The sequence below is a fragment of the Sphaerodactylus townsendi genome, linkage group LG02 (genome assembly GCF_021028975.2).
Source record: "Sphaerodactylus townsendi isolate TG3544 linkage group LG02, MPM_Stown_v2.3, whole genome shotgun sequence".
NCBI lineage: Eukaryota > Metazoa > Chordata > Lepidosauria > Squamata > Sphaerodactylidae > Sphaerodactylus > Sphaerodactylus townsendi.
Window position 1 is genome coordinate 98,383,657 of NC_059426.1, and position 288,358 is coordinate 98,672,014.

Consider the following 288,358-nt stretch of genomic DNA (forward strand, 5'->3'; position numbering starts at 1 on the left):
TATGAATATAATAAATAGTAACTGCCTAGAGCAGTGGTTCCCAACCTGGAGTATGTGTACCCCCAAGGATACATGCCAGAGCATTTGGAGTATGTGAAAAGAATTACATAATGGGTTCACTAACATGGAGGTACAATTTTAGGGAAATGAGATGCCAAGAGGCACACAAGTGAAAAAATGCTGGGAACCCCAGGAGCTGGCTGATCATGAAGGCCAATGGGTATATTTACAATATATAACCCTGTCAAGCAGAGTAACTAACAGAAATGTGGATTATGTTGCACATTAAATAAGAATAGTTATATTTCAAAAGACCAGCCGTTTTTCCTCAGAAAAACATTCATAAACATAAAGAGAACTTTACTTAAACCAAGAGAGAAAAGTCAACAGTATATCTATATCAACAACATATCACTTATACATTGTTACATTCACGACTCATTGTTTGTTATAATTTTGGTTGTGATAATAAGCTTATACAGTATCTATCAGCAGAGTTTAAAGCGGAGCTACTCTGGTAAGATGAGAAGGTCTATAGTCTTCTTGCACTCACTGCAGCCTCCTACCACTCTGGAAAAGAATACTCTCCACACAAGATGTCCTTTCCAATAGGATTTTGGATTGGATTGGATATTTAATTTATATACCGCCCTCCCCAAAGAGGCTCAGTGCAATGCACAACAACATGACATCATACAACAACTATCAAAACACAACACCACTAAAATGGATCAAATATAGCAAAAATATCATAAACATAACATCATGAATATAACATAAACATAGCAGCATAACAGTTGTAAACAGCACTCTAAATATAACATTGTGAACAGTAGTAAACATAACCTTATAAATAACAAACATCAATGGTCAAACATCATAAACTATAAACAACAATATTCTAATAACCTAACATCATCAAACATCATAAACATAACATCGTGGATATAACATTACAAACATCAGTAAACATAACATTATGAACATTTAAACCACAATGAATATAGCATTAAACATAGTATTATAACAATAATCACAATAATTATAACATCAAACTGTAAGACAACATAATCATAAACATAATCAACATAATCATAAACATGGATGGCACTTTCCCTTTCTGTAGCATAAACTACAGAGAATACCACAACCTAGAAACCACATTCTACAGCTACTATAGCAACATAACAATCTAAGGCCCTTTCCGCACAGGCGTTTTATGGCGCACTGGGGACAGCAAAAACGCCTTCCCCAGGGAGCCATTCGCACAGGGGGCGCAGCTGCTGCGCAGCTGTGCCGCCCTCGCGTCGCCCAACCGGCACAAAGCCGGCATTTCCCAACCTTGCTCGGGGAGCAAGGTTGTTGGGAAATGCCGCCTTGGAGCCGCTGCCGTGTGAACGGCAGCGGCTCCAAGCCGCCCTCCCACTCCCACTCCCACCAATCACTTACCTGGTCCCCGGCCCTCCGGCGTGTCGCCGAGGCCTGGGGACACGCCCCCTGCCCTGCGATGCTCAAGCAGGCGTGCAGGGCCGGGGGGCGTGTCTCCAGGCCTCGGCGATGTGCCGGAGGGCCAGGGACAAGCTGGGTCGGCCGGGCAATGGCGCTCCGCGGCGCCGTTGTCCCAGCTGGTTCTGGGACCATCCATGTGGACGGTCCCAGCGTCGTGGGGTCGGCGTGATTTACACCGACCCAACCCCTTCCGCCTCCGTGCGGAAGGGGCCTATGACTAACACTCCAACAATCAAAAGGCAACAGTATAAATTACTGTAGCCTAGTTGCCAAAATTAAACACAATCTCAATTTCACAAAGCTAAACTCAACTAAGCCAGCCTAATACATAACCGCCATGACTTAGACTAATAAATAATACAGATATGGATCTGACACATAATTAGAGAAATAGGAAGGTTTTACTTTAGCAGTTGCAAGCTTACACAAGTCTATGCTATACAAGACTATAAAATTATACAGAACTCTTCAGCAAGAACAAAGTTGAACACACACTGAACTTAACACTCTGAACTCAGACTCAGAACTCTGAACTTAGCATGTACAATGCATTGCTTATACATTCAACAAGGACACTTTTCCTCTGCCCCGGCAACAACCTCTCATTGGTCTAGAGTCACAGTTGAACTCACCAATCATATTAAAGGTCAGCTGTTGCTACTTCGCCTTAGACTTACTGTCTCCGGCCTTGCTGTTGGCAAACTTCTGCTGATTAGAAGATGAACCTTTTGTGAACCTTTCTTTTTTATATATCATGACAGTATCTTAGTCAAAGGTAATTTTACATAGCATTGGTTAGCAGTACACAGAGAACATATTTCTCTCAGTCAGGGAGCAGAAGAAGAACTACCAATGGTTTTTAACTGTTAACTTTGGAATGTCCGTAGAGGTATCCCAGCATTCCTTGCTGCTGGTGCTGCTGCTGCATGTAAGCAAGGCTGAAAATTCCAACACCCCTTCTCACACTTGCATGCATGAGCTCATGAGTCTAAGTCTGCTGTGTAGATTCTCCAATCTGTCTCTTGGTAGTGGCTTGGTTAGCACATCTGCCATCATTTCATTCGTATGACAGTACTTCAGTTCTACTATACCCTGTTCCACTAAGTCACACACTAAGTGGTATCTTACTCTGACGTTCTTGGTGCGTGGTTGCACTCTTTCCATCTGCAAGAGTTTGATGCAGCTTTGGTTGTCCTGGATCATTTTGATGGGTCTCTGCTGACATTGTCCAAAGTCCTTTAACAGCCTTCTCGGCCACAGCAATTCTCCCCATGCTTCTGCTGCAGCAATGTACTCAGATTCTGTTGATGATAGAGTTGTTGCCTCTTGTTTTGGACAAGCCCATTAATTTAGTCCATCGCCATAGAAAAACAGATATCCACTTGTTGATTTATAATCCACAGTATCACCAGCCCAATCTGCATCAGTATAACAAGTTAGCATAGGGTTGCTGTTTGCAGATAATTTTAATTTAAAATATATAGTTCCTTTAAGATATCTTACCACTCTTTTTACTGCAGTCCAGTCTTTCTGTGTTGGTGCACTGACTTTCCTACTTAAGATTCCAACTGCAGTAGATATATCAGATCTTGTTGTTATTGCCAGATTCAATAGTTTTCCTATTGCTGTTCTGTATTGATGATTATTAGGTCGAGATTCACCTTTATTTTTCAGAAAATCTGTTACCATTGGTATTGAAGCTATATTTGCCTTGTTTAAACCAAGAATTTCAATTAATTCTTGAACCTTTTGTTTTTGATTAAGTAAATACTGCCAGCATGAATATCTAACAATAAATTTCCAAAAAACTAAGATTCTTGCTTTTAGAAATTGCCCCAGATCTAGAAAATGGCAGTTAGCAGGAAACAAGATTGAACAGGTTCACAGTTCCAAATATTTAGGGGTGGTACTCCAGGCCTCGGGCTCCAAATCTATCCATCATACTCAAATGGCTAATGCCAGCAAGAGGTCCGCAAATAGCATTCTAAAATTTTTTTATACAAGAGGAGGTTCCTATATTCCAGCAGTGATAAAACTGTTTAAAGCAAAAATAATCCTGAAATTAGTCTACGGATCCTTTCTAGGATCTCCCTCATTATCATTTGCTCTGCTAGAAAGAGTACAATCCAAGTTTTTAAGATCCCTGATACAAGTTCCAAAAAACGTCTCCAACTCATGGTTAAGGCTCGAAACTGGGATGTTAAAAATTGATGCCTTGATTTGTTTATTATCAATCACAAAATGGCTTGGCTGTTTTTATAGTCCCCAAGGTCTTCTTCCCCGATCTTCCAGGATAATTTTCAGTCCAGCTGGCATAAGTCAGTTCAAACTTCCATACAGCAGATGGGATTTTCAGTAGAAATTCTTAGAGCCATAGGAGCTGAAAGGGCACGTATACTAGTCAAACAAAAAATATCTGACATAGAGAGACAAACAGACCTACAGAAGTGCCCTAAATTCCTTGCACCGGAATATTTAAGATGGCAAGTTAGTACAGCACCATATCTGTTCTTTTGGGAAAACAGCAACACGAGAAGATCTTTTACATTGACCAGATGCAACTCTCTTCCCTCATTACTGCTAGAGGGAAAATATAAGGAAGTTCCTTACGAAAAAAGGCTTTGCCCCTGCCCCTTAGGCGAAATTGACACTACCGATCACATGCTTTTTAGATGCCCCATGTATGAACAGCCCCAAAAGGAAATCCTTAGTCCTGTCCTGTCTGCCTTAACCAGCCTAAATCACAAAGATTTACTGGATTATATATTGTCGGGCAGAAACCAGAAAACCACACGGGAAACGGCACATTTCTGTGCACTCATCTGTAAAGACAAAAAGAGATATCCTGTGGCCGAATTGTCAAGGGAAGGGATGATTAGATCAGTTCAATTTTTAGACGACTTGGCCAGAAGTCCAGCTTTTTTAGACTTGGCCAGAAGTCCAGTTTTTAGCCAGTCCTTATTGGCTTCCTTTTTGCAATACTGTAGGGGCCCTTTATACCTAAATTTTTTATCACTGTTCCAATCTTTGTATTTTTATCCATTGTATCGCAATTTAGGTGTAATGGGATTTTAAACATAAGTCACAGAAAATTTTTTATATAAATTATTTAATTCCTGCGAACATCCCCTCAGTCAGCAATATTGACTATATATTTTGTACTATGTGCTATCTTTGACTTGTGATTCATTATTGCTGAATTGTGTATTTCTGTTATTGCTGTTCTGGTCGATGACCGTAAATAAATGATTTGATTTGATTAAGTCAATAAGCTCCATCTTCTTGTCTTTCAATTTGTATTCCTAAATAATATGTTACATTTCCTAACTCTTTTATCTCTACTTCTTTATTTAAACATTGGACAACCTCTTTGTAATCTTTCTCATTCTCTGTAGCAACTATTAGATCATCTGCATAAGTTAATATGTAAGAAAGATGTCTTCCTTTATTTCTAAAGTATAAACATTGATCTGCTTCACCTTGCTTAAATCCTTGATCAAGTAGCATTCCATTTAGTTTTTCATTCCATGTTTTTGCCGCCTGTTTAAGTCCATATAGACCTTTTCTCAGTTTACAGATAAGGTGTGCATGTCTTTTGTCAAAGAGACCTGGAGGTTGCTCCATGTATAGTTCTTCAGTAATCTCTCCATGAAGAAATGCTGTTTTAACATCAAGATGTTTTACTTCCATTTTCTTAGATGAGGCAATACTTAACAATATTCTTATTGTACTATACTTCACAACTGGTGCAAATGTTTCATCAAAATCTCCATATTTTTTTAGAAATCCTTTTGCTACTAATCTTGCTGGAATTTACATCAATTTCTTCTTGTGCTACCTTTCTCCATTTTGTGGCTTCTGCAGCTGGCATTTGCTCAAATTCTTTCCAACTTGTTGGTTCTTTCAGCAATATTGACTTTGCCATGTAGGATAATCGTGGTGCTGGGATTCCTTTATTACTGCATGATGAGCGTCTGGGTTGGTCAGGAATTTGGTTTGTTCTTTGAACCTCCTCGGCTTCATCATCTGTGGTTTCTTCATCTCTGTCCCCTTCTTTTACCATACTTCTATCACTTTCTGTTGTATCTCATTCTTTCTGATCAGGGTCACTGTTCATTATACTTGGTATTATCAGCCTTCTCTCTGGTTCTGTTATTAGTTCTTGTGATTGATCAGGTTGCTTTCTTTCATCAAAATAGACCACATGTATAACTGTGACTTGCTGTGTTCTGGTATTCAGCACTCTGTATCCCTTGCATCCTAGTGCGTTTCCAACAAAGATGGATGCCTCTGTTCTGAGATCTAGTTTTTGTCTTCTTTCTTTTGCTATATGGGAGTATGCTCTGCTGCCAAATACCCTGATGTTTCATATCTGGGACTCGTTCATGCCATAGCTGTTATGATGTATTAGTGCTGCCTTTTGGTTGCAATCAATTCTGAATATATGTTGCTATGACAATGGCTTCTGCCCACAATCTATTTGGTAAATTTGCATCAGCTAACACACATTTAGTCATCTCTAGGAGATGTCTTAGTTTTCTTCCAGCTATCCCATTCTGCTCTGGTGTGTGAGCAACACTCCTTTTGTGTCGAATTCCTTGACTTTCAAGGTATTTTTGTGTATTGTGCAAAATAATCTCACTACCATTGTTGCTCTGAAGGGTTTTTGCTTTTCGCTGTAATTTATTTGTTACCATAGCAATATCCTTCTTCAGCATCTCATTCATCCGGCTCTTTTCTGGGTTCTATGTCAAGTTTATTTAATTTCTACCATTGCAAATTTCTATCTACAGAGTCAAAGGCCCCCTTAAGATCTATAAAAGCTACCAAAAGGCTAGTTTTTCTTTTAAAAACCTACTTGGAAATAAGTGTTTTCAAGACAAAACAATGATCCAAGGTATACCCTTTCTTCTCTTTGCCTGTAGTTTGGCAGACAGGATATCTTGGGGAAACAATCCTTAAGAATTTCATCCTAGTTGCATTGGAGAAGGTTACAGTATTTTTCACTGAAAAAAAAGCAAGTATCCATATACTCTTCAGTAACAGCATTAATCATGTGACCAGTGGTGGGATTCAGCAGGTTCACACCACTTCAGCAGAACCAGTTGTTAAAATGATGCTTGTAAACAATCAATTGTTAAATTATTTGAATCCCACCACCACAACCGGTTGTTAAAAAATTTTAATTCCACCACTGCATGTGACTCAACTAAAGACTCTGAGTAACATTTTTAATGAATGAAACAGATATACCTCAGTCAAATTGCTCTGCACATTTGTCATTTTCTCTCAGTGGTTTCTTTGGCATTCAGTCTCCTAGCTACTTGTTCTTCTTCCAGTTATCATGCTTCTGAGTCCTTTTCCCCAACCCAGCTTCCAGGACTTCCTCTCCATTCCTGCCCAGCATCTCTTTCTCTGTTCTCACTTCCTGCCACTGACATACAGTGCCTAAGTTCTACCTACCTCTGATGTTCTGTGCATAATTGTTGGCATTGCAATGAATTATTAGAATAAATAATATAGCAGAGTTGCAACTGGGTTGTTTTGTAGAACTTTACTGGATAACAAATGAAGTTATATTAAATATAACAGCAAACTCTATCTATGCAAGTGCCCAGTCTGGGTAACTGCAGTCTTTCTGTGCCTATGTCTCTCTCTGTCCTCTTTTGCTGGAAGAAGAAGCAGAGAGATCTTTCCAGAAGTGATTATAGGCATGTGACTACAGCTGTTCACTCTTGCTTGACTGAATGAAGCAAGCACTTGTAAAATCCTAACAGCCACCTTTTCATGTGTCAGCTTCTGAAGTCAACCGGGTATAAGTTCTGATGGAGATTCTCAAATTTCATCTTGGTAAACATTTTTGTCAGTATGTCTATCATTTTCTTGTATAAAGAGTCTAATTCTTCTTTTACTGCCATCATTCATTCTTCTTTTTCACATGGAGGCAACTTCATCATTTCATCCCATCATTTCATTTATAAGTTTTATCATTGTCCATACTTCTGTGGCCTAATTTTACAAGTCAACCATAAACAACTGAAGTGAGAGCAGTCTTCCTTTTTTATGTGATGAATTCTTTGTTCTCTCATCAATATCGCATCATCTCTCATCTCATCAACATCTCGTCAGCTTTGAATTCCATATCAAGTTTTTGATTATAAATGTAACATATTTCTCCATTCACTATAATCTTGTTTCCGCCATTCAGCAATCTAGGCACTGATATAAAATTTTCACTAACATAAGGGGAATACAGTGTCTCTATTAGGTCATGAAAGTGTCTCTATTAGGTCTCTCCAGTATAGTGTCTCTATTAGGTCTCTCCAGAATAGTGTCTCTATTAGGTCTCTCCAGTATAACTCAAAACATCAATTCTCACAGTACCTTTTCATTATACTTTCATTGTTTACCATCAGCTTGAAAAAGTTTCTCTTCTTCACTTTCAATTCAATAAAATATTTTTCATTATTGCAAACATAAGAAGAAGATTCAGAGTCCAAAAAAATAAATTCACCTTACTTTTGCAGTCATTTGTAATCATGTGTGCACATATTTTCTTTGTTTGCCCCTTTTTGTCAACTTGCTCTTTTTCTTGCTCTTTACAGCTAAAGTTTTACTAAAATCACCTCTTCTATAAGCATTACTTGGTTCTTCCTCTCTGCCTCTCCCAGCTGATTTTCTTTCAGGACAATATTTAGCCAAATGTTCTCTTCTTCCACAGTTAAAGCAAATTATTTCATTGGCACAATCCAGCTTAAGTACAGATAAGCCTTTCATTACATTTGATGCTATCTTTTCTGCATCTGTATCTCTTAGATAATTCAGAACATAATTCAGATGACTCTCTGGCTCAAGCACAGATACTTGGTTTTCAAAATATTCAAGCAAAGACCCCAGGATTACAGAAATCATATCTTCATCCTCCAAAACCTTTTCAGCTACCCTGATTTTCAAAACCATATAAATCATCCATTTTAAATGTTCATTCTAATTGCCCTTCTTTCACTCTTGCACTATAGAACTTCCTTTTTAGAAGTCTTATTTTCTTAACTGATTTTCCATATTATTTTTCTTTCCAGTTTTCCAAAGATTGGTAACAGATTTGCACTTTATAATAAGGGCACTCTCCTTATCTCCTCTTGTTGAAACCAGGAGATAGCATGCTTTGGAATCAGCCATTTTAAACAGTTCTAACTCATGGGGATTTGGGGGCATTTCTTGCTCAATCACATGGGAGAGATTCTGAATAGCAAGAACATGCTTCATATGAAATTGCCAGATTTTTTTTAAATTGCTCATTCAACAGAGGGAGATCAGGTAGAGGGACTTCTTGCTAGGACATATTGGTTTGGGGTTTGTACTGCACTCACATTTGCTGAAACAGTCATTGCTGGGTTGGAGGTACTGACTGAGGGTTCTTCATCCGACATCTTGCTTCTTTGGGCGCTTTCTTAATATAAACAACTCTCTTTGCATCAGAGAGAAAAGTATATGACATGGAAACTTCTGCGCCCTTAACCTTTTGTTGGTATCACAATGAATTATTAGAGTAAAGAATACAGCAGAGTTGTGAGTTGTTTTGTAGAAATAACAAATGAAATTACAGTAAACATAAGAACAGCAAATTCTATCTATGCAAGTGCTCAGTCTGGGTATCTGTGCAGTCTATCTGTGCCTGTGTGTCTGCCTCTCCTCTTTTGCTGGAAAAAGAAAGGAGTGATCTTTCCAGAATCTCATGTGATTCTAGGCACGCGACTTTAGCTATTCACTCTTGCTTAACTGAATGAAGCAGGCATTTGCAAAACCCTAACAATGGTATTCACTATGAAGTAAACACACAAGTTGTAATGTACAAAGCAGCTCAGATGAGTGATCTCACCCCCCACCCCCTGCCCCCCACAGTACCTTCTTATAAGAAACTGCAGAATTGAGATTTTAAATTGTGGTTTTTTGTGATTTTATAATCATAGTTTTATTTACATTGTAAGCTTTCTTGAGTTCCAGAAGGTAGAAAAGTGACTAATAAATGTTTTAAATAAATAAGGGATAGAGGTCACAAGTTCATAGCACTGCCAACTTTCTGTTTTCCAATTGTATGGGTTTGTTGAGGTATAGTGGTAGGAAGCAGGAAGCATCTGGTTAATTTAATAGTGGATGAGGAAGAACATATCCAGTAGATGGTGAAAGTGATCTTATGGCCTTTAATGCATGCAGTACTCTGCAGCGGGGTCTCCCAGCATTTCATAGTTTACGTGTGAGGAAGTGACCCATGAATCCCCCTGAGTACATTTTGCCTGCCCCTTCTGGGTTGGGAGGTTGTTTGCCACCTTCCCCTGCCCACTTTTTGGGAGCTGTTTTAGCAATCTATCACTCCTGCAATAGACTGAAAGGGTCGATTTTTTTTAAAAAAAAAGAAGAAGCCCCATCAGTCTCCTGGAAATGCCTGCTGAAGGGTGGGCAGAGCTGTTCCTGCATGGGGAAGGGAAGGCAGGGAGGAGTGGAACACCCTGTGGGTTTGTCCCTCCCATCAAAATATAGGCTTGCTGTGAGGCAGAGCACAAGTGCATAAATGGTCTGTGTCTTCCTTCTTTCTGATTCATGCTCTAGAGATATTATCGCCTAGCCAGTCTAAGGCCTTTCAGCTGTTGACTTGACTTCCTAACCTAATTTCTGGCTCTGTTCCTTGGCACTCAATACATGATGCTTTTGCAGTTCAAGATACACTGTGACTCTTGGATATGGGCTGCATAGACTGTTCATTGCTCCTGTGCTGATCCCCATCTCGTGTTTACTTGCTTGGCTTCAACCCAGCTTTGACTTCAGACCCAGCCTGGGCCCTTATTTTTAAACTTCTGTAACCTAATAGGCTTTAGCATGGATTGCTCTGAGCTTTACACTTTAGTGATGTTTGAATTTCCAGTAAAGTAACATTTACAGTTCTCTGCAGTCTTTTTTGCCATATTGGCTAAAGTCAATATTAACATTACCTGCTAGGTTATTAAGACTCTTTCTGATGTCACATATGTTTTTCTACAAAACTGTACAGCACAGGTACATCTTTCTGTGTTCTCAGACTGAAATGTTATTTTAATAGAAGTTGGGACTGAATAATGTCATTATTCAGTCCTTAACAATCTCACCACAAGTTTGGAGTGATCATATGCCCCTTGTAGTTCAGTTGACTTTATGTCCATCAAGAGCTGCGACTTCATCCTGTGACCACTTCTTACTGCACAAAATCAGGTGGAATGAGCTTTCTAGACAGGTCACTGACTCCCTTCTTCATAGTCCTTTACTGATGCAATGCAGATCTTCTCTGATGTTGTCTACATCCCTGGATGACTGCATTGCCAAATTTAAGAATCTGACGAAATCAATGGTTAGGGCCAGTGGAGGGATTCAAATAATTTAATAACCAGTTCTAGTGGTGGGAACTAGTTCCAGTGGTAAGATTCAAATAATTTAACAACTGGTTGTTTACAAGTACCATTTTAACAACCGGTTCTGCCGAAGTGGTGTGAACCTGCTGAATCCCACCACTGGTTAGGGCACTTGCAACCCCAATCAAAGCTTATGCTTCCCCTAAGGTAACATCTAATCTTAATTTCACAGTGGAATGCAAGGCAACTAAAAAACTTATGAGAAAGCTCTTATCTGACTATAGGTACCAGGGTGCTGCTAACTTACCCGAGGAATATTATACACTCAAGAGTCACCTATCTTTTCTCCTACATGAAAATCTCCATAGGCAAATTAATATAAAGTGGAGCACTCTCATTCAAGCAGCCCAATCTAATTACTCTAGAGGCTTCTGGCACCTAGTCACTAACGGAATGCATACATCTGTTCCTCCTATCTCCAACATTGATTCTCAAACTTGGCATAAGTACTTCTGTGACCTTTTTGGTAATGTGACAGACACTGCCAATGGGGAAGTTTTCCCTTTTACCAGGGATGTTCCCTGCTGGCCTCCAGTCATCAAAGGTTAATTAAGGTTATTAATTAATGACCTAAAATCCAACAAGGCTCCGAATAGCATCCCAGCCAAAATCTACAACTTGTCTGTCAACTGGTGATCTCCCCTAATAGCCACCCTATTCACCATGGTGAATAGTCCCTTCCTCCTGGACAAATGCCACCATTATCCCTTTGTTTAAAAAATGTGATCACAATCTGCCTGCTAACTATAGACCAATCAGCCTTTTGGTGATTTCTTGCAAATTGTATGCCAAATTTTTACTAAATCACCTTCTTTTCTGCATCTCTGCAGAAAGGATCATTGGTATTGAACAGACTGGCTTTATGAAAGGGAAGTCTACACTAGATCATTGCATGATTCTGAGTATGCTTATCTCAAAATATGTGCAGAAAGGCAAATCTAGTCTCTACACATCCTTCATAGACCTAAAGGGGGCATTTGACTCCATTGACAGGGGCCTCCTGTGGTCTAAATTGAAGAATCTTGGAATGAACCCCAAGCTCCTTATGTTAATAATGTCTCTGCATAAAAAACCTACCTGTCAAATTAGAATTAATCCTTTAGGCCACTTAACTCCCAACATCACTGTTTCCCGGGGAGCCAAGCAAGGTTGCGTGTTAGCTCCTATTCTGTTCAATCTCTTCTTGCCCCGACCCTGAATAGCACAAATTCTCATTGTCATTATTTGGATAATATTCCAATCATTCTATGTGCCAATGATGCAGTTCTGCAGTCCCGCTCAAGGGTCGGCCTCAAGAACTTACTCCTTAAATGCAACAACTACTGCACATCTAATCAGCTTTCAATAAATCCATCAAAATCTAAGGTCATGGTTTTTTCAAATGCCCATAGTACTATAATCTGGTTTATTCAGGGCTCAGTTATTGAGCAAGTCAGATCCCTTAAATACCTAGGGGTTGTCTTCCAACATAAGCCTGGCTGGGCTAAACATAGAGATAAGGCCTTGAAGGGTAGCAAATGTGCCTCTGCTGTTGTCCTGAAAAAATTTTTTTTACTTCCAATGGTGGCAGATTCATCCCAGCAGCCCTGAAAGTATTTAACACAAAAATGGTTCAACATCTATTGTATGGGGTTCCTATATGGATCCACGCATGAAAATCCAAGCTTGAACAGCTGCAGTCCAGCTTCCTATATAAACTCTTTGGATTCCCACACTTTGTCCCCTATGCAGTCCTTTGCCTTGAGGCAGGACAGCACCTTCTAAAAGCCAGAGCATGGGTCACCACTTTCAAATTTTGTATATACGCCTGTTTTCACTCTGACTCACACAGCTTGGTCCAACTAGCGATGCATGAGCTCCAGACCTCTGACTGGTGGTTTCTAATTGAGGCTAAGATCTCTTCATTGGGTCTTGCCTGGGACTCCCTGCTCATGCTCACTGTCCACAAGGGTCTTTGCCAACTAAAAAAATGAAAATTTTGATCAGGAATTTCAATACCTTCTGAGCAAGGCACGGAGTTCTTGTTCACCCTTGTACTTTGGGATCACTCCCTGAAAGCTGTGTTGCCCACTATCTGAACCAACTCCCAAACCATAAACGTAGATGGGCACTTTCAAGAGCAAGATGCAATTCCTTTCCATCGCCTTTACTTCAGGGGTCGTACTTAAATATCCCTCGGCATGATTGACATTGTTCTCTCTGCCTTTTGTATACTGACTCTATTGAATGCATCTTGCTCTCCTGCCCAGAGTATAACAGCTTTAGGCCTAATTTCTCTGTCTTAACCTCGGCTGGGTTCACAGATCTCTCTACCAACACGAAGATAATTCTTCTGCTCAACAACCCTGAGGCTGAAATAATGGAAATCGTAGCCAAATTTTTGCTGCACACTTTTCCCCTTTTAGATGACTGAAATGCATTCCAGCATGTTTTGTGTCAGATATGTCATTAAGTGGAAGGTCCAAAAATCCCTAGTGTGTTCTGTTGTTTACTATTGCAGTAATCCACAGCACCATTCAAAGCCGTCCCATTTGGGGCTGCTTTCTGTTAAACATTTGTACTTGGTTTCTTGTGCCAAAGTTAAAAATATATGGTATTGTTTCTTATGAAGAGCACATGTGTGTATTAATTGTAGTCTTTGCTTTCAAAATGTTTGCTAGTGAGAACAATCCCTCCTCTCTGTGCGTTCATCTTGAAAGATAATACATTTACAGTATATGTATCTGGAAGTGCAATGCTTAATGAATGACTTTCACGCGTTACAATTACCATTACATGGGAGTGTTTCCTGCAGAGAATGGCAACAAGAAAGCAACAATATAATTTAAATTGAGATATAAATATGACCATTAATTTCCATTCATTCCAGGTGTTTTACCCATAATGAACAAGCAGAGAGTAGAGCCACTGAAGTTCATCTTTGTCAGCCATCCAAATCTCATCAGATCAGATATGGCTTGATGCACGGCAAATTGTTCCACTAGCTTATACATTTCCCAGTCCTTCCTCAAGTCCTCAGCAGCAACTACAAGTCTTGAACTGTATCAAACTGGGAAAGGGTGATTGTTAAAACTAGCAAGTGAGGCTCTTCCTGCTCTGAGATGGTTAAAATGAGAAAATGGAAGACTGGGAAAATAAAGGAGGGAGATTGAAAAATACAAATTCAATTAAGTGAGTACCACTACTCAGAACAGGGAAAATATACTTCATGGGACACTGTACTGGGTTCTAGCTTTCCAATATGAATGTGTGAATGGTATAAACATATAAACAAGTGATGGCGAACCTATGGCACGCGTGCCAGAGGTGGCACTCAGAGCCCTCTTTTTGGGCATGTGCACTGTCACCCTAGTTTGGGCACTTGGCAGTGCCATAGCGCAAAGAGGGTGCAACGCACTGGGCATGCATCCCTGTGGGGGCATGACGAGGGTGTTCTGGGGGCGTGGTGAGGGAATTCTGGGGGTGTTCCAAGGCAGGGTGGGGGAAAAACAGGGGCGTGGTAGGGATGCAGGGCGCACGTGTGCCTCAGGCGCAGTTTCCTTTTGCTCTGCCCCTGCACTCGGTCTCTGAGAGGTTAGCCATCACTGATATAAACCTTTTATAAATCTTGAAAGTAATTTGAAATTGGACAGAAGGGATACCCAAACTGGTGCTTGTGAGTGCCATGGTGCCTACATTTCCTGGGGTCAGGTGGGGCTTTTCTCTAGCAAGGTTTCCAACTGGCTGTGAAGATTTTTTTAAAAATGTCAGTTTGACAGAAATTGCCTCCACTGCATAAGGATCTCACTGTGTGATTGAAAGTAAGCTGCATTTTGTGGCTGATTCCATGGTTGACTCTGCATGGGCCAAATACAGCACCCCTGGAATGGTAAAAAGACCATTCCAGGGATGCTGTTCGCATGGCTGCCGCCTCTGCAATGAGGAAGTGCCGCACTTTCTCCCCGCAACTGGTGGGGAAATGCTATTTTCTTTAGGGAAATAGCGTTTCCCTGCTGGCGCTGTGTAAACTGTACAGGGTCAGAGGTGCCGCTTTTAGGCGCCTCCTGTTTTCCCAAACTTACCTTCTCTCGCTGCAGAGCTCCATAGGGACAAGGAGACACACCCATGCTGCCCTTCGACCCCTGGGGTGATGCAATTGCAAGTTATGATGAAAGTTATGATGCCAGTTATGATGCAATTGCAAGTTACTCCTGTGTAAAACCATTGATATCAGTAAGCTTAGACTAGAGTAACTGCATAGGATTTTACTGTTCATAATATAAACCCTTAGGTATAACCAGTCTTTTTTTACCTTTATCAGTAAGTTTGCAGATAATGAATGTATCCTGTATTTAGTCCTTTCCTTGCAATGTTATGAACTGCTTGCAGTAGGACATTTACACTGCCACTGAGCCCAAATAAATGAACATTCTAATGCTAAGCTTTGAATGATTCCAGGAAGTGGTTTGTTGCTGTAGAGGTTGTGGTAGGAGAAGAAGACTTTCATTTGCAGATTTTTGTCATTTTTTCCCTTGGTATTTTTTCCTTTCTATGGCTTCCAAATTCAGTAGTGCTTTCTTTGCTTTCTTATGGTGAAAATGCATTCTGACATATTTTCAAAGCTACATTCAAAACCCAAGGAATAGCTTCTTTTGACAGGTTCTTAGTGGTCTTTTCTTCATTTGTCACCTCTTGTTGGAAACTATCACATAAACAGTGTTGAAACTTGCCCAGATATTTTCCCCTTAAAAATAACACCTTAGCAGTTGTCATATGTCTGTCTTATCACCTCAACTTCCATTTATGATGCAGACAGTACCATGGAATATTTTAGTATTTATTGCTGTCTTTTCACTGCCAATCATCCACTCCAGATCTTTAAGGGCATTAACGTGGTTTATTTAGAGTCTAATTTCAGCAGATTTACTCAACTTTACTCAACTGCTTCAAGAAGAGAATCATGTCTTAGCTTGCTTTCACATAACCATAGGTTGAATATGTTTCTTGTATTATTTTGACACTGTTGGCACAATCCAGGCCAAGTTCCACTGATTTAATTGTTCCACTGAAATCAATGACTGGGTGATGTCTTTTCTACCATGCAGGCTAGATTTGACTGATCTATGTGCTCAGTTAAAACTCCGATTAAACATTAACATTTGCTTACCTAATTTGTTGACTAAGTTGACAAGAGAAGCTAGTGAATCAGGACTCTTAAGGGATGTATGTTATGCACACCATCTTAGATTCAAATAGCGAAGTCAGCCAAATCTTTGGATATTTATATATATTTCATATATATAGAGATATAAAATTTACTGGGACAATAATTTTTGTTTTGTACTGTATACGCAAGTATGAAATAATAAAAAATTACCTAAAAGGAGCTGATGGTATACTTTTTTCCTGTGTGGTATGTGTGTGCATATATGTAGGTTCTTTCTAACAACAGAAACTGACACTAATATGAATCTCTCTTAAACCAGGACCTTTTATTATTCTGAAAGGAAGACAATAGAGTTACCACTTACAGTTTGCTTTCTGTAAACAAAAGCACCTAAGGTATAAAATCTACACTTTGCCATTGGGGTACTTTTTTATCCTAACATATTGGACAAAAAATGCCCCACCTGTTTATTATAAAAATGCAGATCCAACAAACTATTTTAAGTGCTCTGAACAGATAAGGATCTTCATGGCAACCTGGCCTAGCAATCAGCAGGAGTCCAGGGGAGAGGACATAGTGCCGTGGTGGCAGGGGCTGATGGGAATTGTAATCCATAACATCTGGAATGCCAAAGGTTCGCCACCACTGACATAGTGGGATGTTTTTTGGGAAATAGCATGACATTTCTTCTTGGGAGAACCCAGTAGTGAAGTCATACCTGTCTAAGGATTGCTGGAAACTCTTTGGTAAAACTACAGTTTCCAGAGGTTCTTAACAAGATTTTCATGGTACAAGCTTTTGAAAGTTAAAGATCCCTTTGTCAGATACAAATATCTTCTCTGTGATCCACGGATACCTCTAAGCTCCCATTTTGGGCTGCATTTCTCCCATTTGATATTGCTGCTATTTCCTTCAGGCAACCCAAGCTTGCCCACTCCTTGCCCTTTCTCCTTTTGTTAAGCCAATCTGTGGTAAACAGAACGTTTATACATATTGAGCTAGGCCCCCCCCCCCCACCCTGCACACTGCTTCTCTAGTCAGCTTTCCTGTTCCTAACTTGGCCTGTCTATTGGTGCTGGCTTTAGACTTTTTGTTGTGTCAGCTGGAGCCTTTCTTTCTACTCTCCTTGCAATGACTTCCCTCTCCTTAGTGCTTCCAACTAGTTAACTGAAGAGTTATAAGATAGCTAGTCTCTGGTGGGTATGGTAGCTTTGTGCTTCAACAACACTATTTTGGTGTTGTTCAGATGGGCTTTATGTTTCATTTGGCATGTACTTCTGTATCCGTGTTTGGTTTTTCTTTGCTATATTTAATCCTGGCTTCTAAGTGTCAATTTTATTTATTAAAGGTAGTTTCCCCCTCTGTGTGTTTAATTTAAAATTACTCAGTAAACTTGTAAGCATTTGCTAACAGACCATAGTTTATGGCTCCCCAAACCACTAACAGTCTGTGAGTTATAACAAAAGAAACAGTGGGTTAACCCATAATCCACAATAATGGGGAATAGGTGACACTAGAAAACATAGTAATATGTTCTGTGTCACTGTCCTCACCTGACTAGTACAAAAATGTCATTAACTCATACAAATATTTTATCAGGTAAACCAATTAACAATGAGAGGCCAGAGCAATGAATTTCCATGTGTGGCTCCTAGCCTTGGATCATGCTGCATTTAAAAACAAAACAAAACAAAAAAAATTCTCACTTATTTTTCTGTGTTATAATATATGTTTTTTAAAATGGATATGCATATAATACCCATATTTGTTGTTCAAATTTAATACAGGGTTAAGATATTATGTCTCAGACGGAGACAAAAAAAATCTTGAATTTACTAAAAATACTTTGGTTCAGCTTATTCTGGGTTTAATTGGATTTAAAAAAAACTATTATTGTAAGCTGTCTTCAACCAAAAGGAAAGGCGGGGTTTAGATAATTTAATAAATGAAATAAAATAAAAATATTGATTTTTATTTTTATTCCTTCCATTGTTTTTGTGACCACTAAAAGTTAGAAAAATTCCCTAAACCTCTCCCTACCAAATTGACAACACTGTTTATCAGGATCCTGAGATGAATTATTAAGCATTCCTTCTTGCTATTGGCTGAGATAATGGCTTCATTGCCCTAGACTTCAGTCAGGCTGGCAGACAAACTACTTGTCTCAGAGTAGGGAGATGTGAGAAAGAGGAAGAATAAAGGATTCTATGCATTGATTGAATCTGCAGGTCATACAACAAGATAAGAGCAAATTCTTATAAGAATACCAAAACGAGTGATACACTTCTATGCTTACTGACTTCAATGAACATATAAGGGTATAACTCTGCTTAGCATGGCCTTGTAACTGAAGCATGCAATGACCCACAGTACTTAAACTGTTTCTGGTCCTAGGGATATATTTTCGCAGACACTAGAAAGAAGAGGATCCATTACTAAGCAAGCATCTTAGCCAAAATGCTCTAGGGATAGCTTGCACATAAACTTTAGAACAATAGCACTGATGAAACAAAATTGTCTTTAAAATTGTGATTATAACACAAGAGAATCAAATAATAAGTACAGTAGTACAACTATTATTGACATATCAGTCTTGAATAATGTAACAGAGCCATTGTTTCCCATCATCAGCTACTTACTCAGTTGTAAAACTTTATATTGTTGAAGGCTTTCGTGGCTGGAATCAACTGGCTATTGTGGGTTTTCCGGGCTGTGTGGCCATGGTCTGTTAGTTTTTGCTCCCAATGTTTTGCCATAGCTGCGGGTGAAACGTTAGGAGCAAAAACTACCAGAGCACAGAAAACCCACAACCGCCAGTAAAAACTTTGCTTGTATGTTATACAAGAAGCACCATTAAATGTAAGAAGCATGTTCTGGTGCTGTCCAAACCAAATTGTCTTTGGGATGACTGCTACAAGTCATCTTCTGAAGAGCTTTGCAAATGGCACCTTATTATGAAAATCTTTCCCAGAGGTTAAAAAAAGCATCTGGCTGACTCTTTATTCTTACTCCAGCAAGGTAACAAAAAGGCCCTTTGTTGGTATTTGGTTGCAGGACAGCTTGAATCTGTTCACAAGAATGTTCTACATGTATCTGCTATGTAATGTCAATGCCAAAAAATCACCACAAGGTGCAAAAATGTTGTTTTTATTTTTAAAGAAAATCTAGGCTGCTAGTTTCACAGAGGGAGGCTGCCCCAAACCATCTGCTTTTTCAGTCAGTGAAGCTCAAAATTTGGAAAATAACTGACGTACAAAAATATCAGTGTGACACAGGGGGTATATTGTGAAGAAACTAGTACCTATAACAAAACAATCAAAACAAAAATGAGGAGGAGGAGACATAGATCTCTCAGAGGAATAATTTTTGTAATTATTCTGGTTGTAGGAATACATGCAGGAATCCTGAAAATACACCTTTCAGGTACAGTCATTTAGTGATATACTGAAATTAGCATTTTGAGTGCAGACAAGATTTGAGGTTCATGATCTACTGCACATGTGGGATTGTCAGAATTATGTTTGTTTGTAAGACAAATTATTTTTAATTGTTTGATTTAGCAATATCTATAAAACAACATAAAATGGTTGTCTATTTTAAAAGCCAAGGGAGTTTTGGCTTGTAAGCCAGCAAGGCAGGGGTCATAGGTCATGATTAACAGAAAAGTTACTGGTAGTGTACCAGACCAGACAAGATAAGGGGTTTCACAGTCGTCCTTTGTTTATTCAAAAGCAAAGCAGGTCTGATTGCCAAAACCTGCTTCTGTTAGGTTATTTGTTTTAAGACAGTCTTAAGTCAAAGACCTATTAAACTGTAAACCACTGATCAAAATCTACCTCTGTTGTAATGCAGAAGGAGGGACTTTATGAGATATTATAAAGTAATTTTCTTTTTTTTACTATGGGGGGCATATGTACATAATTTTCTGTGTGTGTATGCTTCCCCATACTTTCTGTTTGCAAATATAAAGTTTGACTTCATTAGACCAATAATTTATCTGAAGATTTTTATTTTCCAACACACAGAACAGTTCAGTAAAAGAGGAACCGGTTTTTTCTGGGGATAGCGTCCTGTTGTGAGGTTGCCACCAAAGCTCCCATGTATTTTCAGGCAATAATTTATGTATGAGCAGTATTGTTTGTCTTGTATTTTTACTAAATATGCAGTGGCCACAAAGCATAGTGAAAGTTAGTGTGCTTATGGTTGTCATCCTAAAATTACTCTCCTGGGAGTAAGTTCTATTGAGTAAAATTGGTTTTTTAAAAATGCATTTATTTATTAAATTTATGCCTCACCACAACTGAGACTCCAAGTAAAATACAATTCAATGAACAATCTTAAAATCAATAACAATAATGATAAATATATCACAGTCTAAAACCAATGACATAAATTTTCTGTTGAACATGACTGCATCCAGTGACCCAACTATATAATGATCCTGGGGAAACAGTATAGGAATTGCAAGACATATGCTATAACTAATGAAAAGCCTGTTGAAAAAACTTTGCCTTGCCCCACAGAAGCTTACAACTTCCCACAGGGCACGCAGGTTCTCTGATAGCATTCCACCAAAACAGGGCCACCACCGAGAAGGTGTAGAGAAGAGACAATTCATTCAAGAACTAGGCACCACCCAAAGCATGTGTGATAAAGACATAGGCAACGTGGGCAATCAGAGCTGGAGAGGTAGTCTTTCAGGTATGGTCACAGACAATTTAGTGCTTTAAAGGTTAAAACTAGCACCTTGGATTCGATCCAGAACCAAGTTAGCAACCAGAGCAGTTACCACACTATCGGCTATACCTGTGTAGACCAAGAAGCGCTAATCAAAAGCCTTGTGGCTGCATTCTAGACAATGTGCAGCTTCTGGAGCATCTTCAAGGGCAGCCCTGTGTCAAGCAAATTCTTAATATAGTCCATTTTGGAGGTGAAGGTAGCATGAATCACTGTGAGGAGCCCAGCTTGTGCATTTGGTGAAGATAGAAAAACACAGACCTCGCCACTGTGGCGAGTGGGCCTCCTTAGGTTTGCTCCCTTGCACCTTCTGAAGAAAAAAGAGAGTGAGAGAGAAGCTCAACACTGCCTTCATTTCCACTAATTTCGATAGGATTTACTATGTGACTAATTTGTATTGCCCTGTCTGTCTTTTGTTGGTATGCTCCCAGTTTTGAGTTTTCCCCCTTATTTTTAAACCTACTTTTCTTTAATTAGGAGAATAAAAGAGAGATTGTTTCAGCCTTATAACCGCTGGGGTACGTGTGCTCGTGATTCCTGTCAGAGTTGGGGCTGTGTTGCTTTGCTAGCAGAAAGGAACAGCGGCCGGGGCAAGGTGGACGCGCGGCGCCCGAGCAGCAGCAGCAGCAGCAGCAAACCACCTCCTCGTGTCTCCCAGTGGAGGAGGTTGCGCCATAAAACGCTGCTGCGGGGATGAGACTCGTCCCCGCAAGCAGAATAACCCATTCCGTCTCGGTTCTTGCGCTCCAGGAGAACTTGCCCCGCCTCTCTTGTCAGTCATCCTCATCCCCTTTGGGCACGCCCACTCAGTGCCTCCCTTACCAGGGAAGGCCCATTTCTTTTCTACTGTTGGTTGCTGAATTCCAATTTTTAAAGGAGAGGGAGAAATTTGTATATATGTCAGGCTGAGGTTCCTTCTGCACCAATGCGAGCAGCACAACTGCCTCATTAACATAAACACCTCGCTGTTTTGCATAGAGTGGCGGCGGGCGTCCGGGTTGGCTGCAGCGCACTCCTGGTGCAGCCCGAGAAGGCGACAGCGGCGGGGCATCTTCCCGGCGAGCCGAGCCGAAGAGCAAGGGAAAGGAGTCCGAGAGCGCCGGAGTGGCTGAAGGGTTAACTTCCTCGAGGGACTCGGTTTCACACACGCCGGGAGCTCGGCGCCTGCAATGGCAGAGACAGGCGCAGCCGGGCACGTTGTTACCTGCTCGCGGAGCTGATTGGCGAGGAGTGGCCGCCTTTGCATGGAGCAGCCAGGAAGGAAGGAAAGCTGCGGCTGAAGCGCGGCTCCTCGTGCAGGGGGCTTTTGCTGAGGGGAGGCGGAGGAAGGGAAAGAGGCTCGCTTTGCTGACGCTTGGCGCCGAGGTCGGAAGGGAGGCAGCCTGCACAAGGACTCCGCTCAGCCGAGGGGCCCGCAAAGAGGCGGCGGCGGAGAAGAAGACTCGACCCGCTGCCTTGCGGGGACCGACGCCGGCCCAGTCCCGCCTGGGGCGCCGAAGCCAGCCTTTGGAGCTCTCGCAAGCCCGGACTGGCGCTCGCGATGTGTTGCCTGGCTTTGCTCGGCTTCTTCCTCTGGGGCTTCGCCAGCTCGGTTGGGCCCAGCGGCGGCGCTTCCCTGCCTCCGTGCCCGGCTTACTGCAGCTGCGATGAGGACGGCGGGGTCGACTGCGCCGGTCGGGGTCTCACGGCCGTGCCAGAAGGATTGAGCGTTTTCACCCACTCGCTGTAAGTGCCCGCGGGGGCGAGGGCGGCGAGAGAGGAGGCTGGCCGCGCTTCCCTGGCTTCCTCCTGGCGATCACCTTGCCGAACAGGTTATCCGGTCTCTCGCTCTCTTTTTCTCTGAGCGCTTTGTAGTCTGGCCTGGGAGACAGTAGAAGCCAAAGCGGCTCTTTTCCTTTTCCCCCTTTGCTGCCCTGATTGCAGCATTGACCTGTGCGGGTAGGGGCCATTGTTGCGATCCGCGCCCGCTTACTCCGTTGCAAGAAGCCCCGTCAGTGGGGCAAACCCCCAGGTGAATACACAGCTGTAAGCCAGCGGGGGCGTTTTGAAAACCCGGGAATAAGTCCCACTGAACGTGGAGAGGCTGACTTCCGTTCAGTCCTCCAATAGATAGAGCTGTCAGTGACATCGTGTGTAGCTATTCTCTCCTCGCGATCGGGGTGGTGAAAAGATAGCCAGGGCCGACTCGTGCCCCGCTGAATATGCTTCGAAAGGGTGGGCAAATGTAGATTTTCGGATACAAAGTGGCCACTCCAGGTGTCAGAAGGTTTAAGGCTAACTCCAGATTCATGAAACAATGCAATGACTGGGTCTTCTTGCCAGCAGTATTATGCATGCATGTGGTGGGGGGATATTCAAGCTGCAGGTAACCGTGCGTTATGTTGCACTATAGAGTCGAAGTTCTAGTTTTGAGCTATTGAGTGTGGAACCTAGCTGTTGTTTTCTCCTCTGATTTTCTTATTGCATTCTCCAGAACTCAGAAATGGAAGGAGGGCATGGCCATTGCAATCACAGAATTAAAAAGTTGGAAGAGGCTTAAGGACTTCCCATCCCAATCCTTCCCACTATGCAGGATGACCTAAAGTCCCCTGATAAAAAGTCTTTGCTTACACACCTCAAAGGAGGTGGGCAACTGATTCCACCAATGTACTGCCTTTGTTACTTTTATCATTAAAAATCTATAGTGTGTTGTTTGAATGTCAATATTCTTCAGCTGTTTACTTTCCCATCCTTCTATTTTCTTATAGAGATAAATCTGCAGAAATCTATGAGGTGAACTTAAGGGTACCAGAAGTACAGTCAGTACACAAATTTTGGTGCTGCCAAACTGAAGATGTTGAATAATGGCATTCTTGAATAATCAGATGGGGGCAGGGAACGATGATCATGTCAGTTACTGTGACTTAGTTTGGAATCCTTGGTTTTGAAAACGCATTTATATTAAAGTATTACTAGCCTGAATCTTTCTAACAAAGCCAAAGTAATAATGATGCAACTCGATTAAAAACAATGTTAGGTGTGTACAGGCCTAGGATTTGAAGGGTGTGGACTTAAAATGGTATGTAGTTTTGGTATTTAATCACAGCTAGGACAGTCTGTGTAGTCCTTCATAACACTCTGAGGAATTTTTTTTATAAAAACTCTGCTGCTAGTTTAGTACTGAACAGTGAAGGCTTGCAGCACTTTGACCAGTGGTTACTCAATTGATTCAGGAGGCCAGTGTTTAAAATGAAGGGATATGACATTGGTAGGAGGGGAAGGCTAATAAAAGTAAAGTGCTGCTGTTTTGTTTCTGAGGTAGTTGTCTGCTATGTGAAAAATGTCAGCTGAGGAGACTTGAAACAGGCAAAAGGAATTGGTTATTAATTTTGAAAAGGATTAAGCATTGGTGTTGTGATGCCTAAAGATCTAGAGAAGGGGGAAAGATTAACATTAATAGAAATCCAGGTATGTGAAGCCAAAGAGGATTAGGTAGGATTGAATAAAATGAGTACGAATATTTAACATGCTTAAATTATATGTGAACTAGTTGAAGCAGGACTGTACGATTTTAACTTGGAATGCTACAGCTGTGAAACATGCAGAGAGGAGGACAGGGGTGTGTGTGTGTGCTATTTTCTATAGTTTTTCATTCAGCAGCCACTGAAGAATATTCCCCCCCCCTTCAAAGACTTATTCTCATTTGTGTAGCCAGTCAAGGAAGAAATATTCAAAATATATGCACCTACTCAACATAATGTTGGTAGAAAATAATGATAAATACAAAGTGGTAGAGAATCTCTTGTGCATTTTAAGAAAATGGGAAAACTGGATTTGTAATCCAGTTCTTCACTGAAATACTAAAAACATATGCGTGTCTTGAGGTGATAGGGTCCATTCAAGGGGGGGTAGTGTCTTGAAATGTCTGCATTAGGAAATTGCCAAATTAAGCAAGTCTTGCCTCAAATGTAACATCTTGCATAACAGGACATTGGGTGTGCCCCTCTTCTCAGGGAGGATTTAATAGTAAAAGGCTATAATGAGGTTTAGTTTAGGAGCTGTACTCAACTTGTGTTACTTAGGCTTTACTGCTTTTTTTTGGAAGAACATCATTGTATAATGTCAGCATTTTAGAACTGTACTCTATACTTAGTCAACCCTATGCTATTCAACAGTGTCTGTCGTGGTGGTGTGGTCTCGTCGATCTAGGGCTGGGAGACCAAGGTTTCTTACTTGTCATTAACTTCACTCCATGATCATGAGTCAGTCAATCTCTCCTGGTCTAAGGGAGAACTATGTGCCATTCTTTGTTCCTTAGAGAAAATTTGAGAAAAAATGTAAAATCTCAGTTAACATCTAAGGAAGTCCATTGTGATATACTTTGAAGTAAACATACAAAGCATTGGCCTAAAAGTCAATGTGTTACTATAAAAGCAGTTTTGCAGTTTTTTGTGGAGAACTCAATATTAAATGTTGTTTTACAATAAAATACACCATGCTTTCCCCCCCCAATAGCTTACATCAGTCTCTCCTCCTCTATTGCCTATTCATAGTAACTCTGTGAGGTCAGCCTGAGAGAGAGTGACTGTCCAAAGGTTCCCACTGTGAGATTCGTGGCTGAGTTGGGACTTGAACCAGGTTCCCCCACATCCTAGTCTGATACTGTAACCATTACATCATGCTGGTTTTCAGAAATCTGGTGGCACCTTAAAAACAAATTGTCATACTGTAAACTGTAGTAGACTAGAGCCCTTTTCTTTAGATTCATAAGGTGGGTTCTCACTTTGCTATCGTGTTTCCCAGAAAATAAGACCTACCCTGAAAATAAGCCCTATCATGATTTTTCATGATTTTTGGAGTAGGCTTAAAATATAGACCCTACTCCAAAAATAAGCCCTACCGGTAGTTACAGATCAGGATGGTGTGATCCAGCAGGATGCTCCCTGCCAATGAGGATACAGCTTGCATCACACGTGACAGGAAAGCAAGGGACTTAATGAATTGTGAAGGTACTGTATTTCCCCTAAAAGAAACCCTACCCCAAAAATAAGCCTAATGCATCTTTTGGTGCAAAAATTAATATAAGACCCTGTCTTATTTTTGGGGAAACACCGGGCTATAAGTAAATCTTACTCCATTTGGAAAATAAATCTCCATTTGGAAAGTATATCTTACTCCTTTTGGAAAATAATTTTTTTAATCAATGCAAGCATGTAGTTTGAACTTCAGTTGCCACTTAGGGAATCAAATAATTTGAAGAAGCCTTGTAAACCATGGTTTGAAGGAACCACTCATCACATGTCAATTTGAACGCTGGGGCAGATTGCAGTTGGATAAAACTAGGAAGTGAAAGTGGAAACCCATAAATGGTGGTGGGGTACCTAAACTTGTGGCAAGCCTTGATTGTGTAGCAGACTTTGTAAATATGTAGCATACATTTTGGGTACAGTGTGTGCCTTTTCTTTCTATGTAACAACACAACAGCTGTGAGGTTAAATGAGGGTTATATGGAAGGAAGATTACTGTATTTTGAATCCATGAATAGCTTCTACCACATATTTGACATGGTTGTTAGCTAATAACAATTTTAAGTAGCTTATCTGATTACACATGACTTCAATAGTCATTTAAGGCCATTATAGCCACTGCCACAACAACAAAAAAGGAGCTTTCCTTCCAGTTTGTGTACAGACTTATTGGCATTGGAGTGGAATGAAGAAGGGCAGTAAGATAGCAACAAACAGTTGGATAGGATGTTTTCCAGATATGTACAAATTAGAGGTATGGGTATTGGTGTGGCAGGGAAGATGAGCCATTAAAACCAATGTTTGGAGTTTATAGGTATGTATTTCAGACACCTTGTCTATAGAATGACTGATTTTGCAAGCCACCTGCTTTCCACAAAGTGAAGAGGCTTTTGTTATTGCAACGTAGACAATGTCTAACAAGGTGACTATGTAAACACAATGAAATCACGTTACAAAAGCTGCAGTCTTTTTACTGATTTCTTATGGATTACTAAGGAGAGAAGAACCTTGCTTCTCAATTTTCATCTTTGGTTTGGATCTTCAGTTTCATTTGTCTAGTATGTCATATTTGAGTTCTGTTTGCCATTTTTACATCCCATTCAAGTGAGGGGCAACAGCTTGAAAGACCTTGGATGCACCATTCATACAGAAATCAGGTTTCTAGTTGGTTGAAATACTTAATTTCACATACGGAGTATTAACGTATTTGAGCCGTGCTAATCAAGTTACATTGGCTGACAGGTGGGCATCTGATCATGATATGAAGGAGTCAGATATGGCAGAGGCTATAGTAAGAGTAAGGATGGGATATAAATATAACCAACAATAAGGGGTTTAATTTTCTGGAAAGAGAACTGGCATCTTATAAAGAATGGTCCATTTCAGGATTAGTGACCATGGATATGGTACAATACTGGCAATTTTGATGAAATAGTATGTTTAGGAAATTTAACTGGTGTGGTAGTGGGGGGAGATCCCATTTTAGTGCCTGTCTTGCCAGATGATGGGGTTGCTGTGCTTTATCTTCACTCTTGTTTTCTTTTTGTTTTGAAGAGGTCTGCCAAGCAAACAGTGTGGTAGTTGTAACATAACCATTAGTTTCTTTCTCTCTCCTCCATTCTATGTATAGTAAAACCACAATTACTGTATTCCTTTTGGTTTGCTTCTTTCATACCACTCATCATCATTTAGCTTCCAGGGCACTCAGGTCCATCATTTTCCAGCAGAAGAACTATGCGAGAGGTTTATCTTTTCAGCGCAAGGCCACGTAAAACGCTCTGCTCAGTTAAACCTGGTCAAATGGCAGTTGGAAATGGCTGCTGTTTGTTACAATAAGCAAGGTAGTTTTGCTTCTTAATCACCTCTGTGTAAAATGAATGAATTTCTTAAAAAAACTTCCTCTCATATTGACTGTCACCCTAAATGAAGATATAAATTCAGCTGAAATAAATAAATGTTGGTCTATTTTAGACTGAAATGAAAAAGATCACTGTAGATCAACTGTTTGAGCTCCTGCTATGTATGAACGTTCTGCTTAGAACTGGAAAAGCTAAACTCACTCTTGTTTGTTGCCTATCATGTAGCATTTTTATGACTGCATGCTGAAATGAGCAGGGGTGTATGGAAAAGGAAATGAGCAAAGGCCTTTTATTTCTTAGAATATACTAGGAAGTACCCAGGTGTAGTCCAGGTATAGTCTAGATGTGTAGAGAGGGCAAAATAATTATTTTCATTTATTTCCTAGCTGTTAATAAAAACCTTAAATACTTTTAAGTTAGGCATTTATTTTTTTACTGTCAGCTCCAGGGATTTTTAAGAAGTTTTTTTGACAATGTATTAGGCATTTAATATATCTTTAAAAATTAATGTGAAAGTATTTCAAACATATGATATTCTTCACAATTACAGGTTGAAAAATTGTGCCCCAGGTTTGCATCCACAAAAACATGGAGGTAGTAACTCACATTCTACAGCCAGCAAATGAATACAAACTTAGAAGAAATATGACACTTTTCAGTGTCTTTTGGAGTAACTGGTTGATCGTATGAAACAAAATATGCATAGTTGGTTTTAAACATGTGCATGATAGTAAATCATTACCTTTACCTCTCAGCAGTCTTCTGGGAAATGCCTGCTATAAAATATCAGCTTATTTATTTACTTAAAACATTTCGAAGGCCTAATTCAGGACTTCAAAACTCTTTAATGAGACTAAAACTATGTTGATAGTTTTGATGGGAGGTGGCATAACAGTATAATAGAATTAAAAGAAAAATGAGCCTTAAAGAATCGTGAGAACATGATGTGAATGTTGGATGCAGGATTCTTCTCTCTGATGTTAGAAATGCTGCCCAGTTATAATACCCAAGCAGTCATATTGAAACACTCACAATCAAAGTGCTATTTGCAGACCAGTTGCACATGTAAAGTTTTTCCCAGGTAAAGTGGTATTATAGTCAGGCTACTGGGAAACTGGGAGGTCCATGCAGGAGAAACAAAAGGAAAATACAGTAATAACTGTAAAGGAGACTATTACTGTGCATACACAAATATGAAAAAGCACTTAAATGTTTTGTACTCGAAAGTAGATAGTGCAGGCAAGTTGTTATGTTTGGTGCTTCAGCAGCAGGCAGGTTGCTTGGGCTGTTTCTTTAGATATTCTCTTGGCTTAATGGATTGGATTCAACAGTTCTTCTGCTAATGAAGAACAAAAGAAAGGTTCTCTTTAATGACCCCCACCCCAAGTTATGTTGTGAGTCATAGGGCTTATCTGGTTAAACCTCATGTGGAATGGAGGCTGTAAGTAAGAAGGAGAATTGGACAAGACGGAGGGAAAAAGTTGGCTGGATCCAACTCATTGTGTTGAAACGTCTGGGGTATGTCACTCTTCCTCTGCTTGATAATCTAGCAAGAACATGAACAGGTTCCAAATGGGGTGACTTTGCATTTTGTACTCGTGTGGGTTATATTGTTTTGACACATTGTTGGAGATAGTAATTTTTTATTTGTATACGAGTTAGCATTGAATAAATGACCCAACAGTGCAAATTAACTTCAGTCATTGTGAAAGTAGTTAGCATAGGGCCATGAACTGAACAAAAGTTGAGGTATCTTGTAGCTTAGACAATCAAAACAATTATCTGATTAAACAGTCATGTGAATTTAGGTACAAATAAGGGCTACTGTTCGATGGCTTGTGACACAGCCCCTTTAATGACATTGTTCTCATTATGAAAATGTCTGAAGCTGTCTGCTAGCAAAACCTAATATGTTGGGGTCATTGACAGAACTTCTAAATCACCCTATGTGGATTATGCTATGGTTCATTAACCATATTAATGTCTGATGGGAATAATTAAGGCTTGCTGAGATGGCCTATGGTGTACATGGTAAATCAGTTGATGTAATGTGCTTAGACGACACAATGTGCTTAGATCACAGAATGAATGTGGAAGTAACATATAATTTAGCACTTCTGATTTTTGCATTGGTGTACACAGTCTTCTTATGATGATCATATTTACAATCTCCATTTTCATCTGCCAAAGGAAACCCATTCTGTTCTGCTTGTGCTAGCCTAGTTATCTATGAAGCAGTCATTTAAAAAGCATCTGAAAGGAAGTCAGGAAAACAGTAAAAAAGTCACAAGAGATCCAGTATGCAAAGTTACTTTCAATTTAATAAAAATGTAATTCCATATATACTCATGTATAAGTCGAGTTTTTCAGCACATTTTTTGTGCTGAAAAAGCCCCCATCGACTTATACACGAGTCAGCTGTATTTTAATTTTTTTTTAGGGTTTTTACTTTGTCGGCCGCCAGGGGGCGCAGTTTTTAGGCTAGCGGCACCAAAATTTCAGGATATCATCAGGCGACCCTCCTGATGATCCCAACCAAGTTTGGTAAAGTTTGGTTCAGGGGGTCCAAAGTTATTGACCCCCAAAGGGAGTGCCTCATCCCCCATTGTTTCCAATGGGAGCTAATAGTAGCTTTAGACCCCTTGAACCAAACTTCACCAAACCTGGGTGGTATCATCAGGATGGTCTCCTAAAGATACTCTGAAATGTTGATACTGCTAACATAAACATTCCTCCTCTGACAGGTTGTATGAATGTACCTGCCATGTGCAATTTTAAAAATATGTACACTAAAAATAATGAACTATTCTTTTAAAAAGCAGAGTAGTTTTGAGTCACAGTGAACAGTTCATTCCAGTTTTTATTGTAAGATCCATTGTTAAAAACCCTTCCTTACAAAAAAGCTAAGGTTTTTGTACTTTTAAAGTTATTGTTGATACCATATTGTTCTTGTTGACCCTCTTTTCCACTTAACGGAGCTAGTTTACTGCTTTTCTTTGAAATAAATATTCAAAAACATTTAACCTACTGATGCCTCAATTAATGTAATTTTATTGGTATCTATTTTTATTTTTGAAATTTACCAGTAGCTGCTGCATTTCCCACCCTCGATTTATACGTGAATCAATAATTTTCCCAGTTTTTTGTGATAAAATTAGGTGTCTCGACTTATATGTGGGTCGACTTATACACGAGTATATACGGTATCTTTAAAATATTGTGGTATCGTGGTAACACTGCAATGTATAACTCAAACTACAGACACATAGCTTTGCTGCATAGCTTTGCTCTGACATATGTTTAAGGAAACAACAGAAAATATCTGCTTCTGAACAGGTGATAGTGTCTGCATATTTTCCCCTATAGTCTGGGTATGACATCTATAAAAGATGTCCTTGTGTTTTAATTTTTTTAAAAAAAACGTGATCTGTTTTTGGATGTCTCCTTATGGTAGTGGTTTCTGTCTACCATGGATTATACTTCAATGACAGTTTGTCTTTAGTTGAGTCACAGTTGGCATATCTTTTAACTGTTATGGCAGTACTGTTATACAAGTACTTGTTGTTATTCAAGTACTTAAGCAAATTTTGTTTTCATAAATATGAATGGAGCCACTAAATAGCAATATTGTTAAGTATGTTTCAGCTGCTGAAATTCTAGATAAACTAAAGCATGCAACACTGAAAATGTCTTGAATTTATTATGATTATCATCAGAGTTGCATTTAAGAATTAAGGTACGTAAAGAATGCATTTCTTACTTTGTATGTATATAGATGGGCATTGTATGCAAGGGAGACTGATGTAGCTTAAAATAGCCATTTTTCAAAATACTGTAATTCGGTCATTAGGCACATGTGCCAGTTCTCCTGGACTTAGTGAGAAGTATGTACAGAGGTTATATTATAGCCAGATTCGACAAAGTATATATGATCTCAAAATATGTATGTTGAAATGAACCAAAGCCAACCTTATAAGCAGTTGGCTGAATTTCTCTGCTATCATAGAGGGCTGGGGTAGGTAGAGAGGTTGAACTACTTGGATGCAGGTTATCATATATGGTGCCATGTGTTACCTTTTATATATGATTCACACTGGAGTTATTAGCAATCTGACGAAAAGGTCTATTTCTTCGTTAAAGCAGTTTGAATCAGATTCCCAAAGAATTAGTCTTACCTTTTATCTATTTTTCATTCTTAAAGAAGAAAAGCATATTTGGTCAGAAAACGCAAGGTTCAAGTTCAAGCTGATTGGAAACAGCTGAGTCTTCAGCTAAGCTCTTTCCAGTTTTACTGTTACAGTACTATTTTAACTGTGCAAAACCTGGAAGTGTTGTGTGTAGCCTTGTAGTCTCTTAAGCACTTTGTACATGAGAAAGATAGTGAACTGCTGTTTTTCTTAAATTTCTGAAGTATTCCACCAAGAGTGATTTTGTCTTTAGACTGTAAACATTTTAGAAGCAAAGAGTGTCCTGACCAACATCATAGCCTTGTTTGTATCATTATGGAGCAGTTGTTGCTGTTTGCCCTATGCATGAAGAAGAAATGTCCTTCTTGGCCTTCAAGTTATTGAGAATTTAGTGCATGAGAGAGGGAGCTTTTATCTAATGTTTCTATTCGTATGTATGAAGGAGCTAGTAAATTTGGCATTTTCAATATGGCACATTGAATGTAAGACTTTATAATATTTAAAATGTTGAGATCTGTGATGTTTCTTACAAAGCCCTGATTCTGGCCTAAACAACCCGAAATGACTAAAATGCTTTATCAACAGCAGTCCAGATAAGACAGCTTTATTTATGATGCACAGCAGGGAAGTACAGGTTTTCAAGAGTGTCATTTTTTAAATTTAAGAACCACTTTTGAAGAACCAGTTTCTCTATTTGTTTCTATTCTGATGTTTCAACCTGGTTTCTTACTAGAAACATATCACATACACTCTTCCTTTAGATAGAGGAGTATTTTGTTGACTTTTGCTTCAATCAGGAATGGGCTATTCCTGTTCGTTTCCCTCTCCCTCTTTTTTTTTTTTTAAGGGCCAGGGAGAAAAATCTAGGATGTGAATTATTTTCCCTCAGGGTATACGAATAGTAAAAAAACAACTTGCCTTGCCAGGAACCAAAATCCAGAATTTTCAGTTCTGAGATTTTTCCTGTGGGGACTTATAGTCCTGGAGCTAGTGGAGGATCACTGGGCTAAAATTTGACCATCTTAGTTCAATGGTAAATGTGCACACAGAGACTTGAAGAGAGGGAAAAAAGATACAGGTATTTATATTGACATATTAGAAGCCTCTTGGCCAGAATGGGAATGGGTGGTTGGCGCTAAATAAGAATATAGGCAAGGAAAGTATTTCAGAAACTGGTGAAATGGGAAATCTCTAGAGACACTGTGAACATTCAGAGTTAGATTGTGTCAGACCTATGAATCCACTCAATGACGAGCCCTGGATTTCATGAATCAGGAGCCTTTATTGAATCAAACATCATGCACCTGGCTTTGCAGAAGCCAGTTCTGATCCAACATTCAGAACCCCCACAGTATAACCCATCTGAATTCAACCCCCAACCTGCCCCTTTCTACATAATGCGAAAACGAGAAAAGTGTGGGAAAGCGAAAGTAATCCCCAAGGCCGGATGGTAGATAGCAAGCCAACTAGCCAAGATGACCAGAGATGCCTTTGTTATCTAATTACAAGCAGATAGGAGGGATAGGAAAATAGCATAGAGCACAGAGACCTCTTTCAGGTAACCAGGGCCTAGCATTGAGCACCCAGAGCCCACCCACCCCCCAACCCGGTCGATGAGGGTAAGCTTTATGAAAATCCTTAGTCAGTTTGGAAGCTTGGACTTTTGTACTGTCCACCCATTCATTGTAACCAGCTGGGAAATTAGTCCAGGCAACCAAATACTGGAGTCGTCCTTTGTGAATGCAAGAGTCCACAAGACTACTTCAATTTCGTGGTGTTCACCTCCCATCTGCACTGGAGGTGGCACCACCCACATGGGAAGCCAGGGGTTGGGAGGGGGTGCTTTCTTGAGAAGGCTGCACTGGGAGAACAGAACATAAGGGGGGTTTTTTTGGCAAATCTAGCTGGTAGGCAACTGGATTGATCATATTAGTTATCTTAAAGGGCCCAATGTATTTATTTCCCAGTTTTTTACACCCTTGAAGGCCCCTAAGATCACCAGATAAACCCATTCCCCCACTGTTCAGGTTTGACATTTTTTGTCTGCTTGAGATGTGGCTACTTTAGTTTATTTTAGAAGTGGCTACTTTAGTTCTTTTGTGAGCACAAGTACCTTGTAAGTAGATTTATTTGACATAATATTCATACTGTTTCCAGGCTGAATGAAATGGCTTTTATGTGTCAAGATAGTACAAGGGAGAAATCACTACAAATTGACTCTAAATACATTTGGAAACAATGGCAGAATAGGGAAGAATTCATGTACCTATAAAAAGTAGTAAGTGGTATTATATTTGCTCTGGGAAACCTGGGTTAAAATCCCTATTCTGGTCATGGAAGCTTATTAGATGATGATTGGCTGGTCACATTCTCTCAGGCTAACCTACCACACAGCGGGGTTGTGGAAATAAAATAGGGCAGTGATGGCGAACCTTTTTGAGGCCAAGTGCCCAAATTGCAACCCAAAACCCACTTGTTTATCGCCAAGTGCCAACACGGCAATTTAACCTGAAAACTGAGGTTTTAGTTTAGAAAAAACGGTTGGCTCTGAGGCATGTGCTACTTGGGAGTAAGCTTGGTGGTAGTCGGTGGCTTAGCTTTGAAGCAATCGTGCAACTCTTCCAACGGGTTAATCACAACCGTAGGAGGGTTTACTCAGAATCAAGCCCCATTGCCAGCAACTGAGCTTACTCCCAGGTAAAGGATCATGCTTCAGTTCTTGCATGAAAATCAGTGGGGTTTAACAGCGCTTAACAGGGTAATCTACACTGCTTCCCCAAAACTAGGTCTTAGGTTTAATGCTAATAATCGAGCCCAGTGGCCCAGGCCAGCCTAGATGTATGGGGGGAGGGCACTCTGTGGGGGCCAACAGAGAGGGCTCTGAGTGCTACCTCTGGCACCCGTGCCATAGGTTCACCACCACTGAAATAGGGGAAAGGAATACCATGGACACTGCCTTGATGTCTTTGGAGGAAGGGCACAATAAATGTACTAGATAATTTTTTGTTAACAGTATTGACATTGTGCTTCAGTTTTCAAACGTACAAGAGTTCTGTTATATGTAAGTATGCATGTACCTGTGGATTTTAATATTGTGTGACTATTTAATATATTTTGGGTGCTGTGTGGTTTCCGGGCTGTATGGCCGTGTTCTAGCAGCATTCTCTCCTGACGTTTCGCCTGCATCTGTGGCTGGCATCTTCAGATGATCCTCTGAAGATGCCAGCCACAGATGCAGGCGAAACGTCAGGAGAGTGATTCCGGCCGTGAAAGCCTTCGACAATATATTTAATATATTTTTCAATAACTTCAATAACAAAAGTTAATTCTAGACCCAAAGAATAGTGAATCTGTGTGACCCTGTATTAACGAGGCCTGTATTATTTTTGATATCATTAAATTTCTAATGTGTTATAAATGTACACACACACCTTGCTGTCAGCGCAAGAAAGTTAGATGTTTGCATTGCTGAATAGTCTCTCACCTTCTTATTCTCCTTCCTGTGGACTGTAACACTAATGTTTAATATATTGTATTAGTGCATTTCCTCTTGTTTTCAGTTTATAAACTGACATTGCAAATATTCTGGAGTTACTCTAAGTGTTCTCCTCAAGTTGTGTGATTGTATACTGGGTGGGGGGAGTGGGTGGGGGGAGGTCAGGACTTCTTTAAATAAAAGCTAAATTGAACTTGAAGATCCCCTACACTCTTGTTGATGATTTCCACAGTAAAAATGTTAACAGTATTCCAGTTGCAAATGCATAAAATTGTGTGCATTAACATGTTTCAAAAATTTAGGCTTTTTTCCTTTGAATACAGGAAAACAGGCATGTAATGCCTCATTGAAAGAAGCCAATGGGGGGTGTTTTGTGTAGGTCTTAATTAAGGCCTTTGAAGGATCCAACAAAAGGGAAAGGAGAACGCTACAGGGTTATTGTTATTCCACCCCATTGGCTCAGCTAGCTGACCATTCATTGGTGCATTTTGCCCATTTTGAAACCAAATGACACTTTTGTTCATGGTTAACAGAGGTGAAAGAAGCCAATTAATTGGCAGTCTTTTCCATTGGATAGCAGCAGACTGATTTAACCAAGGGCAACCAAGGATTTTCTGCCACAAATTTGTATAGTTCTGTGTATGTGTGAGTGTGAGGAGGGGTATTAGTGCCATCAGAGGAATTATATTTTTTCTCAACCTATGAGTATTTGGATAAAATTATTTTATTATTGACAGTGTTCCCACTTTACTTTTTACTTGTCCAAAAAGCTAATTCTGGATTAGTGAAGACTTGTCTGTTAATCCATTGATTGTAGATCGGGAAATAGTTATACATTGCCTTATATACATTGCTGTATACATAGTGTGTGTCATTATTTATGATGACAGATGGGCAGCCAAAAATTGTGTATGGGGTGAGAGTTTCACAATCCCCTTTATTTTATTGACCTTTAGAAATATTCAGCTGTGTTTATGTTTTGCTGTTTTTCTTCCCGTTGTACTTAATATGAGGCTAAACTCTCCCCCGCCCCCACCAACCATTCCTCAGCCTCTCCATACCTCTGTCTTCCACTTTTAGTCCTTCTTCTCATGCAGAGAGTTGAATCCACAAAACCATGAATGCAACAGAGCTCACAGTCTGAGTTATATTAGTCACAGATATGTGTATAAAGCAGTTACATAAACTTAAAACAACAGCATAACAACTTTGCTTTATTGCCCAAATACTGGTTTTAGTATGTTCTTTATTCCACACACACCTTCACAAAAAATTGACAACAGCAAATTATAAAATGTGTGGCTAGTATTCCTGTACCCATTACTTAATATTACAGAACAAACAAGGAATGCTGCTTCCTTTTTAAAGCCACATCAGCTTCAAACATCTTTCACTTCGGGATGGTGTTTGTCTTCCCAATTCTGTGTCCAGAAGCAAGTATTAAAACTTCTCATTCAGAATGAAGACTGCCCAAATGCTGGACTGACACAACACAATTAGTGGCAAATCTTCCTTCATAGATCTAGCTAGATAGTCTTGCCGTTTGCTGTAAGGTAAATGATCTTAATGAGTATGATGATCTAGCTAGAGCTGCAGTCCAGTTTCTTGTCATGAACATGTTTTAGGGACTTGCACAGTTGTCAGATTTTTTAACAACCAGTTCCCCCCTGCCCCCGTTGCCGACCACTTACCTGGCTGCTGCCCCCCCTTTCCAAGTTGGGAGGGGGAAGTGAGGAAAGGCATTGGCTGCAGCTTGGCCCAAAGGGGCTGCGCACCTGGGCTGGAGACTGGAGCCCTGCTGGAGGTTGCCCAGGCAGGCATCCCAGCCGCTGCCGTAGCCTGAGAAGGCTACCACATTGCAGCCGGAAGGCCTGGGCAACCTCCAGCAGGACTCCAGCCTCCCGCCCAGGTGTGCAGCCCTGCTGGAGGTTGCCCAGGCCTTCCAGCCATGCCGCGGTGGCCTTCTTTGGCTAGGGAAGTGGCTTGGATGCCTCCTGGGCAACCTCCGGGGGGAGGAAGGAAGCCCCATCTCTGTCCCCCGGAGGCTTGCACTTGGTGGCCTGCCAGCCCAGGTCCTCGTCTGGGGGCTGCTGGGGCTTCTCTCCTGCACCGAGGTCGCCTGGCTGGCTGGGGAATGAGGCGAAGATCTTCGCCCCTTCCCCAGCCAGCCAGACAGCCTTTGTGGAAAGTAGGGGAGGCCAAGGCAGCAGCCCTCGCCTGGGGGCTGCTGGGACTTCTCTCCTGCACGGAGGTCGCCCTGCTGGCTGCAGAACGAGGCAAGGACTCCTGTGCTGCACATGAGTCCTCGCCTCGGCCCCCAGCCAGCCAGGCAGTTCCCTTTGGGAGGGAGGAAGGCAGTGGTAGGATTACCAGTTCAGCAAACTGTCTGAAGATTTAGCTACCGGTTCTACTGAGCCAGTCTGAACCGGCTGAATCCCACCTCTGGACTTTCACTAGTAGAGGTATCTTGGAAAACCTAACATAAATGATTCTTGAGAGATCTGACACAGTAATGGCTGAATTATTTTGCTGAAGTACTAGACTTTGTTATCAGAAGTTCTTTTAAAGAGCTTGACACCTCTTAAAGGTCTTTGATTTCATAAGAGTAGTGTTGTATCACTGATGAACACCCATGGATTGCGTTTTTCTCTTTTTTATGTGCTGCTTGCTGTGGTCTGTCCTGTCCTTGTTCTGTTGAAATCATCAGGGTGGCAAGATTTCCATGTATTTTCAGCCACTATTCTCTGCTTCATTGTGAATTTTCTTCATTTTGCTCGTTAAGTCATTTTATGCTGAAAGTTGTGTAAAATGATATATTCCTGTCTACTGAGTTCTTCCTAGATTTCTCTGTATAATCTGTATTGATATTACCATGTTGTTGCATGCTTTAGAGTTTTTATTGGGTTTAATTTGTAACTTTAGCAGAAACTTCTTGTTTTAAGCCTATTAACTTACAGAAATTACATTTAGTATTTGTGTGCTTTTCACCAAACTATTTTTAAACAGGGTTACACTATTTTAGACACTCTAGTTTAGTTGACTTACTTGAATCTTAGGCTGTATTTATGTTTCAATTTTGTTTTGGTTTTGTTGCACTTTTTAAATATTAGCTTTTCAAATGCCAGGCTTACTCCAACTTATAGGGCTCATGTTGCTTTCTAACTATTGGGTATAGCCAAGAAGAGGACCAAAATAAAATGGATGAGAGTGAAGGAAATTTAAAATTCTTGCAGTTAACTAGTTGGCTGAATTAGGAGGGATCTGTACAATAACCTTTGCTTTCCACACTGAATATTATTGACAGTATTTTGTATTGGGGTATTTTAAAAAACTGTGGTTCTAAGCATGTTAAATATGATACAACTTGTGGTATTATATTCCGAATGTGAAAAAATGTTCAGTATTTCCTGAAGACTGTGTTTGCCTTGGCAGAAGCTTATTTTTTGGATGTAAAATTTATATTTCCTCGGTTTCTCTTCAGAGTGTATGGCTCAGGGAGGTGTAAAGGCCCAAAATAATGTGCAGCTTTTCCTGATGACTCTTCATTTTTTCCCAGTGGAAAAAATTAGTTTGGGGAAAAACTAACCATTACTATAAGATAGGCTATTATAAAATTAGTTAAATGCTTTAAGACAAGGTTTTACTCATTGTGTAGTATGAAGATATGTAAATAACCATCTATTATATTAGAGAACAATTCCTGTACATACTGCTGCCATTATTTTCATTGATATAGTTATTGTTTAAACGTGACACATTTTGAAATAAGTAAAATATACTGGTAGGCTTATGAATCCTGACAAGATGGAAGAAAGGCTGCTTGGGAATTCTGTATTCTTTAAAGATGTATTTCGTACTTTTGGTGTGGTGCAGCCAGTGGTGGGATTCAGCTGGTTTGTTAATTTTTTGCTTAGTTTGCTGAACAGGCTGAATCCCACCACCACAGGGGAGGGCAAGCAAGGGGGCAGCCTCGCACGAGCAGGCCTCCGAAGGCCACACCGCTGGCCCAGAGGTGCACAGCCTGCTAGGTGGCTGGCCAGCCCCCTGCAGGGTCCTCCGGCGGTCGCCATCCACCTGGGCCTCCTGGCTAATGCCGGAGAAAGGCCCCCTGGGCTGCGCAGCCCGCCCCCAGGTGCACGGCCCACTCCAAGGGCAGCTGCCTCCGACAGCCAGAGTAAAATGAGCCTGGGCCCTTTGGTGGCCAAGCCACAGCCGCCGCCTTCCCTTGTCTCCCCCTGGAGGCCCAATAATCGAAAAGGTGGGGAGGTGGAGGAAAAGGCCCCGGCTGGGCCAGCCACGTTCCTCCGAAGAGCAGCCATAGGTAGGAGAGATGGTAGGCTGAGTTGAAGCAGCAAGGGGGGGGTTGAACCAGTAGATAAATTAATAGAATCCCACCACTGGGTGCAGCTGATGCTCACTGGCTCAATGAAGAACCTAAGGGTTCATACTAAACACAGTATTATTTCTGGAGAAGCTGCTTAATCCACCTGTAAAAAAATGCATCTTCCAGCTTCATTTAGCCTGCAAGATAACCCCTTTCCTTGACTTGAATGATTTTGCCTCCCGGATCCGTGTTATGATTACCCCTGAAGGCGAGATTATTGTAGTGAACTGCAAATAAGTTTGCTCTAGAAGTAATTCTTAGTGGTTGCTTTCACTGTGGTGGAGGGGCAAAGGTCCTGCCACTTTCCGTCAACCACCAACCTCCTTTACTCCTGCTTGGTGTTTGTGCAGAGTAGCTAACAGCCAATCAGGACCAATGGGAGGCTGAGAGAGCCAGATGGCAGAGGGGAATGGGAGAAAAATCAGTTGCATTGTCTGCTCTTGTATTTGCTATCTGAAGCTTCAGAGAGTGAGACTGGAGGGATCTTCTCTCACAGCCTGGCTTTGAGTATAAGCAAGCTAAAACAAATGTTTTCAGAATGGATATTGGCTTTCATTGAGTGAATAGGATCAGGGTTGTCCAACAAGTAGTGTAATCTAATTAAATCAGGGAGATGGGGTAAATGTAAAGGAGTAAGATTCACATACTTGAATCTGATTTCCTTGAATCTGAGACAGTGTAGTAATTGGTGGGCCAGAGATTCAACTGAGCCATTGTTACATGGGCACAATCTTTTAGCCTTTTCTTGCTTATTAAATCTGCCATGTAACAAGGCAGAAGGCATAACATTAAACCTAGCATAATGCCAAATGGCAAGAGAGAGTTTCTCATATAATGCAGAAGACTGCCAGCAGATTTTGAAAAAGGTCCAGATTGATGAGACAGACAACCGTCCAAATATAGACAGCGATTGGACAGGGTTTGTGAACATAGGAAAGAAAAAGATTCGCATACATCAATATGTGACCTCTTTAACTGGGTATATAAAAGTAAATAGAATCCCAAGAGGACTCAGGATACAAAAGGGCCCCACCCTATTTACTGAGTCAGAAAGTTTTAAAATTATGTTAAAATAAATGTTCTTTAGATTTGATGCTCCTCATTATAGAGATGGCGTTAGAAGAGGAGGAACAACTGTGTAATGAAAGTAAAAAGATTGAGATGGATTTAAGAAAAACAACTACACAGAGAATATTTGATGAGAAATTGGTTGAGATTGAAAAAGAACTGTAAGTATTTAAGGAGAAGCTAGTGTCTTATAAAAGTAAGAAATTTATTAGGGACCAAAAAGGCTATGAGTCTAACAAAATTTATCGATGGCAATTTGATACACAGCCCAGACAAAGAAGAGTAAGGTGGCTCTTCTGAAACAGATCACACAGATAGGGAAGAAGCATATTACATGTCTGGGGAAGATGACAACATGGGAAGGGAAACTTCATTAGAAAGACGCTCGAGTTTTAGGGGGAGTAGAAGAAGTACTAGGGAGAGAAGACAGCCTACATTTTTTCACTCAGCTGGGAGGGACCGCAAGAAAACATGATAGTGAATCTGTCTTCTAGACAATTTACTACAGAGGAGAACCGCCTTTTAAATTTGGGCTTGGGGTATGTTCTTACTCCATTATATGACCCGTGCCAGACACGGGTTGATATATTTAAATTAGTAAGACTTTTAAAACTGAGATCCTTTTTTGGAATGGGCACAACACCAGTGGGAGATTTAAAGGAACTAAAAAATCCACCTTTATTCCCCCAATTCAAGAACCTTCTATAGCAGGGGTGGGCAGCTATGGCCCTCCAGATGTTCATGGACTACAATTCCCATCCCCTGCCAGAATAGCCAATTGGCCATGCTGGCAGGGCTGATGGGAATTGTAGTCCACGAACATCTGGAGGGCCATAGTTGCCCACCCCTGTTCTATAGTCACCTTTGAGAGGCTAGTCTTAAGAGACCTTGAGAGAATGGAAAATTCTAAGCGTAAGAGGAAAACTTACTGCAATTTTTAAAAAAATGATTTGAAACTGTTGGATGATATAGCCCAAGACAATACAATAGTCATAAAACCAGCAGATAAGGGAGGTGCGATTGTAGTGCAAAATACAACAGACTATATTGCAGAAATACACCATCAACTAGCAGGCAGCTGCTTTTACAAAAGGGGACCCGACAGAAAAAGTGGCTAGGCTGATTAGAATTGTAATACAGGAAGCCAGCAAAGCTGGCTGGATCTCAAGTAAAATAGCATCTTTTCTGATCAACAATCACCCTAGGACTCCGATTTTTTATACACTACCAAAAGTCCACAAACTGTGTCATCCACCCCTAGGCCGACCTATCGTGTCAGCTTCATCTTCCATACAGGAACCGCTTGCGCAGTTTGTTGACTCTTTTTTACAACCAGAGGTCCAGAAAATGGACACATTTATTAGAGACACAACAGATTTCATTAACAAACTTGAGGATTTAGAATGCCCAGTAGGTTCATATTTGGTGACACTAGATGTATCGGCATTGTATACCAATATTATTCATGAAGAAATCTGTCCTATTTTGGTAGATACTTTAGACAAGCGGGAGAATCCAATGCCACTTCCTCATCAGCTTAATAGACACTATACTTGAAAATAGTTTTTTTAGATTTCAAGACCAATTTTACCTCCAAACAACAGGCTTGGTGATGGGATCGAGTTTCGTACCCATTGGGGCGAATTTATATATGCAGCAATTTGAAAAAAACATTTTTTTTTGCCAGAGAACCCTTTTTTTACTTGATGATTTTCTATAAACGGTACATAGACGATTTGTTTTTTATTTTTCGACCTGGTTTTGATTTCGATATTTTTTGAATTGGGCTAATAGTCTTCATTCTCATATTAAATTCACAGGCCAATATAATAAGATGGAGATCAATTATTTGGACACAACTGTATATTTTACAGCAACACGCAGGGTTGCTTTCAAACAATACCACAAAAAAACTGACCAGAACAAAGTTCTTCATTATAAATCATACCATCCCTATCACCTTAGAAGAAATTTACTGTACAGCCAATTTCTACATGCAAAAAGAAATTGTTCTAAGGAAGAAGACTATCATAAAGAAGCACAACTAGTGTGGAACAATTACCAATCTAGAGGTTATCCTTTGCCAATATTACAACAGGCATGGGAGAAAATTTCTGAAATAGACAGGAAAAACTTGGTAACATACAAGCCCAAACAAGTGGATTTGAGTATTAAATGGGCTTTAGACTTCAATAATGAGGCTGAGGACATTAAGAAAATTGTTTATAAACATTGGCACATTGTTGCTGATCTCCCGGGATGTACTAACGCACCAAAAATAGGCTATCGTAGAACTCAAAATATTAAACAAAAAGTTGTTAGAGCAGACATCACTCCTAAGAAGAAAATTACACCGGACTGGACTGGCCACTTTAAATGTGGAAGCTGTGCACAATGTGCATATTCCCTTAACACCAAGGTGCTATTATAAATTTGAAGTGGAGGTTGCAACAATTTACTAATTGTAATACTAAAAATTGTATTTATATTATCTTTTGCCCTTGCCACCAGTATTATATAGGGTCCACTACTAGAGCTTTGAAAATTCGAATTTCAGAGCACAGATCAAATATTTGAATAAAAAAAGAGGAAGCACGCCAAGTCCAGCATTTTTAACAGTTTGGACATTCAGATAAAGACATTAAATTTGCAATTTTGAAACAAATACAAAACATAGGACAGATGGATATAAAGAAACGCTTATTGCAGTTAGAGAACTGGTTTATTTATAAATTTCAAAGTTATAAAATAGGATTGAATAAGGAAATAGATTTCTCATGTCATCTATGAGATAAAAAACTAAAGGGAACCTATCAGGACCTATCTCCTTAAGCTTTTACCAGCTGGGTGATACTACAGGTGTGGCTGATTGAAAGGATATAAAAATCTAGTTGGAAGATGGATCAGCAAACAGAGGATGAGCCAACATGGGAAGGGACAGCTCTATGGAGAGAGATTTAAGATGTATAGAGTTATAGTAGAATAAATCATATGCTGTTATGAGATATTATTCTGTATTATATTATATATATGTTTATTATTTAATAGAATCCCATATATGTTGGACCATTACAAATATTAAACTACTGAAGAAGTTATGACAAAAACGCTTATAACAATGCGCAGAGCGTTCTAATATTTCTTTGATGAACCAGCAGACAGAAGTCCCACTGGAGCAGTGCTTACTAACAGCATTTCAGCTATAATACCCCTGTTTCCCCAAATATAAGACATCCCCTAAAAATAAGACATAGTAGAGGTTTTGCTGAAGTTCAAAATATAAGGCATCCCCCGAAAGTAAGATATAGCAAAGTTTTTGTTTGGAAGCATGCCCGACGAACAGAACACAGAAAAATAAGACATCCCCTGAAAATAAGACATAGCACATCTTTGGGAGCAAAAATTAATATAAGACACTGTCTTATATTCGAGGAAACATGGTAGGCGTTGGGAATCTGGACTCGAGCTTTAGCTACTGGTTTTGCATCTTATTATTTCAAGTTTGCTGAATGGATACGCATTAAAGGACTTCTAAAGAGGATTACAAGTTGCTACCAAGAGGATTCCCGGTTTGAAGGGAGATTTATGAGTGTTGGCTCCTGTTCAAAAGAAAAGAAGAGGGAGGTGAACCTTGGACCACACCAGTGATTTATGAGTTGGTTGTGGAGTTATCTGCTTGTATATATGTTTTAAGGTGTATATAAGGCATGTTGATATTGTGATGATATTATTTGTAATAGTTGGTAAGACCTTATAGCCATTTAAGAAATAATATAAAGATTGATAAGAAACAATACTATTAGGATTATTTTTAAAGGTGTATTGGCCAGGGAGTGGTTTGCGTTTCTGTTACTTGCTAGTTTCATTGAGTGAAGCCTGTTAACAAGTTATAGTAACTGCATATACATCCACCATGTACGTGTATATGTCTGTTTGTTCATATGTTCAGTGGTATATGAGCTGAATGTAAAATTTGAGAATTACTCTAGGCACTTACAAAGAAATATTACATGTGCATTGTACATACATTTACTGTAACTTTGAAAAGGACTTCAGGCAGGAGGGATCCTGCCTCAGTAGACTATGTTTTCTGAGAGCCTGGATTTTAGCAAAAAGCAGAGTAATTTCAGTAAGCAGTTTAAAGAGAAGACAGTGCTGTCCAATAACCTAGTCTTTGAAGAAAGTAAGTTAAAGAATTGGCATTTCCAGAAGGAGTTCAAATTTGTGATTATTTTCTGTTGCCTCAACTCTCAAGTGTAATATCTACATTTAGAAGTCACTTCGAGTCTATTTGTCCATAGAGATTGGGGCAGACCGGACTAGTCAAAGAAATCATGCTCTATTTTTTAAAACCCCAACTTCCACAAGTAACTTGTGAAATGTCATACCTGAGCAGGTCAGGAAGTCTCCTACATTTCTGTCATTCTATAGAATGTGCAGAACAAATATTCTGAATGGCATTTTTATAAAGGGATTAGAACTGAAGTAGAATAGAACAGTCCAGGATATAATGCAATACAGTTGTAGACTATTATAACGATTATTGTAGAAACTGCATTGTGTTTACTACATTGCGTTATACCTGGTAACTCGCCTTGCAGAGTTGCTTGCAGTGTAACTTGGCTCAGGTAGTTTGTTGCTCTCATCTATGTGGTTTTTCTCTAGAGCACCCCCAGTCTGTGGATATTTAAATCCACATATCTGAACCACACTTGCACTACACAGATGCTTTTGCAAACTTGAGGGAACCCCCCCCCCCCTTTGCAGAAAAAGCTAGCATTTCTTCAGTGGCTGTTGCTAGACAACCACAGTATTCTAAGCAGAGTTTGTGTGAGTAAAAGCAGAGGTGGGATCCAGCAGGTTCTCACAGGTTCCCAAGAGTAGGTTACTAATTATTTGTGTGTGCCGAGAGGGGGTTACTAATTGGTGATTTTGCCACGTGATTTTTGCCTTAGTTATACCCCTCCTCTTAGCAGTAGCACGCAGAACTTGAAGCAGTCTAGCAGGAGGTGCACCAGCGTGCGTGGCAGCCTGCGCCTGTGTGCATTTGTTTCCCGTCCAAGGACCGGCGCAGCGGCTGCATCCTTGCCACAGCCCCACCCAGGAATGCCCCGCCCCTGGAATGCCCGCCCACACCCCCGTCGTGCCCTGCCCAGCCCCATTGGCGTTACGCCACAGTTTGAATCCCACCACCATGGGAACCTGTTACTAAAATTTTTGTATCCCACCACTGAGTAAAAGGGTAGGAGAGGAGCAGGACCCTTTCTAAGCCTATTTTAGGCCTTTGAGGGAAGGACAGTAGGACCAGGCTTGAGTAGAGTTGCCAGATCCATCTTGGGCATTCCCGAAGATTTTGTGGTGAAGTCTAAGATCAGAGTTTGGGGAGGGGAGAGGCCTAATGCCATAGAATCTACCCTCCAAAGTAGCCATTTTTACCAGTGGGACAGATCTCTGTTGTCTGGAGTTCAGTTGTAATTCTGGGAGATCTTCTGGAGGTTGCCAAATGTAGGCCTGGCAGCAACCTCTAGGTAGTTTGATACTACCCAACTTACATGACTCCACTGGCCTTGGTTGCTGGCTACTGTTCAACAGTAGCCACCTTTTGAAAGCCAATATGGCGTAGTTGTTAGAGCTTCAGAACAGGGTCTGTGAGATCCAGATTTGAATCACCATCTTGCTGTGGAAGCTGTCTGGATAATTTGGCACAAGACACATACTTTCAGCATAACCTGCCTCACCCTGCCTCACAGGGTTTTTGTATGGATATAACAGGAGGAGAATAATGTAAACTGCTTTGGCTCCACTGTGGAGAACGTTGGGAAAAATGAAATAAATTAATAATAAGTATAGTCGAAGATGGGAGGTAGAGAAAAGGTAGGTTGATGGCTGGCATTACAAAACAGGGCCACAGTTTTCCTAAGTAGAGACTGCAATGTGGGGAGAATGCAAGATTAAGGTATTCTACACATTTGGGCAACATCCAGGTTTGCTGAAAAATAAGAAACCCCACAATAATAAAAAGAATTCATGTAGCTTTAACAATTGCATTCCTTCAGTGACCACTGCTGGTCAACCACAGCATTCTAAGCTTGTTTTTGTGAGTAAAAAAGAGGAAGCAGAGCCTTTTCCTGGGCTGTTTTGGTCTCTGAGGGAGAATTTATTGGTGCTGGGCCTGGGCCTGGCTCCTACTACTGGGTGACTTGATACTACCTGGCTTGCATGACTCAACTAGACCTGGCTGTTACTGTTCAACAGCAGCCACCCCAACAGCCACCCCAGTCTGGTTTAGCAGTTACAGCTTCTGAGTAGAGTTTTGAGTCCTTGCTGTGTAAATTCACTGAATAATTTGAGGCCAGTCAAATACTTGACTGTTGTGAGGACAAAAGGAGGAGAGGAGAATAATACAAACAACAGTTTGTTCAGAAAGGTGGGATGCAAATGATAAATATAGTTGAAGATAGAAGACAGATAGGTAATTGGATGGCTGAAGAGAGAATGAGGCAAGGAAAGGTTGCACATTTAATTTGAGCCCTGAGGGGAATTCTACACCAATTTAAGGCGATATGGCCCTACTAAAAGCACCCGGGAGATGAAGTCAAAGAGCAAGCCAAGGCTCCTTCCAGATGTGTTATGGACTACAGTTTCCATCATCCCCTGCCAGCATCATGCTGGCAGGGGATGATGGGAACTGTAGTCCCATAGCATCTGGAGGGCACTGCGACTATCTGACACCTCTTCCAATTAGTAGTATCCCATAAATGTGAGGTCCTTGAGATTTTTAACCCTCTTAACACATGTGTTGAGGTTCAGACCATTTTCTTTGGTGGGGCTGAGGAGTTGTTGACCTCAATGATAGCAATGAAGCTGTTCCAGGACAACTGGATTCTACTTCAGAATTTGAGAGAATTTGCAAATTATAATTTTTTTAGATGGCTGTTATTCCTTTCTCTGTTTTAACAATAATAGCATTTGAAGATAGTGACCCAAGCTCCTATGAGCATGTGTGCATTTTCAATAATGGAGCCTCAAGTTTCAAACTTAGCATGGGAATAAAGACTGCCTATGCCAGTAAATTTTCAGGCATATTGGCACAAACCCCAAACTTCAAATGTATAAAAGCAAGTGTTGTTTTTCCCTGCCTAATGATCTGGCTTAATTTCAAGATTTTTCCATTCATAATCAATGGATGGGGATTTTCCACTTAGTTTTGGCACCTTTCTTTCCTCAAATAATCTCAAATCTTCACACAAATTAAATTGAAATACAGATAATTTAGCACATCTGCTAGCTGACAGTTTGGCCTTGGCTGGGACCGTCTTAAATTTTCAGCACTTGTCCCAGGAGTTGATATCACAGCCAGTATTTTAGCTCTGTTGGCAAGTAGGGTTTAGGTTAAAATAAACTTTGTACATACATGCAATTTTATTGATTAATGCCATAACTTTCTTCTTCCTACGTACATTTGCTGCCTATTAGCATCAACCCAAATGTTCCCATCTGTGAAGATAGCCCTGTTTTGTTTTGCTAGTTAGTATTTTTCAGCTGCTAATTAAAATAGATGAGAATTACCAGAATAGTATACTTTCAGCTCATACAAGAATAATTTGATGAGGAATTGTTCCTGAGGGTTTTTTGATATCTGTATTTCCATTTTTAACTAAATATGGAAAAGATGAACTTTTGACTCCTATGTGACTCTTCTGAAGCTTACTTGTGATTAGTTCCTTAGGAGTTCAGTTTTAAGGTGAAGCAAAATAAATTCTTCTGGAGGAGAAAGAATGCAGTGAAAGACTTTAGAGATGACATGTGGCACCAAATTATTTAGCATATTAAAAGGATCTCTCTGAAGTGAATGTTGACATGACAAATGAAGTATAATGTGAGACAATGTAAAGTGATTCCAATTGAGATGAAAAATCTCAGTTTTAAATATATACTTAATGAGCTAAGGTTGTCCCGCTTGGGAAATTCCTGGGAATTTGGGGGCGGAGTCTGGGGAGGAAAGATTTTGGTAGAGGAAGGAACTCAGTGGTAATGTGGTTCCATGCAGTCTACCAACTTAAGTTAATTTCCTCCAGGTGAGCTGGTCTCTATAGATCAAACAGCAGTTGTAATTTTGGGAGAACTCTAGGCCCACCTGGATGTTGGCAGTCTCAATAATTTGAACTAGCAGTGACTAACCTGGAAAAAATTAATAGATTCATATTGGACATCTTAATGAAGATATTGACTCAAGTGTGTGGAAATGGTAAAAGATCAAATATATTCCTAGACATTATTAGGAAAGGTTTTGAAAACAGTGTTTTGAACAGTCATAATTGCTAAACAAAACTATATGTACCATAACATTCAAATTTACATTCCCCACGGTATGCTTCAACTCCAACTATGGTTTCAGCTCAGTTCCTGAAAGCTTCCAGTACTCTCTGCCTCACACTGTAGCTCTTGCAGACATTTGGGTAAAACATTTGATGTGTCTACAAGAAAAGGGCTTTTTGTTCTTGCATTCTCTGTCAAAGGCACGCAACTGATTTTTGGCAGAAGAATTCTATGTCCTTTGAATGTGCTGGAAGAGCATCAGGTAGTGAAAACTAAGCTGAATGGCTTACTCTAAAAGTAAGTCTATGAAAGTCTTTGGGACTTCTCTTGAACGTTTTTGTGCAAAACTGTGACTTCCTTGGCCCCAATAATAATTTTAGTGTACTTGCCCGCATACTATTGGAATCATTGTGTATTTCTGGCACTGAATTCAGATTGTCTAGTTAAAGAAACAATACACCCAGGTGCTTAACTACCATGCTAAAATGCATGGTTAGCAGTTTACAAAGCTGCATGTGTTGGACAGTTTGGGGTTGCTCTAAGCTTATACTGGAGTGAGCTGTTTAAAGCTACAGTTTGGAAATATGTGAAATGTAAAGCAGACTTAAATATTTCTGAACTTGTTTCTCTGAAAGTATTTTTAAAAATCAGTTCCACTGTTTAAAATAAAGCTGAAGATTTTTTTTCTGCTTTAGGATTTATTCTTGGTTTGTATTTATGAGTTCATCCCAGGATTGGCATCCTTGTGGCAGGGAACACCTTCTAGTGTTTGCTGTACAAGTTGCTTCATAGCCAAGACAATTGTCATAGCAGACAATTATGATGTAAAACAGTAGGTTTGGAAATGAGGTAATGTGTCTCTTAAAAGATAATTGTTGACCTCTTAACTATCCAGAGCATAATACATAACATTTGCAACTCACAATTTTTAAGCTGCCTTGTTGAAAGCTTTGCTAGGATATGATGAAATCTGAATTATTGTTTGGAAATCTTTATTATTTATTATAACTGGCATTCAATGAAATGCAGTATGGTAAGTTTAACTGTATCATTGACTGACAGCTTTGGATGGCCTGTCCCTACCATGCATACATGCCCTTGCCCGTCTCTGTTTGAGTTGGAAACATAAAATGCATAAACTTTATTATAACTCTGTTTCTCATTCTAATGAAGAAACACCACAATATGAATAGCAGTCTTCAGACTGGTTCAAAGTTAAGAGAGTTAGCTGCTGTAACTAAATGGTATGTGAGACTTAGTACTCCCGTGCAGTTTCAAGAAGTACAGCATGCTTGTTGGGCACCATAGTTTTAAACCAGGGGCATGTTTATGCTTAGCACTGATTTCTTACATCATTGTGTAGGCCAATAGTTGGAATAGAATAGGATAGGCCATTCAAACTGGGATACTAATATCACATATTAGAACTCTCCTAGACTGAAAACTGCAGGGTCCTGGAGAATCATTCTTGTGACCCCTTCTCCCAAAGGGCACTTTAACTTTTATGTCTAGAACAATGAAATGTACAGAAGGGGCCTGTGTTTCAGGTATATGCTACCATTTCAGCTGATGGAGAACAGTCATGTCAGTTTTAAAATATAATTGGACAGTTTAATTTTTTAGGAAGGAAACTTCAAGTTGTGAAGTCTTGATCTAAGATGCTGGTTCTCTGTATATGCTCTCTAGTGTGCTATGATAAAGTATCATGAGAAGTTACTCTGGCCACATGTTCAGAAATATTTTGGGTGTTACTATCCTGTCCCTGACAAGATTCAGATACATGGCATGGGAAATATAGCTTCTGTATTCTTATTACTGTTTTTCTGCCTATTTAAACAGTGTTCAGGAATGAATTATCATTAATTAACACTTCAAGATGGTACCAACATGATTGCTGACAGATGTGGGCTGATCTATATGTAATTTCCACAGTGTTGATTTTGGCCATCTTCAGCACAGCTCTGTTTTAATCCATATACAACTGAGAGCTATTGTGGGCTGGTTTTATGCTGTAAGATATGAGCAAACTGGATGTCAGTAGTTTCAGTAAGTTTTCTATTGATTTTCCCCCACTTGTTTCTGCCCTATGTTTCTGCTGCACACTTATCAAGGATCAGTGACTTCGCAGTGTGTGAACTCTGCTCAGGACAGATCTCTGTGTTTTGTTGTAAAAGGAGCCACCTGAAAGGCTCCCTTCATTTATCTACTCCAGTCAGCATGATGCTTTAAACTTTTGTTTTAGAATAATTACAGAAATAGTAACTTGCACAATAATATTATATATATGATGCTTTAAACTTTTGTTTTAGAATAATTACAGAAATAGTAACTTGCACAATTATATATATATATATATATATATATATATATATATATATATATATATATATATATATATATATATATATATAATGCAATAATATATTTTTTATATATATATTTTATATATATATATAAAAAAATAGCTTAGACCAGACTTGGCCTTGTTGTTCAAGAGAAAATTTATTTGCCCAATTATTTTTGTTCTATTAGAGGACTCCATTCAAATGCAGACAACTGCCTAATTCATTTCACAAACATTATAATTAAATAATTCCATGGCAGAGAGCCCAGTCCTTGGAAAAATGATTGAATAGAACCTACAGTAGTGTGTTTTATTATCAGGATTCAGGAAGCAAACAGGTTAAGTTTGCTTAGAGAGCCTTGTGTAGGCTTTTAAAAGTACTTTAAACATGATATTCATCAGCAGACTTTTTAAAAACTCTTAAGACCTTCACTGAGCAGAAAAGAAACCAAAGTTGTAAAAATGGAAACAATTTAATGTAGAGGGTTTTTAATCCCACTAAGAACATTCCCTTGAATACTTTTTGCAGTCTCAGTGCTGCTTTTTGCCTTCTTATATTAGATTTTTGGAGCTTTTCTAAGCCCGTACATTTGGAGTTATAGGGCAAGCAAACATTTCTGCTAATATTTTATACAAGGTAATGAATTGGCTATACCAGGGGTAGGGAACCTGCGGCTCTCCAGATGTTCAGGGACTACAATTCCCATCAGCCCCTACCAGCATGGCCAATTGGCCATGCTGACAGAGGCTGATGGGAATTGTAGTTCCTGAACATCTGGAGAGCCGCAGGTTCCCTACCCCTGGGCTATACAATCCTTTTCCCCTGAAGTTGCGAATGTCACCAGTACACTACTGTTTCACTGGAGATATCATTTTGATATAGCTAATTGTATAACTGTAGTCTACTTTTTTAAATTGGTCAGTATCAGATATTGGGTCAGCTGTGAGAATTTCACCTCAATGCCAACTCAACCTGACTACTTCTCGCAAGACAAGGGGTTATGGCAGCTAACTCTAGAGATCACAGTCCCAGAAGAACCCACAGTCTTAGGAACCTCGGGCTTCCTGATGAGACCACAGGATCAGAAAGCCAAAGAGATAATGAACAGAAGACAGATATGGGGACCACAGCAGAGAGAAACCTGCCTTTCACCAGGAATTCCATGGGCATCTCCACAATTTCTGGGATAGAGGGAATGGAGAAACTGGGAGGAGGTGCAGTTCTGGCTTCTCAGTACTTGTCCTCCATGTACAAGGCTTGTGATGATCATGAGCCATCACGAGGTTTTGCAGGATGTTGGATTAAGTCCACTGTAAATACCCATGGGATTCTAGCCCTGGTGCCAGTTGTATGCACTCACCTTCATAAATAACCTCTGCTTGGTTGTTGTGGAATCAACACCTTCTTTAGAGTTGCTATTGTCTGTCTTGATTCCCTCCTGCCTGTACTCAGAGAATCCTGGCATGCTTGAAGATTAACCTGGGAAATGTGTAAAGTGGTGAATCAGTGGCTTCTTTTTACAAAGGCTGAATTATTCTTTCAGTAATGTGTTCATGGGCATATGTCAGTTTGTTTGAAAATATAGAGCTTAACTCTTCATGGCCTCACAATCAGTAAGTAGCTTCCTTACTAATATTTCTCACTCCAGAATATGGAATTCTTTTGGCAAGGAATAATGAGGGAGCAGAATATCAGTTCCAGATTAGCCTGTACCACAAATTTAGAATTTCTTCACATGAAGTTCATATTTGTATTTCTTTCCACTGCTACGTTGACATTTTATATTTCACATAGACTACACATACAATGATGCTTAATGCAATATACTGTTACAAATTGAATCTATGTGTTTTCTTTTGTTCTAGGATGGATTGAGCAGATGGGAGAGAATTTGTTTGAAAAAGATATTATTGAAAAGCATTTTATGCAGTATGTATACAAACCCACGGGAAGAGAGGGAGAGAATAAGATAGAATCCCAGCCTGCAGCCAGATTGAAATGGGTCAGGTCAGACATTCTCCCTAGAAATGGCTGCAGTTGCAATCCTCCACAACCTACCAGATCATCATACTCTAAAAGGGTGGGATTAGACACAGGACAGTAATTGCCCACATTCCTCTTATCTCTTCGTAAGAAGGTGTCTGATCACAGGATATTTTTTAGCTGTGAAAGGAAAGCCCTTTGTAAGAAGCATGTATTAATGATCTACCCATATATTTTAGCACCATCTTTTGGCATGACCTTAATAGTCAGGAGATGCACAGATCCTGAATGTCTGAAGGGCCTTCAAACATTCTGTTAACACCAGTTGAAAAAACCAAGTGGAAGCTGTCCTTAGAACTCTGACTTCTACCTATAATTGCTGTCTGATTTGTTTTGCATTGCTTTTTGGTTCCCTTACTTGGATAGCAAAGGGCTTGCTGTACATATGAAAACTGGTGTTGTAATAGAAGTTGAATAACATTAAATAGGTGGTAGGACATCAATAAAAGTTGTAGCATGCTGGATTCAGTTTATTCATCTTTAATGTTTTAATCTGAGTAAAAGCTGAAGCATCTTTAATACTTGGATTCTTCATGACTTCCTAAAATGATAGAATGCTTAAATTCTGAGTTCTCTGATAAGCTGGATAGTTCTGTCTCTACACATTTTAATCTATACTGCCTTTCTATCAACAAACCAGCATGATAATGCTGTATCTCCTCCTGCCTTACAGCAATCATGCAAGGTAGGTTAGGCTGAGAGGGAGAATGGACCAAAGTAACTTAATAAGCTTCATGGCTGAATGAAGGTTTTGACTTTCTCCCTAATTCTTACATTATCTATTTCGCTCATCTCATGGATTCTTCTCTTCAAGGACCATAGGATGAAATTGGAGAAATGTCCTTCATCTATGAAGCAACTAATTATTGCTAGTGTCTAAGAGAAATCTCTCAAATAGTTTCGGGGAGTGTCTACTGAAACAGAGCCCTAATTTTAATTACAGTTTGGTTGCACTTGCATTTGGTTTCACTAACCAGCAATGTAGATGAGTTTAGTTGCATACAGAATGGGCAAATCTGCAGTACCACACCTCAAATGATTGAAAATAGTGTTTAACACTACACTTAAAGCTATTTAAAAAAGCTGTTTGCTATTGTGACTGTGGCACTTGATTGCAATTCACATCAGTTACTTTTGTAAAAAGCATCTTACAAAATGTAAAAATATGGATTGCATACATTGGATTTACTAGATGATTAAACTGACTACGTTATAAAAAAATAGTAACAGAACTTATGGCATTTGAAAGTATTCCCCTCTACTCTCATTTAATTACCTGCTTATGTTGTTTGTATATTACGGTATACATGGAAGATAGACTATGAAACATAGCTGGAATAGATTGAGAGAACCCAAATCCAGTGGGAACCTGTCACACTCACCACAGGAAAAGTGAGATTATAATATAGGATTGATATAAGAGCACAGCTGTGGTTTTTGTACAATTCCATTTAGCCAGACTGAGGTTTGAGCAGAAGTTCCTTTAAAGTGGGACCAATTATTCACCTAGATCTATTGGGGGCCATGTTTGTTTCAGAGATACAGAGTTTTCACCAAGAGTTATTCAGACCATATATTTAGACTCAAGGACAGCAGTGTCCACCTTATATTTAAGTGCAATCTTTCATATTCAGCTAAACACAAGTTGTCAAAGTAAAATGGCAAACTTTAGTTGCCCAGTTATTTGTACCTTTACAAAATGCAATCCTGTAAAATGCCATTGAAGGCGTGTGTGTGTGCGTGCGTGTGTGTGTGTGTGTGTGAGAGAGAGAGAGAGAGAGAGAGAGTATCTTCAGATAAATAGGATGGGGTTATTTATATAGAGTTAAAAATTACCTAATATTTATTGGATTTTAGCTTTGATTTATGTGCACTATTCTGTTTTGTTCACCGCCCTGAGCCCTTCGGGGGAGGGCGGTATAGAAATATAACCAATAAATAAATAAATAAATAAATAAATAAATAATATTCTCACGAGGTCCCATTTGCCATGAGATTCACTACCCATTCATGGACCCAGCATAGACAAAAAAATTTAAAGTCCTATTTTAAGAAAGCTATAGGTGGTGCTTGTGACAACAAGGCAGGCTGAGCAGTTCCAAAATAAGCTATCCTAGACATATCCTAATATTTTAGATGCTGCTTTTACTTTCTTAACACATGGTTCTTCCTGTTTTGCAGCAGTGTTCCAGATCATAGATTTCAAGCAAAGCAAACCATCTGTAGTACCTTTTTAAGCTTGATTTCAAGCAAAGCAAACCATCTGTAGTACCTTTTCTGTCAGGCTAACTTTAGAACTAGGACAGTTGAAGAATTTGCTTTACCTTGTTTAATCATTTACATAACACGTGAAAATATAAAATAATGTGTTTTAATCCATGCCTGATTTGTTCTCCTAAACAATGAATGGAGTCCTTGTTCAGTGGCCTGTTTTTTTTCCCATTTGTTATGTGCTTCAGTCTACTTCACTGATCAGAAAATCTGTTGCAGATGCTGATTTGGAGCACTAGAACAAGATTCTTCTTCACAATGCATTTAATGGAGACTGTATTTCTCTGCTTTTCCATGCCGGCTCAAAGTGACTGTGCATCTGTACATAAAGCCTGTTTTTGGTATATTAGCAAGTGACTGCATCTTGTTAGGCAGGTGGTGCTAGTTTGGTTGAATCTCTGCATGTTTTATTGGCTTATTCTCACAATAGTCACTGTTGTTTTCAAAGGTAGATAAGACTCGTTGTCTTGTCTGCTGTTGCCCAGGGGAAACCTTCAGTCCAAGGCTGAATTAATTTTGAGGCTGATCCCTAACACTTTGCTGTAGGTGGTTGACTATACAGGTAATTGTTGTCAGTTTAATAAAAGGAATTAAAAGTGTTTCTCATTCTTCAGTAAAGCTATTATTTAAAAGCAACTGTCAAGTTCTTCCATGATGTGTGTTTATTTCTTACCATAAAATAATGCCTAAGTTTGCTGTCAAACTACATTTGGATGGGTAGGAATTGCAAAGGTCAGGTGGCTAAAATCAAGCAATAGTTTTAAAGGTTGCTCTTTCAGATATTTGCTTCTACTGAGTCAGTGTAACATAGTATCAAATTAGATGCATACTGTTACTGGATTCACATAAAGAACATTAGAGATCACTAACCTCTCTGTTAAGCTTGCAACATAACCAGTTGCTGCTGTGAGGTGAAATGATAAAGCAGAGTTCTCAAATTTAAATCCATTGGAGGGACACATTGTTCAGCTGTATTTTCCAAGGGCCCAGATCCATAACTTTTCACTAGAAAATGTCAAAAGATGAAACAATTTCAAGTTCTTTTCAGCTTTGAGTCATTTGGCTGTTTTCATTCTATAAGGGTTTAAGAACCATATACAAAAAATTAATTGGGGATGTAAAACTATTCTAGGACATATTCAAGGTGATGGCAATAACACAGGGTGGTATCAGGTGCAAGCATTTGCTTCTTTATAGCCATCCTTTCTGCCTAGGCATTCACAACACATCCCACATCCACCGAGACATTCCACATTGTTTCATTTCAAGAGTGAGGGAATAATACGAAGTACACGTCAGATGGCACCAGCCTTGGAAAATGTATGACAACCATATCCAGAGCAACTTCCATTCATTACTGAATATTTTTTATTTAATACCCTGCCTTCCTCCCCAGTGGAGGACCGAAGTGGCATAAATTGTTCTTCTCTTCACTTACCCTCACAATAATCCTATGAGGTAGGTTAAGAGTAGTGATTTGTCCCAAAGTCATCTAGCTAGCTTCCATGATAGAGCTGGGATTTGATTGAACCTCGGTCTCCCAGATCCTAGTCTTGACACCCTAATTGCTACACCACACTGACCATTGGTGCTCTCCTGCTCTAGTCTGAGAGGCAGGAAGGAGCAGGAAGGGACTTTAGAGCTCTACTCTGTCTGGGTGATTCAATACAGATTGTGTGTTAGAGCATTCCTAAAATTCATTTTACTCTCTGGGAACCTTTACAAGTCCACACATATCTTATACTGTGAGGCAGGATTTCTAATACTGGCAGGTTTGAGCTCTGAGTACATGAACCACATTCCACTTACTAGCTAACCTACTATAACCTTCTAATTAAACATTGGCACTCCCAGTTACATTCTGCTGTGCCTGGTGCCGAAAATCTTTCCATGTGTTGTAATGTTTCTTTTCTATTCTATAAAGAGTTAGCCAGTGTAGCGGTTCAAACACAATAAAACTAGGTTTTTTCCTTTTGTTATAATTACTGATGCATTCAAAGCTCTCCACAATGTATCTGTAATCAGTATTCAACTTAACTTGTTGTATGGAAATGTATTTTGCTTTGTATGTATTGTATGCAGTATTTGCAGCCTGTTCGGTTGTGTACTGTTCCCTGACAGATGTGCTTTTGACAGTTGTGTAATCCTAATGCAAAAAATGCTTCTGTCCCACTCACATTCTGGTCTGGATTGAACTGAAGCCTGTATGAGACCTAAATAAAAAATACTGTGAGGTTTTAAACAGCCTCTGCTTGAGTTATGTGTGAAGCAGCTTTCTGTGGAGTTCTCCACATAAAATGTTGTTCCAGCAGTATTATTTTGTAGCGAGTGCTACAGAAAAAACAAAATAAAATGTGGCTTTCAAGCGTACTTTATGATTAATAAGGGACTTTTATGTTTTCTTTCACCTCATGAATATATATTTAACACTGAGGTTTTATGGAGCTGTGTATTTTAAGGAGAGATCCAACTTAGTTGAATAGAATCATATATTCATGGTAAATGGAGAAATTAGATTTGCAATCAATTCACATTTAATACACTTATTTTATGCTTATTTTCACAAGGGTGGTAAAAGTTTCTATATCTATATTTTATGTGTAGTAAGCATATTAATGAGAGAACATAGCAACTCAGTGCATTCAGTTCTTTATATTAGGTCAAAGCCTGACAGTTTCCCACATGACCTTAAATTGTCCTGAATTTGTGGAATGGCAACATTGCTATAATGTTGGGTAGTATTCATTTTGTCATCAGTCAGAAGGGTCAGTCATATTCTATTAACAAACTACATAACCTCTGTGGTGCAAGTAAAAGTCTGGTTGAGATGGGGCACACTTTTAACAATAGCAGTCAGGAAAGTATCAGGCTATTTTTGTATGCAAATTTTTGTATGCATCATTCACAATTCCGTGGCATCCCTTTTGCATTTGGTGCATATTGTGTGTGTGTGTTTTGCCATCAAGTCACCGCTGTATGGTTTTCAAGGCAAGAGTTGTTAAGAGCTGGTTTGCTGTTGTCTGTCACCATGTGGACTGTGAGAGTTCTGAGAGTACTGTGACTGGCCCAAGGTCACCCAGCTGGAGGAGTGGGGAGTTGAACTCAGTTCTCCAGATTAGTGTATGACACTCTTAATTTCTTAGCCTTTATTGGCATACTAAAAACTAACAGATAAAATCTATATAAAAATACATATAATATAAAAACAAGAGAAAAGAGATTACAATTCGTACAGTGACCATAAATACAATGCTGCTATTTCTTTAGCTCTGTCAACTTTATTAAAAAAAATTCAGTCACTTCACAAAACATAAGATCACAGTTATTCAATAAAAATGGGATTGCCAGTATATCAACTGAATCCTCCTGAAGCAACAGAATAATTGTGGCATATTTTTCTCGAACTTTGACAAATCTAGGACAATGAAAGAAAATATGAGTTAAAGTTTCCACTTGTCCCTGATTGCAGGGACAAATTCTCTCGGCTCTATCCATTTTTTTGTACCTACCACGTAGTAAAGCTGAGGGCATAATATTAAATCTTGCTAGTTCAAGTGCCCTTCACTGTTTGGGATTATACATGTTCACTAGATAATTTGCCATCCTTCCTTGTTCAAATGGGATTATGAGCCTGGAATTCCCATTGGCAAAATGTCTCATTTTTCGATATTTACATGCTTCATCACAAGAAAGTTCATATGATGAATCCATTGAGACCTCCCATCATTTTGATTTTCTCTTCAATCAGATTATCCCAGCATGGGAATTTATTATCCATCAGCATCCATTGAACAAGGCAGGGAGAATTCTGTTGGTAGTGAATTCTAAGCCAATATTTAAAAGTCCTCAGCCAGGCCATTGTCTCAAATGAGTTCTGCCCTCGTTCTAAACATAAAGCCGTATATGCAACTTAATTTATTTATTTATTAATTATTTGATTTAGTATACCGCCCTATCCCCAAAGGGCTCAGGGCGGTGAACAATATAATTGTGGAAGTCCATTATTTTGTGAAAAAAATTAGACTTCAACCTGTTGATTGAACAGTTCACAGCTTCTATCCATATAGGGGCCCCATATAACATCTGTTGACCAGCCTTAGCATTGAATACCTTTAATGCAGCCGGTATATGGTATATTGGTTCCCAGCACTATAAAAAAAAGCACAGTATTGCATTGGTGCTGTTAGCAGCAATAGTAAGAGCAGAGTTACAATGCACCCTCCAAGTCAGATTGTAGCTAAAGGTGATACCTAAATACTTGAATTGTTTAACTTGTTCTAAATTGTTGTTTTTGATTTTCCAGTTATATATTTTGAACCGTTTCGACAAAACAAGAATTTTTGATTTAGAGTAATTAATTTCAAGTTTGTTAGTGTCACAAACTCCACACATCTACTTAATAATCTCATATTTCCCACTTTGGTGCAAGAGAGCAATATAGTATCATCTGCATACAACATGACTGGAAGATAAATTGGACCTTGTAAGGAGCTGGGGGTATGACACTCCTAATCACTACATGATGTTGGTTCTCTTTGGCACTTATTGTAACTAAATACAAAAAAGAAAATGTGAATAGTACAGGTTATAGGGATGTATGTTAACCTCTCACCTATCTTCTTTCTCTGTCCTGCTGTCTCTCTGCTGTTCTCTCTTAAACTAGAATGTTGGTGTCCAGATGACAAAATGTGAATTGAAACAAAACAACCTATCTTTAGTTCACTTAATCCTCCAGTTGTTATCTTCTGCTATCCAAATCTCTGCAAAACCTTTCACTTTGAAAGTTAAATAATTTGGTATTGAAATGTTTGTAATCCTTGAGATACTATTTTCAATCTTGTGCTGAAGAAATGGAATTAAATTTTTTACATACTCTAGTCTTCTAATTTCCACAACTCCAGTCCTGTTCACAAGTTACAGTGAATGCACACGACATTGTTGTTCATATGTGCATTGAGCAATTCTCATGTTATAGTCAACATGTATAATGTGGGATACAAATCCCATATTTATCCAGGTACTGGCAACCAGGTTCATTTGTGAGTAAATATTCATTGGCTCTTTCTTACAAGTAGATCTATGTGCATACAGAAGGGGGACATATCTTCACTGCAACTTGTGAGCAAAACTACAATCTGTCATACATTGGTCAAATAAATTATTGGTGGATGGGAATACCGAGAAATAAGCCAATGTATAGAACAGGTCGACTTCTACTTTAATGCCTTCAGATGTGAACTGCACAACATAATGTACACACTCTTGAAGTTAATGTTCTTGGATGTTCAGAAATCATTTATCTTTGGTCAACAATTTGCCTCAGCAAAGTCACCCCAGGGTAGCAAGGTCAGTACTACAAACTCCATTCCTCACATTATTACCTGTGTTTGTACCACTAACCTTTCCGCTGTTGAAATCAGCGCCCTTGAAGGAAGCCATAAAAATGAAAGAGTTAAGTGGAGATTGGCTTTACATTGTAGTCTTACTAAGTAGAAATATAGCTGAGCTACATACTGAGTCTTTGAAAATAATAATTAGCAGAATAGATAATTATGAATACTAAATCAAACAAATGTTCTTCTATAGGTTCCACTGTGTGTAAATTGCAACCTGGGAAGCTTTCATACAGAAGATTTTCCATATTTCATTCACCTGATCTGTGTGGCTTTTCCTGTTTCTACATTGCTATCCTGTTTCCATGCACAAATCATGAACAATCTATTCCTTTATCAAGATGCATATACACACACGCGCACACACAAAATGCTTTATTTTAAACTAGTAAAAAAGGGGCGTTTCACTAACGGTGCTACTGCATTTTGGTGGAGGACTACTCTTTGCAAGTTTTGGGAAATTTCCCCCTTCCCACCTAACGTTAGCACCAATAAAACTTTTTTTAAAAATTCAGGGTAAGATAAGAACAGTGCAATGTCCTAACATTGTTTCAGCAGTGCAAGGCTGCTTTCGGCCTTTATGTGAAATCTATGGATATGTCTTTCCTTCAACTTCTTTTGTTATTTCTCCTGGTGTGTGTGTGTTTCTTTTTTGAGGGTAAGGTGAAGGGGTACTACAGAACATGAAATCCATATACATAATTCGCTAAAGGTTGGCATGTTGTGATGATAAACTCCCTACCAATGGCCATGCAGGACTCACTCCTGCATTCCCATTGGTGGAAAGTTAATCTTCCCAACATTCCACCCACTTCCCTCTTGCCTTCCCACCACTCAGAAGCAAGTTGAGCCACGCAACACCTGCCAGCACCCTCCACATTCCCCTGCCTGCCATCTCTCAACCCCCCAAACAATAAGTCGGGTGAGGGGCCAGTGGTGAGGGGCCAATTCCCCCTGCTAGAGCCCATTTCATTAAACCATGAAATGGGCTTTACAGCTAGTGACATGATAGAATGACAGGTCATTAATGTATATCATCTCTGCTGAAGAGGGGGTGGCTGCCTTTTCTACTGCTAAAGCCTTAAAATAGAAATTACTCAGGAACAGCACAGTTGCATTGCAGGGTTTATGCTGAAGTACTACCTAGTCAATTACTCTCTTCTTTTGGCTGCTTCTTCAAGGGGAATCACCCACATCCCCAGAAAGTAAACATATTTACAACATTCTGGATCATAACTACTCTAAAGATGCCATCTGTCAAATAAGTAATAAGGAAAAATATTCTGCAAGTTGTACTTGTTACTTGGTGCAAACAGAGAAGAAACAAACAAATTGCTCTACATACCTATCATGTAAGCACTTGTCTATTTGTTCATGGATTAAAGCTGAAATCTTCTTAGCTTGACTGTGGTAGAGCTGAGGCATGTTCCTGCTGTTTTTGTCAGCTGTCCCAGAGGCCCCACTTGGTTTTTTAAAAAATCAGGTCTCAATGCATGCATTTGTATACTAGGGGAGGAAAGTTGGCAGTGTGCTATGAATGTTGGATGGCTGCACTTAAACAAAGTAGAAATACCAGAGCAGCATAATGTAGTATAATGTGTTGAGCCCCTGTGTGACTATGGGCACATCTGTCAACACTGTCATTCAAGCGACATGGGTGTTACAGCATGGGTGTTATAGTGAAGAGGGACAGCAGCCATATAGGCAAATGCCTTGGGACCTTAGGCTGTTTATGTAAAGTGTAAAGTGTCGTGAAGTCACAGCCGACATGGCAATCCAGTAGAGTTTCCAAGGCAAAAGACTAATAGAGGTGATTTTGCTATTGCCTTCCTTTGCATCATGACACTGGTATTCCTTGAGGGTCTGCTATCCCAGTACTAGCCAGGACTGACCCTGCTTAACTTTTGAAATGGGACAAGATCAGGCTAGCCTGGGCCATCCAGGTTAGGGCTGATGAGACACCAAATCACAATTTTCTACTACGTGAGTTCATTTGTTTTTGATAACCATTTCCTTCCTGTCTTTTGGTAAATTGTAGTTTGCCACTACATCTGAATTGCCAAACTGTCCATTATGTTTATCCAACAAACAAAACTTCTGAAGTGGAAACAAACCTGGACAATCACAATATAGTTTGCCAGTTAGGATGCAATGGCAAATGGCAGTTTAGGGAAACCAGGAAGTAACTGATTTTATTGTGAAATAGGTAGGGGAAAACTCCCATGAGGAAATCTGAAACTTCTTCAGGGTTCATTAATATATAGGTATTCAGTAGTTTGCTGTTGCAGCTGAAAGTGTATTATGCATTTTTGGAAACTGCTTTGTTTAATTGACCTGCACCTTCTATGTAGCAAAATTGCCTCTGCCACAGGTGATGCAGGTGAAAAAATTCCTTTAAGATTAATGAACTCCCAAGCTATATAGGTTCTTGACTTATTTTTGTCCAGGCAAATAGAACTTGAGGAACTGGCTGCACCTTGATTGTGCTCTCAATTGTCATGCTCAAAGCAGACAATGGGAATTAGAGCACATTCTGTCACTTTGTTTTTGCTTTCCTTGGCTAGATAAAAATAGTCTCTATTATTGGGCTTGAACATTTAAGGTGGTAGCAGATTTTTGGAGATGAGCCAATGTAACCTTTTGGGAGTGGAGCTGCCTTGTTCAGGATGGTGCAAACCATAGACAGCTCAGATCAGATTCTTTAGATATCTGACACAATTTGGATGGTTCTGCAAAGGTTGGAGCAGTATGGGGGTGTATAGTGAAGGAGCAGCAGACTGATGTAATGGGTTAAGCAGAGGGTTGTACACAGCAGCTCCTTCTCTCCTTCATTTTTGCAAGAAAGGGGCGCTTTTGACAATTAATAGCGTGTGTACCTTCTCCACAAGCACAATGATTTCTGCCTCCCCCCACCCCCCGCCCCAGTCCATGGTACAGATTCCTTTGCTAAATCTGCAAAGTGTGGAAACTCAGATCATTTTTTTTTAAAAAGGGTGATAGTGGTGGCAAAAGATTTTTTGTGTAACTCCTAGTTTCTTGTGCATTTCTGTTTATTCTACAGATCTTGTGAACTTTCATCTCCATCCTTTTGCTACTGTAGACATATTTGCAGCACTTTTAATTACTTTTATATGGCAAACTTTTTTACATTGATATCATTTTACATTGAAACCATTTTCCCACCTATGGCCAGTCTCCCTTTTAACATGGAGGGCATGGTTGATATGTAAACCTCCCCTTTGCTTCGGGCTGTCTTCTATTCATAAAGAGCAAAGTTCATCAATCAGCATATTTGATCACACATCTTTTTCCCACTCTCTAGGGATATCAGTATGAACAATATCACAAGGTTACCAGAAGATGCATTTAAGAATTTCCCTTACCTTGAAGAGCTGTGAGTATTAATCTAACCTACTTTTGTGATAACAAAGAATGATTGGAAATGCCTGAATGTGCATGTAAAAAATGGTGTGAGAATAAGCTGCAAACAAAGGAAGTATTGTATCCAATAGTAAAAAAAATCCTGTATGTACTTCTAAGCCACAGTGTGACATACATGGGGCTTTTTATGGTAATTACTTTAATTATGATTGCAGTGATGACATAGCTTAATTATCCAAAGGTAACATGGGGACTTTGCAATTGCAACTGCTGTTAGCTACCAGTAACTAATTACATATGTTCTATAAAATGTGGTAGTTCTCTCTGCCTAGATTGGGGAAGAGTGGGGAGGGGCCAGAATATGTTGCAAAAGAAATTGAGCCTTTGTGGGACAGGTTGAAGTTTTCCCCATTCATATGGCAGTCAGTATAAAGCTTTTCTGGTAGATCAGATTTGCTCACAAATTCATGAAGCTGCCCAATACAAAATGAGATCATTGTTGTATCAAAGCCCAGTGCCCTTTGCCTGGCACTTGTTCTTCAGGGTCTCAAATGGACATCTTTCATACCATCTAATCCTTTTATATGCAAATATTAGGAACTGAACTTGGGATTTTCTGCATGCAAAGATGATACTTTGCCACTAAGCGCTAAACTACATGTTACCTGACTGTTTTTGTGCAAACAGACAGATGTTAAGGAATTAATGTTTTCTGTGATGCCAGGGCCCAATTAACTCAGGTAGATAACAATGAGGGGCTTCAACCCTCCCTACTGTACCATTTTCCCAAACAGAAATGGTTGTATTTCCCTGCTGTGAGGTTCCATGTGCTGTAGTGCGTACACCCCACCCTGACTCATGTCACGGATAATATGCAATTTGGCCCTAAACAACAGCTGGCTCTTCCTCTCTTGGTCATCAAATGCTTCCTATTTTCTCATTTTAGTACTGAGTGGTGTTCATTACTCAGTGTATGGCAGGCACTAGAGTTGTCAGAAATGGACTGGAAAGTGGTGGAAGATTTAAAAGGTTTGAAGGAGTACGAGTACTTGCCATTGACATAATTGAGCCCTTCAGGGATAGGGCAGGATATAAATGTAAATAAATAAATAAATAAAATAATGATGTCACTCCTATCAGTGGTGGAATTCAAATAATTTAACAACCAGTTCCTGTGGTGGGATTCAAATAATTTAACAACTGGTTGTTTACAAGCACCATTTTAACAACCGGTTCTGCCGAAGTAGTGCGAACCTGCTGAATCCCACCACTGCTCCCTATGTGCCTTGCCATGATATCAGTGTGCCACCAGGGATGCTTTAGCATTGGGGCAAAAACTGTATGGTTTTTCCATATAGTTTTTGCGGAACACTAGAGCATCTTTTGTCACTTCAGTTTAAACTGGAAGTGACATAGATGCACCTGCGCAATGCCAAAACACTATGCCTTTCCTGCTCCCCAGTTCCTCTTGCTGGTGTCTGTGGCACTAGTGAGCATCAAAGTGAATTGCCAGGATTCCTCCTGTTATATCAGTAGGCCTGGCATCCTGAGCAGAGCACACAGCTATATGAAAGGGGTTGTGAATTTTGAAGAGAAAGAGGGAAGCTTGGCTAAAGTTTGCCCTTCCCCTCCTCTTTCCCTTTCCCTCCTCTTCCCATTTCTTAAATATATATTTTCAACTCAGGACACATTATCACCCACTCCCCTTCCCTTTGCATGCCATCCCTTTATTTCTCCTAAACCCACTGTGTGAATTTTATTGACGTTTCTTTCAGGGTCTTCATCCTTGCTTCTGGGCCAGTCTAACTAATGGCATAAATCTATTGACTAATGTCCTTCATAGTGTTATAACTTCTGGATATTTTTTTTTGAAAAATCTGATAGCTGATGCTTAAAAATTGAGTGCCAGGTTTCCTACTGTGCCCCGAAACCAAGCTGTCATTTTGAGCAAGTCTGTAGTAGAATCCAATACAAATGCTGTCTCTTCAAGATCTATAATTTTAAATGTTGTAGAAGCATGGGGAGGAAAATGGCATTTTCCCTTGTTGTCCCAGTAATCAGAGTCTCCAGCGCAATTTTTTTTAAAGACTAGGAATGTTTTGTCCGAGTTTCTTTTTGTGGAGAGTGTGTGATGAGATAGCAACTTTGTTACATTGATGTGTGTTTTAAATATTTGGGAATCAGTTCGTTTAAAGGTAGTTAAAATAAGGTAGTGTCTGTAACCCTCTAAAGGCTTTATCTAAAATACATTCAAATTGGTCAGCTATGTGCAAGTTATAAAGGTTTACACCAAGTAGAATAACGTGTGTTAGAACAATGGGAAATACAAATACACCACAGTATAGCAATTTGATCCCAGTATCTTAAGTCTAGTATGCCATTACTCCTGGTTAATTGTTAGAACTTCAAAGTAAAATCTCACAATGACTAAATCAGACTACCAGGCATTTAATAAAAGGAGTGGCAATCGCTAAGAACTCTCTCCTTTTCTTGTGACAATGTTTTTAAGAGTGTCCATGCAAATGTGTGTATGTCTCATCCCACAATAGCCAATTCCAGTATGACTCCTTGAGTCTTATCCATGGCAGATCTGAGAATTTTTTTGGCAGATGATATTTATATTTTTATTTTCACCTCCCATTCCATTTCTCATGGGTTGGATCCCTCAAATCCATTGTGCTAGTGGTGAATCTTTCCTACAGTTCAAGACTGTTGCATTGGATGAAGACTTGTGCTGAAGGACAGTACTGCTGCTGGTGGAATGAATCTGTGGGATCTAGCCCCATATCTGGCTGTACTCTACCTACTTTCCATAGCAACCTTGACTGTTACGGCACTGTGATGTGAGACCATCCAAAATGTCTCAGTTTAAATGCCCAGTTTAATCACTTTTACCGAACAATACCAGAATCTGGAGGAGGACGCAGGCTGTGGCAAACCATCTCTGAACATCTCTTACCTTGAAAGCCCAACCATGGATCACCATAACTCATCTGTGATTCCACCGCCCACCCCCCAAAAAGAACAACCACCCTCCTACACCTGCCCTACAAATAGCAAAGCCTATGGTCTTAAAAGTGTAACAACCTAATTTTTACATCTATTGAAATTAAAACTTAAATATTTATTTTTAGTTTAATGCGTTGGCATAGGTGTATAAACAAATTCACCAAGCTGGTTTACTACAGAGTACAGAGGAATATCACAGTAGGTGATGATGACCTTATTAAAACGTGCTGCTTGGATAAAATGGCTTGAATCCAGCCAACTTTTTCTCTAAACCACCGTCAGTCCTCCTCCTCCTCCTCCTCCTCCTCCTCCTCCTCCTCCTCCTCCTCCTCAAGAGAATGTGGTGTAGCAGTTAGAGTCTAGGAAACCTAAATTCTACAATTTTGGTCTAAATTTGAATCCCCATTCTACTTGTTGGGTACCTGGGAGAGTCACAAATGGTCAGCCTAGCCAGCCTCTCAGGGTTGTTGTGAGGATAAAATTGTAGAGAATTATGCAAGTTGCTTTGGATCCCCATTGAAAAGAAAGTTGAAATAAAATGTAGTTAAATAAAAACAACTACAAGTGCACAATCTCTTCCTTTGTATTGTCCTTCAGAAATAATGTTCTTGAGTCACATCTAGGTCAGGAACAATTTTTAAGAAATGTTTTCTTCAAATGCAAATATTAGTCCAGTGTGTGTATGTAACACTGAAAAATACTGATAAACATATGATTTTGCCTCCTATCAGCTCAGACTGCTGGTTTATCAAGGTCCTAGTTAGTCACTCTGATTGGCAAGCGCTGTTGCATAGAAATCTTTAACATTAGCTAATACACAATCCTTGTAACACAGATGCCAGAATTGAACTAAGAGTTTTGCATGGAAAATGGGAGCGCTGCTACTCAGCTCATAGCCCCAACTACTGAAGTGTCTCAGAAACTGATGTGGAGGGTGTCCTTGAGCAAGTGGCTATCATTTGCTCTCAACCCCAGTAATATGGAGGTATGAACCTATTTTGGGGGGTGTAGTAAGGATTACTAAGGATTGCCTTATTGCACCCGTAAGAACTAAGATGACTAAGAGAGGCCATGTAGTGTAACGTTAGGGTAGAACCTGCAAGTCCCAGGTTAAAATCCTGACACACCAAAGGAGGCTTTCTGGGTGACTTTGGGCCAGTCATGGCCACTCTGCCTAACCTGCCTCATGGGTAGTTGTGAAGATAAAATGCATTAGAGGAGGACACTATAAGTGGCACTGAGTCCCCGTTAATGAGAGAGTGAGGTAAATAAATCAGAACCTGCATAGAGCCAAAAACTGTATAAAGCTCTACTTAAGGTCATGTTATCATTGTGTCTGATTGTATAAATCAGAAGACTGGGTAGTTGACAGTTCTCAGTGTTTAAACCTAAGCACTTAAAAATGGATTTAGAATTGTTTGCATGCTTTTTGAATGTCAGTTTTTGTCTAGTATACCTGCTTCCTTTCCTTCCTTTGTTACCTTATAGGCTTACAATAAAAATGTTTTGAGCTCCTGAGATTCATATTTTTCCATATAAGTAATGAAGCAATAAAACCAAGTAGGTGGGAGTGCGGTCTTTGTGCAATGTCTATAAACTTGAGGTATGTCATAAACAGAGGAAAACAGAACCTTTAGCCATCATGTACTTTATTGCACAAGGCCCAAAGTATCTTATTGCAAAGTATAATGGAAGGGAAAAAATGAAGAGCTTTAGTTTTGCCCGTGGGTTCTAAGAAATCCAGAAGAGTTCAGTTTATTACTTACATTTCTTCTTTGAGCAGTTTAAGCTTGATAGTTGTTAACACCAGTTCTGTTTCTTCAAACCTATAACATTCTAACATGTTTCTGCCCTTTTTGCTACAAAATAAAGAATTTAGGGCGTGTCACCTCTAGTTCCAAAACTACAGCTAATGTGAACACTGGCTTCAAAAGAGATGCAATACCCTTTATGTACTTGGGAAATCAGAAAGCACACCAAGTATACAACTGCCTTATCCCAGTAAACAGTAGTTCTCCAGCGTGGGAATTGGGAGGGAAGAATCTGAAATCCCCAGAAGCACAGAAACTAACAATTTACCAGCCTACTCAGTCCAAGCTGTATCGGATTTTTTTTAAAAGGCTCCACCCAAGGACAAGAGCCTCAAGGAAAGCTGCACTAAATAGTAGGCATATTTTTCCAATTTATTTTGCTGACCTTAGATACAATGTTAATTTGCTGAGAAGGCTTTGTTAACAAGCCTAAACTATTTTCTGCCACTTGTAATAGGAAAAAGTGCATACATAAGATTGTGATAAATCACATTTTCATCTAGCCCTCAGAAATGGAGCGTATTGGTGGTGGGTAGATGCTTCAGAGTGCAGCCCACATTGTAGTGCTTATGCCTTTCTAGAATAATAAAAAAAGCTTGAACACTGTATAACTCTTACTGCAACTGAATTTCAAATGGGTGCTGCTCTTTGTTTTTGTTTTTCCCCCTGCTGTCCATTGCTTTTATTATGACAGTGGTGCCATTTTTGGATAGGGCTGTCTTCTGGCCACAAAATTAAAAACATACCTGTATTCATGTACATGTTGACAAAACTCCTCTTGTGATAAGCGTCTTCAGTCTTTTGTCAGTGCTATTCCTTTGTCTCATGCCACCCAGTGGCGGAGCTCCCACTGGGACATCAGGGGACAAATGACCTGGGCGCCCGCCGTGGGAGTCACATGGGGGCCGCAAAATAATCCAATCACAGCCCTCCCCCTCCTCTGTTTGATCGTGCTCCCACATCGTTGTCATCCTGCCCGAGACTGCCTGGCGTGCTTTCTCTCTCTCTAGAGCTCTCTGTTTCTCTCTTTAAAAATTCCACTCAGCTAAGTATTTATGTCTCCACAATCAGCAAACATTTCAAGTTATGGTGAGTCCCAATTTCATTTTACACAGTTTCCCAGCATCCTCAGGGCATATGCAAATCACTATTTTGTAATTTGCCCTCATCCCTTTCTGCCCCTCCAAAAGGATATTTCCTCCAAACTGTCCTCAGAGCCTGCATGCAAATGAGCCTTCTTCTCATTGGCTCCTACTTTCAGTTTTGCTTCATGAAGCAGGGGGCGGGAGAAAACTGACGAAAGGGCTGGAATGGAGCCAGCAGGGACAGTAGAGGAGAGATCATGCATGCCCTTCTGAAAATTGCACTGGTAAGTTTGAAAAGAAAAGATTACTTTCTACTTTCAGTTTTGAAGAGGCTTCAGGAGGGGGGTAATCAAAGCAAAAGCTAGTTTGTGGCTTTTACCTGATATCTTCCAGCATAAGCACAGTGTGATATCTGTGAATTGCATTTACACAAGATCTTTAATGAATTAAATATGAAAATAATCCCTTTATAGGTAATGGTTTAGCACTATAAAACTGCATTATGCAAACAGCACACAGGCAGCATGAACTTTGGAGATTCAAAATCTGAAGAGTATACAAAATAATTTCATAAATGCTAGAATGCATCCTGCCATGAAACTTGAACAATTGAACCTGCAGTGTTTTAATTAGTAGTTTTTTAATATTATAAGCCATATAGTTAAAAAAATTATGCAGATACATGTATGTGATGTAAGTGTTGCATACTTGATTCCACTTGAAAAAGATCTATTCTTAAACCTTCCAGTCTTCCCCTTGCTATTTTTTGTTGCCTGCTTGGCCTATTTTTTGTTTTGGTATAGCTTTTTGGCATATAATTTTATAATACTCCAAGTGACTCTCAAAGTAAGTGCATAATGTGTGGTTTTTTTCACTTCAGAGATAGTGGAATGATTTTTCAATTAATTACATAATAATAGTTAAGCTAAGGAGTGCAAGTCATATTATTCCAACCTCCAGGTGGTGGCTGGAAATCTCCTGGAATTACAAATGATTTCCAGGTACAGAGATCAGTTCACCAGGAGAAAATGGCAACTTTGTATGGTAGATTCTGCATTGCACTCCACTGAAGTCTGTCCTCACTCTGAACTTCCCTTCCTCAGGTTTCACCTTGACAATCTCCAGGCATTTCCAAGTCTGGAGCAGGCAACCCTTGTTCTGTACAACATAGGATGTTTTAATAATAGCTATATCGTCAATGTTTGTGATGTCTAAATTGTAAACAAAGGAGCCTAGAAGAAAGAGCAGGGGACACAAACACATAGCTGTTCATAATTTCTCTGCATCTGGGATTGTAGAGAGTTGTTCTGTTCCCCCAAGCAAAACTGTTTCTGGTGCCCTGTGCCTGGCCAAAACAGAGTGGGAGAGTCACAAGCAAGGTTCAACAGTTCAAACAAAAGGTTAAATATTTAGAAGAATGGAGACCCTAACTCCTCCCAGGGCCTGACTAAAATAAAGTACTTGCTTGACTGGACAGTAGAAACTGTAGACTTTTGTTCTTTCTCTGATTGCTTCCAGGAAAGCCCACTTCTTTAAGTTCCTTGAGTCTTTATCAGGCTACTGTTCTCTGTAAACCTCAATTTTGTGCTCTCTGAACACCTTTGACGTGGCAAAATGCTGCTGCTGCCCTAACTCCTTGGGCACCTGTACTGAACTGAACTGAGTTTAACAGGGGCATTGCTGCCAGGAGAGATACCTACAGAGAAGAAGACTGCCTCTGGAAACTTCTTAAAGGGACAGGGACTAACTAAAATTCCCTCCCTTTGGAGACTATATAGAGGACTAAACATATGCTATCTATGGGAAACTGATACTTAACAATAAAAATAATAAAGGTTTCTGTGGGGGCATGACAGAGTGATGTGTTGGAATGCTTGGAATAAACTCCCCACATTAAACTCCCTGAGGTTCAACAAAAAGGCATAGAGGCCAAAGTCTGATGTTGCCTCTTGGCACTGGTAGTCAGAGGTTTACTGTGTGGAAGTTCTGCACAGTTTCATCACTCAAGACAGAATTTTTTTTTTTTTTTTTTTTTTTTTTTTTTATTTTATTTTTTTTTTTTTTTTTTTTTTTTTTTTTTTTTTTCAAAACAGCAAGTCAAGAAAGTAGATTCTCAGATTGTATCCAAGCAGCCCACAGCAGCTTCTGGCCTTGGCTACCCAGGCTGATGAATGCTCACCATATAAATTCAAAATAATACATAAGTCCTCTCTCTCTCCCTCCCTCTCTGGGAAGAACCTTTGGGTCATCCAGGGGTTACTTTGAATGCACTGTTAGCAAATTGGGGGGGACCAATCTGCAGTGCTTCAGGTTCTTGTAGATACAAGTGTGAAATAGGCATTCAGAGGAAGAGATGGAAATTCAGGTTTGCTTGTACTGTGGCTTATTTGGGCAGGTTTGATATTAATCCAAACTGAATATTATTTTTGGCAGTTCTTGGGGAAAAATGCAAAAGAATGAGTGCAGGGTAATAACACATTATTCACAGCAGTAATAAAACATTTTGAAAGCATTTTAAGTCATATGACACTTAAAATACTTTTAAGTGTTATAACAGTTGTTAAACATTTTGAAAGCATTTTGAAAATGTTGTCACAATTTTTTATTTCTCCTGTGTGCCATGGCCTATTGCTGTGTTCAGATCTGTGAGTTGAGACATGTTCTATAATGTGATGGTGGCTTTGAGATAACCTGGTGCAAAAAATCGTTCTTTGGTTGTAGTGGGGGAGGGTGGCCTTTGGTCCTGGTGGGGAAGCATGGCTGCCCATACTGGCGGGGCGGGGGCGCAAAACTCAGATTTTGCCACAGGCTCCATTTTCCCTAGCTATGCCTCTGATGCCACCTCCCAGGTTTTTTCCCTTTCATAATCTCTCTAGAAATATTTTAATTGTGCAGTAACAGTAAGTATTGCCCAGCTAGATCAGATCCTGCTAGTTGCTTTTGGCTGTACAAACTCTACAGATAAAACCCTTTAGCTATGGTAAGTTAGTTCCTAGGATCTGGTAATCAAAGAGATATTGCCTTTGTTAACAGAGGTTTCATTTAGTTGGTACAGTAATTAACTGTTGGTGACACAGTCTAACCTAGCCCACAGGGTTACTATGAGGGTAAAATGGAGGCTTTCCTGAATTCTTTAGAGAAATTAGAGGCTAAAATGTGCTAAATGGAAGTATTTTTTAGCCAGCGCTTGTTTATGCAGATCTCTTCACTTAATGTAACATTCATTTAGAGCTGCTTATTTTATTACACTATAACTAGATTTTTATTTATTTCTTTGTGGTATTTTGGATAGGTGATTAGTGACTTGATGGTGACTGTTGATTATTGCAAGGGCAGTAGAATCATAGAGTTGGAAAAGACCATACAGGCCATCTGGTCCAAACTCTTGCTCAATGCAGGATCAGTCTAAACCAGGGGTAGGGAACCTGCGGCTCTCCAGATGTTCAGGAACTACAATTCCCATCAGCCTCTGTCAGCATGGCCAATTGGCCATGCTGGTAGGGGCTGATGGGAATTGTAGTTCCTGAACATCTGAGGCTCAAGAGGTAGTCGCTGTCCATTCAAACATTCCTAAATGTAGATTGTTGTGGGTTTTCGGGCTGTGTGGCCATGGTCTGAGTAGATCTTGTTCCCTAACGCTTCGCTTAGCCTACCATCTGTGGCTGGCATCTTCAGAGGTGTATCACAGAGGGAAGTCTGTTACACACTATGTCCACACCATGTCACCACAGATGCAGGCGAAACATTAGGAACAAGATCTACCAGACTACAGCCACACAGCCCAGGAAACCCACAATAACCAGTTAATCTGGCCATGGAAGCCTTCGACAATACATTGCTAACAAGTGTTTATCCAACCACTGCTTGGTCATATGGAGTTTTAGCTTATTCGTGGCTAAAAAATTAAGGTTGCATATGACTCACACTTCTACTTTGTTTTTAGTAATTTCAGACTTTTTGTAAGGTGTCACTAGAAATCTTAAAATATTTATGAGTGTAGAGAAATTTCTCAAATTCCTCTGCAATGAATTTTCATCTGGAAAGAAATTACAAATGGTTGAAATGATAATGGTCAAAGTCTATAAGGAATGACAGACCACCATATCATTTAATGAGGTGAATTATCTAGAAGGTTAACATGAATACACCACAGTCTTGAATGTGATATGGAAACTAGAAATTCTGGGAATGTTTGTCCACATTTCCATAACCTCCTTTACAAAGTGTTCATAAATTTATGCAAGTAGTAGTTGATGAATTTGTTCTATAGAGAATTAAGTAATATAAAATAGCTTTAGCTACTTCTGGTATTGGACCACAGTCTTTTGATGTAGACATGTACAAGTTATGAATAAAGAAGAAGAGTTTAGTTTTATACCCTGCCTTTCTCTCCTGTTTGGAGACTCAAGGTGGCTGACAAACTCTTTCCCCTTTGTCTCCCCACAACTTAAGGACTTCACATATTTGAAAATTTGCATACTTCTACATTAGCAGAGGAAGGTGCCATAAAAGATACTGCCATATCCTGTCAGGTTTATTCAGAAGACTGCTACCAATGACCTAACGAGGTTTTCACATGACTTATAAGTAGAAGTAAAGAAAATTCTAGTGTGGACATTCCTGCAAGGTAGTGAACTGACTCAAATACTGATTACAGTAAAAAGTATTTGTAAGCTTTCCTTTACCTATAGACAAGATATTTATACAGCTGCAGAGCTCACAAATGTTATGGGAGAGGGCCATATGTTGATGTAAGAAGTCACTATGCGATTCAGAACATACAAAAGGACTCTTGGAGGTTTGGCAGCGTGTCAGAATGAAGAGAAAAAAGGTAGCCTATGAGGGCAAAGATGTTTCATCATTGTTTGCAAAACAATTGATGAACAGAGCACTATCACAACCATTCTGTGGTGTTTAAGCAGCTCTGATTGAGCAGAAATTGAACTTTTCCTGTGTGTATCCATGTCTGTTGACCTAAAGAAATAATCAGACTAACTTAAATAAAAATCAAATGACTCAGTTTAGGTTTGTCACATGATACAGCTCTTTCTGGCCTGTACCACTTCAGATTATAGCTAGGGTAACAAGTGCAAGTACCTTCTTTGTGCTTCAAAAAAAAATAAAACACAGAAAAAGTGGCATATGAAGGAGAAGGTCTTAGCTGAATCATAGAATCATAGAGTTGAAGAGACCGCAAGGGCATTCAAGTCCAACCCCCTACAGTGCAGGAACACATAATCAAAGCACTCCTGATAGATGGCTACCCAGCCTCTGTTTAAAAACCTCCAAAGAAGCTGGTTTGTTCTCACTTGGCAACCTTCCTCAAGGACTTGCTGTTTGCAGGCTGTCCTGTAGCAACCAGCTGTGTGGTACTAGACTTGCAAGCCCTTGCCTGTTTATGACTCATGGCAGTCTCAGGGACTGTGTGCCTGGTCTAGCTATTTCTTGGCCTTTCAAATTTTGGTTCACATTTTTGGGCCTAGTCAGGTTACTGAATTCTCCTCACTGGAAAATTAATGTCATGCTGACTAGCAGCTTTCAGTGAGATAACAGATGAGATGAAGTCATGCGCAGATGCATGATAAGATCATGGACCTGGGAGCTCCAAGGCCAGAGATTGGCAAGGCGTTTTGAACTCATATTCCACCTTCTTAGCACAAAGAACTCAGGGCATGGGATAGTTGCTCGACTGTGGGTACATGCTAGCTGCAGGATTACATCGTCACATGTCTTAGCAGCACACCTGACTGGCTAGGCTCAGGGCAGAATGCAACAATAAGATAACAGAACAATCAATAAATAGATAAAATTCAAAGGTTAAAATATATAATAATCACTGGTATTTATATTTAATATCATGTAATCCTAATCTAACAACAAATTGGCATCCTAAACTACTCTCCCACTACACATATAATTGAAACTAATAATCAAGAGTGGGGGAGTCATCACTGGTATGTGTGCTGTTGAACCAGGAGAATTATAAGGGGGAGACCCAAAAGAAAAATGGGGAGGGGGGAAGTCTAGCAGGAAGGAAGGACAATAGGGAACAATGTTTAAGCTAACAGTACCAAAATTTTAGGCTATCTTCAGGAGTCTCCTGATAGAAACATGGAGTTTAGTGAAGTTTGGTTCCAGGGGTCCAAAGTTATGGACCCTCAAAGAGGCAACCCCATCTACCATTGGCTCCCATTGGAAGTACAATGGGGGGATTAGAGAGGACTGCAGGGGTCCACGCTTAACTGAACCCTCTTGAGCTCAATCTCCCATGAAACCTGGAGTGAGTATCAACAGAAGAGACTATCATTCTCTCGATACCACCTAGGTTTAGTGAAGTTTGATTCAGGGGGTCCAAAGTGATGGACCCTCACAAAGTGATGGCCCCATCTACTATTAGCTCCCTTTGGAAACAATGGAGGATGGGGTCACCTCCTTTGGGGGTCCATAACTTTGGATCCCCTGAACCAAACTTCACCAAACTTGGCTGGTATCATCAGGAGAGTCACCTGACAATAGCCTGAAATGTGTGTTCCACTAGCTTAAACACTGGTATGCCTACAGACCAAAAAATGGAAAAATACTAAAAAAAGAATACAAAAGCCACAGCAGACCTGCAATTTTTGCACCCCCACAAGGGGGCGCCCGGAACATTTGTCCCCAGATGTCCCCATTGCAGCTACACCTCTTTTTACAGGGTGGTTTACCACTGCCTTCCCTAGTTGTCTACACTTTACCCTCAGTAAGTTGGGTACTCATTTTACCAAGCTTGAAAGGATGGAAGACTGAGTCAACCTTGTGCTGGCTACCTGAAACTAGCTTCTATCAGGATGAAACTCAGGTTGTGAGCAACTTCCCACTCTGTGCCCCAGGAATCTCTACTAGTATTTTTCAGCACCAAGGAAAGTAGGCATTGTGGCCTAGAAACCTCATGTTCTACAGGTCAGCTTCACCCTAGTTTTCTATGACTTTTGTTATGTGTGTGCTCCACTCCATGTCTGAGTATTTGCTAAAAGATTACATTCTGAATGCATATAGAAAAGTTCATGGCTCTGTGCTCCAGATTAAAGAAAAGAAAAGCTACTCCCACAAAAGGAAAAAATAAAATTTAAACATAAGTTTCTATGGGGCTTATCCAGCACGGGAGACAAGTGCAGGGGATCCAGTTTTTTTTTTCCTGAAACAATGCTTCTGATCCTCCTAAGATAAATTAAAATTGCCACTCTGCCCTTTCACTGAAGTTTTAAGAAATAGTGTACTAGCTAGCTTAAAAAAAAATACAATAACATTTTTAATAAGAAGAAAATTAATAATAGAAAAATAGGGATAATAAAAGACAAAAATGCTATTTGCATTTTAAAGAAGCTCTTTATTGTCTGGTTTAGAAATGAACTTGGCCACATGGAAAATTGTTAGCTGCAATGTAACATCACACTCTTTAGAAAGCTGTTAGGTGTGTTCATTTTATTCTACTGAGAGGCCTAAGTGAGGCACCCAAAAGAGGAAAACTCCTTTCAGAGGCTACTGTTAAAAGGATTAAAGGTTTGGCAAACTGACTAGAAAAGCTTTTGCACATTTGGCCAGTGGTATCCTATTTCCTGAAACGCTGCCAGATTGAAACAAAACAGAAATGTTAAAGATTGCAGTTTTATGTTAGTTGGTTGCAGTGAGCTGAATTAAATAAACAGTAGTAGCCTTGTGGTAGGCTCTATATTCCTTGTCCAAAGTCACACACAACTTTTCTTTTACACAGTAGGTTCTTGTTTCCATTATACACTGACTAAGGTGTGCTTAGTGGTATTGCCTGGAACTGTTCTGCTCAGCTTATTTTAAAAGCAAACTAGACTTGAAGTGTCCTAGAAGTTTGCTTTAACTGTAATACTTTCTGATCAACCCAAGTCCAAAACATGGGGTCATTCCGCACATGCAGAATAATGCACTTTCAAACTGTTTTCAGTGCTCTTTGAAGCTGTGCGGAATAGCAAAATCCACTTGCAAACAGTTGTGAAAGTGGTTTGAAAACACATTATTTTGCGTGTGCGGAAGGGGCCATGGTTTCTTTTGAGGAATAATGTAACAAGGGCCATCTCCCCACCGAAAATAAAAAAACATGCTATTCATGGCAAAAAATGCAGTTTGATCAAAAGCGCCCACTGTACACTAATAGAATCACGTCTTCATGTGGTTCTGTCACTCGTTCCACCCCTCATCATGGGGTTTTTCAGAACCTGCATTAATGTGAACCTTTTCAAAAAACACACGCCGAGCCTGGATCCGAGGGGAGGGACAGGAGTCGAATGTGCATTTGTTTTTGTGTCGTTGGGAATGACGTGATGGCTTTCCAGCCAATCAACGTGCAGTGGGCTGTGCACGATGTGCGCGCAGACTTTTTTTTCTGTGCTGGGTGTAGCCACGTGGACATGTGGGCATGAGTGGAAGTGCAAACATGCATACGTCCAGACATTCAGCAAATATTGTTCATATGTACCCACATTAGAACGTTAAAGCAAAAATAAGAATTATGAATTTTTAATTGGGGTCGGAGTAATGTTCCCGCTCCAACTCAATAGCCAATTAAAATGCCCGGTGCTGCCACGTTGTTACATAGTGACATCACCACGTGGCTGCATGCAAAAAAAAAAAAAAAGGTCCTGCCCCAACACAACACTACAGCCAATCAGGACAAGGAAGAACATGACGCTGGAGTCGATCCAAATATCAAAGGGAATATTACAAATCCAATACCAAATCCTTGATAGAAATTGAAATCTTCAGTGGAGTGGAAAGGGAGAATGTGAGATGAAAAGGTACTGTTCTCCTGGATGGTGTAGGCCATCTTGTTTGGGTTTTTCTCTACCCTCAATCAAGGAGGCAGGAAATCTACTTTGGTCACTTCCTGTAGGCGGGTCATAGCCGTCTTGCCCCAGTATCTTCCTGTCTCATACAGGAGTGCAACAAATTCAACAGGCTCTTTGCTTATTAGTAGGCCCATTGGTCCTTTGGTTCCCAAAACTCCCCTTTCTGTGTCTGTGAGAGTTTGTAGTCTTTTTTCCTTGTAACTCTGTGTCTATGGTCCTTGCCCTCCTTGTGTTTCCTTTTCCCACCAAAAAAAGCCTTCCCTTCGTGGCTATGGCGTTCGCCATTTCTCCTCACATGGAGGGGATTCTGCCGCTGCGCAGCGAGAACACAAAGGGCAGTGACCAGGTCTGCCAATCCGAGCCTCCGCTCTCCCTCCGCGCCCAACTTGATGTGGCTGAGAGGAAAGTGCTTGCCACCGGCCGGTGCCAGGGCAGCCGATGGGGGGCTAGCCAGGCGGGCACTCTTCAACATTGCCCTCTCGGCGCGGAGTCGAGCGCCGCGCTCGACTTCAACCCCTGTACACAGGGAGTGCCAGGGCGTCTGGGCATGGCGGCAGTCCCAGAGCAGCGATGGGGCTAGCCAGTGGGCCCTTTGCCGCCAGCCCTCTCGAGGCGCGGAGTGAAGGCGCCTGCAGCTCAAACAGAACCTGTACAGAGTGCCAGGAAGCGTCTGGGCATTAGGAGCAGCGGTCTAAACGAGCAGTAGGGGCTAGCCAGTAGGCCTTTTAGCCCATCACCCTCTTGGCCTTTACCGATGAGATGCGCCACGCTCGACCCAGCCCCTGGCCTGGGGTGCCAGGGGCGTCTGGGCATAAAATGCCGGATGCAGCCGCGAAACCGATGGATGCCTCCGGTGGCAGAGGCCTCCAATCCAGCTGGACTCTCCAGGCAAGAGGAGAGGGAGGGAGGGGAGGGAAAGCAACATGGCGGAATGCCATTTCCTCAGAGTGGAGTGTTTTCTCCCCTCACTGGCTGGGGAAACCTTAATGCGTTCCTCCACCATCAGGGAGGAGGTCTCTAAGCAGCTGCAGCCACCCCTGCCCTCCCTCCTTACAGGCAAAGGCCTTGCTCTAGATCCAGATCCCCATTCCCACGTAGAGGAGGGATAAAGGACTGGCTGGCTCCCTGTGTATAACTCAGAGGAGCAGTGACATTACCCCCTCACAACACATGAAGGGATTGGTAATCTGTTTCTCCCTGTTCGGGAGGAGGACATTTCGGATATCCAGTGTTGCAGGTTTCTACCAGAAACCTCCACGCTCAGTCCCCAACCAAAAGGTCCAAACTGTCCAAATGGGCTGATTCCTGACCCAAAGCCAGTTGCTAAAAGCGCGGGAGGCCCAAACTGTCGGTTGCGAGCTAATGTACTACAGGTCTCAGCGGCTCAGTTAGGAATCCAGTAAGATTTATGGAACCTGTGACAGGGCTGAGAGTGACTCTGATAAGTAGTTTGTACAAGAAGATCAGAGTGTGACTAGGCCGAAAAAAATTAAGGTCAAGAGGGATCAGTAGCCCAGCCCTGAGGTGAAATTGGCTGTGAAGCCCCAATAACATACAAAAAGGACTTCCATGGAATTGGGCGAGAGTCCTGTGGAGGTATTTAGATCCCAATTATTCTGTTAGAGATGCTATAACTTCACAAGCTAAATCTATGAACAGGAAATCTCTGGAAATTAGGAAGGCTTCACACTTTACTGACTAGGCCCAAATCTCCGATTGAGTGCTGAACAGACTGAACAGGGGAGCCCTGGAGGAGAGTGCAGGGGATTAACTGTGAGTATCAATCCTGCCAGTCTGTTAGGCTGAAGGCAGCCTTCTCTCACTCCAGAGAAGTGATACAGAGTGTCTATGAGGAGAAGGTGCGCTGCTGTTTGGGAAGCTAGAAAGTATTAAATGCAACTGTCAGAGTTAACGCACCAAAATACAATGTCCAGCCCACTTGGAAATTATAGGAAACCTGAGTCAGGCAGCAAGCTATATAATTTATTGGCTTAGCAATGGGGAAGGACATCTGTGAATTCTGCCCAATCCTGTCTATGCTTGTTGGCTGGTGGGCAAGCCAAAGTATAAAGGCAGAACTCCTTTGCATCCTGCAGGTGGAGGCATTTCCAGGACCCTCACCGGATCCAGCCTATAACTGCCCTAGTTACTGAGTAGAGACTGGGGACAAGAGCTCTCATTAGCTGAGACCCAGCCATTCATTGGAGCCCCTTCTGAGGGACATCTTTGAATGCTTATCTGGGGAGTCTGTCCCTTGATGTTCTCTTTACTGTCCCTTGAGACTGGTCCCCCCAGTTGGAGGGCTTTGACAGGACCTCTACTAGGAGCATTTGTAATATCTATAGGGTTCCATTTGAAGCACTTCAGTGAGGGGAAGATTGATCCCCTGGCCTCCGATGCTTTTCCAGAGCGAGGAAGACCAGTTCGCAGAGGTGGCTGAGGACCCAAATTCCTCGGTGCAGCCAGCCGATAAGGGGTTGCCCTAGGGGTCCTTCCTCAGTTTTCCTAGTGGAGGAGGAAGTCTCCTATTTTTTCCTTTTGCCTGAGGCAGAGTTAGACGAGACAATGAGATGGAATTGCACCTGCAAACAAAAGTTTCCCCAGTTTTTTTTCCCCAGATAGCTCCTGCAGAAACTCCTGACCGTGTTAACAGTCTTATCCAAGACCCGCCTGGTTGAAGGGAGCCAGTGGCTACTTATTCCTTTCGAGGTGGTTTTGGTCTGGAGGGACAGCAGAGGGCAGCGAAGGGATCCCCACAGGATAGAAAGGCAGACTACAGGCTATAGCAGGATCCATGAGAGTAGCTGTAAGCTTCTAGGATCCCTGCAGCCCTCTCTCTTGGCGTAGATCTACTATCATGTGGCAAAAATGCCTTCCCTAACATCATTCCTCCCTGAGAACCAGGGCCTCAGAAAGGGTACCAAAAGGTACTCATGGCTGTATGCGCCTTCTTGATGAATGCCACCTAGATGCCCTTTTGACCACTTCACATATAATGGCAGGGTCCTTGATGGCGTATACCTACTATAGTTTAAGCCATAGCGGCCGGAACCCATTCTAAGACAATTAGTTCCAGTTTTGATTCTCGGGGGGGAGAGGTGCCCTCTTTGGTTCCCGGAGTTTGATAGGATCTGGTTAGAAGGCTCAGGAGTGAGCCAAGAAGGGAGCCAAAATGCCGGATCTGTCCAGGTCAGACAAGCCCGAAAGGTTTACACCAAATTAGCCGTGGGGCCTCCTCATCCCTGTCCTCACCAGGAGGGGAAGGACAGCTGATCTAGCAGGCATTAAAGTGAATGAGAAAGCCATGCAGCCAGTGGGTCCCGAACATGGTTTCTTCCAGTTATTCCTTAGAGTTCCGTTTGTTGCCACAAGACAGGTTCCTCCCTTCGCCGAGCAGCTTCACTCTCCAGAAAAGCGGGACAGGCTTAGAGTGGAGCGATACCTCTTCTCACCTTAATCAGAGACCCATAGGAAGTCCATGCACTGTTGGACAGAGTGGGAAGGAGTATATCTGCCACTTCTTCACAGCCCTTAAGAAAATACAGGGATGTCCCAGTGAAATCACAATTTCTAGTACACCTAAACATTTTAACGAGGTTTGACAAGTTATTTGGCTAAAATATTTATATGCCACACTCTTTTAAAAAAAAACATTCAGACTTTGTCTGGAATCTTTCTAAAGAGGGCACGAGAGAGTGGAGTTACCTTTGGCAGCCATTCGTTTTATAGAATAAAGAACTGATTTTTTAGATGTAGCCAATCGGTAATTCTAAAAGGAATGTTGGATTCTCAGCAAGAGTCAGTTAGTTAACTAACTAGCATTACAGCATGAGGCAAGTTTCAGTCCTAACTCCCACCTGGCGTTGTAGGAACGAAGCTCTATAAAAGGCTGGGCAGAGACCAACTTGTGAGTAATCTAGGATGACATCTAGTGACAAGGAGTCTCTGGTGTGATTAACTTCCCCCCTGCACTAGCGAACAAAATGCTTTCCGGAGGAAGATCTGTGAGGATCCTGGTGGTGGGCCAGGACAACATGAGTACTTAGCAACGTCTCCAGTCCGTTGTTTTGAATAACTCTTCTTTCTCCTTGTTCTGTTCCTTGTTCATGTTCCAAGAACCATGCGGTCCAAACTGAACCAGATGCCACAGATGTCTGGAGTGACCCTGGGATAACCAATCTGGAACTGTCGAAAGATTCCAAGGCCCAGTGTTTCTGATAATCCTCGAACCACTAAAACCATTGGGAAGGCCAGTAGGGCGCCATCAAGATGACCCTTGCTCTCTGTCGTCATCATATCCCAGTGGTGACATCGTATCCCATCTTACCTCAGTGGGATACGAAAAACAAGCCTAAATCCACTACCCTTATTAACAAAAATAAATATTTTTAAGTTCAAACCATGCAACAACAAGGAGGTGGTTCTGCGTAACTTTTGCTCCAACCCTACCCATCCCAGGGAACATTTATGGCACCACCTGGATGTGTGTTGGTCCCTGAGGGCCTTTCTCGTATGCAAGGAAAATTTCAGAGAATGTGGTTCCCCCTAGGATAGGTGAGGTCATGTCCTCTGTGGCCTTTAATTCCAGCATTAGGGCATGTGTCATTGAGGCACACAAGACCAGCTGTCTACTGGAACCCAGTGGCATTACGGCCACTAACGCAGTGGAGTGCGCAGTGCTACCCAGTGGCATTACGGCCACTAACGCAGCCTTGGTCAAGCACGTGTCCCTAGAACAGATATGTAGGGTGGCCACTGCGGCCTCCCCTCACTTCTTTGTGAGGCACTACAGGTTGACCTCCTCTGGATGCTGTTCAGGAGTCTCCTTTGGAAGGAGAATCCTGGAATTACATTATCGGAGGATTATGGGAACCCACTGGAGTCACTGCCCAGGTAGATGCCAAACAAGATGGCCTACACCATCAGGAGGAAGCGACCCGTTGGATACTCACATTGAAGGGTCTTCTCCTGGAGTGGATATAAACCATCTGCTTGGCCCTCCCTATTCGTTCTTCTCAGTTAATGTGTTTCATGCAGCAAAATTACTGGAGTTAACATTCCAAGATAGAGAGTTTCAAGAGCCTGTGTGAGAATTCCTTTGAACTTTGGTCCTTCAGAGTTGTTAGGTTAGGTTTGTTTTTCAGCATGTTATTGTGTGTTTGGTGGTTCCATTGTTCTTGTCTCATTTTGTTGGAGTCACAGATCCTCGTACAGTCCAGATGCTGGGGCAAGGCAGCTGACCACGCCTACAGGAAGTGACCAAAGTAGATTTCCCTGCCTCCTTGATTGTTGATGAGAAAAACCCAAACAAGATGGCCTACAACCACCCAGGAGAAGACCCCTTCACGGTGAGTATCCAATGGGTCGTTCTTTTGAAATCTGGATGTATCCATATTTAATTTCTCAGTGGGGATTCAGTCAATGTTTACTTTTATAATATTTAAAATGGTAGTTACTAAAACAATACTGAAAGGTTTGAGGCCAGCCAAGCCTAAAAAACAAGGACTGTATATATAGGGATGCAAGGCAATGATGTATAAGCAGTTGGATTTGAGTATAATTTCAATAGATACTTCATAAACCGTTCACATAAAAGATTATTCATAAAAGATATATTGTGATTATTTAACTGGATATAAAGGTAATAAACACACATATAATGAAGAGCATGTCATAAACATTGTCCATGAGGCCACGAGAGCACTACAATAGTCATATTGCATTCCAGTCAGTTGAAAGTCTGAGTATCTCAAAATTCAATGAATCAAAATATTAAGATGAATTGTAGTAGTAGACAACAACAGCTTCAGCAAGTGATGAAGAAACTCTACGTGACAGCAACCTGATACATGAGAGCAGCGTTGTCGCGCTAGTCCGTTTTTTCAACAGAAATTTCTTCAGTGCGTTCAGGTAAATCTATTAGAAATAGCTGCATAAATATAAACTGTCATTTTAGTTGTTATTTTAAATTGTGTTGGACATTATATATGTTACATCTTTGTAGCAATATGGTAACAGTTGCTTTCATAAAAGCAGCAAAATAAAGAAACAATTTACTGTCATCAATAAGTTAACATTTTAACAGATATAATTTTGTTCAACTTTCAACTGACTGGAACGAAATATGACTATTGCAGGTTTCGTGCCTCATGGACAATGTTTATGACATGCTCTCATTATATGTGTGTTTATTACCTTTATATCCAGTTAAATAATCACAATATATCTTTATGAATAATCTTTATGAACGGTTTATGAAGTATCTATTGAAATTATACTCAAACTAACTGCTTATACCTCATTGCCTTGCATCCCTATATATACAGTCCTTGTTTTTTAGGCTTGGCTGGCCTCAAAACTTTCAGTATTGGTTTGACTGTATATATTTGCTGATCTAGTTACTAAAACAATTCAGGGGTTTTTTCGTGTGTGAGTCTGATTTGCTTAACTTCTACCCTCTACTATCCCATGGGTCCAAGGCTACTGTCATATAAATGTACTACTAGCTGCTATAGTGTGACTCTTTTCCAGCCTTTCTTAATTAAAAGTAATGCTCCTCCTTTGTTACAGTGCTGCAAACTGAATTTCCATTCAAGTTTATTCTATTTGATCCTTGAGTCTCTTTTTCCTCATACAAAGCTACCTTATGTGCTTGAATCCAGGTCCTTACCCATGGCAGCATTAGGTGATCTTGTTCCCATCCCCCTAACCCCACCCCCCAGCCATTTCAAATGTGGTACAGCCTTTTCATGGCTGTTCTGGCACTTGAAAAGGTACATGGAAGGGAACACAAGACTGGGCCAGTGCTGCAGCAGTACCAGGAAATCAGGATCAGGCCCTCACATCAATTTTTAATGGCTACATTATGCTCCGAAATGGCCATGATGGCCATGGGTTGGACCCATGGCCTCCATAACATGTAGTTTGGGTTAGAGAGGGAGACTGGCCAAAGACTAGCAGAAAAAAAATCTCAAGCTGTTAAAAAATTAGGGGGTTAATTCAGTGGTGGGATTCAGCAGGTTCACACCACTTCGGGATAACCAGTTGTTAAAATTGTGCTTGTAAACAACCAGTTAAATTATTTGAATCCCACCACCAGAACCGGTTGTTAAATTATTTGAATCCCACCACTGGGTTAATTGCCTCCAAAAAATGGTAGGTTTGTTTGTGTCTGCATAGTTCCTATATACCTCCTGAGGTGGTAAAGGTGCTTGTGAGTGGGGGATGAGTTGGTGCTGCTGTTCAGGCAGCAAAGAGGTGAGTTGACAGGTGAGAGGATGAGTGGCTTCCTCCATCACTTGCACACTACGGCCTGGCCTAGCTTCATCTGTCACTGGTGCAGCTTTCTCCATTTCCAGCATGGCCAACCCAGTTTCTTCCATTATGGCTGGTAATGGCAAAGAGCTGGCCTAGCTGAGCATTTGGTTATTATTGACCCATGGGTAATGTCACATGACATTTACTAGGCAGACTATGTTTGCAGGGTTGTTTGCCATTGCCTTTCCCAGCTGTCTGCACTTTATCCCCAACCAGCTGGGTGTTCATTCCAGAAGGAGGGAAGGCTGAGACAACATTGAACCAGGTGCCGGAAACCGACTTCTGTTGGGATGTAATTCAGGTCTTGATAGAATTTTGACTCAGTACTGCAGCTGATCACTCTGCACCACAATGCTCCTGATGTCAAAGTTATGCATTATATCTGGTGAATGATATATATGAAAATTTCTGTTATATTTAGTATGGTTTTTGTTAAGATGACAAGATTTATATTGCCGATAAATGCCTAGGAAATGTTAAAAAGAAGTCATGGGCACAGAGCTGATTTTCACATGAGCCTGGTATGGGAAACATTTTTGTTTTGCTTCTTCTATCTATCAAAATGAAGGCAGGAATGAGGGAGCCATGTGCCAGGCAGTTAGTGGGAGAAGGTCAAGATGTATTTAAGTAGCTCCATCTTCTTCCTCCTCCTTTCAGGTTTTTCCCATAATGGCTGTCTGGCCTCTCACCTCTCAAGAATGACTGCGTAGGATTAGGTGGCTGCTTTGGAGGCAAGACATTTTTGGAAACTTGTTACAAAACTGGCTTTATTATTTTTTGCACTCTGCTTACCAAGTGTGAATGAATAGTTCAGACTGGTTACATAGATAGTTGGCTTTAGGTTCAAGATAGTGCTTTTACAGGTGCAGTTTGGATTTGTTGTTTAAAATGTAAATTGACATGCACTCTTAGTTGACATGCACCCTGTGCACCAGGGAAGTATCCCAACACAATTTTTTGAAGATCACTGGCTTTAGGGATTTGATAATGGTGGGGGCCTCCTTTGGGGCCAGCCTCCTCCTTCATTTAACCCCAGTTTTAACTGGCACAGGAGAATAGTGATGTGGTTCCTTCTCAGCATATTTTAAGATATGCAGACAGTGAAAAGCAAAGGACGTAAAATTTGAGCTGTGGTTGGTTTGCCTAAACACAGGAGGCTGAAGGAAGCAACAAGCCTCAAAGATTACCCAAGATAAGGTAGCATTTACTGACTTGTGGGAAGAACATGTAAAGTTATCTCATTGATCATCTTCAATAAAGTAGCTCTAGGTTAGCACTGTGACCTCTTATATGGTATGAGTAACTAATTTTGAAACCACTAGGGTTATGTTTCTTTGTCCTCCTAAAGTATTACTTCATATGCCTCTGAAGCAGTAGCATAATTACTTTTGTTCAATTTTGAAGTAGAATACTTATTTTGTATAAACATTCCCACTGTATCATTTTGTGATGCATCCTATAATCTGTGCTGACATCTTTGTATTGTAGCCAAGGTTAGAAAGCAGATAACAAAGCGATTAATTTGGCTGAAGTTGGCCGAAGTATAACAATGAAGTATAACAATGAAGTATAACAATGAATTTGGCTGAAGTATAACAATGACTTACAGTAAATATATGTTTGAACAGAGTACATGGAAAATATAAATGGTAACTTCATTTCAAAAGCTGTTACTGTTCTATTAGCTGGATGCTTGTGGGAAGAGTTTGCCCTTCTTGTTTGGAAAACACTTTCCTATCTGTTGAAGTCAGTTTGCTTGCAGTTCAAATGTGGCATATACAGTCTTACTGAAATCAGATGAAGATGTAGTTCTGAATGTGACAAGAATTAAGGTTATCTTCATAATGTTCAAATATATAGGTGACAACCACCTTTAGCAAATATATTGACAAGGGGTCTGGCAGTGGAATTACATGGCAAGAAAATATAAGAAATCCCCCAGTAGTGAAAATATTTGGAATGGTAAAAGAATTATCTTTAAACACTCTTTTATACATAATGTGTTCTGCCTTTATGCAGGAATAGATGTGAAGTCAGAGAGTTTTAAACTACTATCAATTTTTTCTTAGGTTAAAAAAAGATTATGGGGGTCATGACTGTAGACTGCATGTCTAGTGTACAGTTATGGCAGTTACAACTCATAATGCGAATGAAGTTTGATGCTTGTTTAAACATTGCTTGCAAATAAAGACTTTGATAATTCAGTTTTTTATGACTTCTTAAAAACATGCAAGTTGAGTGAGTACTAATACATGTGAAGCATAAATGCTGAACAATCTTATTTGAAGCACGTAAGTTGTTTCAACATTTTGATCCACTGATGATTTAATCTATTAGACAATTGGAAATATGCTTTATTTTTGTATTCCATTATTATTGTTGTTGTTACAATATTTTCCAGGCGGCTGGCTGGCAATGACCTTGCATTTATTCATCCAAAGGCCTTGTCTGGATTGAAGGAACTCAAAGTCCTGTAAGTAATTAGATGCTAGAGCTTCATTAGGTGGCACTTTTCTCTCTTGTCTAGGCAGCATATTCACTGAAACATAGCTTGAATTTCTGGACTGTTAGTAGAAAGATGAAAAACTATTAATTACTATTGTAAAACAATTTTAATGGTGGATTAATCTTTTTGAAAAGGTAGACTGTAACTGCAATTGTGTTCAAATGATTATTTCTTCACTTAACTAAAATTTAAGTGTTTGATCCAAAGACTTCATAAAGTTTTGTGGTATCAATTTCAATTGGAATATAGTGGAAGCTGCTCAGTGTGGAAGCAGTTAATGTGTAATAGCCTGGGTGATTCTTTCACCCCACCCTATAACCAGGGGCTGATGGGACATTTAATTCACAGGGAGAGTTTCTGGGGAGTGGTGCCTTCAATACTGACAGAGCTACTGGCTCCAGCATTAAACAGCACCAAGCCCCAGTAGGTCTATCAATGTTGCAGGGACCACTTAGCCTCTGATTTTGCCTCTCCAAAATCAAGCCTCACCAGCATTTCTGATGACAAGCTTAACATGACCAGACTCTTATGGCACTTAACTATTCACAGGCTCAACATGGTTCTGTCTGAAGTGGCCACCATATACTAAGCAAATAAGTTTTTCATGTTATTCTTAGAACTTTATTTATGATATTTATACCCCACCTCAAACTAGCATCTCTAGGTGGCTTAAAAATATAAAAAACCTCCAAAACATAACAAAAACATAATGAACAAAATACAACATTTAAAATAAAAATCAAATTAGAATAACCCCCAACACAGCCCCAGACCATCAGCTGTAGAGGGAGTTTTCATGGAGGCTAACCAAATGCCTGGGTGAAGAAGAAGGTCTTCACTGTGCGCCTAAACTCATAACAGGTAGCTTCATGGTGAATCTCTAAGCAGAGACTATTCCAGAGCCTGGGAGCAATCACAGAAAAAGCCCTCCAGAGTGCCTCCACACCTCAGCAGAGGGAGTACCACCAGGAGCAACTCCCCCTGTGATTGCAGTGCCTGGGCAAGTCATACGGACATGGGCATTTCTTCAGGTAGGCAGGGCCCAAGCCGTTTACGGCTTTGTACATCAACATTAACACCTTGAATTGGACCCAGGAGGGAATTTAGAGCCAGTGCAGCTCCTTAAGGACCAGTGAGTTCTCCAGACATACTGGCTAACAGCCTAGCTGCCATATGCTGTATCAGCTTTGTCTTTAAGGACAGCCCCATATAAAGTGCATTATAGTAATCCAATCGGGAGATTAGCAGAGTGTATAACACTGTGGCTGGGTCTCCTGTGTGCAAAAAGAGGCAGAGCTGGTGAACCAGACACTTCTGGAAAGCGCTTGTGACCACCACCAAACCTGGAGGTCAAAGGACAGCGATGAATCCAGGAACATCTTGCACCTGGTCCTTCTGGGATAATACAATCCCATCCAGAAATGGGTGCCCTGTGATCTTGCAAACTTGGTAGCCCAGGACACAGAGAACCTCCATCTTGTCTGGATTCAGCCTCAGTTTGTTTGTCCTCATCCAGTCCAAAACTGCTTCTAGGCAGTAGTCAAGCAGAGTGCCTCTCCTGACTGATAAAATGGAACAATAGAGTTGGGTGTCATCCTCCTATTGATTGACTCCAAATCCCCTGATTCATGTAGATGTTGAACAGTGCAAGAGACAGGATCGAGGCCTGGAACCAACCACAAAGATAGGAGGAGCTCCCCAACAGTGCCCCCAACCCCACTCCCCGGAGCTGGTCCAGGAAAATACGATGGTCTATGGTATCAAAAGCTACTGAAAGATCAAGGAGAATCAACAGGGTAATATTTCCCCTGTCTCTCTCAATAAAAGTCATCCATCAGGATGACTAAGGCCTTTTTCATGCCATAAGCACACCTGAAACCAGATTTACGTGGGTCCAGAAAGTCAATTACTTCCAAGTAAGCCTGTAGTTGAGGCACAACCACTGTTTCCAGGACCTTGCTGAAAAATGGGATGTTCGCCACTGGGCATCATAGGATCCAAAGGAGACCCCTTCAAAAGGGGGTGACCACTGCCACTTCTGGAAGCACTGGCAGTACTCCCTCCACCAAAGAGGCATCTACCACCCCCTGAATCTACTGGGCCAGCCCCCTCTGGCTTGCTTTTATGATCCAGAATGGACAAAGTCCAGGGGATTAGTAGTAGACCACATCGGTGCAAGCAAATTGTCCATGCCTTCAGATCCCAAAAACTGAAATCAGTTCAATAAAACCAGGCCAGACAGTGCTCTGGGTACCTCCACAGGATGCTGTTCAATGGTGGAATCCAATCCTGTGCAGATCTGAGCAACTATCTCGAAAGTGTGCAGCAAAATCATCACAGTAGATACCAGAGGACACCTCAGTTGCAGTCCTCCAGGTGGAGGATAGCAAGCTATTAACCACCCTAAATAACTCTGCAGGACAGCTACTTGTGGACACAATGGGGGCAGAAAAATACACTTTCGTCACTGCCACTTGGTAGGCCTGATAATGGGCACTCACAGTGTCCAGTCAGCTCCACATCATGATTTCCACCACCTGCGCTCAAGCCTTTGTCCCTCCTGCTTCATTGCTCTCAGATCTCCAGTATACCATGGGGCTCAAAGGGCTGTACCAGTGGGGTGAGAGCTCTCAGGAGTGATCATGATGACTGACCTCCTGGTCTCACCATTCCAAAGGAAGACCAGGGCCTCTTCAGGAGTGCCAGCTATGTCGGCAAGGCAATGCCCCAGAGCTCCTTGGGATCCCATCCTCCTCCAGGGCGAGCCATCTTAATCGATCCATCACCCCTGCAGAGGGGGAGTGACAACCTTCCCCGGGTAATTATCCATCCATGATAAGGGACAGATCTTGAGTCCCACAACTAATGAACTAAGGTTGAGAGCATTCCCAGCTGAGTGTGTCCCAAGCTAAACCATCAGAGGCAACCTCAAAGTGGAGATTGAAATCCCCCAGAACCACTGTAGTGGGAGCCTCCACCACCACCTCTGAGACTACCTCCACCAAGCAGGGAGGCAGCTGGACAGCAGGGTGAGTGGTAAATCACCAGCAGTCCCAAACTGTCTTTCTGGCCAAGCATCAAGAACAAACTCTGTACACAGGCCACAGGGAGGTTGTCTGATGAGGGCGATGGAATCTGTATGGACTACAGACACTCCTCCACTCCACCCTACTAGCCTAGTTTGATGCTGTACACAGTAACCTGGAGGACAATGCTGGGTAAGGCCAGGGCCTCCAGCTCACCCATTTGAGTCTCTTTTGAATTGCACATTAGAGTTTTTGAACCAGTGTGCTAATCTCTAAAAATCAGAGTGCTCCCCTTTCTAATTAAAAAAAAAAAACATTTGTTTGGGACTATTGGAATGGGATAACTGGCAAAAGATATTATATCTACATAACATTTATGTAAACATCTATGCAAAGCTATTGGGAGAGGCACATGTTAGGGAAGCTTTGGAACTGTGAACTGGTGCCTGGAGTCAGTTTTAGAATGGATGAGGCCTAACAAACTGAAACTTGATTCCAACAAAGTGAAGGTGCTACTGGTTGGGGGAAGGTCTGACCCAGGAAATGATTACCCCTGTTTTGCATGGGGTCTCCTTAAAGGAGCAGGTTGCAGCTTGAGGCTGTTCCTGGATCTGGGACTTCTGTTGGATAGACAGGTGACAGCAGGGGTGCCTTTCAGCAGCTATGGCTGGTGAGCCTACTACGGCCCTTCTTCGTTAGGAAAGTTCTTGCCACTGTGGTGCATGTCCTGGTAACATTTAGATTAGATTACTGTAATGATTTCTATCTGGAGTTGTCCTTGAAGGCTGTCTGGAAGCTGCAATTGGTAGTGGAATGCTGCAGTCAGAATGTTGACTGGAGTGGGTAATAGGGACCATATTGCTCCAGCCTACCTTCACTGACTTCCAATTTACTTCTGGGTTCAATTCAAGATGCTAGTTTTGACCTTTAAAAGCCTTTAAGGCCTGGGACCAGCATACCTTAAGGATGGCCTTCTCACATACAAATCTACTCGCAGACGCCAGCCATCCCTGAAGGCACTGCTTCAGTTGTCCTGCCACTTGAGGCTGGATAGGTGGTAACTCGAGAAAGGGCCTTTTCTACTGTGGCACCAAAACTGTAGAACTTCCTCCCCAGGAAAGTCTGTCTGTCTCCCTCTATTAGTATATTTTGCTTGCAAATGAAGACTTTTCTGTTTTCTAGCATACCCACAATAGAGGTTTATGACCCTCCTTCTGGTGTTGTTTATCTACATGTTTTTAATTGAATTTTGTATTTAACAGTATTTTAATTGTTTAAATGTTTTCACATTTGCTGTCTTGAGAACCCTGATTGGATGCAAAGTTAGAATAAAATGTTTTTAAAAATAAATAAATGAAAGGTTCAAAGAGGATTTTGAAAGTAACCCCCCCCCCCCCAAGTAGTTATGGGGGTGGGGGCAGATTGCAATGAAGGGAATTATTTTGTTCAGCACTGGTTGAAAGGGACTTCCAAATCTTCTCAAACTATTGATTTTTTTTACAGCACTCTGCAGAATAACCAGCTGAAAACTGTTCCTAATGAGGCCATCAGGGGACTAAGTGGGCTACAGTCTTTGTAAGTTCTGTTGTAAATTGTCTGTGCCTGCATCTGTCTGCTTTCTGATTTTTATTTATCCACAAATATTTTTTGCCTTTTGGAAACTTCTGTAGCTGTACCAATTCCCACAACATTACATATGAATTTAAGATATATTTGTTTTAATAACTCTTGAAAGGTATTGCCTATACTCTTTGCAAATGTGTACCTTCTTTGCACTGCAGTGACAAAATTACTGTATAATGAAGCATAGGTATGGGGCATATAACATAGGATTGTTACAGGTCTCTTTTCTTGTCCTTATTTGCATATATAATGTAAAATGGGCAGAACTGCTTGAGGAGTTGAGATGCTTGGTTGTATCCTGTACTACTGCAAATGGAAGGAGTTCATAGAGCTGATTTTTGCTGCCTTCTGCTCTCAAATGTACCCCCCCTATCTTCCAAAAGCTGTTCCAGAGAGTTGGGTGCCCTTATGGAAATGAGGGGGGTAGTGCTAGAAGGGGCAATTGTAGAAACATTCTCCTTATTCAAGTTATGGAAGAGTGAACATGGGGATAGGATTTCCACTGAAGTTCTCTATTCAAGCTGCAGTTGTCTCCCAAATCAGTCTAGTGTTGTTCCCTAATGTTTCCCAACTGGCGTGAATGATTTTGTGATGTTGTCTGGGATCTTTGTTCATGATAGTATAGATTCCAATCCTGTAAAAGTAAAATGTGATTCCCCCCATGATATCTGTGATCACAGGTAACTAGCTAGGAAACCATATGTGTTTTTTGTGATAGACTTGTTAGAAGAGAAAACTTGGAGGTCTTTGGTAGTCTGTCTGCACTTAGGCTGACTTATTCTGCTGTGGCTTAAGATCCTTAGCAGACTCACTTATGTGTATCACAGTCTAGCCATGAGTTTGCCAGTGCATGAATTGTGGTCAGAGAAGGGTCCATCTGGCAACCAATGTTGTCTTGGCAGTCTCATTTTGTTCATCTTATATTTTGAGAAATTTTAGAGGTATCATATATACGACCTAAAAGATAAGCCTAAAAACAACATAAAACTCTTTGATGTATCTATGTTATGATACTTGAGTAGAAATTGACCTTTTGACTAAAAATTTCTTACACAGAAAAATTCTTTGATAGTCTGAGATGTGTGATCTTTATCTCAAGCAGAAAACTCTTACATGTAAAATAGTACAAAAATGCAGGTGTCTTTAAAAATTATTTATGTAGTTGTCATGTCGGTTCAAAATCTTCAAGTTTAAACATTACCTAGGTGCTTATTTGGCAGTATTTCTGACTTCACGTGAAAGAGTTTTAGGGAGGTTTGTTTCTTAGTGATTGAACTAATTTCTCTTTTTTGGAACACCTCCAGGTATTATTGATGATAATTTACTATCTTTGCATGTGTATTTTCACTGCCTTTGATGCAGGTTGTCTAAAAGCCAGCAGATATTGATGGAACACTTTTAATATTTTTAACAGCTCTTTTTATAAGTCGTTTACAAAAGCTTTGTAATTTATGAACTGTTCATAATTGATGGCAAGTGCAGTTGTAGATTTTTAATTTTGTGTTTCTTTGCTGAAAGGGGCTGGAATGTAGCTATTGTTTTGTTAATAACATAATTTACTTTTTTTTTATTTCTGTTATTTGAAAGGAGACGTGTTCATCAGATCCACTAAACCTTAGGAAAGTAAGGTGACATGATACCAGAGGCGTACATTTTTGTTCAGCCACACTATTCCTGGATTTAGAGTAACCTCCTAACAGGGAAGCTTAATTAATGATTTGCAATATAATCTGTGAAATGTGGTTGTAAACCAAACATATTTACTCCAAAATGTTTACATTGCAGATCAACCTACCAGTGTGCTTTCACTTCAGGGACCCTCCCGCCCATTTTTCCATTTCTTTTCCATCCTAAATGTAGGTGATACTTATCCGGGTTCAAGTAGGATGAATTAAAAGTATAAATCTTAGCGAATGTTGGCCTAGGGGATGAAAGCAGCTGGCTTTTCCTATAGTTACTCTCCCTGTCAGACTTGTTGAAGGTAGCACTTGTTCAGCACAGGTAGTGGTTATACCTGTGGACACACATTTAACCCATCCATATCACATTTTATTTTGCAGACAGAATTGGCAAGTGGCTCCTAGTGTCATGCAAATGTAATCTGTGAAGTAGTCCCATAACATTATAAATGCATTGATTTTATAAATACAATTAATGTTCAGTAAAGTTGAATTAACTATCTTCTAGCATTCTGCCCTTTGCCCATTTTATTCTGGCCTTTGAAGAGTGTTTCTGATTTTACTGACAATTGAATAAAGGCTTAACATATATCCCTAGTATTCCAAGAGTTTGTAGTCATTGTGTGTACAAGATTAATCATTATACAAACATTTGGGAGATATATTTGCATTCTAAGTGGAACATACCCATGGTATTTGCATCCAGGTGGAAACTTCACTGTTTAACATTTTACATAGTCCCCATTTCCCCCTCCCCTTCCTGGACTACACTCTGGTTCTCAGTGTACTAATATAGTAGTGCACTACTACAGTTGGGAAAGTGCTTGTTAACTCAGAGTGGATTTGTTGTCATAGTCATAAACCAGTTCTTATTGGATCGGCCTTATCAGTGCTTCCCTTTGAGATCTAACAACTACTTTGTAGTCATTCAAGTGATTTCCTTGTGGGTTTTGAAGTTGCACTTTAAAAGAACAAAGTTCACTTCAGATTCCTGTTATTCCAAAGTGGTTTATCTCAAATGCACACTGAGATGACTACTTAAGTCAATATCAGAATTCACTGCTAGATTAATGCTGTTGGATTTTTTGAACTGTGAATAAGGTAGTAGAGAAGCAAGAGAGACTGACAGTGCAATCCTGTGCAGATGTTTCCCCACTAAGACCCAAAATATACTTATACCTTGGGCTTTCATAGCAGCGGCTCCAATGTTGTGAGATGCCCTTTCTGAAAATGTCAGGAAGACACCTACTCTTTTATTTTCTCCAAGACTGCATTTGTTTAGGAGGGTATTCAGGGGTGCCTAGCCAAATATTTGACTTTGTTACTTATCTGTGGTGTTTAGATTTTGTTGTTTTTATGAATCTGTATACACCTTGTAGTCATCTTTGGGAGAAAAAGATCAAAATGTTATAACTAGATAAGTAGACCTTTTCTATTTGCAGGTTTGTGGTTCAAAGTTTCACTTACTCATAATCTGCACTCTGACTGCCTATTAGTGTCAGTCGCATAGCTACAATGGGGGGGGGTGCTGTGCCCAGGGTACCTGCCATTGGGGTCACGTGGGGGTGGAAAATCACCCCCACACCCCTCCCACTTCCCCCAACTCGCCAGGCCCGGCAGAAGCCGCTGCCTGGCCCCGCCCCACCAGCCAGGCCCTGTGGTTGGGGTGCCCCTGCCTGGCCCCACCCCACCAGCCAGGCCCTGTGGCCTGGAGCAACCTGGCAGGGCCAGGCTGCAGGGCTGGGTGGCAGCGGCCCAGCCAGGCTGCTCTTTGCAGCTGGCTGAACTAAGATAACTGGGGGAGAGCAGGGTGGGGGCCGCAGGAGGGTGGGGGGGGGTGGGGAATTGCCTCACTTACCTTAGTTTAGCCAGTGGCCTAGCCAGGCTGCTTTTTCAGCTGGCTGCTCTAAGGTAAGTGTGTGTGTGTGGGGGGGGGGTGCGCAGGGGTGCACCATTTTGCTTTGGGTGCTATTTCCCCCCCTCCATGCCCCTGTTTAGTGTTCATGGATTTTGACATTCACCGGAATCCCAGGTTAATCCTTTGAGAATGATGAGGATCTACTATCTGTTTTTTTTTAAGGGAAAAGTTTGGATTTATATCCCGCTTTTTTTTTTTTACTGCAAGGAGTCTCAAGGTGGCTTACAAACAGAGAGTTCTAAGAGAACTGTGACTAGCACAAGGTCACCCATAGGCTTCATGTGTAAGAGTTGGGAAACAAACCTGATTAGAGGCAACTGCTCTTAACCACTATACCATGCTTAGAAAAATTATTGTGTCACTGCTCATTGTGAAATATGAACTTGAAAATGTGGAAGGAGGACGGTGGTGGTTTCTCTGGGGCAAGCAGGTTGTTATAATTGAACTCTGAATTTACCTTAATGTTCCAGTGCCAACAATACGCTATATGATATTAACAAATGAGAACATACACACCTCTGACCACAGGGCAAAGGATATGCAGATGTCATTATTATTTTTTAGCTGCCAGTGTTTTGATAGTAATTTCTATTCTTCAGAAGAATAATCGCAGCCAAAATCTTCCTTGAGTCAGCTCAACAGTGGAGTGGCTCAGGTCTAATTATTTCCTTTGTTTGAGAGATTAAGTGGTTAGTACAGCTTCTTAAAGTTCTAGGGGTCATTAATTGGTATAGATGTTTGCAAAATACCCATAGTATTTGACCATGCACTTATCACTTCTTAAATTAGACACAGGCCATTTTCTAGCCATGTACAATCTAAATGAAGGACATACTGTGCAAGGCACTCTCCCTTTATGTGAATAAACTTATTTTAGTGCTTTTTATTCCCATTTTAATAAATAAAACCATTTGTCCTTGATACGAATCTATATGTCAGTGTGCTAAGTGATTTTGTTTTTGTGGCAGTGATGAAGATTCTGCTTTCTGTTGACTGAACTAATAGAGTATCTGTTAACATTTAGGGTCCAATTAGAAGATATGTTAAACATGAGTTGGGTTGTAGGAACCACCAACCCAATTTGTATTTAATTCGTGACATTAAAAACACCTTTAAATTGTGTGGGACAGCTAAATTGTCTCTCGTGTGTGATGCAGTAGCATGCACTCCTTTCTACCCCACAGTCTTTCACTTGCAGAAAAGGGCCATAGAGGGACTAACTGTTTTAACTGCTGGTTCCACATGTTGCTTAGTATTCTATCAGTTCAGCCAACAGGAGGCAAGACCCTATCACTGCCACAAACAGTATTTCCTAATCAGGCCCTGGGGCACCCTAAGTACTGTAGTATGAAAAACTGTGTTGTTAGTATTAATACTAAGCACCAAGGAGCCCAGAAGCAGGAAACCCAAAGACAGTGGTTTGAGTCAGTAAGGACCCAAGGAAAGGCTAGATGGAGAAAAAAGTAAGCAAAGCCGTGTAGGAAGAGATGATGAAGGCCCAAGAGTAGCATGAGCTACATATTGTTGTCAGGTAGAGGGATAGGCCCACTCTGCATGGGCCCAGGGAGCAGCGAGGCACCGGTGTACATGACACTGGTGCAGGCCTGGGGCCATTTGAACACTTGTGTGCGGGCGGCCCGGGAGCTGCTGCAGCCGTGGCTGTTCATCTGCATGGAGGCACGCCACTTAAAAAAAATTACCTCCTCTTCCCTGTGTTGCTTTGTCGAGCCAAGGGGACATGCCCCTGTGGCCCTGGCAACGCCCCAGGGGTCGGGGGCAGGTGGCATGTCATCTCAGTCCGATGGAGCTACGCAGGGAAGAAAGATAAGGGTTTTTAAAGTTGCGTGCTGAAAAGTGATGATGTGCACCCAGTGCTGTTCGCTTGGCACCGGATGCACATCGCTGCTTTTCAAAAGACTCACTAAACTAGTGAGTCAGGAAAATTCTGTTGTGGGAGGAATAGGCCGCTGCAGCTGCGCTCCAGCAGTGGCAGCGGTGTGAACTCCTCCCCCACAACGGCGTTTTTACCAGCGGTACACCAGTCTTTATGGCCCGTGCGGAGTGGGCTGTAGAAAGGTAAATTGAATATTGCTCAGTGAAGAATGCTAGTTGAAAGCACAGGTGGCTGAAAGAACTGGGACAAAATAAGGTATATGAGGGAACAGTGAATAGTAAAATCAGTGAAAGGGGTTTTTGGTGGGGTGGTCAGGCTAACATTCATACTGGGCTGGTGTTGCCATCTTTTTCTGACAAGCTTCCTGTGTCTCTAAAAGCTGCATGACTAGCTGAGCTACAAAATATACAACTTTCTCATTGCTACATGTCTGCTGAGAAAAGCTGTAGCTTTTCCAAAAATTCCTGCCTGTCATTTATCTTTTGTAGGTTCAGGGTCCTGGCAGAAAAAGTAACAGCTCCATACACATCTCAAGAATACAGAGACACTGGTCTTTGGAGACACTAAGTACGGCTTCCACATTCCCTCCTCCCACAGTTCCAGGCCTGCATCATACCCTGTTTCCCCAAATTTAAGACATCCCCTGAAAATAAAAAGTAGTAGAGGTTTTGCTAAAGTGTGAAATATAAGGCATTCCCTGAAAGTAGGACGTAGCAAAGTTTTTGTTTGGAAGAATGCCCGACAAACAGAACACAGAAAAATAAGACATCCCCTGAAAATAAGACATAGCACATCTTTGAGAGCAAAAATTAATATAAGACACTGTCTTATTTTCGGGGAAACACGGTAGTAACTGATCAGTCATTTTTCTGACTGCTTTACAGGACAAAATGTATTGTTTGTAGCACTCATATGAACATCTTCTCTAGTGGTCTGTTTAAAAGCAAGCCTGTACCTACGATTACTTCCTGTTCGAGCAAACCTTTGCCAATTCAGAGTTCTACCAATTAAAAACTTATCATTAATCAGAGCTTGTTTGATAGAAATTCAAAATGGCATTGCTGGCTCTAGGACTGTGGTAAAATACTTAAACTAAAAAGCACGCTAAATACATTAAGTGAAAAAGCCCTGGGCCAGGTTGAGGACAGCCATATATTTGTTAAGCTGGAGACTACCAGGAGGTTGTATCTAGATGAGAGTAATTCTCTTTAGGAGTTATAGTGGGAGAGACTGCCCCTCAAATATGATTGTCCCAGACCATTTAGGGCTTTGAGGTCAGTATCAACACCTTGAATTTGATTCAGTATTTGACTGGATGCAGGGCAGCTGGTGGAGCACTGGTTGTATGTGCACTCTGCAAGGGACCCTAGGAAGAATCTGTGCCACAGCATTCTGAACAGCTATAGTTTCCAGAACAGTTTCAAAGGTTGCCCTACATAGAGCAAGTTAGAGTAATCTAAACAGTAGGTGATCATTGAATGGATCACTGTGGATGGGTCAGGGCAGTACAGGTAGGGGAGTCAGCTGCCAGACTTGGCGAATGTAATAAAATTCCATCCTGGCAATATTTATGACCTGGACTTCAAAGAAAGAGAGATATCTCCCCAGGGTCTTGATGGCGGAAGATAACTGAATTGTGCAGTTTTCTGGTTCTGTACAGTCATGTCTATTGTTTCTCTTGATATAAAAAATTAACAAATACGTAGAATAACAGGTAGGTAACAGGGGTTTTTTTTTTGCAATACTGCTGTAATAATGTTCTTCATAAACAAATATAATGTATCTATATAGCATGAGGGAAGATCATTGTAATGCTTTTGTAGAAAATATATGTAAATACAGTTGTTTTAGATCTGACCTTCCATACTAATCATGACAACAGCAAAACCTGGAAAGTTACAGAGAAAGCAGGGGTCAGCAAATATTGGAGAAATCCCAAGAAGCACAGAGATATATCACTTTGTAAGTTAATCAAAAGAAAAGGACAGTATTTCCCTCCTACCCTATTCCCCTACAGTGGTCTGAAGAAGACGGAATAATGTGTTCCAGTTAATATGGAATGTTGTCAGTTAAAGAAGAGAGTGAGAAGAAAATTAATTTAGTTACCCCTGTGGGAATTTACAGAATCCAGAAAGGAGAGTGTGGTGGAGGAGATTTCAGAATTGTTCAGTGTCTGTAATACTTCATAGGTCCCTAAGGGGTATTACTTCTAATATTCAAAGACAGTCTAAGATTACATTTCATCAAGGAAAGCTTGGAGCCTGTGCGTTCACTATATTTTCCCCTTTAAACCTGGGGTTATTCTGCCCCTGCGTAACTATATGCCTTTTGTGACTGTGTCTGTATTGACCTGTCTGGTTTGGCTTTTGCTTTCTGTGGATAAGAGGTGAATCATTATTGGAGGTGGCCTTGCAATAGCCTATAACATGTAGCCCCTCTCTACATAGTTGTGTAAGAGCCTGTTTGTTATTTCTAGGTGTGTCAGGGCATGAGCACACCAGCTGACTGGTAATTTGCCTTGTAAACAAAACTTCATTACTCCTCGGGCCCATAAGCATAAGCATAAGCATTTAAGCATAAGCATTTTATTGTCATTGTGCACGCACAACGAAATTTACAGCAGCATTCCTCGATGCACACAATTTCAGACTCATACAATTTCAGACTCATGCAATTTCAGACTCATACATCATCATCCTCCACCCATCCCTACATAGCCCCAAATACATCAATATGAAGCAGCGGAGTTTAGCATAGCCACAGCTCTAGAGTAGAAGCTGTCTCTAAGCCTCTTTGTCCTAGTTCTGAGGGCCCTGTATCGTCTGCCAGATGGTAGCAGTTTAAAAAGAGAGTGTGCTGGATGAGACGGGTCCCTTAGAATATTTTGGGCTTTATTTAGACTTCGGGCATTATAGATTTCTTCCAAGGAGGGGAGAGGGCAGCCGATAATCCTTTGTGCAGTATTGATCACCCTTTGGAGCGCCTTCCTATTCGCCACTGTGCAACTGGAGAACCATACACAGATGCAGTAGGTTAGGGCGGAGTGGGCCTGTCCCTGCGGGCGGAGTGGGCCTGTCCCTGAAAACAATATGTAGCTCATGAACAAATGTGTTCATTTGACTCATCAAATGACTGAATTTTATTATTGCGGTCAAAGACCAGTCCTTAAAAGTCTCTAACATTTGACTCATCATAAATTATACCCAGATAGGTCGCATTCACACTTATGCTCATCTTGAGAGTCTTATGAAAAGTGATACGGGCAGGGGAGGCATAGCTTCAGTTTGGAGTGAATTTGACAGAATAATGGTACTGAATACAGCTAAGATGATCAGTATTATTTATAAAATGTTATTAGAAACAAAAGACGAAGATAGAGGTAGTTAAACATAGCCCATACAATGGGCTCAAGATCACAAAAGAGACACATTATTGGAACAATAAAACAAATTTTGGAACAATATATATAAATTCATCCTGAACACTGATTTGTGGGAGAATAATTTGAAGATGCTATATAGAAGCTATTTGACTCCTGAGAAGTTGTTCAAAATAAATAAAAACTGCTAAGTGAATTGCTGAAAATATGGTCAAATGATTGGAACGTTTCAGCATGTATGGTGGGAATGCGGAAAGGTAAAGACTTTCTGGACGCAAGTTCATAGTCAAGTTACAACAATTGTTCAGCATCATTTCCCATTGGTACCAATTATATATTTGTTGTGTCCAGCCATATCAAAAAAAGAAGTTCCCACGTCGTCATGAACATTTATTCTTTCATATGGCAGCAGCAACTAGAATTATATTAGCGTGTGTGTGTGGAAAACGGATAAATTGCCCACACTCGATGATTGGAGAGAAAAAGTGCTTTATTTATGTGTGATCAACTCATCAAGTTCGACGAATACCTTATGAGTCTTACAAGTATAAATGGGAACTATGGACTAATTATGTAAATAACATCAAGGGCATTAAGATCTTGCCTGTTGAGTAGTGAAACAAGTTAATAGGATGGTTAATCTTTTTCGTATAATAGGGTGAGGAATATAGAAGGGAGCAAAGATTTATGGAATGGTTTGTTCTGACTCGGGTATTCCGTGTATTGCTTGGAGGAGGTGTGATTAAGCAAAGTTTTTCATGATTAAGTAATTAGAAAAGAAACAAATTAAAGAGTTTTTTGGTGTGTATAATTTTTAGGTAATATTAGGATTCTTATTTATTTACTTATTTACATAGGTGGGTATGGATGAGGACTTGTATAGGTGAATATCTATCTTGTGTTAATGTTTGCATTTGCAAGTGTAAGTGTAATGAAGTTGGTTTTTTTAGGTGCTGTATCATTTTATAGTATACTTTATGTTTTGTTCCTGATTTTTTTTTTCAATAAGAAAATCTCAATAAAAATTATTTTAAAAAATAAAATAAATTATATCCAGATTCTACTGATCCTTCCCTAGTTTTCAACTGCGAACTTCTTTCCAATTTTTATTCTCACCGCAAACAAGAGTGCATTTCGTATGTGTTGATAACCATATTGTTTCTTTTTAGGCGCCTAGATGCTAACCACATTACTGTTGTCCCAGAAGACAGTTTTGAGGGCCTAGTTCAACTGCGTCACCTGTGGCTAGATGATAATAGCTTGACGGAGGTCCCAGTTGTTCCACTCAGCAACCTTCCATCCCTGCAGGCCTTAACCTTGGCTCTCAATAAAATTACCAGCATCCCTGACTTTGCCTTTACCAACCTTTCAAGCCTTGTTGTCCTGTAAGTCTTTGCCACTTGTCTTCTCACTGGATAGTTCAGAATTCTAGAATAAGAATTGGGTTTGCACAGAGTTTTTAACTTACATTCTGCTAAGATAAAAATGTGTTCTTGATTGAAATTGTCAGACATAGAGAGCTGCTCTTATACTGCTCTGTGTGAGAAGGTTGTTGCTGAAGGAGAGGCTACCAAAATCAGCTTTAACAGCCCCAAACACCTTTTGACATGAAAGGACAGCCTTGAAATGTATTCACTCTTCCACTTTAACTGTTCAGCATTGGCACATATGTGATATGGGAGCAATTCATTCAATCTAATAGGGGCTAAATTCTTGTCTTTCTAGTGGATGCCGTGAGGCCGTCTCATTCGGGTTTTCTCTGCTCTTGGTTAAGGAGGCAGGAACCAACTTTTGACCACTCCCACTTGCGTCGTAGTGCCCTCTACAACCCAGTATCTTCCTGCCTTGCTACGGGAGAGGCTCCTTTGTTCTGACTGATTGTTTGTGAGTTTTGAGTGCTTGTGATCGTCTTGTTCTGTTCCTTTCGTGTGATTGTTCGTCTACCATTCCCTACCAAGTACTGGTTGTGTTTCTGTGCGGTTGAAAGGGTGTTTGTGTGGCGAGGCCTACTTCCCGCCAAAACGGACGCCGCCATCATGGCTGAGGGAATCAGCCGTTCCGCACCATTCTCAACCAGCGGCACTTCCAATATGCAGCGTTGCCCTTCGGGCTGGCCGCGGCCCCCAGGGTTTTCACGAAGGTGCTAGTCGCCCCAATTTCCCTCATCAGGAGCCGTGGCATTCATTTATACCCGTACTTGGACGACGTCCTGATCCGTTCGAGGTCAAGAGACGCAGCGGTGAGGGATGTAGTCCTAGTACAGCAGATTCTGCCCGAACACGGCTTCATTGTCAATCAGGAGAAGAGCTCAACTTGCCCAGCCCAGACCATGGAACGTCTGGGAGCCAAGATCAGCACTATCGACTGCAAGTTATCGGTGCCAGACAACAAGGTCGCAAAGATTCTGCAGACAGTATCTCAGACCCTCAAGTGCAGACAGTGCAATCTTCTCCAACTAGCAAGTCTCTTAGGCCTCCTACTATCCACCATGGACATGGTCCAATGGGTCAGGGCCCACGCCAGGCCTCTTCAGTCCCTCTTAAGGCCGTTTGCCAAACAGATCATCCTCAGAAGGGACCGCCTGATTCGACTACCACCAGCCGTGAGGTTCAGCCTGAGATGGTGGCTTCGCCGGGAACACCTGACGGAGGGCAAAGTCTTCGCGGTTCCGGATCCTCGGCACGTATTCACGGACGCCAGCCTATCGGGCTGGGGAGCAAAGCTAGGTCATCTCTACGTTCAGGGGACATGGTCGGCCAGAATGCAATCTCTACCCATCAACGTGCTCGAGATCAGAGCCATATTCCTGGCTTTAAAACACTTCCAGAGGCAGCTCCAGCAAGCACACGTGATCATCCACACGGACAACATCTCAGCGAAGTGTTACCTGAACCATCAGGGCGGGTCAAGGTCATCGACCCTCCACAGGGAGGCATTCAAGATCCTCACATGGGCAGAGCTAAACCTGGCCTCCATAAGAGCAGAGCACATCAAGAGCCTTCTGAACACGGAGGCCGATTGGCTCAGCAGATCCAAGATCTGGGAGTCGGAGTGGAGTCTGAATCCAACCATCTTCCACTCCATCAGCAAGAGGTTCGGACACCCAACGATAGACCTCTTCGCGTCTCTGGAAAACCGGCAGGTCCCAGTCTTTCTTTCCAGATTCCACCACCCTCTGGCACTGGGGACCAACGCCCTGACGGCAGACTGGCCAGAAGGCCTTTTATACGCTTTCCCGCCTTTCCGGACCATTCCCAGGCTTCTACACCGGGTCCAGCTGGAGAGGAGGCTCCTGATTCTGGTAGCACCGCACTGGCCCCGCAGGCCCTGGTTCTCAATCATCCAGGAACTGAGCATTTCTCCTCCCTTCCATCTCCCAGTGGCCCCGGATCTACTGTCACAAGGTCCCATCCTGCACCCAGATCCAGGGCAATACTGCTTGACCGCCTGGCTGTTGAGAGGCGCAGGCTGAGGGAGAGAGGCTACTCCGAGGAGGTAGTCAACACCATGCTAGCAGCACGGAGGAAGTCCACCATAAGGATCTACAATTTGTCCTGGAAGGCATTTGTTAGATGGTGCAGGCGCAAGAGTTTGGACCCCGAACAACCACCGCTTTCTGCTATCCTAAATTTCCTCCAGGAGGGCTACAAGAGCGGACTCAGGAGTGCCACACTTAGACGCCAGCTAGCGGCCTTGGCCATGGTCCTTCCAAAGGTGGGAGGGAGTTCCATCACTGTCCATCCAGACATCCAGAAATTCCTCAGAGGGGTCAAACTTTCCCAACCGCCAGTAGTCCATAGACTCCCCACATGGCGCTTACACACTGTCTTGGATGCGCTCACTAGGTCACCTTTCGAGCCTGTGCAGTCCATTCACCTTAGGTGGCTTAGAATGAAGCTTCTATTCCTGGTGGCCATCACCTCGGCCAGACGGGTTTCGGAGATCAAGGCCCTCTCCACTAACCCTAACCTATGCCAATTCTTTCCGGATAAGGTTGTCCTCAAGCTGGACCCCACCTTTAGGCCCAAGGTGGATTCCAGGTTCCATATCAGACAGGAGGTCGTCCTCCCAAATTTCTGTCCGGACCCAGGGCACCCCAGGGAACGGCTCTGACATAACCTTGATGTCAGACGCTCCCTAAAAGCTTTTCTAATTCGCTCTGAACAATTCAGAAAGACCGAGAGCCTTTTCATTAATGTCGCTCCTCCTAGGTTAGGAGAGCCCATGTCCACGGCAGCCATAAGCTCTAATATCAGGACATGTATTATGGAAGCCCACAGGGCAAGCAATCTCCCGATCCCAAGGGGGATCACCGCTCACTCCACGCGTGGCACTGCAGCAAACGCCGCATTGCTCAAACAGATACCCTTGGAGGAGATATGTAGAGCGGCCACTTGGGCCTCCCCCTCCTCCTTCGTACGTCACTATAGGATGTCCTCTATCGATGCAGTTCAGGCATCCTTTGGCAGACGCATCCTCGAACACATCGTGGGGGATTAAACAGCCCACCCGTGGGGACATACTGCTCGGGAAGTCCCGAATGAGACGGCCTCACGGCATCCACTAGAACGACCCATTGGGTACTCACCGTGAAGGGGTCTTCTGGTGGATGACGTGAGGCCGTCTCGGCCCACCCTGTTGGTTTTTTCTCCCCCATCATGTGTTCTTCCCAGCTGTTGGGAACTCCTCAGTTAACACACTTCCTTACACGAGAGCCTACTACATTACTAGCCACTCCTAGAATAGTTGTTGACCTGTTTTAGGTTAGGTCGTTTCCTATGTTCCTGTTGGTGTTTTGTTGCATATATGTTACACATGGCTTCGCCTGGCACTCAGATACTGGGTTGTAGAGGGCGCTACGACGCAAGTGGGAGTGGTCAAAAGTTGGTTCCTGCCTCCTTAACCAAGAGCAGAGAAAACCCGAACGAGACAGCCTCACGTCATCCACCAGAAGACCCCTTCACGGTGAGTACCCAATGGGTCGTTCTTTGTCCAACGCCATTTGGTGTGTAGAAAACTGCTATCAGAAGGGTAAGAATTGTGTTTTCACCTGTAAAATAGGGTGCCCAAGTCTGCCATGTGGCATACCTTAGATTTTTCTGTGACATTCAATGGATTGGAACAATTGAGGCCTTTTTGTCCTGGCCTTCAGAGGTAGGATAGTAAAAAGGGGAGTTTTCCTATCATCGCCTATCAAGAAGTATGATTGGAAGAAGGGTATAGTGATAAGCTTGGAAGCAGAACAGAGCAATTCTGAGTAAATTCATGTGAAATTCAAGCTGTGATTCAAGAAGAGCCATGGCTCAATAATAAACCATCTTTTTGCAGGTTTAGTTCCTAATATTATCAGGTAAATAGATATCTGTAGAAGGTTTGGGGAAATAATGTCTCTGCCTGAAAGCTGTTCACATTGAAACTTATGGGCCATGTGTTCACATTGAAACTTATGGGCCATGTGTCATGCAAGATCTGTTGATGTTACCCAATGCTTGACTTATTTGGGGAAGCGGCATAGGCAGGAGTCTGGTCTATTTTTAAAACAAAAAACAATCATCCATTGCTTTGGCTATAATCTGATAGCTGAAATAAAAGGTGGTGCCTTACACAATTAGTTCACCAGTTCCTATGGTAAATTAATGCTTCTTTTGTTCAGTGGTAAAATGGGCATGAGCACCAGCAATCTACCTGCCTGGATATGCCATGTAACTACCATATATTTTAACCACTAAGCAAAATATTGTTTTTTTCACCCGCTCATTCATTCAATTTTTAACCTGCCCTTTTTCAATGAGATGGGGCTCAGAGTGGTTTACAGCAATTTTGTCTCAATCTAAAATTACATGATTAACAATTTAAAACCTCAATACTAATAAACTGTAATAGCGTCCTAGAGCATATGTTAATGGAAACCAATCTGAGGAGGAAGAAAGGGAAGGGAGACATCTCAAAGCTTTACATTAAGAACTAAAGAGTAGTAGGACAAATAAACTCAAATACTAAGTAAAGGGAAGGAAAGAAAGGGAGTGAGGAAGGCCACTAGATGGAAACCATTACTATTCTCAGCCATAGGCCTGGTGGAACAGCTCAGTCTTATAGACTATGTGGAATTACAACAGGTTCTACAGGGCCTGGATCTCACTTCCACCAAGTTGGGCCAGAGCAAAAAAACCCTCAGACTCTTGTTGAGAACAGGTGGATGGTGTTTTGGGTCCAGAACTACCAGTAAGTTGTTCCCTGCTGAATGTACTGCTCTTGGGGGGGTACATGTATCAAGAGAGACAGTCTCACATATATGAAGGACCCACGCTGCTTCATTCTGGACCAGTGGAAGTTTCTGGAGCTGTCTCAAAGGTAGCCTTGCATACAGCAAATTACAGCAGTCTAATCTGGAGGCGTGGATCAATGTGGCTAAGTCAGGAGGAGATGGGAAGGGGGGCAATTGTTAGAGCTGTTGAAGATGGAAGAACACTACTCAGGCTCATTTGTGATCTGTGCCTCCATTGACAGGGAAATATCCAGAGTCACTCCCAAACTCCTAATGGTTGACACAGGTGTTTATTGCACACCATCACGAGTTGGGAGCTGGCACCCTACTTCCAGACCTCCCTGGCCCACTCACAAAACCTCCATCTTCGATGGATTAAATTTCAGCTCTGTTTTAGCCATGTTACCACAGCCTCCAGACAACTGGCCAATTCAATGATGGCAATAGCCATCAACAGATATACCTGGGTGACATCTGCATGCTGATGACAACTCCACCTGAAACTCTGGACTAGCTGGGTGAGGGGCACATATAGATATTAAATAAAAATTTTGGAGACTCAGTTTGTACAGAATTATTTGTTTCTAAATGTTTTTTTCCCCCAGGCATCTCCATAACAATAAAATAAAAACATTAGGACATCACTGTTTTGATGGCTTAAACAACTTAGAAACTTTGTAAGTATTCTTCCTTTGAAAACTTGTAAATGGATAGAGCATATTGCAAAAGAATTGATGCTATTGAATTTAATTTACAATTAAAGGCTTTGTTTAACATATTTACTTGCATATTTACTTGCATATACACATGTTATCAGCAGAGTTGAAACTGAGCTACTCAGAATTATACTAAGGAGAGTAAGACTAAGCACTAGATCAGATCAGTAAGAATGGTAAAATAGAATAGATAAGATATATACAGAGTTCTATACACAGCTTTATAATGTTCAAGCTGGTACTTTGAGAAGAGAAGAGTTTGGATTTATATCCCCCCTTTCTCTCCTGTAGGAGACTCAAAGAGGCTTACAATCTCCTTGCCCTTCCCCCCTCACAACAAACACCCTGTGAGGTGGGTGGGGCTGAGAGAGCTCTGAAAAGCTGTGACTAGCCTAAGGGCACCCAGCTGGCGTGTGTGGGAGTGCACAGGCAGAGCAGGGAATCAAACCTGGTTCCTCCAGATCAGAATGCACCTGCTCTTAACCACCACGCCACTGCTGCTCCTTTGCCCAGCAACAGTCTTCCCATAGGAACAGAGTCACAGTCTCTTGCATCAATCACCTTAAAGGTCAACTGTCACAAATTACTCCAGACTTTCTGTCTCCTTCCATGTTGCTGACTCAGCTATCTGCTGCCTTGTAGATGAACCCTCTTTTTTATATACATGACAGTTTTGTTGTTAACAGCTCTGATCATAACATGTTTTGCCTTTCCCAAATTATCTGGTGTGGATAGAACTTGTTCAGCAGCAGTAGATGGAATTCCTGGGTTCAAAGGGTTCCACGTCCATCTTTGTTGATTCTTAGATTGAGCTGGTTTTAATTCCTTTCCCTGTTTTTCCATAACATAGAAGTGACAGGCAAGGAGAAATACAGGGAAGAGCAGGGAGAAGTTATAAAATGGAAGATATTAACTGTACTAAAGGATTAGAGCAGAACAATGGTTGAGAGACTGGATTGGATATGGACAATATTATTGCACCATATAATTTTCAAGCCTTGTTTTGTGGTTAATGAGATATCGGGACAGAGTATTTTGCGGATGGTTCTTAAGAATGCCAAACAGGATCTGGCAACACCTTCTGGTAGCGGAACCCTCTAAATAAGATGGTGTTTTGGGACTTGGACAGTGTTACTCTTGCACTTCAAAGGGATTTTCCTTTGAATTACAGTACTGTATTGTTTCCCTATGAAACAGGACTTGCTTATCCAGAAATCCTGTCCAATATGTATGAACTGGATATTTATATCTTACAGTGGAATTTCTTATTATCTGTTTACTGAACACTTTGATTCTGTATGAACTTTTATTAGACAGTATTATATAATTATATGAGGAAGAATTTTAGTGCACAAATACTCCCCCCCCATTGGAAGTCTTGTGAAGTAGTTTGAGTGTGCCTACATATTCCTGCCAAGTACCTGGGAGGTATGTACGCAAGTTGATCAGTAAGGGAGCATTGGAATGCAGTGTTCACATATGCATCAGTGGTAGGTATAACCTTGAAGAGGGTTATATACTTGTATCTAGAAGAAGAATGTAATAATATATGATGCACAATATATTTTAAATACTGTATGTTAGAACCTACAAATGATGAGTACAAGGTGCTCACAGAGGTGGATCTTCCCTTTCTGTAGCAGCTCCCTATGACCCTTGAAAAGACCACTGGAGAAATTTCAGTGAAACAAACTTTCCACTACCAGAAGGGGAGACCAAATTTTACCCACTTTCCTCATTGTTGCTACTGCCCCTATGTCCATGAAGATCCCCCCGGTCTCAAGGACATCTTTTTTGGGTTCACAGTTGTGCTATGGGAAGAGGAGGAATGTAGATGGGCCTCCTTGAGCAACTTCTCAAGTTTGTAGGATCCATGTTTGCAGGATCATGTTTGTAGGATCCAACCCCTCAAATGTTAACATATTTCTTCTGATAAAATGTTGATCTGATGTCGTTTTTAAAAATCTAACCAATTTCCTTTGAAACTGTTTATTCAATTTTGGGCCTTCTTTTTTGTTGAACAAATATAATTACAGAGAGTGCATAATACTAACAGAGTTGTTGTTGTTGTTGTTTTTTAAAAAACAGGGATTTAAACTATAACAGCATGGTAGAGTTTCCTAAAGCCATAAAAACACTTCCAAGTTTAAAGGAATTGTAAGTACTACTAGATGCTTTTAATACTTTTTTTTGTTTTTAGTGAAAATAAAGTAACAGTAGACTTAGGAATATTATGCTGCAGTATTTGGTGGTCCAAAATGAATTAAATTCAAAGAGGTATAGGATTCTTTATTGGGACCATTAATAAATCACAAAGCCACAGGCAGGCTTTTGAGCCTTCTCGTTTCATGATTTTTACCTCGTCATGATAAAACTATGATGATACCATTTTGGCTTTTTCTAATGAATTAAAATGGCTGCCTACTTCTGAAATGGGCTGATATCCTAAGCAAAATCTCAATTAAAAAGGGCATAGTTACTTTCAGAAATAAATGAGTTGGGTTTTGTTTTTAAATTAAAAAAAGATTTCAACTCTGTTTAGATTGAGCAGTTTTAATGTTATGTTTCTGTCTTCCATTGAACACAACTTTGCGGTTAATTGTACAGTCCTAAGAGTAAGCCCCATTGAGCAGAACTAAGTAAAAGTCTTGAGTAGACCTGCTTAGTACTGCTCCTGGATTTCCTGATCAATTATGTTGCTCAATTTGAAGAAAATATCTGGAATCAGCTATTTTTTAACATCTATATGCGACCCCTTGCTCAGTTGGTACGGAGCTTTGGTCTGATCTGTCATCAGTATGCTGATGACACTCAGCTCATTCTGTTGATGGGGGGGGGGTGCAGCTCTCCAGCATTGTTTGGAGGCGGTCGCTGGTTGGTTGCAACAGAGCAGGTGAAAACTTAATCCATCGAAGACGGAGATCCTTTGGCTTGGTCGGGGGGGAGGGGTTGGGGATTTCCAGCCGCCGGTGTGGGAGGGGGGTCACATTGGTGCCGACCTCCTCCGTCCGCAGCCTGGGGGTCCACCTGGATTCGTCTCTTTCAATGGAGACCCAGGTGGCCCATATTACCGGGTTGCGTTTTTCCATCTTCGACAGGCCCAATGGCTGGCCTCCTTCCTCTCCAACGCTGACCTAGCCACTGTGATCCACGCAACGGTCACCTCCAGGCTGGACTATTGTAACTCGCTCTACGCGGGCCTCCCCTTGCGCTTGATCCGGAAACTGAAACTGGTCCAACATGCGGCGGCTTGCCTGCTCACAGGGGGCGCCTTCCGAGAACATATTCAGCCTGTGCTGCGCCGCCTGCATTGGCTCCCAGTTGAATTCCGAATCATCTTCAAGGTGTGAGTGTTGACCTTTAAGGCCTTATGCGGCCTGGGACCCTCGTCCCTTCAGGACCGCATTACCCCATATGTCCTAGCTCGGCCTCTGCGCTCAGCAGAGGCAAATTTACTGGAGGTCCCTGGCCCCTCGATGAAGCAGCTGGCCTCCACTCGGGCCAGGGCCTTTACGGCTCTGGCGCTGGCCTGGTGGAACATTCTCCCACCAGCTGTCCGGGCCCTGCGGGACCTTGGGGAATTCTGCAGGGCCTGTAAGACTGAGTTGTTCCACCGGGTCTTTGGAGAGACCAGCCACTGAAGGTGCCCCAGCGCCCTCCCCTTGCTTTCTATGGGTCCCTAACATCGTCGGGACCCATTATTCTCTCTTTATTTCTTTTTAGGAGGGTCATGTAAGGGTTTCGCGGGGCGCTGTTTTAGCTTAAAATTGCTGTCTATATTGTATTTATGTTTTATATATGATGTTTTTATATATGATGTTTTGTGCACCGCCCTGAGCCCTTCGGGGATAGGGCGGTATATTAAATCTAATAATAAATAAATAAATAATTTATATCATTCCTTAATGTGACTCATACTCAACAATGGCTTATTGGGTCTATGGTCAGGAAAATAATCCAAATGCTTTTTATTAAATATTTACATGTTAGTGAGTTGCAGCCTACATGAAAAGGAGTTCCTTAACACTGAACAGTTTTATTATGGCATTGTTAGGCCAGAGACCATCACTGGTCCCTACCCCAATTTTTTTAAGGTACACATTTCTTTAAAGGAGGCTTGTCTGAAAACTCAGATCAAGGTTCCTTTTGTTTTAAAAGAGCCCTGCCGCAGCGGTCGCCAAAACTATCAGGCCAGAGACTGTCTCTGGTCCTTTAGTTTTAAAAAAGTCCTGCTGCTGTGGTCACCAAAACTGTCAGGCCACACCTAGTGTATGGTCCTGTGCAGCTGTGTTTTATAAAGACTGTCAAGGAAATAATACCCAAGAATCTAGTTTTAAAATAGAAGAAGAAACGTTTTTACTGTCCAGAATTAGATGTCTGACGGGGTGCTCTCGAGGAGAGACACACTCACCATACAAAAAAACTCATCTTTTATAGTTTCCAAGAATACATACATCATAATTCATAACTGCATAGTAACCCATATAATCATTTTCCCATAAGTGCTTTCTTCCTTAGCATTAAAATCCAACATGCTAGTCTGATCCTTCTTGTTACACAAATGCTGGAATTTTCCTCTGCTCTTCGGCAGAGTTTGTCCCTCTTCGGCAGAGTTTGCAGGGCAATAAATTAAATTCTGTCTTTCTGGTTTTCAGTGCTGATCACCAGTTCCCAACATTCCCAAGGATGGGTTAGAATCATAAAGTTCCCTTTCACAGGGTGAAAGATTTCACATACAACTTATTCACTTTAAAAGGTTAAAAATGATTTTTACAAATATAATGTGATTCTAATAGAATAGACTTATAGTAGAATACAAGTAGATATAAATCTCTCATCATATCAATGTTCATTAAAAGACAAACAAGTCTATAAAATATGTCTTCTGTCATATCTTGGCCCATAGTGACAATATCTTTCTTATAGATATACTGTATAAACTCATGTATAAGCCGACCCGTGTATAAGCCGAGGCACCTAATTTTACTGCCCAAACCTGGGAAAACTTATTGACTCGGGTATAAGCCAAGGGTGGGAAGCCGGGAAGCAGAGGGAGCTCCTTATTTGGGCAGTGACATCAGGGGGAGTCACTGCCCAAATAAGGAGCTCCCTCTGCCTGCTTTGTCAAATCCAGCCCGCAGGCAGAGGGAGCTCCTTATTTGGGCAGTGACTCCCCCTGATGTCACTGCCCAAATAAGGAGCTCCCTCTGCAGGGTTTGAGGAAGCCCAGCCAGCCAGGGTGCCTCAGGGTTCCCCCTTCACCCTCAACAAGCAGCTTCCCAGTGGCAGGGAGGTTGTCCCGCCCCTGCCCCAGCCTCCTTGTGATGTATAGAAAATGGTGACTCGCATATAAGCTGAGGGGGCTTTTCTAAGCTTTTAAACAGGGCTGAAAAACTCGGCTTATACGCAAGTATATACGGTAATATTTTCTTGCCGGCATTACTGCTACGTGGCTTCTGAAGAGCTGGCTAGAGAGAGAGAGAGAGAACCCTTTTAAATCCTTTGATTTTATTAATCCATTTTTCTTTAATAGCAAATACAATTTTTAGACATTGGTTTTCTCAATCTCACAGCATGAATTTTCAGTCTAGAAACTAATTCATCAGATGTGAACTAAGGATCTGTTAATTGTTACAGTGCCAAAATATTGCTTCTTGATTTTTTGTAAATATTCAGTTCACATTTTAAAGGAAGTCTTCTTGCTTATGAAAAGACCATGAAAAGCATGCAAGCAGTAGTTCTTCTAGTTCTCCATTTTTTTAAAAAAAGTCTAAATCTAGCATCAGGTATTATCCAGTTTTGGTGCTTGGGGTAGTGCAATGTCATCATTTTTGTTATTTTGCCAGAAGTGTTGATGCATTAGGTGTTAGCAATGCCAAGGAACCCCACCATTTTATCCCAACAGTTTGTTAGTTGGCAGTGGGGGGGGGGGGGGCAGGGCGGCAGTCAGGAGGTCTCTCTCTCTCTCTCACTCACACTGTCTCTTGCTGGAGATCTCCCCCACTCCAGATTATTTCATATGACCTTTTTGGGCTCCCATGGTTATGCAATGGTGCCTTTGATTGAACTGGTATCTTAAATAGTACACAGTGCCCTCCCTCCAATTTCTGTTATTTCAGCAGCACTTAATTTTTCATTGGATTTGACACTCTGTTAAATCTTGCATTTAACAACATTTTTTCTATCTTTTTCTAAAGAGGATTTCACAGTAATTACATCTCCATGATCCCTGATAGTGCATTTGGTGGAAACCCACTTCTAAGAACGATGTAAGTTTTTATGAAATATACTTACACTTCTGGAGTAATGGATCCAAAAGTAATTTGATCGACTGAGACAACTTGTCTTTAATTTTTGTTTTACAGACATTTGTATGATAATCCTTTGTCTTTTGTTGGAAACTCAGCTTTTCAGAATTTATCAGATTTGCATTCCCTGTAAGTATGTTTATAAAGAAGTCTAAAATATCTTGTACCCCAGCTTCTCCATTCTATATTAAGTATAAAAACCTTAATTGTATTAGTCAGAACTGACACCGAATCCTAAACACATGTATTTTCTTGGTATTCAAGGAAATGTGCTTAGAATTGCAGGTTTGTTAAGTTCCCACAAGTATGGATAGTTAGTTCTTCAAGAGAGCAAGACTAAAGCCTGGTACCAGGTTTCTAGTTGATTCAGTTATCTTAAGAAAAAGAGGACTTTGGATTTATGTCCCCCCCCCTCCTTCTCTCCTGTAAGGAGTCTAAAAAGGGCTAACAAACTCTTTCCCTTCCTCTCCCCACAGACCACCTTGTGGGACTGAGAGAGTTCCAAAGAACTGTGACTAGTCCAAGATAACCTAGCAGGAATGTAGGAATGCAGAAGCAAATCTGGTTCACCAGATAAGATTCTGCCGCTCATGTGGAGGAGTGGGGAATCATATCCGATATTCCAGATTAAAAGTCCACCTGCTCTTAACTACTGCACCATTCTGGCTCTCTAAAGAAATTATGGGGAAGCTACTGTGGCTGATTACCCATGGGGCAGCTGCTGCGTGCTACAACTGGAGCGTGTTGGGGCAAGAAATCTTGTCCTGACATTCTTCCTCCCTGGTGCACGGTAGAAGCAGAAGTACATTGGGGCAAAAAAATCTTGTCCCAATGGGCTTCCTCTCTGCAGCACACTGTGAGAGGAAGTGTGTCAGGGCTAGATTTATTGTCCAAATGCGCTTCCTCTTGCTCTGCCTGTGCTTCTTGCTTTCCATTCCATGAACTCCTACTGTAATTTGCTATGTTTCAGTCATATGATGGACACACCAAAGTACAAGTAAATATAATAGTTTGTTGCCAAACAAACATAGTAATCTACCAGCTTCCCTAAATATTTTCTGAATCCTACTGCCTGAAGCTCCTCTCTCTTAGCCAGCAAGGATCCTCCATAAACTCCCATCCTCTCTATGCCTGTAAGGATGTGTTTCTAAATTACATCTTTGGCTATAAGTGCCCTTTTCCTTATTTCATTTGACTTTGCTGTTGTAACTCCACAGTCCACTATTTACTCAGCAAGCCTTTATCGGCGTAGACAACAATACAACAATAGTAAAAAACTGATTTAAAAAACTGCATCAATATACAATACAGGAAATAAATGTTAAGTGAAAGGAAATCTACTGGCGTTTAGTAATTTCTAGGAGAAAGTCTGCCACTGTCATACAGAGAGAAGGATCAGGATTGTCCAGCAAGTAATCTAAATAAATCGGGGAGATTGGGTAAGTGTAAAGGAGTAAGATTCACTTACTTGGATCTGATTTCCTTAAATCTGAAAAAGTGTAATCATTGGTGGGTCAGAGATTCAACTGAGCTAGCATTACATGGGCACAATCTTTTAGAATTTTCTTGTTAAATCTGCCATGTAACAAGGTGGAAAGCATAACAGTAAACCTGGCAAGCATTATGACTCTCTTTGAACAGGGTTTATTAAGCAATACAGGTAGTGTGCCAAGTGGCTCTGTTCAAATGGGATAGAAAAATACAGGAGGGAGCAACTCCATAGTCAATTCACCACTCATAGTTTTCATTTATTCCAGTCTGTCAATGGTGCTTCCAGACGATGAAAACAATAAACTACTAAAATTACCAACAGGAAATAATTACATACTAATACAGCAATAGTAAAATAGATATAATTAAAATACAAGTGAAAACAGTACATTTTGTAGCAGCCTCAGAATAACAGCAGATTGTTAAAGAAATCAACCTAATTAGATGCCCTTTCTTGTTTTTCCCCCCATGCTCCCTTGTAAAGCATTCTGTATTTCTTTATTGTGGGCTTTTCTCTTTCAATTCCCAGAAAAAGCTAATGGGCTATGTATTTTTATATATGGAAGCTTCTCTTAAGTGTACAAATCCTTTAAAACAAACTCTTCTGAGTCTTAACGGAACTGAGAATGTGTTTCATTCACAATTTCTTACCTGTACCTCAGGATGACTTTAACTTGAAATAAAACAGGGATCTTGGTTAGGATATTCTCATTCCTCCACTAAAATCTAGTGTAAAAGATTTTGGTGTTTTACTTGGAAATAACCAGTATAAAAATACTGTTATAATTCTGTAGAAGCACTATGGAGTTGTAGGTTGTTCTCTGGCCTATTCATTGAAAAGGAATACATTTATATATCTGATTCTGTTGCTAGTTACCAATAAAGGCTATAATAAGGCTTGCATAAGATTAAAATACATGGAGGACACTACATAGTACACTTCTTATAGAAACTATCAGTGACTTGACTTTGATGGGGGGCAGGGATCGAAGCAGTCCTGGAAATGAACTACAATAGCATCTGTGGAGTGTTATCAGGAATCCAAATATCAAACATCCTTAGCAAATAACAAACACATTGAGCAATCTTTCAAATGTTGCAGTACTTTTTATTAGCATGTTTATACTTCAAGGTGTGATCCAAATATGCTTAAAAACTGGAATACTTAGAAGAAGAAGAAGAGTTTGGATTTATATCCCCCCTTCTTCTCCTGTAAGGAGACTCAAAGGGGCTTACAAGCTCCTTTCCCTCCCTCCCTTACAACAAACACCCTGTGAGGTAGGTGGGGCTGAGAGAGCTCCAAAGAACTGTGACTCGCCCAAGGTCACCCATCTGTGTTGGAGTGCACCAGCTAATCTAGTTCACCAGATAAGTTTCCACAGCTCAAGTGGCAGAACTGGGAATCAAACCCAGTTCTCCAGATTAGAGTGCACCTGTTCTTAACCACTACACCATGGTGGCTCTTAAATTTCAATGGTGAAAATAATCAAATCTGCATACACTTCCAGTGAAAACCTGCTTTCCTTAACATTTGGCTATCCTTCCACCAATAATGCATATTTGTGTTCCATTTTTTTCTGTTTCTTCTGTAGGGTCATTCGTGGGGCCAGCATGGTACAGTCATTTCCTAACTTAACAGGGACCACTAATCTGGAGAGTCTGTGAGTATCTTGCATTGAGTTCTTCAAGTAAAAAAAATCATAAACTAAGAAAAATGGTTTCCTCTGAAGACACTTTAAAGGAAAGAATTACTGCATCTTTGTTGTAAAATACCAAGGTCTGATTTTGTTATGTTTCCCTTGCATTCCCACAAATTCAATGAATTCCATAAAGGGAGGATGAGAAAGGGATAGTTCTTTCTACTGTTCTGCTGTCATTGTTGTGGAAAAAGCTGAGAAGCAAAATTGGTTCAAATGTCCATTTAAATCATTGCCCTTTGACTGTTTTAGATTCTGATAGGTCAACATTTTTAGGGGACATTTAAACTCTAAAAGGACATTTGCACTGTCCAAGGGATTTCCAGCCTTGGTTAAATTCTGATTCTGCTAATGCAGTTTGACCAATATTCTCTACAATGCTTATGTTTTATAAAACAGGACTTTTACAGGCACCAAAATCGACAGTATTCCCACTGATCTCTGCCAAGAGCAAAAGATACTTCGAACTTTGTAAGTAAAAACCTTCAAATTCTCGCTGTACTATAAATGTACACTCTGTTTCAGCTATTTTTAAATGATTCCAACTGAAGATAGAACCCTGCTTGGGGTAATGCATTGCTTTGACTTTTTCCTGGAATATAAAGAGCACAGTATTCTACCTGTGCTAGCTGAACTTGCTTAGCTTGTTTCAAAAGCCATGTCAATTAAAAATAATAAACAGGCCAGTAATTTCCACCATGATGCTTTTCCTCCCAACAAGTGAGTGTTCTTGGACTGGTCCATGTAGCTCTAGGCTGCAGGAAACGCCATCCGAATGACGTTACCTTTTGCCAGGAAACTTGAAATGGGAAACACCTGGTTAATGTACTGTTGACTGCTGGAATATGTCGTTTTCACTGAACATATCCTACTTCTTTCTCCAGTCTGCAACAGTCATGCAACTTCTGTTAGTGGATTTTATCACCTATCACAAAATCTGAACCACCAAAGTAATCTACTTTGTCCTTTTTATTCCATCACTTCCTCCCTCTCCTTATATTTGCTAGTGGGAACAGTTAGTAGAATTTTAGCTCCTGCAACACTGCTTTATGTTGTAGAGAGATACATCAGTTCTAAGCAGGAAAAGCTTTTCCAGAAGAATGTCTAGTTTAACAACCATTGCTGCTTCCACATAGAGGTTTCCAGTTTGACATGTGAACCAGAACAAGTTTTTTGGAGCACCTACATAATGACATCCTGTAATTATCCACTTTGCATGTTCCTTTTGTTTTCTGCAGTCTTTCCTATGCTTGGTTTGGTATGATCTTTTTGGAAAGACTGTAGTCAAATCATGCTTGTATGCTGTGTGGATAGAAAAGTGCACATTCTGCCCTATCAGCACCATATTCCTTTCTCAGCCCTACTGCAGCTGTATGACACTCTTCCAAGGGAGAGTTTTCTAAGAAAGAAAGAGAACAATTTACATATCACTATAGCAATATAGTTATAATGATCTATCTTCTAGTTCCTGTGAATTTCCAGTTTTTACTTTTTATAAAAAGTAAGTAGCCAATAATTTTCCCTTTATAGCTCCCCAATGAAAGGGGATAAATAATTACTTTTTGTAACAAACAAAACTGGAAATTCAGAGGAACTAATAGATCATTATGACTATAAATACAGTTAGACTCATGCTCAAGCCATCAGTGTCAGCATTTTCCACTCTGACTGGCTGTGGGTTTCCAGAATTTTCTAGAGTGGTTTTTTACATCACCTACTACCTGATCCTTTTGGTTGGAGATGCCAGGCATTGAATCTGGGATCAACTGCATGCCAAGTAGATACTTCACCTCTAAGCCACAGCCCCTATCTTCTACATGATAGTGATTTGTCAATAACTGATTATTTTTAAAAGTTGCTGAAAAGCTCTACAGTGGCACAGGGTTGGGGAAGGAAGATATGAGAGAAATTGCAATAAAGAAGCTGCAAATGCCTCTGCTTCTTGGGCAAAACGAGATTTTTTTTGCGGGGGGTGGGATACTTGTGTTTATGAACCTGAACGAAAATCTGTAATCTTCATATAAAACAGTCAAATTAACTTTTTCCCCTTTTCTCCTTGCATTTCAAGGGACTTGTCTTATAACAACCTAAAACAGCTTCCAAGTTTTCAAGGTTGCAGTTCCTTGGAAGAAATGTAAGTTTTTAAAAAATGAACCTGATCCCCTTCCCCATATATGTGCCATGAATGAAGAGACAGCAGAGTTTGTCTACAACTTGTAGCAAGTATTTCAGAATAAGATTGACTCTAAATTAATACTTCTTCGTTGTTAACGCTGTTAAACCCGATCTTGCCTGCAAGCCAAGGAGCATGGCTGGTAGGCTTTGTGGATCGGGGAGGGGGGGGGGAATGGCGCAAAGTGTTGTGCGCTTTCCATACCAGAGCAATGGGGGCTTTCAAATCATCACCTTCCATTACTGCTTTTCAGTCTATCAGCATGTCTAATTGTGTAAGCTTTCTCATTTTCTTCTCAGTCTCAGGTCATTTTTATCTCTCTTGGTACTTGCCTGATGCAGCATCTAGATTTTAGTCTTCTAATACTGTACTCCCTAGTTTTTCACTCTTAATCTTCCATCTTCCTTAATGTATCACCAGCCATCTGAATGTGTGTGTAGTTTTTGGTTTTAATCTTTAAGTGGTGATGTAAGTGCTTTCTGTGATGATTCTTGCTACCTTTTTTGAGCTTGGGAGTAGAAAACAGACTGGTCTACCTCTACTTTACCGCCAGTTGTTTCCACTGAACTCCTCTCAGGCTATTTCTCCCTTGGGCAGAGGACATCTCCTGATAGTGGGTGTTTCCCACCAGCTTGCTGGAGAGGCATGAAGTAAAGTTCAGCTTCCTGCTTCCTGGGAGACCCCTCCTCCTTCTCAGTTTTCTTTCGTGGCTCTGAAGGAGAAGCAGTCCTAACTTCTTTCCAATTCTCTTTCCTTACACCTCTGCTCTTCTCTTTAACTAGCTAATTATAGTCAGCCTCCTCCCCGCCCCCCCTTCTCCTGCTGCCCACGGCTCTCTTTTGCCTCCTGAGACGCTGTTAAACCCGATCTTGCCTGCAAGCCAAGGAGCATGGCTGGTAGGCTTTGTGGATCGGGGAGGGGGGGGGGGCAATGGCGCAAAGCAACTCCAATGATAATTTTCTCTTGGAAGAGGAGCCAGGGTGCTCAGGAGAGCTAACAGAGATGCGCCTAATCGCACAAGCGAGCAGGTCTCCTGAGAAGGCTGCTCAGACGCACACAAGCCTCATGGCGGTGGCCATTACCCATGGCAGGGAGAAAGCCACGAAAAAGAGCTCTAAGGACGGAAACAAGCCCAAAATGGTGGCAATGGCCCCAGCAACCCCGGTGGCCTTGAAACTGCATTTAACAATCTGCAGCAGCCACAAATGGAGGTGGGGAGCCCTGGGGCGCTGATTAACCCCCAGTTACAGGCCATAGACCCAACTGTGCTACAGTTGTTTGAGGCCTTTAGATCCACCATAAGGAATTATATGATCTCCCTGTTAGAAGAAAGGGGGGTGGGGCGCCCTCTGGATATGCCCAACCTCCAGGTAATGTGGGAGGGAGGTACAAAATAAAAGCTCCCTAGGCAACAAAGGCAGCCAGAAAAAGGGCCAAGGTTACACCAATAAGGATAAATTCCTCCCCTCTAGATAGTGATTCTGACTCCAGGGAAGAGGGCAAATTCCTTTCCCAAGAAGAGGAGGAGGAGGAAATATGGGTGGCAGAAAAATCACTCAGATTTTTTTAAACAGGAGGATTTCCAGTACTTATTTAATAAATCCCTCACAGCATTGAATTTAAAATCCTCTGCCAGTGAGACACAGGAACCGGGCATGTTGTCCCCCGATGCAGGTGGATAATTACAGGATGTCCTTCTGCCCAGGGGAGAATGACCATTGGACACTTACTGTGAAGGGTCATTCTCCTCTGGGCAAAGGAGGACATCTCACCCACACAACACAAGGGTAGGATAAGACAGGAAAACCTAGCCGTTAGTTCAGGGGGACGTTGAGTTTAGGACAGTTACTGTGTTGATTAAATTGTTCAGTTTCCTGTTAGGTAGTTGGCCTTTGGCCAAAGGGGAGATCCGTTCCTTTCCCCTCAACCCCGTTTGTTTCTGTTTGTTTCTGGGGTGTTGAGGGGTTCTTCTACACAACTCTTTGAAAGTATACAGAACTGAGAAGGAGGAGGGGTCTTCCAGGGAAGTAGGAAGCTGAACTTTACTTCCTGCCTGTCCAACAAGCTGGTGGGAAACCCCCACTATCAGGAGATGTCTTCCTTCACCCAGAGAAGAATGACCCTTCACAATAAGTATCCAATAGTCATTTTGTCTTTACACAATAGAGTAGCATATCATACGAAATGTCATTTCATGACTGCAATGTCCATGTCATATTTCAGATATTTACAGCATAATGAAATTGAGGAAATCAAAGATGTATTCCAGGGTCTGACTACTCTGCGTACTCTGTGAGTATATTCGCCTTATAAATGTGTTGATTTAAGGGAGAAGTTGAAAGCCAACAACTATGTTCAGTATTTTCAGCTTAAGTACAATTATCCAAAAGGAAGTAATAATCTGTGAAATCGGTATCTTTTTTGGACTATCTTCATATCAATCCTTATTGTTTATCCTTTTTAAAAAAAATCTTCCCTGTACCAGCAACTTCTTCAGATATTTCCTTCTCACTATAGCATTCACAGACTGCAGTTAAATGCATTACATACCCAAACACTAATAAATTAGTCGGTGTGTGCCAAAACATTATGCATTATGGGGTTGAATGTTAGGATTTTGAATTCATGAAGTGGAAATAATTGGCTTCTGCTTAAAATTTGGTGGACAAATTAGAGTTTTAGTTTTTATCCAACTCTGTCACTTAAACAAATCTTCAAAGAGGCTATGATTATGGTACATAATTTCATTTATTTTGTGTACTGCTCTATGTATTGGAAAAAACAGTATAAATTATTACACTTAACTGGTTTTGGCATGAATTGAAGCATTGAGAGGCAGAAAGAAGGTATAAGAAGAAGAGAGAAATAGAGAATATTTGCACCTTTTTATGAAGTACTGTAAGTTTTTTGGCAAAAGATCCAGTTGGGAACAAAGGATGCTAGGTTGCAACATGGATTTCATTACTCCTAGAACATTGTTTAATATATTTCATGCAGTTACTGTTCTGGATCCACCCTTCAATGTGTAATTTTAATCTTGTTTATTTTACAACTGATTTTACAACTTGGAAACCATACACTAAAAAATGTGCGTATATACATAACACCTGCAAAGACAGGTTGCTTAGGGAAACATCCATATTTTGAAAAAAAAAATCACATACTTTTCCTTGGTGTGCTTCCTTGTTGTGGTCTAGGATTTGGTGAGGCAGGGAGCTAAACATTTAAAGTGAATTCTGATATCTGACCAGGTAGCTGAACTGAATCCCTAGGAAAGACCAGGTGTTACAACCAATGCATCTAAGTTCTCGCTGCACTGAGAAAACTTCTGCTGCTTGATGGGCCTTGCAGAGGATGGCAGAATGCCACCATTGACTGATCAGAGGGAGAAGTCTCAATTCATGTTGTACGCACATGCACAAATGTCGTCTATTTATTTAAAGTGGTTATATGTTTTGGTTTCCATTCTTCTGCTGTGAAGGCACTCAAGGCAGCTTACAACATTTAAAAATAGAAATTAATAGCCAATCAAAATAATAAACAGTGTTGATTATAAACATTCATGTTTCAGCAAGAGGCAGTAGACTTTGGCATATGTGCAGGTTGTGAGTCAGCACCCATCGTATTATACCCTTAATTAGAGCATGCAAGTTGTGGCTCGAAATATATTACAAAGCCCAAATGGGCTACACCTTCTAAAGAGCAGTTGAGGAAGTGAATTTTGCATAAATAATCAGACATGTTGTATGTATATCAGCATAAAATAGTGTGGGGTAAGCTCACTAAAACTATTCATCTGTAGTTCTGCTAAGCCAATAGCATATGCTTTGAGAACATCTGTGTTCACCTTCCATATAACTGTATGGAACCTTAGCCTACTTTAATGTCTCTTACAGAAGTAACTGAACACAGCAGGATGAGGGAGAGTCCATGGTGCTCTGCATGTGCACCAAGGTGCAGTGGACTCTTTACATTCTTTTCTCAGTTGTGGTGGTCTGTATCCTGCTGGAAGCTGCTGTGCATACCCCTGCACAAGTTTCAAAATTAAATTATAATCCAGTGCAGACAAGATGCTATCCTAGAGAAAATAAAGCAAGTAGTCTTGTACCTCACTCCAAATGGCCATGCCATTCACTCTGATTTTCCCAATAGACATGAATTGTTTAAAGAAAATTGTCATAATGACATTGCAAATACAGTTAAGATGTTTGTCAGAAGCTTTGTGTGACCTGAAGTGTAATGTAATAACTGAGCTGCAAACAATGGTCACTTGGAAGTGTCAATGTAAATCACTAATACAATGGGTACTTCTTAAAATTGCAGTGATCTCAGCAGAAATTTGATCCACCAGGTCTACAAGGCAGCATTTATGTCGCTTGATGCCATTACCAATCTGTAAGTAGGCCATTTAACATAGAAGGGATTTCGAATTGTTTCATAGTGGCATTTTTACTCTCAAATTCCCTTTTCTTGTTTCCTTGAACTCATTTTTTTAAAATCACCCCAATGTGCATATAGAGAAAGCAAATATAACATATTCCTGTCACATGCTTGCTGTATTTTGATAGGGAAATTATGTTTGCCCAAAAATGAAACAATGTGAAACAAGACCTTCTTTTCCTCAGTTCCCCTTCCAGATTATATGCAGTGGAGAAGGGGATGGGTGTAACTCCACACAGGGAGATGAATGTTCCAATCCATGCATTGGGAGAATGCACATATTTTCAGAAAAAATCTTTTCCTACCTTTGCATAGCACCAGGAGTTAAGGGGACAAAAAAGCTTTGAATCCTGTTTCTTCTGTAGCTCTTTTCATAGATCTTTCCAAGCCGTCATTTTATGGCGTCTTTAAGGACTTGACCACTTTTATGGCGTCTTTAAGGACTTGACATGGATAATCCTTCTGGCTCTGGTTCTTCTAGTGTTATTCCTACCCCCTCACCAAGAGACTGTTTACTGACTGCTTTGGTTAGTAAAACAACTGCATTGGGCAGTTATACTTTGCCAGACTGGCACTAGCAATTAGGTTTGGGTAACAATAGCCGTATCCTTGGAAATTTGCAAGCATGGGATGGTTAACAGCTATTTTATTATTATTATCATCATCATCATCATCATCATCATCATTATTTATTGCATTTATATACTTTGAACATAAAATATACAAGTAGAGTATAAATAAAAACAGACAATTAAATTATAACTCTGCACATTTTAAAACTAAACCCCTTAAAACGCAGCGTACTAATTATACAATGCAATAACACAACAACTCAGCAGATGGCGTCTCGCGACTAAACCCCCTAAAAGGGGGGGGATGGTAGGGTCCACTGATGTTATGGGGGGGGGGCGATCAGCGGCCGGTTTCCTCAAAGGCCTGGTGGAACAGCTCGGTCTTACAGGCCCTGTGGAACTCACTAAGGTCCCACAGGGCCCAGACATCTGGAGGGAGAACGTCCCACCAGGCAGGGGCCAGGGCTGTAAAGGCCTATTTTCTTTTTTCTAGATTTTCCTGTGAAAAGTAATGGCTGGCCCTGGGTTGTACAGCCCCATTGATAGTAGGAACATCTAGAAAGTAGTGTGATGTAGTTGATAGAATTTGGGGGTAGAGATTACCCAATTTCAAATCTCTGTTTGGTTTTAAGACTAAGCGAAAGACCTTGGCCAGATCACTATCTCTAAAGCTGAATTACCCCCAGGATGGTTTTGAAGATAAAATGGGATAATCTATTTTATGCTGTCCTAAACTCCTAGGAAAAAGGGTGGAGCCCAGATTGTATAAGCACTAAAGAAGTTGATTATGTAATGCTGCTTGCAGGACAAAAGAACATTCCCTTTACCCAATCAATGGAATGTCTGACTATCCATTTTCGATAGGCATGTTCTAGTATTTAATATTCTGCAATCTTACACAAGTATTTCTGTTACATTTGTTTTTGTCCCCCGCCAATCTTTTTAGAGACTTAAGTTTCAATGCATTGACTTCATTTCCAACTGAAGGCCTGAGTGGGTTAAACCAGCTTAAGCTTGTAGGCAATACTGAACTGAGAGAAGCCCTGGCAGCAAAGGATTTTGTGAAGCTTCGGTAAGTCAGTAGCTAGTTTGGAGTACCTGTGTTTTAAATATACAATTGCATGTTTTAAAAATACAATTGCATTTATGCCGACTAAGCTTCCCCCAAATCATTTTATTTCAATTAAAATTGCCAGTTTCCTGCCTGTTCTTACAGCAGCAGTCAGTGCTTTTAGTACCATGCCATAATGTTCGAACCACAGAAATTTACCTGCCATATTGAAAGCTCTGGTAGCTAAAGCAGTATTTTAGGTTTTACTTATGGAACATAGAAATCTGTCTTTGCCAGACTTATCACTAGAACACCCTTTCTGTTAAGGCTATAGCTTCTGCTCCAGTTTTTGGTTTGTTATATAAGCAAAGAATAAGCCAAATCGTGCATTTATGTGCTGAAAAGCTTGTTTCTGCCCTTATGACGTTCCTCCCATTCAATCTAGCCAACACTCCAATCCTTGTCTTTAAGAGCTAAAGCTATATGCTTCTGTGAGAAGTGTTCATATTTGTACTTGAAAATATGTCACCAATCTAGGCTCTGGGACTGTTCCATGTAATATGAAATCTAACTCCCTTGTGATTCTTGATGTAGGATCTTAACCACTAGAGGTATCCCCATCTCCACAAGTGATCATGACTCTAAACCAGGATTTACCCATGGTTGAAAATCCTGGTTACAGGGAAAGAGCTCTCAATATGTAAAGGACATCACAAAAAACTGATAAGGCTGCAAGACCTGCTGACGTACATCTTAGGGAACAGAGTGTGAAATAGGTTACATGTATGGATTAGTAGATCAACTATAACTAAATTCAGCTACCATACCAAAGGCAGGAGAGTTAGCAAATGTTACACCAGTTTTTAAGAAGGGGTCCAAGGGGGAACCAGGAAAATACAGGGCAGTCAGGCTACCACCTGTTCCAGGCAAATAAGTAGAAACAGCAATTAAAGATAGCATTATTAGGCATATAGAGGAACAAATCCTGCTGAGGAAAATAAGCTTGGCTTCTGCAAAGGGAAGTCCCGCCTCACCAACCTTTTGAAGTTCTTTAAGGAAATGAAGACAAACAGTGTAGACAAACAGTGACTTAGTAAATATTATGTAGGCTTTTAAAATGGTTTTGAGAAAGTACCTCATCAAAGACTCCTACGTAAACTTAGCAGTCATGGGATACGAGGGTAGGTTCTCTTATGGATTAAAAATTATAGAAAGCAAAGAGTAGAAATAAATAGATCTCACAATGAAAGGAAATAAGCAGTGGGATCCCACAGGTTTTAGTACTATTTCCCTTCTTAATATTTCTTCTATTGCGCTCTGTAGCATGTTCTGCCAGATTCAAGTTGTCCACCATAATCTTTCTAGACATCTTCCTGCCCTCTTTAGTTGACCCAGTTTTGCAATAGACCGTGGGTCTGGCTTTGATCTGGAGAGGCCAACAAGAGCAATTTTATCAATAGCATCAAGTAGCTTCATGTTCCAATTTTCCAATGCAGCTTCAACAGGGCAAATGCTTGGAATCCCAAAATCCCAGTGCATTTTGGAATCCAGAAATATGCATAAGCCCCCAAGAGGGGATCATTTTAACTGGGGCCCCTTTTTTGTGGAATGTCAATGTCATAGTTGCCCTTTTATTTAGTAGATAGTCGTCAGATCATGATTCAGGCTGAATTTCTAACCCTGAAATAAGAGCTCCATTCAGAGACTTACAGCAAAAAATCAAGCCAATGGTATAGCCTTTTTCATGTGTTAAGCCAGTTGTGAGTTGATTAAAGCTCAGGGCAGTCTAGGCTCTAAAACAGTGGTGGTGAATCTATGGCATGGGTGCCAGAGGTGGCACTCAGAGCCCTCTCTGTGGGCACTCGCAAACAGAGCCCCCCCCCCCCCCCAGGCAGGCCTGGGCCGCTGGGCTCGATTATTAGCATTAAACCTAAGGCCTAATTTTGGGGAAGCAGTGTAGGTAACCCTATTAAGTGCTGTTAAACCCCACTGATTTTCATGTGAAGAACTAAAGCACGATCCTTTACCTGGGAGTAAGCTCGGCAATAGGGCTTGCTTCTGAGTAAGCCCTCCTAGGGTCGTGATTCACCCATTGGAAGAGTTGCATGGTTGCTTCAAAGCAAAGCCACCAACTACCACCAAGCTTATTCCCGAGTAACAGCCTTGAAGCCAATCGTTTTTTCTAAACTAAAACCTCAGTATTCAGGTTAAATTGCCGTGTTGCCACTTTGCAATAAATAAGTGGGTTTTGGGTTGTAATTTGGGCACTCGGCCTCGAAAAAGTTTGCCATCACTGCTCTAAACTCTTGGGCTGACTCTGGAGAGGAGTAGTAAGCTTGAGTGCTAAAGTCACTTAGAACAGTCAGCCTGGCAGGCCTTCATCAGAATATCTGAGAGAACCTTTGCCAACACCAAGAGGATTAATTGTGGGATCAAAGGTTTTACGAATTAGGAATCAGTTGGACCTCTTTGCATTGGAGGAGCAAACAAGCAATACAAGACACACGTATACTATAGTTTTTAAGCAGCTTCAATACAGCAGCTTTTAAATAAAATGTTTAGTATATGTGTATATAGTTTCTAATCCAGTTAAGTGCCTCAGTTATAGTTTTGTGGCGGGGACAAAATGCTTCTTGAGAGGCAGATATTCAGAGAACAGGTTGGGGAAGGTATCTCAGTTTTGGACATCACTGCTACTTTGACCTCTCAGACTTGTCAAAATCAGTTGTTCATCATGGTTTAAAAGTAGCTTTTAAAAACATCTGATCTTCAGCTTTTCCCCATTTTTAAAGTGACTTCTCATGCTCGTTTGTATCGCTCCCGGCCTCTTTTCGTCCTCGTTCCAGAAGGAAAGCTACTGTAAATATTTATTGTGAGACATGTTCACCAAAGGCTTTTGAATTTAAGCACAGAAATTGGATATCACTAGGTTATACAAAATATCATATTTACGAAATAGAAATACACCTGATGATGATGTTCTGAGTCAAGCCATTTGTGTGGTCATCTCCTGTACGCTGAGATTTGGGAAAAAGTACTGCTCAGAGTTCCCTCCTTGACTAAGGCTAGAGCTGAGTAGTTGTTCTTTCTTTGTATTAGTGGAGCCCATTATTCCCTCGCTATTCTCACTTTACGGAAACTAGTCAAGACCTTTATTCTTGGAGGCATTTGGAGAATGTGATACATTCTGAATTAAGATGATCTGGTATCTGATTTCTGTGCGTGGTGGTTGATAGTTTTAATTGTGGTGTGCTTTACTTAGTTCTTTATGGTTATTTTACAATCTAAGACAATGACAAATAACAATAGACTTTTCAACTAAGCAAACTCCCTCCACAGTTTTCATTCGTGTGTGTATATGTGTGTGTATGTGTCTACAAGTGTGTGTATTTTATTATATAAAAAACATCAGCATAGCACAGAGGAACTTTTACAGCTGTAATGCACCCTGAGGGCCTTTTTATGGCCATGTGGTAGGATATAAATAGAATAAAAATGTGTTTGGCCCTTTCCTCTGGATGAATGGGACTTTCTGGCATGTCCTGGAGTGAGTTAAGGGAAGGGTGCAGAGCAGGAAATCAGCCTTGCAGCATGAGAGATTTCATATAAACAAAGCAAACAATGGGAATGACAGGTGTGTACTTAGTACTTGCATGGGAATTCACTTGCACAACAGTGTTACTCTCCAGGCAACTTGATGAGTTTTCATTTTAGTGAGCACAGGTAGTAACATGATTGCTCTTAACATCATCCTTGCCTTAAGATGCCAATGCTTTAAAATATACTTGGACTGCAACCAAATAACTTTTTTTAAATCTCAGAACTGATATTAAACAAGGTTCACAGTGCAGTTGTTTAGACATTCAGACATTCTCTTGCTACAAACCTATTCTTTATGAAATCTCAAAGCTAATTTCTTTATTAGGAGAACTTTCAGAAGGAAATTCAAGTTGTAGCTGTCAGAAATAATGCTGCTGTTAAAAAAACAACAGAAAAGCTGTCAGTTGTGACCTTCTATTTTTTTGAATTTTCAGATCGCTGTCTGTTCCATATGCATACCAGTGCTGTGCATTCTGGGGCTGTGATTCTTACTTAACCTTTAATACTGAAGATTCCAACCAGCAAGATCAAAGTCTGTCAGTTGCTCATGACCGTGGTGAGTGCTTAATTGAAAAAAAAAATTCTAAGACACACAGCCTTTTACACAAATGTTAGATCCCTCCAGGCATAGTTGGAATTAGAGAACATGACTGCTTCTCATGTGTTATGATGGATGAGCTGTTGTATTCCTTATTGTAGGGAAAATCAGTTACATGACTCTCTATAGCTTGTTTTGAATTGTCCCACCGATTACTTACTCACTGACTCAGAAATAATGAAAAACTATGCATCTTCTATCCATCTATAGATGATTGGTCTACCCTAGTTTGCCTTCACAAATCCTAGTTTCACAGTTTCTCTGTCTTCTCCATCTTCCTATTAAACCTTTGCTCTGTTCTTAGTTGATTACATCACCCTGCTAAAGGAAAGCTTCGCTATGTTGTCAACTTAACTTTCAGTTGGCCAGTTATTACTGTAATGCCATGCAGCTACACACCCTTTCCCAGTCAAGTTCTGTGGCTTCTAACATTCATATTTTTCTCACTCCAGATCAGAAAACATCCCAATAAAACCACACACTACCCCCCCCCCCCAATGCATAAACCTTCAGTGGTCCCACAGTACACTCCTCCTAAGTTTCATCCCAAAATCAGTTTTATCATGCTTCAAACTACCACTTTCTTAATTAGTGTGTTACCTCTATTTTATTGCACCTCTGATTATTTTACCACGTGACAGAGGCTAAAACCTCTGACCTCTCCCATCATCCATTAAACTATCCAAGTTTTAAGTCCCCACAGGCAGAATCTCACTTGATATACTATACTAGGCCTCTCTACTTGGCCCTTCTCTCCCCGCCCTCCCCCCTGTATTTTTCTGTAAAATGGAGGTAAAAGATTTTCTTTCTCCTTTTGGGTCTAAATATATATTCTAATGTGATATTTCTTTTGAACAAATGATGTTACTCTTTAAGGTACCACTGGACTTCTGTTGTTGTTTTGCTACAATAATATGGCTATTCCATTTGGCTATTCCATTTGGTCTTTCCATTGTTTGATCTCATCCCTTTTTACTAACAACCAGGTAATTGCTGTTAATGTAATAAACCATGGCTTTGCGTGGTTTCTGAAGCCAGACACTGAGAATTAGAAGTGCTGTTTAAAAGGACTCTTCAGTGGTCTATCTTGAAGTCCTAATTAGGATAGTCCTAGGGTTGCCAACTCTGTCTTGGGAAATACCTGGTGATTTAGGGGGTGGAGCCTGAAGAGAGCGGGGTTTGGGGAGGTGATGGTCTTCAATAATGCCATAGATTTCACCTTCCGAAGTGGCCATTTTCTCCAGGTGAACTGTTCTCAGTCGCCTGGAAATCAGTTGGTAGATCTCCAACCACCACCTACAGACTAAATAGTCCCTGAAATAGTTTCATATGAAGGCAGAGGACCATATACTAGCCTTTATTTTTAAACAGGTAAGATATCATTCATCATGTAGTTTCATTTTTACTATTTCTCCAGGCCTGACCTTCTGCCATTTTCATTTAGGTACAGTGAATGCAGATGACCTAATCCCTGAGGATAATGAAGAACTTGGTCAGACAATAATACATTGTACCCCCACAACAGGTAAATGCTGTTAGCAGCAAACTTTGTTTTGTATTATAAGTGTTTGGATAGTGACCAGAATCTACTGTTCTGATGAAGAGTGCAACTTTCATGAGTTATGGTACAGAATACACAAACAGGACTGGGTTGTGGCATTTAAAGTGAGCACACTGTGTCAGTTTCTATAGGCTAATACAGGAGAGTATGTGAAAAGGTTGGTTTTAAAAGTGCTGGTTAGGCTTGTAAGTGTCAGGGTGGCTTGTGTACTGGGGGATGGGAGTTCTGTGCTGTTCTGTTCTGTGTGAACCTGCTGTGTGAAACTATTTTACTGCTGCTTCTTGGCTGCGCTTATCTCTCCCGCGCTTAGTGAAGGCCGCATAGTTTGGGTAGTAGTACAGCTGTGAAGCTGTATGGTGGGCGGGGGATGGGCATGCTGATTGCTTTATGTTGGCGACGTCTCCGCGGGAAGAGCCACAGACGTCTTGGAGTTTGTACGGAGCTTATCTTACCTTCAATAAAGAAATAATTGTTCATCAAAGCTGTTTCAATTGACTGGTTCAAGGAGGTTCTGACAGTAAGATTAGTGTTTAACTGTCTTAGCTAGCTCTTCCCTGCTTTCTCCTTCTTGGCATCATTATGTTAGTTGTTTCTTCCTGTTCTTGCAGCAGGCCGGTCATTTAGTGCAAACTGCTCCATTCCCCACTATCTGCCTGCAGGGGAAAAAAACCTATATAATTTACTGTACCATTTACTAACACAACTATTGCACCATAAACTGTGTTAGCAGCTGCTTACATGTTTCCTGACTCAAGCCCTCTGTTAACTTTTTTTTACATCATTATAGTGTTTGGGCACCTCAGTTCCTACTGCCTATGTGAATTCCAGCTGAGGGCTGCAGCCAACATGTCTTTTGGGAGCAGGTGTAAAGTAGTGTCTGTGGGATGGAGGGCTATATGAGCCAGTATAGCCCATTCCTTCTCCTTCGTCTCCGAATGAAATGTGAAACGTATGGTGTTATAAAAATTTGAGGCAAATAGCCTCCTGATTTTCTATGTGAAATTACATGTGAGTCATGAAATACTAATACATGATAATCTAGTGAAAGGTTTTTTTTAAAAAAAATCAAATTTAATTTGGCTATATTGTGGATGTAAAGTCCCATCAAATTGCAGCCAGTTTATAGAAACCCCATAGGGCAGGAGATTACCAGAGGTGGTTTGCCATTGCTTTCCTCTTCATGGTGACCCTAGTATTTCTTGGTCTGCCATCCAAGTACTAACCAGGGCTGAACCTGCTTAGCTTTTTGGAAATGTGTTACTCTGGAAGCTGAGGTGGTTCGTGGTAGTAATGTCTTTTGGGCTTTAAGCTCAGAACACAATAACTTGTATTTTTCAAGCTTGTCACCTGCCTTGTTTTGTCACTAGTCTTTCTTGTCTTCAGCAAATTTTGAACATCTCTCTCTCACCTCCTCTCTGGGCATATTTATTCTCCATGTTCATTTGTTCAATCCATAGAACAGAGGTGTTGACAAAGTTGCTGAGATTGGGCCAAGGAATCTTCTGTTGGAAATACTAGTTTTATTTATTTTTAACCATCCATCCTTTATCTTGCTTGAGCTACTTGTAGATGACGCTTATGTTCAAACTTTTTTTTCTAAATAGTAACAGAAGTCATCTAACACTACAAACTTGAAGGGGGTGGGTTGCTGCTCAGTGGTAAAAGATTTGCTTTGGATGCAGAAAGTCCTAGTCTCAGTACCTGGCATCTCTATTTTAAAAGGCTGGTCTGATCCAGCATGGCTTAATAACATAACTTATTGATAAATTGTCTTTTTGACCTCCAACCAGCTGACCACTGCCAGACAGAGCAGATGAACTAGATTTTTCTTGGTGACTCAATGTGTTGCTCCAAAGGCCTGATCAGAAATTAGGATACAAATGCAATATGTACCTCTGCAATGACTATGGGTCAGGACTTTTTATGAACCCCCTTCTCTGGGTTGCAACCAATCCATGTTTAATTACTGCAACACACAGAAGACAAATTCAAAGTATACAACAGCATAACCTGAGGGCCATTTAAAACTAATCTAAATGAAAAAACTAAAAACAAATAAGCAACTCCTTTTTATAATACACAGAATACAAGCTCATTTCGATGGGAGGGAGATCATTTCAGGATAGATGTGCATTTATTGCATTGTGGTTATATGCTATAATTATCAATTTATTTATTTTAATTTATTTTATTACATTTATAGACTGCCCTTTCCTGAAGGGCTCAGGGCGGTGAACAACCACAGTAAAACAAAGCATTAAAACACAATAAAATCAGCACAATAGTCCAATATTTAAAACAAGAACCATATAAATATTAATATCAGATGGTGTTGGATGCCCCCTCCCTCCCCACCCTTGCGCCCATGGGAGGCCAGATGGAATGGTGGCAGATGTACTTAGCCAGGCTGGCAAAATTCCTGGCGGAACAGGTCCGTCTTACAGGCCCTGCGGAAACTCTGCATGTTCTGCAGGGCCCTGATCTCCCTTGGGAGCCTGTTCCACCAGTGGGGGCCAGGGCCGTAAAGGCCCTGGCCCTGGCCTGTGTAGAGGCCAGCCTGATTGCCTTTGGTCCAGGGATCACCAGTAGGTCCTCCTCCAAGGAGCGGAGGGGCCTAACGGAGCGATTTGGGGAGAGGTGGTCCCCATGAGGAGCCTGGCTGCACAAAGTCCCCATGAGGAGCCTGGCTGCCGCATTCTGTATGAGTTTTAATTTCCAGATCATGGCTAAAGGCAAGCCCGCGTAGAGCGAGTACAGTAGTTATAGTAGTGGAGAAGTCATTTCGGCTTGATTTATATTAACAAATGGACTCAAGTGACCCATCGTTAGGGTAATTATCACTTCAAGTGCAATCAGTAAGCATAAGCATAAGCATAAGCAATTTATTGTCATTGTGCACGCACAACGAAATTTACATCAGCATTCCTCGATGCACACAATTTCAGACTCATACAATTTCAGACTCATGCAATTTCAGACTCATACATCATCATCCTCCACCCATCCCTACATAGCCCCAAATACATCAATATGAAGCAGCGGAGTTTAGCATAGCCACAGCTCTAGAGTAGAAGCTGTCTCTAAGCCTCTTTGTCCTAGTTCTGAGGGCCCTGTATCGTCTGCCAGATGGTAGCAGTTTAAAAAGAGAGTGTGCTGGATGAGACGGGTCCCTTAGAATATTTTGAGTTGTTATTTAGAGCTTCTCGGACATTATAGGTTTCTTCCAAGGAGGGGAGAGGGCAGCCCGATAATCCTTTGTGCGAAGTATTGGATCACCCTTTGGAGGCGCTTTCCCATTCATGCCACTGTGCAACTGGAGAACGATACACAGATGCAGTAGGTTAGGACACTCTCTATAGCACAGCGGTAAAAGGACACCAGAAGTTTTCCATCTAGTTGTTGCTTCCTTAAAGTCTCAGAAAGTACAGTGCTTTGCTGGGCTTTCTTAACCACAGCGGTAGTCTGCTGTACTCCCCAGGTCAAATCCATAATATCTTTAATCATAACGCCCAGGAATTTAAAAACTAGCCACCGGCTCCACTTGATCTCCATTTATAGTCAAGGGCTGAATTTCTGGGCTATTCCTTCTATAGTCCACTATGAGCTCCTTTGTCTTGTTAGTGTTAAGAACCAGGTTAGTTTCCCTGCACCATGAGAGCGAGTCGGTCCACTATTCCGATAGAGCAGACTCATCCCCACTCAGAGATGAGCCCCACCACCGTTGTGTCATCAGCAAATTTGATAATGAGGTGTTACTATGATAGATCAGGAGCACAATCATATGTATAAAGGGTGAACAGTAAAGGGCTCAACACACACAGCCCTGTGGCCAAGTTCCCCATATTTAGAGTAAGAACTGAGGAAACCCGATTTCCCAGTCTAACCCTCTGGGAACATCCAGACAAGAAGTCCCTAATCCACAAACAGATTGAATGTGAGAGTCCAAGATCCACAAGTTTTGTCACCAGTCTTTGAGGCGACATTGTATTAAATGCGGAACTAAAGTCTGCAAAGAGCATTCGCACATAATTCCCCTGTTGTTCCAGATGCATCAAAGCAGTGGGGAGGCTAATGGCAATGGCGTCCTCCGTAGATCTATTAGTCCAATATGCGAACTGATGTTTATCAAATGTATCTGGAAGGCAAGAACTAATATGCCTATGGACCAGTTTTTCAAAACACTTCATGATGATGGGGGTGAGTGCCACTGGTCTATAATCCTGAAGATTGTCAGCAGGAAATCTCTTTGGTAGTGGAACAATGGTGGAAGCTTTCAAACAAGATGGAATGGTGGACTGGGATAAAGATCGATTAAAGATCCCAGTAAAAACACCAGCCAGTTGGTTAGCGCATTCCTTTAACACCCGACCGGGAATACCATTGCTCCAGATCTCTTACATTTATCTGTCCTTGAGTAGTAAGTCTCTTGAATTCTGTTTTCAGAAAATGCATACATTTTACAGTAATTCTAAAATATGTTTAAATTAACTGTCCTATGTCACTTGCTGCATTACATGTGTTTCTCTTTTTTTTTCTTTTGAATTAGGTGCTTTCAAGCCTTGTGAATACTTACTGGGGAGCTGGATGATTCGCCTTACAGTCTGGTTTATTTTTTTGGTTGCCTTGACTTTCAACATCCTTGTCATTCTAACTATATTTGCTTCTTGCGCTTCAGTGCCTTCTTCCAAACTATTCATTGGCTTGATTTCTATGTCTAACTTACTTATGGGGATCTATACTGGCATATTAACTTCTTTGGATGCAATCTCCTGGGGACGGTTTGCTGAATTTGGCATTTGGTGGGAGACTGGCAGTGGCTGCAAAGTTGCTGGGTTTTTGGCTATCTTCTCTTCTGAAAGTGCCATTTTTTTCCTAATGTTAGCTGCCATTGAACAAAGCTTGTCTGCCCAGGAAATAATTAAGAAGGGTAAAAGTAATAATCAAAAACAGTTTAAAATTGCTGCCATTTTTGCTGTCCTGTGTGCGCTAATAGCAGGATGTTTGCCACTGTTCCATAAAGGAGAATACTCTGCATCGCCACTCTGCCTGCCTTTTCCCACTGGAGAAACTCCTTCCTTGGGCTTCACAGTAACACTAGTACTCCTAAACTCATTAGCCTTTTTGCTAATGGCTATTATTTATAGCAAACTTTACTGCACCTTGGAGAAGGAAGACCTGTCTGAGAACTCACAAGCCAGCATAATTAAACATGTTGCTTGGCTGATCTTCACTAACTGCATCTTTTTCTGCCCTGTTGCATTTTTCTCATTTGCTCCACTGATCACTGCAATCTCTATAAGCCCTGAAATCATGAAGTCTGTCACTCTGATATTTTTCCCACTTCCTGCTTGTCTGAATCCAGTCTTGTACGTCTTCTTCAACCCCAAATTCAAGGAAGACTGGAAATTACTGCGGTGGCACATTACCAAGAAGAATGGAACCGGGACAGTCACTGCTAATGCACAAGGTGACTGTGGGACACAGGATTTCTACTATGACTGTGGCATGTACACTCATCTGCAGGGTAATTTTACCATGTGTGAATGCTGTGAATCACTTCTTATATCTAAGCCTGTACCATGTAAGCACTTAATAAAGTCCCACAGTTGTCCAGCACTGACAGTAGTGCCTTGCCAAAGGCCAGATGGCTATTGGTCCGACTGTGGCACTCAGTCTGCCCATTCTGATTATGCAGATGAAGAGGATTCTTTTGTATCTGACAGTTCAGACCAAGTACAGGCCTGTGGACGGGCTTGTTTTTATCAGAGCAGAGGCTTCCCTTTGGTTCGTTATGCCTACAATATCCCAAGAATTAAAGACTGAAAAGCTTTACTGCAATCCATGCACTAAAAAGGACACTTCATATACCATCCTTGTTCTGTCCCTTTTATCTGGAAGCACTTTTGCAATCATCTTTTGATGTTCATAGTAAACAAGGGATGTGGGCAGTAAATAATCATACATTTAAAGCAAGGACTGTTGCTCTTACTGTAAATAATTGGAAAACCAAAATTTATAACCCAGGATTTTTTTTTACTTTTTCCTAGCAATTATATATAATGTCTGTGATGTTAGGCTGTATTTTCATATTGTTATCCAACTGTAATTTACTACTTCTGGTTGTGATAATTCAGTCCACTTTTCCAGTTAAGCACAATACAAGCGACAGCTGTCATTAAGGGGTTATTTTTAAATGTGACTTTATATAGTTAAAAGAAAAAAACTGTTGCTAACTTTTGTATAGCATTTTTGACTAAATCTCAGGACAGTTTACTGCAGGGCCAAAAGAAGGGAGTACTCTTCCCACATACAACTGTGAGTCAAATACAGGCAAAACATGCTATATTTTTCATTCTTCAAGCTTTTATTCAATTTGATTGGGATATAATTTTTTTATTCCAGGATTCTCTCATAATATATAGAGTCTGATATGGTAGTGGGAAAGATATGAGTACTGTGTAGAATCTTTGGGATTTTGCGAGGAAGTATCAAAATCAAATTTACCAGACTTACATTGGCTTATAGTCCCAGAGTGTATTACTTCACTTCTAGATCCCTGTAGAGTTTCATCATGACTGTGATTTTGTGATTGTTTTGTGATTGAGGGTACTGTTGTGCATGTGGAGCTCTGTGTTCTGGATCTGACTTATTCTCATAAAGAAGATGAAGAATGTATACATAACACATAATGGGAGTTCTGTTCTGCATGCACAGACCATTTTTTAACACAGAAGAAAAATAACTGTGTTCTCTCCCTCCACACTTAGGCTCCTTCCGCACATGCAGAATAATGCACTTTCAAACTGCTTTTAGTGCTCTTTGAAGCTGTGTGGAATAGCAAAATCCACTTGCAAACAGTTGTGAAAGTGGCTTGAAAACACATTATTTTGCGTGTGCGGAAGGGGCCATACACTCCCTTGAGCTCCTCCTGCATGCCGGAGACCCATTGAGTTTGTTTGTATGTGTGTGCCCTGTGTATTCAAATATGTGCAGGCTTGTGACTGCAAAGGCAATGGAAATCTACTTTGTGAAATATAGTAAATACATTAACAGCTGCAACAAGGTAGAAAGACACTTCAGAAACAAAATATAGGCTGGGGTGAAATCATATTAAACAGTGGCTTGGATTGAGCAGTATACAAGCAGAAAAATAAATAGGCTTAGTGCAATTCTGCATGCTGGCAGGGACTGATGGGAATTGTAGTCCATGAACATCTGGAGAGGCACAGGTTGCAGACCCCTGTGCAAGAACTTGTGTAACACAGAGTACTTTCCTCCTTATATATCAGAGTGTCCATAAATTGGTTACACAAAATCTTGCACTATCAGAAATGCAAGTGGGGATATAATATGTTTGACTAAGTGCAAACAGCTACCAGTCTTTCTTACATTTTTGCTCGCACAACAACTCTTGCAGAAGTGGAAACTTTAAACTAGAGCCACTGCACGACTTTGTAATTGAATAGATCTGAGGATATGAAGTTGCTTTGGAATAAAAGGCTGGTATGTTTGAAAAAATGTGAAGATCTGCACTGCAACATTAGAATTTCTGCTTTCCTGTCATTTTATAACTAGGCAAGTGAACTGACTTCTATGAAAATTGGGAGGAAATATGAATCTGATACTTTAGGCCCTTATCTTTGGTAATTAACTTTATCTTTGTCATCTCTCCATAGTTTGAAAACTCGGTGTAAAGTTAAATATGGATATCAAGCTAGATCTTACATTTCTTGAACAAAATACTAAATAGCAGTTCCACTGCTATACCAGTAACTCTAGCACCATTTTTTGTTTTAAAAAATTAAGCTAGAAAACAGGAAAATTTAAATTGTATATAGTGTGCATAAAATTAATTTCTTCATGTATAAATTATTTGATAGAATACATGATGGGAAATATGGCTTCAGTGCATTTTGTTAATTAAAGCTACCTCCTGAAATATAGCAGCTGCCAGTAGCAGATTGTTTAAAATTGTATTTTATATACTGTTTGCATTGTAAATAAATATTGGTTGTACATTGTAATAAAACCCAGAAGTTTTGTATATCAAAATTATTTACCTTGTACAAAATATGGGATGGTGTCATTCTTGTATACTGTAATTTTTGTAAGCCCAAATCATTCATAGTAAAAATCAAAGGTAATGACAGTAAAGAACAGAAGCGTATTCCAAATTTTGTGTTTTTGTTCTGTTCAAGCTCCTTAAACTGATCTGATAAGTTCTTGTCTCAGCTGTATGGGAAATATTGAATATGTTGCATTTGTAAATAGTGCTGATTTTATAATGTCACAGATCTTCTGAAACTGCTAAAATAAGCAAGTGTAATATAGTACTCAAGTATTCATCCTAATCCAGATGTGGACTTCTGCTTTCCCTTTTATGTCTGCGGAGTCATCTTCTGTACATGTGGATTTGCTTTCTCCGTTTAAGGAAATAGGGATGACTGCATGGTGAATCAAGAAAACTTTGATCTAGGTGATTGGGTGACATATTGTTTATGCTATGTAAAGTTAGGCCCTTTCCGCACGGGCCAAATACAGCACCCTGGGGACGGCAAAAAACCTGTCCCGAGGGAGCTGTTTGCATGGGGGATGCAGCTGCTTCGCAGCCACGCCGCCCTCGCTCCTCCCCAGCGGCACAAAACCGCCATTTTCCCACCTCGCTCCCCCAGCGAGGTTTTTGGAAAACGGCGGCTTCAAGCCGCCATCCCTCCCCCCTTAGCCCGATTGACCTACCTTCTCTGCGACCGTCCGGCGCATCACCGAGGCCTGGGGACACGCCCCCCTGTCCTGCGACTTCGGAGTGGTTGCGCAGGGCAGGGGGACATGTCCCCTGGCCTCGGCGAAGCGCTGGACGGTCGCAGAGAAGGTAGGTCGATCGGACGACGGCGCTCCACGGCGCCATCTTCGCTGCTGCTCAGAAGTCCGCTTTGTTAGCGAGCGGTCCAGGGGGGGTTCAGGAGTGGGCATCATGTCACGCCGCAATTCAACCCCCCCAGCGTACTCGTGGTGTGGAAACGGTCCCAGTTTGGGGAAGAGGCTGGACTCACAGAATCAGGATTGGTAATCATTTCATTTGATCAAAATATTTCTGATTTTCCTTACACTGAAAATAGTTGCAGAGGGTATCTGTGTTGGTCTGCGGTAGATTCGAGTCCAATAGCACCTTAGAGACCACAAGATTTTGGGGGTATAAACTTTCAAGAGTCCAAGCTCCCTCCACCAGTACCTGATGAAAAGGAGATTTGTCACTCAAACATTTTAATCCCCCCCCCCCCCAAATCTTGTTCATCTCTAGATTCAGCACATTAAGAAGAACGAGGCTTTCCTGGACAGAATGGAATAGAGTACTGGATGGAGAACACACCATGGATATCTCTGAAGAGGATAGCAGCTCTCAAACTCTCAGAGATTGCACAAGTGACAAAAGGTTCAACCCATGAAATGTCACCTGCAGAACCTCAGAGGAGACGTGTGGTAGTGGTAGGGGACTCCCTGCTAAGGGTGACAGCAGCAATTTGCAAGCCTGACAAGATGTATTGAGAGGTGTGCTGTCTCCCTGGGGCAAAAATCTGTGATGTCACAGAGAGGCTGAGAAGATTGTCAAGCCCACTGATGATTATCCCTGACTTTTTATCCATGTCGGAACAAATGACACTGCTAGACATAGCTTTTACAAAATCAAAAAGGATTTTGAGGCTCTCGGAAGTAAGCTAAAGGAACTGAATACACAGGTTGTCATTTCATCTCTACTTCCAGTTGAAGGACATGGGTCCAGGCGGGAAAGAAGAATAGTGGAGGTGAATAAGTGGCTTCACAGGTGGTGCCGCCAGGAACGTTTTGGCTTCTTGGTCCATGATCTGCAGTTTCATGAACAGTGGCTACTGGCAAGGGATGGGTTACACCTCATGGCTGTAAGGAAAAACATTTTTGCTAGGAGATTGACAAACCTTATCATGTGGGCTTTAAACTGAGTGAAGTGGGGGAGGGAGACAATATTCAAGTGGAAAGGAGTTCACCTAGTACTAGAGAGAATAGGCTGAAGGTTATAGGCAGAACTGAGCGAATAATTCAAAAACCCAGCAGTGAGGGGGATAAAACCTTAAATAAGCACCCAAGGGTGATGAACCAAAGCTTTAGATGTCTCTACACTAATGCTCAAAGCATGGGTAATAAATAGGATGAACTGGAACTCTTAACACAGCATAATAAATTTGATAGAATAGGCATCAGTGAAACCTGGTGGGATGAATCTCATGACTGGAATGTACAACCTATTCCAGAGAAATAGATCAACTAGGAAAGGCGGTGGAGAAGCTCTATATGTCAGGAATGATTACACCTGTGAGCAGGTCCATGACTTAAATCCTGGGTACCAGGTTGAGAGCATCTGGGTAAAAATTAAGTGGGAGAAAAACTGTGATCTCATTATGGGAGTCTATTACAGACCCCCCCCCCCCCAAGCCAGACTGAAAAGTTGGATGATGCCATCCTGGAGCAGATGACCAAACTTGCACAAAGAAGAGAAATAGTAGTAATGGGAGATTTCAATTATCCAGATATTTTCAGATTCAAACTCTGCCAAAACGACCAGGTCCAACCATTTTCTCACTTGCCTTGCATACAATTTCATGGTCCAGAAGGTGGACAAGGCGACAAGGGTATCAGCTATTTTAGATTTGCCCCTAACCAACAATGATAACCTGATTAATGGGGTGGAAGTGGTAGGATCCTTAGGTGGGAGTGACCACGTTCTCCTAGAGTTCGTTATACAATGGAAAGGGGATGCCAAGTCTAGTCAGACATGTGTTCTAGACTTTAAGAAAGCTGATTTCAGTAAGCTTAAGAAACTCCTGGATTAAGAAACTCCCATGGTTAAGAATACTAAAAGAGAAGGGAGTACAAGATGGATGGGATTTTCTAAAAAGTGAGATCTTGAAGGCACAATTTCAAACAGTTCCAATGAGTTTGTATTAACATTTGCATTCGAAGGTAAAGAGTTAACATTCGATGGAGCGGAATGGATGCATCAAGTGATGCAAAGCGGTTGAAGATCAGCACAGCAAATTTGCAAGATTGAATAGCAGGAGAACTTTTTTCAATGAAGAAGTCATTAATTTTGAGTTTGCTTGCTGGAGGAGAGCTCTCCTCCACATCTCAAGGTTGTTTGCTAACAATCATCAGGTTTAAACATAAAAGCACAATAGCTTTTAAAACTGGCTCCTCAAGATGAGCTAAGCAATTAAAATGCCTCTCCCGAGACAAAAAAAATAGATAGAAGATTGAAAATGGTTTAAAAAAACCTATTTAAAAATCTATTTAAAACTGGTTAAAACAACGTTTGAAGTGGAGTGCTCACAAGTTAAGTGTCTTGGCTTGGCTCCATGTTAACCAAATAGTTAAAAATGCCTAATTCAAGGCAAATTAATAAAGATGGAATTAAAAATTGTTTAAATCCTATTTGAACCTGTTAAAAATCCCTTTAAAATAAATAATTAAAACAGCATTTAAAACAGCGTTTCATCCAATTCAAGTCTCATTATAGTCATTCTAAAATAGGCAATAAAGGAGGCGGCTGGGAGGACACTCAGCTCCACTCCACAAATACAAACATTAGTGAAAACATTCTAAAGATTAAAATAATACTAAGAGTAAAAGGCTTAAAACATAAACGAAATTAAAACTTATCTTAGAAGGTGGGAGAGCTCGGCGAAAAGCAACTGCTCAGGACAGCAGAAACTGGAAGTTGCCCTGGCACTGTTCATGATTCTTCATGCATTTGGTTTAAAGGAGGAGTTGGGCTATACATTTAAAAGAAATCACTATTTAGGTACACAAAGATAAGTCAAATTTAGAGTCGCAGATATAGTTGTTTTCCACTTCTGCATAAACATAATTTTCAAATATGCATATCTTATTTAATGTTGTCAATACAAGTCCTGTACTTCGTTAGTTAATGGGAAAAAGCTGAATAAGCAGTTCATCTTTTTAAGTTGAAAATATTTTTAAAACAAATGTGTTAATAAGCTTTATCTAAAAACTTGCTATGGAATGGTGTACCTTTTAGGGCCTTAATCATTAGAGAAAAATATGGTAAATGTCTACTTTGTTCCTCTTCTCACTCCATGAATAGGATTCTACTAGTGCTTCCCCTTGTTACAACAGTTGTGTGACTACTGTCAAAAGACCAGGGATGAGGTGCTGCCCTGTCTTATAAATCCTGGGTTCTTTTTCCAGATACTCAAAACCCGCTGAGTTTTCCAAAGATTTTATTGAAACACAGAAAAACAGAAAAATGTTATAATACATAGATTTCTCAGCTACAGCATCGTTCCAAGCATGTTCTTTGTTGCAGACCTGGGTTCAGGAGTTGCTTTCTCCTGCTTGGCCTGGATCAGAATCCCCTTGGTTCTCTCCCCTTGGTTCTCAGGTAAACTCCGTTTCCTGGCCCCCCCTGTAAATCAGCCTCTTTGATCTACAACCGTTTGGCCACTTGCTTCCTTTGTGTAATTTTATTCAAAGCCTTTAGTCTTCCTACATCCAGAGATCAAAGGTTAGTATGAATCTGCCTGGTACTGAACAACTGCTTCCCAACTACTTTGTTGTGAATACATGAAGCTGCCTTATACTGAACTAGACCTTTGGTTCATCAAAGGATGTATTGACTACCCAAAAGACAGGGCCTCTCCAAGGTCTCAGAAGTTGCTGGGGATTGTACCTGGGACCTTCTGCATGCCAAGCAGATGCTCTACCACTGAGTCACAGCCCTGCCCATCTCCTGTGAGGAAGGCATGGACTACTTCATGACTTCAGATGTAAACAAAGCTCATATGTGCTGAGAAGTCTTGTGCTACTGATGAGGGCTATTTTTCTGTGATCAGTCCAATATTGTCCAAGTATATATCACTGATTTAAGTGGACTTTGAGTTGGAAGCAGAGCCATATGACCAAGATAGAGACAAGCTTTGTATGCAGAATGTCCTATGTTAAACTCTTACTGTCTGTCGGTGGATAATACTGGGTAGACGGACCAATACCCTGACTGTTACAAGCAGCTTCATAGTTTATATGGCTCTCTACTATAAGACTGCAAACAGCAATGCTAAATACACTCTGGAATATACCTTTCTGAACTCATTGGCTGTTACTATTAAGCAAATATACATAGGCATTCTTAGTAAAGTAATACATACACATATAGTACCTATTTTGTGGTACCACAGTCACTCATTCTGGGCAAACTGTGCCTGTGTATGGATTGAACAGGTATTCTTGCAGTCATTTGCTCTTAAATCAGTGAAAATGGTTCATTTTTCTTCTGTCTCCTAAATTGTGAGGTATTGCTACTTAAAATCATAAAGCTTTCTTCTTTCTGTTAACATTCCACTACTCAGTCTTGGGATGGGGGTGGGGAGGCTGGAGCTCATTATTCTTCTTGCTCCTGCAGTGGTTCTTACAACACATACCTCAGAACCACACAATTGTATTACAGACTGAAATAGCTGTGGTATTTTAAAAAAAACAACCTGCATATTTCAGTTATAATTTTCCCTTAGGAATTGGTTAGGGTGGAGGAAAACAGGTGTCCAGCTGATGAAATTGTGGTGCTCACTTGAGGGTCTATAGGCCCATTCTTGTATAAGTGAGTGCTATTTTGTTAATGAAATCCATAATAACAGTATTTTGTTCCCACTATTGGATAATTTTTTTTTGCCAAGTATGGCATGTTCTGGGGTATCAATAAATTACACATTCTAGTCTGTAAATATGTTAATCTCCCAAGATTCTAATGAAAGACAGAGTTAAGTATGACATTCATTGTCCAGTCAAAATATTTGTTTTAATCAGTTGAGCTACAATTAATAAGAAAATGGAATATGCAGAGCAATAGGGAAAGCCTAAATCCAGCTCATTGTAAATGTTGTCCCAGTGACTGAATAGATTGCTGATTACCTGGGTGTTTAGGAGTTACAACAAAATGTGAGCAAGAGTAAAAGTGCAAGAAGTTGTGTTGTACCTTCCCTCCATATTCTGCTGTAATCAGCAAGCTTCTTTCTATCTAGCACTTATCTAAATGTTGTTGGAATGTACGTTGTTTGGGCAACATGGTTCTTTCCCTAGTTCTTACAAAAAGTATGGGACAAAGCAGTTCAGGTTTTTCCTTTTCTTTTCAGCCTCCATCAGAAGAAGTTTTTATTAACATTAAAACAGAAAAAAACATTAAAGCCCTTAGTTTTTTATTTCCATAGGATACTTTGTAAGCAAAGGGTTGAATCAAATGGCAAGGATGGTGTATAAGAAGTCTCTCCATGTATTATTCCACACAACTCTTGCTCAACTCAGCTTGAGTAGATCATTCCTGCAGCCGGGAATTGTGAAGCTATAACTATGGGCTTATGGTGTACATGTATGTAGTGGCTGAGAACCCAGCTTAAAGAGATCGTAGTTCATACTGAAGCTATGAGAAACCTTTGGGATCATGTTTAAATTTATTTTCAAGCAACAGGAAATTCATATGGTCCTCTTTGAAAGGGATTTCTAGACTAGTGATTCCTAAAACTTTTTGGTATTGTGACCCAGAAGTCCAAATTTACTTCATATGGTGACCCATCCAGGGCTGGTCCAAGGTCTTTTGATGGTCTAGGCAAATTATGAACTTGACACCCACCTATTCCAGCATTCCATTTTCTGTAGTGCCCAACCAGATGTTTTTGAGAAACCAACACCATACAAAAGGTGCAGCTTGTCCCCATTATGAGTTCATTTCTTCCTCTGCCATCTGGTTCACAGCAAGAGTTTGAGGAGGTACGCTTGGAGGCATGAGTTTGAAAATATATGTGAAGATGACAAATGGTGGTTAAGAAGTTGACAGCAAGGGGCTCAGTGCAAAACATCTCCCACAGCAGGTAGCGGGCAGTGAGGTAGGTTGGGTAAGAGGTTCGGCTGCAAAAGGAACAGCACCAAACAAAGCCCCTGCATGAACCTGCCTTTTTATATCTTCTGGTTTTTCCATAGCATACTGAACAGTTCCTACCCTCTCTCCCTTTTCAGCTATTACCATGACATTTCTAGTTTCTAGAGGGCTATCCTCCCCTCAGTGTTGTAACAGAGGGAGGGGAAATGAGAATGCTAGAAGCTGGCAAGGAGAAAACTAAGAGAAGGATGCAAAGAGCAAGAGCAGCCATTGGGAAGGGCTGCTTTGCTTCACAACCTAATTTTGGGTCCCGACTTACATGTCAGAAAGCACTGGTGCAGACCCCGACAGAACCCAAAAGATGAAACGATAGTGTTTATTAGAAGGTGTGAACCGAGACACTTGCTACTAGAGTCACTGATCTTCCACCTTAGTTGATTCGCCTTTGTTCACGCAGTTGTCATGACTGACTGCTCCTGCCCTAAAACAAGGACATTCTCTCCCCGATCTTGTCCCAGCGATATGTCTCATAATGAACCTTGAAGTCATGGACGTCGCTCATGAGTTACATCCTTAAGACAACAAAAAAAGTGCCTCCGTGTTCCCCGTGAAGCCTGGTTTAAACATTATTTCCGGTTGCAGTATAATCAAGCAGCGTTGTATCCCGTGGGCTATTGGAAGCATGATCTTGCTCTTATTTAATGGGAGAGGCTATTTTTCTCTGTATGTGTGTTTTAATGGGGTGGGGGGGCTATTAGTGTCCGAGAGGGTCTGTCGAAGGACCTCAGACACCCAACCCTGAGCCGTCCGGACTAAGACTGTTCCTCGGGCTGTGGCTTGTTGGGGAATAAAAAGTACCCATAATGACGACGGCCACCGGCGTCATTGTTGAGGTAATTTGATCTGTGATAATGGAGTTGGGGGAAGGGCGGAAGGCGAGAGGCCAAGGGGCGGGTGGCTGGATAGAAAACGAGAAAGAGGGACAAGGGGAGCTTCTCGGAGGGAATCGGAGGAAGAACCTCTCGTCCTCCTGAAAACGTAACGCGCAAGGCAGTAGGTGCCGCCGAGGCAGGCCGCGGGTAGGCTGGAGGCGTCCTCGTTACCATGGCGCCCATCGGGTTTGGTGATTGGTGGAGCCAGCTGGGCCGCGGGGACAGCTGGGAACAGACCAGACGCTGTGGCTTTCAAAACGGCGGCCTCAGGTAGAACGAACAGTCGCTTTTCACTTCTCTTTCCTTTGGACCGTTGGCGGGGGCGGGGCTTTTGCGAGTGGGCCGGGCCTCTTGGTCCAGGGGAGGGATAAGGAGGGCGGGGAGGCGGCCTTGAGGAACGGCTGCGGCTGAGCCTCTTGTTTCCCTTCGCAGATCTCTGTCGCCACCATGCCCCTTTCCGTGCCCCCGAAGAGCAGGCGGGGAGCACCTTGTTCTGTTCGATCCTCCCCTGCTAGCTCCGAAGATGAGGGGGCCGGGAAGTCTTCCACTTCCTCCCTGCTGTCACCGAGTTTCCATCAAAGTTTCCCAAGATTATACCGCAAGGAGCAGGAGGAAAGTACAACATCAGCTAGCAGGGGAATGAGCATCTCTCAAAGGAGTATACACCATAGGTAATGTGATTGAACCGGCCTTTTAATTGCAGTTCTTTCTTTCACATTTTAGGCTGCCCTAAGTTAGCTGTGGATACGTGTAGCACAGCAACTGAAATGAGGGAGCTTCTCAAACTTTATCAGATTCTTTTCTGGAGAGCATTATGTAGATATGGTACAGCTTGAGCAGAGATCCAAAGGTAGCACACCCTCAGAAGGACCATCAAGACTTGTGAATCTGGCCATTCTTTTCTGCCCCTGTCCGTTTCTCTGTTGGGAGCTGCACATGTACCATATTGTGCACTAGGTAGAATGTCGTTACTTTAATGTTTCAGCTGAATATGTGTGGCACACAATGTCCCGAAAGGATTGGTTCCACTCTATGCATTCAAATTTGTGGACTTGAGTTGGAACCTAGGATACTTAAGTTAAACATCATGTTTGGGTTTGATTACCCTTCATGTTTTCTACATTACAGAAGTCTGAATACTATATATACATACTATACCCCTCAATGAGTACTTTGCTCAACGAATGGGAATCTACTGGTGGTCCCTGGCCGAAAAGATTTCTGGCTAGCCTCAACCAGGCCCCAAAAGATATCTGACTAGCTTCAACCAGGGCATTTTCTGCCCTGGCCCTCTCCTGGTAGAACGCTCTGCCTGGTGAGATCCAGGCCTTCTGTACATAGCACAAATCCACAGGGAGTGTCAGATGGAGCTGTTCCACCGGGCATATGGTTGAGGCAGCTATGGTTTTCCATCTAGGCCTTTTCCCTATCTTTATCCCCATCTGTTACTGGACATCTGCCACCTCTTTCCCTTGATGCCTGAGAAACTGTATAGTTTGCATGGTAGATGTTCATATGATTTTACTGTCCTGTTTTATGGATCTTAACTGTAAGTTATTTTAAATGATGGTAGCTTCCCCGAGCCCATGAAGAGAAGGGCAGGGTACAAATCTAATAATAAATGAATTAAATACCTCTTACAACACTTAAAACAGGAGTCTCCAACTTTTTTGAGCTTGTAAGCACCTTTGGAGTTTTGAGACAGTGTGGTGGGCATTGCCACAAAATGGCTGCCATGAGTTATACTTTCAGTCACACAGTGATGATCCTTGTACTGTATTGGCAGCTGCTGCTAAAGTATCATTGTTGGGGGGAAAATCTGCAAATCCAATCAACCCCTCAATGGCCTTGGTCCTGCGCACTGTCTGAAACACTTGGTAGGCAGCAGGAAACGTGAGTGTGCCCACAGGCATCATATTGGAGATCCCTGGTGTAAAGGTTGCTCAAGTTTTAATGTTTGCAGTGTTTTATTGGAACACTGACTGGGCTTTACCAATATATGCACTTCATACATGTTGAGGCAATGTGTGCATGAATATCATGCATCCAATTTAGCACAACCTCTGAGTGTAGCACTAAAAAATAGGGCAAAAACTCTGGACAATGATATCATGTACAAATAGGGGAGATGTGGAAAGTGGGAGTGACTCCCAGGCTTGTTGGAAAAATAAGAAAAATTAGATGGTAAAATGAAATGCTGAGATCTTATGAAAGTACCTCACAAGATCCTGACAGCCATTTTGATCGCCTAGGCAGCTGCAGACATTACTGATATAGATTGTGGTTGCCTACATAATCCAAAATGGTTACCAGAGTTTCATTTTAAAACTGGAAATGAATGGGGGAAAGAAAGGATGGGCAGGGCAAAAAAGCAAGATAGGAGATCTGTGTGGAAGATGAAGAGAAAGGGGGAAAGCCACTGTGGGTGCCAGGTGAAAGGAAGGAAGGACAGGAGTAAAAGTGATGTATCAATTGGGGAAACTGAAAAGTAAGAGGAAAGAAGAGCAGGGGGAGAAGATGTGGGGGCCTGTAATGGGGAAGAACTATGAGGATACTGTGAGGAGGCTTGGCAAGATTCCCGTTTGTTATGGGGTCCCTGGTAGTTTATGTCTAAGTACAAAATATAATGTGCTTTGGTCTTGAACCCCATTATGTGGCTGTAGGTGTTGCTTCCTACAACGTATATCATGGGGTTTTTGTGGGATAAGGCAAGAATTAAACATTTTAATGTTATAGAGCACTATATTTGATATTAATTGGAATTGATTTAATATACACAGAAAAACAATAATATATATTTTGAGTTAATTTTGTGTATCCTACCATTACATTTGTAAGGACTTTTGTTAGACCACAGCAGTCGTAGGTTACTGGCGGAATGGTCAGTACTGAGGTAGCAAGGTGTAGTGTCAGACTAGGATGTGTGAGAACCAAATTTGAATTCTAACTCTACCATACAAGGTTGCTAGGTGACCTTGGGACCATCACTGTGTCTCAGCCCAACCTGCCTCACGATGTTGTAAATGTTTTGAGTCCTCTTTGATGAGAAATATGGGATGTAAATATAAAATTATATCCTTGGCTACAAAATTGGTGTACTTGGCACCTAATAAACAGATTGCCTTTAAGTGATAATATTTAATAATAGATGTTTGCTATCAAGTGTAAATGCAGAAATTGTGAATAGCTTAAAAACACATTTTGAGGTTCTTTATATTTGAATCTTTTTATTTACTTGAATCTTTTAAATATGTTTGGTGTTGCATCCTACTTCTAGACACAGTATTTATAGTCTCTGCTCATTTACACACAAATAAGATCCCAGCAACTTTTTGTTAATATTTGATGTTGAACTACTAGACAATGCAGCATAATGAAACCAGGACCCACTTGCTATGTCACAAAGCCCCCAACTGTAAGTTATACCTTGTGCAGTTCTAAGTTTTGTATGCATTTAATTTTATAAAGGAAACCATTTATTTTATACTTATATGCACAGATTTCAGAATTGTGTGATGATCACAGTTGGTCGTACTTTTTTTTTTTTTTTTTAAATCAGCCTTAAGGGTGTATCATCTGGGTTGAAAATTCTATGCCACTGTCAGCAGGGCACTGACAAATACAAAAGCTAGTACTTAGAGTGAAACTATTTGTTAACAATCTTTTTTCCAACAATTTTTTAAAACCAAAAGCAAAATTAATCAGTGGGATAGAGCAGAGTAAGAGTTTTCTTAATCATTTTGGTTATTTTTTTCTCTTTTAGTCTTCCCTTCCTAGTTGCTGTAGAGCAAAAAATTGATGTTTGGGGGATATTTGGGTTTATGTGTGGCTTGAAGGGAAAGGTTTAAACATGCCCAAGCAGTTCCATTAACCTCAAGTCCTTCTGCATCTGTTTTTGATTTGTAATAAAAGTTTAAAGGAAGAGTCATGGAATTTGTCAGTCATTGTGCAGTTTGGCCCTTAACTCCCAAAGGGTATTAGAATGGTTTATCAACTTCTAGAATCAACTGCCAGGAAGGCTGAAGAGAAAGGTTATATTCACAGAAGGATTTGAAACATGGACAGGTAGTAAAATGTTATCTTAATATTGTTGAATTATAATTTACTACCTTTAGTTAAGTGATAGTAACTTCCTGAAAAGTACTGGAAAAATATTTTAGATTCTTAAGCACTACCATCATGTTTGAACAATGGACCTGCTCAGAGCTGAAGAAAATCGTCATCTTATCCAACAGGAAACTTGGCCAAATTTTTGGATACTTAAATGTGAATGTATCACATTTATCTTTCTACAAACCTGAAAGGGTTTGCAGAAAAATCAGAAACAACAGATTCCAGACTTCAGTTTCTGTCAGTAAAAGGCAGGGAGAAGGGGCAGAGCCTTTTCCAGGCCTATTTTGGCCTTTGAGGGAAGACTCACTGCAGCCTTGCCTAGCTAGGGTTGCTGGAGATGTGGTTAGGCCTGGAGAGGGGAGTGGCCTCAGCAGGGTATATTGTCATGTAGCGTACCCTCCAAAGCAACCGTTTCTAGATGAGAGCAGATCTCTCATCTAGAGTTCAGTTGTAATTCTGATGGGTCTCCAGATCCAACCTGGCAGTTGACAACCCTAGGCCTAGCAGCATATGGGTGATACCACCTGACTTGCATGTCCCAACTAGGGCTGGTTGCTTGCTAATGTTCAACAGCAGCCTATGAATGTTAGTGTGGTATAGTGGTTAGAACTTCAGACTTGGTGTTTTTGGATGTCACATACATTCAGCCTAACTTACTTCACAGCATTGTTGTGTGGATAAAAAGGAGAGGGGATTAATATAAGCTGCTTTGGTCCCCATTGTGGAGAAGGGCAAAGGCTACAGGGAGGGAGGTGACAGAAAGCTTAAGGCAGAGGGGCAAATAAAGGTATGTTGGGTGGGAAGGAGAGAGGGTTACCAATCCAGGTCGGCAAATGCCTGGAGATTTGAAGGGTGCAGTCTAGGGAAGATGAGATTTGAGCAGGGGAAGGAAGGTAAATTTACCTCGGAAGGGTAAATTACCATAGACATCACCCTCCAATGCAGCCATCACCTCCAGGGGAACTAGATTGCCAACCTCCAGGTGAGGGGTGGAGATCACATGGAATTATTACTGATCTCCAGATGACAGAGAACAGTTCCCCTGAAGAAAATGGCTGCTTTGGAGGGTGGAGTCTATGGCATTATACTCTGGTGAGGTCACTTCCCTCACCAAACATCACCCTTCCAAAATCCCACCCCAAATATTCAGGAATTTCCCAACTTCAATCTGGCAACCCTAAGGGGAAACTGATTTCTGAGGTTAGGCGGTCTGGGAGTGACACCGCTGCTGCTGTGGGACGGAACTGGAAGCAACTGGGTGGTTGATTGTGGCCATAAACAGAAAGTGATGTGTGGGGAGACAGAGAGAGAAAGTGTAAGGCATGGAGGAGAGGATAAGAAAACAGGGAGAAGGAGGGAGAAATAAGGAACAGAGAAGCAGGGTGGAGAGGGGAAGAATAAAAGGTGGGTGGAATGGAATAGCTGCTCCCCCAAGTTTCTTGCAGGTTCCCACCTGTCAATGTAATTCTCAACATGTCAGGTCTGTGGATATTTAAATCTGGAGACTGGAACAATGAGAGACAAGAAAGATCTTTCTACCAACCTGGAAAATGCTTGAGGTTTGCAGGGGGGAAAAGCAGCACCTGTAGCTTTAATAAAATAATGCCCTTTGTGTCTGTTTCTGGGCAACCACAACAGTATTGCCAACCTTCAAGCATTTGTTTCTGTCACTACAAGCACAGGTGGAGGCAGCGCCCTTTCTAGGGCTGTTGTAGCCTTTGCGGGAAGATATATTGAGACTAGGCCTCTAGCAACCACAGGACAATTTGTTCCCCATGACTTGAATTAGTCCCCTGGATTTGGCTTCTGGCTACTGTTAAACAGAAGGTATCCCCCAAATCAGTTAGACTTTCAGGGCCTTTCCCCACTTACCAATTGTGGGCCAAAGGGTGTCTACCCCGCGTTTGTTAGACTCCGCAGCTTTTGAGCACGGAGAAGTTGTTCCCCACATCATTTTGCTCTTCGGGAAATCTTCCCTAAATAATGCGGGGTCAGAATTGCAGCGTTCCCCAAGAGCACGTGTTCCGCTGCAATCGCAGCCATCGGAGGGCAGGTCTCTGTTTTGATTGGCTGGCACGCCGTTTCGAAGGTTGGACTCTTTTTTTTTAGTCATCGACACGTGCACGTGTCATTATAACGTCGCCAGTCGCGTTTTGTCCACCTCCTGTTCTGGCTTCTGATTGGCTCGTTCCTTGCAGCACACTAATATCTGTGGAACTAATATCTGTGGACGTGGAGTTGTTGATTCACAATTTTGTATTTACGTGTGCTCGACTAGACGTTCAGACAACAACGGTTTTGTAAATGGAAATGGCAGAAATAGAAAAGAAAATTTGTGCATGCGCAATGCACATTCACTGTCCTGCCGTGGCCTGATTGGATGGAAAGGGAACGTCACCGGGAACGGCACAAAATTTAGTTTCGCTTTCCACTGCCAATGTTCCCCACAATCCCGCGCTCGGTGCGGGGTACTCCAAAATGTTGCTCTTCCGACCGGTCCAAAAATGACGCGCGCTAAGGGGGCGGAACAGCGCCAGAATTGGGGTGGCCGCGTTGCTGTCGCTGGTGCCGTGGGGAGTGCTGCAGAACCCCGGGTCATTTTGCCAGATTGGCCCGCAACAATTGGCAAGTGGGGAAAGGCCCATCCTAGAATCTGGGAGATCCAGGTTCAAAGGACCACTTTGTCATGGAAACTCATTCAGTGATCTTGGGCCAGTTATGCAGGGGTGTTGTGAGGGGAAAAAAGGATAGGAGAATGATGTAAGCTGCTTTGAGTCTCCATTGTGAAGAAAAAGGGGGCATAATTTAAGTAAATAAATATAGCTATAAATATAGCTGAATAAAGCTAGGTGGACTGGCAGGTGGGAAAAAGAGAAGAAAGCAGGAAAAGAGAGAGGCTCTAGTGTAGCGGCTGTCAATGAAGGCGGAGAGGGCAATGAGATCATACCCATAAGCCCTTGCAGACAGTTGCTTATCCTTTCTGGATTCTAAACAAATTGCTATCAATCACGTGTGGCTTTTCCAGTCTGTTATGTGATACTGCCTTATACTGAATCAGAGCATTGATACTTCCTGTTCTAACAAGAAATCTATTCTGCATATGCAGAGCCCTAGTAACAGAATTTCTATACTGTTATTATGTTTACTTATTTTGGTAATGGCAGTTGGTCAAGTAGTCTTATCTATAGTCATTATTATGACATTTTTAAATACCCCAGTGCCTCCAACAGACCCTTTGTTTGTTTGTTTTAAACAAAATGTTCAATTTTTTTATCTTAGTCTGTGTTCTAAGCTCAGCAGAACGATATCCAGAACCTACAATAACATAAAGGGAAGGTGTGCTAGAATATGCAAGGGTGTGCTTGAACATCATATTGATTAAAAGTACTAAATAAAGGAAGCAAAAAATCAAGAGGTACACAAATACTCCTGCCCCAAACAATCTTTGTTTTGCTGAAATAATAAATTTGCTTAATGTAAAGCAAAGTTAAAAGAATATTAACACTAGTGGGAGCGGGGGTGGATCAGAATTCTAAGAAGATGATAAAAAGTGAAGATGAGCTTTTCCATTTGCCTTGGACAGATAAGTTCCAAATTGCATTTTCTCTTCTGTTGGCTGTTTGAACACCAGAGAGGCAGCTAGGTTAGTCCTATCTGATTGTTTCCAATATGTTTCCAGTATGCAAAGCATATTATCTCTTCTTCAGCCCGCAGACAAAATTTGCCATGTACCAGCAAAATCAAAAAGTAGTTAATTATAGCTTAAGTTTTCTGCTCTTCGTTTTGCTGTTCAGATCAAAATAGGAAGAGCAAAAGGAAAAATTATGTTCTTCAGCATGCTAAGGCCAGATGTGTAGGCACTACTAGAACAGAAAGATATTGCATACATGTATTAGCTATAGGTGGGAAAGAAGAAATCTAAACCAAACATGGGATGCAGATGAGCAAAATAACTCAGAGTAATTAACTGTTTTACAAAACACATTACAGGAAGATGAAGACAAAAACAACTTTCTAAACAAAGTCACACCCTTATAAGCCTATTAATTGGTCTTGAAAGGCTTTAACTGCTCAGGATTGGTTAACAAGAATCTTTGGGAAGAATATCTTGACAAATTTCAAATTAGAAGTCACTAAAAAGAGTTGTCTTCCATGACCCCTGAGCAGAGGCATATTTGCCTAGGTACATGGGGTACTCTATGTCCCCTGGCGCCCCCATTTGGTCACGTGGGGGGCACAAACATTTCAGGTACGTTTGTTCGTACTTTTTAGTGTTTTTTCACTTTTTGCCCAAAAGGTGGGGCAGTTTTCAGGCTAGCAGCACCACAATTTCAGGGTATCATCAGGTGACACTCCTGATGATACCAGCCAAGTTTGGAGAGGTTTGGTTCAGGGGGTCCAAAGTTATGGACTCCCAAAGGGGGAACTAATAGAAGATGGGGCTACCCTTTTGAGGGTCCATAACTTTGGGCCCCCTGACCCAAACTTCACTAAAACTAGGTGGTATCATCAGGATAGTCTCCTGCTGATACCACCCAGGTTTGGTGAAGTTTGGTTCAGGGAGTCCAAATCTATGGACCCCCAAAGTGGGTGCCCCATCTCCCATCCAATGGGAGCTTATAGTAGGTGGGGCTACCTTTTTGAGGGTCCATAACTTTGGACCCCCTGAACCAAACTTCACCAAACCTGAGTGGTATCATCAGGAGAGTTTCCAGAAGGTAGCCTGAAATTTTGGTACTGCTAGCTTAAAGATTGCTTCCCTGACAGGCACCCTCAAATTTTCCCTAGATTCTCCCTTTAAATCCACCCCCTTTGAAATTGATTTAAAGGGAGAATCTGGGCTCTCTAGATTTAAAAACATTGAAAGTATTGTCAAAGGCTTTCACTGCCGGATTCAACTGGTTGCTGTGGGTTTTACAGGCTGTGTGGCCGTTGTCTGGTAGATCTTGTTCCTAACATTTCGTCTGCATCTGTGGCTGGCATTTTCAGAGGTGTATCACAGAGAGAAGTCTGCTGTAAGAGAAGTCTGGACACAGGTTATAACAGATTTCTCTCCGTGATACACCTCTGAAGATGCCAGCCACAGATGCAGGCAAAATGTTAGGAACAAGGTCTACTAGACCACAGCCACACAGCCCAGAAAACTCACAACAACCAGCATTGAAAGTGATGCTGTTTGGGGGTTGGTGGGGAATCTACCCTGAAGCAGTATCATTTTCAATGTTGTTTAAACTAGGAAGCCCAGATTCTCCCTTTAAGGTGGATTTAAAAGAAGAATCTAGGCTCTCTAATCTAAACAACAATAAAAATGATGCTGTTTGGGGAGTGGGATTGGAATCCACCCTGAAACAGCATCACTTTCGATGTTGTTTAAACTAGGGAGTCCAGATTCTCCCTTTAAGGTGGATTTAAAAGAAGAATCTAGGCTCTCTAATCTAAACAACAATAAAAATGATGCTGTTTGGGGAGTGGGATTGGAATCCACCCTGAAACAGCATCACTTTCGATGTTGTTTAAAGTAGGGAGCCCTGGGTATGGAGATTTGTGAGGTGGGGAATGTTCTATAATGTGATAGTGACTTTGAGATGACCTGGTGCAAAAAAATCATTCTTTTGTTGTGGGGAGGTGGTCGCCCATGCCCCCCCCCCCCAGAAAACTCAGATTTTCCCCCAGGCCCCATTTCCCTAGCTGTGCCTCTGGGAGAGAGCCGTGTATGTTTTGCTAGAAGTGTGGGGAGGGGGGTGATTTGTGAGAGATGATGCTGACATTTGTTTGGTAAATGTTTTGCTGGGGGTGATTTGTGAGAGATTTAAGCTGACCCGAATATAAGCCGAGGCACCTAATTTTACCACAAAAAATGGTAAACTTATAGACTCTAGTATAAGCCTTCGAACTTGACTCAGTGGCAGCTAAAAACAGAAGATTTGGGAGCAAGATGAGATAGAGTTGCTTAACAGAGTTTGCATTAGGGATGAGCAGCTTTCCAGCACTCTAGGAACACAAATGAACCACTGTTTTCCTCCAAATGTAGAATAATTCTGGGAGCCATAGCCATTCCAGCCTAAACTTTGATCCAAAGAAAGTCTTTGTCTTCAGCAACATCAGTATTTGGCAGTAAACTACTGTATGAAGAATTGTGTTCATCTAGAATGCAACACACCAATAACCCTTAGGAGAGAAATGCCTTGGTTTCTTTTAACACATACACACACACACACACACACACACACACACACACACACACACACACACACCCCAACCTAGTTGTAATGCTATGCAGGCTGTCCTTACAGCTTGTTTTTACGGCTCTCTGGTGAGTTAGAAAAAAAGCAGCAACATGCTTACCGGATTCCCACAGCAGCCCCAGATCTTGACGCCATCTTGGAATTACCGTATATACTAGAGTATAACCTGAGGGGGGCTTTTTCAGCATTAAAATGTGCTGGAAAAGTTGGCTTATACTCGAGTATATACGGTACGTGCTGTTTCTCAGGCTAACTACCTACCTCATAGGGTTGGTGTGAGGACAAAATTAGGAAAGAGTTGGTGGGGAGAGAACCATGTATATTTTGCTGGGGTGGGAGGTGTTTTGTGAGCTGGTGCAAAAAATCATTGTTTGGCCGTGGTGGGGGAGGGTGGCCATTCATAGCGGGGGGGGGGGCAAACTTTGTCCTTGGGCTCCAGTTTGCCTATATATGTCTCTGCCCTAAGGGTAGGATTTAAATAAAAATACATTTCTCAGGCAAAATTTTAGATGCACAAAAAGTTTTCCAATACATACTCCCTAGAAATCCAGTTTACTTGTTTGAGAGGTTTCCTTTTTTTAAAAAAAATGTAATGCTTTATTGATGGGCTATTTGGGCTGGGCTAGAGTCTTTGTGATGTTCAGAGTCTGAGATATTGCAAATATATTTTTGACAAAATACAATTCAAATATAAATAATGCAAAATACTGCCTTATTCTGCGCAAAATTTTGAGTGCACTAAAATGAAAACACTGAAAATGTAGGATACGTTTCCAAAAGAATCCAGATGAACAGAAAACAAGAAAATAAAATAAAAAATGTAGTTTATGGAGAAAAAGAAGCAGCCCAAATATTTTATGCACAGCAGATTATGTAATCTGTCAAAAATATTGGACCAGGTAAAATATTTTTGAGGTTTTAATTATGCACACTGATTTGCATACTTGCAAAATATTTTTACTTTGTTTTCTCATTTTAAATAAATATATTGCTATTTCATGTTGCAACTTTATTTTACTTGTGTTATTTATATTCCATTTTTCTCATTGAGACAAGAGTGATTACTGTTTTAATTATTTATGGTTTGTTTGAAAATCATATCCCTTTAAACTGGTGTGTCTAATTACTTATTTGCTATTCCATAGTGCTGAACACATTAGAAATAAAAAGCAACAAAATCAGTCACCTGTGGCAGATAATCTCTCTCCCTGGGAAGAGTGGTTCCTTTGCAAAGAAAAAGAGCTACGTGCTCGCTTACAAGCACAAGTTTTGGAGGTGAATGCTTCAGATTATTTTCTTTACATTTGGCAGCAAACTATGAGCATCAAAATACAGGTTCTTGTTAAGTCTGAAGAACATTATGTTGAACTTTACATTTTACATTTTAATTGTTTTAGACATACTTTTTATGTTGCTGTAATATGATGATTTGTTCATTTGGTTCTATGTGGATAATGTATATCTGCTAAATTTTATGATTAACTGAAAATATGGTATATTTTGCTTACTCAGTTGTCTCATAATGATCCAAGTTCAAATATCGTATAATATATTGATATAATTTGGGCATATCAATATAATTTGTATTTTTTAAATTCATGATTCCAAATGCCTATTTTTAAGTGTTCATATGTGATGGACATGCACTGAACATAGACAAGCCAAGGAATGTGGTGACTGAGTTACAGTAATTTCCTATAATCAGTCCCATTACTGTCCCCAAGCACCAATTAAGGGCTTCTGCAAACCCACCTGATTTAGGTGATAAGGAGAAGTAGAAAAGGTTGTAATTTGGTTATTGGTGGTACCTTATTCCAAATTCTCCCAGTGACTTTGTGTAGATGTGAAACAGTATGGAGGACATGATGGAACCCTGCAAAATCCCATAGCATAAACTGCTGCTCAGCTTAGCCAACCGCTTTATGATACCATGGTAAATGACATCAAACCCTGCAGAGAGGTTGAAGAGACTCAGTGAAGACACACTCACCCATCATTCTGCCTGAGAAAATCATCAGGGTGACCAAGGCTATTTCTGTCCCAAACCCAGGTCTGAATTGGGATTGAAATGGATCTAGATAATTTGTCTCCTCCAAGACTTGCATCGGCAAGGAGCTGCCAATCTGTTGCTCAAGAAACCTGTTAAAGGAAATAAAAACAGGCCTGGGTTCCTTAAAAAACCTAGCTATCCCCAAAGAATTCTGGAAATATATGACAGCTGGAAACAGGTACCACTCCAGATACTAAAAACACTGATAAGGTTTTTTGGGGGGTAGGTTCTTGGATCAGATATATCTGAATGCACATGCCTATTAAGGGTGTGCTCAATATTTTTTTTCTTTTTGGCATTTTTTTGTAGAGTTCACCAGAACCCTGTGCCAGCTTTTTTGACTTTTCCAAAAATATCCAGGTCTTTTAAAGCTGAAAGTGAAAATGATCCCTGCACATAGCTTTCCCCAGCCACCCACTTGGACTTCAGAGGCAAATCGGGAAACACATTCGAAAGCTGAAGAAGGCTTTTTAAAAGTTTGGCTTTTTTTACTTTTTAAGGCTCTGTCTGGATAGCAGTTTTTGTTTTGCTGGGGAAAAAAACTGAAAAAAGCAAAGTGGCATTCAACATACAAAAAAGCCAAATGGCTTTTTTGGGGGGAATTTCAGCTTAGCTTTATCAGATTTCACAGTTCTCCTGCATATAAATCACCTTTCCCATAGTCACTCAAGCTAATGTACTTCACAAATTCTAACACTATGCATAAAATTCAGTAATATCAAAAAAAGTTTTAAAATGTGCATGATTAAAATATAACAGCTTATCTTTTGTTGGGATTTGACTTTACAGCTGATTAATAAAAATACTGGTTGTGGGTTTTCTGGGCTGTGTGGCCGTGGTCTGGTAGATCTTGCCACACAGCCCGGAAAACCCACCACAATCAGTTGAATCTGGCCAAGAAAGCCTTCGACAATACAATAAAAATACTGTTGATCACTAAGTCCAGCTATTTGTTGGCTCCGTAATATTTGCCTTGATTCACTTTTGTAAACAACAACTGCAAGGGTGCTGTGGACTACGTGTCTATATATTGTTGCTGAAGAAAGCCTGCTAAAAACCCTTTTCTCACCTCAGTCATAAGTAAATTTTGTATTGCCTAAATAACTATCAATGGAATCTACCTTAAATAACATTCAGCACACAAAATACTGAAATTTTGGATATAAAGCATATAAGGCCCAGCGCCCTTATGGAAGCATTTAGGAATGTGCCTAAGATTCTAATGGTAGGTAGCCAGTAATGTTCAGAAGTCACAAAGGTTTCTTTGCTTAACACCAGACACAAATCACAGGGCCAAAATTTCTATTCACAAATTGACTACCTTTCTGTTGTTGCCTCTTTCCTTGCCACCAAGTAGGTTGTTATTCACAGAACATTGTGACCAACATTGATGCTTTTCAGGATGGGACAGTAAAATTTCATTTCTACAAAGGCAGACACCAGGATTCATGCACCTTAAATATAGTTCCATTTTTAAAAATTAAAATTTACTTCAAATACTTTTGAAATATAAATGTGTCTGTGTTTATTGTCTTTATTATATTTTTAGCTTTTGATTCTGCATAGTGTTTAGGAACCAATTAGTATTTTTTTTCCCTTTTATTAGGAACTGAATGTGCAAATGGAGAAAAAAAAGGAAAAACAGGAACGTGAAAGGAAAAAAATGATGGCTGAAGTAAAACACAAGGAGTGGGTCCAGAAAAAAAATGAAGAGGTGAAAAGGGTGAATAATCAGTTTTCTGTATTTGGGTCTTATTCTGCTTTTTTTTTTCGTGGCCTGTGATTTTCTTTTAAGTGGGGGTGCTGAAATGTAAAGAGAGCTGAAAAATACAGAACTAGACTATAACATCCCCTTGTATACCACACCTCCTAGAGGTTCATGCTGCACTTTTTGGATAGTCTTCTTGCAGAACTGTTTCTTAGGATTGTCCATCTGACAGAAATCAGACAGTAGAACCGATAATTTGGAATGGCTTACCAGAGTGGGTGCAGGAGGCATATGACATTGTTTTATTCGAAAGAGCATTTGGTGGAGGTAAACTGTTTTGGCAGATCTGGCTGTGCTTTTTTCATTTACTTGATTGACTATAATGTTGTGTGTTATATGTTTGTAACTTGGGCTGCTTCCACACAGATAAAGTTCTTTGGGTTGCTGTCATCTCTCATGGGAATGCAGAGGCATTTACAATGACAACAATATCCACACAGCACATTTCAGACAGAGAGCTTTTTCTTAAAATGGGAACTGATACATATCATTATAATGTTATAACTGTTAACCACAATCTGCTAGTTCCCAGCCTTGATTTTAAAAAAAAGGCTGTAGCACTTTTCTTTGCAGATTTATAAAGTCCAGACTATACCATTCTCCTTAAAATAAAGACTGGTGTAGGGATCACCAACCTTTTCTTTTTTGAGAACTGCTTCTAAGGGATGAAAAATATCCCAAGTAACTAGTAAAAGCACCAGAAATGAATCTATTAGCTAAGCAGCACAGAGGAAAATCCTATTATATACACAAACACACAAATTATTTTACAGTTCCTTGATCAGATGTTTTTCAGGATCTTCTAGGGAATGCACAAGCTACTCTTCAGTGGTCATCAAGCTATTAGTAGCTCACATGCTGTCTTTATGAAACCCCTGTGCTAGTGACTTCTGTTTTTTAAAATGTGTGGCATCCCCTGTCATTGGGAACCCTCTCCCAGTGCCTCTTGGTCATGTGGCTTTCAGGTCTCTGATTGTTTTGTAGGCCTCAGAATTGAGGGAGGAGGGCTCACTTGTTGCCTTCCTCGTGAGGCTTGGCAAGTTTCCCAGCTCTGCAGGAACTGCCAGCCAAAGCTCTCTCCTTGGCCTTCCCTGTTCTGCCTTTTAACTGTTCAGTCCCACCCCAGGTCCCTCACCTGCCAAACAGGGCCTCTGTGTCTGGACTGAGCCCACCCTTCCTTGGACCTACAGGCTGCCTGAACTGTCCATCTAGCCCGAACCCTGCCTCCATCAAGACCTCCCTGTGACCCTGCCCCACTTGCCCTGCCAGAGGCTGAGGTCTGGGCTTGCCTCAACCCTGGTGAGTGTGTCTTAGGGAAGAGTACCTGTGGGTTCCAGCCCTCTGCTGGGGCCCCATCAGAGTTTAGGGGCCCGGGGGTGTGGCAGTACAAACTTGAGCAGCTCGGGTTTCTCGCCATTCCAGGGGCTGTGAGAAGGTGGTGGAGCAGGCTCAGGGGCTTCCCAAATCTCCTGGGGGCTGTGGGAAGCAGTTCTCAAAAAAGAAAATGGTGGTGATCCTGACACCGGCTTCCCGAATGTCCTGGGGGCTGTGGGAGCAGTCTTAGGTGTCTGGGGGGGTTTCCTGGCTGTTCCAAGAGCCGTGGGAGGGTGGCTTCATGGTCTCAGTCAACTTGGGAGGCTCACAACCATCCTGAGGGCCTCAGGAGGCTAGCTGCATGCTCTGGGGCTGCTCTGGGTGACTAGGGCCCTGGCTGTCCTAATTATTAGATAAGTGAGAAGAACCTATTTTTTAATTTAATTAAGTCCAACTTCCATGTAGCCGGAAGGACTTTTTCAACTTTCTAGTGGAAAAAATCAGAAATTTGGGGGAGTGCTGGGAAAAAAAAACCCTCTTTCATTTTCAGTGCAGGTAAGCCCTCCCAACCTGGCGACAGCTTCTCCAGTGCAACCAGCCTTTCCTGCCCAATCTCCCATGTGGCCGATGCAGCCTTGGGGCTATCCATGGGGTTTAACCTCCTTCCTCTTGTCACAGTCACTAGGGGATGGATTGCTGGTGCCATTCAAATTTCAGGAAGTTTCTCAGAGCTGAGCCAGCCGGGGGGAAAATAATTCGTTGTTGTCATTCCCCACCCCCTGCCATCATGGAGGCACAAGATGGTGCCAACTCACAAGAGCTGCATTAACCAGCTGCCCAGGGGGGAAAAAGTGTGCTAAACTTTCCAGCCCTCTATAGGGTGATTCAGAAGAGGGCAAGCGTTTGGAGCAGTCCCTTCTGCATATGTGTGCTACAGTTTCCCTCAGCAGTGCCTCCAGATGTCTTGATTAGTGTCTTCCTGTCCCAGAAGATGCTACTTCTGTTTTCTCTGCTCCTGTTCAATCAGACAGAAGGGGGGAGTGGTTGGAGAAGGAAGAAGATGTAGCCGAGTATTTGGTGCATCTTTTCCAATCTGAGCATTTTGCTAAGCTATTCAAGTGGGTTATTTCTACACTCAAATATAGTATGGAAGACCAGGCTACAACCTCTTCCTCTGCAACGGCAAGTAGATTGGAAGCCAGGGCCTTTAAACTACCAGCTAACCCCATACTCAGCTGTCCCTTACTGGAGCAATTTGAAAAAGTCATCAAGTCTGAATGGGCTACTCTGGTGTATCCCTCTTCATTGGGTGTTCCATTAAAGAGATTCTACATGCTCATCACAAAGCCCATGGAGGACTTCTAAGTGCTCTTGGTGGACACACCTATCATGGCCCTCCATTTTGGCATGATACTATCCAAGGATGGAGAGAACTTCCTCAAAGACCAATTGGATCATAAAAATGAGGTGGCACTCAAAAAAGCATATGGAGCTAATTCCATGGCGACATGAACCTTCATGGTCCTTTCGAACTTTGCCAAAGCTGTGCTAGTTTGGACTGATGACCTATTATATGAGCCGGATATAGAACCTATTACTCCCCAGAGGTTCCTTCTAAATTTATTTCAGATGCTTCCTTGGGTAATATGCAGCTTGGCAGCCTTAGAGAAAGTTCTCGCTGAGACAAAGGAGAAGGCAGTACCTTCATCAGCATACACAACTACCAAGGACAGTAAAGACAAGAGTCAATTGTCCTTTCATTCCTTTCTCTCTTACAAATCCAGAGACCAGTACAAGGTTTCCAGAAATAATTTGTTTAGAGGCAGATCCCAGGGCAAGCCATTTCTCAACAGAAAATTTGATAGGAATGGCAACAAGCCCAACTCTACTTGATTACAATATCGAAGGACGTCTGACATTCTTCTCCCAGGCCTAGGAGAGTAACTGTTTCAGAGAAGTGGATGTTCAACCTCGTGAAAGATGGGTACAAAATCGAATGCACTACAGCATCCCCACATTTCCTCCAGAAAGTTCCAAATACCAAGGATTGTACAAAAGGCGATCATTTTCATGGAAGCAGTTCATCCCCTGGTGGAGATACCGGTAGAAGCAATAGTGGAAATGCCTTCAAAGGATCAAAGAAAAGCAGTCCACTCACCACTTTTCATTGTGCCAAAGAGATCAGAAGAGTGGCAGGTGATCTTAAAACTCAAAAAGTATTATCTGTGGGTAAAAACGAAACCTGAAGGATGGAGTCTCTGAGATTTATCCTGCAGGCTATCCAGCAAGATCATTGGTTCACCTCTTTAGATCTGAAGGAAGCTTTCCATTAAACTAGAAAATTTCTGTTTTTGTAGAGATGAGAGCCATTACCAAAACAAGGCCCTTCCCTTTGACTTTTCCACAGCCCCTCATATTTTCACCAAAGTGCTGATTGAGCTGATGTCACAGCTTCACTTATGAGGAGTTCATGTTTATCCATACTTGGATGACTTATTAATCAGAGTGTCTTCGTAGCAGGTCTTGTCCAGACAAACCAAGGAGACCATTTAGGTACTGGGTGAATTTGTTTCCTTGAAAATCTGGAGAAAAGCAGTTTTTCTCCAAAATGGGAATTCGTGCACCTAGGAGCGCTCATCAACACAAATGAGGACAAGGCGTTTCTGCCTGGGGATTGGATTTAATAAGTATACCTTGTCAGAAAGAGTCAGCGGATCTAATGGATCTGTCTGCTCTCCTAAGCATTCTCCTGTCCACTATAGACATGGTGCCATGGAGCAGACTACATGCCCTGCAATGGATTCTTCTGCCATGCCAGAGATAAACAGCGAGAAAGAGGCACAGACAAGTGAGGAGACAACTGTGGTGGTGGAATCAGCCTGTGCACCTGGCTCAAAAGACTGAGTTTGTGCAGGTGAAGCAGGTCATTGTCACTGCAGACACCAGTTAGGGCAGCTAGAGAGTTCACATAGCCCAAGGGTCATAGACGGACGCCAGAAACACTGTCAACTGGCACTACCCAAGCACACTTTAACTGACAGGGTGGCAGTAGGGCACGGCTTCTACACCAGGAGGCACTCAGCTTGCTAAACTGGGCAGAGGAAAATATACTCAGCATAACTTTTGACACCTGAGCTGAGTCTTAAATGTCACTGCTGACTGGCTAAGTAGAACATTGATAGATCCAGGAAAATGGTCTCTTCACCCCTTGGTATTCCATTTAATAATGGATGCATTCAGAGCACCAATCATTGGCTTATTTGCAGAAAAAATTGTAGAGTCTGCTGTTTTTCTCTCATTTTCGGGACCATCTTGCAGAAAGGATGGCCTCAGGACTCACTTTACACTTTCTCATCACTTGATCTTCTGGGCAAGATGGTATAGAAAATCAGGGAAGAAAAGGCACTAGCGTTACTAGTGGTTCCTCATTGGCCACAGAGGCCCTGGTTTTTGGACTTTATGAATCTGTCCCAAGGTCCTCCATAAAAAGTTCCAGTGCACACAGATCTTCTAAACCAGGGCCCTATATTATACCCAAACCCAGAATGGCCACAGTTAAGGCTATGGACACTGAAAGGTTAGATCTTACACTGATTGTACGTCCTCCTGAGGTGGTAGAGGTCATGCTACACTGCTGCATGGAGTCAACCCAGGTGTATCTATAATTCAATCTGGGAAGTCTTTTTTGGAACTGGACGGTTAGAAATTATGTCAGTGCACTAAACCCAACTCACAGAGATATTGTCCAGTTCTCCCTTGAGGCATGGAAACTAGGTCTAAATCCCAGTGCTCTCAGATGACAAGTAGCTGCCATTGCAGCCATATTAGGACAGAGAGGGAACAAAAGCCTAGCTAGAAAATGGGCTAATAAAAGAACATTTTAAGGGGGTCTCCAATTGCCCCCTGCAGTTTTTCACAGATTTCCCACATGGAGTTTGAGAAAGGTCCTGAAGATCCTTGCAGCTGAGCCCTTTGAGCCCTTGAAATCTGTAGATTTAAAGTTCTTGACTTGGAAGATGGTCTTTTTGGTCACAGTCATATTGGCCAAAAGGGTCTCTAAAATGAAAGCTTTGTCAATCTGGTGAGAGTTATGTTCATTTCAGAAGGATGGAGTATCTCTCTGTTTGTATCCTTCTTTTGTATCTAAAGTGGATTCCTAATTCCACAAGAACCAGACTATTTCATTGCCATCTTTTTGCCCCAGACCAAAACATCACAAAGAAAAAACAATGGCTCAAGTTAGATATGCAAAGGGCTGTAAAAAAGTACATTGACTGGACACAAGGTCTAAGACAATCAGACTCTGTTCTATATGGAAAGAGTCAATTGGGGCAGAAGGCATCCAAGGCTATGATAGCCAGATGGCTCAAGGACTGCATAAAGAGCATACGAGGTCCAGAGTTGTAGAGTGCCAAACAGGATTGCAGCCCATTCAACCAGATCAGCAGCTACATCTGCTGCATTTGCCACTAGAGCCCCAATTGAAGAGATTTACCGAGCAGCTACCTAGTTGTCCTTTTCGATGTTCATGAGCTACCTAGTTGTCCTTTTCGATGTTCATGTTCTGCTGAACCAGCAAAAGTCCACAGAAGCTGCATTCGGAAGGAGAGTGCTGCAGCAAGTGGTTGATCAGGAGACATAAGGTAAATGTTTCCTTGATTTTATACAAATGAGGGATCAGATTATCTCATCTGGTATAAAACTATTTTTGGATGACTGAGCCCCACTGTTGGAGAATGACACATTGGAATTTCTGTGAAGGCATCTTCTCTGCAGTGGGGCAAAGTCATCCACTTCCCACCTTTTTAAAAAAGAGTATAGGAAGAAAAGATTATGGAGTGGAGCAGAACTTTTGTTTGGCTGGATGGGGATGGGCCATGTTTGAATAAGTAGAGGCGTGACTTAACCAGCCTGGATGACTGGATTACATTTTTAAAGATTTTTTTTGCTTAAATGTAAATAATTTTGGCAACAATTTTAAATAATTTGCCAACAATCATTTTCTCATTTAACAATTGCAATTTAATTATAATAGTAAATACTTCATTGTTTTTAGTGTTACAAGTTTAGCTTAATAGTCAAACATCCTGGAAGTCCTACCTATTGTAATTCTGAGAGAGTTTCTTAATTTACTTCAGAATTTTTCTATCTTTACTTTTATTTTTTTCCCTACCTCCCATGTGGCAAAAAAATATATAGATACTTGTGCTGTGGTAGCATAGGGTACAGAAGATTACTCTTTATCAAGTACTGGGAATACTTATAATTTTCCTTACGGAAAAATACATTTATAATTTAAAATTCCATGTATATGTCAAATATAATAATTGTATATACAAACAGCCCAATCCAGGGGGGAGGGGGTGCGAAGTGGGAGAGAGCTCTGCAGTGACTGGGGATAGCCTCAGAGAAGAAACCCTTCAAGTACTGACCTTGCCCTTTCTGCCTTCTGAGTTTTTGATTGGATTAAAAGCAAAAATGAGCATGCTTGCGTAATATGTTTATTTGCATTATCCTTTGTAATGTGCTTGGGTCTTTCATCCTAAAAATAACTGATATTTTTAGAAGTAATTAATATATGGCAAAGTTGTATTGGTGTCATTAATGATGGCAAAGTGTATGTAAACTTGCATGTGGTTTAAAGAACCAATTTTATCTCCTCCAAAGAAAGGATCAAAGAATTTTTTTCTGAAAAACAGACTTGAAAACACTAGTCATGTGAATTCCTAGCCTATTTATATGGGTCAGAAACTAACAGAGAGCACAGATCATTTATTCACAGCTCCAGAAGCCTGTCTTTAATTATGCCTAGCAAAGTATTTTTCTGTTTATTGTTGTTTGTTTTTGTAACAAATTACATGTTATATATGAAATTAATAACAGTCATATGCAAACCTGAACTAATATTTTAATATCACCTTTCTAAAGCAATAATGAAAGATGAGAAGAACTTTGTTAGGGCTTGACATACTCATTTGTGTTCCAGTCTAAGGCTCATTCCGCACATGCAGAATAATGCACTTTCAAACTGCTTTCAATGCTCCTTGAAGCTGTGCGGAATGGCAAAATCCATTTGCAGTTGTGAAAGTGGTTTGAAAACGCATTATTTTGCGTGTGCGGAAGAGGCCTGACTTCTGGTTTCTTCTGGACTGATTTAGGGATAAGATCCCTTTCTGAGAAAGCCAAGAATTCTTTCTCATGAAGCAGTCAACTCATATTGGAACATGCTCCTTTTATAGAGCAGTTTATTAATAGTAGAGGGAAACTAATTGATGATCAGTTAGGCCTCTCAAAATTCTGAAAGTGCCTTTCCCTTCTCTAACCATTACTCTGTATTGGCTCAGGGCCTGTTGTTGCTGTATCCTGTCCCAGGGTTACAAGCTCATGAGTCATGAAACAGAAAAGCTGTATTAACAGACTTAAGTATGGCAATGGGTTTACAGCACACAGCCATCAAAGGTATCCACTCCACCCAAATGCTTGAATTATTTTCTAAGCCCATCAAAAGAGGGGTGGGGATGAAATAGTGTAAAAATTCCTATTTTAAGACGGGCATTACAGATGAGGCATTGAAGAGGAGCACTTGTTTGTGGCCAAAACCTATCACCTTAGCTTTGGTTCGTGCGAACACAACTTCGGAGCCATCAGTCAGACTTTCATGACCCAAACTAACATGACAATGTATGTCTTCAGGATACCTGAATGGGTGGGAATCATGCCCTACTGCTGTATTAACAGACATGCCCTACTGCCCCATCATACTACCTATCTGGCATGGCAAACTTGACAGCATTGTTAACCTTGGCTGTTAAAAATATTGTGCACTGCTAAAAGAAGTGGTAATGTCTGTCTGCTGATTTGTTCTGGAATTCAGTTCTTAAATTTTTATGTGAATGCATCTGTTCCTGTAGGTGGAAAGAGTGGTGTTCCCTCTTCCCCTTGGCACCCAGATTGCCTGATGAATTCTTGTAATTCAGTACTTGCAATTATTTCTAAAATACTTGATAGCCTCCTGTGTTTAGTTAGTGATTTATAAGGAAGTGGAAGTAGCATTCTACCATTACTGTTTTAACTGATGGTTCCTAGAATGTAGCTTCTTGCAACAGTGTTTTTAAAACAGATTTCTAGTTTTATTTGATGGTTCAACACAGTGGCTATGGTTTTTCTTGTCTCAAATAACCCGTTTTTTTCTAAAATATTTAACATCTATTTTATATAGGAAAGAAAAGCAAGGGAACACAAGCTTAGTAAAGAGATGGCAGAAAAAGCAGCCAAGGAATTTGAAAAAGTAAAGTCAAAGGAAAAAGCAAAAGAGATGTATGAAGAATGGCTAAAGAAAAAGAGATCAGAAGAAGTGATGAAGAAGAAGGAAGAGAAGGTATACTTTATTCTCTTCTCACATTATTTATGTATTTAGTGATAACATTTATTTCCTACAGTTCCAGAGACAAAAGGCCAACAACAGAAGATAGGAAAATGTCTGGGTTGACAAAATCATTCATTGTTAAATGAACATTGATAAAAAATTGAGACTGGCAATCAAATAATTTTTAATTTCTCAATTGTCTTTTTAAATGTTTAATTCATCAATTAAAGTAACCTAGAACTGAACCAGAACCAAACTAATCTAAGAAGATAAAAATGTCTTGTACCTCTTAATATACTTCTTAATATATTGAGAATTCAGATGTGCTGTATTGAGTCAAGTAGCCTCCAAAAAATTAATCCTTCTGTTTATTTCAGCAGATTTTCCAGTGTTTCATTCTTTTCATGTCAGAGTCATTTCTCACATTACATTTTCTATTCTGGAGTGGATATTAAAAAATATAAGAGTACCAGTAAGAGTTTTTGTTTTGTTTACTGTTTCAGAGTATTTAATATTTATGCTAGATGAGGTTCCTGTGTATTTTGTGTATTTTATGCTGAATATTTGTGCTAGATTAGGTTCCTGTGTGTTTTGTACTTGAGTATCCATCAATGCCTGTGGAATGATAGCTTTCATTAAAAAACAGAAAGCAATTGGATCGGCTAATCAGTCCACTTGTGGACTCTTTGTTACTATAGCGTACACAGCTGTAGCCTGTATACATTTACCACCCTCTTAAATTGAGCTAGATTAAATTGAATTAGATTGAATCTTTGAACATAGATAAACAGAAGGAGAAAAGACAGGAGAGAGTAGATTGCTGACAGAGAGAAAGAGGGCGTTGCCAGAGCTGGGGTTTTAATGAGCAATGGGAAGTAAGTAAAACCGATGAGGGCATCTGAAGGAAAAGGGGAAGAACAGAGAACGTGAATGAGTTTAGTGGAAAGAGAGAGATCAATTTTTTAAAACAATAGAATAAGCTGTGGACCTCTATGAATTAATGAATAATTGCACTTTTAAATTATGTTATCCATCTATTAACTGTGAATTCCTCCTGGAGTTCCTTTTTCTGTTGGGATCCAAGGCAGGTCATAGCCAGACATAGATGTTAGATGTTAGGAAGGACGCTGAGGAATAATGAGAGTAATTTCATTGCAAGAATGCTGAAAGGGAAAGAAGCAAGTGAAGGGTGGCCTCTCCTAAAACAAGAGCTCTTGTAATCTCAATCCGTCAGTATTCCAGTAAGATGGAAATGTGATAGAGAATTCATTACAATTTAACTTTTCTCACTTTTTATCTTTCAAACTTCACACTGTATCTCATAATTAATGTTATTCATCTGATCACTTTCAATAGACAATATAGCCAGATGATAAAATTTGGCAGGATTGTGACCTTAAATGCCAAGGGACTTGGAGGGAAGGAATTGGTCGTTTTTTGTTTGTGACTAAGGGAAAAAAGTTGCATTCTAGACCAACTCCCTAGAAAAGAAGGAAGGAAGGAGTGAATTTGAGCCTATCAGCTTTACTTACCTCACAGAATAGTTGTTGTGGGGACAAAAAGCAAGGAAGGGAAACTATGTTGGAAGGTGCTTTGGATCCCCACTGCAGAGAAGAGCACAGAAATCGCTGAATAAATACATACATAAATATTCAGGCAAAGCCCTGTGGAAACTAACGAATAATAAAATGAAGCTGATGTACAATGCCATATTCTCTGTCCATAGCGCTTACAAAACTGGCATTTTAAAATATCCCAGTGTTTACAGGCTGGAGCGATGTATAGCTTGGCACCAATTAAATACTTACAATTAATTACTTATCAAAAATGTCTCTTCTGAAAAAGATCCTGGTAGATTTCAGTGGCCTCTCTTCAAAGTAAAAATAAATACTCCCAATCAAGAGCTTTCAGCATACATTTCTAATGTACGATTGGAGCTCTCTATAGGATTTTCTCCCAAGTAAATGAGTCCAGATGTTCAGCCTTAGGCATGCCTTCTTGGAAGCAAGCCTGTATGAGTTCAGTGGCACTTACTCAAAAGGAAGTGAGCCTCCGATGGCAACCTGTAATGACTGTTGCTGGAAATTCTTTAATTTGTTGATTGCAAACTCCCCTCCCCTGTGACCAGACATCCCCTATTTTAACTGGGAGACCAAAAAAGGGACTCAAGGGAAGATTCTGTCCCACACACACAAAATCCCATATTCGATTTCCCTGGCTCTGGTGCGTTTTTGCACATTGCCAGGAAAATAGTCCCAAATATACAATTGCATTGAATTTCCTACAAGCAAGTGCCGATGGAGACTCACAACAGCTGAGTCTGAGATTGCTTCAGTAAGGAGGGGCCACCTTCCTGCCCCTCTTTGCCCTTCCCCCTTTTCTCTCCCTCCCCTCCAGTTTTCTCAGAAATGTCACTCTTAAGTGTTTCCATCAATTCCCAAAACAAAACCTCTAGTTGGGTTCAGCTGATACAGTTTCAAATATTCACCTCTCTGTACTGAGAGACTTTCCTCCAGCTAGGAGGACAAAGGTGGGCAGGAGAACAAATGAAAGGGAGAACAATACTTTGAACTAGCAAGCAAGTATATGAAAGAGATGAGTATTAAACAGCTGACAAAAAAATGCTAGAAATTTTAGAATTCAACAGCAATTTAAGAAGGGAACCTAGAAGTCAAAGGAAACACTCTGGAGCTGGCAGAGCCTTAAGCCAGGGAAGAAAGAGAGCTAGGGAGGGGCTAGAAATGACAGACTTTTGCAAAGTGGTGAGGAATAAGAATGCATGTGGAATTGTAGGGATTGTGCACCTAGGAGAAGCACAAGCAGCAACAGGGACACATTAAGGAACATGTGGCGGGGGTGGGGATATAAGGTTGACAGGCCAGGCTGTGGGCCAATCCAGACAGGAGATGTTGATGGAGGCAACATGGGGCTGGGGTATCGTGGGACTTAGGGACAGGGTGGATAAAAAGGAATGGAAATGTTCAATCTTGGGCAAAGAGATGGTTCTGGTGCTTCCTTCCCACCACTGGCAGCCACAGTCTCCCAGGCAGGCCCCATTTTCACTGCCATCCCACTGCCACCATCTTGGATCTGGGTTTGCTCCCCTTTCCTCCTCTCCCTTGCATGCCACCCCACACTCCCTCCCCTCCTCCCTCCCCTTCCCTTGCATGCCACTCCTCCTTCCCCTCCCACTCCATCCTTTAGATTAAACATCCTAAACAGCTAAATATCAGCTCCAAATGTCCTGAAATGGCCCTTCCCTCCCCTCCCTTGCATGCCACCCCTCCCCTCCCTCCGCTAGGAGGCCCCCAACGCGGGGAGGTCTGGCGTGCAAGAACCCTCCCTGTCCAGAGCACAGTGACTTTATTGACTCATCCAGACTCCAGGAAAGTGTCCTGTGCCTCTATTCCTGTCCCCGCTGTTGGGGCCTCATGCCCTGGCTCACTGAGTTGGGTGCTGGTGCCAGGCAGGCTCTTCTCTGAACAGCAGTACTATTGTTGTCCTGCCTTTGTGTGCTACTGTTAGCAGGTGTCCTCCTTTGCCTGGCTGTAGGGACAGCATCACATTTTCAGGAGGGGGTAGTGCATGTAGCAACTAAGCAGTCAACTTCTAACCTAGCTGCTACCGCCCACTCTCTGCCCGCACCCGGGGCAGCTGCCCCCCAACCATCCCTAGATCTTGCTCTGTATGTGGCAGTGGAACAGTTCAGGGAGGGGTGTACCTTGTTTTGTTGCAGTGGTGGAACAGTACTCATGAGGAATAGTCATAGTGGGAGAGAGAGACTCACAAAAGAGGCTGGGTGTTGCCCTGCCTCAGTGGTGATGGAATACAATGCCGACACACACCCCCAGGACCGTTCGCACGGACGGTTCTGGGAGGACAGCAGGTGGCGGCGTAGCCTTTGCACAGGCTGCGCCATCGCTGAACGGTTACCTTGTCTCCTGGCTTCCAGCTCGTCGCAGAGGTGAGGGGACACGCCCCCGCAGGCTGGAGCGACTGCTGTGGAGTCGCAGGCCAGGGGTGTGTGTTCCCTGCCCTCTGCGACGAGCTGGAAGCCAGGAGAAGAGGTAAGCGTTATGGGACGGTGCGAGGGAAATGGCGCCTTCCAGCTGCTGCCATTCACATGGCAGCAGTTGGAAGATGCTGCTTCCGAAAAACTGTGCTGGGGGAGGTTGCAAGGCCGCTTGCAAGGCCGGCGCTTCAGGGGTTGCGAGGTCGGCACTGCTGTGATGCGGCGGACTTGCGAACCCCTGCCCAGGGACGCTGTTTTTAGCATCCCTGGGGCGCTCTTTACCGCCTGTGCGGAAAGGGCGCTTGATTAAGGGGTGTGCTAATTTTTTAGATGGCCCTAGCCATTTCATCATGAAATGGTACTTAAATGCATAATCCAACCCACAGCTCTGTAGTCTAATTCAAGACAAAGTTTCTTTGTATCTCTTCATAGGTTATACAAGGCCAAGGAATTGGGGTGGGGGGAGCTGTTCTGTGTTTCTGGGATAAGGTAAAGGGGTAATATGTTCTAAAGCTGGAAAACCAGAGGCTGGGTAAACCATAGCGAAAATAATTTCACTGAATAAATTAGAAGAATTAACTGATAGTCTGTGTTCTATACTGGGCCCTGGTGATACTATGGTGATCATAATACATACTAGTGTATTTAAATCCTAAGGGAATGGTCCAGGCAAAATTTAAATTATAAAACCCATTGGTTTCGGTGGGGTGAATTAAACATCCTTAAATCAGTCCCATCCGAATCAGTGGGATGAACTCATGTTGAATTGCTCTCAGCGTGACCTATTATAAAAGCTTGGAATAAGTTAACAAGCTGCTGGGAGAGGGGAGATCTTTTCAGAGATTTTCTTATGGTTGACTTTTCTCCTGGTAGGAAAAAGAAAGACAACTGCAAGCTGAATTACAGGACAAAAAAGAAAAATCGGAGAAGATGTTCAAAGAATGGCTTGAAACTACCAGAGACAAACCCCGCCCAGCATCAGCTAGCTATGCCTATGCCAATGGGAAACTTTCCGGTTTGTTTCTATACTAGCCTGACTAATACAGTGTGTTTATTTTAAAGAGTTTGAATGTCATGGGTTGGATAAAAATTGCATCTGTACATGATTATAGGGACAGACTGGAAAGAGTAGATGTTGCCCCATATTAAAGGATGTATTTATTTTTTGTCAATAACTTTATTACATTAAGGAATTTTACCTTTGAAAGGATTTATTTATGTTGATCAACAGCTCAGTATACATTTCCACACTGAGGGCTTGCCTGGGTGGCTGAGGACCTGACTGCAGAAAATCTAGTATTAGAATTTCCCATGATGGGTGTGTTTGAGGATAAAACTAATTAGCAACTCCAGGTAGCTGCTTTGAAAGGTGAAAAATAGGTGGCCTTTCATCCTTCCCAGCTATGCATTTTTCAGTTTACATTTCCCCTTAAAACTCCCATTAACTCCATGAGAGGCAAAAGGCATTTAAGATCACAAAAAGAATCCAGCTGGATTTCACCAGTGGTCTCCTGGCAGGGAATTTCAGAACTGAATTACTCACTGAGTAAAGAAGCATATCCTTTTGTCTGTCCTAAATCTGCTGCCCATCATCTGCGCTGGGTGCCCTTGAATTCTAGAATTGTGTAAAAGAAGAAAAAGCTATCTATATCCATAATCTCCACCACATGAATAATTTTATAAACCTCTATTGTATAATTTTTTTCTAAGATGACAAGCCCCAGACACATACAAAAGGTACTCTAACTATCTTGGTTGCCCTCTTTTGCACTTTTTCCAGCTCCAGATACAGAGACCAGAACTACATAGTATTCTAAATGTGGGCACATCTTAGCTCTACAGAAGGACATTACAGTACTGACCACCTTAGACTTACACAAAACTTTATGTCATTCTGTTGACCCCTCAGCCACTTCAGAGAGCTCCTCCTGTAGCACTTCACAATCCTTGGTTTTCACAATCCTGAATAATTTCATATTATTTGCAAACTTAATCACTGTACTCTTCACCCCCAAATCTTGTATGATTTGTGAACAAATTTAATAGTAGTGGTCCAGATACCTATTTTTATGGGACCCTACTGCTTATTTCCTTTCATTATGAAACCTGTACACTTATTCCTACTTTCTGCTTCCTATTAGTTAATCAATTTTAATTCATAAGAAGACCCATCCTCTTTTACCATGACTGTGAAATTTACTCAGGAGTTTTTATTCATTCATTCAATTTATACCTCTCTCTAAATAAACATAGACATAACGTAATGGCACCCTAAGAATTACAAAAGGGGGAGGCCAGTCAGAGAAGAATGGAAAAAGAATTAAATCACTGACAATGAATAATAAATTAAGAATTTGATAATAAATAAAAAGGGAAATAAATGGAACAAAGGAGAGCAAAGGAAGGGGAGGGAGGCCAACTAAAAAAAACTCCAGTCACTGTCCTCAAGCATAGGTCTGGCAAAACATTTCTATTTTACAGGCCTTGCGGAATTGCATCAGGTCCCACAGGGCCCATATCTCAATTGAGTTCCACCAGGTTGGGGCCAGAGCTGCAAAGGCCTAGCTCTGGCCAAGGACAGCAGAATGGTGTTTTGGCCAGGGACTACTAGTAGGTATTTTTGTCACAATCCCTTTGGAAATCCAAGTATATTCTATCTACTGAATCATTCTTATCTGCACACCTCAAATTACTCCAAGGTGTTATTGAGACAGGACTTCCAATTATTGCTCAGCAGACTTTGTTGCTCTGTGTGCTAAATTAATAATAGTTTCTACTAATTTACCTGGAACTAATTGGCTTGTAATATCCTGGATTCCCTCTGGACCCTTTTTTTTTTTAAAAAAAAGATGTAATGTTTGCTACATTTCAGTCCTGTACTATGAAGGCTGACTTTAGACATAGGCCCTCTGTTTCTTTTTTTCCCCATTGGCAGAGCCAATTGCTTCTTTCGAAAGATGATCTATATGGAAAAGATGACATTGGTAGGTAGGACTAAATTCCCCTTTCCATACTTCAGGGGATCGGTACAGCTGTGAGTGATAACAAGCGAAACAAAAATTGTAATCATCGGTCTCCCCATTCACATCTAATTAGGCTGTGAGAAAAGTAAAAAATGGAACAGTTATCCTACTGTTATGTTTTAGAGTGCTGCATTGTCAGCCACTGTGCTATTAATTAATTGTTTATATTTCCTCTGAAAGATTGGCTTACATTAATCCGTAACATGTAACTCTGTTTATCAATTTTTTTAAAAAAAATGCAGTCTATTACATTCTGATTTTAATTGTGTTAAGCACTGTATTGATTGAATTATATATTTCACATAAACATTATTTACTTAAATTAATTCCAAGGTAAGTAATGACTTTCACATCCTCACAAAATATAAAGCATGTCAGATTTCACAGAAATTAAGCTCAAAATTCAAAACCAAAGCTTAAGCTCCAAAAGGCTGAGCAGAAAGATTGTCATTTCAGATGCTTAATTGTGCAGCAAATCTTCACTCACATCTTAACATGCCTAATTTTCACAAGTATCAAAATTAATGTACTCATTGCCTCAGTGTCCTGAGGGTCCTTTTGCTGATCAGATAAGGTAGTAGTAACAGCACAAGAAGAAAACCCAGTCAACATAGGACTGGCTCAGAACAGAATAATAAATAATACAAAAGAGAATATGGTAAACTCTCTGCTTTTCATTATAAGGGTGCTTTTACAGTTTCAAATGAAGTGTTTGAAACCCAAAATGCATTGATTTTTCCTCTATTTCCTATACTTGAGGGACTCTCTTCATTTTTTTTAATTGGAGGGGGAGGTAGTCATTAAATTAAGTTGACCCCTGTTAATTTAAATTAAAGATTGAAATGTCAAAGTGACATGCTTAAATTGTATTGAAATCAGTGGACTTTCAGTACATGCAGGTTAAATCTTCCCCTCCCCCATTCTTCTTTTCTGACAGAAATATTTGAGTGTAGTAAAAAAAGCAGATTTGTTGATGTCTGGCCTTCATTTCTTTTCTAGAAAGGCTTATAAAAATATAAATTCACTTGTCACACTGTATTTCCTTCTTAGCTTTTTCCTTTTGAAATGTGCTACAGTTGTACAAATGTTAACTTAAAATGTTTTGTTGGAAGAGACTGCTGTTCTTTCTAGCATATGAACACTAAACAGCACACCATACATAAAACCAGTTGCTCTTTTGGCTTGGTCTGATTATAAATGGTAATGCATATTTCTTTCATGCTTTGTGTTGAGACGTCGTTATTTGCTGACAGCTGCCATCACTTGTCTAAGTGATTTATTAAAAATATATTCTTCCCACTTTTGTTCACACACTAGAACATATTCCAGACTTTGTTTTGACCACCCAGATGAATTCTTTTTCCAGACAAAAAGGATTGCCACAGCAAGGACAGCACATTCCTGCTGTCATATTTTAGGTACAGCACATTAGGAACGCTCCCCCCTTCTTTGAGGAAAAGTGATAATTAAACAATGATGAAAATAAACTGGCTTTCAACACTACCATTTTGAGTAGCAAATGTAATAATGCTGTAATTATTCCACTAATATTTTAAAAATCTGCATAATTTCTCTGCAGCTTTGTTTTTAATTTAGTTGTGAATATTGCAAAGTATTTGACAGCACTGATACATGATGATGGTTTATAATTGAAACCAGCCCAAGAACTATAAATGTTAACTCTATTCAAGTAGCATCTCTTTAAAACTGGAAGAATCCAGTTTTTTTCTAGTGTGTTAATAACAGGAAGCATTGACTTCTAATCCCCTCCCAGATTGAGAAATAATTCTGAGGGGCAAGAAAGAGGGTCATTCCTTTCTTGAAGAGTCATTTTCTCGTTACTAGTTCTTCTCCAATTGTTAGCCTGTAGTTAAGCATTCCAAATCTCCTAAAGACCTTTTAATGTTAACATTTTTCTATTTCATGCTATGGCATTTCTAAATATACTTAGTATACATTTTTTCTTCTCAGTGGCAATCAGTTTGCATGACATAAGGAGCTCAAGGTTTGCTTGGCCATTTGGTTAGGGTCATTTGAAAGACCTATGGTTATTTACTCTGTTACTTTATAATCAAGCAACGATAGCTATAGTCTTGATGTACTGCATTTTGCCAAGGAAAATAAGGGTGTTTTTTTTAAAGAAATCATCTTCCATTCATCTAAGCAACAAGCCTTGAAAGTTTTGAGGAGTTAGTTAGCCTTAGATAATGGTGCAACATAATCTGGCCATACAGAAAAGAACTGGACTTGTTGTATGGTTAAAATAATGGTCTCTGCTAAGATAAAATTCTAGATGACTTCAGAGTAGAATATAGAATATGATTCAACAGATTAAAGGAACAGCTAGATTGGAGACCAACAAGATTTTAGGGCCATGAACGTTTGAAAATTTCCTTCATCAGATAGCACTTTTGACTCTCAAAAGTTAATCTCTCAGGGTTTTGGCTCTTGAAAGCTCATACCCAAAAATCTTATTGGTCTCTAAGGTGCTATTGAGCTTGAAGCTACCAGTTCTACAGTAGACCAACATAGCTACTTGCCTAGAGAAACAGGTCTAAATAACTTACTCAACCATGGTTCCTGCTGTGCAACAACAACATGATTTTAAAAAGCTACCCCAAAGGCTAAAGAATGTGTTGGAGCCACGTGTGGATAAAAATATTCCAAAGATGAAATGTTTTGATGGAATTCTAACTACTGCTTCTAATGAAACTGTAATATAATTAAAATTTCCACATTCCATTTTTTCATATTGTGAGGAAGTCCTACCTAAGCTGCTGGTGAAAAGTAATATGAAAGTTACAGTATGTATGAGGGTAGGTCCTGGGTTCAATGAATTCACAAATCTTTTTTCTCGGTGCATGAACTGTAATTTATCATTTATGTAACAGGCAGCATGAAACAGAGCGCTCAGTTGTTCATACTTCAAGTGAAGGAAGTCAGATATAGGTACTATATAGGCCAGGTTGTCCTGCATTTGCTAAATAATATTTTAAAAATTATATTTTTGTATGTGTGTGTTCCTTGGGTGGGTGCCAGTAAATCCTAGTTCATTTTACATAAAAGCAACTATTAAGATTATAGATCTGTGTTGGAAGAATGATTTATAGTCTTGCATTATGGTACCATTTACATGATATTATCATGTAAAATATCATTGCAATCATAAACCTCTCTAAAACTTAGTTATTTCACTTAGACTACCTAAGAGAAACGTATCAAATAACTTTAGTTCAGATAACTTCTAATCCTTAACTGTGCACTTTCTAAACGTTTCAGGATATCCAGATGGAAATGCATATCCAGCTCCAACCTTTTTCAATCCTGTCCCTTGGAAACCAATCGTTGTGTCTCCTTCTAAGGAAGAGAAGTATGTTTCAGTGAAGAAAAATAAGAGGCCTGTGTCAAGTCATGCATATAAATCACCTCCAGTGCTTTTTCATAAATCCAAGAATAAACTTTATATTGTACCATGCATAAATCAGAGATAGCACAGTGTTAGGTCTTTTACTATAATTAAACACAATATTATAATTTAAAATGTATTTTAAGGCCAAATTTGTAAGCATAATTATTGTCTTAATGTTAAATAAGTATGGTTTTTTATTTTTCTGTTGTTGAATCAGAGACAAAAATAACTGATATTAATATTTAAATGTTATTTTATATGTATTGCATTGTGATCCATGTCTTAATAAAATGATTCTCCAGTGGTCTGTATTTTAGATATTATATTTGTAAACAGAACTTCTAGAGCGCCCATACTTGTAATTGATATAGCTGTTTCTTCAGAAAGTTAAAACAATCCTAAAGGAAAAGGAAGTGGGCAGCCCAACCGGGGGGGGGGGGGGCTCACTTTAGGAGTTGTTTCAGCCATGTGCTGATGAGGGTGCCCATCCCACTGGCACAAGGATGGAGAGGTGACATATGCAGGCAGGCATTGCAGATCTCAACACCCCACCCTGCAAGTTGTCGCTAATCCCTAGGCCTACCAGCACAGAAAGATGCCCCAGTATGGCTTGGGGTGTTCCAGGGACAATCCATGGGGTGGAACCAACCATAGTCAGCTTCCACTACCCTCCCAGCCCCTACATGCCAACAGAGCTGGCCTTGAACATACGCCACATTTTTCGTGATGTACATCCATTATCCCTATGGGGGATTTTAGTCAGCCAGTGCTTTCCTTTTTAGTGAGGGGGAGGTGACTTCCAGCACCACAGAGAAGCCCTCTGGAAGTAACAGGGGGTGCCATCCCCATTCTCCAGAGGTCTGGATTGGGCTGTAAGTTTCTTTTCCTCAGTAAAATTAGAGCAGCTATTCTCCAAAGTTTTGTTGAGAAGTTTATTTTTTTTCCTGTTTGGTTCCATTGACATCAGTGCAAATAAGTGACTTAAATCTAAGTCTACGTGCTCATCAGATTTTAAGGAGAGTGATTCAGATGCCACCTCTGTTAAATAATTTGTGAAATTTTCCTGTAATGTATTATGGCCCTCTGCAAAATAAGCAATAGTTAATTTAGCATTACAACTACCCTGTAGTACATTTTCTGGTCACCTTGTCTTGTTTGGTAAATGTTTAATATTGTTTGTGGATAGTAAATGTACCTGTTAAAAGTGTAAGTACTATTTATATTTTCTTTTACTTTAAACTAGTGGAAGTAATAGAAATTCTAGAAATTTTTATTTCAGTGAACAACAAACAGACATTTTAATAGCTTCTAAACAAACTAATTTTTGTTTTATATTTCACAGTTCTTTATTACTTATAGAATAAAATAAATTGACACCAAGAGAACAGTATTTGTCAACATTAATTTATGTTGTTTTGAAAATATATGTACTTTGGGACACATATTCATTCATTCATTCATTCATTCATTCATTCATTTAATTTGATATACCGCCCAATCCCCGGAGGGCTCTGGGCGGTGTACAACATAAAATCACATAAAAACATCATAGGCATCCATAAGTTATAATAAAAACAGCAGTTATGATATATCAAGATGGCGTCCCACCTAAACCTGATCTCTTTAGCAAGAGGGGGTAATGGTCCCGATGGTATGAGGGACGCATAGATCTTAATAATGGATCCCGTTAATAGTGGGAATATGCTTCTATAAATATGTCAGAAGGATATCTTTCATGTCTGCATTTTCATAGTAAGTTTTCTTCCAAAGAAAGAGGTTTAGAGGGTATAGATTTATACCAACCTTAAGGGAGAACATAAAGAAAACCACTGCACTAGTTCACAAACTGAAAACAAGTATTAATTTCAATTTGAGTTTTAGTTTTTCCCCCTGCGTGTAACTTTTTATACATTGTACGCACAGATCCTTGCTACTTTCACCTAGGACATGACCATTGTTATACAAGGCTGAATTTTTGTATTTAAATAATTCCACATGGTCATGAGAGTAAATATGGAAGAGTCAATTGTCTCTTCAAGAGTATCCAAGAAAGTTGGAATATAGGGCTGTTTCCGCACAGCCGGCGGCAGCGGTGTCCCACCGGCTTAAATGAAGTCGATGGGGCATTGGGACTGCTCACACTGCTCGCGGGCAGCCCCAATGCCGCAGCTGCCCGCAGGGGCGGAGCCACCCAGGGTGTGTGCAAGGGACTTACCTTGCCGTCTCGTTCAGCTCCGGGCAGCTGCACAGACACGCCCACACTGTCCTCCGACCCTGTGGGTCAGAGGACAGCGTGGGCATGTCTTTGTAGCTGCCTGGAGCTGAACGAGATGGCAAGGTAATTGCCTTGCGCACACAGGAGGGGCCGAAAGCGGCGCCCTCATACCAGTGCTGTTCGTACAGTGGCGCCTTTGCACCGCTCCGGCGTGGCCAGGATAGCGCTGCTGCGCCTCCTGTACGAACAGCATCCTAGCAACGGTGTTTTTTCTGTCCCTAGGACGCTGTTATTTGGCCGTGCGGAAACGGCCTAGGTCTCAAGGTACGTCACATGACATTAAAATAAAGTATATCCTGTTTAAGATTTCATAGCGATCCATCTGGTCCATATTTGTTTACTCCACTTTGTGTGTCTACTGCATGCTTGCCATTTCCCTGTGTTTTCTGTACGTTATCAGACTGATAAAGTAGAAATGACTCAACAAATATCTGAACACTCAGCTCAGTTGAACATTTTACAGTCGTAAGCAGAAAAATGCCTTTTGTGGCATTTGTGTAAAAGGAGAGAAGCTCAATGCAGTGATACAATTATTTATGCTGAGTGTTTAGCCCAGGGGTGTAACGAGGCAGCCCTGGGCAAGCTGTAGCCCTGGGCAAAACCTGAGTTGGATGCCCCCCCCCCATGGGTGGCCTCTCCACCACGACCAAATTTTTTTTGCACCAGGACATTGGTGCCTGCAGGGGGTGCATTTTTGGATATATCAGCACCAACATTTCAGCATATCATCAGGAGACTGTCCTTATGCTACTCCCCAGGTTTGGTGAGGTTTGGCTCAAGGAGTCCAAAGTTATGGTCTCCCAAAGGGGGTGCCCCATCCCATATTGTTTCCAATGGGAGCTAATAGGAGATGAGGGCTACAGTTTTGAGGGTGCATAACTTTGCCCCCCCTGAACCAAACTGCACCAAACCTGGGGGGTTTGGGCAGTCTCCTGATAAGACCTTGAAAGTTTTGAGGCTGTGCATTCAGAAATGTGCCCCCCTCAGCCTGCAACCCCCATTGACAGCAATACAGAAACTCAATGCAGAACAAAGATTCTTGGGCAAATTTCTGGGATGTTCCTGAAGGGGGCGCATTTTTGGATGTATTGGCACCAAAATTTCAGGGTAACATCTGGAAACCGTCCTGATGGGACCCCCCATGTTTGGTGCAGTTTGGTTTAGGGGGTCCAAAGTTATGGACCCTCAAAGGGGGTACCCCATCCCACATTCTTTGCTAAGGAGAAGGGGGATACCCTTTTGAGGGTCCATAACTTTGCGGGTGCCATCATGACAGTCTCCAGATGATACCCTGAAATTTTGGTGCTGATATGTCCAAGAATGCGCTCCCTGCAATAACATCCTGAAATTTGCCCAAGAACCTTTGTTCTGCATTGAGTTTTCTGCATTGCTGTCAATGGGGCTTGCAGGCGGGGGGGGGGGCGCATTTCTGAATGCACAGTCTCAAAACTTTCAGGGTCTCATCAGGAGACTTCCCTAATGATACCCCCCAAGTTTGGTGCAGTTTGGTTCAGGGGGGCCAAAGTTATGGACCCTCAAAACTGTAGCCCTCATCTCTTATTAGCTCCCATTGGAAACAATGGGGGATAGGGGCACCCCCTTTGGGAGTCCATAACTTTGGACTCCCTGAACCAAACCTCACCAAACTTGAGGGGTGGCATGAGGACAGTCTCCAGGTGATACGCTGAAATTTTGGTGCCGCTAGCCTAACCCACCTCAAGAGGGCCAAAAATGGAAAACCACTAAAAATACCCAAAAACGAACCCAGCATTTTGATGCCCCCCACAAGGTGATGCCCTGGGCAGCTGCCCACCTTGCCCAATGGGCATTACGCCAGTGGTTTAGCCTGATCTTATTTACGTGCTGCCTTTAGTAGGGGTCTTTTTGCCAGGTAACTTAAAGATGTCAGGTACTCAAAAATGTCTTTAGCTCCCAACCATATTTCTAGTTTTTTAATGTTAGGCATATGGTGGTAGATACATCTAGCATATACTGGTGTGTTTTTTTTACTAGATTGTGTTCCAGATAAATCTAACAAAGTGATTTTTAAAATAATGTGCAGTAGATAAGATAGGTATATGTATTTCCTCTGCATGTTCATTTTTTTCTGCTTCTTTTGCTTGGCTTCCTTGACACTTAATTTATCCTGAACTATCAATTTTTTTCACAAGTATCTGAATACTCTGCTGAGATATGTGGATGTGTACACCAGTAGATTGTTTCAAAGAAGATAATGAGTGCAGTACATTATAGTAAATAACTATTTCAAACGTAGCCATGAAGTCTCATGAGTACAGAGTACCAGTTTTCATGAGTTAATAGAGAGGATTCTAAGTAGCATTTGGTCACCTTTCAGAAATTACTTTAATCCATTTTGAAAATCTTATTTTTATTGTATAAAACAGGGATAATTGTGCTGGTTCTCCTAGCTCACTATCTGGTCTTTGTATTTGCAGAGTTTCAGTCTCAACCCAAGTTCGGCTGTTTGGGGGACAATGAAGACAAGCGCAAGTGGACTTAAGGCTGTTAATTACATTAACACCTCTGCTTTCCATACCATAACTTGCATGAAATAAACAGAAGGCATAGCAAAGCATTACTGTGAGTGGTAGCATTGATGAGGAAATAGGTATGGGATTTTTTTTTAATAGAGATCAGCGTTCCTTAAAGTATGTTGCTTATATGTAGAAATCAGGAGAAACTCCTTGGCTGGACCCTATGAAGAGCACAAAGGCTTTCTACTTCTGCAGGAAGTTCTGCCCCTTCAGAACAATTTCCCATGCCCTGATGTATTTGGTTCATGGGATTCCTGTGACTGAGCATCATTTTTTTTCCAGAGGGTTCAAAAGGCTGCAAGAAAGAGGGAGATTTCCAAAACACTTGACAAGGTATCTCACCAGAGATTCCTGTGTACAATTATGGGCAAAGAAGAGAATGAAGGGGGGTGTCTAAGGGGGATTTCAGGAAAGGAAACGGTGGGAGAGAGGGAAAGGAGATGCTTCCCACTTATTATTCTAATAGTTCTAATAACCAAGTTGGCCAACTGTGAGGATACTTAAATTCAGTGATTGGAGTTGTGACCAGACGAGATCTTTCTACAAACCAGAAAAACACACCAATCTGTCAGAAATATCTGAAATCTAAAAAAAAATACATTGGGGTTTACATCAGCATAACCAAAATCATACAAGGAATGCCCATACCTTTAAAAAAAAAACAAGCCCTCAGTGGTAGTTGTGAATCAACCACAGGAATCTAGGATTGATTTATCTGAGTAAAAGTCAAGGGGAAGGGTCCTTTGCAGGGCTGTTTTGGCCTTTGAGGGTAGATTCATTGGCTCCAGGACTGGCGGCAACCACTCGGTGACTTAATGCCACCTGACTGCATGATGTACCTAGGTCTGACTGCTTGCTACTGTTGAACAGCAGGCACTCCATGAAAGCCAGTGTAGTGTATCAGAGCTTCAGAATAGGGTCTGGGAGATTTGGGTTTAAATCAATCTGCTGTGTGATTTTGGGTCAGACACATACTTTCAACCTAACCTACCTCATAGGGTTGTTGTGAAGATAAAGAGGAGAGGAGAATGCTGCCTTGACGTCTACTGTGGAGAAAGAGGGGTATAAATAATAATAGTAAATAATTATAGCTGAGGATTGGAGTCAGATAAATGGTATATTGGCAAATGGCTAACAAGAATGAGGCCGGAGAAGGGGAGAGGATATGGCAGTAGCCAGGAGGAGGAAAAGCAGAATATGGGGAGGGAATGCAGGGGAAAGTGATATACCCCCACATGTCTGAGCATTTTCCTACCATGCATGTAGACGTCCAGCATTTGGTACCATACTTCTGCACCATAGTTTTTCTGAAAGAGTCTACTGCAGACATGGGAAGCTGAAGACCTAGGGGCAGATAAAGATGTGTTGGCTTTTAGGTAGGAGGAAAGGGAGACAGGAAAATGGGAGAGGCTATGAGGACTTTCAGGGGGAAATCAGTCTTTATTACTGTCATAGACCAACATAAGAAAAGCAAAAGGAAATTGTGGGGGAGCAGGAAATGAGGTACCATTCCCACAAATCCTTGTGGGTTCCCACGTGCATAATAGCCAAGAAGAGGAGAAGTTGCTTTTTATACCCAGCTTTTTCTCAAAGTGGCTTACAAATGCTTTCCCTTCCTCTCCCTGCAACAGATTCTTTGTGAGGTAAGTGAGGCTGAGAGAGTTCTAAGAGAACTGGAACTATCCCAAGGACACTTTGCAGGCTTCACGTGTAAGAGTGGGTACACAAACTTGGTTCATCAGATCAGAGTCCACTGCTCATGTGGATGAGTGGGGAGTTCTCCAGATTAGAGCCCTCCACTTTTAACCTTTACACTTCCAAATCCGAGGATACTCAAATCAGGTGATTGGAATTGTGAACACGCAAGACACATCTTTCTACAAACCTGAAAAAGCTCTGTTGGCAGGAAAAAAAGGAAATTATAAAGTAAAATTGGGGGGTTTAAGAACCCTAAATAATAAATGGAGCACCTGTAGATGAAAGAAACACATTCCTTCAATGGCCTTTGTTAGGCAATCACAACATTCATGGGTGGATTCTGCATGGGCCAAAAACAGCAGTGCGAAAACGGTGTAAAATGGTTGAAAATGGTCTAAAAGGGTTTACTCTGTTTTCACACTGCTGTTTTTGGCCCATGCAGAATCCGCCTAGGCTTGGTTTCTGTGATTAAATGACAGGAAGGAGCAGGATTGTTTTGTTCTATGTGGGAGGACTCATCAGGGCCAGGCCCACCTGGCAGCAACTACACCTGTCTGCTTGCTATTGTTCAACAGCAGTCACTCTGTGAAAGCCAATACGTAGCAGCAGTTAGAGCTTTAAAATCGGGTCTGATTCTAATCACCAGTCTGCCATGGATGTTTACTAGGTGAACGTGGGCCAGTCACATAATTTCTGATCTACCTCACAGGGCTGATGTGAGGACAAAAAGGAATAGAGGAGAATGATATAAGCTGCTTTGTTCCAGCTGTGGGAGAAGGGTGGAGTATAAATGAAGTACATAATAAATATAGATAGAAATTGGAGGCAGATAAAAAGATAGGTGAATGGCTGAGAAAGAGAGAATGAGGCAGAGAAAAGGGAGAGGATATTGGAGTTTGTCAGGAAAAGGGAAAGAGGAAATAATGACAACACAATTTTATTGCATTGGCCATTGGCCTTCACAATCAGTACACATGTTAAAAGCTATACAATGGAACCTCAGTTTTTGTTGGTAATCTGTTCGAAAAGAATTGATGAAAACCGAAACCAATGAAAACCGAGGCAAACTTTTCCATAGGAATTCCATAGTAAATCCAATTAATCCACTCTAGGCACTCAAAAAAACATACCCAAAACACATTTTTGGGTGAATAAACATAGTGTTTAATGCTGAAAACAGTAACAAACAATAACACTAGGACCAGCTTCAGAGCCAGTGGACCAATGTCGCACCAGAAAGCTATCCAAAGAGGTATGTTTCTGACACCTCTTTAAGATTTGACTGAAATGGGGCAAGACATTGTCATTAAACAAGTTGTAGACACAGCCTGCAACAGCTTTGTCCAAGTGATTTTCTCCACAAACCCCTGCACCTTACTGCAAATTGATGAAAACCGAAGCAAATTGATGAAAACCTAGACAAATTTTTCACTGAAAAAATCGATGAAAACTGAAACCGATGAAAACTGAAGGCAATGAAAACCAAGGTTCCACTGTACAGCAATAATTACCTAGACATAAAGAAGGGAGACCATAATTCCAAGATTAGATAAAATTAAACTATCTTACTAATAATAAAATGCTAAGGGGATGGAATGTCCAATGATGAACCATCACCAATAAGGGAGGGTTCCCCCATTGGTGAGGGACATTCCATCCCTGCCCCAGAGTGGGGTTGCACAAGCCCTCCCTCCCTGCCTCCCTCACCCCTGCCCGCGGATCCAGTGATCCACAGGCAGACCAAAGCCTGCCCTGCCTCCCCCCAGCAACCACCCCTGCCAGTTCATCCAGTGATCCATGAGCAAAAAGCCCTCCCTGCCTCCCCTACCCCCCCAACCCCCTCTGCCCACAGATCAAGTGAATCGTGGGCTGACAAGCACTCTTCGTCTTCCCCTTACCCCTAGCAACAACCCCTGCCTGCAGATCCAGTGACCCACCAGCTGAACAAGCCCTCCCCACTCCCCCACCCCACCAACAGCAACTTCACTTTCCAGCTCTTCCATCACCCCAAGTCTCGCCTTGCCACTCTCCCCCCAAGCCACTCCTCTGCATCTCCTCTGTATCTCCTTGCCACTCCTCTATCATCACCTTCCCTCCTGCTTCAAGCCACACCTCTCCCACCTCCGAGCCACAGACCCAGAACCAAGTAGATGGCAAATGTCATGCCAGGAGTGGGGGGGGGGTACACCTCCAGTTAAGCCCATTGCAGCGGGAGATGCTTCCTCTTCCACTCTTTGCTAGGACCCATTGCATCTCCCCCGCAGTGGACTTTGCTGCTAGTTACTGCATTATTTGCAATCTGATCTTTCTCACTGCCAGTGCGAATAGTGCAACTCTTTCAGAAACATAGTGATCAGTACAAAAAATATTTTAAAAAGTTATTTCTCATGATGGGACATATGTGGCCTATTAGGTAATAACATTAATACATTTATTCCTTGGCTTACTGTAAAGGGAGCAGACAAGCGCATAATAAGACAGTAGATCTTCAGTCATGCCAACTCCACAAATATAAACATGTTGAGGGACAGGGATATGTAGAAAATAACCACATTGCTGATGGCATAGCATGAAATCTTAAGCAAGTAAAAGCTATCCTTACTTCTTGAGCTGTTAAGTTCACTATGTACAGAGTTCTACCATGGTCCTTTAAAAAATTGAATCAGAGGGCTACTTTAGATTGTTTGATTAAATTACAGATTGTTTGATTAAATACAATCATGGAGGCTACCCTCCTCTTTCCCCCTTAGCAGATCTCTCGGAATTGAATATGTCTTTTTAATCAAGGTGATTAAGAGGAAATAGTGTGGGAGGGGGGCATGGGGGAGGATGATATACTCTCCCACAATACTCTGAGGGTGTCCCACAATGCAAGTTGTCCTGGCTCAGCAGCTGGCACCACTAAGCAGAGGCTGCAGGAGGGAGGGGCTGAAGACAGAGACAGATGAAGGTAGGCTGAGGAATGGCTGAAAACGAGGAATCAGGAACAGTGGAGAGGCTTATGGTGGCTTCCACAGAAAGGAAAGAGGAAATAGTGGAGCAGATCCACTCTCTGCAAGTCTTTGCAGGTTTCCACTTGTTCTAACATTTGTAAAATGTATTATTCCTGGAAAGAGGCAGTTATAACAGCTTGTATAAATCTTTGAAAATGGCGGTTTCAAAATGAGAGCTGTTACACAAACCTATCCATAACATAAAGATACAATACATAAGGTTAGAGACAAGATTGGTCATGTGTGCATGTTGGCTTCAGTTCAATCACATAATGCTTTTGCTGAGCAGAGAAGAAAACAAGTATTGTTTGGATGGCTTCCAAATGGATATCAAGCATGGAAAAATATTATGGTTTTGAAGTTTAATTTTAGGATTACAGCTGCTGAAAGAAATTTTAATTTGTGTAGCTTTAGTTTTTAAAAAGTTTTTTTTTTTAAAAAAAGTGGAAAGATCTTTTGGATAGTCAGGCAGCATAGTGCTGTTCTCTTAGATTTAAGAGGGGAAGAGTTAGCAAGAGGCAATTAGTCTGGAAGAACAAAGGGGATGATTCATATAGCCTCAGTTTTTATGTAGTGTTAAACACAATGTCATCTGAAACTTCCATAACTTCTTGGCTGTCTCCATGAGACCAGGTTTATCACAACTGAGGAGTTCCTGACAACAGGAAAAAAGCTTTCTCATGATTAGGTTATTTTATGTATTTGAAGTCCACCTTTCTCACTGAGTCTCAAGGTAGATTGCACAGTATAAGTTGATACTATCAATAGGATGATATCTAATAAGCAATGTAATAGGCTCAGGATTTCAGAAATCTGAAACAAATGAATACAGTATTAGGCATATGTTAAACAATTGTTATTTGTAGAAAACAATGCAGTGACAGCATGAGGAAGTATTCAGCAAACAAATTATACTATACACAATATTATTAACTCACAAGCTCATTCCCTTTATAAAAGCATCTTCCTGAACTTGGCAGTAGCCAAGAAAGCCAAAGCAATTCTGGACTGCATCAACAGGAGTATACTGTCTAGATCGAGGGATGTTACAGTACCACTCTATTCTGCATTGGTCATACCTTACCTGAAATACTGTGTCCAGTTCTTGGCACAATTCAAGAAGGATATTGACAAGGTGGAATGGGTCTAGAGGAGGGGGGAACTAAAATGGTAAAAGGTCTGGATTCCATGCCCAATGAGGAGTGACTATGGGAGTTAGGTATGTTCAGTGGAGAAGAGAAGGTTAATGGGCGATATGATAACCATGTTTAAATATTTGAAGGGATGCCATGTTGAAAATGGTGCAAGCTTGTTTTCTGCAGCTCCACAGCCTAGTATGTAGTAATGGATTCAAGTTGTGGGAAAAAAATATTCCACCTAAACATTAGGCAGAACGCCCTAATAAGGGCTGTTTGACAGTAGAATACACTGCCTCAAAGTGTGGTGGCGTCTCCTTTGGAGGTATTTAAACTGAGGCTGGATAGCTATCTGTCAAGGGTGCTTTGATTGTGTATTCCTGCATGGCAGTGTGTTGGACTGGATGGCCCTTGTGGTCTCTTCCAACTCTTATGATTCTATTTCATTTTAATATGGCCTTATCACCTTTACAAAAATGCCCCTCTGAACAATTCTTTGAACAATTCTATTTTACATAGTTTGCAGACTGACAGGACTGTGGGAGCCTTCTTGACCTCAGGCAAGTTTTTATATCAACCAAAATTCCTGAAAGCATTATCCAGGTCCAAAAAATCTATATTGGAGTATCAAGCTCATTTGCAGTAACCATTGATGGCAAATGGAGACTCTTCCCCATGTGGAAGCAGCCTGTTCTAACATTTTAGAAGTCAGCCAAAACAAATCTAGTACAGGTATGGAAAGGAAGATTCCTATTGTTCTCAGGTTATACATGTGTCTCAAGACATCTATAGAGTTGTGACTGCCATCCTAGGTAGGCCTTTTTCATCGCCTCCATACCCAAGCCGTGAAAGGTCTGGGTAAACATCAGGTCTAAATGACCTGATGTTTACCCAAACCTACAAAGGCAGAAAAATGTGGGCTCATCAGAGCAAAATGTTACAGCCACCGTAATAGAGCTCCAGTTGCAGCTATCTTTTTTACAATAAAGTTATACATGTTTCTAAAAAAATAATGTTGAGTACAGATTAAAGTAAGATCCCAACCTAAATTCCACTGTACAAACATACAATAAGCAATCAGTCCTCAGGGTGGGGTAACTGACCTTTATTCATATGTTCACATGATACCACTTTTAAAAAAAATAACCCTCCACTGGCTCGTTTGCCTCTTGCACCATTGGTGGGCACGCATGCCAGAGCAGGATTGTGCTGACTCCAGATATGTCTGGCCCCCACACTATGGATTGGGCTGCCCATCAAAGCTCGTCAACACATACATAGGTAAAACTTGCTCTCAGTCCTTGAGAAGCAAACCATTCTCTTTTGAACTCCACCAAACTGCTTATTTGCCCAAACTGATAATCTCTTAATAATTTGTGGTAATAGATGGCAGGGATGTACCACCCATGGGGACATGGGGCATCCCATGTCCCCAGGTGCATGCCGTTTCATCATGGGGGGGGGGATGCCAGCCGGGTCCCTACACCTGGCCTCTCCTGTGGTGTGGCAACCTGGCTGGTGCCCGCTGGCTACCCCTTACAGGGGCACTGCTCACTGGTTGAGCTGTTCGCCAAAGCTGCAGGCTGGCTCCTCCCCCCCCCCCCAGGAGGGCAGGAACCAGCCTACTGCCGCGGCACCTGCCTGAGCCATCCTCTCCCGAGCCCTGCTCCCAATCTCCCTGCAGGGTTTGGTGGCGACCGTCCAGGCTACCCTCTGAATCCTGCCTCTGGTCCCCGCCCTTCCCTGGCCTCCCTGCTGACTCCCATAAGTGGGGCACAGGGAGGCACAGAGAGCCAGGCAGGGGGCACGGGAAGTCGGTCATGTCCCCGAGTGCCAATTAGGCCCAATACACACTGATATACGGCAATCTCTAAAGCAGTTATAAAGAACAGGTGTTGCGCAGACCTGTAATGTCAAACCTTGACTAGATATTAAATGGAAAATAAAATTGTAGAGAAGATTTCTGCTTTGGAGGAGGGGGAAGATGGATCCCCAAATCAAGAACAGAAAGAAGACAGATCAGGGAAGAATGAAGGCTTAAAAACCAGGACTCAGTGCACCTCAGCTTCACAGGCAGCTTGCTAAGTGTGTGATAAAAAATAACAATGATATGCCCTGGATTTAGGGCTGTAGCTTTTCTCAGAGGAGGAAACCTTGCCATAACTCTATTGCATGTAATTAATTGCTCGTATAGACTTTTTATATGCAAAATGATTTAGCCAAAGGTTTTTTTCCCTTTCTTATGTATCAGAAATGTCAGGAGTTTTTTTAAATGTTTCCCTTCTTGACCTAAAAAACAAAAGGAAAGGAAAGAAAGAATAGACAAAGATACAATATTTCAAAGTCTTAAACAAGACTAATAAGGCATATTATAAAACATTTAACCAGTAAATTTAGTACTGTTACCAATAATTTGGCACTAAATATCACTCTCAAATACTGTCATTTTAAATTGTGGCTAGTATTTTAAAGGTCATAACCAGGTCATCATTCTGTATTACACATCGTACTCAATTACTTCCCACGTTTACTCTTTGGACATCTCTCATTAACAAATGTTTTCTTTTACCCAGAATTGAAGCTTGATTTTAAAATTTAATTTCTTCTAAAATATACTCACTCCAGCCTGGCAAGGGATATCTACAAACACAGCCAATAATGGATAGTTAGGATGAATGAACAGCTGGTACCTGTTGAACTGAACTGATGCAGAACAGGTTGTTTATCCTTGTCTGGGACCACTAGTTGATCGGCATGATTGCTCATGGTTGCAGAGCGGAACTGGTGGCAATGCATTTTGGCAATAGTACCTGTGAACCAATCAAAAGGCTTTCCAGTAAAAGTAGATGCAGTATGCTTAGGGAAAGAGCAGATATACAGCCCACTCCAGGACCCTTGGGTGACCAGGGATGGCACCATTGTGGAGCCATCCAGCTACCTCCAGAGGACTTTTCAGCAGTATGGGGAGCCAAAAAACCAAGAAACCCTCCCTACCACTGAAAAGCCCTCCATTGGCTCAATGGGCTTATACCATCCCCAAAAGTGGTTGAAGAAGAAGAAGAGTTGGATTTATATCCCCCCCCCCTTTCTCTCCTGTAAGGAGACTCAAAGGAGCTGACAATCTCCTTTCCCTTCCCCCCTCACAACAAACACCCTGTGAGGTAGGTGGGGCTGAGAGAGCTCAAAAGAACTGTGACTAGCCCAAGGTCACCCAGCCTCTGCTCTTAAGCCCAAGTCTCAGATGCTAATGTCCCAGGAGGCAATGCTGGGATGGAAGCTGATTAATGTTGGCTCCATCCCCAGCCAAGCCTCTAGAATGCCCCTGTGGATTTGCCCCTCCGCCAGCACAAGTGTCCAGGGAAGGCAAATCTGTCAGTGTAGGGCCCTGCAGTCTTCACAACTCCCTTCAGCTCTCCCCACTCTGGATTGGGCTGTTACAGTACAGACATTACTCTAGTAAGTCTTGTAGAACCTTATCAATGTTAACTGAACTGTCAGGGGTCTGATTTGGTCATATTATCCATGTACTGATAAATCTATCTAGATTACAGTTGTGTGTTCCATGTGGGGGAAGCCTCTTTAAAAAACTTCAGAAGCTTAACCTGGTATAAAATGCAGCAGTGAAACTGCTGACTGGTTTGAGTTATGGGAACCATACTATGTCAGTTTTGGAACAGCTACACTAGATACTGTTCATAGCCAGCCCAAATCAATATGCTAGTTATTAGCCTTAAAACCCCAAAGATCGTAGGGCTTTTTGATCATATCAGTCTGTGTGATCTGCTTTGAGTGAGAAACATTGAATACAAATAACCTAAATAGGATATTTGAAGGATCATCTGTACCAATGATAGGCTGCCCATCAGTTGAGACAATTAAAGGTCCTGTTGAGAATGTTTCCATTTGCCTAAGTGGAATGTCCTTCCACAGATACTTACTCGACACTAAATATATATATTTTGATTTTTATAGATGATTACACCAATCTGGGTTTGCCTTGACTACTGATGGTTTAATTGCCTTTGCTATGACCAGGCATCTCAGTAGTCATGAAGTATTAAAGGGCAAGTTGTTCATGGTCAAAGATCAGGTGAACCAATAGTTTAACTGTGGCTAATAAACTAGATTCTGGTTTGATGGACCATAACCCACCACAGTAAGTGTAGTGTTCCACATTTGAACAGTCATACTAACCATAATTGGTTTGATTAAACTGTGGTCTGAAATGAGTCTTTATGGATGGATTCAATAGTGCAAATTCAACATTTGAAAACAGGGTTGTTGTTGTTTTAAGTTGTCATAATGGGGAGGGACTAACAGGGCATGACAATTTGGCAAAGTGAGGTATTGGGACTGATCCAATAGACTCAGGTCCAGATCAACCAGTGGATCATTGGATCTTTAGAAAGGTACAAGTTTTTTGGTGAGAAATTCCAAGAATAGAGTACTGAACAGAGAAGTAGTTACAGATCATTGAATGTGGTCTATCCTCAGGTAGGTTTCAGTAGTACATTGTACAAAAATGCTGCTATAGGTACACTGTATGACACCTTTTCTGCTGCATTTGAAAGTACTGCAAATGAGCTGAAAAAGAGAGACACGTTTGAACTGAGACAATATGGGGCAAGTGATTTTTTTAAAAAAATAGATTCCTTACCTAGTACAACATTCGGGTGTGTGCCTTGCCTCTTCATATAAATTCAGTTAGGGAGAACACCTCCTTTCTTTGAGTATGAAAGCCTCGGGCCTTTGTGCGTGGCACTTGGCCACCCACCTTGAAAGTTAATTTCTGCATTTCATTTCAAACAAGTCACCTATCTACACACATATGCTTTCAGCTAAAAAACAAACTGAACCTCATTTTTAAGCTTTTGTAATAGGCCTGAGGAAAATATTTATTTAGAGAATTCATATGGTGCCTCTCCAGAGACCTGAGAAATTAGCTAAGAAATATGAGAAAACCCCGAAGACAGCAATAAAAGGAAACTATCTGATGGAAGGTGCAGTCTTTAAACTCCAGTGGAGTCATTGCAGAGATTAAATAAGAGATAGCTGTTCATCTGAAGCTTAAAGTGCAAGTGGATTATTTGGAGAAAACAGTGTTGAAGTACCATATGTTTTGCAGGGGTGGGAATGCCAGGCTTTGCTTGAAGATAGCATACTTCCAACCACTACATTGTAGATGCCCTAATGCTCTATTCTAGCATACTTCCAACCACTACATTGTAGATGCCCTAATGCTCTATTCTAGACTAGCAGCAAAGCCCATTGTGGGGGAGATGCAATGAGCCCTAGTAAAAGGAAGCATCTCCCCCCTTGCAATGGGCTTTAGTGGGGATGTAGTACCCCGCCCCTTGCTCATGACATGACACTTACCTGGTTCTGGGTCTGTGACTTGAGGGTGGGAGAGGTGTGAGTTGGGGTAGTTCAGAAGGTGAGGATAGAATAATGGTGGAGAGGAGTGGCTTGGGGTGGCAGGAAAGTTGAAAGGGGAAGCTTGGGTGGCAGATTGGGAGAGGGTGAAATGGAGATTGCATGATCTACCAAAGTTTTTATGGTGCTCCTTTTTTGTCCTGGGTGATGATTGGAGTTTTTGTGTAGATATCTATCAGTGTGTGTAGGTTTTCTGTATACTGTGCGGCAGGGGTATAACGAGGCAAACTGGAGCCCTGGGCAAAACCTGAGTTTGATGCCCCCCATGGGCAGTGGAAGGAGGCGGAGCTCCCCTGTCCTCCTCCCCTCGTGACTTGTGGCTTCCCCCCTCCCTGCCCACTGAACTTAGGCGCCCCACCCTTACCGGCGAAAGGGCGTGAAATGCGGGGGGCAGGCAGGCAGTGGCGGGCAGTGGCGGCATCCAGGGGAGAGCGGCGTGGTCAGTGGGCCAGCCAGGTGCACCTGCACTCCTGACTGCAAGTCCTGCCACCCCACAAAGATCCATCTGAGGACGCAGCAGGGCTGGCAACAGGCGGAGCACAGGCAGCAAGGCTTGGTGCTTCTGCTTGGCTTGATCCTGAGCTGGTTCGGAGGCGCTCGGAGCCCACCCACTCCGAACTCTGCGCGATCTGAACTTGCAGTAACATCCAAGATTCTCGAATGCGTTTTTATTTTTTGGTGTTTTTTGCGTTTTGGCCTGCAGGGGGTGCACTTTAGAGGTATCGGCACCAAAATTTCAGGGTATCATCGGGAGACTGTCCTGATGATACCCCCCAAGTTTGGGGAAGTTTGGTTTGGGGGGGCAAAGTTATGGACTCCCAAAGGGGGTGCCCCATCCCACATTTTCCAATGGGAGCTAATAGAAGATAGAGGCTGCCCCTTTGAGGGTCCATAACTTTACCCCCCCTGAATCAAATTTCATCAAACTTGGGGGGTGTCATATTGACAGTCTCCTGAAGATAACCTGAAAGTTTTGTGGCTGTGCCTTCAGAAATGTGCACCCCACAGGCTGCACCAGAAATTCCCCATTGACATCAATGGAAAAAAATCAATTCAGAAGTAAGATTCTTGGGCAAATTTCTGGGGGGTACCTGTCAGGGGTGCAATTGTTAAGCTAGTGACACCAAAATTTCAGGTTATCATAAGGAGACTGTCGTTATGACACCCCCCAAGTTTGGTGAAGTTTGGTTCGGGGGGGCCAAAGTTATAGACCCTCAAAGGTGAAACCCCCATCTCTTTAGCTCCCATTGGAAACAATGGGGGATAGGGGCTACCCCTTTGGGGGTCTATAACTTTGGTCCCCCTGAACCAAACTAGTTTGTCATTGGGTTGAGTTTTAGATTGCTGATTTTTTTCCATGAAATGGGCTGAATCCTTAATGTAGTGTGTGGTAAGTCCAATATGGATTTGTAATTGTGCAGCCAGAAATTTTGCCAAATCATATGTAGGGGATCTGATGGCACTCACAATGTGTCTGAGCAGAGTGGAGTCCTTGTGGATTTTTGGGAATCTGTAAAGTCTAGGAGGGAGAGCTTCAGGCCAAATGTGCAGCTAAAGAAGAGCCAAAGGATCCTTGCTGTCATTGAGCAAGGGTTCTAAGACTATCAGGAGTTTTGTTTATTTAATTTTTGTAAGTGTTTTATGAGCAATCTCCTCCCCGCCCCCCAGTTTTATATGTAAAATAACCAGGCTAAACTTACCTAATATGAGATCAAAGTTATTTAATACATAATTCCACTCCCAACATGACGTGTTTGATTCAGCTACTCTGCGTGATATAACAATAATCAGAATAATTAATAAAATTAAAAATCAGTCAAAATAACATAAATAACCAAAAAAATCAAACCAATAAAGCAGCTAAATAAAGGAGCAAAATATACTGGTTGATTTATTAAAATAGGAAGAAGAGTTCTACAGAACAAGAAAAGGGAAAATACATTTCTTACCCAAACTGCTGGAAGAAGACAATGATTTTTCCCTTCAATGCCTGGTGCCTAAAAACATGAGGCAAAACATCAGGCAACTCAATTTAGGGAAGGCATTCAACAGATGAAAAGACACAATGGAAAAGGCTCTGTCTCCTAGCCTTTGGGCTGCTACTGCTGGAGAAAGTGTACTAGCTTAGTTTGCTTTTGGTGTGATTGGCAGTTCTTATCTCTCATACTGAAAAATGGTTCAAGGAGTGGCCTCTTCTTTCGACCCTACACCTTGCTACTTACAAGCAATTTCATTAACTTGCAGTGGATGATTTCCATGTCAGTGGTCTAGAATATAAACTTTAGCACTAGAGACTTTAGTGCACACCACTGCCACAATGATGTCTCTCCTGGAAGGATATGTTTTTGCCTTGGGTTAAAACCATGTGGTTTAAAATGATGACTTTGAAATTCTGAAATCAAATTAATCCTTTATAAGGCCAAGGAAAATATTACCTGGAACAAGGGCTTCCCCCAACTGGCTCTTCCCCTCCTGATGTCTGCAATCCTACAGAGGAGGTTTGCTCTTGCCCATATAAGTAATGGAGTTAAATTATGACCTACCCCTGCATTTATTCCAAGTGATGATGTCGTATCTGGCACTTTAAGCAAATCCACGCAGTTTTACAGTCAGGGCTCCAAACTAAACATTGTGTTCACAAGTAAATTATTAGACTGCATTCACAAATTAAGATTCCATTATTTTCTTTGCATCTTTATGTCTTCTATTGGAATAAAAAATCTATATGAATTTGATTGGGGGGGGGGGAGAAATCTACTTTCAGTCCTGCATGGATGATATGAATATGAGATATGATGCACATTCACTTGTGAATATCATCCATGCAGGACAAAAAGTACATTCAGCAGAATCAAGAAGAAAAGTCTTCCCTTGAATGTATGAGGGAGATCGAGGTTGGCAGTGGTCCTCCATCGAGGTTGGCAGTGGTCCTCCAACTGTTATGCCGCCTGCCCTATTATTATTATTTGCTTACCATTTTCACCTATTTTACCTCCTGGACCCTGTATAATCCTTGGTTTCAGGGGCTAATACAGAGGCTCCGCCTAGGTGGTGTGGGCCCTGGGTTTGGATCCTTCTGTAGTGACTGGAATACTGTGATTATCGGTGACCACCAGAGGGCGCAAGTACAGAGGAGTGGTCCCGTACTCAGCTTTGCACTGTGTTTTAGAGGCAGCTTTGGCCCATTTTGTTTCCCCTATGGAGCCTGGCTATTGTTAATAGTACTGTGGATATATATGTCCCCCGTTGGTGTGAGCATCGGGAAGCCATTCTAGTGATATCCAATCATTGAGATCTTAATGCTGACCGATATTGATTGACATCTCTGGCTCTGGTTATGTTCTGTAGTTGGTGTAATTGTAAGTAGTTAGTGGGAAATTAGTTAGGAAATAATTAATTAGGAATTATTAAGTGTTGGCTGTATTGTTATTTAATTTAATTTATTGTAATAGGCTGCTAGCTAGATAGATTCGTAAGAGGCGAGCTCGAGCCCACTATAGTGGGGAGCCCTCGCCAGGAAGTTAGATAAGTTAAGAAACAGTAGGGAAATGGGGGAGCCACCCATGGGCCTAGGGATCCCGGTGTTGATGGGACGGGGCAAATATGATGGTAGACGGTGGCCATATGAGAGAAGATGGGAGAGATACAGATATGCTCGCCCACCTTCTGACCTCCGTTCTATCCCGAGGGACGCAGGTGGTAGGGTTCAGGGCTACTCTGCTTCGTCACTGGTGTTGATAAATGCCAGGTCCATAAATAATAAGACCGCTGTCCTCCGAGGATATCTCGGAGATCAACAGATGGACCTGGCTTGCATTACCGAGACCTGGGTGCGAGAAGGGGAGACCGTCGCCTTAGGCGAGGTCTCCCCACCAGGTTTCGCATGCCTCCACCGGTCACGAACACAGGGCCGGGGTGGTGGTGTGGCAATGTTCATCCGTGATACCATCCCCTTTAGGGCTGTCCCTGTCCCAGAGATCACGGGTCTTGAATGTGTTGGCCTGGAGTGGATGGCCTCGGAGAGGTTGGCAGTCCTCCTGGTGTACCGGTCGCCTAGAGCACCGGGGGACGGCCTGCTGCGGCTGCTGGAGGTGGTGGCTGACTGGGCGTTGCGGTTCCCCAGACTTATTGTCTTGGGGGACTTCAACGTCCATGTCGACACCGCCTCGTGTGTGGCGGCTGCAGACCTAGTGTCATCCATGGCGACGCTGGGCCTCTCCTTGGTAAGTTCTGGCCCCACTCATGAGGCTGGGCATACACTTGACTTGGTCTTTGGGTCGGGGATTGATATGGTCATATCCTCTACAGATAGAGTGCCATGGTCTGACCATTATGCCCTGAAGGTCCGGATGGACATGCCACAACATCCCTGTCTAGGCGACGGGCGGATTTATGCCCGCCCGCGGAGACTTATGGATCCTATTGGTTTCCTGAATGCTCTGCGGGACCCTGAACCTACCGGCACCCTTGATGGCCAGGTGGAAGACTGGAATTCCCGCCTTTCCGATGCCATCGAGGTTGTTGCTCCCCGGCGCCCTCTGCGCCCCCGGTCAAAGCTGGCTCCTTGGTACACTGAGGAGCTACGCTGCATGAAACAGGAGCTCAGACGGCTAGAGCGAGTGTGGAGGAAGTCTCATGACGGAGCCGCGCGAACATCTTATAGGACGTTTATGAAAGCCTATGAGATGGCAACGAAGGAGGCGAAGAGGGCATTCTTCTCCTCCTCTCTTGCATCTGCTAGCTCTCGCCCAGCACAATTATTTCGCATTATTCGGTCACTCACCTCATTGTCTGAGGGCTCTACAAATCAACAATTGGCTATCAGCTGTGAGGCATTTATGAGCTTTTTTGCAGACAAAATCGCGTCGCTCCGCCAGGACCTTCCCTCCACCTTAGAGACAATGAGTGAACTGGAGGCTCCCTTGCTGTCTTCTGGCCCTTGTTTGGCCCAGTTTTCCCTGCTCTCTGAAGCCGCTGTCGACAGGGCCCTGGCTGCTGTTAGACCTACTACTTGTCCTCTGGATCCGTGCCCCTCCTGGCTTATTAAAGCATGCCGGGCGGAGCTACGACCCCACCTGTTGAACATCATCAATAGCTCCCTTGAGCAAGGAGTCTTTCCGGGTGGGTTGAAGGAGGCAGTGGTCCGCCCACTCTTGAAAAGACCATCGTTAGATCCTGGTGATCTGGCCAATTACTGCCCCGTTTCGAATCTTTCGTTTCTGGGGAAGGTAATTGAGAGAGTGGTGTTGGAGCAGCTTCAGGGCTTCCTGGAGGACACATCGGCCTTCGATCCCTTCCAGTCCGGCTTCCGTGCTGGGCATGGGACGGAGACTGTTCTTGTCGCCGTCACAGACATGCTCCATATGCAACTTGACCGAGGCGGATCGGCGCTGCTGGTGCTGTTAGATCTTACCGCAGCGTTTGATGTGGTCGACCACGATCTTTTGACCCACCGCCTGGCCGCTTCTGGGGTGCGAGGCACTGTCCTTCAGTGGATTGCCTCGTTTCTCCAGGACCGGACCCAGCAAGTGTGGTGCGGGGACTCAGCCTCCCGAAAGTGCCCACTTCAGTGTGGTGTACCTCAGGGAGCGCTGTTGTCCCCGCTGTTATTCAACATCTATATGCGACCCCTTGCTCAGTTGGTACGGAGCTTTGGGCTGACCTGTCATCAATATGCTGATGACACTCAGCTCATTCTGTTGATGGAGGGGGGAACAGTCATCGCCCCTGTAGCTCTCCAGCATTGTTTGGAGGCGGTCGCTGGTTGGTTGAAGCAGAGCAGGTTAAAACTGAATCCATCGAAGACGGAGATCCTCTGGCTGGGCCGGGGGGGAGGGGTGGGGGATTTCCAGCCGCCGGTGTGGGAGGGGGCTATATTGGCACCGGCCTCCTCTGCTCGTAGCCTAGGGTCCACCTGGATTCGTCTCTTTCAATGGAGACCCAGGTGGCCCATGTAACCCGGGCTGCGTTTTTTCATCTCCGGCAAGCCCGACGGCTGGCCCCCTTCCTCTCCCAAATGGATCTGGCCACTGTGATCCATGCAACGGTCACCTCCAGGCTAGACTATTGCAACTCGCTCTACACAGGCCTTCCCTTGCGGCTGATTCAGAAATTAAAACTGGTCCAGAATGCGGCGGCTCGCCTGCTCACAGGAGGTGCCACCAGAGATCATATTTCGCCTGTGTTGCGCCGCCTGCACTGGTTGCCAGTTGAGTTCCGAATCATCTTCAAGGTGTTGGTATTGACCTTTAAGGCCTTGCGCGGCCTGGGACCTCCGTACCTACGGGACCGTCTTGCCCCATACGTCCCAAACCGACCTCTGCGCTCAGCAGAGGCCAACCTACTGGTGATCCCTGGCCCTTCAATGATGTGGCTGGCCTCCACCTGGGCCAGAGCTTTTACAGCTCTGGCCCCTGCCTGGTGGAACACTCTACCTCCAGCTACGCGGGCCCTGCGGGATCTTAATGATTTCCGCAGGGCCTGCAAGACAGAGTTGTTCCACCGGGCTTTTGGGGAGTCCGGCCGCTGATGCCCCCCCTTCTTAACATCTGTGGACCCTGCTGTCTCTCCTCTCTTCTTCCCCTCTCCCTCCTTTAGGGGATGTATTAGTAGGATGCCATCGATATACCTGACGTTAGAACGCTGCATTTTAATGGGGTTGGTTTTAACTATATATAGAACCGTTATTTAATGACTACTGATTTTATTGGGCTCTATCTACCGTTTGTTCACCGCCCTGAGCCCTTCGGGGGAGGGCGGTTTATAAATATAATAAATAATAATAATAATAATCACATCACTGAACACCCTTGCGAAAAGTCCTTTCCTGCACATAGTATACTAGGGAGAAAGTTTTAGTTTAGCTTCCTTCCTAGCATGTTCTTATCCTATAAACAGAGAGGTTTAAAAATTAGAATTCCCTCACTTGCAGCCCCAGATGCTACAAAGCAAGAATACTTTCAATACTTAACAATGTGTAAAGTGGCAATGTTTGTGAAAATTAATGCAGCGCTTAGACATATATGCAGACAATTTTGTAGCATCTCAACCATATGCATGGTTCAGAAGGTTGGGCATTGCCACAGTATTTCGTTATTTTAGAACTTCCATGTGTTATGGTTGGCCTCACTGACATTACATTTGGTTTCAATTATTTTTTTTTCTTGGGGTTTGGCTTTTAAGAATAGACACATTTCAAGCAAAATCCAACAGGCTGTAAAGTTTGTGGCAATTCAGGATTGAGATCAATTTCGGGTTGGAAAATTTAGAAAAAGCCAGGTCTGTCCCCCCTCTTTCAATTTTCAGTATGTGGGCAAGTTTTGTTTGCTCCTTCTACTGAACCAAAATTATTACATACAGAGAGAAAAACAAAACAAAGCTGGCATTAAAAACAGTATTGTAGAATCCCTGTACTTTAGGGAGGAACTCAGTTGTTGCTCATAATGTTCCATTTCTTAGTGGTTGGGATTCACAACCAGACCACAACTTGTGGATGAAATGAAGTCCAAAGATCCTTTGGCTAAAGACAGGGAAAGGGCTTGTGTCGTTTATTACAATAACCCTTCAAATCCAGAACATCATTTGAAATTCTGTTGCACTTACCACTTAATGGACTTTTCGATTATGATCCTCCCTTGCAGCTTCTCAAAATTAAACCACCAGGGAAATTAATTAAAATTGTGTCTTAGGTAGAGAGCATGCTGTTTGGAGTTGTAAGAACTTGGTACAATTGGGCCATCCTAAGCAGATCTGCTCAAATGTTTATTGAGGCCTCTTCAGGGGTGCTTACTCCAAGGACAGCATTCTTAGGATTGCACTACAAATCTCCCACTCAGTCACTAAGTGATCTTGAGCTTTCTTTCAGTGTAGTACTCACACACCAATGGGTTGTGGTATAATGGGAAAATATCCCACTTGCCTAGTAGTTTTTTAAAAGCAATTAGCCAGGGCCCCTTCCGCATGGAGGCGGAAGGGGTTGGGTCGGCGTAACTCTGGGACCATCCGCACGGACGGCGTAACGCTGGGACCATCCGCACGGACGGTCCGAGAGCCAGCTGGGACGATGGCGCCACGGAGCACCGTCGCCCGGCCGACCCAGCTTGTCCCTGGCCCTCCGGCACGTCGCTGAGGCCTGGAGACATGCCCCCCCGGCCCTGCGCGCCTGTTGCAGCATCGCAGGGCAGGGGGGCGTGTCCCCAGGCCTCGGCAACGCGCCGGAGGGCCGGGGAAAAGGTAAGTGAAGGGAGGAAGTAGGGGGGAAGTGCCTGGAAGCCGCTGCCATTCACACGGCAGCGGCTCCCAGCCGGCGTTTCCAGGAAAGTGCGCTTCCAAGCGCACTCTGGAAACGCCGGCTTGGCACTGGTCAGGCGGCGCGAGGGCAGCGCGGCTGCGCAGCAGCTGCACCCCCTGTGCGAATGGCTCCCTGGGGACGGCGTTTTTGCCGTCCGCAGGGCGTCATAAAATGTCCGTGTGGAAAGGGCCCAGATTTATGGAGGATAGCATATTTGACATGCTGATTATAGAGAAATTACATTCAACTGTAATAAAGCTCTGAACTCTAGTTGTATGTAGGAGATAACATCAGCAGAAGGCCCTGACTTTTTTGCCCTGTCTGTTGGTCCTTTAGACTCACTGGTCGGCTACTGTGTGAAACAGAATGAGAGACAAGATCTGACCCTAGTGCTTTATTTTCTTTTGCTCAAATCACCCAGATCTCATTTTTCACAAATGTGATAAATAATAAGGTGCTGCAGATATTAAAAAATATTTTTATTATTTTTCAACACTTATTAAATATATAAAAGAAAGAAAAAAGAAGAAAATAATAGAAAACAGACATAATTACATCAAAAAAGCAAGATCTATCCCCCATTATACTAAGTACATATTATTAAGTACATATTGTCAAATTCCAAACGTTGAGATATTTTGTTTTTACATGGTCAGGTCAGGTTGATATGAAAAGAAATGACACAATTTCTCCTCAAATTAATCTTTTGGACTTCGATTCACAAGATTAGTTGTGATAGCTATGATAGCATATTCTCTGATTTTATCCTCCCAGCATTCTATTGTGAGGTCTTTATCAGATTTCCATTTTGTTGTGATTATAACTCTTGCAGCAGTTATTAAGTGCCAACACAGTTCATTCAGTTTCTTAGAAAGCTTTTTCTGGTAGTATACCCAACAGCATTGTTTTTGCAGTAAGAGGAAATTTAAATTTGATTATCTGCTGTATTCTCTTATGTATTTCTATTCAGAACTTCTTGGTTTTTATTTTTACAAGTTCACATATGAAAAAAAGTTCCAACCTCTTCATTACAACTCCAGCAAAAACCGTCATATTCAGAGGTGGGATTCAGCCGGTTCACAAAGGTTCGATGGAACCGCTTGTTAAATTTTCTTCAGTTCGGTGAACCGGTTGTTAATGATTAACTTCAACTTCTTTGATAAATTTTCCTCAGTCCTGCAAACTGCTGGTTAATGATTAACTTCAACTTCAACTGACCCAGCATATCTATTAATAATTAATCCCCCCTCTCTGAGATGGGAGTTAGTGAGGTGAGGCACTGTTTTAAAAAGTATCCAATGAAATCCCTTGGAGGAGAGGCATACAAAGCCTCAGTTGCAAGATGAGTGGGTCAGAGGCAAGAACACCAGAAGATAATTGAGCTGGTTCCTCCTGGCTATTAAAGTAAGTAACTGTGTTGTGTTAAACTTTCTACCCTGGTGCCATGGGGATGGGGAGGGGAGAGTTTGCCCAGTGCTTGGGTTCTGCTGGCAAAACTTTCTATCCTGGTGCCATGGGAAGGGGAGAGTTTGCCCAGTGCTTGGATTCTGCTGGCAAAACTTTCTATCCTGGTGCCATGGGGATGGGGAGGGGAGAGTTTGCCCAGTGCTTGGCTCTGTTTTGCAAAAATGTCTACCCAGGAGACATGGGGCAGAGAGGGAGATTTTGCCCAGTGCCCCTGCTGCAGTACCACCCACCCTGCTCCGGAAATCCCCACACCAAGAATGCCCAGACCACGCCCCCACCATGTTGTGCCCCACCCTGCTCCGTTGGCATTACGCGACTGCTTGAATCCCACCACCATTGGAACCTGTTGTTAAAATTTTTGAATCCCACCACTGGTCATATTGTTTAGTCATCTTCTTAATCATTTCAGGTGTCATATACCATCTAAAAACATTTTATATCAATTCTCCTTTAGTATTTGACTTGCAGTGAGTTCAATGTTTTTAGTACGTAATTCCCACTGTTGAAAAGTTATCTCTTTCGTGAAGTTTTGCATCCATTTTATCATGCATGTTTTTACTGCACGTTTTTACTTGTGGACAATTTTGGACAATTATATATAACCTATTACTAATTATTTTATAATGTTCTAATTGAGTTTGTACAGATTGTAACTAATATTATTGAAAGAATTAATAAACTAATAACAAAGTAACGCACGCCTCGGAGCCAACCATTTTTTCTAAACTAAAACCTCAGTATTCAGGTTAAATTGCCATGTTTGCATTTTGCGACAAATAAGTGGGTTTTGGGTTGCAATTTGGGTACTCGGTCTCGAAAAGGTTCGCCATCACTGTCCTATACCCACTAAGTATTTGACTCAAGATGCAGACGAAGAGCTTTAAGATCATGGCATGGACCCCCACCCCTGGGCTTTTAAATATCCAACCTGGTGAAGAGTTCTGAATTATCTAAACATTGCACACTGTATAATGCTATTTTGGTTAGTCTCAATAAAATATATGTCTTCTGTTTTGGGCAAAATACAGGATATATTGTACAGTATAAAAATATACATTGTGGGCATGATCTGGCCAAAGTCACGTTCTCTTAATTTCCACCAATATCTCTGGAGGAGTTAAGCGGTGAAACTACCCCTGACATCAGTTGGACTTAAAAAGTTCTTATAAACTACTTTCTGGATTTAGACCTTTCCTATGCAGCAATATTTGGTGAGTTCCCCACTTATGGGAGGTTTAGAGGTGATGAAAAAAATTACTTCCTCTCTGCCATAGCCAAAGGATGATAAAGTATGGCTCAGAACTCTAAAGAGAAAACAAGGATGTATGCTTTTTGCTTTACTTAAAAAAAACATCCTTCATTCTGATGTCCAGTTAAACAAAGGCTCATTTGACTTGTTTAACTGAGGCCCCATTAAAGCAGATTTCATTCTGGGTCACCTGGAGTTTAAAAAGTCCAGGAAGAGTGCAGAGGAAATATTTTGTTATGCACTGTTAGCAGATCTCTGCAGGGGCTCAGAAGTAAATGAGCTATTGTGCACAAAGGGCTGGACTTTTTGGATACAGCCCCTGTTATGGAGAGGACTTCGAAGCTAATCAGAACAAATCTGTTCTTTATTGGCTCACTGAGACAAGCTGAAAAGAATGGCTCCTGGGGAAAGCAGGATACAGACATAGCATTTATTACTCAGTTCATATCCTACTTGAAACAACTTAGGATCAGCATATTTGTTTCTGTTCTATTCTTTGCTTTGGCATATTTAATAGTGATTTCTACTTCTTGTGAAGGCTCCCTTTTCTTGGCTCCATGTTTATAAGAGTCAGCATTGAAGTCAACTGGTGAATGTGAGCTGCCTTTTAAGGAACTGAAGCTGCAGAGTCTACTTTCTTACTCCTGTTTCAAAGGTGTATTCAAATACATGCTAGTGGCTTTGATCCAACATGACATGTCTCTCTGATTTCCTCCTCTCCCATCAGAGGGTAAGCTGACCTGTACTTTGATTGGTGGAACAATCAGTTGACTAACAGAGGAAAAAGGTATATCTCTGAGAGGGAAAAGACTGAACACTTTTGGATTGGGATTCCTGCAATATATGTGAAAATCTACCCTAAGATGATTTCAATCAGAGAGTGAATCTGATCTGAAATATAGTGTGTGGCAGCAAATACTGAGAGCAGAAATATAAAGACAAGAGCACTGGAAGTTTATTTATTGGTCAAGGTACAGGTGGAATAGTAGAGAGAAACTTTTAACAGTGACCATAAATAAAGGATGAGGCGGGGAATATATATTCTGGAAGATGGAAGAAGAATTTTTAAGTCAGTTAAAAAGGGAATTTTACTTAGAGGATTTCCTGTCTGGTATATTGGTGATCTGCTTAAGTTACCTCATGAGGGAGATTTCTGGGTGTCTAACAGTCAAGAGGCTGTGTGTACTGAGGGAAAGGATACCAGCCTGCCAGAACCCAAAATCTTTTTGAATCCATAAATCAGTAACATCTAAGAATAACTCAAGACAAAATTGCACCTTCATAAGAAATATAACATCTAAGAAACTAACAGCCACATCCAAAGGGGAAGGAGGTGAATGTCACTTGGGAGCTGGCATGAGCTCACACTAGCATGTTTGTTCATCCTGCATTTGACAAATGTGCCAGTAGGGTTGGCTACCTAGGAGGCAGGTGGGGGCTATGGACATCCACAGCACCCGACCCAGAAGGGTGGCTGGCATTCTGCCCTGCATTGGCATTCAATCAGATGCCCATGCAGGGAGGGTCAGGCTGGGACATTCTTGGGGGACGAGTTAATGGTAATTGAGTCCCATCTAGGCTTTTAGGTCACAAGCATTGCAGCCAGCATCATGGAGGCCATTTGGCTGGCCAGAGAGGTTTGTTATTTTTCCCACCCTCTGCGCTATGATATCAGAAAGGCTGCTCAGTCCCAAGAGACCCAAAAGGAAAAGGCAGAAAGATCTGACTTCCAGTTACAATAAGATGTACAGTGGCAGGGAAGCTGCCACAATCATACCTTGTGTTTAGAGCAGCATAAATATGACTTATCTCATTATACAACACTGGGGTACATAAGTAACTCCCGTATGGACACCTTTCCCCACATTTGGCATCCAAATTGGAGGGCTTTTCTTTTCTTTTTTTTGAGCTGTGCATGTAACATCATATTCTAATAATCCTTTCCCCATTCTCAATATCTAGTTTTGCACCAATCTTTTTAAAATGAGAAAAATCCAAATGTATTTTTAAACTGTTTGAATGGAAAGGTACATCTTTTTTTGTTCTGAAAATGTTCTGCCCACTTCAGCACTATTTCCCACTTAGTAGCCCTTCACAGGTGGCATTTTCTGAGCCATACCACAAGAGTGCTTTTTCAGGGTTTGAATGGTAGTTGCCTATAGTGCTAAAATGCTGTAAACAACTTCTGATTTAAAAAAAAAAAAACCTCCCCAAACCCTCTGGTGGTGCAGTAAGGCAAGAAATACAAGGAGAATGGTTGCTGAGAGACACTGCCAGAAAAAAGTACTCAGAAACTCCTGTGTGGAAGCTTCATTGCCAGAGTTCATGCTTCTGCATTACCATCAGTGATGAAAACAACAGAGAATCCTTACTTTGTCGATACAGCCTTAGACAAACTTACTGTAGGTTACCCTGCTTTCTGCATGGCTAAAAAAGGGATTTGAATGTAGAGCTCTCCAAATTCAATATTTCCCATAGCAGCAACACACACACACACGCACATGCGCGCGCACACATACACACACGCACACAAGTACATGTGTGTGTTTAAACTCTGTACTCCCTCTAAGCAATGCTGGAGCACAGAGCCCTGAAAAAAAAGAGACCAGGATGAGCATTCCACCGCGAGGTAACACAGCTGTTGAAACAAAAATGATTCTGAGCAACTGCTGTTACCAATCCTTCTACTGTTGTAACCTGGCATAGCATCCAAGTTCTAGGCTGTAGTTTCTCAAAAGGAACTTGAGGGAAATGCGATTAAGGTGCACTTTAAATTATCTTTTGGAAAAGCTCTTCAAAACAGGGACTTAAACGCACTGTGGGCACAGCACAGCTACCCAGTGCATGCAGAGTTTGCTGCCAAAAGAAGAAATTGCACAGATGAAGCGGCCTTATTCTGAACCAGGCCATCAGGCCATCAAAATCAGTACTATCTACTCAGATTCAGAGGTGTAGCTACAATGGGGACATCCAGGGAAAAATGTCCCAGGCACCCACCATTGGGGGCACAGAAAAATTTGGGCTCATTTCTAATTTTTTTTGTATTTTTAGTGTTTTTAATTTGTCGGCCAGCAGGGGCCACAGTTTTTAGACTAGGGCACCAAAATTTCAGGCTATTGTCAGGTGACACTCCCGATGATACCAGCCAAGTTTGGTGAAGTTTGGTTCAGGGGGTCCAAAGTTATGGACCTCCAAAAGGGGTGCCCCATCCCCCATTGTTTCCAATGGGAGCTAATAGTAGATGAGGCTACCCTTTTGAGGGTCCATAACTTTGGACCCCCTGAACCAAAATTCACTAGACCTGGGTGGTATCATCAGAAGAGTCTCCTGAAGATAGCCTAAAAGTTTGGTACTGTTAGCTTAAACATTGCTCCCCTAACAGGCACCCTCAATTTCCCCCAGGTTCTCTCTTTAAATCCACCCCCTTTGAAATGGATTTAAAGGAAGAATATGGGCTCCCTAGATTTAAAAAAAACATTGAAAGTATTGTTGAAGGCTTTCACAACCAGATTCAACTGGTTGTTGTGGGTTTTATAGGCTGTGTGGCCATGGTCTGGTAGATCTTGTTTCTAACGTTTCACCTGCGTGCTGGCATATTCAGATGTGTATTACAGAAAGAAGTCTGTTATAAGAGAATTCTGGACACAGTGTATAACAGACTTCTCTCAGTGATACCCCTCTGAAGATACCAGCCACAGATGCATGTGAAACATTAGGAACAAGATCTACCAGACTACGGCCACACAGCCTGGAAAGCCCACTAACATTGAAAATGGTGCTGTTTGGGGGCGGGGGAATCTACCCTGAAACAGCATCACTTTCAATGTTGTTTAAACTAGGGAGCCCAGAGTCTTCCTTTAAGGTGAATCTGGGCTCCCTAGTTTAAACAATATTGAAAGTGATCTTGTTTTGGGGTAGATTCTCCCTTTAATGGGGATTTGAAAGAAGAATCTGGGCTCTCTAGTTTAAACAACATTAAAAGTGATGCTGTTTCAGGATGGATTTCCCACCTATAAAAAATAACATCACTTTCAATGTTGTTTAAACTAGGGAGCCCTGGGTGAGTTCAGATTTGTGTGTTGGGGCATGTTCTATAATGTGATGCCAAGTAGAACTTCACTGAACCACAGCCCCTCCCATTAACCAATTAGCTATTTAAAAAAGGGGAAAGAATGGGGACACACTAAAGCAGGGGTCCCCAAACTACGGCCCGGGGGCCAAATGTGGCCCCCTGAAGGCATTTATCCGGCCCGCCAGGCATGGCGGCGATGGCTCCATTCATGTGCAGTGGGGGCTCAAGGGAGAGGAGGAACCGGCCCCAACGGCTGTTGATTGCAATTACATGATGGCACCCCCAAATCTCCATGAATTTTCTGACCCAGAGTTGGAAACCTTACATCGCAGAAACAACTCCTGCTCCGCCCTTCCTCCTCGGGCTACTCACATGTGTTGCTCTCAGGCTTTCTGTTCCGGCCATCTCTTATTGGCATCAGCCACACAGGCTGGCGAATCACACGTTGGTTGCTAGAGAGAAAGAACTCCAGGAAGATAATACCTAATCCTGGGTTAGATGGAATGCTTCATTGGGAAAGTTCTGCTTTTTTTTTTTACAGGGGAAGGTATTCCACAGCCTCCCCAACAATATTTGGAGCCCACCCAGTACTTGACATACTTTGGTCACTGTTCTAAAAATAGACCATGTCAGAAAGGCTGAAAGGTGAAATCAAACATTTCACAATCATTTGTGCATAGGAATTTGTTCATAGTTTTTTTTAGTCCGGCCCTCCAACAGTCTGAGGGACAGTGAACTGGCCCCCTGTTTAAAAAGTTTGGGGACCCCTGCACTAAAGGTAGCCTGGTGCCTTCTCCCTCTAACAATTGATGATGGATGGCCCAGAACAGGTACTGTACAAGCAATACTCATTTTTGTGTAAAATTCATCATCTGGCAAGGGATCTTTCCATTTGAATACTATTCCCAGTTAGATTGTGCAAAGGAAATCTATTTATTTTCTTTTAGCAAATGTTGAAGTTAGGCATTCTTTTCCAAACATGAAACATGTACACATTTGCCATTTGATTCAGGATTTGCTGAAAAGCTGAAATGAGAGCTTTCTTATTTATTATTGTTTGTCCTTCAAATGTCCATAAAACATTTGTTTACTTTTATCAGTCAAGTAAAAGAGAAACTGGTAAAGATTAGAACTGAAAAATGTTCATCAATGGAAGAATCCATAAGCATTTTTTTAAAAAAAACTGGGATGATTTTTCTCCATGTTTTAGGCCTTCAGAGACTTACCGTATATACTCGTGTATAAGTCGACTTTTTCAGCACATTTTTATGCTGAAAAAGCCCCCCTTGACTTATATTCGGGTCTTATACTCAAGTATATAAGGTATTTATATACAACTGTATGTGCTATAGCTGAAGCTCTGTGTAACCCAGGGTCTATTAGGGGGAGCTAAAGAGCTCAGATTTTCCATATAATGAAGAAAAGGCTCCATTTCCTCAGAATTCAGTTCCTCAGAGTTCAGTTGTTATGAACTGTATTTGCATATTTCAGGTATGAGAATGTTTGTATTAATTGTTGAGAAGGGGATATTGTGCTTATGTTGATTGACTATTAGTTTGTATTTTGGTTTCCTGTTATAAAATGTTATAATGGGTGCTATATAAATATTATTTTCCTCAGAATTGTTAAGAGGCCTGCTAGTCTGTTTTGCATAGCAGGCCAGAATTATTATATGTTGATTATTGTTTCTGTATTGGTTTGCCATATTTCATTGTTATACTGCACTTTATTGTTTATGAAACAGAAAACAGATTTAAAGTTTCTTTTGTTGTAAGTCTGGTGAATGATAAGGGTCACAAAGTGGGATCACACTGTCAAAGACTTGAACTCCTTTTCCATTTCTGATAATATCCCTCTTAAAATCTAAGTTGGGTGACATTTGGACATACAGATGATGATGAGGAATCCAATTTTGAAGGATTTTAACTCTTATGTTTTAGCTTGGTTGTTGATTGATTTTTGTACTTTTTGCTGATTGATTTTTGTACTTTTAAAGTTATTGTTGATACCATATTGTTTTTGTTGACCCTCTTTTCCACTTACAGAGCTAGCTTACTGTTTTTCTTTGAAATAAATATTCAAAAACATTTAACCTACTGATACCACAATTGATGTAATTTTATTGGTATCTATTTTTATTTTTGAAATTTACCAGTAGCTGCTGCATTTCCCACCCTAGACTTACTCAAGTCAATAAGTTTTCCCAGTTTTTTGTGGTAAAATTAGGTGCCTCAACTTATATTCGGGTTGACTTATGCACGAATATATACGGTAACAGAGATGAGAAGTAGGGAGACAGTCTCCTGATGGATCCATTGTTCAGTCATGTCAGAAATGTTGATGGTCCTCTGAAGGTTGTTGCCACATAAATCTTTATATTGACATGGTATGACTTGTTGAAATGTTTTTTGTGTCTACGGTGCAAATACAAAAGAATAGCATGGACGTTGGTCATAATGGAGGCATAATGGAGCTGTATAAATAAATAGATGCATATCATTTGCATCTGGTTTTTGTCACTGGCAATATCCCCTCATTTTCATGACCACTAGGACTCACTAAGGTTTTATTTAAATAGCTGTGCTGAACTGAGACTTAGAGCAACCTTAAAAGCCATATGGTGTGTGCCTTTGCTTTCCTTTTCATTTTGTGTCATGCTAGGTTTAAAAGGTGAAGGGCTTCTCTATATTTTCCTTTGCAATGACATGATAAATTAAAGTAGACATTTACACAATTGGCTAATTCATTAAATCAAACTTTTCTTTTTCTCCAGTGTAATTTTGTTAGCGTAAACAATTGATCAAATGGGATTCAAAGAATGAATGGGGGCCACACTTGTCAGTAATATTTCTAGCCGCTATATGGAATAGTGCTTCTTGAACTTCCTTGAATGGCACTAACAAAGAGTGAAGGTTGTGAGACAAAAGTAGAGAGGTGTATTGTCTCCATGCCCTTGTAATTTTTTTTTTAAAAAAATGTGCTAAGTATGTGCAATCATTTTGATATGGTTGCAGTGATAGGGGGTTTTAGGCCTTGTCCTGATGATAGCAACCTCTATGCCAGGGGTCTGCAACCTGTGGCTCTCCAGATCTTCATGGACTATAAATCCCATCAGCCCCTGCCAGCATGGCCAATTGGAGAGCCGCAGGTTGCAGACCCCTGCTCTATGCAAATACCTCAAGAAGATGAGAGGTTCCCAATCCAGCAGCACATGTAAAAGGGCTTATTTAGGGAAATCAGTGGTTATCAGTATGATCATCATGGTCCTTTTACAAGCCACTGCGATGCTGCAAATCATACACAAAGTATGATTAGTCCCCACATAAAAATGCTGGTTCTCAAAGAATGAACATTTTTCTTACAACTTCTGTAATATATTTTGGAGGAAGAGATACATACGATAAAGTCTACTTAGGCTGGGGGAAGCCTCACACTTTGCCAAGTGGAGTGGTAAAACTGGTAGGCCCCATCATTCATTTTAATGGCTTTGGGAGTAGGGTTACAAAAATAAAACAAACACCTACCATACCAAGACTACCACAATTGGGAAGCAGACAAAAAGTGTATTGTGCAACTATTGTAAAAATGCTGTATGTAATCTTCAGCTGTTTGCAATTAACATTAAAAACTGAAGCTTTCCTTCACTGAATGATCTAGAGCAGCTTACAAGGTGATGCACTTGATTGCCTAGCCCTTGAAATGTTTTGGGATCATATCGTAGCCTTTAAAGTATTTTGTAAGTATTTACTGTTATTGTACTTGAATAAAAATATTTATTACTCAATGTTTATAAATATTTATGATGTTTTACTACTTTTAATAATATGTGATTTTCTATTTCTATTGATAATGTTAAAGTATTTATATTCCCAGTGTGTTTACATTGTATGTATTATTCAAGTAGCTAGAATACAATATTTCCACTATGGGCATGTTGAAATAAACATGTGTTGCTGACGAAGCAGTCCAGCTGCTGAAAAACAGGGGAAGACCCGGACAATCCCATCTAGTATCATTTCAGAAGATATTACATTTAAGACTTGCCTGCGTTTGAGGCTTTTGTACCAAGACAATACTCTGTCCTCCAATACATCTATTTATCTTCTTCAGAGCACACTAGATACTGTGGATAACGCATACACATGATTCTCTCTGCTTGCCTCCATACCTAGTTAATTCGATGTTGACTCAGTGCTTTGATTCTTCTAACTTTATTGCAGATGAAATGAGATGAATTATGATTATAGAATAAGTTTGGGAATTTGCCAGAGGACATGCTCCAGTACTCATTGTGCAATATGTTTCATATGTGACCTTCAGCACTTTCCTCTTTGCTATGCTCAGCTATGTAATGGCTGAGGCAGCTGCACCATATGTTAAGTGTCATAATCAGGCCTGGGCCAACCTAGTTATTATGGTTCCTGTGGGTAGGAAATAGAAATGGGGTGTGGCGATCAGGTCAAAGCCAAGAAACACTCTCTGTACCCTAAATATATGATAGCAGATGTAGGAAAAATGTTCCTTCCAACGTAATCTTTCTGCATAAAAACAGGAGCCACATGCAGTGCCTAGGGTGGTTTCTGAGGTCCAAATCATGCCTTGTAACATAACTCTGAACAGTACCATATATTCCAGCTGTGTGTGCATCTCCCTTGAGCAGAGCATCATAATTTGTAAGCTAATAACTAATTAAATGATCTTGCATTTGTTAACAGATTTCCAAGCAACACATTATACAATTCCTCTGTCCAGCTATCAGAGGAATGCAGATTCTTGTAAAGGGACAACACCAGCTGTTTTAGCACAGTGTCATACCCAACAGGAAGTAGAGATACACATGGCTTTTTAAAAGAGAAGGAACTAGGGAGGGAAGATTTGATTATAGTTAACTGGAAACTGAACTCAACAGCTGAAATAAAATGCCTATATTTTCAGGAAGCTCTTAGAAAAGGAAAAAAAACTTTTCTCATGTCCAAATTAAGAATGCCATCAAGCAAAATTTCAGGGGCTCAGTTTTTCCAATAGAATGAAGTTCAGGACGGATAAATGTACTTTAATATTGAATGGCTTTCCTTCTGCCTATCACTGAGGATTATTCCAATGCAAGAACATTACTAAGATTATTCATGTGCTACATTTATTCCTTAAGAGATTATTAATCCGACTCTTGGGATTCACTAGTTTGTGCTCAGAGGAGGAGGCATAAAACTTTTGGAAATTTCTCTCCTCTCAAAAAAAAAATCCCCTCCAAGTTCCTGCAGTTTTTCTTAGTAGGCTGATTCTTTCATTTCTTTCTCCACCCCCACCCCCCTCTTCTTGGCTTGCAACAGTCTGTATCTCACAGATAAAGTCAATGAGAAATTAGGTTTTTTGGGGGGAGGGTCTTCTTTATGGTTGATTTTAAAAGCCATATTTTTCTGCATACCTGGGGGAGGGAATTACCTAGTTAGTGGGTGGGCTGGTTTTCTTGCGTTCATGATTGGTTGAATACACCAACTTTATTAGACCTGAATTTATAAATTTGTTTGGTATCTACTGAAGGACTTCTCAGGATGTTTCAGAAGCAGCTTGTCATATTGAGGGTCTTTCCCTCAAAATTGTGACTGCATGAGCCATTTTACCAGTTGGAATAAGGGGAGCACATTACAACTTCAGCACCCACTACCTAGTCATCTTTAGCTGACATTCTAAAACAACAGACCTTATGTGTTCACTGAAGATTTGCTTCATCAACAAGTTGACTTGTAAGAGTTACAATCGTATCCAGTGGGTATGAGTAGAGTGGCAGCTGAGGACAGCGCTGAGATGCCACTCCCAATTGGGGAACTGGTGGCATGGGTGCTGGTGGAGAGAGAGAGAACACTGACTTCTTGATAGTTAACCCACTCCCTAAATAGACTTATACCATGCATTTTGCATATGTAAGTCTGCACCAGCACAGGTCTGAACAGCGTCACAGTGACAGTGTCTGGCCTGATTTCTGGGATTGACATTATAGTAACACTTGATGAAAAGTTCATTGGAAACTAATCTCAACAAAGCATATTTTAAAATCCACAAACAAATCTTTCTGTTTCTTTTTGGCCTTTAGCAGACATACTCTTCATGCATCTGTACAGAATTCAACTGAAAGATTTAATGTATATGAAGAAGTGGAAAATGATATGAAATTATTTTGTCACAGTCTTCCTGACTTCACTTGTTTGTTCATTCATTGATCTTTTTTTTTAAAAAAAAACCCTCTTGTTTTAGCCATAAACATATCAAAGCTGGAGGTTCCTTTATATTTGGAATGCAAACCTATGATATTAAAATAAGTTCAGAGTCAGAGATATAGTTAGATAGCTGAACTAGACCTAATTTCATTTCCTGAACTCTCTTGAGTACAAACAGTTACTCTCCAGGCCTGGTGTAACTCTTCTTCAGTGGTCTGAACAATGCCAGTAACATTCGTCATCTCTGAAAAACATATGGGTGAATGGCATTTTTCCAGTGTGAACTCATTCTGATTATTATGTAAGCCTTGCTGAAAAGCATGATGTCAGTATGTTACAAAGTATTTAAAAATAAATACACACACACCTTCCTGGCTTAAATACATTTCTTACTTGTGACCACTGTCTTAGGGCACATCGCACATTACATTCAGAAGTGCACACTTTAGGTATTTTAGCGTATCCTTAGGCTTATAACATGTGAATGCAACAAATACTGGTTTGCAAACATATGTGTAATAAAAGTATACTAATCAGGGAGCTGTGATTGGCTGTAGCTCCCTGTGGAATACAAACCCCTTGGAAAATAAGTAAAACTGTCCAAATCTTCCCTTTCTGTCATGGATAGAATTCTAATGAAGCCAAATAAATTCTAGTGAAGTCAAGAATCATCAAAATAGATTTGGAGTTGAAGCTACTTGTTTGTCAGCATAGATGGATCTATTCTGGTTTTCCCAGCCCCATTCCCTTAGAAGAGGAACATATTGTCTAGGTCAGGGGTCGGGAATATGCGGCTCTCGAGCCGCATGCGGCTCTTTTGTTCTTGATCTATGGCTCCTTGGGACCCTAGCTGCTAGCGGCTAGCCGCTCAACGTGAGGGGGCCAGGGAGAGAGGCGGCCGGCGTCCCCAGCATGGCCAATGCCGAGCCCCACAACTGGCTCCTGGGGCAGCGTGGAGAGCAGTGCCCGGGTGTGCAGAGAACACCGCTCCCTCAGCATGCCGCCGAGGGGGCGGGCAGAAAAAGAGAGGTTCCTGGTGGGTCTGCTCTGCGCTCCAGAGCTCTGGCCGAGGGGAGGCGAGGCAGCAAAGGTAGGAGTGGGCAGGCTGGCAGGCGGAGGCGCCTCGGCCCAGCCTGGTCCTTCACATGGCAAAGTGCTGCTGCTGCTGCTGCTGCTGCTGCTGCTGCTGCTGCTGCTGCCGCTGCTGCCACTTCTGGGGCACCTCCCTCTCCTCCACCACCAGCCCACCCCTCAGCTACCTGGTGGTACTCCAGATCGGAGGGGGCCAGAGCAGGGAGGAGAAGCCAGCTGAGCAGGCAACCTCCAGCACCTGTGTGCGTGCGCCCGGAGGGAAGGGAAAGAGGCCGGCCGGCACCCGCCGTTTCCTCCGCAGGTCCCCCCTCCTCCCCCCGCAGAAGCCCCACTGGCCGCAGCAGGAGGCGCAGGCAGCCCCTATCCCTGCTCAGCCCTTCCCGCCGACCTCCCAGCAAGGACGGACGAGTGCGTCTCGGGATCACTTGCAGGGCTCCAAGCAGATGTGGGTTGAGGCGAGAGAAAGGAGGTGCCACATCTGAGAGACAGCCCGAGACAATGCTTGCAGCCCTGCTGGTGCCTCAAGAAGAAGTGTGGAGCTATCCGGGGGGGGGGGCTTTCGGCCAAGCTCCACGGCATCTGCCCTTGTTGGACTCTGTGGGGCTCTTGGACGCGCTCCAATCCCCGACGCGCAGCAAGCTGCACTACCTGTGTTCCCCCACCTGTGGCAGCACTGCTCAGCATCCTGACAGCCCAAGCCATGCCTCTCCCCTCGCAAGGGGCCTCACCACTGATGCATCCTCGGAGCCCAGTCGCTTGTCCCCACCCACTCCCTTGCGGCTCCAAGTGTTTTCTTTTCTGTGGAAAATGGGTCCAAATGGCTCTTTGGGTCTTAAAAGTTCCCGACCCCTGGTCTAGGTCTAGAATGGAGTGTGGTTATGCACAACTCTGAGGTATTAGTACAGTATTGTTTTGCCATACTCAGTTCTAAGTAAGTGATGAGACTGTATCGCTTCCAAAACTTCTGACATACATTCACATTGTAAATGAGCAGATTGATGAGAGAATTTGTCTATGCCAGATAATGGTGCTAATTGTCCATTGCATGCTTCTATATACAGTGTTAATAATATATGTCACTGGGGCCTTTTGTAGGTAATTTACTATGGAAAAGTGCTAAGAATGATCTCTCTACCCTATCCTGCTACTCATCTGTAACAAATTTCCTTCCTTTTCTCCATCAAAGGAAGTTAAGCACCATGTCTTTAATTAGAAAATAAAAATTACCACTAAATTTAAATTTCTCCCCCTTCTCTGCTACTTTACCTTTCAACCCCTGTGCATGTTCTGCTTTAAGCCGAAATGCCTGCTCTCTTTATATGGGCCTCTAGTCAGTTAGCACCAGATTAGTGGTAATTTTATTAACTGAAAAACCATCCAGTTTTACTTGGATGAATCTGCCTCATTTTTCATCCCCACATCTGTTTAGCAGCTGCAAGTACACCATTCCCAGGGGCTTGGCCTAATTTGTAGAATTACAGGGGTTGTGCCTGGCAATAGAAAAGGCCTATTAGCGCTGCTCATGTTGGAAATTGTAAGTTTGATACCTTCCACATGCTTCTGTTTTATTTTTGTAGACCTGTATATGCTTGGATCCATAATTAAACTTTCAGAATACCTCCTTCAGATTTGTAACTCATTAACCATTGCCAGTTGATTCTAATATACTCTAATGAATCATGTACATACCAAGTGAATTCTTCTTCTATAATCTTGCATATGAATTTCCATTTCATTTGAATTGTTGTAGTTGAGCACAGGGGAGTAAACCTCCGAAGCAAAATCCACTGAATTTGAGGTAAAGGAACTGTTGTCTCAGAAACAATGATTTCCTTCCACTAAGATATTTTTGTATTCAGTGGAAAGGTTCTTTCTCCAACGGAAAATTCTTCACAGTGGAAGAAAATTATTGGATTCCCCCACTGCCATCAACAAGCTTTGGATGATGTCTACAGACCTGCAGACAGGCTCAAGATGTTTTGGTGCCTGAGGCTGAAAATCCAGATGACCCCTCCATTAATGGAGGACACTATCCATTGTGAACTTCTCCAGTGTAAGGCCCTTTCCGCACGGGCCAATAACAGCGCCCTAGGGACGGCAAAAACGCCGTCCCTAGGGAGCTGTTTGCATGGGGGGCACAAAGCAGCTGTTTCTGAACCTCGCTCCCTGAGCAAGGTTTGCTGGAAACAGTGACTTCCAGCCACTGCCGTGCGAACGGCTGTGGCTGGAAGGTGCCATCCCCCCTTTCCTGAACGACTTACCTTCCCTGCGACCTTCCGGCGCATCGCCCAGGCCTGGGGACATGCCCCCCTGCCCTGCAACTCCAGAGCTGTCATGCAGGGCAGGGGGCATGTCCCCTGACCTGGGCGACATACCGGAAGGTCGCAGGGAAGGTACATCGTTTGGGCGACGGCACAGCGCTGCACCATCTTCCCTGCCTTTACCAGGACCGTTCATGCGAACAGTCCCGGGGTATGTGTGTCAGCGTTGTATACACCGACGCACCCCCCAGCGTGGCCGTGCAGAAATGGCCTAGGTCATTGAAATCAAAGAAGACACATTATAGTGCTGTTATCAGAAGTGTTTTGGGTTGTTGTTGTTTTGCAGTGCCTCATTTATATATGATATATTACAACACTACTGGAGGAAGCACCATTGCAGATTTTTCTGGGTATATATGTATGTGTAGTTAGGGGAGATTTCAACAAAAAGAGGTCTTAGTCCAGCTCAAGGCTCATTTGGATATATTCAAGATTAGATGTCACAAAATGGTGCAATTTGCAGACTTTGTAATGGTTTGAAATAGGTGTGGTGCACCTAATACAACTATCATTACCACAGCAGATCAAGTGGTTATTTAGTGAATAAGTCTATGCTTATTCTTATTCCTAATAATACTAAGTTTTTTGTAAAACCAGTAAGCTGCCCAAAGCTACCAGTGCCCTTGAAAGAGTAGCCAAATTTCAGGTGGAGCCTAGGGATCTTGCAACTGATCTCCAAAATGAAAATCCAAACTGAGTACATTTGGGGAGAGTCCAGCTAGTTCTGACAGATATATGGTTGATTCCCCACTGGAAATTAAATATAGTTTAAACCAAGTTTAAAAATAAATTGCACCTTTTCATCGGGCTTTCAACCTCCCCATTGCAGATGTATTCTGCGAAGATATGTAGGGCTACATTGGGTTCCGGAAATGCAGCACTCCCCACAACAAATTGATCTCCGTTGTTTGTTTCTCCTGATTGGCTGGTGAGCCGTGTTTGGGTGGGTCCTTTTTTTCCCTGCAAAAAACGTGATCATGTCATGACGTGATCATATCATGACGTTAGAATGGCAACATGTTTGCAAGGCTAAACGTTTAAGCATTTAGGTGAATAAACGAGCAATTGGCTAATCGTTTAAACGGCTGCTTGATTTCCTATGGAAACTGGCTCACATGTTTTCGTCTCCTTGCGCTTGCGCTCTCTGACCCCAAAGGCGAAAACAAAACCAGGAAATCTTGCATGAGCATCGCTAAGTGTCTGGTGACCACCGATTGTTTGTCGGCATCTACGTCACGCTCCACGGTGGAAAATTAAATGAAGATTAGTCCCCTCAAGACTGGGAAGAACCGTGGTAAAAGAAACCGCCCTGAGCCCTTTGGGGGGGGGGGGCGGTATAAAAGTGGAATGAATGAATGAATGAATGAATGAATGAATGAATGAATGATTAAATAAATAAATAAATAAATAAAAAGTTGTGCTTCGAAGTAGGTACAGTGAAAACGCGGAATAAGGGGGAGAAGGGGGGAGAAGAAACCCCCTTTGTCACTCGAGGAGGAGGGAGGCATGCCTGAAACCTTGTTTTTTCACGTAAGTTCCACACGATTAATTGTCAATGGGGAATTAACCTATGTAAGTGCTGTTAAGTCAGAGCTGGCTTATGGCAAGCCCTGCAAGGAGTTTCTAAGGCAAGCAAGAAGCAGAGGTGGTTTGCTATTGTCTTTCTTTGTAGAGCCTCCACTGTGGTCTCCCATCCAAGTATCAACCTTGCCTACCTTTCTAGATTTTACAAGATCAGGCTATATCAGGGGTCGGGAACCTTTGACATTCAAAGAGCCATTTGGACCCACTTTCCACGGGAAAGAAAACACATGGAGCCGCAAATACTTTTTGACATTTAAAATGAAGATAACAGTGCTTATTTTGTTTTTTTACCTTTACCTGTACAAAACAGCTATAGTGTGTTGCTTGAAGAATCCATGAGCCAGCACCACTTTTCTCTCCCCTCCAACCTATACCCGGGTCGCCTCTTTCTTTCTCTCCCCTCCCCTGCAGGGGAGGGATCCCACAAGCTCCCCGTAGAAACGGGGAGCGCGCAGCGGCGACCCGGCCGGAGCCGGGCGCCTCTTTCTTTCTCTCCCCTCCCCTGCAGGGGAGGGATCCCACAAGCTCCCCATAGAAACGGGGAGCGCGCAGCTGCGACCCGGGCGGAGCCAGGCGCCTCTTTCCTGCAGGGGAGGGGCTCCCACGGGGAGCGCACAGTGGCGACCTGGCCCGAGCCGGGCGCCTCTTTCTTTCTCTCCCCTCCCCTGCAGGGGAGGGGCTCCCACAAGCTCCCCATAGAAACAGGGAGCGCGCAGCTGCGACCCGGCCGGAGCCAGGCGCCTCTTTCCTGCAGGGGAGGGGCTCCCATCGGGAGCGCGCAGTGGCGACCTGGCCCGAGCCGGGCGCCTCTTTCTTTCTCTCCCCTCCCCTGCAGGGGAAGGGCTCCCACAAGCTCCCCGTAGGAACGGGGAGCCCGCAGCGTGACCTGGCCCGAGCCGGGCACCTCTTTTCTTTCCCCTCCCCTGCAGAAAGGGGCAGCCACGCCGGGAGCCACACCACAAGCGGCAAAGAGCCGTTTGCGGCTCGGGAGCCGCAGGTTCCCGACCTCTGGGCTACATCATGCCACCTTCCTTTTCAGTTCTGATATAGGGATCAAGAAATAATAAAAATAAAATGCTAATTTTCCTGGGCTGACAGAGAGTCAGGGATATTTCAGTTCTTTTCATGAGAAAGCCTACCATGAGGGGAGGCCTGAGCCATACAAGTGGGATGACCAGGAAGCACTTTCATGATGGAAGGCTTTCCAAATAAGGAGTTAAAGAAGAAGGCATGTTAGAGACGAGAAAGGTGTTAGCTTCAGGAGTCTCATGGCTGACAAAGGAACAAGGGAGCATTGACCCTTGAAATCTTATACCCTGAAACTCTTGCTGGACTTTTAAGATGCTTCTGAACTTGAATCTAACAGCCTCTGGAGTAAAATTTGTCAAATTACAAGCAACATCATGGAGGAAGGACAACAGATTTCTGCACCCCAAAATTCCTTGCTTGAGCTAACATGTTTAGAATGACCCATGAGCAGGTAGCGCTTGACTGAGTCAGTTTTCTCTTTGGGTCTTTTACTGGTCAGAGGCTTCCATATTCTGGCCTGGCCACATTTGGTAAGGTAGCCACTATATCTTCATGAGTATTCTTCAGTTATGCTAAGTGGTCTGCTCTTGCCTGTTCTTCTGCCCACTTGCCCCCTTGTTCTGCAAGTACCCTCCTATCAAAGCTTACATGATTATGTCAGCAAACATCTGAGAAATATTTGAAATGTGAGTTGGTCATAACTTAACAGATTTTACTCCTGATTCTAATCTAGAAGCACCTTAGAGACCAGCAAGACTTAAGGATTGGTGTTAAGAGGCAATGGCAACTATGAAACTAGTTGCTCTGGGATAAAGAGGAGGAAGGCAGACCCATGTATGCCACTCTGAGCTCCTTGTCAAATGGGATGGGTGGGATAAAAATGCAATAAGTAAATGTCCATTCTTTATTATAGTTTTGCAATGATGCCCTCATTTGTCTCCTGTATTGTAAAATATTCATGAGCAGGACTGAATTAATTCTAGAAAAAAGTCTTAATTAAGAGCAGTTGAAAATAATTTCTTGTAACAAAAAATATAATATTAGTTAAAATCAGAAGTTGCCTTGAACAGGTCTCTGGAAAGATGGTATATACATTTTCTAAATAGTCATATTTTACATAGTTACCATTATTAATTGTATCTAAATTAATACATAGCACAGGCTGTTGCCTGGATTTAAGTCAACATAATAGCTATTTACAGACAGATCTAAGGAAAAAGCAAAGCAATGATTAATGGCTTTTTAATAACTTGCAAGCAAGACTCTTAGCCTTGGATGTCATCTTTGTTTAACCAAGTTGATATATTATATGTGCAGAAATTATGTGAAGTAATGGGAACAAGCCTGAACCAGTCAAAAGATGTTTGGAAAGTTTAATGCATTTTGGTTTAGACAGAAGTCTGAAAAATTAAAAGAGTCATGGGAAATATATAACAATGTGTGTGCAGAGTGGGATGGGGAGGGAGTAGTCCTTGCTCTACATTTGAAATAGAAAATCAAAACAAATTGCTAAATATATTCCACCTGATCCATAGGTTTTTGTGTACTAGACGTATGCCTGGAATAGCCACAAATGTGGGTTTCCGGTTCAGTTCAATGGAGGACAGGCTCAAGCACCCTTTCAATTTTGTGCACTGTATCCCTTTACAGAAAATGGAGGTGACTACTGTGGATAGCAGGAGCTCTGTTTGCACATCATAGCCCTTCTGCCTACAAGGGATAGTCTAACAGAGTTCACTTCATATAGTTAATGGAATTGTTCTTTATGCAAAGCAAGACTTTTTAAAGGCAAAGACTGGTGTCAACCTGAACCCAACCCCCCTGACTTGAATGCCTACTAGGGTCACAGTCCAATAGGAGGGGGTTGAACTAAACCACTGTTTTCTCAGTGCCCTCTATAGGCCCCTTCCACATAGGCCCAGGGAGTGGCAGGGCACCGGTGTACATGACACTGGTGCAGTCCCGAGGCCCTTTGCACACTTGTGTGTGGGCGGTCCCAGAACTGCTGCGGCCTGCAGTGGCACCTCTGCACAGAGGCGTGCTGCTTTACCTCTTCCTTGCGTAGCTCTATTGGAAAGAGGGGACAAGCCCCCATGGCCCTGGCAACACCCCAGGGCTCAGAGGGCAGGAGGCATATCCCCTGGTCCCCATGGAGTAACACAGGGAAGAGAAGTTTTTTTTAAGCAGCATGCCAAAAAACGGCACCTTCCACCTGGTGAGTTTGCTCAGCACTGGGTGGACGCCACTGTTTTTCTAAAAGACTTGCTCATTTAGCAAGTCAAGAAAACACTAGGAAATGGATCAGTGTGGCTTTGCACCACCAGCAGCAGTTGTGCAAAATCCTCCCCCACAATGGTGTTTTTACTGGCCACACACCACTGTATACGGCCTGTGCGTATTGAGCCATGGTTTCTGTTATTTACACTACCAGGGCAAACTTGCAGGTTGTCAGTAGGTTTTCCATATGTTCCCAGCCATGGAACAAATTACAACTCTATGGTGCTGTTTGAGATCAGGAGGAAGGGAAAGGATTAACCCACCTCCCTAGCCACAGTCCATATCCATATTGGCTCTCCTTGCAGAAGAAGAAGAGTTTGGATTTATATCCCCCCCCCCTTTCTCTCCTATAGGAGACTCAAAGGGACTTACAATCTCCTTCCCTTCTCCCCTCACAACAAACACCCTGTGAGGTGGGTGAGACTGAGAGAGCTCCAAAAAGCTGTGACTAGCCCAAGATCACCCAGCTGGCGTGTGTGGGAGTGCACAGGCTAATTTGAATTTCCAGAAGATGAAATAGCAAGGAAAGGTGAATAAAAGTAATCATGAATATTGATAGAAAATGAATATAGATAAAGATACATCTGCTAGCAGCTTGTCCACAAGACAGCCAATGGACAGAAAGCTTTACAAATACCTGAATGATATAAACAGCATGCAGATGGAGATGTGATTTCAGAAAAGAGTTATAGTCATGAGTGTTTTTTGCTAACAGTGGTTCAATTTGCAATTCATTCAGGCGAGTAGTCCTCTTAAGGCAATTGTAACCAGTGAAAGATTATCAATTTACAGGTCAAACATGAATCAGGTAAATCCTTTCCTTCCGTGCAAAAGAAGTTGAACACTCCCCAGAGTATTTACAGCAACTGGCAGAACTCTGAGAACTTTATATTCCTTACTATCGAAATTCCTGCATAGAGAAAAGTAGACATTCACAAGGCAATTTTAATCAGAAGATTTAGAAGGGTTTAGCATTGACTGCAAAGTTTCCTACTACTGGAATATAAATATGGTGCTAATGGGAAATAGGCCAAACATAGCCAGGAAGGAAATGAAGAAACATTGTGGGTTTCTGAGAAGAAGGGGGAGAGGATAGTTGGCTTAGTTCATTCTCAGTCAAGTATGGAAATGAAGGATGTTCACAGATTCCCTATTCCACCCTACACACTGGATATCCGGACTTGGGAGAGATCAGACTTTAGGAAACACAGATCATATTTTTGTAAACTATGTTGCAATCCATTTTCCAGATATAAGCTGACACCCGCCACTTTTTTACAATGTAGCATGTTTTAACCAGTAGTCACAAAACATTCTCAGTAATTCACAATACTTCTTTCTAGTGCTCTTAAAACTTTTGAGATTGATCCTATAATGTTTGGAGCTATTTTAAATACCATATATACTCATGTATAAGTCGAATTTTTCAGCACATTTTTAATGCTGAAAAAGCTCCCCTCGACTTATATGCGGGTCATTAAATTTTTTTGTGTGTTTTTACTTTGCCGGCCAGCAGGGGGCGCAGTTTTCATGATAGTGGCACCAAATTTTTGGGGTACCCTCAGAAGACACTCCTGATGATACCAGCCAAGTTTGGTAAAGTTTGGTTCAGGGGGTCCAAAGTTATGGACCCCCAAAGGAGGTGCCCCCATTCCCCATTGTTTTCAATGGGAGCTATTAGTAGATGGGGCTACCCTTTTGAGGGTCCATAACTTTGGACCCTCTGAACCAAACTTCCACTGTAAACCTGGGTGGTCTCATCAGGAGAGTCTCTTTATGATACCAGCCAGGTTTGGTGAGAGAAGTTTTGGGTCAGGGGATCTAAAGTTATTGATCCCCAAAGGGTGCCCCATCCCCATTGTTTACAATGGAAGCTAATAGGAGATTTTTCCATTTCTGATAATATCCCTCCTTTAAAATCCTAAGTTGAGTTACATTTGGATATACAGATGATGATGTGAGGAATCCAGGGCTCTTTTGAAGGATTTTAACTCTTGTGTTTTAAGCTTGGTTGCTGATTGGAGCCAAGAGTTTTTTTGTACTTTTAAAATTATTGTTGATACCATATTGTTCTTGTTGACCCTCTTTTCCATTTACAGAGCCAGTTTACTGTTTTTCTTTGAAATAAATATTCAAAAACATTTAACCTACTGATGCACTCCAATTGATGTAATTTTATTAGTATCTATTTTTATTTTTGAAATTTACCAGCAGCTGCTGCATTTCCCACCCTCAACTTATACGCGAGTCAATAAGTTTTCCCAGTTTTTTGTGGTAAAATTAGGTACCTCGACTTATATGGCCAGGAATTAGAGCTTATACCGCGCAGTATATACGGTAGCTATGCCAGATCTTGGTGGATTCAAATGTGATATTCAAGTTAAGCAAACGTTTATGCATTTTCTCATGGAAAATCCCTTAAAGAAAAAAAAGTAAGTGCACACAGAGTTACATTATTTTAAACAGGCCAATAAAGACAGAGTCAGTTAAGAAGATGCCCTAAATGCTGGAGTGTCCATGTGGGCATCCAAGGCATCTGACTTGATCCAACTGCCCTGGCATATTTCTGTGAGGTGTGATTAAAATGTGTAGACTACAGTGTACAAGAATTACCACTCAGAACTAGTGTAGGGATGAGCCCTGAGAACCCAGCAGAGCATCAGAAAGAGCGCAGGAATGCCTGTGCCATCTGTGTCCTTCTGGGCACACACGCTCACCTACCTCCCAGGCCCCCCGTGAGTCACAGGTAATGAACTACCTGACTCACGGTCACCAGGTGTCCCAGACAAAGGGACAAAGGGGCGCTTGCCCCCAGGTATGGATTAGACCCAGACGCGAACGTTTCCTCCTGCACGTAGGCAACCCCATGATGTCATGCATCATACAATATTCTCCCGCTCTCCCGCCTCCTGGTCCGCCCCTATTGTAAACCCTAATAAAAGGTGCCAGGGACTAGCACATGGCAGAGTTGCCGGATCCATGGATCACGCTTCCTGCTGCTGGCTCTCTCCACCGTATGATATCTCCGCGTCTCGCCTCTTCCTTTCGACCCTCGCGGGCCGACTTCAAACTAGCACTTGGCAGCCTTGATCATGCCAGATCAGGCATTAAGTTGGATCTGCTGATGGAGTGGAGGAAGTGATTTCTGTTGCTTCCCCTCATTCTGTTGCTTCCCTTCATTGAGGTCCTCCAATTCCCCCTGCCCTCTTCCTAAGGTCCCTCTTTACTAAGAAACAACATTCAAGGGGGCATTAGAGTTGTGGAAGGCAGAAGAAGCTAAGGAGGTTGCTATCTACTGATGGAAATCCTTCAATCAGGAATAATGGTTCCATCTAGGACCCTTCTGCACATGCAGAATAATGCAGTTTCAATCCACTTTCAATGCACTTTGCAGCTGGATTTTACTGGCGGAATAGTAAAATCCACTTGCAAACAACTGTGAAAATGGATTAAAAGTGCATTATTCTGCATGTGTGGAAGGGACCTAGGAGACAACATACTCCCAAATAATCAGAATTTAGAATCAGAATTTAAAATTCTTATGTTTTTTGTATTAGAATTAACATAAATATATAGACTAGCACATTGAACATATGTGGCATGCAAGATATGAAAGGCTGATGGGTTCATGAATGATAGTGATTGCAGAATAGATCTCTTGTGCATTTAATTATTCTTTCTATTCCTGATAGTATGGTGCCAATCATAGAAGTTGCAAAATCAGACCATACTTCAGAAACTCCACAGGTATGAAAACATTTCATTTTGCAAATTAACCTAAAGCAAAGAAACATAATCAGAATAGTTTGATGAGGTCTGAACATGTTCATTTTCTTTTAGGAAGTCTGGAATTTTGAGAGCGACTGGGAAAACATTTGAAGGGAAAATTGGTACACTGGAATTCTGGTAGCTTATAGAATCCTAAAAGGGAAGATATGAGTGGATAATTTCCCAATCCGTTATCTCCCTGACTGTTGCTCATAATGCTTGTCTATCTAATAATAAAGTTAACAATCGAAGGAACAGGTCTACTCAGAATCCTACTCAGGTCTATTTAATGGGATTTACTCCCAGAAAAGTGTCCTCGGTACGCACTTTAAATACCTATCAACAATGCAGTGAAATGTGGCTACATCCAAAGTAAGGGGTTTCTACATTCTTAAGAAACTCCCACAGTTTTGCTGAATTTTTTGTGAATTTTACAAAATGAAGATAGCCTTCAAAGCAAGGGTGTAACAAGGCAGCCCTGGGCAAACTGTAGCCCTGGGCAAAACCTGAGTTGGATGCCCCCCCCATGGGCGGCCACTCCACCACGACCAAATTTCTTTTGCACCAGGACATTGGTGCCTGCAGGGGGTGCATTTTTAGACATATCAGCACCAAAATTTCATTATATCACCAGAAGACTGTCCTTATGCTACTCCCCAAGTTTGGTGAGGTTTGGTTCAAGGAGTCCAAAGTTATGGACTCCCAAAGGGGGTGCCCCATCCCCCATTGTTTCCAATGGGAGCTAATAGATGGGGGCTACAGATTTGAGGGTCCATAACTTTGCCCCCCCGAACCAAACTGAACCAAACCTGGGGGGCATCATCAGGGCAGTCTCCTGATGAGACCCTGAAAGTTTTGAGACTGTGCCTTCAGAAATGTCCCCCCCCCCCACACAGCCTGCAATCCCCATTGACAGCAATACAGAAAACTCAATGCAGAACAAAGATTCTTGGGCAAATTTCTAGAAGGGGGTGCATTTTTGGATGTATCAGCACCAAAATGTCAGGGTATCATCTGGAAACTATCATAATGGGACCCCCCAAGTTTGGTGCAGTTTGGTTTAGGGGGTCCAAAGTTATGGACCCTCAAATGGGGAACCCCATCCCACATTCTTTGCTAAGGAGATGGGGGCTACCCTTTTGAAGGGCCATAACTTTGGACCCCCTGAACCAAATTGCACCAAACCTTGGGGTTGCCATCATGACAGTCTCCAGATGATACCCTGAAATTTTGGTGCTGATACGTCCAAGAATGCCATCCCTGCAAGAACATCCCGAAATTTGCTCAAGAATCTTTGTTCTGCATTGAGTTTTCTGCATTGCTGTCAATGGGGGTTGCAGGCTGGGGGCGGGGGCATATTTCTGAAGGCACAGTCTCAAAACCTTCAGGGTCTCATCAGGAGACTTCCCTGGCCGTGCCCCCCAGGTTCCGGTGCATTTTGGTTCAGGGGGCCAAAGTTATGGACCCTCAAAACTGTAGCCCCCATCTCCTATTAGCTCCCATTGGAAACAATGGGGGATGGGGCACCCCCTTTGGGAGTCCATAACTTTGGACTCCCTGAACCAAACCTCACCAAACTTGGGGGTAGCATAAGAACAGTCTCCTGATGCTACGCTGAAATTTTGGTGCCGCTAGCCCAAAAACTGCGCCCCCTGCAGGCCAAAAATGGAAAACCACTAAAATACCCAAAAACGAACCCAGCATTTTGATGCCCCCCACAAGATGATGCCCTGGGCAGCTGCCTACCTTGCCCAATGGGCATTACGCCAGTGCTTCAAAGACCTAAAAAGAACCAAGCATGATCATTGGCTTCTTGAAGATTTGGAACATTAAAAACAATTTGTCCATCAGTAAAAGAGGAGAAATGGAAACCAAGAGTGATGGGGAAATCTTGGCTCTTCTCTTTGTGGCTTGAAACCTTAATAGTATCATCAAATGGAAGATTTGGGCTGAGGAGAAATGTCCCAATAATTTTTCTTTCCCTCATGATTATTTACAATTCCAACTCCTAGCTGTGCAAATAAAAAAGAATCCTGGAAACTAGCATTTCTCACTCCTACAGGGTAACTTGAACCTACCCAAATCCTGTCTTCTGCATATTGCTACAGATACAGGGACTGCATCCTGCACTGCTTCTCACCAGCTGAAAAATTCCAGAACAACCATCACGTTCACTAATACCCTATTGCTAGTATAAAAGCTTCATTTGGCTTTCTTATTTTCAGTAATTGTACAGTTGTTTTGATTGTATGTCATATATTTGTACTGTATATTTTTTACAGTGGGTTGTTCACAGGAAATTACTCTTGGCATAAAAAATTCCCTGCAAATTGTCTTGGCTTGTCCCCACCCCCAAGTATTTAGTGATTAATACCTTAACAAACAGTTAAAAGTTAGTTCCTTTTGACAAGAGGGCTTCTGGTATCCGATTAGTTTATTTTTCAAGATGAGATTTTTTTCCCTGCTGTGACGCCAGCTTGGCGGGGCAGTACTCCATTGGCAGAAGGTTCATTTACAGTGGCATGCTAGCAGCTGTGCTCTGAGATCTATTTTGGTTACAATGTGACTGATGACTTGAATGAAAGATGTGAAGAGTGAATTAACAGCTTTAGTAAAAACACATGGGATTGTCTTTCCATTTGTTTCCTTTGCAGACAGCCCCATCTTGCTGAAACTCCTACTTTGGGTAGGAATCCTTTTTATTCTGCTCTAACCACTTTTGCTTCTGCTTGAATAAGACTTACATAGCCTTCTGTCCAAAGTGTTGTATTTGAAAGTATTTGCTAGCAACAAGTAAAAGTAGGCTTGTGATAGGCAGATAGGCAATTAACATGATCTGAGTTAATCTGCACGCTACTGTTGAAGTGTTATCTATTTAGCATGTGGAATAGAGCTATGCACCTTGGTTTTGTTTCTTTGGATTCAGATTTATTGGACCCAATTTTTTGGTAAAGTTAAAAAAATCAAATACTAATACTGGTAAATGTGTTTTGTCAGCTTCCCCCCCCCCCCCAGAAATCTGAAAATCATTAAAGTCTATGGTGATTTTTTTTCAAGGCTCCAGGGGATTGTTTTTTAAGGTAGAAGCACCAAATTTGCAGCATTGGAATCTTCAATTGTTTTCAATAGAAAATGGGAGCACCCTTTTGGGGTGAAACAGCAGACTATAGTCCAAGAAGCAAAGCCTTCCTGGTGGCACCATCTGCGAAGCCAGTTGTTCACCTCCACTATTCTTCCTTCCCGCCCTGGGCCTTGTCCTTCAACTGGGAGTAGAGAGGAAATGACAACCTGTGCATCCAGATCCTTCAGCTTCATTTTGTTACCTAGCTTAACAGTATGAATATATTTTTAAAGTAGCAATAGGGAATATAACTCGGCTTGGCAATGCAAGAGGCAGGCTAGGTGGGATCTTTTAGGCACCTATACCAGAATTGGCTTTTGAAACATTCTACAGAGAATGCAAAAGAGACCAAATTGTAGTTTAAATATTTTTATATAAATTTTGGTTGCAAACAATCACACAGTAAGACATGGAGAAGCATACATACAGTTCCTACGTGATATAAAAAGGTAGGGGATAGGTTTGGATGATAGAATTGGGAGAGGGAGCAGGGGACTTATACGTTACCTAAATTCAGCTGAAGAAGTTCTTGGAGAAGGCAGGGATTCCTATGCCAGCATGGAGAGTGGGTACCAGCAGCAGCTGGAGCCAGCCAGGAGGGCTTGAGCCAGCATTGAGAACTTGAGCCAGCAGCATCTGGAGCAAAAGCCAACAGCATTAAGAACCAACTTCTAATAAGGAGCTGGAGCAAGCCAGCGAGCTCGCTAGGAGTGCTAGAGTAAAGAGCTAGTGCTAGAGTAAAGAGCCAGCCTCAGCAGCATGGAACTTGGGGTGTGCTGTATTTTTATACCCCTGTGAGCAGTTTGGGGCAGGAGCTATTAAGTTTCTATTCCTGTATTTTAAAGTAAGTTTCTATTCCTGAATTTTCTGGGTTTCTATGCTGGGATTGCAGGGCTGAGCTAATTAAGGGCTCATCTATTGTTTCTAAGTCCTGGGATAATAGAGTCAATTGTTCCTTGATTACATCAAGGGAGCTCTGAATGGCTTTATGTAGAGTATCTTAAAAGACTGCCCAGGTACTCAGTTTGGCTGAGGCTTTGATTGGATCAGGAAGGGATTGATTGATAGGGAGATCGTATCTAGAGGTAGAGGAAATGCAGGGAAGGAGCAATTGTTCAGGAAATGGTTTCTCAAAAGCAGATTAAATATAATGTCTAGTACAGGGGTAGGGAACCTGCGGCTCTCCAGATGTTCAGGAACTACAATTACCATCAGCCCCTACCAGCATGGCCAATTGGCCATGCTGACAGAGGCTGATGGTAATTGTAGTTCCTGAATGGGGTGGGGGGGGGGGGGGGTGGGGGGGGGGGGGGGTGGGGGGGGGGGGGGGTGGGGGGGGGGGGGGGTGGGGGGGGGGGGGGGTGGGGGGGGGGGGGGGTGGGGGGGGGGGGGGGTGGGGGGGGGGGGGGGTGGGGGGGGGGGGGGGTGGGGGGGGGGGGGGGTGGGGGGGGGGGGGGGTGGGGGGGGGGGGGGGTGGGGGGGGGGGGGGGTGGGGGGGGGGGGGGGTGGGGGGGGGGGGGGGTGGGGGGGGGGGGGGGTGGGGGGGGGGGGGGGTGGGGGGGGGGGGGGGTGGGGGGGGGGGGGGGTGGGGGGGGGGGGGGGTGGGGGGGGGGGGGGGTGGGGGGGGGGGGGGGTGGGGGGGGGGGGGGGTGGGGGGGGGGGGGGGTGGGGGGGGGGATTCTTCTTCTTCTTCTTCTTCTTCTTCTTCTTCTTCTTCTTCTTCTAATATGATAGAGAGAAAAAATAAATCTCCTTTTGCATCGAACGGCCTTGGGGCTTGCATTGGCATGGTTCATGCCGATGCAGTCCCGCTACTCTGGCTGTGGGAAACAGCCATAGTCTCCCACTGTTCCATATTTATATTCCTGCCAATATTTCTGGCCCACTTAATCATTACTGACTTTACAACCTAATCCTCTGTATCCCATTTCAACAACATCTGATATATTTTAGTAATCAATTTCTCATCATATGTACAAATCTTACTTTCAAATTCTGTCATTTGTGTATCAAAACCTATATTCTTTTGCTGAGTTCTAAGCATCTCCAGTAACTGATAATAATGAAACTAGATTGTTGTTGTTTTTACAGTTTCTGGTATCTCCTCTATAAGTTTATGTTCCCGTTTGTCATTTTTAAAATTTAGCAATTCTTGATACATGAACCATTTCTCTTGCATATTCACTTCTTTCCTTGAACAAGCTTCAACTGGGGACAACCATAATGGTGTTGCACTTGCTATAATTTTTTTTATATTTTCACCACACCCAGGAAAAACTCCTTCTAATATAATGATTAGAGAACTCTTTATGTATTTTTCCCTTGTCACACCACAAATATCTGTGCCAGCCAAATCTCCTGTCAGAACCATTCAAATCCAGCATTCTTACATTAGCATCATGGTCTTATTGTTCATGGACCTGGCATTACACAGCACCAGTGATGAAGAGGGATATTTCTTCACTTATCTACTTCAGTTGACATAAATTGAATTCTTACATGGAGTACTCCATTTCCACTTATTTCAAACTGTTCAACTTCTTCTCCTCTAGATGGTAGGCAGGCAGCAAGAATTAAGTGCAGGCAGATGGTAGTCCAAGGGATGCAGTATAGTTGAAGCACCAAAAAACTCAGAGGAAACAGCAGCAGCAGCAGCTACAGCCAAGCTTTGAATCCAATTCCCTCAAACTTCTGTCTGGAAGGGGGTCTGCAGGAACTAGACCTCCTATTTATGCTCTTTGGCCATTTACAGAGAAATCTGAAAGAAATCCAGGCCAAAAACTTTGGTGAACTTTCCTATTTATTCCTTTAAGATGCCTCCCCCCCCTTGGTTACCCTGGAAATCATCTGTTACCACTGTAGAGGGCAGCAGGCAGGCTTACCCAACTCCTGATGGGAGGGATGGGGAATATCAAGAGGCAAGAGGCTAGGAGTCATTCAATAAATTTTATTGAAACCAACAGCACCTCTGGTAGCAACGGTAGGGGATCGATGAACTGATGAAAAGCAGGAGTTTTTATAGGAACAAGCATGGGAAGGAGTGTCTCCAAAACAATTCAAAACATTCAAACATTAATACATCAATTTACATATCTTGATGGCAACGTTTAGGATTTCAACATCTGTTTCTTCAGACCGCACCTAGACATCCTGGTTCTTAACGATCTAGCTAATACAACAAAATGAATCCTTTTACAACATTCTATGGTACTTTTAGAAATGAAGATGTTCTCTGTAGTCGTTGTACTTGAAGGCTAAATGTGCTTGACTGCAGAAGACAGGGAGTGTCTTATGGCGAAATTGAGGGGAGCAGGAGAGAGGACAGCCTATCCGTATTCAGAGAGAGAGAAATTCTACTTCAGTTTAACAAACATTCTACAAAACTATCTTCATAAAGGCTAAAGGCAAATAACATCACAAGCTTCATAATATAATTTTCCTACAAAATATAAACATACAAAAATAGAAATACGATGCAGTAAAAACAGGTACATTGGGCTGTTTAGGGCTGAAAGCATGGATCTTTGAATAAAGTAATCATTCTCCTTAAGGCACATACGTATTTTCAAGGACCCTTGGGTCAGACTACATGGTTTCCTGCTATATTCCTTCAGGGAAGTGCTATCTTTTCTGCAAGTCAAAAGGACCTTTTTGTTCTTCCATGGGCTTTTGTTACCACATTCTGTGTATGTGACAGCTTGCATGTCAATGCTTTGGTGAGGTGAGGGTTTGGGCTGGGATTCTGGAATATAATATTGGCCAAAAATCGGTGAGAAATGATTATGCCATTACACATCCACAGAGCAGGATTAATTTTTTTTAGTTGACCTATAATGGACCATAAAAATTGGGCCACGGGAGAAGCCCCCCCCCCAAAGTCCAATTGTTTTTTGGTTTCAGGTAGCCACTTTCCCAGCTTTATTTTGGATTTAGCTAATCTGAATGCACAGCCCTAAAGTGGAGCCATTATGGAGCAGTGGTTAGAAAAATGTCAAATTAAGATCTGACAAATGTGGTTTAAATGCTGTTGCTTGGAAGCACAGCCTCAAAAGCTGTACAGCCAACTCATGCATTAGAGGGCAGGTTTACCTAAATTTTATGATGCAAGGACGTAACTCTTACAAGTTTAGGGAGCATTTGTTTCTCCCCTATAACATTGCATCAGTACTTGTACTTCCATGGAGCACTGAGGATCTATAACTCACCCTGGCTTCCAGCTACCTTGCATATTTTAATTTAGGAGTCCCCAACCTTTTGGAAGCTGTAGGCAATTTTGGGATTTTGAGAGGAGATGGTGAGTAACACCTCAAAATAGCTGCCACATGAGGCAGAGCCAAACCACAAAAGGCTTCTAGAAGAGAAACAGCCAAATAGAATGCCTCCTTCCTCATACCCCCTGGAAAGAAGGATCCTGAAGGGGAAATAGAACCACGTTCTGATTAAAGAAGGTTCAGTTCCAGTAGAATATCTTTTCATTTGAATAGGAAGCCACTAATGAGCCCTTCCTCAAAATGGCCCCACCCACTTTCTGAAAAGTTCAGCAGGCACCACAGGAAGTACATTGGGGACCCCTGTTTTAATGTATGATAAACTATTTTATAGCAACAATTTCATGAAATCTTTGCCTCTAGCTTCTGACACACTCTGAAGAAGAGAAACTTCTCTCACAGCATGTCTTGAGTGGGGCTTTCTGCACTCTTGGATTTTCAATGCTAATTTGGAAGCAAGGGATCTGATGTGGGGAGTGGCTCTGCTGCCCTGAAAGAGTGCCCCTCCCTCCTCTACTCATACATTTTGTAAATAAAGCAAGTGTTACAAAACACCTTAAGTCCCAAGTGGTTGTTATTTCATTCAAAGAGACACAACTTGGTTGAGTTCTGCCTTTGGAACTTTTTGCAGCTTGGAGAAATCAAGGGACAAACACCCAATTCTTAAGGCATGTGCCAAACCTGGCTTTGGAGAAAGAGGGAGGGATTGATGTCAACACCTCCTCTAAAAATCAGTCATGGCCTATCTAACATTTTCAGATATTCTGAGCACTGGCTACTAGATGTCCCTTCCTCAAAGAGAAGACCCTAATTTCAACTAGAATATTCACATGCTGTCACACTCATTTTCTGTGTAACTCGTGGAGGTTCTGGGACTTTTCTGAGGTAAAAGGTAAACTTACTTTGATTTGTTTCCAAGGATCAACTGTGGGATGGCTGCAGGCAGAGTGTCCATGTGGACTTACCACCCACAGCTAGGGTTTCCAAACTACTTGGAGAAAAATGTCCTGCATCTTTAATGGATTGTTATTTGCCAGCTCCTGTTATTTTCCTCCAAGCTTCTGTTGCCCATTTCCATACATAAAGTCTACATTTATGGAATAGGATTTTTTCTCCAGACCTTCTAGCAACCCATCCCAAAGCCAATAAGAGGAGGGAGTACAGCTAAGTTCTGGATTTTCGGCCCCTTTTTGGCTCTATAAAGGACCTATTTTCTGTGCTGTCCTGGAAAGGATAAAAAGAGTGTTGCTGACCACTGAAGGTCCAGCATAGACTCTGCTGCATCTGTGCTTTTGTGCAGCAATGGCAGAAGGAAAGGCGTGAAGATAATGTAGCAGATGGAACAGGTGGATACTTCACACACACCCCACGATGCTGCTGCCACAGTGGAGGCAAGTGTTCACAAACAGCATGTGAAAGGAGTCAATGATGATTAAATATTTTTCTAATGCCCTTTATTAGTATCCCAAGAGTAAAATGCTATGAACCCCAGTCTAAGACTGTTGAAGTTAATAGGCTTAGATCAGAGTAATTTTGCATAGGGCTGAAAACCATAAGTTCACATGCCAGGCAAATGGTACACCTGGAAGATTCTGCAATAAATGCCTGGAGCATTTCCTGCAATCATTTCAGGAACGCACATGGAGACATATAATAATACTGAAGGGGATTAAAAAATCCATTGCTGGAAGAAAACGTTTCATATCAAGAATCTGCTCTCTGGTTACTAGTTGCATGTTGGCAATGTCACTTTCAAATTGGTATTTAGCAGACATTTCCTCTCCTTAGTGTTTCTTGGCACTCTTTGAGGTACACAATGACTTGTTCCAAAGCATAATATAGTACTTCTTCTAAACTACCTGATGGAGAAGGAATGTTCTTATACCATGAGGAACTGGAGAGTCTGCAGGAAGGGGAGCACAGAAACAAAAAGAGTGGGCAGAAATTAGACTTATGTACCTCAAAGTATTTCAAAATATCAAGAAAGCAAATGATGCATGATAGTTCATACATGATTTCAAGAAGGGCCAAGGCACAAAACCTTTGCACTTGCAGTGAGTTTTCTTGGAAACCAGCCATTTCCCATCTGGCTGGTTTAAATCAACCTGGAGTCTAGTTCTACAAATATGGTATTACTGTTATCCAGTCAAGGCAATTTGGGTTCAGAAACAGGTTTCTATGGATAGATTATCCTTCTAGTTGTGTCCAACACATTCAAAAGAATAAAATTTCACAAACAGGGAATAAAATTTCACAAACAAGGCTAATGGTTTTCCTTGTTACTTGGAAATGCATGTGTAAAGTGATGACTAGTTCTGATGGACTTATCATTGTGCACAGGCATCCAGTCAGGCTATGGATTGTTTGATAGGGAGAACTTCATCCCTAGAAGTTCAGGATCTCTAGTTCAGGAGTACCAGATTGCCATTTGTACTACTCTTGAGCCTCTGTGTACAAGCCTTTATGTGCAAAGAGTGAGCTAAATATATAATGTTTCTGCATCAAGAAAAAGTGAATTCTCATAACCTGCCTAAATTAAAATGAAAGCTAAAGACATATTATATTTCATTTGATAAATAGACTGATAAATAAATAAATACATTTAACTGTAACAATTTATCCTGCAAGCTGCTTTGTTTTTTTGCATGACTATTTTAATTGACTTCTGCTACTGCCAGGGAGAGGCAAGGAACAATGCACTGAAGCACAGCCCCCCTTATTCAGTCATGACATTTAACAACAACAACAAAGATTACCAAGCAAATTAATTCTCTGCTCAGTATTGCAGTATGTATTTATGCCAAATGAAAGCATATAAAGGAAATATTTTTCAGGGTGGCATGAAATCCAAGGCTGTGATGAATCACCCACACACTACTGGATCACCAAGTGCCTTCAGTTTGGTTTGCTATGAACTCAAGTACAGTAAAAAATGAGCTGGTAGTCTGCTGCTATAAAATTCTAGGAGTATTAAGATAATTAGCTGCATATGTAGTATTAATACAATGTCTACATAAAATGTTTAAAATACTTTATTGTGGCCTACTCAATTTCACTGTAAATCTTCCAGTTGTATATATGCAACCCCTTGAGTCCCCAAGGGCCAGATTCAAAGATTCTAATGAACTCAAAATATAAATACAATTTATTAAAATACAACAGAAAGCATTTGAGAAAACATTCCCAAACACTAGTTCATTAACCATTATAGCAGAGTCCTCTTCACAGTCCTTTGTAAAAGGTACAGACAGCACTGTGTGTTCTTCTTGAGACCCAGTCTGGAGCAGAGTCCCCAAAAATATTTCTTGTCACAGCAGAAACTCTTCCTAGAAAGCCATTGGATGATTTTTTGAGCTTGGTTGTTGCCCTAGGCTAGGAGCAGTTCCCCTTTTCTCCTGAAAAGACAAGGTGGGACACCTCTGTACCAGGGTGCTTCAATGCTGTTGTTGAAGAGCGCACTTATGGCAAAGGCTGCTCTTTCCTCTTCCTGGTTAATGCTGCTCTGAAGAAGGGTTGCTCAGCTCTTCCCAGGTTTGGCAGTTTTCAAGGAAGATAGTTCAGCTGTTCCAGCTAGCAACCTTGCTCTTTGTATTTAGTCTTTTCCAGATCCAAAGCTTGTAAAATGACCACTGGTACTTACCTGTGAAGGGTCATTTTCCTCTGAGTGTACAGAAGACATCTTGTGAGTGGTTCCCATTGTCCGATCGGGGAGGCAGGAAATAATACCCTCCGCATCAACCATCTGGAGCCAAGAGCCATCTCTCTGGTCATCTCTGCCTTCCATTAACACCTCCAGGGAAGGCATGCCCTTGTCAGGACAGGCAACATTGCTGCCAAAGCATACTTCAGCCACCAGGGAGGGACACTCTCCTCAGCTCTCCACAGAGTTCACGGGCCTGAGATCGACAGAATGGCCCCTCCACTTGCTGCAAGCAGATCACATGCAAGCAGATCACATGCCAATCTCCAGGCAGACCGGCTGAGCCGCCAACAGATTGCAGAAGGGAATGGAGCCAGAAGCAGGAGGCATTCGTCTGGGTCACATAGCATCTGGGAAACGTAGTCCCCATCCAGCTCAACACCAAAGCTCCATGGTTCATCTCCAGGTACCTCCACAAGGAAGTAGAGGCCACAGATGCCTTGATCACCACGTGGCCAGAACTCCTCCCCTGCACCTTCCCACCACTATCAACCTCCCCAGGTTCCTGAGGAGAGTCTTCCTCTTATGGTCGGTGATCATAGTGCTGACCCCCTCCAAAGAGCCACAAAGACCCTGGTGCTCAACTCTACCACTGCTAGAGATGCTCACTACATGTGACATGCTGCACCAGACCCCTCTTGTTCACCCAGACCCTGGCAGGTCGAATCTAACTGTACAGATACTGAGGGGCAGTTTTCCCTGGTAGCCATCCCATCCACCAACACCGTGCATACCATTCTTTCCTCCAAGAGGTAACCAACCAATTAGATCCATACCATGACGTGGAATGGTTCACATGTTGGCCCAGACGTAAAAAGGTGGACCCCCGCTAAGCTGGGGGGCCCCCGACATGCTCAGCTCCCGTCTAGATGGTGTGAACTCTGACCTCTGCTCCTCTACACTATGGTGCCAGGTGGTGGCCCTGACTACAATCTGCTACCAGACCAACTGGCAGTGTTCATGATACATTAATTTCTACTTAACTCTTCTTTCTTAGCTTAACCTTTAGCCTATTTTGTGATTAATTGTTAGCAAGCAGCCTGAATAAAATAGCCATCAATTCACTTAGGCAGCGTAGGGAAAACTTACGAGGCTGATGAATCTGAATTTGGAAGAACTGTCCTGGCTCTGTGTTTTAATTTGATAATTGTTGGCCACAGTTCTTTTGCTGAAAAAATGCTAATAAATCTTTGGTCACAATTCCATAAAGAGTTTTTTTCTGACTGATACGATCACAGCTGCAAGCCAATGTTCCACCTTGCTCCCTTCATGTGCAAGAATTTAGTACACAACATCCTATTACCAATTCATTTGCTTCAAGTGACCTCTTCTTGACCTTAACAATGAGTCCATGCCTCCTCTTTGAGTTATGTACAACATGAACCATTGTTGAGCACTGAGTGTTTCTGACCTTTGAGAGAGACATGAGTTTGAGAGCTGTTGTACACACTGCACAGAATAAGGTGGGATAATTCTAGACTGTGCTATTTCAGACTGCCAAGAAAGAGCTGAATTTTTAACACCCCACTGCTCTCAACCCAGCCAGCCTCTCCAGGATACCATGATTGATGGTGTCTAAAGTCATCTAGATCTCCAGGAGGATAAACAAGGATGCACTCCCCTAGACAGTCTTCTGGCAGATATTGTCAATCATGGTGACCAAGGTTAGTTCTTTCCCAAACCCAGGCAGGCTGCTGGATTGAAATGGGTCTAGATCAGGGGTCCCCAATGTGGTGCCTGTGTGCCATGGCACACTGACACCTTTTCTGGTGTCCACTAGGTATTTTTTAAAAATGGGTGAGACTACATGGGTCTTTTCCCATGGGTCTTTTCTGATTGCCTGTGGAGATTTTTAAAAATGTTGTTTTGGCAGCAGCTATCTCCACAGCACAAAGATATCCACTGTGTGACTGAAAGTAAGCAGCTGCAGCCATTTTGTGGCTGGTTCTGCCTCCCATAGCAGCCATTTTGTTTGGCAGCCTGTTTGGCAGCTGTGCACACCATTCTGTGTCAAAATTCCAAAGGTGCCCATAGGCTTACAAAGGTTGGGGACCTCTGGTCTAAATAATCTGCCTCCTAAATCTGTAAAATCACCACCCACCTGAGCACCTTGCTCAAGAATGAGATGTGGTTTCGTTGTTTAGATTATTTGAATTCAGGATGCCCTTTTCAGGTTTGGTTTCACAACTCAGAGTGGGGCCATGGGAGGGACTGTGGCTTTGTGATACAGGATCTCTTTGGCATGCAGAACTTCCTCTTTCAAGAAGATTGGATTCACACCCTCCCACAAAGAGATGTTTATTACCTCCTAGTTATAATCAACTGATTTCATTCTTCTTCATACTATTGACCATAAATTAGGTCAAGGGCTGAGCCTAGTTGTGGTAGGTTGTGGTAGGCAGCTAGTCCACTTCATCAGGCATCCTTAAAGTCATCCATATAATTAAGATCAGACACTGCACTTCAATAGCATCCTAAGAATGAACTGAACCATGTATGACATCTAAGTCATAAAAAGTATACATCATGTACAAGGTACATGATTGAGGCCTAATTGTTTGGTTCATTTTAAACATTCCATAAGGCAGGAGAATCATGAGAGTGACTAAATCTACAGCCTGCTGCATGGGCCAGCAGTAAATGGCTCAATGAGATACTTATCTGAATCAAAGCCATGCATCCAGAACATAAAGTCTGCATCATAAACTGCCTCTCTCTCTTGCTTCCTGTATCTTAGAGGCAACCATTAGCCACAAACATTTCAGGCAATGTTATCCCACAAGGATGATTTAAAGAAGGGTTTTTCCAATAGCACTTCTCTTTCATATCGCAGCATAAGTAGCATTTTTTATTACCAAAAACTCTTTGGGATTGTCTGTCTGACACTTGTTTTCTCACTTCACACAGCTTTCTTCAGCAACAACTGGAATGCTAATCATAAGAAATAACAGTACTTAAATGCACACAGACGTATATACATACTGAGCTTCTGTTAGCCTTTGATTGTGACTGATCGAATATCTAGATATATTACCTAGCACAACAATTAATTAAAAACAAATGTGGGGATACTAAAAGTGGTTGTTTACTTGTTAGTGTTCCACTCTTGCATTGTTCTGTTTCCTCTGAAAATTTCACGTGATTCAATACAGTGTGTTGCCTTAATCTGCCAGGCAGCTGAATTCATTGTATGTTCAGGCAGTGCTGCATATGGTATTGTTTATAATGATTATATAGTATCAATAAAAGTTCAGTTAATTCTTTAATTCTTTAATCCTAAATGAATCAACAATCCTTCTCCAGGCAGATAGACAGCCTGACAGTGTGGAAACAGCATGTGCTTTACATTATATGGCCTCTGTAGGGTTGCCAGATCTAGGCTAGGAAACTCTTAGAATTTTGGGGATAGAGCCTGGGGACAGCAGGGACCTCAGAGGGATACAATCAGTGGTGGGATTCAGCAGGTCGCACCACTTCGTTAGAACCCGTTGTTAAAATGGTGATTGTAAACAATCAGTTGTTAAATTCTTTGAATTTCCACCACTGGAACCATTTTTATATTATTTGAATCCCACCACTGGGTACAATGTCATAGAGTACACCCTAAAGCAACCATTTTCCCCAGGGGAACTGATCCATGTAATCTGGTAATGATGTGTGATTCTGTGGGATCCCTAGGTCGCACGTGGAGTTTAGCACCCCTACTTCTAAATCCGACACAAGCTAAGTACATTTTCATGTAAAGTAGCCTTAGCAAAAGAAAAAAAATGAAATCATTGGAAATTAGCCAAGTAAACCATTGGCCCCATTCTCCCCACAGGAAAAAAAAATCTAAAAGTTTTCCAGAGCCGTACAACTATCATTTTGAAGAGCAGTTTCATTAGCTCTGCTGTCTGGGAGAAGCTGCAAGAGGTGCTAATCCACCATTTGTGTTTTAATACAACCTTTTCCTGTTCAGGGCAAAAAAAAAAGTAACGGGGGAATGTACATGCATGCAAATTGGGAGAGGAGAAGTTGCACAATCAAGACTGGGCAGTCTTCTACTTTAAGCTGCCATTGTTTTTTATACCTGTTTATTTGTCATGGTGTCCACCACTGACTCCTCCAAATTGCAGTCCCCTTGAACCAAAGTCAAGATATACAGGGGGAGCAAAAGGAGAAATTCAGCCATCAGTTTGATAAAATGTATATCCAGCTGGGGACAGGCTGCTCTTCCCTTACTGGTGTTCCCTATGATTGATGAAGATTCTGCTGATCTGCTCCACTGTAATTAGCAAGGGAGCTCTAGAGAACTTCTGCATATACTTGAAATATCACATGTCGGCAACCAATCAGTGGGTCAAGAGAATGCTTTCCTTCCCCTGTAGGTATTTTTCAGGCTGGATGCATACCAGATCTATTCCACCATACATCCAAACTTCATTGCGCTACATCCCTGCCCTCTTGTTTCCTGTTTTATTGGGAGGGTGGCCAGAGTCTCTGCATGAACAGGGTCAGTATGGACTGGTTCCATATTAGTCAAATTTCTGTAGACATCTGTAGACATCTACAGCATTGATAATGTTAAGGAGGTAGTTCCAGAATATGGTTGGAGGGCATTACCTCGATGAGGAAGACCTTATGATCTAAGCTATCTTAAGCCCACGAAGGAATATGTATGAAATAAGTAACAAAACAGGTCTTAGTGGAATATGCTTAAAACCAAATTTGCAAAACAATACAGCATTTTCCTTATTCCCAACACAGATGTTTTACTGAATGTAGATTTGAGCTCATGTCTGTGCAGCTGCCTGTTAACAAGCACTTATTTCTGTTTCCTGACTCCTTACTTTGCTCTTTCATGTCATTTGCTTCACCAGTTCCCATACTGGGAAATATTGATATACAGCAAAGAACATGTGCATTAAATTTTCTTAAGAGAGGGTGGAAAAAGCACCTCATCACTTTTAAGGCAACTTAGCATTGTGCTGTTCTGATGATATTTCATGAAATTCGAGAGCTGTGGTGACATTTTCACTCTCCTCTACTCTGAGAAATGATTGAAACACTTAAATTCTTCAGACTGAAACTGTAACTTTAACATTGTTCCATAAGAACAAATTCTACATTTGCAGCCAGATGTTGGAATACAGGCTGCAACCATGTTCAGGGCCTTGCAAAGCTGCAGAACAGGAGCACATAGTCAGAATGCAGCTAAGTTAATCAGAAGATTGACATTGGTGGTCATTATACTTAGGAAGAAAAGATGCATGTGGCATGATGTTATTTTTCCCTTCCATTTGGCACAAATTAGTTTCCACTTTCTGATATGAGCCTTTTTCAACTGCTAAGAAATGGGCTCTGGCTATTTTGGTTGAGTGACAGAAACCAGATGTGACTGGCTAACTCAGGTTGATTCCACACAGGGCAAATATAACAGGTGCAGGATGCTGTAGCCCTCTCTCTGTGTGTGTGTGTGTGGGGGGGACTTTACATAGGTCCCATTCCCAAAATTCTTCTGCCCCATTTTATTTCCCTCAACACAGGTTTTTCAGAAATTGCTAAACCAGCAATTCTTTTGAAAAATCGCGGGTTGGCACCACTGCCATGCAAATGATCAGGCGGGAGGCGCTTCATTTCCCTCCCTTCCAATGTGCCATCCACAGTCGGGGAGAATCCACAGCCCTGCCATTGTAGGGAGGTTTCTTTTTCTTTTTGTGTGTGTGTGTTGCACCTGTGTAGCTGCAGATTTTTTTAAGCTGATTTTTTTTTAAAAAAAGAAGCATCCCTGTGTGAAGGTGTGAAAGCAACCTGGATTGTTTCCATGGGCTCAAATTGCTGCCTGCATGGCACACATGTGAACAAGAAAAAGGTTCCTTTATCACATCTGCAGCCTATTATTCATTTGTTGTGCAGAATTGACTTCAGACATGGGTGTTTTCCACACGGGGAGAGGCTTGTGCAGTTTTTCGGTTGCCTGTGCAACTGCTGATACATCACTGCTGTAATCAGGCTTCCACATGACAGGTTTCCCTGTAGTTTCTAAACCCCGGTCTCCCAGCAACAGCTCTATGCCACCAGGACTTTTGTAGCATTTTGCATTGTTGATATTTGAAGCAAATAAGGACATAATTATCTATGGGCCACTCCCCACTTACCTCGTCTGAGTGCAACCCCGCAGCGACCCCTCGTAGAAAAGCCTCCGTGGCTTTTGACAACGGAGACATTTGTTCCCCACTCATTTTCCATTCAGGAAATAGCGCGGGGTTCCACATCAAGAGTCAAAGAGAGGTAAATTGAGTACTTGACTGATTGGCTAACGCTGCGTGTGCACTATCATTTATCGCAGTCGCGGAGTTGCAGCCAGCCGAAGGCGGGGCTCCATTTTGATTGGCTGACCCGAAAAGTTCGTTTGGATAAGCTGAACGCATTGTTTTAAGACGTCTGCACATGCTGGACGCCACTACCTGTTGCAAATTGTTTGGGCAGAAAAATGAAAAGTAAATATCGGTCTTTGGTTTACACCGCCGACAACCCTTGTGCTCTCAGCAGCGTTACTTTTTACCAAGCTGCAAAACAGTGGGAGCTCGAAAGCAAAAAAAAGAGCAAAAAAGAGCAATGTTGGCACGTCTTGTTGTGCACATCGCCCAATTTCCAAGCACTTGGAAATACAATCTCCCTAAACAAAATGGCGAAGCGTTCCTGTTTCCTGATTGGTTTTGAAGCTGCGCTGGTCAGAGCTTAACTGTCAGCCAGCCAGTGAACAGCCGAGGTTCCCCACCCACCAAGGCGGCACCCGCCGCGGGTTTTTGAAAATGTTGCTCTTTTCAGAGGACCTAATTTACCGCGCAACAAGGAGGTGGGAGAGCGGCAAATTAAGGGCAGCTGCGCAGTGGGCGCTGGTGACGTGGGGAACGTCCATCCTCCTCGTGTCTTTTAAAGAGGTGACCCCGCGGCTTATGGTGAGTGGGGAGTGGTCCTATGTGTCATGTTCTCTAAATTCCCAGCTTTCATTTAAGACCCCTGCCTACCCCTTGACTTTTATATTTCTGCAGTGAAAGAGACTAGAGACGTAAAGAAATGAAGGCTGGGAATTCAGAAAACCTGATGCAGATTGTTATATTGTTATTAGAATATTTAATTGCTGATTTGAAAAAGCCAAAGATGCCTCTGATGGTAGGGGGGAAAATGGACATCATAGGAAGGGCTGGAAAAAATGGCTGCCATGTGGGCAAAGCTGAGAAAATCAATTTCCCACCCAAATGACAACTTTGTTGCCATCTGTTCAAACTATTGCAGCAAAGCAGGCTTGAGCAAGATTGAAGCAAAGCAGGGGAAACCATGGGGATGCATGAATATACCATGATGCTGTGAGGAAGCAGAAAACAAACTCTTCTCCCCAGCACTGAACCTGAGGTAAGTAATCCATGTGGAAGTGGTCACAGTCTCATTAATTGGCTGTGGACATTAGTAATTCTGCTTTCACTTACCATTGGTAAATAAACAAGTAATATTTAAAAAGTTGCAATGATACACTGCAGGGGGAAAGGGGGTTGGAAAATACCATGCACATGAAAAGTTTATGAATCTATAAATATTGTTTGAGATCAGTAATTAGATATTATCTTCTATAAATGGCAGACACAGATCACTGATATTAAAAGATATTTTTGCAACAAGCAAGCTATCAAACTAAACTTTAATAAGACTTCATATTACCCACAAAACCTTGTGAAAATATGGCAAAAGTAATTATCTTCCAGAGACATTCAAACAATACAGATCAGTTCTCTAGTCTAAAATAAAAAAATCTAGTAGACTGCATGCATATACAGCATGATTTGAAAAATAAATAACATTCTCCTTTTTAATTCTCTCTATATACTGGAAGTCCCTAACCTTTTTGTGCTATTGGTACCATTGGGATTCTGACACAGAATGCAGGAAACAGTCAAAAATGACTGCCGTAGCAGGTGGAGCCAAATGCAAAACTGATTCCAAAAGAGGCAGACCCACACACAGCAGAGAAAGTGAAATGTTGGGGAGAAGAGTGATCATTTAAAAAATACACTGGGAAGAACAGAACAAAATCAACATTGTGGCGGCAGTTGCCACTGAAACAATTCTATTTTAATCTTCCCTGTCAATCAGATCTCCACTGGGCAATCAGAAGCCCTGCTGGGCAACTGCCCCAGCTGGTCCCACCCAAAAAAACTGGAAAGGTGTGTTGGTGGGCACTCTGGCACCTACAGGCACCACTTAGGAGACCTCTGCTCTATACAATTTGTAACTTCGGCCATTTCTGCACGAAGGCGGAAGCGGCGGGGTCGGCGTTTATGACGCCGACCCGACGACGCTGGGACCGTCCGCATGGACGGTCCTGGGAACAGCCGGGCAGCTGGCGCCACGGTAAGCTACCGCGGGCGTCGGCGCGCCTGGCTTCCATTCGCCAGATAATTGTCACCGGGCCTCGCCGCCAGTAGCGAGCCCGGGGACACGCCTCGTTCCTGGCGGGCCAGCTTCGCTCCAGGAAATGTGTGCAGGGTATGGAAGTAATCCCTGTGGCCTCGGGCGACGCGTATGCCGGAGGCCCGGAACAAGGTGTTAGCGCCCTGGTGGAGAGGCGCCATGAAACGCTTTAAGCCGCTGCCGTCACCGGGGCAGTGGCTTTCAACGCTGCATTTCCAAAAAAGAGGCTGGGAAGCTTCTGGGGAAACCTCGGTGACTTCAGGCAGGGCGAAAGGCAGCCTGCTCCAGAGGCGGAGGGGGGTTGTGTTGCAGCTCATGCCGCGTCACATATGTATCGGCAGCCTGGAGACAGCATTTTTACCGGGCCTCCTAGGCTGACCCGCATTAATTGCCCGTGCGGAAACGGCCTTCATTTCTATGTAAGCCCTGACTCCGCTCTGGAAATGCAGCTTGTATTCTATCATCAGATTGCTCACAGAAGACTTACTGGGCTTTTCTGCACAATTCATTTAAAACGTTTTGAGGCAGGAATTAAAATGTTTCCTCCACAGAGTTCCACATTGTTATTATCCCAAAACATTTTATTTCCAGTCTCAAAACGTTTTAAATGAACCCCTCTTGAAAAATGATTCTTGAGCCTGAAATCTTTTAAAAATGTTTTCATTTGCTGTACATATCTCTTTAAAATGTTTTACAAGTCTCTCTGCTGTCCCCAAACTTTTTCCTCAGTGCCATTTTGTGAGCTCACTCTCTGCTCCCCCTCATCTGTTTATTAATGTTCTTTAATTTTTTTTAATTTTGGGGGGTAATCTTCAATGCATTGAGTATATGAGGCACTGAGAATCACAGCATGAGGCAGTGAAGCAATGAAACATTCATTCAAAAACAAAAAAGGAATTGTTTCCAGGGCTGAGGGTGGACAAAAGGAGGGGGGATTTAAAATGTTTTACAAGCGTTTTACAAATGTTTTAGGAGATTTGTGTGAAAAGGGCCATTGTCTTTATTGTTGGCATTCTACTGATTTGTAGTGCAATAGTTTTCTTATTTTTGTCAGTCTTGACCTAGCAAAGAATGCGCTGGAATTTTAATTGTTTGTTTTCTTTAACCTGCAGACATAAAAGATTTTTACGTTATATCTGGTTTGGTTACTGTGTGAGCAGGAATAACTTTGGAACTTTTGGGAAATGGTTTGATGGCTTTGCCATGTTTTGGGGAGGTTGCTCAGGGTTCTAAGTATTGGGACCAGGAATAGCATCCCTGTAGGGCAGTTACAGTCCTGACAGTTTTCCTTTGTAAAAACTCATAGAATATTTTTGGTTCTTTCCAAAGTTGGGGCCAATAACCTGTGTAGAAATGACCTTTTACTGTAATACCTTTACATTGGCTGGCATAAAAATGCGCCCCAATAGTGAGATTCTTTGATGCCTCATGGCCATTTTTTTACAGAAAGAAAACTATAAGTGTGAAGCAACTATACTTTGCTAATATTGTTTACTAATGTGCAGGTGACAGTGTTCTAAAAGACAACGTTGTAGAGCCATTTCTGTATGCATTCTGCCAAAAAAGTGCCACCAGAGTGAGATGTTTCATTTTCAGAATCACAGGCAGATAATTCTGTTTTCCCCCCATAAGGAATATTGAAGAAATCATAAGCAAAGAAATAAAAAAGAAAGAATTTTATACTGTCTAAACATGGTCAAAACGTCTGACTTCTCAGTGATCCCTCCCATCAGTAGCCTGGATTCCTTGATAAATCACTATTGATGGTAGGAATTTCCAGCAGTGGAATGGAACTTCATGTCCCTCCACTGCTGTTCAAAATTATTCCCAAAAAACCTTTTTTGAGGGGGGTGGGATCCTTAGGAACAACAGTTACAAATACATTTTTGAGGGAATGTCCAGACTCAATTATAATAGCAACATTCCAGTCTTTTAAAACCTTGAATCATCTAATATCTGAAGTCAGCACATCCTTTCTCCCAATCCCTGGAATTCCAAAACAGCTCCAGGATTTCACAACTCTTTGTTAACAATTAGCTTTTGTTTTTGCTTACTAGATTTCTGGGATAACACTCCCTGACAAAATGTAATTTTTCTGAGCAGAGATTACTTGCCTCCTACATAAATGTATTTTGTTTGCCTAAGAAGAACAATAAAATACAAAAATCTGTTTATTTTTCCTGCTATGCATGTACCGACAAATCTTGTGGAACTACATCACAATCTTGAATATTCTGTTACCTAATGTTTTGCTCTGTTCTCACAGTCCTCAATGCTTATTAGAATTCTCATTTCATGAGTCAGTAAGTATTGAAAGAGCAGAAAAACCACTCTTGGATTACCTTGCTTGTGCATATGACAGATTGGACAAAGGGTGTTAAGGGTAATTAACCTGCATTAACTTAAATGATCTTGAGTATGCACACCCAGTTGAACAATATAAAGCCTCTCCCTGGAAGTCCAATTTAGCCAACCTTCAAGCAAAGCTAAAATACCTTTTATCACCTAACATTAACTCCTGTGCCTGTCTGCCTGATATCTTTGAGCCTTGGGGATTGATCAGTCATTCTGACTGAGTGACTTATTTACACAAAAACACTGAAGCATAGCAGAATGAGCACTCAAAGCAATTTCCTCAAAATGAGCTGCAGTCTTTCGTTGTTAATTTAACCCATTTCCTTGGCATTCTAGACTAGTCTTGTTTGTCTGGTGCTTCACCTTTTTCTCTTTAGTGCAACTTTAGTTTCAGCCATGGTCATTATATTTTAAACAGATTTCAGTTTTCAATGTTTAAAGGGTTTTAAAGATAAGAACCATCACTTTGAAACAGATAGGCAGCCAGTACATATCTTTCAATACAGGGGTGATACAATCCCTGTATCCAGCCCACAAACAATAAACTGTCTGTTCTATTTCCTCTTATCAGCTGAATCATGTGGTTTTGTGGAAGTCCCCAATAGTTACCTGGAGAAGATAATGGAATGGATGAGAGCCAAGAAATTGAAGCTCTATTCAGACAACACTAAGGTACTGTTGGAGACTTCCACAAACCCATAAGAGACAACTGATAAGAGGAAATAGAGCTGAGTGGCATCTGCATATCTTTGTAAGGATCCTGAATATGTGGCTTGGTAGTTTAAAGACCCACTAAATGAGATGAGCATTTTAAAGAGCAAGGTATCTTCCAGACAGTTCAGTGTTCCAGTTTCATTTCTCTTTGCTGCTGTTTCCCCCCTTTTTTCCCATACAGATTTGTTAACACTCCCTTACTGCCCAAGTTTTCTACATTTCTCCCTCCTGCTCTTTCTGAAACTTGTTCCCCTTAGTCTTTTTCTCCCCCTGAAATTGCTTGGGTGGGAGTGGGGGTGGAGGTGGGCAGTCTGGAATGGCTGTGCTGTTTTGTGGTGCTCTGGCCACCACATCATTTTGGGTGGGGTGGATAGTGATTCTTTTTTAAAAAATTCCATAACATCATTTCAGCAATCCAGGGTAGACCACACATGTGCTGAATAATCCTCATGGGTAATCTGAAGGCCCCAAACAAGCAGCCAGTAATTGCCTTGCTAGGTACCTGATTGGTACTGTGGTGTCACGCCAGGATTAGATTTTAAGTTTCCTTGTCTTATTAGTTTTGCATGAATTTACACATCGTTGTACCACTCAGTATTGTGCTTATTAGCTAGTTGATTATGTATTAGATTAGGCTCTGTCTTATATATTCTCTGTACTCAATATATTGTATCTGTCACTTGTGTTACGATTGTATTAGGAGTTTTTGATTCTGCTTTATATTAGAAAGGTCTGTCTGAATCAGAAGTCTGTGATACTTTCTTCCTACCCTTCCTACCTGACTGGTTGGCCTTATGATAACAAGGGGCCTCTCACGTTAACACAACAGAACTGATAGATCATCTGTTTACTGAAATTAAGGTTTACTCCCTGCGATGGTGTGAATGAGTCTCCTATTCCTGTTATCTGCAATAAAGCTGGTATCTGTTAACCTCTTGTTCAGTGATGAAGAAAGACCCTGGCCACATATCACTCAGCCTCTGGTACTCAAATACTGTGTCCCTGTGATGTGCAACTTGTAACACCCCAAGAGTCAACATATCTATCTCCAAACAGTCTCAGCACTTGGTATTTGTTATCTGTTTCTCATGGATGTTGTATATGCATAAATACCTTTGTTTATTATTCCGATCCCCCTGTTTGACATGATTCAGTGACTCTGTTGCAATTTGTATTGATAATGGCATCTGCACATGGTGAGAGACAGAAACAACCTTGCTGTAAATAACTGTTTATTGCAAACTTCTGACAAGCTTTGGAATGTTTTGAAATGTAATCACTGATGAAACAAATATAGGGAAAATTCGATATAAACTGTCATTTTGCCTCTGCCCTCTGCTGCAGGAGGTATTATAATAAACTACTGATATGTTATACTTAGATCGCTCTCCTCAAACTCTCATTTGGCCTTTGAGTCTTTGAGCACATAGACTGTTACATAAGAACATAAGAACATAAGAACTAGCCTGCTGGATCAGACCAGAGTCCATCTAGTCCAGCATTCTGCTACTCGCAGTGGCCCACCAGGTGCCTTTGGGAGCTCACAACAGACATAACAGTACAACCCCTAGAGCAGTGGTGGCGAACCTATGGCACGGGTGCCAGAGGTGGCACTCAGAGCCCTCTCTGTGGGCACACACAAACAAAGTGCCCCCCCCCCACATCTAGGCTGGCCTGGGCCGCTGGACTTGATTATTAGCATTAAACCTAAGACCTAGTTTTGGGGAAGCAGTGTAGGTAACCCTGTTAAGTGCTGTTAAACCCCACTGATTTTCATGTGAAGAACTAAAGCGCGATCCTTTACCTGGGAGTAAGCTTGGTTGCTGGCAATGGGGCTTGCTTCTGAGTAAACCTCCTAGGATCATGATTCACCAGTTGGAAGAGTTGCACAGTTTCTTCAAAGCAAAGCCACTGACTACCACCAAGCTTACTCTGGAGTAACGCATGCCTCAGAGCCAACCGTTTTTTTCTAAACTAAAATCTCAGTATTCAGGTTAAATTGCCATATTGGCACTTTGCGATAAATAAGTGGGTTAAGAACATAAGAACATAAGAACATAAGAACAAGCCAGCTGGATCAGACCAAAGTCCATCTAGTCCAGCTCTCTGCTACTCGCAGTGGCCCACCAGGTGCCTTTGGGAGCTCACATGTAGGATGTGGACTCAATGGCCTTCTGCGGCTGTTGCTCCCGATCACCTGGTCTGTTAAGGCATTTGCAATCTCAGATCAAAGAGGATCAAGATTGGTAGCCATAAATCAACTTCTCCTCCATAAATCTGTCCAAGCCCCTTTTAAAGCTATCCAGGTTAGTGGCCATCACCACCTCCTGTGGCAGCATATTCCAAACACCAATCACACGTTGCGTGAAGAAGTGTTTCCTTTTATTAGTCCTAATTCTTCCCCCCAGCATTTTCAATGAATGCCCCCTGGTTCTAGTATTGTGAGAAAGAGAGAAAAATTCTCTCTGTCAACATTTTCTACCCCATGCATAATTTTGTAGACTTCAATCATATCCCCCCTCAGCCGTCTCCAAACTAAAGAGTCCCAAACGCTGCAGCCTCTCCTCATAGGGAAGGTGCTCCAGTCCCTCAATCATCCTGGTTGCCCTTCTCTGCACTTTTTTCTATCTCCTCAATATCCTTTTGAGACAAGTGCACCAGAACTGGACACAGTACTCCAAGTCGCGGTCGCACCACTGCTTTATATAGGCATGACAATCTTGCAGTTTTATTATCAATTCCTTTTCTTAATGATCCCAGCATAGAGTTTGCCTTTTCACAGCTGCTATGCATTGAGTTGACATTCCATGGAACTATCAACTAAGACGCCTAAATCCCTTCTGGTCTGTGACTGATAGCACTGACCCCTGTAGCGTGTATGTGAAGTTTGGATTTTTTTGCCCCTATGTGCATCACTTTACATTTTGCTACATTGAACTGCATTTTGCCATTTCTGAGCCCACTCACCTAATTTATCAAGGTCCGCTTTGGAGCTCTTCGCAATCCTTTGTGGTTCTCACCACCCTACATAATTTGGTATCATCTGCAAACTTGGCCACTCACGCTACCCACCCCTACTTCCAGGTCATTTATGAATAGGTTAAAGAGCACTGGTCCCAAACGGATCCTTGGGGACACCACTCCCTACATCTCTCCATTGTGAGAACTTCCCATTTACACTCCACTCTTTTGTTTCCTGTTTCTCAACCAGTTTTTAATCCATAGGAGGACTTCCCTCTTATTCCTTCATTGCTGAGTTTTCAACAGTCTCTGGTGAGGAACTCTTGGTCAAAAGCCTTTGGAAATCCAAGTAGACAATGTCCACCAGTTCACCCCTGTCCACATGCCTGTTTACACCCTCAAAGAACTCTAGTAAGTTTGTAAGACAGGATTTGCCTCTGCAAAAGCCATGCTGACTCTTTCTCAGCAGGTCTTGCTTTTCTACATGTTTTATAATTTTATCTTTAATGATAGATTCTACTAATTTACCAGGAACAGATGTCAAACTGACTGGCCTGTAATTTCCCGGGTCCCCCCTAGATCCTTTCTTAAAGATTGGTGTGACATTGGCCATCTTCCAGTCTTCAGGGATGGAGCCTGATTTCAGGGATAAGTTGCATCTTAAAGTGAGAAGCTCAGCAATTTCATGCTTGAGCTCTTTAAGAACTCTTGGGTGAATGCAATCTGGGCCAGGGGATTTGGTAACATTTAGTTTATCAATGGCTGCCAGAACTTCTTCCTTGTCTACCACTATCTTTGCTAGTTCCTCGATTCTCCCCTAAGAAGCTTGGTTCAGGTGCAGGAATGTTCCTCACCTCCTCTTGGGTGAAGACAGATGCAAAGAATTCATTCAGCTTCTCTGCAATCTCCCTGCCATCTTTTAGCACACCCTTTGTTCCTTTGTCATCTAACGGGCCTACCGCCTCCCTTGCTGGCTTCCTGCTTTTGATGTACTTGAAGAACTGTTTGTTGCTGGTCTTGATGTTCAGCTGTATGCTCCTCATAATCCTTTTTTTGCCTCCCCTTACAGCTAACTTGCTTCTCTTTGCCACCATTTGTGTTCCCTCTCATATTCTTCATCAGCCAAACTGGACTTCCATTTTCTAAAAGACATTTTCTTTTCTGATAATTTCCTCAACCTCTCTTGTTAACCATGGTGGCTTTCTTTGACTGGGTGCTTTTCTAACCTGTGGAACAACACACATTCCAGCTGAGCTTTTATTACTGTGTTTCTTAAATAACCTCCAAGCATCCTGGACAGTTTTGACTCTCTTGATTTTCCCTTTCAGCTTCCTGCCAAGACTATCCCCCTCATCTTTGAGAAATTTCCTTTCTGAAGGCGAATGTAACTACATTAGTAGTTGCCACTTGTTCGCATGCTGAGATACTGAATCTGACAGCATTGTGGTCGCTGTCCCTATCGGCTCAACAACACTGACTTCCTGCACCAGGTCCTGGGTCCCACATAGAATTAGATCTTAGGATCACTCTCCCCTGGTTGGTTCCACAACCATCTGCTCTAAGCCACAGTCATTTAGCATATCCAGGAATGCTCTCTCCTTACTATGACCTGAACATGCATTTTTCCAGTTTATATGGGGACAGTTAAAATCACCCATTACCACTACATTTTTGTTTCTGTTGGCCTCTCTAATTTCTTTTTTCATCTCAGAATCCTCTTGTACACTTTGGTCAGGGGGACGATAATATATTCCTAATATTAAACTGTCCTTCACACCTGGTATTGATATCCACAGTGATTCTGTAGGGGAACCAGCTCCCCTTGCATTGTCTATTTTATGTGATACTATGCTCTCTTTGATGTAAAGGGCAACTGTAGTAATGCACTGCTGACCCAGCAGCACCGTGGTAGAACGTTGGAACGCCAACGGACCTCACGCTCTCTTGGTCGCTACCGCACTCCCCACCCTCATCCTCTGTGAGTCACGGGTCATGAACTGTCTGGCTCAGTCACCGGGCGCAGAGACAATGGTCTTGCCCCCAGGTGAGGATTAGGCTCAGACGCTTACGCTCCTCTCCGCACGTAGCCAGGTGAGATCATGCATCACATGATGATCTCGACCTCCGGGCCTCCAGCTCTCGGAACTCCCCGGGTCCTCCCTCCTACACGCCTGACAGAATAACAATAAAAGGTGCCAGGAACCAGCACGGAGAGACTCGCCAGGAACACGGACGACCTCCGGCTCCCGCTAGCGATCTCCACCAGATGTTATCTCCGTCTCGCCTCGCTTCTTACGCTGACCACGCGGTCGCACTACAAGCTGGTGCCAAACCCGGGAATCCTCGGAATCTCCACCCTGCTCACCGCCGCTTGGAAAGGGGCCAAGCGTACCGGTCCGCTGGATTCGGCGCAGATCCAGGGACCACTTCCGCCGCGTATCAGCCTGTCCTCTGGATCGGCGCATCCAGAGACTCGCTGGCCCCGACACTTCAACCGACGGAACACCGGCAGGAGTATGGGAGCTTGCAAAAGCAGGGCTTATGACAAGCACGCTGACTTAACTTCAAAGCTGCTAACGGTAAATGCAGGGTCCGAAGAGAAGGGAGCTGGCGCAAATTGGTTGAGGAGAGATTGAAGCTCAATGTCCATGGTACCCAGAGGGGGGGACATTAATCTTAAGGACTGAAACATCGCGACTCTTCGGGCATACAGAGCCCGCTACCGATGTCACTGCTACTGACGTGGAGCAAATGTTATGTCGCCATCAGCCTGCAGACCTATGGCTCCCTTTGCCGTAGGGTCAGCCTCCTTTCGATCCTTCACCTTCAATTTCAACCCGGAATTTTCTCTATCCGCTTAAATTGGACACCTGTCCTCCTTCTGCCCCCTTGCTCCTTCGGCCATTTCTTTTACTCTCCCGCTGCCCAGCTTCCCCTTGTTCGGGCCTTCATTTCCGGGTTACTCTCCTCCGTCTACGCCACTGTGACGCAGGTTTAATGGCGCTAGGTTTTGGAAACTCTACGCCGCAGAGCCGTGACAGCCACGATCTGCAAAGAAAGAAGAAAACCCTTGACGGAAGACAATGCCGTATATTCTCGACATTGTTCTCCGGCCCATTCTACAGATACCGAGGAGGAGGATATGGCAACCAGCCCGGCTGGTTGTCGAAAATGATTACCGCCTCTTTAAGCTATAACTTTTATTCCTCACTGAGTCTCGCAGAAAGCGATAAAGCGGGACGTAGTGGTTTCACCAGCCCTCACGCATTGAGAGGCATGCACTTGGAGGCAATCACATGCAGGAATCACCCAATGGTTCCCGACGCCACTGGAAGACCACCTTTTAAGCGATGCTCCTGAGCCCTGCAATAATTTAGATCTGGGAGATGAAGTTCGCTGGCCATGCAATGCTTTTTTAGCAGGCAGCTTGGCACTCCCATGGGCGGCTCTACACCGCAAGACAGCTTTAACTGCGGCCTTCCGATGCCTCTTCAGTAATTCCCTAACAATCAGATTGGCTTCCTGCCGGGTGGCCGCACCCTTACGGTCGCTTTCACGAGGAATGCCTTTGGCAAGGCGCTTTTTAGAAAGAATCCCCAATACCGGACGGGCCCAACCCAAAGTTTTTCTAGCACCGCAGAAGCCTTCAAGGAGCCTCTATGCTGAGTTTGTGAACCCGGGGCTCCAGGAGGCCCTCAAGAGGCAGGTAAGGTTGACAACGAGCGAGGCCCAGGGCTTAACTCCTTAAGCGCCTTGCCAAGGAGAATGCTCCGGGCTTGGAGTGCCGCAGAAAGCTTATCACAGGCCTCCCAGGGAAGGAACTCCCCGAGCTGGCCTACATGCTCAAGCTTGCCAGGATATCACCGGGTCAGATTTTCCTATCAAGTCGCTACAGCTCTTCTAGCCGCCGCCCCTCTCCGGGCTGCCATGAGACAGCCCCGAGACGAGTGTCTCACTCTGCGTAAGCCAGGACATTTCCTCGGGAGGAATTGTAGAGCTGCCCGCCGGCGTGGGGGGCCTACAACTCCTGACGTGAGAGGAGGGCTCCTCCCCAGAGGGGCGGCGACCCCCAGGAAGGGGAAGCTCCAAGACCGGGCGCCCCAATGCCCGCTGGCTAGAGGCCAGCGCACTGGCATCTCCTCAGCCCGAAACTAAGATCCGCACCTCAAACTCCTTCCCCCGAGCTCCTTACATGAGATCTTCGGCTGCTCCCAGCTCAGTATAGTGATCCCATCCCCACGGAGACCATTGGGCTGGTTTTGCCAGCTTGCTCCCCCCCCCCCACGCCTATACTCCCTGCTACTGCTAGCCCCTTCTACTTCCAAAGTCACTCATGCTCTCCCGCCAAGTGCCCCAGAATGGCACGCTGCGTTGCAACGTCTCTGCAGAGTCCACAGTCACTGAATTGTGCAACAGAAAGAAATGCTGACGGAAGAGAATTACTGGTTTTGAACCCTCACTCAGAATGCCCCATAGCCAATCTACAGGACACGAGGCATGGAAAGGGGAAGATGCTTTCGCACAATGGCCTTAAGCCAAAAAAGTCCCTTCTCGTGGAAGAGGAAGCCCCCTTGGCCCCTCTCCAGCTGTGTAAGGTTCAAACCAGATCTCATAGCCTCTGAGCCTGTGCAAAGCCCTAAGCTCAAAGCTCCCAGCTGGGCAGCAAATGATCAAGCCAGTACTCCTCAGGAGAGAGCAAGATCTCAAATCAGAGTTGCAATCTCTCCGTCGCTACTTTATATGTGCTCTGTGGCCTAAGTGTATGCTGTCCTGTATGTCTTGCCCCCCCTTCAAGAGACCCCTAGTTCTCCCTCATACGCCAGAGGAGGATTTTTTTCCATTGCTTCTAAGCTATGCTCTTGTGCTTCCAATTAAAAGTTTTTTCTCCTTCCTGATTACGGTGTGTGCCAATGTACCTTGAAAGGCTTAAGCCGGGCCATTACAGCATCAACCTCTAAAACAGGACGCGCCCGGCTTCGTGTGCATGCCTCTAGGAGGCCAGATGGGGACCTGCTTCAAGGTCAGACGCCTTAATCTTAGTTTAAAACCCTCAAACTCTTCTCTTCAAACCTTTCCTTGAGAACCTTTTCTCCTTCATTCATCTGTGGAGCCTTCACACTGCCACATTTCATGGTACTTAGGATTACACATATGAAGCCAAAATCATTTTCATGTTCCCACATTCTCTGCTGAGCTCCCTGGCTAAGCTGATCACAGTGCCAAGGGGGTCTCTCAGCCACATTGCCTCTATCTTACACAGCTCCTCGGCTGCCAGGAAGGTGAGGAAGCGAAAGCCCAAACCGCCCAAAGTCTCTTTTACAGGAGGGGAAGGTAGAGTTTCTGACTTCCAAACTCCTTCCCCCCCATGCCTTCTTTCTCAAGTAATAATTCTCCTTCTCTCATCTCATGGGGCTGGGACGCATCTCCCCACCCCTAGATCCTGGGATCTGACAAAAGGTTTTTTCCTTGCAAACCCCCTCTCAAATTGCTTTCGTGTGATCAAAACCTCAAGCCCAGGGAACTGTTTTCTTCTTTGCATCTTTCTTCTAAATCTCTTTCCTATGAATGCTATATTACTTATATGACTGTACCATTGTGAATTCGTTTAAGTTGCCGTAATCTTGGTTGTGACCTCTCTCCCTTCTCCTAAGCCTTCAAGTACTATTCGCTGCTCAGGTGTCGCCTTTGCGTATGCAGCTGTAAGTGATCGTTTGTCGGAATGGGGCCAACTGCACCTAAAGAAAAGCTTGGCCAAAACAAAGCGAAAAGAAAGGGGAGAGCAGTTCCTCCCTATTGGACCCAACTGGGTCTCATCCAGCAAGACCATATCCAAAGTACTCTTTTCTATTCCTCTATCAAAATTGCCTGCCCCCCCCCCCCCACCTGTGGGCCTCTGGCTTTCCATTGTCATCTATAAGAACCTTCAACTCCAGCCAGCACCTAAAACCCTCTGGGGAAAAAAGCGTGCTTTTGTTTTTTCTCTTTCTATACAGGAGTCCAGGCTCACCATGCCACAGGGCCAGCTCCCCATCCTCGGGAGATGGAGCTGGGCCTCCCCTGGGAGGGATCCGACCCTCACGCTTCCCCTGTTGAGAGAACCCGGACACCCCTCAGCCTGGGCCAAGATTAAAGGAGGGACCCTCTCTGGAACCAGTGCGTACACCCATTCTTCCAATGGGAGATCTAACCCTCGCTGCCCCCCCCCCAGGGGAATGGCAGCCCTGGGCCAGCTAATGGCTCAAAGGTTGATCAGCTGTGTGTCAGCTAGCTCCTCATCTACAGCTGCTTCATTCCTCTCCCTTCTCTGCAGCCACTCTGGCTGAAACTTCTTGGAATTGCAGCCAGGAACATTCCTGATAGGATTAACCAATTCCCTGAAACTCTCCAGCTGTTTTCAGTCAGCTTTGAATAATTGTTGGAACCGTACGCTACTCTCTCACAACCTTGCTCATGAGAGTCACTCGAACCCGTAATGCTAAAGACTACTTCAGTAGCTGGCTCCCCACGCTCTTTGAGAAACGCTATATATGGACTCTAAATTCAGTCGCTTCTGTAGCTTTGGTAGTCAAACCCAGCAAAGAGCCATGCATTGGACAATTATGCAACCACCGGGTTGCCTTCTCCTTCCCTACATCTAGCCTATGGGGTACCGTTTAGCTATGTTTTATTGTTTTCATTTATAAGGATGTCAGCTTCTATCTACAAACATGCATGTCTTGTATGTATTGTTGCCAACGCATGAATGTCTGATGCCTTGCCCTTTTATGCCCATTGGAGCCAATTCTCCAAGGGAATTGTTGAGAATACTATGGACCTCTACTGGATTATTGAAGTTACCGTACGCCTTAATGTTTGTGAAGTTATCGTGATTTTGCTGTTGCTGTATTCCCCGCCTCTATCTGCCTGCCGGGACTCTCTAATGCTGCCTTCTACCATTGTTTTGCATCCAGGCTTCACCTCGGGAGGGGCCCAAGCACCGTGCCGGCCCCGCCTCCCTTCGACCCCCCTTTTGTCGTGGATGACGAGCTGCTCTAGAGCGCCCAGCCAAGGAGTATGTTTCCCTTTGCGACTTCTGTGGGAGTCCCCTGACTTGTTTCCATGTAACACTAAAGACCATCGGCCGCTCTGGCCTGCCAATGCCTCTTCTTAAGGGTTCTATCAACTTCTACCTCCACCGCCTCTGGATGCCCTGGCCTCCGAAAGCAGCAGGAACTTCGCTGCGAATCTACCTTAGATGAATCGCGGCCGCTATTGATTACTTATTGTTGTTGCATCACCAAGGTTGGGTGAAAAATACGTATCGCATATGTGTTGCTTTAATCTCTCTGATAATTCCCCGAATTGATTCATATGAAAGTCGCTAACTGCAGGAAGTTGTATCTTAATCTGGAAGGTATGATGCTTTGTCTCTATTGGTGGTCGTAGCCCTCTGGAGCTGGCTGGCCGGGAGGATGGTTCGAGCGCTATTGTGGCCAGCTCTTGCATTGGTTTCTAATTTGTATGCCTCTATTATTGGATCTTGTTTCTGCCGTTCAATGTATGCTCTAATATTGCCTGTAACCCATGCCAAGAAGCCCCCTCGGTTTCCCCTTTACCCCCCGCAACCAAGTTCTAATGTTAAGCACAAGCAGCCTTTCGGCCAGCTTGGACTCAGACGGCATGGAGGGAGAACAAGCCAGCCCTCCTTTAAATCACCCCTAGCATTTTCGGGTCCCTCTTCTAAAAATGTAAAAAAAGGGAGGGAGATGTAGTAATGCACTGCTGACCTCAGCAGCACCGCGGTGTAGAACGTTGGAGCATCCGCCAACGACTCCACGCCTTCTGGTCGCGACCACACTCTACTCCTCATCCCCTATGAGTCCACGGGATTCATGAACTGTCTGCCTTTAGATCAATGGGCGAGGGGACAATGGTCTTGCCTCAGGTGAGGGGATTACGGCTCAGACCGGCTCCCTCTCACGCCTTCTCCAAGACGTAGCCAGGTGAGAGATCATGCATCAAGCATGATGATCTCCCCTCACTCCTCCTCTCGCCTCTCCCCGCCAAGCTCCGCTGAACTCCCCCCCGTCCTCCCCTCCCACACTTCCGTATAGGAATAACAATAAAAGGTGCCAGGGAACCAGCACGCCAGGAGACTTCGCCAGGAACATCAGGACTCCTCCGGCTCCTCGGCCAAGTGCTGGCTTATCTCCACCAGATGTGTGCCATCTCCGCCAAGCGCCTCGCCTCAAGTTTCCTACGGCTGACCAATGCGGCTCCACTACAAGCTCCACCCCAATGCAACATGCCTCTGTCCTATCTTTCCTATAGAGCCCGTAGCCTGGTATAACAGCATCCCACTGGTTCTCTTCATTCCACCACAAGTCTCTGTAATGCCCGCACTCATATCAAAGTCCTCCTTCAAAACTCTGTACTCTAGGCTCCCCCCATTTTAGGTCGTAATTTTTCAACTTCTATTAGCATAGAGACACCTGTATAATTCTGCCTCTGTCCTTAACCTGCAGGATTTATGTGCTTTACCCTCAAGATGCTCTCTTTTTGTAGATACTCATCTCTTGTCACATGCACATTGCTATGTTCCTCGCCAGTATGCTGTGGTTGATTTTAGAAAACCTCCTCCCTCTGTCTGCATCCCTTTAGTTTTGGGGGGAAGCAGTGTAGAGTAACCCTTGTTAAGTGCTGTTAAACCCCACTGATTTTCAAGTGTGAAGAACTAAAGCGTAGCGATTCTTTACCTGGGGAGTAGGCTTTGTTTGCTGGCAATGGGGCTTGCTTCTGAGTAAACCTCCCTAGGGATCATGATTCACCAGTTGGAAGAGTTGGTAACAGTTTCTTCAAAGCAAAGCTTCACTTGACTACCACCTCAAGCTTTACTCTGGAGTAAACGCGACGCCCTTGTGAGCCAACCGCTTTTTTTTCTAAACTAAAATCTCATAGTATTCGTATTAAATCGCCACTTATTGGCACTTCTAAGTATAAATAAGTGGGGTTAAGAAACATACAAGAACATAAGAACATAAGAACAAAGCCAGCTGGATCAGACCAAAGTCCATCTAGTCCAGCTCTCTTGCTAATTCGCAGTGGCCCACCTCAGGTGCGCCTTTTGGGAGCTCACATGCAGGATGTGGACTCAATGGCCTTCAAGGCGTGTTGCCCCGGACACGCTGGTCTGTTAAGGCATTTGCAATCTCTGTAGATCAAAAGAGGATCAAGATTGGTAAGCCATACAAATCAACTTCTCCTCCATAAATCTGTCCAAGCCCCCCCTTTTAAAGTTTTTCGCTATCCAGGTTAGTGGCCATCACCACCTCCTCCCCTGTGGCAGCATATTCCAAACACCATTGGATCACCGTTCGCTATGAAGAAGTGTTTCCTATTAGTGATCTGGAATTCTTCCCCCCCCCCCAGCATTTTCAATGAATGCCCCTGGTTCCTAGGTAGACAGTGAGAAAGAGAGAAAAATTCTCTCTGTCAACATTTTCTACCCCATGCATAATTTTGTAGAGCTTCAATCATATCCCCCCCTCAGTCGCCACTCTCCAAACAGTCCAGTGAGTCCCAAACGCTGGCACAGCCTCTCCTCATAGGGAAGAGTTGCTCCAGTCCCTCAATCATCCTGAAGGATTTGCCCTTTCTCTGCACTTTTTCTATCTCCTCAATATCCTTTTTTGAGATGCGGGCCACCAGAACTGGACACACAGGTACTCCAAGGCGGTCGCATTCACTGCTTCTATATAAGGGCATGACAATCTTTTGCAGTTTTATTATCAGATTCCTTTTTCTAATGATCCCCAGCATAGAGCTTGCCTTTTTCACAGCTGTCTGCCATGCATTGAGTTGACATATCCCATGGAACTACTGCAACTAAGACGTTTCTTAAATCCCTCTTCCTGGTTCATGTGACTGGATAGCACTGACCCCTGTAATGCGGTATGTGAAGTTTTGGGATTTTTTTGCCCCTATGTGCATCACTCTTACATTTTGCTACATTGAACTGCATTTGCCATTTCTGGAGCCTTACTTCACCTAATTTATCAAAGGTCCGCTTTGGAGCTCTTACGCGCAATCCTTTTGTAGGTTCCCTACCACCCTACATAATTTGGTATCATCTGCAAAACTTGGCCACCATCACTTACCCACCCCTACTTCCAGAGGTCATTTATGAATAGGTTAGAAGACTTTGGCACTGGTCCCAAAAGCGGATCCTTTGCCAGGGACACCTACTCCCTACATCTCTCCATTGTGAGAACTTCCCATTTACACCCACTCTTTGTTTCCCTGTTTCTCAACCACCAGTTTTAATCCATAGGGAGGACTTCCCTCTTATTCCTTTCATTGCTGAGTTTTCTCAACAGTTCTCTGGTGAGGAACTTTGTCAAAAGCTCCTTTGGAAATCCAAGTAGACAATGTCCACCAGTTCACTCCTACTGTCCACATGCCTGTTTTACACCCCTCAAAGAACTCCTAGTAAGCTCGTAAAGACAGGATTTGCCTCTGCTTAAAAAGTCACATGCTGGACTCTTTCTCAGCAGGTGCTTAGCTTTTCTACATGTTTTATAATTTTTATCTTTAATGATAGATTCTACTAATTCTACTTCAGGAACAGATGTCAAACTGACCTGGCTCCTTCTGTAATTTCCTCGGTCCCCCCCTAGATCCTTTCTTAAAGATTGGTGTGACATTGGCCATCTTTCCAGTTCTTCAGGGATGGAGCCTGATTTCAGGGATAAAGTTGCATCTTAGAAAGTGAGAAGCTCAGCAATTTCATGCTTGGAGCTCTTTAAAGAACCTCCTTTTTGGGTGTAAGATGCAATCGCTGGGGCCAGGGATTTGCAATGATTTAGTTTATCAATGGCTGCCAGAACTTCTTCCCCTTGTCTACCACTACTATCTCTTGCTAGTTCCTGTGGATTCTGGCCTCCCATAAGAAGCTTGGTTCAGGTGCAGGAAATTCCTGCACCCTCCTTTGCGGTGAAGACAGATTCGCAAAGAATTCATTCAGCTTCTGCAATCTCCCTGCCATCTTTTAGCACACCCTTTGTTCCTTTGTCATCTAACTTGGGGGCCTACCGCTTCCCTTGCTGGTTTCCTGCTTTTTGATGTACTTTGAAGAACTGTTTGTTGCTGGTCTTGATGTTTGTTCATAGCTGCAAGGCTCTCATAATCCCTTTTTTTGCCTCCCTTACAGCTAACTTGCTTCTCTTTTTGCCACCATTTTGTTATTTCCCTCTCATATTCTTTCATCAGCCAAACTGGACTTCCATTTTCTAAAAGACGACTTTTCTTTTTTTCTGATAATTCTCTCAACCTCTCTTGTATAACCATGGTGGCTTTCTTTTGGACTGGGTGCTGCCTTTTTCTAACCTGTGGAACACATTCCAGCTGAGCTTTTATTACTGTGTTTCTTTTAAATAACCTCCAAGCATCCTGGATGTTTTGACTCTCTCTTGATTTTCCTTTCAGCTTCCTGCGACTATCCCCTCATCTTTGAGAAATTTCCCTTCTGAAGGCTTTTAATGTAACTACATTAGTAGTTGCCACTTGTTCAAAGATGCTGAGATACTGAATCTGACAGCATTGTGGTCGTGGCTGTTCCCATCGCTCAACAACACTGACTTCCTGCAATTCAGGTCCTGGGTCCCACATAGAATTAGATCTAGGATCAACTCTCCCCCCTGGTTGGTTCCACAAACCATCTGCTCTAAGCCACAGTCATTTAGCATATCCAGGAATGCTCTCTCCTTACTATGACCTGAACATGCATTTTCCAGTTTCATATGGGGACAGTTAAAATCACCCATTACCACTACATTTTTGTTTCTTGCTGGCCTCTAATTTCTTTTTTTCATCTCAGAATCCTCTTGTACACTTCTTGGTCAGGACGATAATATATTCCTAATATTAAACTGTCCTTCACACCTGGTATTGATATCCACAGTGATTCTGTAGGGGAACCAGCTCCCCTTGCATTGTCTATTTTATGTGATACTATGCTCTCTTTGATGTAAAGGGTAATGCACTGCTGACCCAGCAGCACTGCAGTAGAACGTTGGAACGCCTAACGGACTCTTACTGCCTTCTGGTCGCACCGCACTCCTCTACTCTCATCCCCTATGAGTCACGGGTCATGAATCAGAGCCTGGTTTCAGTCACCGGGCGCAGCGACAATGGTCTTGCCCCCAGGTTAGGATTAGGCTCAGACCCTTCCGCTCCTCTCTACACGTAGCCAGGTCAGATCATGCATCACATGATGATCTCCCTCGACCTCCCGGCCTCGGGCTCTCCCGGAACTCCCTCGTCCTCCCTCCTACACTCTATAGAATAACAATAAAAGGTGCCAGGAACCAGCACGCTGAGACTCTCGCCAGGAACACGGACCCTCCGGCTCCCCGCTGCTGGCGATCTCCCACCAGGATGTTAATATCTCCGCCTCGGCCCTCGCTCTTACTGCTGGACCACGTGGGTCGACTACAAGCTCCACCCCCAATGCGCCCTGTCCTATCTTTCCTATAGAGCCTGTAGCCTGGTATAACAGCATCCCACTGGTTCTCTTCATTCCACCATGTCTCTGTAATGCCCACTATATCAAAGTCCTCCTTCAAAACTCTGTACTCTAGCTCCCCCATTTTAGGTCGAATGCTTCTTCTATTAGCATAGAGACACCTGTATACCCTGTCTCTGTCCTTAACCTGGGATTTATGTGCTTTACCCTCAAGTCTTTTGTAGACACTATCTCTTGTCACATGCACATTGCTATGTTCCTCGCCAGGCTGTGGTTGATTTAGAAAACCTCCTCTCTCTGTCTGCATCCCCATAGATACTGTATTCGAACCTAAGCTCTCAGCTCCTGTCGGCTTTCCCCAGTGATCGGGGCTTTAAAAGCTGTTCTGCCACCTTTTATCGTTGAGCCAGCAGCCTGGTTCCTCTTTGGTTAAGATGAAGCCCGGCCCCGCTTTGTACAGGCCTCATTTTGTCCCAAAAGGTTCCCAGGTTCCTGACAAATCTGAAACCCTCTGCCTTTACACCCACCTTCTCATCCACTTATTGAGACCCTGTATCTCCTCGGGCTTGCCTAGCCTCGCCCAAGTGCTGGAACGGGTAGCATTTGAGAATGCCACCTTGAGGTCCTGGACTTCAACCTGTTTCCTAGCAGCCTAAATTTAGCTTCCAGAACCTCCTCGCTACATTTCCTTAACAATGTCAGAGCTAATGTGGACCACAACTGCTGACTCCACCCCAGCACTGTCTAAAAGCCTATCTAGATCTAAGCGTGACATCCGCGAACCTTTCGCGACCAGGCAGGCAAGTCACCAAGGTCATCGCCTCACAAACCCAACTCTCTACATTTGTAATGATCGAATCACCTACTACTAAGGAGCCCCCACCTCCCCGAGGGTATCCTCAGTGCCAGAGATAGCTGATCACCAGTTAAGGAAGGGATCCCATCTAAGGGAGCATCTTCCCCACCTCAGACTGGCACCTCCACCCCTAAGGCCTTCATTCTCCATGACATCTGAAGAGATGTCACCTTGGGAGTGGAACCCGGCTGTTAGGTCCCTGAAAGCCTCGCCTGTCACCCTCTCTGCCTCTTTCAGCTTCTCCGGTTTGCCACCTTGGCTTCAAGAGAACGACACGCCTCCCTTGAGTGCCAGGAGCTCATTGCAGCGAGGGCACACCTCCACAACTTCTGTCCTAGTGGCAGATAGTCATACATGTGACACTCAGTGCAAAAAACTGGAGAGCCCCCCATCCCCTGCTGGCTTTCTGCCTTCATATCTGATTTGTTTAGATATTTAAATATTAAGCTTTTTAGTCAGTGCCCCTGGAGCTATCTGCACGCATTCATCTGTCAAATATGTCCTTATTAATTTAAAAAACCAAAAAATTAACTTAAAATTCCTCCAAAATGAACACCAGCAGGTCACTCTACTCTTCCTGGCCAAGTCTCTTCTGCTGCTACTCCTCTCTGCTGGTTCCAGAGACTGAACTAAAGCCCCACCTCTCAGGACAAAAGCCCCACCTCTCAGGACAAAGAGGAACAAGAGATGAACTCTGTTAACCCCTGTTAAGCCCCACCTTCCTAGGACCCAGCAGCCTTAGAAGGAGAAAAAGAGATAACCCCTGTTAAAATAACACTGTTTTAAAAGCTGTGGCTTTGAGAAAAGCCCTCCAAAATGAACACCAGCAGGTCACTCTGCTCTTCCTGGCCAAGTCTCTGGGTTTTGGGTTGCAATTTGAACACCCGGTCTCGAAAAGGTTCGCCATCACTGCCCTAGAGCACATTTGATGCACCATGTCTGGATACCATTTTTAAGTTCTGTGTGTGGTGCAGGTGCGTGATTCACAACTGGAGTTCCAACTTCTGCTGGCCGATAGAGATGCCTGTATAGTGTTCAGTCCTCCTCCCCTCACATACACATTTTCTGCAAACAAAATATGTGCACAGTTCTAATTAATGGAGTATAGCACATCAAAATTCTTGATTGATTAACAGAATAGGACTGTGCAAGGGTGCTTTGAAGAAGCTCAACCTTCAAAGCAATATTCTCTTAGCCCTGCAATTGGCCATGATTATAACTATGCTGAATTCTTTTGCTACATCTGTCATTTCAAAAAGAATGGAAGGGCAGCACAGCAAATCAAAACCATCAGTCTAATCTGGGACAACAGTAGCCAATCAAAAACACAGACAAGTAGACAAGGGACGATTCACTGGTAGGATTTTAAGTTTTAAATGCACAAGCCAGTGGGAACCATTGGGGACATTACATTTACTCATTGCACCAATGCAACAGCACAGGTGCACCTCTGCCCAATGCAGAAAACTGAACGGTTTGTAAGGCTCAAGGAAGTCCCTCATACAAATAGGCTGTGTGGGACGATCACCTCAATTGCACTATCATCAAAGGCACCCCAGAAGCAGGAAAAAATAAGGTACAGTCTGGAAGATGCCTAAGTTTCTAACTGGGGAACTTACAACAATTCTGTTGGAGGGGCTCAATTCTTGAGGAAAAGAATTGAGGAATGAATGGAGAAACGAGTTCTCTAAACAAGAAAAAACAAATATTGTTTGTAGCAACTTCAGAATATGTTTTTGTTATCTTTGATTTGAGTATGCATAGTGGTTTTGAAAATGGGTAGCAGGAGGTTGAAACCGTTACAATTATTTTTAGTTGGTAAAGAAAGTGGCTGTTGCTAAAGGTTAGAAGGTCACTAAAGAGTTTTCAAGCTCAAAATAGGTTTTCAATTACGAAGGATGTTTTGAGGGAATTCTGAAAGTTTAGAATTCCAGAATCAATTAGAATAAGGCTGGACCTAGTTACAGCAGTAGATTCAATGGACCCTTCCTGAAAGTTAGAATGGAATTGCGGGAAGCTTCAGATCGAATCTGGTTGTTTCCTATCACCAGCATGGCCAATTGGCCATGCTGATAGAGGCTGATGGGAATTGTAGTTCCTGAACATCTGGAGAGCCGCAGGTTCCCTACCCCTGGTATAGAACAACATTTAAGAGAGACAGAAAGGAGAGTCAGCAGAGCTGGCAGAGAAGTAGCTGGAAGGCTGTTGGAAGACAGGTGTTCTTCAGGAAAAAGCGAAGAAAGCAAACAGAGGTACGTAAATGAGAAACTGAAGGATTCACCCTCTAGGACAGGGGTCAGCAACCTTTAACACCCAAAGAGCCATTTGGACCCGTTTTCCATGGAAAAGAAAACACTTGGAGTCACAAATACTTTTTGACATTTAAAATGAAGATAACACTGTATATATATTTTTTACCTTTACGCTTTGTATAAACAATTATAGTGTGTTTCTTATGAAATCTATGAAGTGCTACAGAGAAAATTATATTTTGTTTATGTAAAGAACACATTTTGAACATTTTGAACTCTTAAAAAATAATAACAGATCTCCATGTCTGCCATGGAGGATGGACTCGACAGCCATATTTCTCACTAAGCATGGCCCCCGCCCAGGTCCCAAAAGCCACAGCTTCTGAGAATCTACCCCCAAATGTCCTGGGATTTGCCCACCGGGAGTTGGCAACTTGTGACAACCATGGCTGAAGTTGATCCCTGCCTTCCTCCCTTCCATGATCTGCAAGCTTACCCTCCACTGGCTTATTCTGAAGTAAACCTTCCAAGATCCACGCGCAAGGCTTTCCCCATGCACTCCTGCCCTCCTTGGCAATGCAGAAGCAAACAATTCCCACCCACCCCTGCCTCCCCATCAAACAGCCCCGATGAGTGCAACCTTGCAGGGCTGCAGGTAATAACTCCTTTAAAACCTGACATCGTCTTTCTCACCTGGACTCAGTCTGTCTGCCATCCGCCAGGAAAGCCCCTGGAGCTCAGTGGGGCTGCTGGGGGGGTCTGCAACCCACGGTGGTGCTGCTGGGGTCCCCCATGTGGTCCCTTACCCCAAGAAGGACCTGGGGGAGGGGGAAATGAGGCCACCCAAATCAGGGTCGACCTCTGACCCCCCTTTCAAGGGGGTGGACTGGGGTTAGGATTGTGCTGAAAATCTGCACTCCTGCAACTCCCTCACGTTTCCCGCCCTTCACTGCTCACCTGTTCAAGAGGATCCACCAGCAGTGCTCCGCCCCCACCCTGTGCCATCATCACCGTCATCAGCCAACCAGGCAGCCGGGACAGGGAAGCCTGAGGTGGCTTCGGATAGCCGGCTTGGGCTGTGCCTCTCTAGGAATGGGGACTTTTTCCCATTAACCCTTTGGGTGACTCTCCAAAGGAGACTGGGAGGACTCAAGCCACACGGAGTCGCAGTACAAGGACAAAAGAGCCGCATGTGGCTCCAGAGTTGTGGGTTGAAGACCCCTGGGTTAGGCAATAATCACTATAGTCATGAGGTGAAACAAAAGTGAAATCTTGAGCATGGGCATAACACTTTAATCTGTTAAGCCAGAATTTGTTATGCTTGATGGCCAAATGAATTAATTTCCTACCAGCAGCATTGTGAGTCACGAAGGGCCGGGAGTAAAAGTAAGTGGTAGGATTCATCATCAGAACCTTCCTGCTCGAGGTAAGCTAAATTGGCATCTACTCTTGCATTAAAATCTCCCATTAAAACAATCTCAGAGAAGGAATGACAGTTCAAGCTCTTCAATATAAGTGGATAGATTGTCTCATGTTTCGTTCATGTTTCATCTCATGTTTCGTTCACTTCTGACCATTAATTGTCAGTGTTGTTAATTGCAATGCCTTGCTACGGGCTATAGATCTGATCTAACCAGCATGCCCACTGCCACTATGAACTTTATGGGCCTCCTACAAGTCCTGGCGGCCTTTGGCAAGACTGCCGGGAGAAAGTCAAGTGGCTTCGGATTCTCTCTGCAATGCATAATAACATTCGTTCCAAGGTGAGCATCTCCCTTGCTACACTTTTTGAGCAACCAGTACATGTACAGAGAAGAAAATGGAGACATTTTTGGGTCTCCATCCCTGATTAACTCCTGATTAACCTAGGCGAAATGGCACTCAGTCAATACCATGAGCAGAACACGTACTTGGGGAACATTTCGAGAAGGGCAGGCCACTACACTGGTCAGTGGCTCTGCAGAGATGAAACTGATATGACATCAGGCAGGGAGATCAGGCGGCAGGGCGGGAAAAATAAATCGGTTTTGCTCTTGTGATGTTTGCATGGAACTGGACTCAATGCAGGATTTTGTAAAAAGATTGCAATTTTAGCAGGTTTTGAAAAAAAATGGGATAAGGGAAATATCATGGGACAAAGCTGTTTTAGGACCAGGAACCTTCTTGGCCAAACTGGAATATTTCCCTTGCTCAACCTGGGATATTTGGACCATGCGGAATCAACCAGGGTCTATTCGATCTAAAGTAGATTCTGCTAATCTTGAGATTTCTGCAGGTAGATAATTATGGTGTATAATGTCACAACAATATCAGTTTGACCTATTTTCACATGCTAAATTTGTTGCAGTTGCAACCATATCATTCTTTTTTCATTTATTTATTTATTTATTTATAATTAGTCTTGTATACCGCCCTTCCCCCGAAGGGCTCTGGGCGGTGAACAACATAATAAAAACAATAATTACAATACCCCCATTAAAACAGATTAATAACAATGCTACATTTGCAGTGAAACGTCCAACAGTAAACACAGTGACTTCATAAATCCAATCTCTGGAGAAACAAAACAGGAGAAGTGAAGAAACCCAGGAAAGTAAAGGGGAAAGGGAGAAGGAAGGCGGGCGCCACCTCAGCGGCCGGCCTCCCCAATCAACGCCCGGTGGAACAATTCGGTCTTACAGGCCCTGCGGAACTCTCCAAGGTCCCGCAGGGCCCGAATAGCTGGTGGTAAGGTGTTCCACCAGGCAGGGGCCAGGGCTGTAAAAGCCCTGGCCCGGGTAGAGGCCAGCCGCATCATCGAGGGGCTAGGGACCACCAGCAATTGGCCTCTGACGAACGTAGAGGCCGTGTAGGGACGTATGGGGTAAGACGGTCCCGAACTCATGCTGAGTTTGCATGTTTGCAAATGAGAGATTACATACCTGTTGCTTAGGTTAGCCTTTGTCAGGATGACCAATTCATGGGGGAAGGATACTTTCATGATTGACAGAGACAGCAACCCTGCCACCTGGTAGCTTGTACTGTGAGAAAAGAGGAAATAGGTTGCCCTGCACTACACTTTTAGCTGGCATAAATCAATGCCAGTCAAAGGGGGTGCCCCAGGTTGTGTGCCCTCAGGAGATCAACTAAAATTGGCTTTGACCCTGAGAACACCCATTGGCTCTGGGATGGGCTTCTGCCTGGGTAATGGGGAGCTGCACAGCTCCCCAGTGCTGGTTTAAGTGTCCTCCGCAGTGGCGGAAGTGCCACTTACGTTACATGGTCTGGCAATGATGCTTGTGCTGGGGTCATGCCAGCTCTACAGCCTTTTCACATCCTCCCCAACAATTGGTTGGAACAATAGCAGAAAAAGTCTGGATTAATTGCTTTTTGTGATTAGCCTTCTTATCTTACCATATCAGATCTCACATGCATCTGTTGATTAGCTAATTACACTTAAGTTGCTTTTCTCTTATTTAGTGGTAACTAATCAAATATTTTAAAATACCCACATTATTGTGATAAACAAAACTTAGAGTAAGATAACATTTATTTATTTATTTATTTATTTATTTATTTATTTATTTATTTATTTATTTATTTATTTATTTATTTATTTACAAATAAGCACTCCTGTGATAAGCAAATGAGATTTTTCTGGTGTGAAGTTTCATAAAGATAAAAGATGAGATCTCCTAGTAAGATTTTGGATAGCTTGGGCTGGTTTTTTTTTTTTTGCTAATTCCTAAAAGCAGTGAGACAAAAGCTGAAACCTGATTTGTTTTAAAAGTATAATCAGTTGTAATATGAGGAATAAATGTTAGGATAATTTTAACTTGCATTTCCCACTTACTGTAGGGTAAATTCTCTTGTAGCCTTATTCCTTCCCCATTTTGCTCAATAAAAATAATCTTTTCTTTGTTCAGTAAAAGAGAAAAGTTTATGCAGGTGTCTTGTCTGGTTTGCTAATAGTTCAAGAGAAAAGAATGGGCTCATTTCCAAAAACTTTTGCATGATCAGAGTTGAAGGCAGAAAAGTTTTTCTAATGTGATAAACCCTAGGGAACTGTATGGCTAATTAATGTTTTTCATGCCAAGCCTTAAAACTTGTCTTAAATAGAGTGCCACAAATTAACTTCCAAGAAGGAGGAGGAAATTAGACCTGAAATTATTAGTTTAAGGACAGACAAGTCTAAGGTCAGACAAGAAGTGACATAAAAGGATAGAAGTGTCTGTAATCTTACAGCGCTATCTACCTATAGCTGACCACTTGCCAAACCCCTGTTGGGTCTTCTCAATTCCTTTGCACACTAGACATTGTTACTTCCATTAGAGATAAACCTTATACCCGTTAAACCTTATACTTGTTAAATCTTATACCCGTTGTTTTTATGGACCTTAAGCTGTGCCCTTTTTAGCAAAAAAAAAATGGGGGGGGGGATATACTGGACACCTCAGCATCTTTTAAATAAAGGGCTAAGTAAAGTACCTAGTTGCTGACATTGTAGCTCACTTTGCTGTCTTAAACCTATGCTTTCAGCCTTTCCAGTCATGTGGTCTTTTTGGGAGGAGGTAATTACTCACATCAATTTTTTGTTAGAATTGATTAATAAATTAGGCAATGTATACTATACGTGGGCTTTCCCATTTATTTCAATGGAAGCAGATGCGTTATTCATTGATCATTGTATGCATGGTAATTGATGTTTATTGTTGTTTTATTGTATTTTTAATGTTTTATTTTTGGAAGTCATATCGAGTTTCACGAGATAGAAAGGTTGTTAATAAATGTTTTAGATAAATACATACGATAAACCTATTGCCTCCAGTGAACTAAACAAGATAGATCTCTATTTGAGGACACCCAGGAGGGATGTCTCGTTTGAAATGAAAGGATCGGCACAGAAGAAAGGAAGACCTAAATTCATTTCTGGATGGCTCACCAATCATGCCTCCTTCTGGCCAAAACTATATGCCATTACATAACTACTTTCTTGATTACTTCGCATTTTATTTCCCAGGTTTCTGCAACTGCCATTGTGATTATGCATGCCTATTTTGAGATGGTGCTTCCTGATATGTGCACTTCTTTTTACTTATTAAAATTACTTGAATGAAGACACCAAACCTTTCTAGAGCCCTGCAGCCATGTTAACTTTGATTAAGTTTCATATTCTTTTGTGAACCTCTGCCACAAATGCTTTAAGAATGAACACATGCTAACCTTATCATGTGGTTGCTTTTGGAAGCCTTAGCAGAAGTATCATCTCACTGTCTTCAGACTGTCTGGCTTATATGCAATGCTGTGCAGCATTTCACTATTTTATTCAAACCCTCAAGATGCACTGAGTAATCACTTTCAAACCACAAGCGGAGGTGTGTTTACATTTAAGAGAGTGCTACATATATGCATTCTTCAGTTGAGCTGACTCTAGTCCTTACTCATCAAATAATTCTTATTAAAAGCACTGGGAGACTAAAGCATATGCCAAGACTTACTGTTGAGTCTGCTTTTCCTGCATCCAATCCTAAATTCCACAGTACTTGTGGGTATGTGGAATTTAGCCTTATACTTTAAATGTTCCTTCACTTAGGTGGCCTACAGGTGCTCCTTGAGGCCACATTTCTAGGTGTCATTCATCAGCTCATATAAGAAGATGCTTTATGCTAGTGGTTCTTCATAGTTTCAGCAGTTTGTGAACTTTTTCTGTCTAGAGTCTTCTGCCGAAGAATCTTGGTGCCTCTCCCATAAAACCCCTGTCTGGTGCAGAAAATACTTGAATGTGCACTAGGAGATGCTGGCCAAACCTGTTATCCTTTCACTGTGTGCTCTGCAAGTTTACTTTAGTACAGAAGTCTCAAATCTTTTAAAGCTTGCGACACTTTTGGAATACTGATACAAGGAGACAGGCACAAACACAAGAGACATAGCCAACTACACGGAAGAAGTTCAGGGAAAAAGAGATTTTTAAAAAACTGTGAAAATGGAATGAGAGAGAATAAAACCAGGCTAATTTTATTTTTATTTGTCCAGAATACTGGATCTGCAGTGGCCAGTCAAGATCCCTGCTGGGGAAGTGCCTACCTAGTCCCACACCCAATTTTTAAAAACACCTTGTGGGGCAACAAAAAAGGTACTGGTGGGTGCCGTGGAGCCCAAAGGCACCACATGGCAACCCCCCCGACTTAAAACATCTGCAACGAGAATAGGAACCAAAATGGTGTGTGAGTGAATTCAAGAGCCAGTTCTGAGGAATACAAGCAGAGAATTGAAAGCTGGGGCCACACCATTTTGAGATTCGCTAGTTTTGAGAATTGCAGAGTGTTAAGGGGTTTTTTTGTTCTTATGTGATACCAATTTGTAAGGTTTGTAGCAAATGTTGTAGCCCTTCATCTAGTTCAGGGGTCTGCAACCTGTGGCTCTCCAGATGTTCATGGACTACAATTCCCATCAGCCCCTGCCAGCATGGCCAATTGGAATTGAAGTCCATGAACATCTGGAGAGCCGCAGATTGCAGACCCCTGAGTCCCCTGTGATCAAACATGGATCAGGAAAATCATAGATCAGATTAACCCTGGGAACTTGTTACCTCTCCCCTGAAGCATATGGCATTTTCCCAGAATGGAGTATTGGTTATATGATCCTGACTTACACAGTGTTTTTGCTCTGCTTGAGACACGTGCGTTTTCCCGGCCTCAGCTGGAGAAGGGCGGGATAGCAGATTCAGTAAATAATAATGATTTCACAAGTTGATTTGTGGGCAGGAAAGTGTGTGTGAATGAGCCTGCAAATGGCAGGATTAGATAACCTCCTAGTCCTCTGTTCTAGCTCTGGATTGGAGACTGTCCCATTTGTACTTCCCCAAATAAATTGAACTTGAGACATAATAGACTGAACTTTGAATTGCATGTAAAGTATTTTATCCACTATGCCTCTTTGGTTGCTCCTGGTACATCCTTAAATAAAGTTATCGGTATTTTAGACTAGTATTCAAGGAGAGCCCTTTGGGGGTTGGGTGGGATATACATCCAATAAACAAACAAACAAACAAACAAATAAATATATGAACATAAGAACATAAGAACAAGCCAGCTGGATCAGACCAAAGTCCATCTAGTCCAGCTCTCTGCTACTCGCAGTGGCCCACCAGGTGCCTTTGGGAGCTCACATGTAGGATGTGAACGCAATGGCCTTCTGCGGCTGTTGCTCCCGATCACCTGGTCTGTTAAGGCATTTGCAATCTCAGATCAAGGAGGATCAAGATTGGTAGCCATAAATCGACTTCTCCTCCATAAATCTGTCCAAGCCCCCTTTAAAGCTATCCAGGTTAGTGGCCATCACGACTTCCTGTGGCAGCATATTCCAAACACCAATCACACGTTGCGTGAAGAAGTGTTTCCTTTTATTAGTTCTAATTCTTCCCCCCAGCATTTTCAATGTATGCCCCCTGGTTCTAGTATTGTGAGAAAGAGAGAAAAATTTCTCTCTGTCAACATTTTCTACCCCATGCTTAATTTTGTAGACTTCCAATCATATCCCCCCTCAGCCCGCGATCCTCTCTCGAACTAAAGAGACTCCAAAGCGCTTTCGCAGCCTCCTCCCTCATTGGAAGGTGCTCCAGTCCTCTCAATGTCATCCTTGTTGCCCTTCTCTGCACTTTTTCTATCTCCTCAATATCCTTTTTGAGATGCGGCGACCAGAACTGAACACAGTACTCCAAGTGTGGTCGCACCACTGCTTTATATAAGGGCATGACAATCTTTGCAGTTTTATTATCAATTCCTTTTCTAATTATCCCCAGCATAGAGTTTGCTCTCCTTTGGTTGTGCAGCTGCCATGCATTGAGTTGACATTCCCATGGAACTATCAACTAAGACGCCTAAATCCCTTTCCTGGTCTGTGACTGATAGCACTGACCCCTGTAGCGTGTATGTGAAGTTTGGATTTTTGCCCCTATGTGCATCACTTTACATTTTGCTACATTGAACTGCATTTGCCATTTCTGAGCCCACTCGCCTAATTTATCAAGGTCTGCTTGGACCTCTTCACAATCCTTTGTGGTTCTCACCACCCTTCATGAAGGACTATGGCAAGTGAAAGCCTGGCAGAATCTGGAGTTGACCGGTTTTTCAAACTCCCAAACAAATCCTATACTTTTACTAGATGAATTATTGAAGTGCTGCATGGGAAACCTAACATCATAGTGCAAAATTGGGAAATTTAGTTCTAGTTATTAATCAGTGGATTAGACCACATTTGAAAAAGTCAATATAGTGTGGTGGTTAGAGTGACTATTATCTGAGATACCCAGGTTCAAATAACCATTCTTCCTGCGTGATACTGGGCCAGCCATTTTCTCTTTCAACATAAGCTACTTCACAGGATAAAATAGATGATAGAAATGATGCTTTGATCTTCTTGGTGGAAGAGTAGGATAAAAATGTACTAAACAGGTGATTTGCTTTCTTGGCATCAACTATGGTTGAAGTTACCCAGGCTTCTATTTTGTATTATCTGCACTAGAGAAACTGTTGTTCAGGCAGGCCTTACTAGTGTGACAATTCATTAACTGTTACAGCTATTCTTCACCATGCTGGTTCAAAAGCAATACAATGCTAACTTCTGTGTAGGTCTTGCCATGCAAAATTGCCCCATCATAAACCTGAAACAATTCACATTTGCAGCGTGTAGACCTGTTTTTACCCTACAGCACACATATATTTCAAATGCCTTCTCTAAGATAGTTAGCTGAAATACATGCTAGTGCAAGTTTTAAGCAGGGGATTAATATAATTAATCACCCCAAAGATTTTCCCCCCTCTTAGTTGCAGGAAATTTGCTGTTTCTCCTTGGCAAAGGAAGTTATATGGAGAAAGATTTTGATTAATCAGCTACAAAAACTGCTAAAGGAGCTTTAATGTCAAGACTTTCATCTGGTGCAAATCAACATAGCTCCATTGCAATAGCTGTGACTATTTCAGTCCAAGTTCAGGATATGATTCACAGTTAACACTTGACTGGTTTTTAGTCAGTTCTACTATAGTTACTACTGCTAGTCAGCTGAGTTTACTTAGAAAATTAAGTGAAGCAGCTGGTTTTGCTTAAAGTCATTTTTTTTTAAAATGTAGGCTACAATAAGAGATGATAAGGGATTAAAATCTGGATACTTTTAGATGCATTGCTGTTTGAAGGAAGTAACTAATAACCCTCCTAGCCCTTCATGAAATAAATGTGAAATACAACATCACTTTGTGTGTGGTAAAAGTTATTTTATTAACAAAATTGGTTCAAAGTAAAAACAGAGTGTAAGCCGCAGCATGGGGGTCTGATCTTATGACCTGTGTGCTGGGCAGCACGAGTGCTGTCCCCCAGACACCTAAATTTTTCTCAGCACACCTGCCGATGAAAAATTAACACACGCTGGAGCAGCTGTGAGATTCCAGATGGGTGGTTGCCACTTCCTGAAGACTCTTTGCTGCCAGGGGCACAAGCCATATAAGCCCACGTCTGGGCTGATTACCCCTTGGCTTGCTCCACCCCTAACCTCATAAGGAGGTTCCCAAAAAGCGGGCATTTTTGCCCGCTGTCCCCCAAGCTAAAGATCAGTCCCCCATGCGCAATCCGCCAAAGAGCTGGGCTCCAGCTTCCGCCAAACGCCTCCTATACCTTGAGCCAATCACACAAATCGCCACATATGCTATGCAGCCAACAGTCCATACCCCAGGAAGATAAGTGTACCCCATCGTCCCTATAAAGGGGGGCCAGTTTGTGTGAAATTTCCCAGTGGGCAATGCAATGGCCCTCCTTTGCCTGAACAAAACTTGATACTGCGCGACAGGTGTTGATTCTGGCCAAGTCCACCTGTTTGGGGGAAACCGCCCCCCGCCAGCAGCGTCTCTCCAGCAGCTTGGACCAAAAGATCCTGGTCTCAGGTAGCATCTTGAAAATCTGTCCCAAATCTTCCTGCATCTTGTGAAGCAGTGTGATACGCTTGCAAGCAGGCCCCAAAGAACGCTAATGCGAAGGCCGTCCTGAAAAGTAAGGTCTCAAAACGAGACCTGCAAACTTGGGGGAGGGTGTCCATGAGCTGGTGAAGCAGGGTGAGCGAAACAGGGCGCCGGCCATCCTGCTTGCGTGGGGCCATTCTAGCCCACCCTTTGATGGCCTGGTGGGCGACAAAAGAGCGGGAGGGGTCAGGGATGGCGGAGGTTTTCCAGTGGAATGATACGGCCGCCATGAAAACCCACAGAGTCCGAGTCGACTGTCCTGAGCTCTGTAGGTGAGCCAAATATCGCAGTATGGCCTCCTCCCTGAAAGGTGACTTGTGCCGTCCTGCTGAAGTCGAATGGAATTCCAAGAAGTCCGCCAAACCCCTCTGGTAAGCATGACATGCCTAGGGCCACTAATCCTTGCCAAGACTCCACAGTTCCTGGGGGAAGAAATCAGGGGGCCACTACCCACTTACCTCACTAAACTGCAACGCCGCTGCGACCCCGCAATGAAAAGCCTCCGTGGCTTCTGACCACGGAGACATTTGTTCCCCACACGTTTGCAATTCTTGAAATAACGCGGGCAGCAAAGAGCGGGAGTTCCGTTGCAATGAGGGGAATGGAGCGCTCCGATTGGCCGTCGAACGTGTGCGTCATGAGTTACGAGAAAGTGGCGGCCAGCCGAGGGCGGGTCTCCAGTGTGATTGGCTGGGAAGTGGTTGTTTATGATAGGTTCGCACGAAGCGTGAGTGCGGTAGCGTCATCAAAGAGGCACTAACAGCCCTCTATTAAGACGTCGGCACATGCTGACGTCCAGCAGTAACCGTTGGCCGCGCTTTTCTGTGGAGACACCGTCATCGAAAAGGCAGTGTTTGGAAGTGAAAGCAGAAGCCAGCTCGCGACGCACGCCTCTTGTACTTCCTCATTCGCTCAAAGCCGACATTTTCCAGGTTTGCTCGACGCGGGCTTTGAACAAGTTGAGAGGCGTGGAAGACGTGACTTCGACTGGATGTCGACACGTGTCCACGTCATCACTACAGCTGCGACTTTTAGACGGGGACACCCCTACTTAACAAGATGGCGCACCACTGTTTCCCTGATTGGCCGTGAGCTGCACAAAATCACAGCCGGTAATCAGCAGCCTTTATAAACAGCCCGAGGTTCCCCACAACCTTGCGGCACCAAGCAGGCGGAAGTTTTTTAAAAAAGTTGCTCTTTTTAGCGGAGCTAATTTGCCGCGCAGCCAGGAGGCGGGAGAGAGGTAAATCCCTGGCAGCCGCGCAGTGAGCGCCGGAGATGTGGGGAGCGTCCAGGACCCCCGTGGCTTTTAAAGAGGTGACCCCGCGGCTTATGGTGAGTGGATAGTGACCCAGGGTTAACGGCTGCCGCAGGAGCCAATGCCCGGAATTTATCCACTTGGAATCTGGAGAGGGCATCAGCAATGTTGTTGTCCACTCCCGGCACATGCCTAGCTGAAAAGGAGATGTTGTTAAGCAAACAGGTGGCCACAAACCTCCGCACCAAACGCATGACCCGTTTGGAACGGGAAGACTGTTTGTTGATTACCCGGACCACTGCTGTGTTATCACACCAAAACAGAACCTTTCGATCCCTGAACCGATGCCTCCACAAATGCACGGCCACTAAAATGGGAAAGAATTCCAAGAAAGTTAAATCTCTCAAGATTCCAGTAGCTTCCCATTCCACTGGCCATCGCTGGGCACACCATCGACCCTCGAAAAAGACCCCAACATGTGTTTGCTCCGGCAAAATGGGGAGGGGTTAGGCCAGGACCAGCCTAAAATAGGCTGCCTGGCCCCACCTCCTCCAGTGACATCAGGGCGCCAGGTGTCACTGCCTGGCGCCCTGGAGGCTTTTGTCCCTGCGTGGCACAGAAGCCGGAAACCTTGCGAGCTGTTGGGAGCTCGTGGGGCGATGGGGAGGGCGGCAGCCACCTAGGAGGCTGTCCCTTCCCCCACCAGCAATGGCGGCCACGGTAAGTCGCGGCTGCTCTTTATCAGACACACATGAATAATTGGTATGTTGTCTTCCTCTGGGAAATGTAATAATCTCTACTCTCAGAATGTAGTCATATATTCAGCTGAATTGTGTGCCTGGACCAGCCTGCCAGGTCAGACTTGCCCAGGCCAGCTGACCTAGGACATCAAAAGTCCATAGGCTGGCTCTGAGCACAGGAAAGCCGAAGAAAACACAGAAGCGGGATTAACATAAGACATCATGTGAATGTTCCTGAAACAATCTTGCAGTAAGAAAGCTAAGATGAAGTAGAACATTCATCTAGAAGCAGCTATAAATGGCACTTCCCCTAAGAATTTCCAGATTAAGTATTTAAAGTGATATGCATTTTGATTTAAGCCCACTGTTTTTTTTACCTCATGACTGCCCCAGGCTCACTAATCTGACACAGTACGTATCTGATTCCTGTAAAAATCATTAGCTCCCTGGCTTTCTAAGACCTTAATTTTAAGTAGTCTTGGTGAAGCATAATTATGGTGTTTGATACCAAAAGAGGGTGCAAGGAAAGTTGATGCTCTAACTGCCTTGTCAGCAGCTCATTTGCATCAGGTGTAGTTTAATGATCACAGATCAGGTGCTGACAAGACAGACCACCAGAAATATCTCAGTCTCCCAAGGGAAACTTGATTACTGAGAAACAGGAAACAAAATAGATCTTGTCAAAAGAGTGTTGGAGGATGCTGAAATAACTGATGGTAAAATAAAGCCACTCAGGTGTGTTCGTATAATCTGTTATCAGTACAGGTTTTAATCTTGTTTGGGCCATATCTGAGTCATTTCAAACAGGTGCTGCTGTTTCTAGAACAATTAAGGTACTGCCACACTCACAGGACTAGTTCAGGGCACAAACATGGTTTAGGAGACTGGAACAATGTGGGTAGAAATCTTTCCCCTGAGGGCTGCTGGCTTGCTTTGCCAACTTTCACTGCCTCTGGGCTTTCAAAACTGGAGCAGATGGGAATGAACAGCCACTTGCAGCAGCAAGATAGAAACTATTTGGTACCAGCCCTGCACACCCATCACTATCCTTTGTGAGGCCTGCAGCTAGAGATGTACTTTTTAAAAATGAAAGCTGGGAATGCAGATAACCTGCTAAGCCTATTGTTACAAGGATTCAGCAATACATTGATATTTTAGTGCCATTTTTTTAAAGGAGGGGTGATGTGAGGCCACTGTTGACACCATTAATAATGACAGCATCCTCCCTTGAAAACTATTGAAGGCATCCACAGAAGAAAACAAACTATGAAAATGCAGAGGGAGGGCAGACACACTGAAGAACCGTGCCCAAATCTATTCCAACACCTGTGGATCAGCTGCCAAAAAAATCAGGAGTAAATCAAGCATGCAGAAAAGCCATTATTCATAGAGAGAAAGATTTACAGACACTGAAGTCAATGGACTTAGAAATGTGTAACTCTATTTAGAATGGTACTGTTGGGCAGCCCCATCCACACTGGAGGCGATGGATGGCGCTGATGGGGTGCCTCCCCGCTGCTCCCAAAGAGACTTCCCGATGGTGTGAGGAGGCCCTCAAAGTGCAACAGCCTCCCCACCACTGAAAAGTGTCAATGGGCAGTCGTGGACTTAAGCCAGGCAAAAGGCTGGCTTAAGTCTGGACTGTGGCCTGCTGGCATTACACTGGCAAAGACCGGGGGGAGCCAACTAATGTCAGCTTCTCCCCTGGCCCCACCCCTGCCTTGCTTCACCACCATTGGTCGAGGTATTGGGACGCTGGTGCTGTGTTTGGCTGGCAGCTGCATGTCAGCGGAATTACCCCTCTGCTGGGGTAAGTGCTACTGAGAGGGCAAATCTGCTGGCATAGCTCTCCAAGAAACCTATTCCAACCCCCTTTGAATGGTGCTCTAAATGTCATAAGCTTTCCTGGTGTTACTGCAGATGGAGGTTTCTTTATGCACCTATGATGAAGCATCCTCTACTCCACAAAAGTTCATCCAAATGAATCTGTTAGCTTTAAGATGCCACAAGTTTTCTTTTTTCTTTTTGCTTTTCCTGCAACACATTGCTATTTACTGAAATTTGTAAACATAGTTAACAAATTATTTAAAATTCAATATATGGTCTCTAGTTAAGTTTTCACTTTCATATTCTTTTGTTTTCTTGGGACCCAGTGTTTTGGATAACTTCAAACCAACACATTTGCTAGCTGGGGTCCACTCTGCACAGCTGAAATAAGATGTCCTGAGGATGAAAAAAAAATTCCACAAGTAAGTTCACTGTCCAGTATGGCTATAAAACCTCTAGATTAGGTTTTTATTTCGACAGTCCTTTGTCAAGCCAATCTGAAATGCACATTTTTGATAGAAAGATAACATTGAAAGGATACTCACTCAGTGAGTTGGAGTACACATTGGTGTAATATTTGTGACAGTATCTATTGTACACCTGCCTTGATTATTATGGTAAAAAAAGGCATCCTGGGAAAGCACTCCACACAGCCTTTTTTCCAAGACATCCTTTTAAAAATAATTTTATTGGTATATTTGGATCATTCTTACAAACATATTTCATCATTGTATTACATCCATAATATACTTTCTCCCCCATTTTTTCTCCCACCCCCCAAAATTATTTCTCTTTTCTTTAAGTGCGCAGCAGCAGGTTTATCCGTTCCACTCTCTTCTCCCATCTTTCCTCTTTGATTTCAGCTTCTCTCGTCCACTCTACGAATTCAGTCCAAATCTTCATCATTTCCATTTGTTCTTCTTGCCATACTTGGTTCCTTGACATTATTTCAAAAATTTCTAATTGTACTTGTTCCCATATATATTCTAACCACTTCTGTATTGTCCATATCCTTTTATTTTTCCAACCCAATGCAATTACTCCACGGGCTGCTCTTATCATTTTATATAATATCTTTCTCCGTTGTTCTATTGTTCTATTTTCTATTATACCCATGAACAATAAGTCTATATTTACTGGTATCTTAACTTTTACATATTTCTCTATATTTACATATTACATTATTATGTAATATTACATATTTCTTGCCATCATCAGCATCATTAGTATTATTTCTACTGGGTTTTAGAATGCTGCTTTATTATCCTGAGTTCAGTTATAAATTTTAATTATTCATTAATTATTTATTGTTCACATTGTTTTAGTTGTTGTTTTGTTGTACACCTCCCAGAGCCCTCTAAGGGTGGGTGGTTTATCAAATGTAAACAACAACAACAACAACAACAACAACAACAACAACAACAACAACAACAACATGACCTGATCCCATAATTGTCTTACCTCTTTACATTCCAACCACATATGTGTATAAATTGCATTTTTTTCACCACAATGCCAACATTTTGGACTGAATCCCCTTATCATATATGCCAGCTGCTTTGGGGTTCTATACCATTTTAATATCACTTTCATTTAATATCACTTTCATTTC

At 42.2% G+C, this 288,358-nt stretch overlaps 2 protein-coding genes and 1 long non-coding RNA gene across 8 annotated transcripts; all 3 read left to right on the forward strand.

The window, feature by feature from the left end:
• The first annotated feature begins 21,629 nt into the window (after positions 1-21,629).
• LGR4 (leucine rich repeat containing G protein-coupled receptor 4) lies at positions 21,630-141,332 on the forward strand. Its single transcript, XM_048484373.1, has 18 exons — positions 21,630-22,557; positions 64,526-64,597; positions 89,063-89,134; positions 93,697-93,768; positions 103,856-104,071; positions 109,557-109,628; positions 111,756-111,824; positions 115,865-115,936; positions 116,033-116,104; positions 119,059-119,127; positions 119,563-119,634; positions 121,232-121,297; positions 123,560-123,628; positions 125,660-125,731; positions 127,295-127,420; positions 131,434-131,555; positions 133,042-133,122; positions 137,705-141,332. The coding sequence occupies exons 1-18, from the start codon at positions 22,373-22,375 to the stop codon at positions 138,979-138,981; spliced, it is 2,856 nt and encodes a 951-aa protein (XP_048340330.1). The 5' UTR covers positions 21,630-22,372; the 3' UTR covers positions 138,982-141,332.
• Positions 141,333-148,920: 7,588 nt separating this feature from the next.
• On the forward strand, positions 148,921-187,177 carry CCDC34 (coiled-coil domain containing 34). 6 transcript variants are annotated; one of them, XM_048486566.1, is made up of 8 exons: positions 148,921-148,965; positions 149,437-149,675; positions 160,508-160,637; positions 163,019-163,135; positions 171,714-171,872; positions 176,746-176,887; positions 182,175-182,265; positions 187,036-187,177. In XM_048486566.1, exons 1-8 carry the CDS (start codon positions 148,936-148,938, stop codon positions 187,076-187,078), a joined length of 951 nt encoding a protein of 316 aa, XP_048342523.1. In that variant the 5' UTR covers positions 148,921-148,935; the 3' UTR covers positions 187,079-187,177. The 6 variants fall into 6 exon arrangements, with proteins under 6 accessions (XP_048342523.1, XP_048342518.1, XP_048342520.1 ...); XM_048486561.1 differs by lacking the exon at positions 187,036-187,177 and having other exon boundaries at positions 182,175-182,615; XM_048486563.1 differs by lacking the exon at positions 187,036-187,177 and having other exon boundaries at positions 163,019-163,126; positions 182,175-182,615.
• A 72,128-nt stretch (positions 187,178-259,305) lies between these two features.
• On the forward strand, positions 259,306-269,746 carry LOC125427319. Its single transcript, XR_007243663.1, has 2 exons — positions 259,306-259,416; positions 269,556-269,746. It is a non-coding gene; the product is annotated as an uncharacterized LOC125427319 (long non-coding RNA).
• The last annotated feature ends 18,612 nt before the right edge of the window (positions 269,747-288,358 follow it).

Excerpts from the sequence above, each read along its gene's own strand:
- CCDC34 (XM_048486561.1), top strand. The coding sequence starts at position 148,936 with ATGACGACGGCCACCGGCGTCATTGTTGAG. Across the intron at positions 148,966-149,436 it reads CCACCGGCGTCATTGTTGAG|ATCTCTGTCGCCACCATGCC; the intron begins GTAATTTGATCT and ends TTCCCTTCGCAG. Across the intron at positions 171,873-176,745 it reads TGAAGAAGAAGGAAGAGAAG|GAAAAAGAAAGACAACTGCA; the intron begins GTATACTTTATT and ends TTCTCCTGGTAG.
- LGR4 (XM_048484373.1), top strand. The coding sequence starts at position 22,373 with ATGTGTTGCCTGGCTTTGCTCGGCTTCTTCCTCTGGGGCTTCGCCAGC. Across the intron at positions 22,558-64,525 it reads AGCGTTTTCACCCACTCGCT|GGATATCAGTATGAACAATA; the intron begins GTAAGTGCCCGC and ends CCCACTCTCTAG. Across the intron at positions 119,635-121,231 it reads CAAAAGATACTTCGAACTTT|GGACTTGTCTTATAACAACC; the intron begins GTAAGTAAAAAC and ends TTGCATTTCAAG.